Source organism: Diadema antillarum, unplaced genomic scaffold (assembly GCF_040938485.1).
Source record: "Diadema antillarum isolate AM-2024a unplaced genomic scaffold, OU_Dant_1.0 seq00001416_RagTag, whole genome shotgun sequence".
NCBI classification, from domain to species: Eukaryota; Metazoa; Echinodermata; class Echinoidea; order Diadematoida; family Diadematidae; genus Diadema; species Diadema antillarum.
In genome coordinates, this window is record NW_027272168.1 from 33,192 (window position 1) to 287,500 (window position 254,309).

General features: G+C 37.3%; 3 protein-coding genes and 1 pseudogene across 6 annotated transcripts; 2 read left to right on the forward strand and 2 right to left on the reverse strand.

Moving 5' to 3' along the window:
* Positions 1 to 17,731: 17,731 nt before the first annotated feature.
* Positions 17,732 to 60,839, reverse strand: LOC139709223 (uncharacterized; annotated as a pseudogene).
* Positions 60,840 to 77,596: 16,757 nt separating this feature from the next.
* On the forward strand, positions 77,597 to 78,941 carry LOC139709224 (heparan sulfate glucosamine 3-O-sulfotransferase 6-like). Its single transcript, XM_071621178.1, has 2 exons — positions 77,597 to 78,189; positions 78,608 to 78,941. Exons 1-2 carry the CDS (start codon positions 77,597 to 77,599, stop codon positions 78,939 to 78,941), a joined length of 927 nt encoding a protein of 308 aa, XP_071477279.1.
* Positions 78,942 to 85,798: 6,857 nt separating this feature from the next.
* On the forward strand, positions 85,799 to 102,556 carry LOC139709220 (mitochondrial carnitine/acylcarnitine carrier protein-like). The gene is made up of 9 exons (XM_071621173.1): positions 85,799 to 86,033; positions 89,984 to 90,073; positions 90,629 to 90,759; positions 92,615 to 92,705; positions 93,912 to 94,035; positions 95,625 to 95,697; positions 97,436 to 97,545; positions 99,345 to 99,469; positions 100,545 to 102,556. Exons 1-9 carry the CDS (start codon positions 85,938 to 85,940, stop codon positions 100,599 to 100,601), a joined length of 897 nt encoding a protein of 298 aa, XP_071477274.1. The 5' UTR covers positions 85,799 to 85,937; the 3' UTR covers positions 100,602 to 102,556.
* A 9,434-nt stretch (positions 102,557 to 111,990) lies between these two features.
* Positions 111,991 to 243,298, reverse strand: LOC139709221 (voltage-dependent calcium channel subunit alpha-2/delta-1-like). Of its 4 annotated transcripts, XM_071621174.1 has the most exons (42): positions 242,904 to 243,298; positions 241,320 to 241,401; positions 235,881 to 235,991; positions 223,688 to 223,747; positions 222,590 to 222,719; positions 221,074 to 221,205; positions 202,010 to 202,073; positions 200,540 to 200,590; positions 199,459 to 199,558; positions 198,280 to 198,348; positions 196,884 to 196,976; positions 195,199 to 195,336; positions 193,775 to 193,856; positions 192,503 to 192,552; positions 184,570 to 184,653; positions 183,873 to 183,929; positions 182,011 to 182,040; positions 176,999 to 177,073; positions 174,834 to 174,863; positions 167,903 to 167,977; positions 162,558 to 162,581; positions 151,624 to 151,695; positions 150,400 to 150,471; positions 149,265 to 149,326; positions 148,007 to 148,074; positions 146,351 to 146,411; positions 145,085 to 145,218; positions 143,892 to 143,985; positions 142,230 to 142,292; positions 141,154 to 141,272; positions 140,481 to 140,567; positions 139,654 to 139,715; positions 125,854 to 125,895; positions 125,233 to 125,304; positions 124,283 to 124,353; positions 123,329 to 123,407; positions 122,062 to 122,114; positions 121,131 to 121,189; positions 120,467 to 120,587; positions 119,117 to 119,234; positions 117,399 to 117,482; positions 111,991 to 116,993 (listed from the first exon to the last, which is right to left on the reverse strand). In XM_071621174.1, exons 1-42 carry the CDS (start codon positions 243,017 to 243,019, stop codon positions 116,877 to 116,879), a joined length of 3,363 nt encoding a protein of 1,120 aa, XP_071477275.1. In that variant the 5' UTR covers positions 243,020 to 243,298; the 3' UTR covers positions 111,991 to 116,876. The 4 variants fall into 4 exon arrangements, with proteins under 4 accessions (XP_071477275.1, XP_071477277.1, XP_071477276.1 ...); XM_071621176.1 differs by lacking the exon at positions 174,834 to 174,863; XM_071621175.1 differs by lacking the exon at positions 162,558 to 162,581.
* Positions 243,299 to 254,309: the final 11,011 nt, after the last annotated feature.

Here is a 254,309-nt window from a genome sequence, read left to right on the forward strand (position 1 = left end):
GAGGCGATTATATATTTTACAGAAGTTGATAGAAGAGCAAGGAGATCAATTCCTTCAAGAATATGAAAAAGTCAAAGGTGATTAGCATGAGGCGCATTTGAATCACATTACACATGGTATTATAGTGAGGTCTAGAGCAAATTGGGTTGAATATGGAAAGAAAAATGATAGTTATTTTCTCAATCTGGAAAAGGTGAATAAGATTTATAAATGTATTAATGTGTTGAAGAAAGGAGAAGACTTTTTGGATGATAGTGATGCTATTAGTAAATATTTTACATATTATTATTCTGAGTTGTATAAGAAGCCCGAAAAGAACATTTTCACAGACTGCTCGTGTTTAAAGTCTGATGATAGTCCATCACTATCATCAGCAGAACGCGATAAATGTGATGCATATTTGACTTTGAGAGAATTCACGGCGGCTCTGAAAAAGATGGCTAAAAAATAAATCCCCCGGAAATGATAGTTTGACGGTAGAATTTTATATCAAATTTTGGGATAAACTTGGTGCTTTTTTCGTAGGAATTATGAATTACAGTTTTATGTCTGGTAAATTATGTTCGTCGCAACGACAAGGAGTGATAACGTTGATAGCTAAGAAAGGGAAAGATAAATTATCTATTGAGAATTACCGTCCGATTACTTTATTAAACGTTGAATGCAAGATCTATGTTCGAAAGTGTTAGCGATGAGGTTAAAGAAGGTTTTACCTAATATTATTCATTCGGACCAAGTAGCCTTCATCAAAGATAGATATATAGGTGAAGTGGTTCGCACCGTTTCAGAGACACTTTTTGATTCTAGATTGAAAAATATTTGTGGTTTCATTGTTAGCCTTGATTTCAAAAAAGCTTGTCATTCCCCCAATCATCAATATTTATTTGAAGTGTTGAAATTTTTAAATTTGGAGAACAATTTTGTAGATTCGTGCATGTGTTTGATAATGATATAGAAAGTTGCGTTTTGAATAATAATAGGTCATTTGGGTATTTTAGGATTGGGAGGGGTGTCCGCCAAGGCGATCCTTTGTCACCTTATATGTTCATTTTAGCCATAGAGCACTCCATATTAGATCTAGTCCAGAAATTATGGGAATAAAGTTAAGTGTACAGGATGATATCACAGTTTTTTCAACAAATGATCAATGTTTTCCTAATCTTGCAAAGATTTTAGATGATTTTGCTATCTGTTCGTCTTTATCAATTAATTATGATAAGACAAAAGTGATGCGAATTGGTCCATCTGCGTTTACTACTGCACCTAAGACGGACGTGCAACAATCTAGGAATGTAGAATTTAGGAATAGATATTTCGTACTCTTTTCATGACCGGAAGGCACAATAATTATAAATAATTTTGATGAATATTGAATCTCAACTGTATAGGTGGATATATAGAGATTTATCCCTTTACAGGAAAATTCAGATTGTTAAGACTTATGCTTTATCTCAGTTGCTATATATCGCAAGTATAGTTTCAGTGCCAGATTCTTTTATACATCACGTGAATTTATTTGGAGAGGCCCAGATAGAATAAGGCTCGATGTTTTAGTAAAAGATTATGAGGAGGGAGGTTTGAAAATGTGCTGTTTAAAGTCAATGATGCAAGCTCAAAAAATAAAAGGGGTGCAGAGGTTACTATAGTATTTGGGTCATGTTCAAAAAAGTGGAAATCCATTTGTTTAAAATTGTTAGCATCTGTAGGAGGAAAAATTTTGTTCTTCTACAACTTTGATGTTTTAAAGTTAAAGATTAATGTTTCACGATGGTTTCTAGAGGTATTAGAAACGTGGTCCATTCTTCAGAACAGAGAATTAAGCATACCCAATAAAACAATCTGGAATAATAAATACATTTTGTTTCATGGGAAGTCTATGTTTAACACACATATAGTAGAGAAAGGTTTTTTGAAGGTAACTGATATGTTAGATGGATACGGCCGACCTCTGCGTTGGAAGGATTGTAAGGGTAAATGTTTGCAGTTTACTCAGTATTTCACTCTTCTTGATTGCTTCAAGAAGATGCCAAGTGAATGGAAGCTTTTTTTTTTTCTTCGTCAAGATTATCACCCCTTTATCAAACCGCTGAATATTTTTCCTTCAATTTGGATTAAGGGTAGATGGTTGGATTACATAGCGTAACAACAAAGCATTTATATAATATATATCTGCATTTGAATAACCCTGGAAAATCTAGTGTTTTTGATCGTTTTAATGTTATGTATGACATTGGATTTAAAGATGTTCAATCCTTTTTCAAATTACCTGCTAGTTTGACAATTGATACAAAATTAAGAATAACGCAATATAAGATACTGAATAATTTGATCTCCGTTAATTCGTGGCTTGTTCGAATAGGGAGAAAAGATGACTCAAGATGTTCCTTCTGTAAAAGGGAACCGGAGACAATAGAACATTTGTTTATTGATTGCCGGAAGGTGTCTGTATTCTGGGAATCACTGTTTAAAGAGGAAAAAAAAAGAAAATTGATTCCTTGCAATTGTTTTCATGTCAAAAGGTGTTATGGTGTTATACAGCCGAGGAACGATTTTGTTTTTTCGTACAATTTCACATTAATAATAGGTAAACAATTTATTTTAAGCTGTAAGTATCAAAGTTTATGTCCCCAAAGGCAACATTTTGTGCCATATGTAAAAAGAGGTAGTTTGATTTTAGAAGAAATAGCTAAAAGCAAAAATAAATTTGATTTGCATGGGGCAAAATGGAGAAAAATAGAACAAATTATATCTTTATGGAAAGTCAAATGCCCTTCCCTTTTTTTTCCTTTCCCTTGCTCAGATGGTCCTTTCCTTCTCACCGCGGTTTATACTCCTTTTTCTAATTCCCTCCCCCCCCCCTCTCTCTCTCTCTCTCACTTGTCATGGCGTTCACTGCAGCTTATGTTTATGAAACAATTGTTCTGTTCTGCATTATCATCCCGAAGATTGTAGCGTCGAATACCATCGCCCAGGCCGCCGGGAGAAGGGACAGGAGACTTGCCATCTTCAGCCCAGGGCTGGGAGTATATGTTATTGTAGAGAGGAAGTTTACGGAGAGTGCATAAATGAGCTAGGTGAATGTTATGTAGTACCTTTGTTTTGGTTTTTCTTGTTGTTTTTTTGTTGTTGCTGAAGATTGTAGTGTGTGTTCTTGCACCTTTGGTTTGTTTTGTCTTGTCCTTGGTAATATTTAGTGTTTCCATTGAAGGCTATTTTTTTTCTTTTCCCTCATTTTCTGTGTATACGATTCTAGAGTTATTGGTGTTAACATGTGTTACAGAGTATAGTCCAAAAAAAAAAAAAGGATCAGACGCCTGGTAATATTACTATCATTGATTGAATGCTATCATATGTTTGTTTTGTGATGTCAAAATGTATATGTCATATGATTTATGACAAAGCACAATGTTTTTTGATCTGATCAATAAAATACAGAAAAAAAAGTTTTGAAAATTAAAAAAGAACAAAGTTTGCAGTATATCTTCAAATCTTCAAAAATCTTCAAAATGCACAATTTTAACAATATTGCATAGTGGGCAAGATAGTGACTACCTGTGCATGTGCGTACTCCTTTCTTTTGTAACTTCAGTAATGAATTCATCTTTGAAGAATTACAGTTGCCCCAAATTGGAATACAATCTTAGTAGGTAAAATATTGTACCCCAAAAGAATTGTACAAAATAAGAAGAGTAGATAAAAAGTAAATAATATTGAAGTTTATATAAATGCCTATACTCTTTGAAACTGTATTATCTACATATTCTTCATGTATATTCTACTCTGAATTCTCATCAATATACATACCCACATAATAAACACTATCAGATTTACATATACTGTGCGAATCAATAATAGAAGTACAATATTTTCTGATATAATCATTCACTTCATCTGATCTATTATATCAAGGAACATATCTATATGTTTTATCAAATATAGTAATCTGTTTATTTACCTTAAAACATGTTATTAATTTATTCAGTTCACTTTCTAAATTTTCTTGTAAACTAGAGTGTCTATAGTGACTAGGTAAAAATAATAGTGTTGCATCATCCGCATAAAGTGTAAATTCCAAATTTTGAGCAGATCTAGATAAATTGTTAATATACAACAAGAACCCAAAGGGATCCCAAAATTGAGTCTGGCCTCATCCTTGTCTCCAATCAATTTTGAGACGTAAAATCGTTTTGCCGTTCTAATCATGGATGTAAATTTTCTTTTTCATACAATCCCAATGAAGATTAGATCAAGACTTTTTGATTTGCTTTTTCATTCTGGTCTCTTTGTCGAATCTTACTTATTACATCATTATTCATGCATGGTGTCTTCTTCTGTCGGACAGGCTTTTCCGAACTGGAGCATGATTACTGAGAATAAAAATGAATTTAGAGACACAAAGTTCATATGTTTTTTTTTTCTTTACTACATCTCTTTCCCCAAGCACGTCACTCCAAGACACCTTATATGCTGTAAGTCTCCAATGAATTCATCTTCACGTAACTTCATACAACTTCGGCTGACAACTACCTGGCGGTGGTTTGGTATTACCCTATAAACGTAGTTATGACCATACTAAAAGTGATCGCTCAATCTCAGGGCTAATTACATCGCTAAGTGATAATTACTCATAGTTTTTTAGGAAAACAGAAAACCAATTAGAGTAATCCTTATAAGCAACTCAACAAATTGTTTGGCTCATACTGTTCCGCTAATACGAAATGCATTGTTCACATATTTATAATAATGATGTGTCATTGTATGAGCATCATTATTTCATAATCATCATGAAAAATTGCATCAAACAAAAACATCTAGTCAAAACAAATAAACTGGGAATCGAGAATTTAATGTGGAGTGGAAGTGAAAAGAAAAAGTAAATTTGTGGCAAAAAGACGGCAGACGGATTAGGGAATGACTCTTCAAGTTCCTCCTTAATCCTATACCAGTAATTGTGGATTGTGTACACCAAGGGTCTTCTCACCTCTCATCGTACTTTCGCAGCTCGCGCAACTTTTGTGCAGGCTTGGCGTTATCGTACACCAGAGAGGTAAATTCAGATCTCCTTGATTATCCCGCATCTTATATCTTGCCGGCGTATTGATACAGAGGCGGGTATCCCCCTATTCCGGCACGTCTGGGGAAACTTGAACTTTGGCCGATGTCAATAGCCCTTCTCACGTAGCCGCCAGGTGCTCAAGTGTTTTCGGTTCTTTATAAACTGCCAAACCCTGTAAATAAATGTATACATGGTTATTTTTCTGACATTGCGAGTTCTTTTTCCATTTTTCTTTTACTTTGGGTTTAGCAGTTTGGTCACTGTAGGCTATATACGCAACATGTGGTATTTTCCAATTTTCCAACACTGTATATGATACGTACCTGTACATATCTGTCCATCATAGTACGGTTCCTTCTACAAGCACTTTTCAGAACGATTTAATAATCGAAATCGATTCATTCGGACTCGGCAGCCTATTGCAAAGGCTGCTCGCAATGATTTGTGGACTAGCAAGCAGCGAGCGGTGGACTCGCACACAACGATTTACTGTGCACGTCCACAAATCATTGCGAGTTGCCTTTGCAAAAGGCTAGCACTTCGACAGATAGCGCTAATGGGGCTCACACGGGTAAATAATTCCCCATAGAGACGTGTGTTAAAATTCAAGATTCCAAAAATTCTGTAAAATATCTGGGAGAAATGAGGTGTTTTATCTTCACTAACCTGGATAAGTGAGCTATACCCTGTCATCCATCAAATTTACAAGGCATGTTCTTCTGCTTAAACTCTGTCCAAGGGTCCGCAAAGCCAGACTACGAATTCCTTTCATTAAAAAAAACCCCCACATATTTCCTGTACATGCACCCATAATATTATAGTCCCTTCAAATTCCTTGAGAAAAGCTTTCATCTTTAAACCAAAATGTAGTTTGTATAGGAATTCACACTCAATATCTGCAGATATTCAGTTTTATGCCAAACCGCATTATTGATTTTTTATTATTTTTTTTCGTCATTTATTTTGGTATCTTTGATACGAATTTATGAAGGGGTCTGGGACATTCCATTTACAGGTGTGAGACCTAACAATGGGCTCTACGCTTAACAAGCTCGCTTTCTTTAGCCTTATACATAGATTCAAACCTACAAAGATAGACCGCCATGTTTTATATGTTGACATTAATTCACTGTGCATCCAAGCCGGATATTATGATTCACTTCATTTCATTATATTTGATGTACATTCCTTCATTGAGAAATATGAAAATGAATTGAATTGAATTGAATTGAATAAACAGCGAGAATTTGTAAGAGTTTGACAGGGGCACAATTTTGCGCAATGTCAATAAAAATCCGCATTTGGTCTGTATTTCTTTCTTTCTTCTTCTTCTTTTTTTAACTTAAAAAAAAAAGCAGTTGGAGACGTATATAAGACGTAGAATGGGATTAACACCCATTGTCTTATTTCTATATGATTACACGAGAATGAAAAAACAATTTGACAATATGATATAATGTCAAAAGTAAAAACAAAAACAAAACGAAAACAACATAACACACACAAAAATAAACCCCCAAAACAAATGAACATGATAATTAAAGAAAATAGATAATTTCATCCAAAGAGGACTTTCTGTCTTGTGAAAAATGTAGCCACTTTCAAGATAACACACAGCATACAGTATCATCACGGTCACTTTGACTCCGAGCAAAATCTGACAAATGAAATAGTGGAAGACCTATACTGTTACCAGACTAAAAGTGTCATTTCAGAAGATTTATATAATTTAGCATCTTCTAGTTGTAAAGTGAAAAGATAGTGTCATGTACAGATCTATGGAATTCATTGTGATCACTGAGCAGATTAACCAATATCGCGACAACCCAAAACACGAAATAATAATATGGGTGCCGGAGGCTTTATACATACTGCACTTCATCGCCTGTCCAATTTTGCTGTTGTTATTACTATTGTTGTTTGCTTCTCGTTTTCACCTATAATCGAGAGTGCCGAATCGGAATCTGGATGACAAAAATCTTGCATTCTTGAGATTTCTGAGATATTCAACATGAACTTCAAAATGACCGCCAAAATCCGAAATCCCTAAAGATTTTCTTTTAAGTAGTGAAAATTTGAAGAAAAAAAAACAAGGGTTGATCTCTGACTTATTTTGCGGGTGATAAATCCGAATCTGAATGGTGCTATGTTCGTTTCCTTCAGGGTTTTGAGATCATTTAGATGTCCGCCAAGAATTAAATTTCCCATATATTTCTTTAATGGTTAAAAATTGAAACGATGTTAAAGTTTTATTCGAAGGAACTGAATCCGAGTCCGGATGAGGCAAATCTTTCCTTGAGGATTTTGAGATATCTAAAATGGCTGTAAATAATTGGTAAATGACTTGGAAATAAGTCGATGGCTTACCTTGTTTCGAGGGAGCTAAATATGGACGTAGTTGATGCAAGTCTTGCGTCCATGAGGGTTTTCATATAATTATATTCAAGATGGTCATCAAAATGGCAATCAAAAAAAAAATTAATTTCGTAACACTCAAAAATGCAAGATCATCATTGCTTTGCTATTGCAACATAACACCGTTTTGATTATAATTTTTTCTATTTTCTTTATGTTTTATGTGAAGGTAAAATGAGGTCATGTGAGGTCGTGATATATTCCCTTATCTAATCACATCAATTCTCATGATGTTGTTTCAATTGGATGTTACGTATTTATATTATTTTGAAACTGTAAAATTGCGTAACTTTCTTATATAATGGGTCAATTTTGATGAAACCTTACATATCCAGTTTCCTTTTTAGCTGCATGTATCTACATACGCCAACTTGAACATGGTGCTGTATTACACTAAAAACAAAACTGCAGTGTTTTCATAGGTTTGGTTGTTGTTTTGGGTTTGTTTGTTAGTTTACTTGTTTGTTTTTTTTTTTTGAAGAGGACAAGCCTATATCATATACTGCATGAAGCTATCTATACAGCACCTGCACTATTTAAAGACTCTTGTACCCATTCTTGAAATAATCATATACTTTTCTTATTTGATATATACACGTTTATGCCATTACTTGGTGTAATTCTTGAAATGTTTGTTGTAATTCTTAAAATGCAAGAAAATAAGTTATTGAAATAGATGTCGTCTCTGACGACTGCTTTCCAATCTTCACTGCAAACGATAATTTGTTTGGTATTATGAAGCGGTTTCAGTGCAATCAACTGTAGATAGAATTAATTATATTTAATTTCAAAAGAAAAAAGGAATGTGCAATTAACAAATGACATAAAAATATATGGAAAGTCCATATCTCAGTGACGATCAATTCAGTAGGTGGCAATATGGATTGCGTGAATATATATCGAAAATCGATGGAGAAAATTTGCGCAGTTTTTGCTGTTTTAAATCGTTTGAAGTTGGGATTACCACTCTTAGTTGTCTTACTTTCCCTTTATAATGCTTTTATTTTACCTTGTTATATTTGTTATTTAACGATCGAAAACGCTCAAGTTGCATACATTTCAAATAACTTTTTAAATACAACGTTTTTGCACCAATGAACTTTCCTTTTACATCATGAATCACGTTACTTCCATAGGCCTACATAATTATGCATAATACACGGAGCTCAAATGTAATTCATCAATGGGAATTTCTAGTACGAGATCACAGAAACCCTTTGTCATACAGGTCCATCTCTTTGGAATGCAATAAACCCGGATGATTTCAATTAAGCCTTTGTATATGTCTATGTCTAGGGTTTTTAAAATAATATTTTGTGTATTTTCTCAAGTAAAAACTTGAAACTTGATCTGCAATTAATCTCTGTAAAATAATTTGTTTTTGTTAATTCAACTTCTAAATAACCTGTATACACGTGCTTACAGGACTTACTGACTTTTTACACGCACACAACTCTCCAATTTATTGCGTATTTCCTGTTGTTGTCATCTGTAACAATTTGTGCTTGCAATTTTTTATTTTTATTTTTTATTTTTGTCAGCATGTTTTATCATGTATCACTAATAGGTTTTATGAGGTCTAGGCAACTACCCCTGGCCAATTACCCCAGACCCTGCCTTTTAGGATTTGAAATGGAAGTAAACAAATTGTATTTAATTTCTGGATCATGGAAGAACAATGTTCTTGCACAATAAATTGATGCAGATCGGTGCGGTGATATGCAATGATTGTTTATAACTACCACACGCCACATGTAAAGAGTACAAATTGGGAGGGAACTATGCACTCAAGAAGCAATTGAAAATGATTATGACTGAAAAAAAAAAAATGTCGGACGGTTTATAGGCCCGGTGGGGAGGCACCAACATCCCTTCCAGTTACCACATACACACTATCGTCAGCGACATACGTATATGTCAAGCCCGATTAGGGCCCTTTAGACACGCGAACTGCTCTTCTGAGCGTTTATAGAGTTACCTCTCTTTCCATTGGAAAATCGGGTAATCTAGTGTGGCTCGCTTTCCTGAGAGGAAGTGGCCGAATGTTGCACTCAATGAGTGCGGTGCAAGTGACTGCTTAGGTGCCATTCGGCTAACGATTTGCATAAGATGGTTACTAGCATGGTAGCGATGTCCCCGGGTAAGGAGCCTACACCAGATCCCTCCACGAACCGTCGACAATCAATACGCTCTTTCGCAAGAATTTATGACATTGGTGCAGACAGGATTTTAATGTCGTGGTTAGTTTTTGATGGTCGATGAGAAGCGAAATTCACACAATAATGCGAAAAAAGTAGAATTCACGAGTAAATTGCCCCATGTAAGCTTGACAGTATATGCTTATTTGGATATGCATGCTTGTGGGAATAAAATTTGCGTTATTTTGTGTGTTCACAGGAGGTAAACGAAGTCGCAATTATATTCATATTTTATTCATATATTATTCACAACTAGAAAGTATAGGTAACTAATGTTCAGCAGACGCAAACGGTTACGTACAAAGACACGTTACTGGCCTACAGAGGGCGTCTACTAATTTCTAACTCGCTTTCATGACATGCATGAATTCATACAGTTGTGAACCATGGTAAGAGGAATGGAAATACGCACAGAAATAGGCGTTTGTTCGTGTGTTTGCCTATCTGTCACAAATGGTTTTTTTTTTAATAGAAAAGAAATAATCTTCTGGAATGTTTCGAACGAGGGAAGGACAAAGCAATTGTAAATTTTATTGTCGACCTAGACATGGAGCTATATTGTAGGTCCATGATACGGATCATCGCCTGGATCCAAAAATGTTGGTGAAAAAATGCACTGTGAATATTCAATGGAAGAGTTGATATACTTGAGTATGCAGTTCCACGAACAATATCAGTATTCGTGGATTAAAAAAACAAACAAACAAGGGACAATATCATGAAAGAGTGCAATAAGTAATCCGAATACCACCAATGTTCTGTAGGCAATGCAGCTGCAATGATCCAGAATGGTTAATTCATGGAGGTCCGTGAAAGATTCGCTATTGAAGATGCGCAGTCTGAATCGAGCTTTCATAGTATAGGTCAGAGGTGTTCAAGAGCTTCAAATTTCCAAAATTTTTGTTTGTTTTTTTTTCCCATTTCATTATTTTTCCTGTTGATTTTACATATTTTTTTGTTGAAAAAATTCATCCTAAACTGAAATATCATTTTCCCTTTGTTCTTCTCTCGCATTAGGTCTGCTGCGCCATATGACCTTTGAGGGCGAAAGTCAAACCAAATTTTGAAAGTATTCATAACTTAAATGCATACAGAAAGACACACACACTCAGTCACACACAGTTAACAATTCATAGTGCAGTCTTAACACTTCCCTTTTTCTAGATGAAGCATTGTTTTTGTAATCTTTTGTTAAAACCAAGATCATCGTTGAGTATTTATGTGGCAATTAACGTAGCGGGAGTCCTTGAGAAAAAAAGTAAAATACATTTAAACCATCACTTGTCATAACATGGACCGAAGCATACACAAAGTACTCCAAATTGAAATAACAAAAACATTACATATCAGCTGACAAAAACAAATATATATCTAAATTTGTTGACACACTTATTTACATTTTCATCATAAGTGCACTTATAGAATGAGAGAAAGAAAGGCAAATGAAGAAAGACTTGTATATAATTCTAGTGAGTTATATTGAAATACACTGATTGATAGACTTTCCATGAAAAACAGTGAGTAATGAAAAAGAAATATTTTAATGATGGTATTTCAAAGTTTCTTAATTTGTTATGCGAAACTCTGATCTACACAAATTTCTGGATTTCGCGATCTAATGATTAGTTGTAGTAGTTTCTATCATTGCTTGGTTGAATAACCATTGATTAGTTACTTTTCTTTTATATGAACTGAGTAATCTTTACTTCTTTACCTTATAATTATGTTTAAACTATTCAAGTTCATGAACTGTTTTTTTTTTACATAATTGTAGTAATGTTTTGTAATGTGTCACTGTTTTTACATCTTTTGTGATTATCATGGAAAAGTAAATCTAACCAAATCAAATAGAGAGTGAACCAAATAAACTAAGAATCGAGAATGTAATGTGGAGTGGAGAGGAAACTGGATTTGTGAGAAAAAAAGACGGCCGACGGATTAAGACATGACTTGTCAAGTGTCGAATCAATCACATGCCGGTGTGCTGGATCGATGGTAAACATGGGGTTTGTGACAGCTGTATCACCCCTAAATGTAATATCAACGCTAAATTTAATATCGACCCTAAATGTAATACACCTTAACCCTAAATGTAATAACAACCCTAAATGTAATACATTTTAACGCTAAATGTAATAATTGAGTCAACCCGAAATGTAGTACATTTTAACCCTAAATGTAATAACCGGAGACAACCCTAAATGTAATACGTGTCAACCCTAAATGTAATAACAACCCTAAATGTAATACATGTCAACCCTAAATGTAATATCGACCCTAAATGTAACACTTTTTAACCCTAAATGTGATATCGACCCTAAATGTAATACATCTTAACCCTAAATGTAATATCAACCCTAAATGTAATAACAACCCTAAATGTCATACATTTCAACCCTATATGTAATATCGACCCTAAATGTAATACATCTTAACGCTAAATGTAAAAACAACTCTAAATGTAATACATTTTAACGTTAAATGTGATAACAATCCTAGATGTCATTCATGTCAACCCTATTAAATGTAATACATTTTAATGCTTAATGTAATTACGACCCTAAATTTAATACACCTCATTATAGAGAGTGTAAACAATGCAGACTATCGGGCAAAAGGTCAGGGGGTAGGGGATATGACGAAACTTTGTATAGCAGTCAAGAGCGACAATAATTGCTTAGATTTGTTTTTGTTATTTACCTAGGTAAAAATCACACAGTCTTATTATTCCTTTGTTTGCTGCAAAGTTAATTACGTCCATGTGACATAGTCTTTAAATCTATTACCGTTTTCATACAATCACACAAATATTTTGTATTCCAATGTTCATTCAGTGTTCATGATTGTTTTCAGTTTTGTTGAAAAAAAAAGTGGGCTAAAATTCTTTGCAAGGAAATTCTGAATATGAATGATATTGCAAAAAAAAACCCCACATACGCCTACTGATGAAACGAGAATAAGAGAATTAGAAGTTAGAAAGATTTAGAAAGATTTCGCAAAATTTTTATAAATCCTCATTATCTATATAGTGTTTCAATGACGAATATCTGTCACACATTGACATGGCAGCAAATCACTGTCCGAAATATTAGCCTCATGACATTGTTCACTACTTCTGGCAATCACTACAACTTAGTGACACAAAACTAGGGCAATTTGTCGTGGAGAGGGTACACAAAATATTTTTTGTTTGTTTTTTTCTTGCAATATTATTCTTGACTCGATTATTACATTTAGCGTTAGAATGTATTACATTTAGGGTTGTTATTACATTTAGGGTTAAGGTGTGGTACATTTAAGGTCGATATTACATTTAGCGTTGATATTACATTCAGGGGTGATACAACAGCTCTCCACATATTTCTTACCCTTTGGTGGAGGGGATCTACATCTTCCTGCCACGCCCTGCCTTTCGCGTCTTGCCGGTGTGTTGGCAGAGAGACAGGGTTTTCCACTACAATCGCACGTTGGGATAACATCTGAACATTGGCCGTGATCATACGTGTCTTTTGCCACAGCCACCATTTTTGGTTAATTTCAGTACCTTATAAACTGCCAAACCCTGTAAAGTAATGTATACATGGTTAGTTTTTACAAATATACATGTTTTTTCATTCCATTTTTTTGTATTTTTGGTCGATAGAATACAGTTACATCAATTTATACACAACATGTGAAATTTCCTATATTTCGGCAATGTATGTGATACTCAGCAACTGTGATCCATCAAAAGTGCAGTTCTTTCTACGATTTGTTTGTTTGTTTGTTTGTTTTTTGAATGATTTTACCATCAAAATCGATTCATTCGGATTACATGACAGGGTCCAACGAGATTAGATTCAGTTTCTTTTCTTTTCTTTCTTCGGAAATGTATTGTGAAAATAAACAGCGAGATTTTGTAAGAGTTTTGCCCATGTCAGTGAAAATTCATATTAGGTCTTTAGAGGTAAACGAAGTTGCACTTATATTCATGTAAGATCGATCATTGAATTTAGAACTATAAAGAACTTTCATAAATCCTCTTAGAGAATTCAACACAAAACACCCATAAAAATAATGTGTCTATCTCGTAAAGGTGAGAACAATTGCCCTTCTCTTTGGTGTTCATCAAAATTGATATATAAATGAGTAAACATTGTTTATTTGAAGTGTTTTAAGTTCTTTTTTTTTAAGAGACGTATTTGAACACAGACGAAACAACGTAATAAATACAAATGGAATCTGCAGGGAAAAGGACGATCGAGGATTTTCACGATTCCAATTTCATGCAATTTATTGTTTTTTGGCATTTTTTGCTTTTTTCTTTTTGCAGTTTTTTTTTTTGTATTTTCCTGATTTTGAAAATTCTTCTTCTTCGCAAGCTTGTTGTCATGTTGTTGTTTTTGGTGATTTTTGCCTTTTTATTTTTTTTTCGGAGTCGTGTCCTCCTGATCGCCGAGACATGCTATTAAACCGGTGTTTATAATGCACACGTAAATATAAAAAATTGAACACATGGTTAGTTTTCTAACACGAATATCTCGATCACAATTCTTTGATATTCACTCTGATTTCAGACAAGGACATTGACCCCACCCCCTTTCCACAGGTAAGAAAAAAGAAATAAAAAGACCCTGGCAAATATCATGGTTGTAAGAGCTATATTCCTTGAAAGTTTACAATTTCTCAAATATAAGTATCTCCTTTTACACACTATTGTGAGATCGTCAGCAGCTTCCTGTTCTGTTTCGGAAACTCGCGTCAGAATAGCTGAGTCACACTCGTTGTTTTTCCTCTTTTCTTTTTAATTTCACTCCAGTGAACGCAACATGTCACGCAACTGTTGTCTCCATGATACACAGTACCTTTCGGCAGTCAGTCAAAATATTTATTGGATCCGACAAGTTTTACATTTTGGTATTGTTTTATCAAATCATCAGCAATAGCTTAAGGGTAGATCATGGTATAGTTTTTTAAGAGCTAGCTGATAGCTGGTTGTGATTGTCACAGAGCTAAGGGGAGTTATGAATTTGTTAACATTGCCTATAATTCCACTCCGTTTTGCTTTGAGTGACTAGTATTTAAATCCATTTAAGAATGAACTATTTTGGATGTAAAATTTAAATGAATAAAATAAATGTTTTAAATCTAAGATGTAATTCAGTATTCAAATTGAATTTGGTGAGGAGCGTGGAGTAACTAAAAAGACGACTATAGGAAGAAGTGCATTCTTTAACAATAAAACTACAGAAGTTTTGTTTGTGTGATTGATAATATATTACTGCATCTCTGGAAGTTAATGTTTTATATTGGAATGACACTTTGCTTTTATAACACACACACACGCACACACACACACACACACACACACACACTCTCTCTCTCTCTCTCTCCCTCTCTCTCTCTCTCTCATTCTGTCTTTGTACAATATGCAGGGCTCGACAATATACCCGTGACCCAGTGGCCCTGGGGTTGTAGACCGGGGGCCCAGAAGATTTATTCAGTTGAAAAAGGTAACACGGTTTGATGGTCTCATCATGTTAGGAGGTGGCCACGAGTCAATAAAATGAATTGCTGGAAAGTCACATTACATCCTGTACCGTAAGCCTATAGGGGCCACAAAAAGGGGCCCCGAAAAATGCATTTATCTTGGGCTCCCAAGTTTCCAGACAGATTATCTTGAGGTGGTCCATGAGAAATTGGATTGGTATGTTTCCTTTTATTTTAGGGCCAATGCATTTCTTTGTCGGACAAGTAATTCTTTTTCTTCAAATTCAAAGATTTAGCGTCTATACTTACAACTAATTATGCCTGATTGGCAAGACTATTTTATAACTCTATTTTTTTTTCTCGGAATTTAACCCTGTCTGTGCCAGGGACTTTGGACTGTGTGTACAACGCTATGGGGTCTTCAGTACCAATGATCACTGAAAGCACACAAGGGCCCGAATTCTCAAAGGTGGAATAACTTTGTTACACGGCTTATTCCGCCGATTTATTACGCCTTTTATGCAAATCAGGCCCTCGTGACGTAAAATGACGCGATTTATTCCCCGGAATCTATTCTCAAAGGTGGAATAACTTATTCCCCGGAATAACTATTCCGCGGTATAGTTATTCCAGCTTTGAGAATTCGGGCCAAGGGGTTAAAGATTTAAAGACACAACCTAATCTCAAGAGAGAAGAGAAATCATATTTTCAAAGACAGCATCTCATGATACTTTTATTTGGTAGATTTCAGTGTTCTTACAAAAATTCACAAAACATATTTCACACAGATTTACAAAGTTTATAAAAGTGAGAAGACTAAGATATTAAAGGGATGATATAGTTTTGATTGAGATGTATGGGGCTTTAGGTTTCGACTTCTTTGTTTGTGAGATAACAAGAAACCTCTTATGAATGAAAGAGCGTTCAATCTAGGAGGAATTCAAAGTTTATTTGATGAAGATTGGTTTTAAATGGCTGAGATGTCCAAAGCAAAACAATCCTAATAAAACGTTAAGCCCACCTTTCCTTATGATCACTTTGATCAAAATCGATTTTTTTTTTCATCAAATAAACATGGAATTCCTCTTAAAATTGTATGCTCTGCAATATTTTACAGGTGGTTTTGTAATTATCTTGCAAAAAAAAGTCAAAATCTAAGTCTCCATTTCTATATACCAAAACTATACCATCCCTTTAACTTTTTGAGTGTTCAAGGTAGAAAACTCATCGTCACCACAGTATATTACAGTACACGTATCTTCGACTAAAACACCAATATGAAATTTTGTTCTTCCAGCGCAAATTGACGTTGCTGAATGCATTTGACATTCACACATAGTATGACGATTGACGGTAGTGGCATTCCATTATAAAGATGGACAAGTTAATCATGAGTATAGGAAATTAGTGATTAATGAGCACTGGAGAGTCACACGCTTTCATCTACGAGTCTACTAGATATTTAGCAGAGACGGCTAGTAGAGCACATTTTTTTTTCTACCGTCAATGCCTGTTTTCTCCGGGATTTTTTTTTCACAATTTCCATTCTCTCCCAAATATATTCTTCTCCTTACATGCATTTCCCCCCTTTTTTTTTAGAAAATAGAAAATCAGTTACTTCCGACACCCAAAAGGCCGTACGTTGCCTATAGCAAAAATTTATGCCTGCAATCTGGGTTCCAAGTATTGGAATACATCGAATTTGTTTATATGGATGACACTGGTTTTATACCTCAGCGACAAGAAATAACTTGAGTGTGTATGAATAATTTTGTTATTCTTGCCATCCGAAAGTGTTGACGAATACAGGCAATTATTGTAAAGCTTTGAGGCCTTCATGCATTATGGTCTTGTTTCAGCTGGAGAACTCAGTAATCTTCCTTAAAGCAGACAAAAAAAAAAAAGGAATAACACAACAACGCGTTAACTCAATAGGTAATCTCAAATACCATATAAGCTCTCTTAACATGTGAGCAGTCTCGTGATCAACTTTTCGGATGTAAATGAAAAGAGTTAAAGCAGAAAGAAGCGACGACAGCCATCCACTAAACTATAATCACTCAAGCTCGTAAGACACTATCTCCAAGTGCCATTTCACACCACGTTCAGGATAGTGCAAAGTCACCCATATTCTTTACATGAAATCAATAATATTGATTATATGATAATAGCCCAGCGCTGATTACACTTGCTGAATTATTGACCAAAAAACTTTGTGTACAGACCTTTTCTAATTTACCACAGCAGCGTGTGTATAGCTGCGCACTATTCGGTGAAGATATTATGTGAAACTTAAACATTTTGTGACTAACTTATTCTTGTCCGATTTCAGAAGGATTCGGATTGCTGACGTGCACAATATCAAGTTTTTTGTGTACCTGGTTTTTTATTTAATTTTTTTTCGCTGCAAGTAGCTATTACATCATATTGTCACAAGTCCATCAGGCAAAAAATAAATAAATGCATGAATGAATGCTTGAATAAGTAAATAAATAACAATTAAGTTAAACAAATAAATACATAATTACATAAATAAATAAATAAATAAATAAATAAACAAATAAAAATGTCAGTGGCAAAATGACGGTGGTATCTATCTGAATCGACTGGCTCTGTCCCGAGCCTTGCTTTCTTCAAGCGTGCCCTTTAGAGTCTCCTCCTTGTAGATGTCCCATTTGAGCTTGACCTCTAACCCCGCCTGCAGCTCATCTTCCGGGGGATACCGCTGATACTATCGATACAAAAGAAAATAAGGGTAATAGTTTAATCAATATATCTTCAAAGAAAATAATGTATCACATGCTTAAAGGGACATGAGACCCAAATATTGTGTGAATTGAGTGAATGCAGAAATATTAGTTGAACACATCAGTGATGTTTAAAGAATATTAGACAATCCGTTCCCAACATATTTTAGAAGTAGTGGGCCGACATTGCTGGATAATAAGACATTTGTGATGTCACGGTAGGACAACGATGAGGAGTATATAGAAAGAGCATTCAACATCATTTTTCTAGGATAATGAAAACAGCACTATTTGGATCACCTCTTTCAGGAGACAGCGGGAATAATGAATTATAATAATATGTAATAACAATCTATAATTGGGTGATGGTTATTTTCATAAAGTATGCTGAATATTTGACTTTGTTTTGTTTTGGTTTTTTTTTTTGGTTTGTTTGTTTGTTTTTAGGAAGGGGAGGAGGACTGGGAATAAGAGGGGGTATTTGAGATCTGTCATAACCGCCTACAAAAGCGATTATGTTTGTCCAGATGTTTCTACGTATAAATGGCGTTATGTTATTTCATCATCATTTACAAAGTAGCTCATTCAGTCAGGCTTTGGTTACCTCTGTTCGTAATTTACTGATCATCCGCATGGTGGCGTGCTCCATGTACAGTTTCTTGGAGAGGAGGATACATTCGGCTCCATTGCTGATGACTGCGAAGCTTGGTTGGGAATCATACGCCATGTCAGCCAGGCCCTACAAAATAAAAAAGAAAAAAATAAATGAATTAAAAATAAAATGAAATAAAAACATTTCTGTTAATGGGTGTCATATAATATCATAAGCTATTGATATAATTCATGTACAGAAGCATATCTTCAATTTTTGCTTTTATTTTCAAGAAATAATCAAGGCATTCAAATTCAAATTTCAAATTCAAAATTTTCTACGAATTTGATGTACAAACGGATCATTTTAGGCCTACTTCTTTTCGAGACCTTTCCCTTTACATTTTTTCCCTTTTTTTTTAAAACAATCATGGCAATAAAATACGTTCCGGTTGGGTTTTGAAGTCCCAGAAACCTGAAACTTCTCTTGCAGTTAAGACTTCTCAAAAGACGATTCAACCTTTTTAACGGTATGTTATCGCGCAGGTATACTTAACATAGAACGCAGCCCAGCCATTCGCCCATCAGAATATTACATTCAATTTGTCATTTCGCAATCAACCATAATATCTTCCCAGTGCAAACCGGAACCCGTATACTTACAAACACACTTCCTTTGGTAAGAGTCTGAACCCGTACCCAAATTGGCTCTGTGTTCCCATCCACCTGTGAGAGAGAGAGGAGAGAGGTTTGCAAGTACAGTTGTTTACAGATCAAGGTGTAACATAGTAGTATTCACTCATGAACTCATTATCAAGTATATGCTTTCTGATCCAAGTTCAAATTGTAGGTAACTAATGGAGTAAAATCCCCCCCCCCAAAAAAAAAAACGGACAGCGAAATGATTATTCAGTATACATAAGGATGTTTCTCTTTTATGTCACCCCCCACCCCCAAAAAAGATCATACAGTTACGCAGTCAATCAAACAAACACACAAACATATAAACAAACAATACAAATGAAAACACAAATTCATAGAAATAAACACATTTTCCAGGAGAAAAAAAATAAATGACAAAAGTTATGAAATTGTGAAATTTCGCTAATTGTCCCAATTTTCAACAGTTAAGCAAGTAAGTCGTCACCTTACAACTTGCCAGAAAGTTTGTTGCCCACATAATCGTCAAATTTCTATTTTCATTTTTCTTTAAACGCAATTAAGCTTCAGTCTCAAATTCTGATTTTATATGGCTGTTTATGATTTTGAACTTCATCATGGAATGTCATTGTATTTCACACTTTTATAACAGAAATATTGAATTTCGGCATTTTCTGTTGTACGTGGCCAATGGAATAATGTGAGGAAGTTATATCATCCGCTCATTCATTTACATATTCATATGAACTGTTCAAAAAACTCTTTTGAAGAAAATAGTAAAACTTCACAATTTTTTAATTCACATAATTTTTATCAGATTGAAATTTCACCGTTGCGCTTACAAGATTTCTCCTTTTTTTTTCAAACTATTCTCAACTCGTCTGGAATGATACGGTGGTGTACACAACAAGCTTATTTCAAGATTCCCTTTAAAGCCACAACATTATCATTGGTGGTGAACTTTAAGCATTGGCTTGGCAAATTGCCAGTCTAGCAGGATGATGGAAATGTAACGTGTGATGTGGCTGTGTTAGTAATGCAACAGACATGGAGAAAAAAAAAACACGATCACAACAATCTTGATTATGACTGTCAGCCAACACTGGCAAAGCGCAAGCAAGCTTGTGCTTACAAAAGACAGGGAAATCGATCACACAAGCGATAGTTATAGTTGTTCACAGATCACTTTTGTACTAAAACCTTTGTTTTCATCATAATCTAAATCAATTTGCATTTATGAATGAACAAACCAAACGAATACTCATACATTAAGATCAGACAAACAAACAGACAGTCATATACTTAACACACACACGCATATTAACCCTATACCCCCTCATGGACACAAGCGCGTTTGAACTGTGACACGACATTTGCTCCTGCGACAATAAGTTGCTCCGGTCTTATTTTCTCAAAAGACTTGTCGGGTTGGTGTTAGGGTTGGATGGGGCTTTTAGGTTTAATTTGATGTGAGGATTAAGATTAGGGTTATGTTTGTGGGCAGAATTTATGTTTGGCTTAGCGTGCAGATATTTCATGGGAGCAATTGTTGCTGGAGCAAATGTCATGGAACCCGTTTGAACACACTTTGGTCACATCTTACTTCAATGCCTTCGAAGTCGGATCCGCCGATGTCGTCTAACAGGGTTTTCTTCTTGCCATACATCGATTTCTGCTTCTCAGCTTTTTGCTGCACATTGTGCAGGAAGAGAATGTCGGCTGGGGAAAAAAAAAACCACGAATAATGGCAGTGACTTATTTTTAGTTGCTGTGACAAAAGTCACGTGTTCATCCTGTCAAACAGGAAGAGCATGTTTTAGTGAGGTGAAAGGTCGGGCAAGCTCAGAATAATTTCCACAGTTAACCCAGTCTGAATGTTATTGTTCGTGTAAGTTATTGAACACGGAGGCCATGCGACAGCGTTGAAATAGCCTTCTCTTATGACTGATGTATCTTTCATATAGATCTCTGCTTTAGATATCATTGCATAAAAAATATGTGTGTATGTATGTATGTATGCATATATATATATATATATATATATATATACATATATACGTGGATTACCATTCATGATTCTGTATAATGAATGAAGGAATGAACTTCCCGAACTATTTAATGATAATACAGGACTGATCATGAAAATTGTGTAGATGCATTCAGTGTACTCGTCGACAAAAAAAAAAAAAAAAATCATAATAATGTCTGTTGACAGAACTTAATATTATATGCTAGGATGATAATAACTCTGATTATGATTATATGATTGAAGTAATTTAGATTGACAGTACTTCTCACTTTTCATACCAAGAATTCAGGGTTCTGGCTGTATTACAAAAAAAAAAAGGATTTCTATACATATCAAATATTGATTATGTGGTATTGACTAAATATGTAATCACTATTTTTGGTTTGGCTTTACGGTGTTAAATATTCTGATATTTCATACGGTTTGATATGTAAATATGTGACTGTTTGGTATTCAGGGGGAAACCACAAAATAGATTCGGTAATGTTAGTTATCAAGTCAAATCATATCTATTACGATTTCGGTTGATCTTCAAATAACGTCATATCACACATGTAGGCTAATATATTTCTTTTTAGAATGCGAGGTAAATATTACATACAAATTTATGTAAATCTAAATACGTGTTTATGTGGTAACATTATCTTGACATTTTTCAATTTCAATTTCAATTCATTTTCATATTTTTCAATGAACGATTCATCACATGTAACAATAGTAAAATGATACATGATATTCAGCCACGATGTAAAATAGAATGTTGCATACTTATAAAACATGGTGGTTAATTCATGAAAGTTTAAATCTAAGCGCAATTTACTTTGTTGTGTACACAAAGAAATAAAGGTGAATAAACCTTCCAAAATCAATTCAAACTTTATTTGTAATCTTTTTGCAAAATTTTCACTCGAAAATCTTCCATGTAATATGAAATGAAGTTGAATGAATTCAATTTTACTTTACCGATTGGGTTGACCCCCTTCTTCTACGCCATTCTCAGCCTCTTCGTCAAATACTTCATCTGGGATGCCTTGTGGAGCCTTCGTTCTCTTTCTGGACATATACGCCTGAGGGATAATACATCAACAAGGACTTCTATCAACACCGGATCACTCAACATGTATACCAGGAAGAATGAAATCCCTAAAGTTGTTTAAGATACTAAGTTACTCAATATCTTGTTTGAAATGGTTATGGAGTTGTGACTCCTGAGATATTCAAACCCATTTTACCCTTTTCACGAGAAGGATTAATGCCATGGCGTGATAACATTTTCTTTCTTTCTTCGATGTCTCTCGTTTTCTTAACATTTTTTTTTATTTCCTTTAATATATAGGTCTACCGTTTGTTATTCCACTTGTGATGAGCTATTATAGTTATATTGCATTCTACAGCTTCTTTTTCTTTGCTTTGATATCTTCATACGCCTTTTATTTCTATTCATTTATAATCACTTTTGTTGTAATGTGTGTTCTTTCTTCTTCTTTTTGTTTACCCTTCTTACTCTATCTACACCTATAATGCCGGTCTTCGTAGATGCAATGAGTCAAACTTTTATCACCAATCTTCTGGTATTTGGGCAAAATACTATAAACTTTTATATCCTCTTACTCTTTCTCATCCCTATTTCTAGCTATGCTGTGTAATACTTTGTGAGTTTTTTCCTAATCATGGCTCATTGTTTTTCTACCATAATGATAGATAAGTCAAAGGTGTTCCGTTTACCCTTACATCGGTATCTATCTAAATTATTTCGTCTGACAAGTATATACCGCTTTATGCTTGGTCGGCACATTTTCCGATTCGCTGGCTGGACTTTTTGGAGTCGATATCGAAAGAGCGTCGGTGCCATCCAATTCCCTCATCGCATTCTCGAGCTCATCGTCCGTGTCGATGTCCCGGAGTTCTTCCTCAAAGGAGTCATCCGAAGCATTGTCATCGCCTGGTGAAGGATAGTTGTTTATTTTTGTTTTTTTAGATGTGATAAGTAACTTTTTCATCTTCTTATTGCATATTAACAAGTCATTCACTTATATTGTGTTGATCTAATTTGTAATGTAGACAGATATCTGTCTGTCACTATGATATCGTTCCAAAGAATTCCACAATTGATCATTCCTTTACTATTTCTTCAAAAATAAATTCAGGTTCTCATGTAAGTCACCACGTTTTGAGTTGTCTAATGAAGATAAGCAGTTTCAAAGAAAGAAATAGATCGATTAGAAACAGTGTGCGGACACGTAAAATATGAACATTTTAAAAATCGCGATACAGATTATTTATATGTGCGGGGTGGAGGGGATGGACTTACGTCAACAGGTGATATAGAACTACATGTAAACAAGTTGAGACTTTTTCCTTGTTCGTATTGAAAACAAAGAAATAACACCGCAGGAAAGTTATTTGCTTTCAAAGTCTCCACCAACTTGACACTCCCTCATTCATCGCCGGTTTAATACGTGTTTAACCTTCCGCCTGCTTTGAGTGTCAATTGTCATAGAAAACTCCATAACGTTGTATAAGCCTACACACAGTCCAAAGTCCCTGGCATAGAAAGGGTTAACACATTAAATGAAAGAAAACATTTCAACCAATCAAAAAACAATCTTAGTATTTTAGCATTTTTTTTTAATTAAAAAACTCCATTTCCACATTTTTCTCTCTAATCCACATAATGTGTATGTGTGTGTGCATTTGCGCTTCTATGTATCGTATTCAACTTGCATATGGCATAGCGATAGCATTACTAAAATGACGGTCATGCGATGTTTTCTGTATTGTCCATATTTTCTATCATTATCATCATGATCTTATTTTATCATCCTCGTTGTAAGCATCAAAATGACTTCCGCCAACCTTTCCGATCACGTGACGCGGCCGACCCTTTCTCCATTTCCTTGTCGTTGAGGTCCTTCATGAAATTCTCGAACTCCTCTCGTTTCTTCCTCTGTTCAAAGTTCTCGATCAGCGACCCATCGACGCTCTTCGATATCCGCCGGCTGGACCACGATTTAGCCTGCTTGTGAGCTTTTGGCGCAGTAGGCATTAGTGCAGAGAGAAGATAAGGAGAGATTATAATTTATAATTTATGATTTATAATTTACATAATCTATACTGTGCTAAATTTGTTTGTTCAATTGAATTTGTACTTCATTTATCTATGAAAAAGAAATTCAGAAATAAAATCAGAATCAGACTGTTGGAGTTTACGCTTTATTGTACGTTATGTCATGGTTATTCTTTAGTAATTTGAAAATTGTCCTTGTCAAAGTAAAAGTTTGTTTGGCCTTCTTGCAATGAAAGCTGTCAATTTGAAGCAACAAGTCATTTAAAAACATTCGTGATTGGACTGCAATCTCAGTAAAGTCTTATAGTTGCAATTTCAGCTGGATTTAAAAAAAAAAAAATTCAAATTCCATTCCAATTCATTTCTGCAACTTGTTCTTCCAAGAATACACAAACATCGATTTTGGTTAAATAACATTATATATGAAGATCGAATGTTGAAAACAACATTTTATTAATGATTCAGAAGCAAAGTACAGTAAATTGTTGCATTTCCCCTTTCATGAAATATTATATTTTACAAAAGCTGTCACAATAAACATACGTAATGATGTTTGACGAGATGACAGCCCTTTTAAAGTTTAAAAAAGGTCATTTTAAAGTGGTTTTCTCACGGATTTACTTGCAATATAAGGATTTACTCGCAAAAAGGGGGGGGCGAAGATATTGCTGGCCAACATTTTCATTTATTAAAGTAAATTTCTGTTTTTGGATGTGAAGTGCACGTGATTTGAAAGATTGGACGGTTTTTGGACGGCTTTAAGCTCAATAACTTACTCATGAACGTAACATTGCAAGAAAAGGTATAAAAAAGGATTACAGTTTGTTGGGTTTTTTTTCCGAGTCCCGAGTATATTCGGGCAAGTGTCTATGAGAAATGCGTGTTGTACCAAAAGCAAACCGTCCTCAACGGGTTAAGTAAAGACCACCTACATTCTTCTTGATCCACGTCGCGCTTCTTTGGGCGTGCTCTGCGTAGCAGCTTCATCACCTGACAACTGCCCTGTGGATACAGAAAATGAAGGGTTAAAACCTTTTTAATCGTTCTGTCCTATTTTATAAAGAATCAAGTATAAAACTTAAAAGGAATTAGGCCTACTTTATATATCTATGATGATATGACCAAAAATCGCAGAAATGTTTCTAGTTGTAAATATGTGTCAAAGTTTGTTTGTTTGATTTCCATCTGAGAAGATGGCTGGATAGCCCATATTCAGCTGCAATAGCTGGTCTTCCATGGGGTCCAGTTGAATGTTAGGTATACCATAGGACCACTTCATCGAGTTAAAGACCCTAGTACTCGTTGCGATGAATAAATGAAGCGAGATCTTTTACGTGCATGAGTTGTGACTCTCTCACACACGAGACCACCATTTTATGTCCCATTATATCCGACGGACAGAGTGTTATGCCTCTTAGGCCCTTACTAGATGGGACGGTATGAATACAACATTGCTAAGTGGGACTCGGGAATCGAACCCTGGTCCTTTGGAACGTGAGGTAGACGCGCTACATCGCCCAAAGTTCAAGGAAGTTTCTACTATTTTGTTTGATTCTTTTATTATTCATATTGAAATAAAAAATGAAGAGCTGATCACCAAATGATCACGCCAATTCCAATGCGGCGTGGAGAAAATGTAAATTTGTGCCAAAAGACGACTTACGGAAAGGAACGACTTTCGGGCTCCCGTGTGTGATTCTCTTTGATCACTGCCTTTCTCCTCTAGATGTGGATAGCCCACATCTAGGGTAGAGAGACCAGTACCGGCTAAAACCTAACCGTTGATGTGTAGGCTAGCTTCGCATGCGTCGAAATTCGCCTGTTGACATTAATGGTTAGTATAGCCATGTGTTGCCCGTAGCCAATGTCACTTCCCCTATCCTCGTGGCCGCCGATCTTTTCACTCCTGGAATTCTTTTTGAACTGCCAAACTTTAGTCAAAAATGTGTGCATGTTCAGTTTTCTAACACACGTGCTTTTTTTTTCTTATTATTTCTTATTTTTTTTCTTGTCTCTTAATTCACTCATTTAGAATACAGCTGCGTCATTGTATACGCAACAGGTAAAAGTTGCGATCGTTCATCACTGTGTGTAATACAGTATCTGTTATTGATGCATTCAAGTCACCAATATAATTTTTGTTACGTGATTTAACATAAATATCGATTCAGTCCGATTATACAAGTCCATGCAGTGCGTGTAATCAGACCTCAGCACTCCGGCACGTATACGCTCATGAACCGTTCCCGCGAGAGTTTGGCAGGGCTACATTTTACACACTGTCAATGGAAATTCGTACTTCCTCTTATTTTTTTTTTTTTTTTGAAGGCAAATAGTTTGGGGGAAAATGCATGATGCGATGGCGAAACTAAATGCCCTCCTTCTTATGTCTATTTCTGACATGTGTGTTAGAGAAAAAGATATACAAATGTTCATAGGGATTTAGAGTTGAGAAGCAATGGAAATTGGGCAAAGATATTCTCAGACGTCATACGTTCATAAAACCATAAGGTCGCATGTCGGATGCGAAAACGTTATTTGACTGGCGGATTAACGAAAATCATACTCTTTTGAACTAACAAATACTATTTCAGATCGAGCGTTGGAAATGACGAACTTTCATTTTTGGAGAATAATGATAATCAATTATAATACAGTAAGAAAAGAAAAGTGTTAAAATTGAAGAGGCTGCTGTCTTACAATAAAATCCAAATGAATAACACAATATCACAGTCTAATAATGACCTAGGAAAGTAATTTATTTCATGTCTCCAAAGTATGATTTTTTTTTCAACTGCATCATTTGAAGGGATAGATTGTAATAAAAAAAAATCAATCAAAATTATATTATGTGGGTTGGATTTTCTTCTCTTTTTTTTTGGGGGGGGGGGTGAGAGAGGGGGAGTCATTAAGAATGAAGGATACATTCTCTGCCCTTCCCCTCCTCGACCCCCCCCCCCGCTATCAAAACAACAACAACAATAACAACAACAAACAAACAAAAAGGTTGTTTATTGTGCACCTACACGTTAATTCGTCTTGTATCCCGGTCTCCGGTTCATTAAGTCATATTGTGTCCATTTGCTTCAACCTGTACAATTCTAAATTTGGTCCATCATACGCACATTATAATTCACATCAGCTCACAATTATTTCCATTTTCACTTGTGAACATGGCACAAACTGTATGGATGCACTGAAAGTTTGGAAAATGACTGGTGATGAATAGCACATTGATACAGCTACTGTTGCAAACAAGATGTTTACAAGTAAAGACACCAGTTTTAAGGTAAGTCAATATACAACCTGACAGATACACTCGAAGGTACATGACGTTTAATATGACATGATTAATATAGGGGGAAGAGGAACAAAAAGTATATTGTCAATGTAATTGTAAATCTTCATGGTCTTGGTATAGATTTAAATAACTTCAGCGGGACGAGAACCTACTGAAAAGTTATTATAAGCCTGCATATAATTATGTCTCTCAGGTGCTGGTGAAAATATAGGTTGAGAGAGAAAAACATATTTTTATGTTAGGGGCCTGGCCTATTCTCAATGTTTTTTAGGAAGTTACCCAACTTTGAGCATTATGGATAACAGACAAAATTGATACTTATTTATAATTTTATTTAATTTGATATGTTATGATTTCATTTGATTTGATTTCTGCATTCCTTTTTCACAAAAAAAGAACAGAAAGCCAATTAAACAAAATTATTGTGATATTTGAACAGCGGAAACACACGGAAATAGGTCAATGATTGACTTAAATGTACTCTCTAAAAAAATCGAGTGAAAATATTCACTCCTAAAAGAGTGAATACAAAAAAAAGAGTGAATTTAGAGTGAAATTGGAGTGAATTTTGAGTGAAAATTTTCATTTTCACTCGTTTTAGAGTGACCTCAGGGATCACTCCAAAATCTTCGAGTGATCCCTGAGGTCACTCCAAAATGAGTGAAAATGAACATTTTCACATTTGAGTGAAAATGAATATTTTCACTCAAAATTCACTCCAATTTCACTCTAAATTCACTCTTTTTATATTCACTCTTTTAAGAGTGAATATTTTCACTCGATTTTTTTTTTTAATGATACAAAATACATCATTACGAGCAGGTGGCATTAACGCATTAAAAAAAAATCACGTATAACCTTCTGTTAATGAGACAAATTAGTAATAACAATAGACCTGAAAGCTGGATACATACACCAATGCAGTGAGACATCGACTAATCAATTTCTATACACGAAGACCCCAATTAGAATGGGAACACTTGAGTATACAGACAACTTGAGCACGAACTGTACATGGGAAGCGGACATCCTGGATACAGAACATTTTATCTAAAACCAATGGAAAAGTATATATGTCGTGGTCGAAGTGACAAAAATGGTCATTAGACGAACTCATATAAAGGCATGCTGGTCGGTAAGATTGGCGTTATCATCAAAATGGATAGGAGGGTAAAATGGTGTAAACGAAGTGGTGATACACCAAGCAAAAATTGTTAAGACTTTTTTTGTTTTGTTTTGTTTTTGTTTTGTCTTTTTGCTTGTCACAGCCGATTTTTAGAGGGAAGTGGCAGCGAAAATGTTAAGACCCCCCCCCCTTTTTTTTTGGGGGGGGGGGAGGGGGACTTGACAGCCGATTTTGGGAAGGAAGTGGCAACAAAAAAAGATACTTATTTTTTATTTTCATTATTTTTGGCTTATATATCTATTTCAATTTAAATGTTTTCTATATTTGATTCATTTTCCCTTTTATGTATCTATTTTTTTCTTTTGCTTGTTGGTCGATTTTGGTAGAGAAATGTCTATCCTGAAAACATGGCCCCCTCACTTTGAAAAACGTATCTCCGGCCCTGATACACGAGCTGAGCAGTAGACAAAGAGCAAGAAGACCCTATGGTTAGAAGCATTTCGGTGATTATAATCATGTCTTAATTTGCGTCTGATTGAGCAGCTCCTGGACATACTGCAAAGCATACTCTAACGAGAGAATCGTAAGCAACAGGGAGAAGCTTAAAGAGACACTGGGTTGAGTATTCTGTGAAAATTTTAACAGACTTCGATCGCACGCTTTCTTCTTCGTGATTCTTTCATGTTGAAGGAAACCAAAGTAAAGCCCGAAAATAAATATGAATTGAGTGAAAGCAGCAATATTACTAGAACACATCAGTGAAAGTTTGAGGACGATTGGACAATCGATTCAAAAGGTACGCATTTTTTCAAGTTTCGGTGCCGACGTCGCTGAATATTAAGTTTACCGCCATCGTAACTCTTACTTTGTTTCCTTCGATTCTCAAATGAGTTCATCTCATTTGATTTTCAAGGTACTAGCATTATGCATTAGTGAAGCAATTATTTGATTCCAATTTCTGTACAATTGTTATTTCAAGATGATCGCACTCAAGAAGATATTGAAATGATTTTACTATTACATTAACGGAGATTTCAGCCAGGGACGTATTCTGAAACAAGGTTTTGCAAATATTTTGGAGCTGAAGAATGTACTGCTTTCCATGTATGAAGAAGAATTTTAAACTCTATCCTCTTGGATACTGGTAGCCAGTGAAGATTTTTAAGAACTGGGGTAATGCTACTTATCTTCTGGCAGAACCTCTGCGTTTCACAAATTAATAAATCAATTATTTAGCCTTCATGAACTTCGAATTTTGAATAGTCTGCCATATTTATCAGGTAAAGCCCGTCTTTAGATATCCTAACGAGATATACTATCCACAAATGATACTATTCAAGGCTCACTTCACGAGTGTGTATGTGTGTGTGTGTGTGTGTGTGTGTGTGTGTGTGTGTGTGTGTGTGTGTGTGTGTGTGCTTCTTCTGAACAGTCATACACGAGTCATACTGCCCATGAGTTCGACAATAGGCAAATAAAGCCCATGAGTTCGACACTAGGTAAAAACAGCCACGAGTTCGACAGATGATGTGTCGGTTTCGTGGGCCTTGTTTGCTTTGTAGTGTCAAATTCATGGGCTGTATGACTCGTGGGCGTCGGTCTCGTGACGAGCACCCGCAATCATCCATCGTAATTAGGTCATAATACCATTCTTAATTCGTTTTTATATTGGTTAGCTATACTGTCACATAACAAGTATCAAATAGTATACTCAGTACTTGTTATGTCACTTAATTGTACGTGAATCGCATTAAGATAAATATATGACTGACGTTTTAAAAGACGACCAAGTGTAAAAACCGCTCCATTTTCTTTTTTTTTTTTTGATGTACATGCATATTCAATAACCTTACATTAAAGAAAAGCCCATTGTTACATACATTGATCATCACATGAGTTAATTGAGTATTGTTATTTCTCTATTTATTTATTTTTTTTGTCTTTTCACTTTTTTCCTTTTTTTGTCTTTTCACTTTTGTCCTTTTTTTCCGGAGGGTGATTTCCTGGTCGCCAGTTGATGATGTCTTCGACTGTTTATGTACTGCGCAGAATAAGAAAACATTTCGTAAATGGTTACTCTGTGTCAGCACCTATCAAAATGATGAAACAATGCTGGCATACGTGAAGTTCTTTTGCCAATCAATTACTAGTATGGTTCACAGTCGATAATACGCAAAAATAATGAATCTTCGTCAAGCTCTACCAGGGTAATATGCTGCCTTAATGCGAACTCATATTGGTGAAACATTTCCATGTTCATCGATGGTATGTTTAGTCGTCCATTTTTACGAAATACAAAGGAGAGATAACCTTTTTTACCATAACAAATAACAGCATGAAATTACGATTGACGAGATGTTATGCGCTTGATAGTTGGGAAAGCACTTCGGCTGAAAAGGCTTTGATCCCAAGAAAAGTAGATATCTCAATATCAACACAGATAACTTTTCTTCAGGGCGTAAATTTTGGGAAGATTTCTGGAATGTTGCCGCGAGGGAGACTACAAGGAAGGCTCTGGAGTCGCTTATGGACTTGGCTCATAATCGATTACCAGTTACTGCAGCTGCACAGTTCGAAGTACGAGTAATCAGTTTAAAAATGCAGAGCAAAGGTCGTATTACACTGATATGTTTACACAAATGCACGTCCTGGCCAAATACACACACACACAAGCTAAACAGCATATTCGTAGATACATACAGGGCATACAATACTAGTATTTGCATAATAATGCATAATGCATGAGGCATGAGGCATTGCCAAATCAATTGCCAACGATAGGGCGGGGATTCCCCAATTGTCACATTGGACAATCGAAGGGTTCATGTGTTTTGAGCTTTGCATGAGAGATGGAACAAACGTTTTGTGTCATCTTCGACAAGCTTTCATAAATGTAATTAGCATATTACTGATATTAAGATTTCTATGATGCACAAAAGCATTCCACAGGCGCACTTGTGCATTTGATGATCGGGGCTGTTCATATTGTTGAAATATCTCCATGTTCATCGATGGTATGTGTAATCGTCCATTTTTACGAAATTTAAAGGGAAGATCGTCACGAAATAGTAGCCTTTTTACCATCCCAAACAATAGGATGAAATAACGATCGGCGAGATATTATGGACTTGACAGTTGGGAAAGCACGTTGGCTGGAAAGGCTTTGATCCCAAAAAAGTAGAAATATCAGTATCAACACAGATAACTTTTCTTCAGGGTGTATATTTTGGGAAGATTTCTGGAATGTTTCCGCGAGGAAGACTACAAGGAAGGCTCTGGAGTCGCTTATGGACTTGGCTCGTGATCGATTACAAGTGACTGCAGCTGCACAGTTCATAGCAATCAGTTTGAAAATGCAGAGCAAGGATCGTATTACACTGATATGTTTACACAAATGCATGTCCTGGCCAAACACACACACACAAACTAAACACTATATTCGTAGATACATAGGGTGCATGCTATATTTGCATAATAATGCATAATGCATGAGGCATTCAGCATTGCCAAATCGATTGCCAACAACAGGACGGGGATTCACACTTGCCACATGGACACTCGAAGAATTCATGTGTTTTGAGTTTTGCATGAAAGAAGGTACAAACGTTTTATATCATCTTCAACCAGCTTTCATAAAGGATTAGCATATTACTGAGACTGGGAACATTTCCTGAAAACATACATCACTGATCCATCATGCCATTCAACTCTCTTCTAGCGCATTATTCGAACAATAAGTGTTCTTGACTCGGCTGTTGCTCTAAGTTAATATACAAAAAGTGTTAAAGGTCAATGTGCGGATTGAGTGAATGCAGTAATATTTATTCAGTGAAAAAAACACACACTTCATTGATTTTCTAGGACAATCCGTTCAAAAATTATGAATTTTAAAGCTTCTCTGCTGCCATCGCTGGATGAGAAGACTACAACAGTTTGTGACGTCACTGCAGGACAACAATATAAAGAAAATACAAAGACAATTCCACAACATTTCACTTTTTATGAAAAGTAAACATTTCCTCGACTTGTTACTGACGCATGTTGGGGGTAATACTGTACCCCGTGCTTACTGAAAATTGTAGTCAAGTGCTCTTTCTTTTTGCTGGAAATATGAAGATATATATGAATTCTGTTCTCTTTATATTCTTGTCCCGCAGTGACTAACTGACAAAAGTGTGCACCACATCATTGAATTTCAATTCCAAAACTGCACAAACTCCCTCTTGAGGAAGGACGACCCCCCTCACTTTCCCTCGCTTGCGTCTTCTCCCCCAAATACAGACCATATTCTTGCCCCCTCCCACCCCCCCCCCAAAAAAATAAAAACGGGGAAAAAAAAACTGCATATGGCCAATGTCTATATAAGGTGGCCTTTTCAAGGAATGCGTTCTGCTCACTGATTTTTCGTTTGTAACATTGTCTTTACCTTGAATTTGCCTCATCATTTGTGAATGTGGAGTTGGGAAGCAAAGATCGAAAGAAAAGATGATGCAGTGAAACTTTGCTTTATTTTAAGAGTTTTATATTTTGAAATACATATAAACATATACATACGCACATATATATATATATATATATATATATATATATATATATAAAACGAGGGTAGTTTTCTAGCCACCTTAACGTTTTTTACGAGTATATTGCACACAAAAAAGAACACGTTCCCTTATGATTACTTTGTTTATTATAGCTCTCAGAAATTTGATAAAATTATGACGTACGGGGAATTCCCGTACCAGTTAATCTTTTTTTTTTAATGCGGTGATTTCCAGTATTTATTTATTTATTTATTCATTTTTTTAACGGCGTGAATCGATGACAAGACAGTCGACGGCTTATTCCAGCTTCATGCATACATAAACTATGTTCGCATAAATGATACATAATGCATGAGGCTTTCAGAGTTGCTGGTAAAGGTTTCTAATAATATAGCACGGGAATTCCCACGGGTTATTAGGACAGTCATAGGGCACGTGTGTTCTCAGTTTTGTAAAGCACACACACGTGCAGTATACCCCTACATAAAGCGGTATATCGGCTTGCAATGGGCTGACATTGAAGAATGCTTTATGAACAGTATGTGTGTTTGTATATATGTATGTATGTATGTATGTATGTATATGTCTATATTGAATATGTTCATTATGTAACGTTGACGTTCTATGCCATGTCTGCAGACGTTGTATAATATCCAAGTAAAAGATTATTGTATTTCTTGGATGTAGTTACATACACACGCAGAAGCATGGATGAAATACACTATTCAAAAGAACTCCTCGAATAACCTGCTCTTCATAAACAAGTACAGTTTAAAAAGATGTCATAATATTACGATATCAGACGTGTGTATCATTGATCAATTCCATGGTCACGGTTTAACGCCCGATGATATTGTACTTTTGATGGGTTTGTGAATATTTACTTGCTATGCTACATCCTGATGAATATATTGTATAACAACGAATAATGCAATCAATAATACATTGTATAATCCCCTTGTGTGAAAGAAAAGATCAAATAATTCCGAGACTTCTTTGCATTTTAAGATCAATTACGTCACAAATATTTCACAGTTTAGCGAAAATTCTTCTCGAATTTCTCTCATGATAAATGATGATAGTAATAATGATAATAATAATAATAATAATAATAACGATAATAATCATAATAATAACGATAATAATAATTATTATAATGATAATGATGATGATAATAATAATAGTAATGATAATAATAATGGTGATGATAATAATGATAATAATAATGATATTGATATCAATGATAATAATAGTAATTATAAATATACAGACTATCAGTTAAGTTGAGAAGAGTGAAACCAGGGAAATAAAAAGAGAATGTCCTGTGTTGTGTGTGCCTGCGTGTGTGTTATAAGAAGAGATATCACGCCCGAAAGTACTTCATTGGTATGTAACAAAAAAAAAGGGATGGATAAAGGGAACCTACCGATTTTACGATGATGATCCAATCCGATCGTCTGCTCTCCCTGATGAGAATGTCCCCGCGCCTGGTATCAGGAGGAGGGAAGGGAGGACCGTTACCGTCGCCATGACAACTACCATCAAAGATTGCATCGGTTCCATACATATCATGATTCCAAATTAATATCCCTTCGTTCCCAGAACTGGGAGATAACCATTGTAAACGTTTCCCAACATATTAACCTTTGAAGTTATTGCCACAGTTGTTTTCTCTGGAATAAATTCAGATATAGCACTGCATCCGCAAGACATGATTGTGTAATACCTCAAACGTGACGCCTTTTATCATGATATAATTAAAAAGTACACACAGTGGAATGAGTATAAATGATTAAGTACAAGTATATAAATGAATTCAAATGTATGTATGAGTGGATGCATTATTATTGTGGACAAATTGATGTATTATAACGAGGTCGGAAAGTGCTCATAACATTCGCAATGCCTAGAAAAAGTCGAGGTCAGATCATTTCGTGCAAGTCTTACTTGAAGTAGGAGAAGACGCATTTCTTGGGATGTTCCGCCAGTCTGTGCAGAGGCCAACCATCGAGAAAGCGCAGATTCCTTTAATTGAGAATATTCATATCATATCCTTCATTAATGAAATCCTGTACACTAATTGATCAATTAAACGTCATGAGTGACCAAACATTATAGCACTGCTCTGTTGAAGACAAGAAGACCGTGATGGTACTATACATTCATGGCGAAATGTACCATAATAATATACCATGAATATGACGTCATATTTATGGTTAAGTCAGAGATAGCGTGTGTAAATTGATATTGGTATCCGCCCCTTACTCTCTAAAAAAAAATCGAGTGAAAATATTCACTCTTAGAGGAGTGAATACAAAAAAGAGTGAATTTAGAGTGAAATTGGAGTGAATTTTGGGTGAAAATGTTCATTTTCACTCGTTTTGGAGTGACCTCAGGGATCACTCGAAGATTTTAAGCTCGTGCGAAATCTCGTACCATTGCACTCGTGACCATTTACTATTTGTATACTATTTCACAAGTGGTTTCTTGGTATCTCGCAAAAAGTGATAAGTCCAATCCTCATCTCCACCAATACTATACTAGCCCTTTAAACCACTATTATCACGTCCAGTGCTTTCGAGCAATACACTGCATGAACAAAATACAATGCTAGATGATCTTTTTTTAAGTGAAAACGTCTTGTAATCTTGATTTCAAAGATATAGTTGAGATATAAAACAAATATATCACTAACTATTTTGAGTCTTCGATAAAATTATGGCTCCTTCGGTAACAGATATGGCACTATTTTTTTTTCAGGGCTGCCCCCTTATTGTTATGGCCGTCACCTTAGAATCCATTTTTTCTACTATAGGTTCTCAGTATATGGTATTGTCTATGAATTATACTAGATATCTTACATGAAAATTTGAACAAATTGAATTTCATTTTGTTCTTATTCTTTTTAGAAAAGGTTTGTAAAAAACATGAGAAAGAAGTGCATAGAGAATGAGAGTAATTGTATATGATCTCTCTGTTTTGGTGCTAGGGCTTAGAAAGAATAACATTGCAAACAACATTGTAGAAAATGTGAACGTAGCAACACTTCAGAGTCTCGTACGTGGTTTATTTTGCTAGCCGTTGTTTTTTTCTTTCTAAAAGGCAATTTCTTATGATTGTAAAAAGACACGATTCACAGATGTTAATTAGTGAGGCAGAAAAGTATATTTGGTTCCACACAAAGTGGGCAATACTTCAAGCATGGACCTACAGTACGTCCATGTTTCAAGCAATATCGATCACCCACCTGACAAATGCGTTGTCGTTTTGCTGAGGATTGAGTAGCGTCGACAAACCACCCGCCATGAAAATCCGAGTGTAGTCCTGAAGACGAAGATGGAATACATAACATTCAGATGTGATACGAACGGCAACAGGAGAAGGGCAACAACAACAATAGCAAAAAAAAGAACACAACTTTCATGATTATATAGGGGCCTATAGGACAGAACTATGTGTGTATGTGTGTGTGTGTGTTTGTGCGTGTGTGTGCGTTAAATAGTCTCAAAATTATATAAATAATTTCTTATTTTGTACAGAAAGAACAGCTTCGATTGCGTATTCATAATGGAAATGAAATAAACACCATTGAAAATTATGTATGTTGGTGTGTAAGAGTGAGAGTTTTTCTGTGAGTGTCTGTCTCTTTGTATGTCTGTGCTTGTGTGCGTGTGTGATGTGATAGGTCTGTCCTGTGAGAATAGGAGAAGGTTATTGCGAGAGACAAAATGACCAGACGAACCATTTTACTCGGTTTCCTTGGAGATACTTGATTGATTTTTTTTTTTTTGGGGGGGGGGAGAACGTGCTATATGACAACTATATACAACAAGAGCTTGACGACCAAAATGCCTTTTTATCTGCTACCAAATCACTGAGCTCTGTTGGAGAATAGCAAGCTAAATGGTGATGGTAGTGAATCTTATTTTGTTATCATTATACCCCACTTCCCCATTCATTGATCAATATGATTATCAAGAAATGGACAGAAAATAAGTGAATGAAAATAATGACAGCTAGATCCTTTTCTCACGTTTCCGGTGATGGTAATCATTTCAACTCGTTCTCGTGCGATTACTGTGGCTTGTCGTTTAGCTCGATTCACAAGTCCCAATTCCTGTTTGGCAAAACAAACAAACAAACAAGCAAGACAAATCAATACAAAAATTGGGGAAAAGAATGTGGAGACCAAGAATGAGAACACACAGGGAGAAGGACTAGGGAGGATGAATAAAAAGAACTTGGGAAACGGACATGAAGGACATCGAGCAGGAGATATGGAAAAAGAAAAACGACAATTTTAGTCTTGCACTAATCGTTTATAAATTTTCATACTGGCTTTTTGTTACATTAACCAAGAGGTATCAGATCACATAAGTTGTCCTATATACGTTACATACTTCGCTTACACGAACCTTCAAAAAGCATCAAGTTTCAGTGCACTGCAATCTAATAGTGAGACGATCAGGATACCGTATACAGCTGCTTGTTTTATTGACCAAACAATTTCCTCAAATAAAATGTGGTACCCATGTTCATTGCCATTATAATACAAAGATTGTGAAGAGTAATTCCATTTAGATTTATATGATTTTACTCAAAATTTTCTCTTTCTCCATATGTTCTCTTTGTCCAATTTTTCCATATTGTCTTCTCCATAGCAGGAACATTTCCCCTGCACATTCCTTAATTAATTCAAGGTATCCTTTTCTTAACCTACCCCAAAGGTATCCCCTCTCTTGAGGTAGACCACAGTCCTGTTTTCATGAGTTCCTTCGTCCATGACGCTCACCACCACTGCAAGATGAGAGAAGAAAAAAAAATACACAAACCAGTCGCTATGGTAACGCTTTTGGTTTCCCATCGGATTCAGATATTGTGTCATCGAGTGCCCTTAATGTTTCGTTAGTTTTAAGCATTCGTGTTTCTGAATGAAACGAGTTCAACTCATCAGATTAAAATTATAAATCTTGATATTCCACAAGGTCATTGTGTATTGTATTTTACATAAGTATATATTATGTTGTATCTGTTTGGTTTTATTTGCGTATATTCTACGAACTACGATTTTGCGAGAAGGAAACAGTTAAGTGCTCATGAGAAAGCTACCGCTGATGAGATAAGATAACGTGTTTTTCCTCAAGAGGACATAACCGTTGCTGCCTGTCGTGCAACACGTGGGCCAGCTAAGGCAATGACAAAGTGCGTCAAAATGAGTACTGGGCTTTTCAAAACGTCATGAGTGACCAAACATTATAGCACTGCTCTGTTGAAGACAAGAAGACCGTGATGGTACTATACATTCATGGCGAAATGTACCATAATAATATACCATGAATATGACGTCATATTTATGGTTAAGTCAGAGATAGCGTGTGTAAATTGATATTGGTATCCGCCCCTTACTCTCTAAAAAAAATCGAGTGAAAATATTCACTGGCTCCTCGGAGGCATCTTCATGTCATCATTTCTCTTTGGAGACTCTTAAAATAAGTTTATTTTCAACGCAAGTATGATATTCTGCACTTATTAAGACAAAAGCGCTATTTTGTCGAACGCAATACAGTATTCTAACGCGCTGCCATGGGATGAGGTGTAGGATTATGAATGATCATAGATGTGTCTTGTTATTCATAAAATATGCTAGGATGCGACGATTTGATCGACGTAGGAGAAGTCCTATTTTGGATCCTTAAAGACCATGTACTGTGCCTAACACAGGTTCTTTACACTGTCTGCTACAACTTACTGGCCTTGGTCCACATCCTTTGTAACTTATACGGTTTCAGGCTTACTTGACATACAAACTTCTTGACTGTACCAAAATTTACATTTGTAAGAAAAGGTGCTCTTTCTATTAATAGACATAAAGATGATTGCTTCTTTCGTCTGTTCGCTTGACGGACTTCGTGACCCCGTTTTAATCTTTCAAGGTTTGTTCTCCGCCCGTTGAAGCGCCTTGTGGTGCATGGTAGTAGTAAGAAAACTGCTACAACGACCTAAGTCTCGGGGTCCTCGTAGAAGCCAGACAAATGCACAAATCAAAAGAGTCGTCTCATAGATCCTTTTTAGATGGGTTTTAGAGCCCCAGGTCTTAATAAGTGGTTACAGGATTGGCGATGCAGAGCCAATGCGGTGTCGTAATTGTTAATCTCATCTCCACAAAGTAGCAAAACAAGTATCAAAATCGTGTATGCATGCGTGTCATATTTTACGTCCGCGTTTGTCGCGATGCACGTGTTAAAGTTTCTTATTATGTTTTTATCAGTATGTAATATTGGCCATTACCATAAACCCAAATTAGAACAGCGGATGGTGTTATCCACTCAAAAAAAAAAAAACTATAGAAAGTGAAAACAAAGCCACGTAAAGGCATTGTCAATTCGTGAATGGGAACTTGAAGCAACTTTCAAGCATATGAAACTTTGAAAATAGATCGTTTCCGTGTGGCCAATTTTTCTTCTCCTTTATCATATATCATATTTAAAAGAATCACTCATTAAATACTTCAACCATCATCTTCGTAAAAAAAAAAAATACTGACAACCTAAATATCCTATCTTGGAGGAGGAAAGGGCAACAAACTGAAGTGCAATTATCGTAATATTGATGGCAATTTGATTTTTAACATTATACTGGGAGTACAGTAATGATAAGCAAATCAAGCATGTAAAATATCATTGAAGTGAAAAACCAAGACTGTGCTATATAGTGTGGGTAATTGAGCAGTGATTCATCATATGTCTTCACTGACGCAAAGCAATCGCAGACGTGTATAATCCGTTTTAACTTTCAAATTTTGACGTGGATGAGTCATTTTAGTGGATATAGCCATATAGAAAATGAAGTCATTTCAAATAACTATGTTGTATGGTGTCCATGAGGATCTCCTTCACATGTGTGTGTGTGTGTGTGTGTGTGTATGTGTGTGCGCGCTTTTTTTTTGGGGGGGGGGATTTGGGTAAAGCAAAGAAAAGGCACAAGCAGGAGGGGGCCCTATTGCATAGTGGATAAGACTCTAACCCGACTCTCAATCGGAGGACCCGAATTCGAATCCAGTCCAGTGCTACGTCCTTGGACAAGATGTTTTTAACCCATCCATCTTCCTCTCGAGCCAGGTGTGTAAATGGGTTCCCGGCAACTCTATGATAGGGTTATGAAAACGGAATAGCAGGGCCCTCTGGTAGAGCAGTGACAACAATGAAGAGGCTACGATGGATAAACGAGACCATGAATAATCATTCATAAATTAGAATCATAGGACGACGCACAAGATAGTCATCGGGGCTCTCACCTGACCCAGACAAGATGAAGTAGAAGTTCTCGGCCCAGTGACCCTGGCGTAGAATGATCCGCTGTGCCTGGTAGGACACGTACCAGCCGACCCCGACGATCTCTTGCTGCATGGCCAGTGGGTACTCGCAGAATGTCGGGAAATTGCGCATCGAGATCAAGACCTTGAGGAATGGTTGCAATATAAGTTACAAGTGATGATGCTTTCATCATAGAATTTATCTAAATCACGGTGATAAAGATAATGATGATGATAACATTGAATAAAACATCATAACAGTTAAGCATTCATGGTAACATTTATATTCACATAATCCATATTTACAGTTATATCAATTTACATTCACAATACATTCACATTTACATTTACGTTTAGACGAACATTCGGTCAGCGCCGGCCCATGTCGACTTGGCAACTTTTTGTCTAATTTATTATAGTTTCTTGTTGTACTTACATGGTACTTATCCTTTTCTTTCCTATTCTTTGGATGCGTTGAGAGGATCCGACGAGAATCGGCGGAAATTCCCGACTATCGATGTAAAGAAAAACAACAAGAACATAATTATTATGTGCATCATCATAACGAAATTCAAAAATGTAAAAGGCGGAGACTAACAGGAGTCAGAGGAACAACTGGGTGATACAGTATCCATCAAATTGGAAGAAAACTAGAAATTCATTAATGAAATGTGATACTATAAATAAATGTCTAACTCCATGTTGTGAAATTTGGGGGAATGTCTTATTTCCATAGTGACTTTTTACGTCATTACAAAGATCAGAAGAGGCATCTCATTACATTTTGATTGTGCGTCGTGTAATCTTTTCCTTTATATTTATTTATCATATGAAGTGTTTGTATCTTTCGTTTAACACTGTATTTGAATGATCCATTATTCACAGTATCGATCCATCAAGATCATCCAGCTAGCGAAGTTAATACTTCATGCTTCTGTTGCTGAATGTATACCGTGATTTTCTCATATCAAACTTTAGTTGTCATTTGCTGCAGCAATTTGTTTGTTTGTTTGTTTTGCTTTTGAGTTTGTTTGTTGTTGTTGTTGTTTTCGTCGTTCTTTGTAATGCTGCGCATCTTGAAATCATGGTCATGTAGGACAATGCATATGAATGTTTGGGTATTTGAAGTGATGCAATTTACACATTACATAACTGTCTTGCAAAATCATCATACTTCTTCTTTTTTTTTTTTGGCATTACACTATTTTTGGCACTATTTCTTGTATACATGACGACATGCCAATCTCACCTCCTTATTGGCTCGAAACTTTCTGACGTCAAAAAGGAGTTCCTGCTCGGGTTCGTCGAGTAAGCCATGGATGCCACGGAACGCAGAACTCTCGTTGTTAGCACTGATGGTTGAACAAAAAAGAGAAAAAAATGTATTATCCGTGTGGGCTTTTTAAAACGCTACAAATAATCTTATATCCAATAGAGAAGAAAACGATCGTTCTTTTCGGAGGTCTTTTTATCATTCTTGGGCTCATTATACTTGTAACTGTCACTGAGAAAGGTTGCAAACATTGAAAGTATTGACACGGAATTCAAATATTAATCTTAGACAAGACAATAATTAGTTACTGCAGTGTCATTCGATGAGACTAAACTGAGGGGACAAATTATGCTAGAAAAGGAAAGCAACATGATTTGTCTGATCTGAGGAACATATTATTGTCCTATGCAGATTTAAGTGATTATACAACGAACTCAAATGTATGTGTTGAACGAACCATTATAAACGTGTTTTTGCTTCCTGAGTCTTTGGATGAATACATCATTACAATAAAAAATGTATTTATATTAAACAAGATTTGTAATTGGTCGAATTGGTACCATTATTGATTTTGCTAAAATCGCGAAACTTCATATCATGAAGTTCACGGTCAAGAACCATATGAGAACTTTGCTTCAATCTTGTACAGGCAATCCCCACATCATATTAAAACAATGTTAAATACATTTTCTTTACTAAAATGTTATATGGTACCTGCTCTTTTGAGCACTATTCTAGCCAACATACACTCAAAATGAATAATAAAGAGTCCTCTTGCAAAACTATTTCACATCGGCCTTAGGCTTCGGAAAAAAACACACAAACAAATAAAACAAACAAACAAACAAACATTAAAAAAACAACCCTGTACTTGTTTATGGGCTAAATATGCATATGCCGTGTACACTGTAACTGTTATAATCAAGTACTCTGCATTCAGTATCACTTACCATTATGTAATATTCCTTCTCTGTGCATCTAAGTTGCACACATGAACCACTCTCATATATCATGAACTTACGATAAACCTCTCACGTACCTGAGAAAATGTTGTTGGCAAAGCCGGTAGAAGGAGGTGATCAATTTGCAGTATATTCTGAATTTCCGCAGAAGTTTCTCCTGCAAGTTAAAGAAAAAATACAACACTTATTAAAGAACAAAGAAACAAAGGCTTTCAGCATTGATGTTGACGTACTGCATTGTTAAAGCGATATTATATTGCGTGTTTGTGGGTTAATGTATTTGTGTAGGCCACATTACTCTAATACGGAAAGACGAATGATCATCGCAGCCACTCTGCTCAAATACAGTCTGGTAGATTACCATGTCAGGAGTAGTAAAACCATACTGATAGAACGTTACAATGTAACTCAATACGAATGTGATTCTGAGAATATTACAAATGTTATTGTGAATATCATTTTTTTTTCTTGCACTCGTTATAAGGTACACACAAACATAATCGTTTTGACATCCAAAGCGGGAGACTTCTTGACTTAAATTGATGGAGTGAACAAATATATATATACAGAATTCAAATTTGGCAAATTGTATCATGAGCAGCAAATAATGTGCCTTGTAAGAAATCATTTTGCGTCCAACAACACATATTTGTTCATACTAAATTTCTTGTTTGAGAGAAAAAAAAAATAAGCTCGACAGATTTTCTTTAAAAATTACCCAACTATGATTTTGGAGATGAGTTACTATTTTGACATGCAATAAAGATGTTGATAAATCACATTACAAAAAAGCTACCAATAATTTCGAAAAATGATGAAAAATTCCTAGAACAGAATGGAGTTAAACAGGAGAGGTGAGAGGTGGAGAAGAAGTCAAAGAGATAGTATAGTTTTGGTTGAGACCTAACTTCAGGTTTCTAACAGTTTTGGGTGAGATAATGAGAAACCTCCTATGAAATATGAAAGATCATGTAATTCCAAGAGGCATTCAACGTTTATTTGATGACAATTGCATGGTTTTAAAATGGCTGAGATACCCAAAATAGGGTAATCGTAATAAAAGGTGGGACCCAGCTTATACTACGATCGCTTTATTACCCACGCCGATGAAAATCGGCAGGGGGTTATGTAAAGGGTTCCGTATGTTTGTTTGTTTGTTTGTTTGTTTGTTTGTTTGTTTGTTTTTTTGTTTGTTTGTTTGTTTGTTTGTTTGTTTGTTTGTTTGTATGTTTGTTTGTTTGTTTGTTTGTTTGTTTGTTTGTTTGTGTACAAGATAACAAGAGAACGGGTAAACGGATTTGCACGAAATGTTCAGGGAATGTTTGGATAATGACAGGAAAGAATCGATTAGATTTTGGTGATAATCGGTTGACCCTTGCAAATTCTGTGTGACCTTGAAGTTTTGACCCCATGGTATAGTGACCATTCCGAAAATTTCCCGTTTCTCACTTTGCGATTTTCCGCTACCATACGAACACATAAACTCCCCAACGATCCGACTTCGCTGCTCAAATGTTCGTAAGAATTCCGAAATTTACGTTTAGGCCTATTTGAGGGACTATGTCCTTCTAGATTTATGAAAGTTCGTTCTCCGTCATCACAAACTGGCCCGTATTTTGATGATTTTTCAAATTAACATTGATTGTTTTTTTCGTTGGAGGAGCATTTTGCTCGGTCGCAGTCACACTGCACGATATGCGTGCTCAATGTCAATGCGTGTGCAAGGCCGCTGAAAATGCATCGCGCTCTACACTGTTGGTGCAAAATTGCACCGGGGACGTTGCGGCGCTCGTTGGTGGCCGAATACTGGTGCAGTAGACATTTGCATTCAACCCTTGCATTGAATAATTCCCGTAGACACTAATCATAGGGGTAATTGCCTAGGGGGTACGTAAATTTTGTTTTTCTTTTTTGCTTTTGTGGATACCATCAAAGATCGTACACTCATACGACCTTTGATATTTGATGATTTTTCAAATTAACATTGATTGTTTTTTTCGTTGGAGGAGCATTTTGCTCGGTCGCAGTCACACTGCACGATATGCGTGCTCAATGTCAATGCGTGTGCAAGGCCGCTGAAAATGCATCGCGCTCTACACTGTTGGTGCAAAATTGCACCGGGGACGTTGCGGCGCTCGTTGGTGGCCGAATACTGGTGCAGTAGACATTTGCATTCAACCCTTGCATTGAATAATTCCCGTAGACACTATTTCATAGGGGTAATTGCCTAGGGGGTACGTAAATTTTGTTTTTCTTTTTTGCTTTTGTGGATACCATCAAAGATCGTACACTCATACGACCTTTGATATTTGATGATTGTTCAAATTAACATTAATTGTTTTTTTCGTTGGAGGAGCATTTTGCTCGGTCGCAGTCACACTGCACGATATGCGTGCTCAATGTCAATGCGTGTGCAAGGCCGCTGAAAATGCATCGCGCTCTACACTGTTGGTGCAAAATTGCACCGGGGACGTTGCGGCGCTCGTTGGTGGCCGAATACTGGTGCAGTAGACATTTGCATTCAACCCTTGCATTGAATAATTCCCGTAGACACTAATCATAGGGGTAATTGCCTAGGGGGTACGTAAATTTTGTTTTTCTTTTTTGCTTTTGTGGATACCATCAAAGATCGTACACTCATACGACCTCTGATATCATCACACTCTCGGCTTGCTATAATCAAAATATCCCGCAAGAAAACGGCGTATTTCTCGATTTTTAGCACTTTTTCCGCGACCCGTCGCGTAGACAATACTCTTAAAACTGGACTTAATTCGCGCGCGCTTGGAAAAGTTCCGATTCTGCACTTTTGACGGTGGAATTTGGGATTTTCGATGGATTTTTGGAGGAGACTTAAGGACTTTCCTGTACGTGAATGAGTGTTAATACCGTATGTGTAATGATGTGATTTGCGTGTGATGTGACTGTAGAAGCAAAGATCGTACACTTCAGTGTACGATCTTTGGTAGAACTCACTGGCTGGTGATAAAGCACACTGGCAATTAAGTGGCCGAATTCTGGTAGATGACCGAATGCACATTATGTTTACCCCGACTTTGTACTTAGGCGTGGGTCTGCCGCCTTTGACGGCCCCTCTCTAGTTTTACTTTGTTTTTGGATGTCTCAGCCATTCCAAAACCGATTTTCATCAAATAAACTTCGAACTTATTTCTTCTTCGCAAAGCAAAATCATTTTTGAATACTCATATCATAAAAATGTTGTATCACACAATTATTCAATCTCATTTTGATTATTGTTCTTCTGTATGGGCCAGTGCTAATAAGTCACATCTGAATATACTTTTTATTTTACAGAAAAGAGCTTTGAGAATTATTCTAAATGCTGATATGTTTGCACGAAGTGATGAATTATACAATCAGTCAGGAATTGAACCTCTTCAAAGGAGATGGAAAAAAATGAATCTTATCCTCCTGTTTAAATGTATCCATCATACTGCTCCTGAATACCTTGCCAATCGAATATGCATGCAAACTTCGCAATATTCTCTCCGTAATACTTTATGTAAAATATTTTTGCCAAAACCAAATACAAATTTTAAACGGAACAGTTTTTTATATTCTAGTGCAATATTGTTTAATAGTCTACCGTATGATATTCGTTCGAGTGATACAATCTGTATTTTTAAACGGAATATAAGAAGATATGATATGTTTTGAGGCTGCGTTTTAAATATACATCTTTTTTTTTGTTATTATACATACATTGATTAATATTCATATCACGAATGATTGTTTGCATACTCTGGCAGAAAATTCAATTCATCTAGGCCCATTTTCCATGCTTTTGAAGTGAATAGGAATACTTGTATTTTTTATGTTGAGTATTTTTATTTTTATTCTTGTTTGTTTGTTGTATACAGTTATTTATGTAATTTGTATTTATTGTTTTACCCTGTAAATCATTGTATTTTTATGTGGACCCCTTTGAAAATCAGTCTTGTGCTGAAAGGGCTATCCACCCTGTGAATGGAAATAAATAAATAAAAAAATAATAAACTTGTCTTAGAATGGTGTGCTCTGCACTATTTCATAAGAGGTTTCTTGGTGTCTCGAAAAAAGTTAAAAGCCCAATCCTCGCCTTCACCAATACTATACCATCCCTTTAACAATTCTTGTCATACCTGGTATATTTCGAATTCCATTTTCCTGTTACATTAATTTGTGGTTGCGTTTTTCTTACATCACCGCTTACAAACTCCAGTGTAATGTTTACATGGAGTGATAGCATTTCATTTTAAAGGAATACATGCGTAGGATCGTATGCGTATTCAATAGTTCATGCTGTGAAAAGCAGTCTATGTGGTCGTAAAGCTGCCTAGATGCACTTTCCATTGATGACTTGCATGGTAAGTATGCGATCCATTCATGCCGCAAAGTAGAGTTTTGAAAAAACATTTTAATGGGTTTGGTTCCAGACAATCGAGATTAATTATTTATCTAAGAAGAGTAGATGTCCTGCTACGTGTCATGCCAATGCCAAATGTCTTGAAAATAATGGGGGTTATACTTAATTCCTACTTCTGAACTTTCAGGGATTTACTACTATATTGTAAAAGATTGCAAGATTCGCTATTACCAACGGCTACTCTGCACGTTTAATAAGAGTGATGAATCTACACACAAGAGTAAATGGAAAATGGGTAAGGGGGGGGGGGAGTTAACAGACAAATATGACTAACAAAGTGAAGACTGTCAGTTCCTTCCAGCATGTAAAAAAAAAGAAGACTGCTATTAGAGAATTCTGGTCTGACTAGTGCGAACTGTTTGTCCTCTTCATCGTGGCTGAATGCTAGTAATATTTGACCAGTGCACGGAAATAGACAAAGAGAGGTCCGTTTTATTTGATTTTGTGCTTAAGTTTCCTCACTAGAAAATGGTAGTTCCCTCTTTCTGTCTCCATCCCTTTCAGCTCTCTTTATTGTAATTTGTTCCCCGCATCTCTTTCTGTTATAATTTCTTTTTTTGAGCCTTTTTCTTTTCGACTAGTTCTACTTGTGTTGTCTTTTGTCAGTCTAGATTGGAAAAGAAAAGAAAAATAGCGCTGAATGAGTCTGTTCTGTCTTTCCTGTTCAAAACTATGAATGCTTTACATGCCACACATTTGTTTGTAACGGTTCACTTATCAACATCGTTTCTACTAGTTACTACTGTAGACATTCGTATGTGCAATGTCAGCCGCTTTATCCTAACTTGCATCAGAGGTTACAAACCTCTTTAGCAAAACGCTCAAAATTTCCTCTCAAGGCAGCATTTGTTCATTAACAACCGTACCTTTTGGAACTGCCAACTGACTTCACAACTAGAAATTAAGATATAAACACAAACCTCTGGCATGATGGCTGGAGTACATTCACCTTGAAAGAAAGTTATCTCTTCGTCAGGAATATGTTCACGCCAGTTTACTCAGTTGTATCTTCAGAAACCCTATACGGAGACGTGCACACTATAACAAATCACTGTTTTCAAGTTGAAATTTTGAGCCACATTTTATATGATTTTTTATTACATTATTACTTGTTGATAAATTCCTATAAAGTGGAAGATTAATATCCTTCTCAGCTCTAGTTTTAAGTCCTTATTTTCTCCTCATCCAAGTTGTTTACTCATACCCTTGTGAGCTCATGCATCATGTGCCTCGTGTGCATTGGTATTGACCCTTCAACTCCTCCTCCTTCACCCTTCGCGCCTTTTCTTGTCCTTTCCATACTTTCTTCCTGATATTCCTTCCCCGCTTATCCTTTCCTATATGTGAGAGGTGCCTAGTTTTTGTTTGTTTGTTTGTGTGTGTGGGTGCATTTTGTGTAGTTTTTCTGTCGCTTTTTCCTTCTTTTTTAAGGCAATTTTCTTTAGTTTTCTTATAGTTCGATAATTAGTCAGTGTTAATGAGGTTACTTACATGACAATCTTTTCAACAGTCCCCTCGATTTCCAACAGCTTTATCTCGTTATAGTCATAAAAGTCTCAGCACATAATTTTACTTCCATTTACAATATTTTCCCTGATTATGATGTTGTACTGATGTAAACATGTGAAAATTTCCCTGTTATTTCTTCTTCTTTTTTGGGGGGGGGGGATTAAATTTTAAAAAGTTCTTATAAGGATCACGAGTCAGCGAAACATCTACTTTTCTGACAGTCACTGGGTTCGTTTAACATGTAAGGTACACATTATGAAAAGGAGTGTTCAATTCCGTTTTTCTTTTCATTTCAAACAGAAATCTGAGTAATTTTATAAGTTTAACGAGTAATCTTATCATACGATTGACATCTACATGTAACGAGAAAAAAAAAGAGATGTGATTCTTCATTTAACCTGCTTAAATTTGGTATTTTTACTTCAAGAAATTCGGATTGTTTATTTAAGCTCGAACTATATGCAGGTTTTTGCCTATCATGGTAAATACACACACGCACGCACATACACACACAGACACACGGGAATGTAAAGAGTATTTTAAACCTACCAATCAGCCATTCGATAAGCACTTTGCTGTCTGTAGCAAAACAATGTCTTCATGAAGTTTGAATTTACTCCTGACAATAAGGCCGTAACAAAATCCTTGATATTGACTCATATTAACCCTTTGTTCGATTTGTAGCAATATGATACACAGTCTCCATATAATTATTGAATAATGTAGTTATCCACAAGAGAGTATTTTCAGAGGATTTTACGGGTCATCTTAAAACATAATTTGTTCATACATCCTGATAGATAAGGTAAAAATGGTTCATTATTATTTCGAATACACAAACTTTCACGATTGTGTTCCAAATTTGCAACACTTCTCACCGCATTTTTCTTTCTCAGTTCCTCTCTGCTTGGTTTTTGTAGTTCACCGGATGTTCCTGTTGACAGAAACCCCCCTCGCTTTCCACCCTCACCACGGACGCTCATCCTGCTAAATTCTACATCATCGTCCTCATCGTCGACGTCCGATACGCTTCCTCTTCGACTTCTTCGGGACGATCCAGGGAGCAGGAGGAATCGACCATTGGCTGGTTGAAGTTTCCACTGATTTAAAAAATCGTTGTCTAGTGACGAAGAACGGCGCGATCTCGGACGGCGTCTTCGCGAATCCGGATCCCCCTTCACAACAGTATTGATAAGAAGCTGTGATCGACTGCCTCGACGACTGCCCGTCTCCATCTCATCATCTCCAAATACTTCTTCTATAGATTCCTCGATAATTAGGTCCTGACTTCCAGTCCTTTGTCGTCCTCGGTATCGTGTCTTCGAGATCCCAGGTATTAGAATGCTTCCTCGACGGACGCGACCAGCATGTATATCAGGGTCTTGTTCGTCTTCATCTTCGTCTTCATTATTTTCGATGTTTAGACCAGTTTCTTGAGCATACCGACGACGGCGTCGACTTCGCAATCGTCTGCTTGTTTCACGACTTCCACCTCCTTCTTCCTCGGGGATTTCAGTTCGTATTCGAGGGATGGTGTTATCGCTTTTGCTCCGAGCCCTTTCGTATCCCAGTTGAGTTTTATTTCTCACTTGGTTTGAGAACCTGCGAATAGCATATTTTTCCGTCATCGTAGTCGGTATCACGCCCTCGGTTCTACTAATCTGACCTTCTAGCCAGCCGTCATCATCCGCTTCTTCCTCCGCGATGGCTGGGTATTCCGGTCCCATCGTCGTCTTCTTCTCAAGCATCTCTCGGAGTTCCTGGGTGGAGCGTAGCCTTATTTTCCCCTTGTTGCCACCGATGGTCACCTTGGTGACGACTCCGTTTAATCTTGAGAGAGATCCTTTGACATTTTCATTTTGATTCGTAAGATCATGAGTGTTCTCTTTTCTTATGAGCACTTGTGTATTCTGTCCATCTAACCCTTCTTGGTCTATGGAATCCACATCCTCAACAATCATGGCGGAATTTTCAGTCTCATCTGACGCCATGGTTTGTCTTGAGGAAGAGAACTCCTCGACTGATGGAATGGAGTGGCCGAATAGTGTTTCCTTCCGCACCTGCCCTGTCGTATTCACGTTTCGAGCAACATTCTGAATACGAACATATTGTCACTCCCTCGTAGAAGATAGTTTAAACTTTTTGATGCCTTGACTTTCAAACGTCTGTGATTTGTCGTCGATATGTTTCCATGCATTAGACAAGACAGCGTGAAATCTAAACCACAAAAGAGTCCTCGTCGATTCTGTTCAACAACTGGTCTATTCCAATGTTTTGCTGTTATGTACCACGGATGAAACCAATGATGTGTTGGTCTGTTCATCCATAATAAAACAATCCGCAGAGCTTTCAAACGTATGCAATCAACCAGCGCTTCAATAACTATAGCAGCATTGCGAAACCTTAGTAAAGTTCGTCTTCGATAAAAGATCAGAAAAGGTGGGAGATGTGCGGAAGAGTTCTCACAACTGCGTGTGGTTTAGCTTTTTTGTTTACTTGTGTCCTAACCTTCTTCCATTGATTGTTCGGCTGGTGGTAACAGGTAGCACTCAGGAATAGTAGCCCAAGTTGGGCTGTTTACGTTGGCATGGACAACGGACAGTGATTACCCGTGTACCAAAGGCTCTCGTCGGACTCGATATAGTTTCTCTCAGAACTCCTTGTCAAAGAAGTCCGACCTATTGTATGCATCCTGTTTAGTCCCCCTTCTTTGGCCTCTCTCTCTCCATCCCTCTGATCATGCATCTTCTTTTCTCTCTCTTTGTCCCCCCTCCCCCTCCCTCTCGATCTCTTTGTCAGGTTATCAGTGTCAGATATAAGAAACATGAGGATATACACAACAAACATATAGTAGTATTGCTGTCACCTTCTTTGCCATTATCATCTCTTTCTCTGCACATGTTTTTGATCTTTAAAGAGCCCCTAAATCTTGTTTTGAATTAGCATCGTCTCATATGATATTTATGGTACCAGTGGCGGATCAACTTTATTTTTTCTTAAAACAAAAGAAATTTTAAAAAAATGGAGGGGTGAGTGCGCTTCCTTTAATGTTGTTAAGGCGCCCTCCCCCCTTTTACGGAATTCCTGGATCCGCCCCTGGGTGTCACCCATTCACACATGTGACATCATTCTTCTGAAGGCTTATTGTACACCTCTTGGTTGCACAATTAAGATGGCATGCAATACTGATGGCAAGTTGTGACTGAGTTTGCAAAGCAACATTTATCACGTCTTCATTATTTGTATATTTCGAATATTCAATTCAATTCAAGTCATGCTTTATTTCATTTTTTCGAAAAGAACATAAACATTTCACTTTCTTTGGTAACAGAAAATAAGGTTGCATAGTCAAAACAAAGTAAATTGAGAAAAATATAATAGAGGAACCTTAGGATAAGAAATACGTTATAATGAAAATTGACTGAAGTGATAAAGACGATATAATACGTAAAACATCGAAAATGGAGGGACCCACTAAAAACATGCAAAATTTGGAGATGAAAGGAATAGATAGTAACCCACTTCCCTCTGAAATGAACTTACATACAATTCTCAATCTAAAGGAAATGAAAATTTAAACTACTAAAAGGTATTAACAGGGCTATGTGACTATGGTCATGTTTCACTTTCGAAAAAAAAAAACCAATTCTTTTTATTTTATTATTTTTCTATCTGATGATCATTTCTTCGCCTTAACGGTGCTTGCACAGACGATATTAGTATTCTCTGACCCAATCGAGAAACAAAAGGTTTCTGTTTTCTAAAATTACATTTTATTATTCACAAAGAACACTTACATCATGTACAAAACATGTCGTCAAGGATTGTCTCACATTTTAGACCCTTCTACTTCAACCATCAGATGCCAAACGAAATTGACGAAACTTACTCAGGGTATATGTGACAGTCACAGGATTATTCACCATTACAGGTAAGAATGTTACAGGTGAGAAGTTTGCAAATACAGTTGGCAACTTCAACAAATATATCACACTCAGTTTTCAAAATACTGTTGGTTCATTTCACAGAAAATTTGTAACAAACCACCATTTCCCCAACATGTTTTATCTAACTTTAAATGGAAATGTGGAATCATGCAAAGCTGTACAAATCAAATTTCGGACCCTCATTTACCAATTTACCAGGTCTGGAAAATATTCATGATATATTCAGTACACTATGATAGAAAATAAAAAGTAAAAAACAATTTCCCAGTGTTGGTTGAATTATACGAAAGGTCAATGAAAATCCGGAAGTACGGTTTTTTGCTGTTGTTGAAAAACCAACTGCTACTGTATAATAGTTAACCAACTGAATTTACCAAACATTTCAAGAGTGGACATCTTCACAATAATATATTCCTCGTTCATCACCGGATTCTGAAGTGAAGTTAAGATCTCTCTTCACAGCATTTTGTAATCTATAATTCACATTGCATGAGCGCGAGTGTGACTCATATCTTCGTTATATACTAGTATGGATGATCCTGGGGAGAATTCTGTCTTGACTCTTTACTTGCTAATAGGGTCTCTAATAAGAACAGTCACTTTGTGACGGGCGCATTTTAATGTACGTCCAACAAACTGTCCAACAGATCGCGATAGTTTGAGGACTTTTGCGAGGCATCAATCCCAGCATCAATATGCAATGGAAACAAAGGCGCATGAGATATTTACAAAAACCGGCAACAAAGGCTTCTGGCTCTGTCGCCTTTTGAATGCAACAACTGAGCAACCCACTGCTTGTTTAGCTATTCAAAGGGAAATGGTACCGCCGTCGCTTGATGAGAAGACTACTATAGTTCGTGACGTCACATATGGAAAACAGTAATACAGAAAATGATTAGAAACTCAATATTTTTTCATTTTTATTTTGCACAATGATGGAACCCTAGCTTGAGTCTTTCAGAGAGCAGATCGAGAAAATGTGTACTCTTTACAAAAAAAAAAAAATGTAATTTTATAGAACTTTCTTTATATTTCCTTTATATCGTTTTTCATATGTGACGTCATGAAATATGGAAGTCTTGTCATCCCTGCAGCGAAGGCGGTGCCAAATTTAACAATTCATAACTTTTAAACGGATTGTCCGATTTTCCTCAAACTTTCACTGATGTGTTCTATGATAGTATTGCTGCATTCACTCAGTCCACCTGCTTTTATTTGAGTTTCGTTTCCCTTTTAACAGTTCATTTAACTGACAGGCGAGGGCGCTCTTCATGATTGTGCCTCTCCATTACAGAGGTTTTGCACAGGGGCTGGACCACTAGGGGCTGGACTAGCGCGCTGGTAGCGGCGCGAGTACTGGTACAGGGTATCATTATGAAAATGTTATATTATTTTCCAGGGGCGAACCACGTGAAATCGCAGCATTTGTACCGTCGCGTTTAACATTGAGGAACAAAGCGAGAGATTAACCCGTTAAAGGTCACTTAAGTTAAAGGACAAGAAGGCAAGACTTCAATACAAACCTTTAATTCCACGGTGTTCATCGGATCTTGTATTGTGGAAGGAATAAGACAATTTTGAGTCCAAAACCTTTCATTGCTAATAATCTGCGTATCCGAAATCTTTAAAGATCTCTAAAGCCTGTCTGCTCTCACTGTGGGACTGAACGACTGTTGTGGGTCTTCAAAACTTAGGATGGCTCATAATACAGGAGTAGCTGAAAAGTGAAAGTATGTAGACTTTTCTTTATATTCTCTTTTATTGTTGTCCACACACGATGTCATAAACTGAAGTAGTCCCCCTATTAACAACGCCAAAACTTTAAAAAAAATAATAACTTTTGCATCGATTGTCCGATTTTCTTCAAACTTTCACTGATGCGTTCTACTAATGTTGCTGTTTTCACTCAATCCACACTGCTCCTTGAGTTCTGGTTTCCTTTAAAGTCCATTCAGTCTTGTTCGAATTCGCCTTGCCGAGTTTTTTTTTTTCTCTCTCTCTCTTTATCGGAGGGGTGGGAGCGGGAGGTTGTTGTTGTTCTTGTGTTGTTTTTTATGTTTGTTTATAATGTATACAGAAAGAAGAATGATGCTGTGTTTGTATAATTATGTTTTCTTTCTTTGTGATCTCGTATAATAGGTGTATACAATTTTATGTATATTTAAAATTCATAACGTGCGATTTTGATAGGCACATACTGAAAAAAAACACCGAATATATAATATGTCTGTCAGTTTGTCTGTCTACCTATTGTACTCATATATACTTATGAAAACTGTAAAACCTATAATAGTAAATAAAACAATTAAAGTTGAATATGAATTGAACAGTTCCATGACATAATGCCCCTGCGACAATTGCTTTCATGAAATGTCTGCACGAAAAGCCAAACATAAATTCACCTAACCCTAATCCTCACATCAAATTAATCTAAATCCCAATTGCCATCCTAACCCTAACCCTTAGTCCTTGGAGGAAATAAGACCGGAGCAATTGCCGCAGGAGCAAAATGTCGTGTTACCGAATCGACAAAATGATACGTTACGATGTCATTACTATTTCTTTTTAATGAAGTTTCATGGCACATAACAGTTTTATTGGAACAATATTGATCGAAAACATCTAGATGACGTTATTTCTTTACCTCACTATATATTTCTGCACTAAAGTCTTCGTTCAATAATGGTCATAACAATAATAATGTCAACAATTTAGAAGGCCAACTGCAAAATATTTCTACAAACTTTACAGATAGTACACCATAGCAAAAGAAACAACACATGCATAAATGTTTAAGAAGTAACATAATCTAATCGCCAATCTCTCCAAAAGATGTATTGCAATATCATAACAATGGTGAAATTTAGTGAGTACACTGTATGTTGTTGCTTTTATGGCCATGTAAAATCTAGTTTAAAAAGTTCTAATATATGAATAATTTCTTTCTGCACAGTACTATTTTGTCAAAAAGACAGTCGAGGGAAAGCCCAGGGCTAAGAAAATTTGTTGGTTTGATTGGTTTAGTTTGGTATGTAGGGATAGAGAGAAGCCCTTGGCTCACGGATCACCATCCAGAATATCTTTCGAACATTTATGTATCAAGATTTTGATTCGAGTGTTAAAGCAATGGTTATTTCCCTCCGACAGCTCAGATAACATCGATAACTACCATCAGTTACTGATAATGCTCCTGTGGAAGATCGAACAATCCTTGTCTTTGTAGTCAAAATTATTTTTTTTTTAACCGGATTATTGTGCTGCATTTGTTAATATTGTCATTTCACATTAGTTTTCTTCTGTTTCTTTAGTGTTTACAAAACCTTGACACTGTGGCTATGAATAATGAATATTCAAATTGGCCGCACACAACACACCATGCAGGTCACAGCTGCGTGCGGGGAATCCCCACTGAGCTCTAGGTGCATGACAGTGGGTATTGCGAACTAACGAAAGTTGCCTGCCACTTCCATATTCTGCCATCGATTATAAAAAGGAACCGATCCCCTATTTATTAAGTATTATGAAGCAGGCTTGCAGTGCACAATAAAGACTGTTTGACCAGGGAGGTGTTAAGCAGGGTTCCCACTTTGCCGAGTTACAGTGCCGAGCTTTGGCGAGTTGTGGCGAGTTGCCTCAAATGGGCACCCGTGATAACTCGCGTAAAGCTCTTCATGTATACTAACTCGGGATAACTCGCGACAAGTCGCGTAACTCGTGGTGAATCTGCAAAACTCCCCTCGAACTCGCGAGTGGTTCCAAAATTTGTGAACATGTTTAAAAATTTCGATACCTCGAAGTAACTCGTGCTGAACTTTTTAAAATTCGTAATATACTCGTACTACTCGTAACAAACTCTCAATACTCGGACGAAGCTCGCGATGAACTTTTCGTAAACTCGCCACCTTCAAGTATATACGTGAGTTCTGCTAGAGTTTTCAAGAGTGCGATACGAGCACTACGACCCTACTACCAGTATGTGGAAGGGGGAGTTGCCCTCGAGCTAAGCGCGAGTTTAGATCGAGCTCTGCGACTTACAACGAGTATTGTATTAGCTTATTGAGAGTGCATTGCACTGACCCATTAATATGGAATTATTCACATTTTCCCAGCGTTTTCATGACAAGTGACATTCATTCAACCCTACACGCACGTTCACCTGCACAAATAGGCCATTGCCATTACATTTCTAGAACTACGTAAAGAAAAAAACCGGAGAAGGAAACGGAGATCAATCAAGCGATGGTAGAAGAAGAGGTAGAAGAGCAGGAAGAGACAGTAGAAACAGAAGAGATCATCCGTGATGAGCTATCACAGAGGCAGTTTTATGTTTCCAGGTTAGCGTGCCTGGTCAGTGACGGGGCATTAATCTGCACATTATTTATACTTGAATATGAGACCGTTCTGAAGTAAATAATTTTCACACAACAGTAGATATATAATGTACTCTTAAATGAATCCCACAAGGATTGGAACAATCATCCCTCAGCATTCCCACTGATTCCCACTGATCGGTTACTAGCCATCCCCTTTAAAATTTCAAATTCCAGAAATTTCCATTTCATTACAGACTAAAGGGATTACCCCTGTCACTGGATACATTTTTTCAACCGTCAATGACAGAGCTCACTCTCCACTCCCTGGGGAGCATTCAAGCCAGGCGCTATTCTAAAGGCGCGCACCTGCTGATCAACCGACATAACCATATTCATCCTGTGTGTGGACAATGTTCTTCTTTATGCTGTTGTATAATAGGTGTATTCAAATATAATGTACACAGTAAATTCAATAACTGATTTAACTGTTATCATGTATATGATGGATTTGGCCCATGGTTACTTTTAATTTACAAGTGTGTTCCAAAATGCGATTTTGATAGACGAAAAAAAAAACGCCTGAAAAAATACAAATGTAGAATGTGTTTATCAGTTTGTCTGCCTGTCCATATACTTATGAATAAAAATGAAAACAGTATAACCTAGCAAAATAGAAAATAGAACAATGAAAGCTTGATAAGAATTTAACATTATAATGATACGTTATGATATTGTATAATTCCACATTACTGTTTTCTTGAAACAATATTGCCCATACGCATCTAGATAACGTTATTTCCTTACCATACAACTTTCGTATTTAAGTCTTTGTTCAATAATAGTCAGAAAAATCATAATATAAACAATGTGGAGAACCCAGTACAAAATGTTTCTGAGAACTACAGATAGTAACTCCATTGACAATCAGCAAAAGAAACCAATATATACATATTTTAAAATTAAATTAACTCAATTTTTAATCAATCATATAACATAATAGATTTTCATCTCATTTCATTTCATTCATTCACACTCATACAACTCACAACTCATACAGACAGTGTTGTGTTTATAACATCCGTCCATTACAACGTAAAGTTACACAAAAATCATAAGTTATTAATTCGGTATATACGAATAACATTTACGTAGCACAAAATCAATTGAAATCATTCTCAAGTACATTACATTCATGGCTGATAAATAAAATTGTGTGTGGTGGGAACATACATAGAAGCAGATGTTTGTGGGAGCAGGTTCCCCGAAAGAAAGTCAAACACAGGCTGTTACACTCACATACACACACTTTGCACGCACGCAAGTGCACCTGGACAAGCGTGCGTGCACACACACACACACACACATGTTGTCTCTCAGGGTTCTTGTGCCGTGTTTGCATCAAACTTTATGGCCTTGTAAGATCTAGTTTAAAAGGCAGAAATGTTTTAATAATTCCTTTCTGCACAACATCATTTGGTTTTAAAAAAAAAGAAAAAGACGGTCGAGGGAAAGCCAAGGCCTATGAGTGATTCTTGGTTTGTTTGTTGATTTGGTTAGGGATAGAAAGAACGAGCCCTAGGCTCACGGACCGCCACGAAGCAAACTCCTTCGAACATTTATGTATCAACATTTTGATTCGAGTGTTAAAGCAATGGTTATTTCCCTCAGAAAGCATATCGATAACATCGATAATGATATTCCAATGAAATATCAAACAATCCTTCATACTTTGTCTTTGTATTCAATATCGTACTTTTTAACCGGATTATTGTGCTGCATTTGTTAATATTGTCCTTTCACATTAACTTTCTTTTGTTTCCTTTGTACTTACGAAACCTTGACAATGTGGCTATGAATAATGAATATTCAAATACTTATTGGTCGCACACCCTACAGCAAGTCGCAGCTGCGTGCGGGGAATCCCCACTGAGCTATAGGTGACAGTGGGTATTACCAAGGAGGTTTTATACATGGAGTTCCAACTGGCTGTAATTATTCAAACAGCTGTCAGATTTCTATTGATGTACAAAAGAATTCCACAGGTGCACTTGTGCCTTTGATGATGGATGTTCCAGGCCGCCGTCTTGCTGAGCAATCTGAAGATTCATTTTGAACGTTATCATAATGTTGGCCATATTTTGCTTATTTATTTATTAAATTAAATGAAATGAAATTTCACTTAATAATAAAGCATGTAAAACAATAGTCAATTCCGTTCAGAAATTTGCGCAAAAGTGTAAATCAAAGCTGTATTATGTGAAAATGTTTAAAACTGTAGGTCCCTACCATCCTGGAAAGCTGGTTTTATCACTTTTCGACTTAATTTCCCCAAATGAAACTAACATGTAATAATCTTCAAGTATAATTCTTTATTGATAGATATATCAGATTAGTGCCCGCGTATGCCCAGTCGAGCAATTTTTATCTTCATTTCAGCATTTTTTCCTCAATTTCTGTTCGCGCATCCTCGTGTCTGTACCACCTAGCTTTTATAAGAAGGGATAGCGAAAAATAATTACTATCACAAAGACATATCTTCCTTTGAAAGTGGCTGGTGATTATGCAATGAGACACGAGTCAATTGTCTTCGTATCGGCGGGGCAGATCCTGTTTGGCACATGCTTCAAATATTTTGGAGCGGCGGCTTCGAACATAGATCAAAGGGAATAACTCTGTTGTTACCCCATCTCTTCAACCTCCTTGGTGCGATGTAGTATCTCGAGAACTTGATGATGATCGGTCTTAGATTGTTGTACTCAATGTTCCATGATCTCTCGGTGTTAAACGATGGCTGCGATCGACGTTTGCAGGGTCAAGTTAGTGTGATGCCGAGATGCCGATAAGGAACGTCAGTGATCGGCTGGTCAGTGTTTTTATCCTTGCGCTCAGCGATTCCATGGAAACGAAGACATTTTCGCCAGTAATATTGTTCCTGGTCGTCGCACAAACTCTGCATTTTAAATCAGCTGCCGTGACGTCTGCGTCACAAATTTCTCTCTGTATTTGTGAATATCAAGTTGAATGGCCTCATACACTTACATTTTCTCCTCCTTGACTGCATCAACAATATAGCTTCAACAAGTCGTGAATGGGTCTCTTCGTTAAAGGACAAGTTCACCTTCATAAACATAAGGATTGAGAAAATGCAACAATATTAGTAGAACACATCAGTGAAAGTTTGAGGGAAACTGCACAATCGATGCAAAAGTTATGAATTTTTTAAATTTTTGTGTTGGAACCGCTGGATGAGGAGACTACTACAGCTTGTGAGTCATATGCGTACAACAGTATAAAGAAAATGTAAAAGAAAATTCAACATATTTTCACTTTTTTGGCATAATAAAAGTGCACTTGACTTGCCTCTTTCTAAAGGCAGGGGGAATAATATTACCAATAACATTTGTCGGTAACGAGTCAGGGGAATGTGTACTTTTTTCAAAAGATGGAATTTTGTGAAATTCTCTTTATATTTTCCTTATATTGTTGTACGCATGTGACATCTAAGTTATTCATACACTGCAGTAGTCTTCTCATCCAGCGGGTACTGCACAAAAACTTCAAAAATTCATAACTTTTGAACGGATTGTCTGATTTTCCTCAAACTTTCAATGATGTGTTCTACTAATATTGCTACATTCTCTCAATCCTTATGTTTATGAAGGTGAACTTGTCCTTTAATGGCTTTGTTGACGTGCGTACAAATGTTACTGATCAGGTGGTGGTCGTCTAGGGTGTCATATCGGTTGACTGACGAGCTAGACTTGGAGGTGGTTTGCTGACCGAAACTTGTCGGCCCACTCCGGCCAAGGGCTGTTGATGTTCCCTTCCCTCGGGATCCTTCTTTCTCGAGAACTCTTGGTCCTCAAAACGTTTCTTCGTTGTCGAGCGGGTACTCATCCTGACGGTAGACAGTACCCTTGGTTAATCACTGAACTGTTGTAACTCAAGACTGAGGTCTGCTGCAGCAATGGGCTCCCTCAGAAAGCGTAATTTCAAAGCAACATTTGGAGAGACACTTTGGTAGACGTGTAAAACTGTGTGAAGCGCCCTCACTTGTGTAGTAACTCGTGGGCTGTATAGCTCGTGGGCTGTATATCTCGTGGGCTCTATAACTCGTGGGCTGTATGACTCGTGGGTGTCGACTCTTGACGTGCACCCCAGGCATCTGCCATCTCACCATTATCTCATCTCCCGTATAAGCCAGTTCGTAATTAGCTCATGTGCACGTTGGTACAAATGACCTTTCTATTTTCGTAGTTGGTTAGGCACTTCACTCATATTCCAAGCAACATAATGCGTACCGATAAGTTTGCCTGGCGTAACAATAAACCAGGAATTCGTGTTAAACAAAAAGTGATCATGCATAGCGAGACCAGGTGACCAGAATGGTCCTTCAAACAACCCTGGGGGAAGCATCCATTTCTTTGTTTTGTATTGAATGCATTGAAACATGTTAATATTCGTATTGCCAAATACCAGGTTTGCAGTCAGGTGGATGCAACGGCAAGTATCATGTACAAGAATTGCATGAATAATCATTATATGACACATGCTTATCTCCGTGAATTTAAAAACCATCATGCGTTTTGGTACCAATGACCTTTTACTGCTCATGCGCAAAGTAGAACTACGAACTGGCTTATTGTCTTGCACGCAGATCTTCTTCACACACTGAACGTATTATTCTTAGCTGGTAGCAAAATGAATATGTTTCATAGAACCAAAGACATTAGAACTACAAAATGGGATTGGGTGTTGAATACTAAATCATCGACATAATAAACCGATTACCTGTTTAATAAAACAATAGGAATTGGGGGAACTGTGTAAACCATCTGTCGAGTAGTTATGAGGTGGAAAGGGGGTGATCTATCATGACCACGCAGGGTGGGGGGGGGGCACTCAGGATCCTTTCAAAGGGGATTATTTATCAGCACATACATGTGTTTTTTTTTTTCTGCCTTAAAGTGGCCGCTCATAATGCTTGTTTCTACGCCATGCATGGGATCGTGGTAATGACGTAGAAGGTGTGATAAAGGTACTTTACGGAGGTAGAGGAGAATATACTTATTTTTTCATCAATAACAATATGCAGATGGCGATTGTGTTCCAGTTCGTCAATAGATATGTGAACCGTATGTATTTGTGTATATTTACATACACGTCTGCGTGCGTGTCTGTGTCTGTGTGTTTTCATTGCGTAATATCCTGCCTTTTTCATTATTTTTTTAAAGATTACAACATTATTAACAAAGCAACCGATTCAATATGTAGCGTAAGTCCCCCCCCCCCCCCCCACGGTACCCTCAGCAACGATAACTTTAAAAATAATTAATCCAAACACAATTTCAGGGTATGAAACTATAACTCATTGCCCACATCTTACAGAAAACCCCATTCAATTTGCTTCAGTGGTCAAAGAGAAAAGAGGATTTTTGTAGAGCATGTCAGGAATCCATTCCCTCCATGCAAGTTCTGTCTATTGTGTTTACACATGGAAACTTGGAAGAATCAGACTGATGACATGCTTTACAACGATCCACATTTCTCTGTGACCGCTTAACCAAATTGAATGGGGTTTTCTGCAAAATATAGCTAAGGTGTTATATTCTAAGATCCTGAATTAGCATTTAGACGGTTTAATTGTATTGGGTGTTATCAATGCAAAAATCCGATTGTATTTTTTTTTTTGGAGGCGGGGGGGGGGGGGGGGGACATAATGTATGGCTGACTTTTATCTATCTTGCGGTACAACATAAATTTAGTGTGAAGTCCAAAGGGAAAAGACTGGCTTTACTGCACAGTGGCCAAAGAAAGCGATGCACTCAAAGTAATTGATATGGAAATATCTCGGCCTCACGAGTCTTTTTTCTTTTATCCCAGAATCTTTATTTCTCATTTCATGTAAGTGTATGAAATTTACACAAACACTTTCAATATGTTAAAAGAATAAATAGAACAACTGTGCAAAATATTTTTTTTTCGAAAGTTGATTTACGAATCAATTAAGAGAAAAGTAAGTGAAAATATTCAATAAGTATTTTAAGCATAAGCATAAGAATTGTAAAGATTATCGTCTATAATCAAAACGAACAAATAATTGTAGAATCTGTGTTATCTATAGAAACAAAACGAACCCTTTTCTCCTAAATAATCACGCTAATAGGGAATAATCGTATATTTTATACATCACTTTTGTGAATTGCAATAATCTCGACGTAAGGACTTTGAATTGGGAATGGTCGCAAAGTGCTATAAATCATCATCACAAATTATTGAGCCATAACACCAATATGAAAGTTGTGAGGCGATTCCTTCATTACCTCATATAATTTGGACAGTGATAGCTTTGACCAATATTACTTTTTTTCTGGTTTTGACGAACCTGACTGATGTTACGTTTTGAAAAAAAAAAATAGTATACACAAACTGGTTTCGCGTTAATACTACATGTGAGGAAAACAAAGTGTAATGATAATGATGATCAATAAAAGCTAGTTTTTAGAGCGTATTTCAGATTTCTTTAGAATTTCACATTTCAGAAATTCTAATTTCATTACAAACCAAAGGGATTACCCCTGTCACTGGTTACATTTTTTCCAACAATCAATGACAAAGCTCACTCTCCACTCCCTAGGGGAGCATTCAAGCCAGTCACTATTTTAAAGGCGCGCACCTGCTGATCAACCGACATAACCATTAATAATCATCCTGTGTGTGGATAATGTTTCATTTTTTTGTATTCTTGTATAAAAGGTGTATTCAAATACAATATACACAGATAATTCAAAAACTGATTTGGCTATTATCATGCATATAATGAATTTGGCCCATGGTTATAGTTTATTCAAAAATGTGTTCTAAAATGCGATTTTGATAAACGAAAAAAAAAAACGCCTGAAAAACTACAAACGTAGAATGTGTTTATCAGTTTGTCTGCCTGTCTATATACTTATGAATACAAATGAAAACAGTAAAACCTAGCAAAGTACAAAATACAACAATGAAAGTTTGATAAGAATCAAACATAATGATACGTTACGATATTTTATAGTTCCTTATTGCTGTTTTCTTGAAACAATATTGCCCATACGCATCTAGATAACGTTATTTCCTTACCATACAACTTTCGTATTTAAGTCTTTGTTCAATTATTGTCAGAAAAATAATGATATAAACAATAATTTAGAGAACCCAGTACAAAATGCTTCTAAGAACTATAGATAGTAACTCCAATGAGCATTGACAATTAGCAAAACAAACTAACATGTAACAAGTAATTAATTCAATTGTTTATCATTCATTACATAATAGATTTCATTTCATTGCATTTCATTCTATTTCATTTCATTTATTAAGTTTCCACACAAATCATAGAATTTTGTGTTTATGACATCTTTGCATGACAATGTAAAGTTACACATATAAGTTATGAATTCGGTACTACAGTATATACAAATAGCATTCACGTGGCAAAAAATCAATTGAAATCATTCTAAAGTACATTAAATTCATGGCGGATAAATAAAGTTGGAGTGGTGGGAACTTACATAGAAGCAGATGCTTGTGGGAGTAGGTTCCCCGAAAGAAAAGTCAAACACAGACTGTTACGCTCACACACAAACTGCACGCACGCAAGCGCACCTGGACAAGCGTGCGTGTACAGAAACAGACGCTGTTTGACTCTTAAGGGCTTTTTACACTTGTAGCTTTCTTAACCCCGGACCTTTCTCTGACCAGGACTATCGCTTAGCCCCTAGCCCCACCGTTGGTCCGGGGCTAAGCAAAGTTTTACAAGTGTAAAAAGCCCTTAAGGGTTCTTGTGCCGTGTTTGCATCAAACTTTATGGCCTCGTAATATCTAGGTTAAAAGGCATAAATGTTTGGATAACTCATTTCTGCACAATATCAGTTTGTCAAAAAAGAAAAAGAAATAGAAAAGAGACGGTCGAGGGAAAGCCAAGGGCATGAAAGGTTGGCTTGGCGACGTTTTTGGAGTTTTGGAGGTTTAGGGATAGAGAGGAGCCCATGGCTCACGGACCGCGACTGAAAGTTAGCCTTTGAAACTTTATCAAATATGATTTCGACTCGAATGTTAAAGCAATGGTTATTTCCGTCACAAAGCAACTCGATAACATCGATAACTATAATGTTCCAATGAGAGATCAAACAAACCTTTATACTTTGTCTTTGTATTCTTTATCATATTTTATTTCAATTGGATTATTGTGCTACATTCGTCGAATGTCGATATCATTATTTTACTTTAACTTTCTTTGTTGGTGTTTATGGAACATTGGCAATGTGGCTATGAATAATGAATATTCAAATTGGCCGCACATCCCGCAGCAAGTCACAGCTGCATGCGGGGAATCCCCACTGAGCTCTTGGTGACAGTGGGTACTATAATATCGTATTGCGAGCTAACGAAAGTTGTCTGCAACTTCCATGTTCTTCCATCGATTATAAAAAGAAACAAATTCCCTTTACTAAGTATTAGGAAGCAGGCTTGCGGTTCACAATAAAGACTGTTTGACTAGGGAGGCATTACAGAAGGCGAGACAACTGCTCCCCTTTGAAGTCACGTTCGTCACCGCCGAGAAGTTGTGCGTTCAACAACAAGTGTTAACCATGTGATTAGACAAAAGAGGGTGTCAATAATCGGGACTAAAGCGAAAGACCTCCCCCTATACTGCAGTTCGCTGACTTCGCTCTCCTTCAATGTGATGGCAACAATGAATTCTGTGCCTTGAATTGGAGCAGCGAAGCAACATGCAGTGTCAAACTGACAATTCTAACAGCAAATAAATAAATAAATAAATAAAATCACGCTTCAGCTGAGTACTTCATTTGAAAGATCAAAATATCGCAGATTAAAGGGGAAATCCAGTCCAAATATAAGTTAGTCTGATTTTGAAAAAAATCTTACCACTTCAATTGCAAAAATTTGACTAAATCGAATGAAAAAGAAGAACGTTATGATATTTTGAAGTTTTGCTAATTTCTGCAAAACAGTTCTTGTACAGTGGATATGAATATGTAAATGAATGAGCTAACCATGTTATATCTCACAAATTTTTTCACCCGATTTCGATCAAAATTTTACCGTTGAACATTTACTCTTTATCAGACTAACTTATATTTGGACTGGTTTCTCCCTTTAAGATAGAGTAGTAATATATTGTATATATATATATATATATATATATATATATATATATATATATATATTGGTCTGTAATTATTCAAACCATTTTTACATTGTTTACCTTTATGAATAGAAAAGATTGTAGCGGTTTTAAAATCAACTGGTATTGTTGCCAGACGATAAGACATAAGACAGACAATGGTTCATAAAATGCGGTCAGCTGCTAATTTCAGTAGTCTTGGATGCATACCTAGAATCGCTGTAGACTTACTGAAATCCATATTTTCAATTCTCTTTTAACGTTATATTCAGATCTATTTCAGAAGATTTTAAAAATGTATGCGTTACATCATCAGTATATTTCAAACGAGGGGCCATATCAAAGTATTGATAATATCTACATTATGAAGAGTTTTATTGCAAAATGAGCTAAGCGCCATTTTTAAAGATTTCGAAGTCCATCCTCAGATAGAGAAAAACAAAACCTCTCCAGTAATGCCTTACTTTTAACATAACAAGGAATATTTTAGAAGCTATGATTATGATTTTTTCGTATTTTTTAGCAGCTTTAATAAAAAAAATGTCAATTTAACAAGAATGGAGTTAGCTAGGTTTGCGATGAAGCTCCTCATGATACTTCATTGAATATTTAATTGAAGGTATCTGCCAAATCTTTTTCACTTTTCAAAGACTCACCATTGATAAGATTACTAAACTGGTTTCTTATAGTGTTGTTTGGCGATAATTGCTTTAACAATTTCCAATTTTTCTTCATATCAATAATTATTTTTGGAATACATCGAAGACGCTATTATAATGTCTTTTCTTCAATATTTTATTCAAAGTATAAGCTTGATAATGCTTGAATAAATCCCAGTGTCTATTTCTCTCAGAATCATCAAATTCATTACACTGAATGGATTTCCGCTTGGCAATTGAGACTTTTTCACATTCTTTCTTTCTTTCTTTCTTTCTTTCTTTTTTATCCTTTTTTTTCTTTTTTGGTGAAGATCACGTTCCTTTGCCTATTGTAAATATGGATGTGCGATGTGCAGGGTCAAGTGTGATGCCGAGATGCCGATGAGCCAAGTCAATGATCGGCTGGTCTGTGTTTTCATCATTGCGCTCAGGGATTCCATGGAAACGAAAGCATTGTCTCCGGGAGTATTGTTCCTGGTAACCATTTCATAAAAAGTTGATATGAAGGCAACTCTTGCTGGAATGGCAATTATTGTCAAGGTAACGACAAGAATCCAGCTTCCTAATTGGCTGATGCTTTGGGAAATTGCCACTCCAGCAAAAGTTGGTATCCTAACATCGTTTATATAATGGGGCCCTGGTCGTCGCACAAACTCAAGGGTTTCACTCAGGTGCTTTGACATTTCCTGTTTCTTAGAGCTTTACAGATAGTAAAACAAATGAGCATCGAAAATTAGCAAAAGAAGCCAACATGTTAATGTTTTAAAAGTGAATCAATTAAATTGTTCATCAAATCACATAAAAGATGAATTGTAATATCATAACAATGGTGAAATTTAGTTGAGTATGTTGTCGTTCGTCTCTCTGGGATCTTGTGCCATGTTTGCACCAGACCATTAGAGCCTTGTAAGATCTGGATTAAAAACACCAATATCTGAAGAATTCCTTTTTGCACAATATTATTTTTCAAAAAAAAAAGAAAAAAAAAGGAGAAGACGGTCGAAGGACAGCAAAGGGCCGGTAACAGTTGATTTTTTTGTGTGTGTGGTTTTTTTTTTTGCGAGTTTCTAAATTCGTGAGTTGCGTAGGGACAGAAATATGCCCCATGGCTTACAAACCGTTAACAAACAGTTATCTCGAACGTTATATATACCATGATTACGAAGTGAATGTTTAGGCAATGGTTATTTCCTTTACTAACATGACAAAGCACATCTGATAATATCAGTGAATATGATGTTCTTAATGACGGATCGAACAAGCCTTCATACTTTGTCATTGTATTCTTTATCACATTTTTAACCGAGTTATTGTGTCGTATTTTACTATTATTACACATTAAGTGTCTCTGTTGATACTCACGAAATATTGACAATGTGGATATGAATAATGAATATTCCCATTGGCCGCACACACAGAGCGAGTTGCAGCTGCGCGCGGAAAATCCTCACTGGTGACAGTGGGTATAATGTATTACGCATTAACGCAAGTTGTCCGCCACTTCCATAATTATTCTGTCATCGATTTTAAAAAGGAACCGATTCTCTAGACGGTGTACTAAATACTAGTATTAGGAAGAAGGCTTGCAGTACATAATAAAGACTGTTTGACTGCACGATGGCCGTAGAACATGATGCACTTAAATTTGACGTGAAGATATCACGGCCTGCTATCTTCCACTATTCCCTCCCCCACCCCCCCCCCATTCCCTCTAGTCCTCTTGACATCTGCACAATCATGTGTTTAAAGGACAAGTTCACCTTTATAGACATGTGGCAGCAATATTGGTAGAATGCATTAGTAAGAGTTTGAGGAAAATCGGACAATCCGTTTAAAAATTATGAATTTTGAACTTTATGTCTAGTCTCTGCTGGATGAGAAGACTACTACAGCTCGTGATGTCACATGTGTACAACGATATAAAGCCCCCGTTCCACTATCACGATTTGGACCCCGATCTGTCCCGATCTAGCAGATCGGGAGAGAGCGGCAAAAGCGTACGGGGATCGGAAGCATCGTAGCAGCAGCGTGTGGAGGTCGGGGTTGGAGCGGGCAGTTTTTCAGATCGGGAAGAAATTTTGAACCGGTTCAAAATTTCTTCCCGATCTCCCCGATCAAAATTGACATATTTTTAATCGTACGGCAAGCGAGGAGAGCGTAGTGACAGAGTAAACGCAGCGGGGAGAGCGTAATGACGGCGTAAACGCAGCGGGATGAGCGTAACAAGGTCTTTCTGAGCGTAGTAACATCGGCACAAGAACGGGAAGTAATTTTAGCTGTAATTTTCGAAGAAGAAGAAGAGATGAAGAAAAAGAAGAGAAGAAAGCAGCGAAGCAGCTACCCAAAAGGCGAAGAAAGAGAGACTGCACATGATGCTGAAAGAGGAGGAAGAGGACATAACAGAATTTTGAAGAATATGAAATCATCTACAACTGGAGGAAGACGGACTATAAAAGCAAGGACATCAAGAAAAATCCTTTGAAAAATCAGCACGTCTTTGTTTATACAATGCATTGCTGCAAAAGAACCGTGAGTTGAGGAGGCTCTTCAAGTTCAAGTTCAAGTTGATTTATTTCACTTCCAACAAACAAATAATAAAAAATACAAAGAAACGCTCATATACACAGACGTCATGAAATCAGTACTACAATGCGATGAACAGAATAACGTTGTAAAAGAGATGCAGGCAAATTATCAACAGAGATACAAATAACAGTTACGTCACTGTGGTAAATGCATACAAAATATTGCTGGAAATGGAGGGGACTGCTAAATAGCAGAGCTTGTAGTATTAGAATGCAGTCCCCTCATAGAGAAAAATATATAATTGCAAAAAACAACAACAACAAATTTCCCTAAGCGGTAGCAAAAAAAAAAAAAGACAGACAGAGTAATACACACATACATGCACACATACGGACGCACATTAACAAACACATGGCGGCTCTCTTGTAAGGAAAAAATTGATGAGAGGATAGAAAGATATAGTAGTGAAGAAGGTAGTAAGTCCGAGGTGGACAAGGGGGGGGGGGGGAGGAGGGGAGAGGAGAGGGAAATGGTGGGTCATAACCAGGGCACTGGAGGCACAGAAGCACGGGCTCGCTGATGAAGAAAGAGTAGTGAGAATAACGAAGCAACAACAACTTTGAAAATCAAAAGTAAAAAAAGAAGAATGAATCTTCGAGGTCCACAGTATATTTCTTCGGTTCTGCATGCTAATAAGTTGACTGACTGCTGACCCACAGTCGAATCGGGGTACATCGGGGCACATCGGGCACTTTTCAGCTCTCTGAACGGGGGTAACAGCGTGATAAGATCGTATAGATCGTTCAGAGCGTAGATACAGCGTGCATTGATCGGATAACATCGGCAACATCGCACTAACAGCGTAGCTACATCGTTCTAAAGCGTACCGGCAGCGGCAGAGATCGCAATGTCTAATTCCCGATCATCGTAGTAAGAGCGTAGCAAGCACTTGGTAGTCGTAACTGCAGCGTACTTAGAGCGTTCTAACATCGTACTGTGTCCAGATCGGCTCAGGTTTTACCCGATCCTTCCCGACCTGAGAAAATTGTCAAATCGTAGCGAGAACGGCATAGTGGAACGGGGGCTAACAGAAAGTATAAGGAAAATTCAAGGTTTTTCACTTTTCTCGTGTAAGAAAAGAACACTTGACTTCCCTCTTTCCGGAGGCAAGAGGAAATAATATTACCCTTAACATATCTCATTGACGAGTCGAGGAAATGTGCACTTTAAAGTAAAATTTTGTGAAATTCTCTTTATATTTTCCTTATATCGATGTACGCATGTGACATCATACACTCTAGTAGTCTTCTCATCCAGTAGTGACTGTGCAGATACTTTAAAAATTCATAACTTTTGAACGAATTGTCCGATTTTCCCCAAACTTTCACTTATGTCTTCTACAAAATATTGCTGCATTCATTCAATTCACATGTATATGAAGGTGGACTTGTCCTTTAATGTGGCGATGGAGTGGCGGGTTCACAGATCTCGATCTCGTCCTTTCTTCTCTGCTGCTGCTGCTCCTCCTACGCCTCCTCCTAGCTCCTTTCTGCTCGTTCTCTGCTGTGCTGCATAGGCTTAATGTTATTCTGTTCTTGCTCTTTTTATATTTCATTTAGGGTATTTTTTTTTTTTGGGGGGGGGGGGTGAAAACCTGTTTGTCTTGTATATATTGTCACTTGTCACCGCATTTTTTTTTACACGACTTTGTACACACTGCCCATGCCGTAATATGATTTCAAATGATTAGACGGTGCATATATGTAGATTAATTTTGCATACTATGTTATTGGTATATTGTTGTTGCTGTTTTTTCGAGTGATCTACGTTTTGCAAGCTCCGCTCCTCAGTAGATCATTTTCCATCACTTTATTCATTCTTTATTATTATTGCAAAGACTTTGTGTGCATTACTTTCCCGCTGTCCGTACCCGCGTACATACATTTTGTAATGTATTTCATGACTTGTACCTTTTTGTTTTTCAAAATACTTAGCAATATAATTTTAGTTAAGAATGTATACTATGTATCATCGTGATTATGTATTACATTGTGTTTGATGGGAATTTTACTTTTTACTAATTTTTCAGTGTCTTTCTCGTGGGCAGTATAATTTGTTGGCATATTCTATAAATGTCGAGCTCCTGGGCCTTGTTCACTTACTGTCTAGCTCGTGGGCTGTGTGACTCGTGAGCTGTGTGACTAGTGGGCTGTATGACCCGTTGGATGTATGACTCGTGAGTTGTATGACTCGTGGGCTGTACTACTCGTGAGTTGTATGACTCGTGGGTGTCAAGCTCATGACGTACACCCCAGGTATCTTCACACACTGAACTTCTTTCTAAACTTGTGCAAAAAGAGGGGATGAATTGTTATATTTTACTGAACCGATGACATCAGAATGACAATATTCTGGACATGATGATTTTTTAATTGGGAAGTAGATGCCAAGTACTTAATCACGGATATGGAACAATTAGCTTTTTAACATGTCAATTGGAAAAAGAGGAATCATTGCTTTTGTCGAGCAGTTTACGTTATGAAGGTGGTAAGGGGCTGATATATCATAACCATGCAAGGGAGCAGCAAGGATCATTACAAAGGTGATTGTGAGTACACGCATCTATATTTGTGTGTGAGTGTGTGTGTGTGTGTGTGTGTTTGCCTTTGAGTGACATCTTGTAATGATTGTTCTACTTCATGCACGCCGATAGATCCTAATGATTGTGTACCTAGAAAAAAAGCATAAAGGCGCCATACGGAGGTAGAATACGTATGTTTTCATCAATAACTAAACAGATTACTGTTGGATTCCAATTCGTCAGTAAATAATGTTATGTGCATCGTATGCTTTCGTGCTTACTTGTGTACATCATGTATGCTCGTGTTTGTGAGCATGTTTACATTGCGTATTATCCTGCCATCTTATTTTTTTTTAAAAGTAGAACGCAGTACTTGGCCACTAAATGGGGTTTATAATTACGATCCTTATTTCAATTTTGGTTTAATGAACCTTGTTTCACATCTGACGTGATGCCATTAGGCCTACTTCATAACCTTAGCTTAGCACTAAGGTCATAGTTGAATTGTAATAATGTAACAAAGAAGACTCGAAGTGGATGTTGCGGCTGGTCAATACAGAGCTTATTCCATCATGTTGTATAATCAGTGTGTTGTGACCTTATAACGACAAAAACACTATGTTTGAATTTCTTTCCGTAAAATTATGTCAAAACAATATCACAAGTAAACTTAACACTTTAATCAAAAGACGGTCGAGGAAGGCTAAGGGCTTGAAGGGTTTGCTGATTTGACATTTCTGTATAGGGATAGCGAGAAAGCCCTTAGCTCACGGACCGCCAAGGAGCAGAACATACTCATGTATTCATATATCATGATGATACCAAAAATATTGAGGGAGTGGTTATTTCCGTCATAATACGTGTCGACAGTATTGGTCATAATGGTGCTTTGAGTGAATGATTGAATAAGGCCTGAAGTTTTGCCCTATATTTTTTGTTAATATTTTTTTCAATTTTTTTGTAATACATTTGATAATCTACTTTACATATGCTTATTTTTGCACGTGTTCGAGAAAATCGAAAAGATGCTATGAATATTCCAAATAGTCACACACGCACAACGAGCCGCAGCTGCGCGGGGAATCCCACCAAGGAGGTGGGAAGAAACCCCCTCCCTGACTCCACTAAGAAGCTTTCACAAGGACGACGCGGCCGGTAGTTGAGAGTGTCGTGTGCAAAATTTGCTTCTGCGCATGCTCAAATCCGAAAAACTGCTCGTCGTGGGGGAAACAAGAACGGTTCTCGGCCAAAATAGCGTCCGATCCCGATGTTGGGCACGACCGATCGAGCTGCCTTCCTGCAGCCAGCCAATCGGCGATCTTGTCTTGTCGCGACTGCTGCGAAACTGCATAATTATAGAAAATAGGGAACGGGAGTCTGAGTGCGGGGACCGTCACAAGCCTCCGCGTCCTCTCGCTCTTCCTGTCGTGTAGTGAAAGCTCCGGGTCCTTGATGACGAAAATTTTCCTCCACTTCCAATGTTCTGCCATCGACTATCACAAATGCACGAGGAAGACATACTGGCTTCCCTGCATATTTGCCGAAGAAACCAATGCAATCAAACTGAATGATGTGGAGATATCGCGGCCTCACGAGTCTTTTTTTCCAGTAATTTTTATTTCTAATTCCATATGGCATAATTATATATGAAATCTACACAAGATGTAAAGGTATTATTTGTCAAAAGTTGATTTGAAAATCAATAGTGCGCTATATAGATTATCGTTAATTAGTACTGACGTATAATCATACATACATACCCACATGTCCCCTGTACATACCCCTTTTAATCCTACCCATTCCCACAGGCGTCTGTTATCACTCCAATACTTTGTCTTCCCTTTGTTTCCATTCCTTCATCGTTTCATCTTCCATTGTCTTTCACACTGATATTCACCAACCTATAATTGACTTCTGAGTATAATAAGATACCAAAAGAGCGTGTGAAATAAATAATATTTTACGTCATCTATGACCTCAGAATTACAATGATCTCGACACAGTGAATTAAGGATGGGTGCAAAGTGCTAATTCCGCAGCACAAACTTGTGGGCTATATAGCAAACCACTATAAAAAATGCGAGGCGATGCCATATGTTTTTTTCTTTTCATCTAATTTCATCTAATTTCAATAGGGATATCTATTACCGATATCAACAGGGATATCTATTACCGATGTTACTTACAATCTCACTTTTTTTTTAATGACAAATGACTATTTAATTTGTCTGATTTTTTTTTCTTGTTTGAATAGATATAAGAACATTAACTGGTTTAACGTTTTATACTTTAACAGAAGTAAGTTAGCATCGCCGCGATCAGTGATAAAGTTTTTGTTAATTAGATTTTGTGAAGAAAAAGCATAATGATAAAAATGGTAATCGATAATAGGTAGTTTTTATAAAGCGCATTTCAGACTTGTTAAGAATGTCAATGCGCTATTACAGACTTTTATTATACCCCGTCACTGGATACATTTCTAAACAGTGTTCATTCTCCATTCCCTGAGGAGTGTTTTCAGCCAGTCGTCGGTTTACAGGCGCGCACATCAACAGAGTGACAGACACAGCCATTCTCATCCTAATACCGGGTAGATTCTCCTTGGTGGAGAGCAGCAAGGTGGACAAAGTGCCTTGCTGAAGGGCTAACTTGTCGGACTTCGTTGGGCTCGAACCCACGAACCCATACCACGCTATAGTGTCATCCAGGGACGAACGCTCTTATCCACTCGGTCACGATATCTCTGCAATCGCCTTGAAACAGGTAGATTGTCAAGTGAAAGGGAAAAAAAAGACAGACACTCAAAAAGGGAAACAAAACGGAGACCGGTACAAACATAAGACTTTGGTTCATGATTGGTTAGTGGGAAAATGAGAAAAATGAATATATACATTTATAAATAAAGAAAAAAAGACAGAAATAAAGAAAGAAGAAAGAAAGAAAGAAAGATAGAAAAAAGAAAGACACAAGGAAAGACAGAAAGAAAGAAAGAAAGAAGAAAGAAAGAAAGAAAGAAAGAAAGAAAGAAAGAAAGAAAAAGCTCTTCAGCTCTCGACAGTAGGACCTCCTGGGCTTCGAATATAATACACAAATTTGACAGTGGTATCTTGCTTATCTGTTGATAAATTGATATACCTATATACCTATATACCTGCATACAGTGCGTGACATTCAGGGTTAAGACTTTAAATCGTCTATTGATTACTGTTGATACTTCAGCAGTTTGTTCAAATCAAGAAAGCAAGAACACACACACACAAGCACAGACATACACACACACGCGCACACACACGCACACACACACACACACCTGGCCACACCAAACAAAGGTCAATTGAACATTTTGGGTACATAATGTTTTCTCCAACGAAACTCATTTGACTGCATACATGCATCGACGCCGGTATTTTTTTCTGGCAAATCTGGGATCGAAAGCTCGGGGCCCCTTTTTGACAAAATCATTTAATCGGGTACAGCTTGAAGAATGAAGTCTGTATTACTGTTAACGTTTGAGTAACGCTGCAAAGGGGTCGAAGAAGTAAGCACCTTGACGCTAAGAGGATCAGGCCACCAGCAGCCACCCGATGAAATTACGACGCTGCAGCAGGTACGAATTACACTTCTCTGTATATCTATACAAGTGAACTCTGATAGATTAAAGCACCCGAGACAGCGCAGCCCTATTGATTCCAGAAGAATATGCGTACCCAAGTTTGCATTCAACAGCAGGCTCTCAGAGGTAAGAAGAATCAAGAGAATGAATCGATGCTTTCCGTATACATGTAATACGCTCTTCAACTTTTGACTACTTTTTTTAGGAGATAAGAGACGTATTCCATCTCTCTATTAAGAATGAGACGATAACATCAATATCCAATTCGCTAACAACTTCGTGACTGTTACTTGTGCAATATTTTGTATCTCGCTGCGCACACAGCAGCTTGGATATGTGGATTTCACCCCTGTCCCCTCTGTTCATTTAGGTAGCTCCTTCTTTGTCGATTGAATTTGTTTCTCCCTTATATTCCTTTTTGTCGTCTTCTTCAGCTAAATAATAGTGAAAAAGATATTTGAATTTCAAGTTGTTTATATGACTTGTGTGTATTTGTTATATTCCTTCAATTGAAGATAAAGGAAATCATGAAACACAATATCACCAAGAAGCCGTTTTCCAATCAGTCAAGCAAACTGCTTTATCGATAACGATTTCTTCTTCACCTCTTGAGATGCAATAGAATTTCTGTTCGTATACTCTAGTATACGCACGTAATCATATCTATAGGTCTTTTATCTTCTATCAATTACATATCTTTTATTCAAGCTAAGAAATAAAGAAATAAAACAAAACAGATATTACTTCTAAGTAGAGACTGAAAGTAATCTTCTGAACTAAACAGCTACTGCAGAATATTTTTAAGAATGTTTCGGTTCTCACCTAATGTTGGATTGTAAATTGGCAAGGATTATCATGTCATTGTTGTCAACAAATTTGCATAACGAACACGGCGTAAAACTGTGAAGCTTAAAACAAGCACTTTGTACATAATCATTTTGTCGATGATGAGTTTAGGGTTAAAGATAATAAACTAGACAAGAAAGTTGTGTACTTTTTTTGTAATGGTTTGTCCCTCCCCCTTTTTTGAGTAATCACATGTATGATATGTATGTTGATTTATATTTACCAATCCAACTGACAGAGTTGTAATATATATATATAAATGTATATATATATATATATATATACATACACACACACTTGTATATATATATATATATATATATATATATATATATATATATACCTTTTTTGTGGCTCGTCCCTTTTTGAAAAAAAAAATATATATATCATGGGATAAAATTATTGTCTAGGACTATGTTATGGATTACGTTATACCCCAACTGTAACTGTCAGAGTTGTAAAAATTGAAATGAACATAAGATGAAATACTAAATAGTTATATTTTCAACACTTTGACAGCTTGATGTCCATTGCAATTATATAGATTGCCGGTGCATAATCCAAGCTTAGCTATTGAAAAAGACACATCGTATAGGGCTCTTAATACCGAGCGCTTGCTGAGCACATGCATTTGCACCAGCACTCATCGCATTCACCCCACCTTCTTGTATCTATAAAATCCAATATTATTTTACATGTTATAATCGCAATGCAACGTCAGAATAGCCGACAACCTGACTCTTTATTTGCTGTGTACACACGTAGTATTCGCTTAGTACATTGTATTTCCTTTTTTCAGACTGCCGTATATTCAAGCTTTTCGCTTATTCTAACGGCAGCCTCCTGCATTCTTATCCCACAATATTTCGATCATAATGCAGTCAGATCACTGTTTGTTCCTTTATCCTGAATAACTCCAATTCTAAATAATTATTAGGTACATATTTTGAATGTACTGGTATTACATCTTATTGTTTAAAAAAAAATAATAACTCTATTTTATTTATAACAATTATGTTCAATGCAGTCAATTGTGAATAAATCAATAACTTGAATCGAAAACAACAACAACAATAACTCGATTTTTTTCACTCCTTTCGTTTTTACTGAGTGTTCTCTTCTTATTTTTTGTTTCTTCAGAAAAAAAAAAAGCGTTTTGTGCATGCTCCCTCTATCGATGCAGCAGTGACATTAGGAGCTAGCCGCTACTCGCAACATTGAGGCCACTGAAGACGAGAAAAGATGTATCAGGTGGTAAAATTGGGGAAGAATCAACGCGTGGTGCTCCTCTTGATCTTGGGGCTCACGCTGCTCTGTGGAGTGATCCTCTTCACCAACAACACGATCCCCTTGATGTCTTGGTCGGCCTCAAGTGAACAGGTAGTGTCCAAAGTGTTCTCCTCAGATCAAAAGAACCCCGCCGTCGTCGACGCGATCGACAAGGGATGCTACCTGCAGACGGCCGACATGATTCAGCATCAACATTCGCCCCAGCTTCAGGCTGAACGGGACTGTCGGCAGAGGCTCCCGTCAGTCTTGATCGCAGGGGGCGCACTTTGCGGCACGGCGACCATGAAACGCGTTCTTTCTTTCCACCCAGACATCGTCGTTCGGGAAGACAGTGATCCTGTGTTGCTCAAAGTGAATAGCGAGGAGGACAAGAAAGAGTATCGAATGATGATGCCGTATTCGCTGCCACACCAAATGACTATCGATACCTCACAAGAGTACATCTATGGCACTAACTTTCGCTCTATTCTACAGAAGAACTTACCTGAGAATGATACTAAAGTGATCGTTCTCATCAGGGACCCTGTAGCCAGAGCTATGACCGAGTATTTGGTGCTATCATCAAATTTTGCTGAAGCATACTACAATGAAGGAGTGATCATAACGGTCAATCAGTCACATTATTTTCGTCAAGCTGATAAAACCGTCCTGAGACATATGTTCTACGAAGGCAGAAAAAAAACGAAGCTTACCAGAACAAGCCATGCCTGTCGATCACAAGCAAAGAAAGCCCAGGGCGAAGTCGGAGGCGAAAAGACGCAAAAAACATCGCAGAAGAAAACGGCGTGCTGATAATCAACACCCAGACACTGACGAACTTTGGAAGTTACAACAAGATCTTAAAGATTCATTTCAAGAAACTGTTTGCGATGAGCAGGGAAACATCAACCCTACACAATTTTTGATTGAACGAAGTAAGTACGGAGCAAAGCTTAAACGTATCGCTTTTCTTCGTTTTCATAGTTTTCGCCTCCTCGTTTTAGACGCAGAGGCATTCGCCAGGAACCCGGCTGAAACCATGACATTAGTAGAATTGTTTCTCGGCCTGAAGCCCTTCTTTCATCGCAGTTTCTTTGATTTCGATCTTTCCAGCGGCAAACTGTGTTTCAACACAGCCGAAGTCCGGTCCTGTGGAGAGCCCATTTTCTTAAACCGCTCGATGCCGACCGTCCCGGAACAACTCGTCACGGATCTTAGAGAGTTCTTCGTACCCTGGATGAAGATGCAGCACAATGTCGCAAACGCGTACTTCGAACACCGTGGAGAGCACCCGACAGTATTGACTCCATTTAGATAGGATTAAAACCAGCCTTACTTCACCTCACATATGGAAGTGTTCCATACTGAGGCTATGAATAGAGAACCTATATCAAAATGACGTCACGGTACGTAGATAAGAAAGAGTGCCCTCCAATAGAAGCTGAGGACAGCCATTGTGTTTCTATCGCACTTGAGATTTGAGATCGTCTGTAATGTTTACTTTGTCGATAAGCAATTTCCATTATCAAGATTTGTGATTTCTATATGGGAGGTTTTTGCCTTGTCATCATTAAATTTTGTGATTTCTATATGGAAGGCTTTTAATTTGTGTGTGTGTGTGTGTATGTGTGTTATGCAGAATTTAATGTTGTTTCTCTTATATAAAACATGGTATGATTTGAAAAAAAAAAAACCAAACCCAAAATATTTTACTGTATGTTGGAATAATGATTTAGCAGCACAAGAAAGAAGAATACACCTTTTTTTTGTTGTTCATATCAATTTCATTGTCAACATGGACCTGATATTGAATGAAACTCAAATAAAGAATATTATAAAACAAAAAAGTGTGTGTGTGTGTGTGTGTGTGTGTGTGTGTGTCGTTGGTAGTACGAACAGGTCAAACAGAGCGAAGATTGCATCTTTTTGTAGCATTCCAGCAAGTCTGTAATTAAGAAGAACAAGCATACTGTCAAGTGTCGCCAGATTGCTTGAAAAGCAAAACGTAATGGATTGGAATCGGCATATAATCATGCCCGTGTGCTTGACATTGGCGTAAATCCGGGGTTGGGGTTGGGATGCATCCCCCCCCCCCCCCCCCCCCGAAATGGAGGGGAGGGCGATTGGCGTTTTGTAGGTCTTCTTGTAGGCAGACATCAATATCTTTTAATGACTGATAAGTTGCCAAAATGTCTTAAAGGTATGATGAAACAGGAAGAGACGATTCAGCTTTATATCAAATTCAGCTCATTTACCCCCCCCCATTTCATTTCATCAATTATCACCATTATATAATAGAACAGTGTCCGAGTATACCTATACTTAATGATACTGTACAGTATTCTCTCGAATTACAGGTATAACTGCTAAAATTTTGACAATTATGTAGGCCCTGTTTAATGCTAATAGTAGTGTTACAATCTCATCTCAGAATATGATGGTTCTGTTGAGATCTCGGCTAGCCGACTTTAGCTGCACACCAGACAGCAGTCTGGAACCGGGGTTAGCATTAGTGCGGGAGGTGGGGAGGGGGAGGGGCCATTCTATCTTCTATTGACAACAATTCAACGCGAAACAATCAGTTTCGTATCGTGCTCATGGAACTGTCATAGACGAGTCTGCACAAAATAACGGATGTCAGTGTGGCAGCATTTACACTGCTACAATACACATGTTATATGCATTTATACGATATTGACAAAAGTAAGATTCTCATTTCATATGATCCTATATCGACATTATATGTAACGGACATGCGACAGCCGACAGGGCACTCTGGGGTATCGTCTGCTGTTCCTCAATGTTTCAAACAATAGGTTGGGAATGCATTACGTAATATTTTACTACAACTGAGAATCGTGTACAGACGCGGTGTGCCTCCACCACCCTGGTGTAACAATAGATTGCATGCATCGCCGTGTGTTCAGTATGTGCACTCGTGTGGCCCTGTGCTATTTCGCCAACTACTTGTATTAAAGTATTTTAATAGCGTATAATACTAGGATTATTCGTCAGTGCCTTAACCTGGAACACGGAGTATATCGCCTGACCGGGGTTTGCTTGCCGTCCAAGTTGTCCAGGTCACTGGAGTGACAAGAAGAAATAACATTGTCATCGATGTCAACCAGGTGAGGTCAAACCTACATGTAAATCACTACGGATAGCCACGGCAATGATTAATCATAATCATCTGGATATACGTATTGCAATGTCCTTGCATGAAACATTAGTTTTATGTTGCAACCCTCGAGTAGCAGAAATTAGCGTCGAAACTTAAGTTAATCATAAATAGTAGCTAAGAAATAGGAATGGTGGTAGTGGCAATGTAGTAATTGTGGTATAGTAAAGTAGAAGTAGTAGTCCTGTAGTATACAGCGGCAGTATCCGTAGTTGTATAAGTATAGTAGTAGTAGCAAGGAGGTACTATAGGCGCCTAGTACCTCCTTGGTAGTAGTAGTAGTATAGTAGTAGTAGTAGTAGTAGTAGTAGTAGTAGTAGTAGTATAGTAGTAGGAGTAGTAGTAGTATTAGTAGTAGTATTAGTAGTGGTCACGTAGTAGTAGTAGTAGTAGTAGTAGTAGTAGTAGTAGTAGTAGTAGTAGTAGTAGTATAGGAGTAGTAGAGTAGTAGTATTAGTAGTGGTCACGTAGTAGTAGTATAGTAGTAGTAGTAGTAGTAGTATAGTAGTAGTAGTAGTAGTAGTACAGTACAGTAGTAGTAGTAGTAAAAGCATATACCGGTTTTATAGTAATCATACACCAGGATAGGATGATAGTATATAGTGTACAAATATAGTACGGAAGGCCGATGTATACAAACAACCATATAATAATGACAGCATACAGGATTTTCTTTCGGGGCGGGGAACGGATGGGGGAGCATGAATGATAATGTTCAACAGGCGGGGGATCGAGGGACGTATATCACCCCCCCCCCCCCCCCCTCCCGCAAGGGAAAACTTTTGCGTTTCGACAATCGGGAGGGGGGGGTTCAATTAATGAATCATTTGTCATTATATATATATCATATTATGTATATATATATATATATATATAATATATAAGTATATATATATATATATATATATGGGTTTGATTAAGATCTTTTGTCACACCATGGGCACTCATGAAGAGTGTGACCTTGCCTTTCAGTATTTGAGAGCTATGCTCCGTTTTTAAGATCTTCAAGATCTAGGATTTATTTTTTTTTACGGCGTTCTTCTTCTACTGATTCGTTAACTATATATATATATATATATATATATATATATATATATATATATATTGTATATATATTTTTTTTTTCCCGACAAACTGCTAGCTACTGAAATCCTTGCATCTAATTAGCTGAGCGTAAATATACATGTTATACAAAATATCGGACAAAAACGCTTCAAGAAATGCCCCAGTCAGATGCACCCTTTGGGTAGAATAATTTTCAATAAAAAAAATATATAAAAAAGTCGTTGTATGTGCCACCGTGTCCGTCTTCACTCTGTACGAATAATGGCGGTGGACGAGGGGAGTATGGGACGCTATCCCCCTCTCCAGAAAAGGAGCTTTTGCATTTTTGTAGAATTGAAATTCAACTATCATGATGAAAACTTTTGGTGGAATATTTAGAAAGTTTTGATAAAAAGAAATAATTATTTATGTGGTATTTGTCATATCTTGTTCGGCCTGTTGATCACGATATCTCCTTAAAGAGGATATCAATCACAAAAGTTCACATAATGTGACACTATAAAATCAGCAGAAACCATCGAAACATTAATTTAAAAAGCTTCTGAAGTCATATATGTTCGCATCTTGTTTTGGTTAAATATTCATTGAATTGCATACCGGGTATATATATTTCTATCTCTTCTTTGTTCTTTAACCTTCTTGATAATCATTATGTACAACTATACAATGTATGTTATTCTCTTATTATTATGTCCATCTGCGCCTCAGAATAGGCCGCTCACTAGATCGATGGCGCATTACAAATGCTGTATCTATTATTACTGATATAGGCTGATACTGGTTGTCTAAGTATAAGTTAAATGTATACATCATGTACGTACCAGGGTGTATTGCCTATATGTTTATTTTATTTACATTGCGCCATTGATTTAGAAAGGTGTTTCTGTCCTATCTACATCCAAAGGCAATGATACCGGAACAGGTTTTTGTCGGTAACGTCAGTAACCCTATAACTGAACTCAAAATAGTGCAGAAATTATAGGCCGCAAAGCCTTTGCGAGGTTGCTGAACGCTGTCTGCTATCCTCATATATCAAGCTTCCCGTTTTACTTATTGCAAGGGCGCTAAGTTCAAGTTAACAATAATCTATATTAAAAAAGACAAATCAAAAGACGTAAGTCAAACAACCACGTTTCCAGTATGTGCACATGGGTTAGATGTTTAAAATCGATAAAAGAGAAAGCTATCAGAATGTGAAGAGTTTCATATCCGCGTGTGATCGCGTTTTTAATGACTCGCGAATTAGTTGAACCAATTACATCGTTATCTCACACTATTCGAAATAGTGCACGTGGTAGTGCAACAAAATTTCAAGTAATTCCGTTAAGGAAAGACTAACTATCTACAAAATCTTTATAAATATTTATTCTGCAGTAATCCAATGATTATTCTGAGTGAAAAGATTCGATCGTTCTTGTTGGAATTTATCTTAAACAGGAAATGCAGAGTTCTTGATTTTGTAGAAGAGCTAGCGTGAAACTTGTGAGGGAATGGCGATAACACCTCATCTGAACTGCCTAAAATGATTGTGACTAATTAAATGATATTGTTTTATGAAATATATTGCGATGAGTCGAGATTCAAAAGCTTTCTCCTTCAACAAAATGATTGAAGCTATATGTAACTCATAATCTGTTTCACTGTTTACGAGATTATTATGATAGGCCCACAACGTGTTGACATCATGGTTGACGTCCTTGCCCAGCAGCGAATGATAACGTCGCCAGTAACACGATGATTTTGAAGAATGCCTGTATATAAACGCACTTGATTATTTTTCTCTTCCGCTTTCAAATGCATTTTCATATTTCGTATTACATTGGCATTATGTTGCAATTGTATTTGAAAGAATTTTGCGATAATGGAAATTAGATTATATTTCCATATTCAATCGAATTGTATCCCCCTTTTTTCAGATCGTTCCTGACCAGACTCTCTTTTTCACTGAGAAATTTCCGGAGTAAACGTGACTGCTAAATGAAAAACAAAACAAACAAACTTTAACCAATTAAAGGGGTAAAATGACAGTAAAGGGAAGTGCCGCGGCTACCTTCTTGTCTGGAGGCCTGGGAGGAGTAGCGGCAGTCGTCGTGGGGCATCCAGTTGATACAATTAAGGTGGGTACAGCAAAGGAAAACAACCACCAAATTTTAAGAATGAATTGATTTCTTGGATAAACGATCAATAGCAAATACCTGATTAATTTGAATAATGAACGAAAAATCTTTGCATCGTCTCGAAAACTTCACAAACTAAACACCTCGCCAACAAGATTCGATAAATGATTACGTTTCGGTTCTGATTAATAGATGTCAGTTTAAGATATACATCTGTAGCCCTACTCGGCCTAGGTCAGTCATGATGTTGTCTAGTTTACATCTCTATATCAAATCCTGAGTGGCGGTAGTCATGTACACTAATATGGTGTGTGATACATTCTACTTACTATAGTTCTGTTCCTCTACATGCAAACCAATAATAATCATTTTGTGACGCAAGAGGGCATACTTTAGCATTGTTTTGAGAACACAGAGCATGCAAACGCAAATAGACACATTGTTTATTTTGGCCGAAGATAGATGCATACGACTCTTTTAGAATAAGTCAGTGTTAATTGTGAACAAACGAATCAGGAGTGTAATTTGCTCCCAGTACTCCTGAACTGAAAGTCAGACAAGCCTCGGGCAAGATTTTAAATCGTCGGGAACTATACATACAGTAATGTATTTAATTTGAATACTTCATAGTACAGATGTATTAGGCGTATATTATAAGATGATAACGATCTTTATGAATGTAAGAAAAAAAAATGTCCATTGTTTTGTTATATACCCCTTCTGTTGTCCTCGTCCAAGTTACAAGTTGAACACATTCGGATTTAGTCGGAAGTTGAAGCTGTTTATCTGTGTGTTTGTGCTTTGTTCATTCAGTAATACTGGAGAAGATTGTATAGGCCTACAATACAAGAAACATATCGCCAAGAGGCCAATATAACAGTGAATTGTTTGATAACGGTACCCTACGCCTGTATACCAATAGATACGATAAGGCCTAATATAGGCTCTATGTATAGTTCATTTGTAATTACATCTATTGTAAATTACATTTCTTGTGAATGTAGGTGTCCTACTCGGGTTTATATTTTGATGCAAAAATTGTTAATTTTGTGGTAATGATATCATTTGTACAAGTAGAGAATAAAACAAACTGAAACTGTATAAAAAATGTTTGTTTTTTTTAATTGGCGATGAAGGCATTGGGCATGTTCTAGGGGCATTCCTTCAATTCCTTACTTGTGTTAATATCATAATTCTGGTACCATTATATTGTTTGTACATGGAAGAATCGAATCTGAAATGACAGCAAAGGCCCGGATTTACGAGGCCTGTTTCGTTTGTTTCGGGTTGTTGTTTGTTTGTTTGTTTTGTTTTTACTTATTTCTCTCGTGATCGGCGTAGCTTTCTTGGTAGAATAGCCTTAGCATGAAACCCATTTTCTTAGGGCCTATTTTCACAGCAGTGTCCCACTTAAAGGATTAAATCTATAAACGGGTATAATCAGTAGGCCAACGGTAACCAAGCTCTTTTGCTAACTTTACAGGTACCATCAACAGTATATTCATCATCATCGTTCTATTTCGGAAGTTGTTATCTCTCTACTGCTACTTTAGTACTGGGTCCACTCTTTAGTGGGATCGATCTACCCCGCGATGATAATCGATGCACAAAGGGGTTTGGGCGAATGAAAACCATGGCCCCTTGGAATCCTAGCTGTCGTTGTAATATACTCATACTGTAGTAACTATAACGTGTACGTGTGTGCACATGTAGTACGTAATCCGCCAGTGTGTACAGTACAGTGTGTGCGTTTCGAACGTATTTTTGTATTGTCATTCTTTGACAGTCGCACTATCGGTCGCAGTAGAACGAAGGCACATCATTTCGATTTTACTGGTATCTACCGTTGTCCTAGAAGCTCACCAACTAGTAGGAGTATCGTAAGGTTCACACCTATTAAAGCATCACTGGAGATAAGGAGAAGCAGAATTTATTGCTCACTACAAAGTGCATCATGTCGTCAGATACGAATCCCGTGAAAAATTTCCTAGCAGGAGGCTTCGGAGGTGTGTGTCTCGTTGCGGCTGGGCACCCGCTGGATACGATCAAGGTGACCTACAAAAGCCGGGTAGATTCTACCCATAGCCATTCATACAATGTACATTGTAGTATTGTACGTAACGTTAACGTCGGGGCGGGGGATCTTGATTTTACAATTATGTGAAGAATGCTTGTTTCTGATGTATATTTCTGACAAAAAAAAAGTACATGGAAGCGAACTGGTACGTTGACAATGCTTCTCCGTTATATTCTTTCTTTAGCTTTCCCATTTCGTAAATTGGTGTAGGTCTAGACCTCGACCTCATGAGACTGAATTTTTAGTGCAAGCTAGCCCTTGCTTGCGTTGACCGATAAGTAGACTAGATTTATGTCTAATTCTGCGAAAAACTTCTCATTTATAATAATGACATTTGCTGGGTCAGTTAAGCGAAAAACTGACCCAGCAAATGTCATTATTATAAATGAGAAGTTTTTTCGCGGAATTAGACATACTTGTCGGTCAAACCCTTGCGCGGCCCCTGCAAGCTGCGTGTTTTGTGTGAACGTGTGTTGTTGTGCAGTGTGAGTCGAGTCTGCTCCAGGCCTCCCGGTCCCTGGCCTGGCTGACTAGCTACTAAACTGTAGTTAGAGAGAGTAGACTACTGCAATGAATATAGTTGCACCGCATATAAAAAAGCCACTGCATCAACCAGGGAGGTAAAGGGCTCACACCCATAAATATTTCCCCATATGGATGTGTGTTAAAAATCAAATTTCAAAAAATTCTGTAAAACAGCTGGGAGAAATGAGGTGTTTCAGCTTCACTAACCTGGATAAGTTAGATATACCCTTTCCTCCATCAAATTCTCAGGGTGGATAATTCAGTTCAAATTCTGTCCAGGGGTCCGCAAAGCCAGACTACGAGTTCTTGTCACTCAGAAAATCACCTATTTTCCGTACACGTACCCAATGAAATATAGTCCCCTCAAATTCCACCAGAAAAGCTTTCATCTTCCAACCAAAATGCAATTTGTAGAGGAATTCATACTCAATATCTACAGCTATTCAGTTTTTTGCCAAACTACATCATTGATTTTTAATCAATTTTTTTCTTCATTTATTTTGGTATCTTTGGTACGAATTTGTGAAGGGGCCTGGGGCATTCCCTTGTATTTACGGGTGTGAGCCCTATAGTGGAGGTCATATTTCTCATTTGACTTTTAAACATCATAAATGTGTTTTTGATGAGATTTGCACCTACATCATATGGGAAATTACACATTCAAGGGTCATAAAGCTTTTCAAAGGGACATTTTTGAAACTCATGCCCTTTGAGGTTTTAAAAAAAAATACAAATGTAGTGTGGATCAGTTCTTCATAAGATGAATACCTAGGGGCAGGCAGTAATCTTTGATTATGGGGGTGTCATCATCACATTATTGCCTACAAAATACTTGAAAAGACTCTGTTTTGTCAAACAGACTAACTTTATGAAGTTTGACCTGTTTCAGTGGTAGCCAAACAAAGAAATACATTAAAATAACACAGTCATTCAAAGTTGTGTGATACTGATGCCTGCTATGTACAAAGATCTATCTATACCACAACAACATAATAAGAAAACAAATTGTAGCCAAACAGAGTTGGGGGGGGGGGGGTAGAGGAGAGAGGAGGGGGGGGTAGGAAGGGGAAGGGGGGAGGGAGGAAGAGATCTGACACAATAGATCAACATAAACCAGCAGAGTTTGTATGGGATGAATACTTCCCATAGACTTGTGTGCATTGCATGCATCCTCTATAGGGCTCACACCCATAAATATTTCCCCATAGGGATGTGTGTTAAAAATCAAATTTCAAAAAATTCTGTAAAACAGCTGGGAGAAATGAGGTGTTTCAGCTTCACTAACCTGGATAAGTTAGATATACCCTTTCATCCATCAAATTCTCAGGGTGGATAATTCAGTTCAAATTCTGTCCAGGGGTCCGCAAAGCCAGACTACGAGTTCTGACTTAGCACTCAAAAAATCACCCATTTTCCGTACACGTACCCAATGAAATATAGTCCCCTCAAATTCCACCAGAAAAGCTTTCATCTTCCAACCAAAATGCAATTTGTAGAGGAATTCATACTCAATATCTACAGCTATTCAGTTTTTTGCCAAACTACATCATTGATTTTTAATTAATTTTTTTCTTCATTTATTTTGGTATCTTTGGTACGAATTTGTGAAGGGGCCTGGGGCATTCCCTTGTATTTACGGGTGTGAGCCCTATAGTGGAGGTCATATTTCTCATTTGACTTTTAAACATCATAAATGTGTTTTTGATGAGATTTGCACCTACATCATATGGGAAATTACACATTCAAGGGTCATAAAGCTTTTCAAAGGGACATTTTTGAAACTCATGCCCTTTGAGGTTTTTAAAAAAAATACAAATGTAGTGTGGATCAGTTCTTCATAAGATGAATACCTAGGGGCAGGCAGTAATCTTTGATTATGGAGGTGTCATCATCACATTATTGCCTACAAAATACTTGAAAAGACTCTGTTTTGTCAAACAGACTAACTTTATGAAGTTTGACCTGTTTCAGTGGTAGCCAAACAAAGAAATACATTAAAATAACACAGTCATTCAAAGTTGTGTGATACTGATGCCTGCTATGTACAAAGATCTATCTATACCACAACAACATAATAAGAAAACAAATTGTAGCCAAACAGAGTTGGGGGGGGGGGGGGTAGAGGAGAGAGGAGGGGGGAGGTAGGAAGGGGAAGGGGGGAGGGAGGAAGAGATCTGACACAATAGATCAACATAAACCAGCAGAGTTTGTATGGGATGAATACTTCCCTAGACTTGTGTGCATTGCATGCATCCTCTATAGGGCTCACACCCATAAATATTTCCCCATAGGGATGTGTGTTAAAAATCAAATTTCAAAAAATTCTGTAAAACAGCTGGGAGAAATGAGGTGTTTCAGCTTCACTAACCTGGATAAGTTAGATATACCCTTTCCTCCATCAAATTCTCAGGGTGGATAATTCAGTTCAAATTCTGTCCAGGGGTCCGCAAAGCCAGACTACGAGTTCTTAGCACTCAAAAAATCACCCATTTTCCGTACACGTACCCAATGAAATATAGTCCCCTCAAATTCCACCAGAAAAGCTTTCATCTTCCAACCAAAATGCAATTTGTAGAGGAATTCATACTCAATATCTACAGCTATTCAGTTTTTTGCCAAACTACATCATTGATTTTTAATCAATTTTTTTCTTCATTTATTTTGGTATCTTTGGTACGAATTTGTGAAGGGGCCTGGGGCATTCCCTTGTATTTACGGGTGTGAGCTCTAAAAGTGTCTGCCACATCACATCCCTGCGTCGTCCGCGTCAACTGTACCTGACGGAATGCGGGTAGTGTGTATGACATGTTTATGCATGCAGTTTGATCTAACAGTTATTACTTAAACTTAAAGGGATGATGTGATATACAGGTACATGTAACTAGACTCCAGTTATATTGGTTGACGGGAGGATTCAGCTTTTAACTTTTTGCGAGATGTTCTTAGAAAACCAAGTTTTGTACTTAACGTTAGTTGTGTTGTACTTGTAGAAACCACTATCTGTATGAAATGGTAAAGAGTGTAAGTGTAAAAGGAATTCAAGTTTTATTTCATGAAGATTGGTTTTAATATGGCTGAGATATCCAAAATGCAAAAAAAGAGAGAAAAAACAAAGTAAAACAAAGTGATAAAAAAAGTGGGTCCCACCTTTTATTAGGATTGTTTTGTTTTGGATATCAGCCTTTTCAAATAAACCAATTTTCATCAAATTATTTTTGAATTTCTCTCAGAAGTATGCTCTTCCATATTTCATAAAAGGTTTCTCATCTAAAAAAAACCAAATCATCATATGTAGACTAGGGATGCACAAGCGAGGTTAGTTTTACCTATTTGGGTCAAAAGTTTTATGAAGTGGATTCATTACTGTCTGTTAATAAGGATATTACTCTTCATTGCAGGTGCGACTTCAAACACAACCTACAGGCCCTGGAGTAAATCCATTATACAAAGGAACATTTGATTGTGCAGCTAAGATAGTCAGAAATGAGGTATGTGCAAATACATGTAGCATGTTTGTTTACTATTTAACTGGTCAGTAACAAACAGAAATTGTGGTGCTCACACACATGAATGCACACACTTCAGAAAAGAGGGTATTTCAGCAATGAAACTTTGGCATAAAATGCATAAAATATACAGTGCATCATATGAACGTATGCCTATTCAGATCACCTGAAATTTGAAGATTCTTGAATACATGTAAACCAAGATGTCAGATTTATCAAAGGGTACACAGGACACTCGTGAGTTTCTAAAAGATTTGTAGGTACTTTAAAAAAAAAATCTTAAACTGTTGCCTCTGAGCTGAGCTGTTCATATACAATGTATTTCCTCTTAATCTTGATTAATACGTTGTGTTGTCAATGGATTGAAGAATAAGAAAGATAAGCTAAAATTTGTAACCTCAAAGAGTTAATGAACAGATGAATACATGAAGGGCAACTGCAGTACCCACTTTCTGTTGGTTGATTAGACAAAGACATGATATTGTTCGATATGTTTGTTTAGTTGTTTTCCTTCTGTTTGGTTTCCTACCACACCAGGGCTTCAGAGGTCTATATAAAGGCATGCTGGCACCCATCCTTGGTGTCACACCCATGTATGCTGTCTGCTTCCTGGGATATAGTGTCGGCAAAAGCCTGCAGACGCCCAGGCTACCTAATGGAGAGTTTGCGTAAGTGGGCACTTCCCTCTTTCCCCTTGCTAGGTACATTGTATGTATGTATACAGTTGAACCTCTCGTATCCGGACAAGTCGGGACCGGGGCTCATCCGGATAAGGGATTTGGCCGGATACGGGAGACTCGATGCTTTATACATGTACATATACATACACATTTACTAATGTAGCCCATTGTAGTACCACATGTAATAATATGTATACTGCAACCTTTTCATTGTTACATTTGGGGATGTTTGGGGATGTTAAAATGTCTGAAGGTAAGCAGTTTGGAAGGAAATTTGATGTAATGTATGTTAATCATGTTGGAAGTACAGTTGAACCTCTCTTATCCGGCCTCCCTTTATCCGGATCTCTCTATTATACGGACGCAGTCTCGCCATGATTTTTTTTTAAATAATTACGGGAGGAAAGGGGGATTCCCAACTCCTTGAGAACTCCTACACAAACACACATGAATTACATATTACTTCCAACATAATTAACATACATTACATCAAATTTCCTTCCAAATTCTTGCAAACATGAACCTCTATTTTGGGGTCTGTTACTGAGTGTAACAATGAAAAGGTTGCAGTATACACATTACTACGTTGTACATGTGGTACTACAATGGGCTACATCAGTACATGTGTATGTATATATACATGTATAAGGCATTGAGTCTCCCGTATCCGGCCAAATCCCTTATCCGGATGAGCCCCGGTCCCGACTTGTCCGGATACGAGAGGTTCAACTGTAATATGAAATTCATGTGTGTTTGTGTAGGAGTTCAAGTTCTCAAGGAGTTGGGAATCCCCCTTTCCTCCCGTAATTATTTTTTAAAAAATCACGGCGAGATTGCGTCCGTATAATAGAGAGATCCGGATAAAGGGAGGCCGGATAAGAGAGGTTCAACTGTATGTACGCCTTTCCTCGGTGACTAATGAATTCATACTTATGGCGCCAGTCCTACCTCATTGTTCAGGATGTGCACACTTTAATCCTGTACGTCCTTTGGTGAATGTTGCTGCAGAACTTATCATCAGCTGAGATCAACTTATCAAATAATCAACTCTGAATTTGAACTGTACCTCTTGGAGAAAATTATGATGGAGCTGGTTAAATTTGTGAAATCTGCACAAGATCATTATATGAGAAATTTACAAAAATGTGCCATTCTATTTAAAGAAACAGGAACTCTTCTCTCCAACCATGTTTTTGCCAATGTAGGAACCAGTTCCTTATTTAGTACTTAAGAGGCTTGTCAAAAGTCTGCAACTAAACCAACAATCTTAAATGAACAACAAACGATTCAAATTAAACATTTTTTTTTTTTTTTTGCCATACCCAATTACATACTATCAATGAATAGTAAGATTTGTAATAGGTGCAACACTAAACCACCAAATTGTGTCATTAGGAGATTTTGTGGGTTAAGGAGGAGATCATGTTTTACCCTGTCACCTATTGTTATGTGAAAGCAAACCCACAGTACCAACAGCTTTCAAAGCTGACATACAGTCCACCAGCACAAATACTGTATGTATTATTTAAACCTTATTTATCAAGTTTCACCATGAAGACTTGATTTTGCTCTGTGTGGCAGTGATCCACCACAATTACGGTATTTCCCTCATAAGAATTCAAATGTGAAGATTCGTGGAAAGGATATTGCAATGTTGCCATATTGCATTTTGATATGAGAGAAGTTGCTTGTGTCATGTGACTGACAGTGGCAGTTTCCGATAGGAAAGTGGCATAAAGGATGTATTGAACATTGTCATGCTCACTCATCTGTGACATGAAGTGATTGTAATATTTAGCATTTTTATACTGGATACTTGTACCTCCTGATTTGGTTTCTGCAGGCCAGATCAGCTGTTCATGGCAGGCATGCTGTCTGGTGTGTTCACCACTGCCATAATGGCTCCAGGAGAGCGCATCAAGTGCTTATTACAGGTACAATTACGTCTCTTTGCTTCCAACGTCAATTTCCTCTTTTCCATCCTGACCACATGTGCATGTTACGTGGCGTGTAGATGCACTCACTTAAGTATGGGCAAATCTTCTTGTATCAAAGGTCACATATTTAGGGTGATAATTGTAGTCATAGTAAAAGGTCCTTCGACTTCAGATAAAGAGTTCTCTAGACACATCCAAAAGTTGTATTCACCTGTGACAGTTTCGACGACAGGCTTTCATCTTTCTCAAATGATAGCTAATTGGCAACTGCTGATTTGCGCCAATCGGCAGTCACTCAGGTGTGACATCCGAATGATAGCGCCATCGTAAATGTCAGACTGTTGGTATCTCCCCCCCCCCCCCCAATCCAGGGCTGCCAACTCTCATTCATTGAGAGTGAGACTCACTCATTTTGATCCTTTCTCACTCTAAAACTTTATTTCATTTGCATGCATTTCTATTGATCTCACTCATTTTGGCTCCTAAATTACAGCATTGGCCTATGGGAGTCTCACTCTCAACTAGTTTCCAATGTTGGCAGCCCTGCCAATCCCGGTTCATTATGGGGGGGGGGGGGGGGTGGCATACCAACTGTCTGATATTTCTTGCTACCCATTCTTTAATACACTTTATATCCTGCAGTTCATTCTTTTGCCTTTTTTTTTCTGTATGTTTATGTTTTGTTTGCTTGTGTGTTTTTTTTTTTAACCAATCATACCTCCCAGGAAACTTCGAGACTTGGCAACTTTTAGGACTTTATCAAATAATCTTCCACTTTCATCACTTCTGGTACTCACGGGCAACACAAAACTACTTTATGAGTGGGTTTTTGCAGTAAATAAAATACTGATGGTTGTAGTACGTCTTTCACCATTTTCTTTTCTTTTACACACCAGCTATGTGGCATCTATGATCAGTCACATTCAGTGGTCTTTAACGTTGCTTTAATAAAGAACTGAGCAGTGCTCAGAAAATGTTCATCGGGTGAACAAGGCTTATGATATGTCATCACATGCTATAAGGCTTGCTCCCCTAATGGTTGAAACTGTTCCTATGAGACCTACCTGCAAAACTGAAATGAAATAGACATAAAGCAAAAAACAAACAAAGGTTGTCACAGATTCCTAGAGATCACGAAACTACCATGATGGAATGGTGCGAGTAGATGACAGTAGATTGTGTTGTTGCTTCTTTGGGCTACAGATCCAGGCAGCGTCCTCTGCTGAGGCCAGGTACGCAGGTCCCCTGGACTGTGCCAAGCAGATTTACAGGGAGTCTGGTCTTTTCCGGGGACTTTACAAGGGCACCATGGCTACACTGCTCAGAGGTACGTTTCACTCTCTCGACATGAATTCAATCCTAATACATTCCTTTCAAGAAACATCTATGATGTATTGGTCCTCTCTGTCTCTATCTCTCTTTTTCATCCTTGCTGTTTTGCTTTTTCTGTCTGTTTTGCATTACCGTTGTCATTATTGCTTCCTATGCTATTCTGCCTCTTGATTACTTTGTATTACGATGTAAAAATATCTTAAAGGGATGGTATAGTTCTGGTTGAGATGAGGGTTCAGGTTTGAACTTTTTGTGAGATGATTTGAAACAATTCATATGAAATATTAAAGAGCATATGATTCTAAATGCGATTCAAATCTTATTTGATGAAATTTCGTTTTGAAATGGCTGAGACATCCAAAAACAAAGTAAAACAAAGTTGTCCTAATAAAAGGTGAGACCCACCTTTTATTAGGACCACTTAGTTTTTAGATATCTTGTCCAATTCAAAACCAATTTTCATCAAATTAACTTTGAATTGCTTTTAGAATCTTATGCTCTTTGATATTGCATGAGTGGCTTGTAGAATCATTTCATGAGTGGTTTCCAATTATCTCACAAAAAGTTAAAACTCAAATCCCCGTCGCAACCATGCAAAACATTACCATCCCTTTAACCCTGATGCTTGAATCATGTTTCAACCCTGAATGTGCCCCATTTATGTTTACTCATCTCGGCTTCCAGAGTGCTATGTTCATGTATACATCAGGACACGGTAGGCTCAACATTAATGTTTCTGTGCAATTGACAGACAGCCACTGTCTCTGCCTGTTTATCCTTCGCAAATAGTGAAGCAGGCACCACTGGTTCCATTGTTTACATAAGATGTAATCCCACAGTCTGGCATTCTTATTTGAGTGTGTGTTTAATGTTCATATTTTGCTGGATTGAACTGCTGAAAACACAATAGACACATGTAAGTGAGAAGCATTTTAAAAATGAGATTATGCTGTCTGTATCATAATCCTAATATGAATCTGATAGTCGTATCTCAATTGCTTTTACTACTTCAGTTTTTAGTATTGTCATCATGATGATGTATTAGCATGCTGTCCGAAATGTTCATGAATTAAATCACCAGAGTGCCAGACAGGTATCCAGTCCATAGAAGAGTTCTATGGCACTTTTGCACTATTTGAGTTGATGTGGCCAAATTCAAAGTTGACTTTGTAGGAAGCAAAATATCAAAATTGAAAAAGTATTGTCACATAATTTTGACATTATACAATGTACAACATTTCACATAAAATTCCCCTTGAGAATGGTATTGCATTAATGTAAATGTAAGATTTGCTGGTAAAATTATGCAGGCCCACCCACCTTCTCCAACCTTGGAACTATAATGACACAATTAAGCATGTTAGATCCAGCCACTCCCAGATTTTCACTGATTTGACACATTCAACATTCATGATTTTCTACAGCAGTTTTTTTTTTTTTAACACAATACCAGAAACTCTGAAAACTTGTTGTCGAATCACATATACGTAGCTCATATCTTCAAACTACAAACATTGCAAAACAATATCTGTATATGTGTAAAAATGACCTAATTTTTGTATTTCTGTCCACCATCACTCATAGATGTTCCAGCCTCAGGTACATACTTCATGACATATGAGCTGCTCAAGAAGGCACTGACACCGGAGGGCAAGTCGTAAGTTGCAAAATTTCAAGGTGCCCATGACTAGGGGAAAGTGTTGTGCGCTTCCAAATGCCAGTTTTAGAAATTTGCACCATGTAATTAGATAAACAGGCAATCTACCTTTACACATGGCATACCAAGTTGTAATTTCTCATAGAGCAATGAAGTTTGTTGCAGAAGATTGTGATCAGCTATGACGTGCTGCATTACAAGTGTAATTATTCAAATTTTGATTATTCCCCCCCCCCCCCCTCCCCGGACCTTACAGTGTAACAAAGTGTTCAGTTCACTTGTTTCTATCTAATTGTGACAGTGCACCTCAAAACGAACATAAAGTCGCACACACTGATTTTGCGTGAGGACTGAAAATAAGTGAAATGGGTCAACCTAGCCGATCTTGACTTTTTCATATTTTCTGAAAGAGCGGGTCTTCTTTTACATTATGCTAAAATTTGGTATCATCAAACGGGCAGGAAAGTGTGTTTTTTTTAGCAGTTTATCTCGAACATTTTTGGTAGAATACTGTGATCAGGTGTGTCTTTAGAATCCCTTTTTCCTTTCTGAAAAACCTTGTCCACACTCTTCAATTTCAACTCTAATAACTTTTGAAGGGATAAAGCTACTGCTTTGAAAGTTGGCATTAAGTATGGACAGAATGAGTTAATGAGGCATGCTTAATTTCAGTTTAATCTGATAATCCCTTCATTATTGTTACTCTGGTGGTTTACTTCCTATTTTTTGTCCCATTCATCGCACAGCCAGCACGGTTTGGTAAAGATTAAGCGCTTGAATAGACACTGTACTTCAGAGCCTCTTTTCTCAGTTCACACTTTTCCTGAGTTTGTGCTTTCTTTCCGATATTTAGATAGGTTAGGAGAGGCCATTTGATTTGAGTTATACATCATTTTAAAGCTTAAAGTCTGCTCTTTTAGAATATGGTCTTAACTTTAAATTCATGTCTGGCGACTTTTTGTTTGTTTTGAGGTGCAGAGTCACAATTAATTTCAGTGCCGTACTGAAATTAATATGATCGAAACTACTGCATGGAATCCAGTGTTAAAGCAAGCTTTCCTATTTTGGAACAACTCTTGTTGCGGAACTACGCACAAAATTTGAATATGTTTATAGTAAACTGCTCTTGTACACTGCTCAAAAGAAAAAAAAAGAAAGAAAAGAAAAGGCACTTGTGGGCTATGGTTAATACCCTGTACACCATTAATTTTGCAAATTGGCACTTGTATGACAATTGTTTGTTTTGATGACAGTGGAGAAATTAAGAAATATGTATTATTCCTTTTTAAAGAGAAAAGTTTGAGATTTTTCACCTTGGAGATTACATTGTATGTGCCTTGCTTTTCTATCACGGGAGATAATGTTTTTCTTCGCTGGGGTGATAAGTCCTTGTATCTGCAATTTTGGTGAAAATGACTTTTTTTGACTAATGGTCAGATAATCAGTTAAGTGATGTCCTGTCCAAATCCTAGATGTCTTACCCCCAAAATGAAGCCACCACAGCATGTCAAAGGAATGTCTATCCCATTGGATACAGTGCTTTGGCTGCCATGTTTTTTTGCTCTCCTGAACATTTGACATTTTGTAGATATGAGGTCTTGTCGCCCCAGCGACATTTTATGAGTTGTCAAGTTTGAGAAAAAACAACAACAAAACATCTAAATATTGAAAGGGCGTTTCACTGTAGATGTTATCATGAACGGATGAATTTAAGAGCTCTGTTTCATTCCCCAACCAGGCCCAATGATCTGAGTGTGCTGAGTGTGCTGTTTGCTGGTGGTATGGCTGGCGTTTTCAACTGGTCTGTGGCCATCGCTCCAGACACGCTGAAGTCAAGACTACAGACAGGTATTCAAACCTTCAATGCAGTATTTACTAGAATACATAATTCTTCAACAATTTCCTAGAATGCACTTACCAAGAACTTTTAGCTTCACTTACAAAGTGTGTGTCAGTATGTGTATTCCTGAAAACCTTTATAGGGAAAGAAAAGTTATTCTTTGATGTCGCCACACTAGTAATCCACAGTGAGCCATGCACATACATGTATAATATCTGTAATCAGATATGACTTGCTGCCAGTCTATGAAATCGAAATTGGCCTAGCACACTCTAGTGTGTCATAAAAAGGTGTGCTTTGATCAATCATTCTTTGAATGAGAAGTTCATTATTTTAGTCATATAAGCCAAGCTTTTCCTAGTACTTACAGTATTCATCGCATAATCGGGACAGGTTGGGAGTAGCAAACACGGCCCCTTTAAGCGAGGTGCCCGATTTCGCGATGAGTACTCACCACACACTAACGGCATACGACATGTACATGTAGTGCACACACACACACACACACACACACACACACATGCATACTGACGTACTGTACGTGTACATGAATACACAACACGCTACCCCTCGGCGCGACCCTCCAGCTCTCCCTGCATTCTCGCAATGATGTCGAGTAATCGCAACCGGGTTCGATTCTTCTGTCAAACACGCGTGTACACGTAATCAATGTCAGCTCATAGTCTAGATTCATAAAACGTTACGTATTCGCACATACATTGAACCCTTCTCATCTTTCACGCTCTCCCTCCCACTCTCTCCCCCATTTCACTGAATACGTAACTGTTCATAGCCCTCATTTCAATCACGTAACTTTTGCCCAGTCACAACTGAGGAAGATTGTGACGTACGTACACACAGATCACAGTGTACAGCTGTATTGAAAGTTGAAACCAAAGACAGTAGATAACAAGATACGAAGGCGCGCGATAACAATGGACTTTGCCCTCAGAGTGTATGACTGAGATTAAACAACGCACACAGCCTGGGCTGTATGAGCGAGGCATGTTTTTTATTGGATGTGAGTCGAGTAGGAATTGCAAGCGAGCACATGGCTTTGCTTATGTAGGGGAGAAGAATGTTCGCGAAGGCATGTGCTTTGCAATGGCATGGATACTTATACACGGCGCTTTCGTGGCTATGCATGTATATGTACTGGATAGACGGAGGTCAAAACACACCAATCCGAAGCTTGCTTTGTAAGTTTGTTGTAAACGACAACTGATACGGAATCTTTGAAATATTGTTGTGGTATTTTGGTAGATTTTTTGTGTAAAATATTAACAAAATCAAAGATCGCGTGAAGAAAAATTGTCCCGTTTATCAGAGGTCCCCGCCCGATTATCCAGTGAAAATAACGTGCGTTGGAAATGTTTCTGGGAAGCGTATATCATTTAAGCGAGGATCCCGATTATCAGATGCCCGATTATGCGATGAATACTGTACCTACTTCCTTCATTTTACAGTAAAAGTTGGCCAGCTCTTGTCAACTTTGTTCAAGCATTACCTCTGACATATTTGAGCATAATAAGAGAAGTGGACGTGTAGCCTGAATAAATTACAGTTTAATATGTATGCAAACCAACTTGGACTACTCTGTCGAGGTAAGTGATATCCAGGGCAGAGTTTCACAAAACTTGTCAGTCACTTGTCAGCTACTGAAATCCTTGCATCTGATTGTCTGAGAGCAAATTTGTCAGTGAAAAATCACTGACACCACACTTTATGAAATGCCCCCCCCCCCCCCCATGAATATGTTGATATAATAACCTCAAATTACTCCTTGCCATGTCAAAACTCTTTATAGCTCCTGAGGGCACCTATCCAAAAGGCATTAGGAGCGTCTTTGCAGAGTTAATGAAGAAGGAAGGTCCCCAGGCCCTCTTCAAGGGCCTAGCTCCCGTCATGATCAGAGCATTCCCAGCAAATGCAGTGAGTATAGACACACACATACATATTCCACTTACATGGTAGCTCAGAGAGCACCATGTGTGTTCAGCTAGACAGATAATTGTTATTTAAAAGAATAAAACAATTTATCATTATAAGTTGTGTAAGTTTAGTGAATAATATTTTAATCTTATCGTTTGTTTTGATGCTTAATCTATATATGTGTATATTTATATGAACATTGGTAGATTATTAGATAGATGACAAAAAGATTGGTAGGTATACAAGTGTAAATAGATCTAAGAATGAATAGATATATAAAATGACAGAAATTCCAGAAGCTTTCCTACATAGCAAATATTGTCTCCAAGAGGCAAGAAGACTATAAAGTACTCACACTGTGGCAAACTAGTAGTCCTACATGGTAGCGTTAACCCATGCTGTAGAGAACTGCCCAGTAACTGAAATCAAGCCTGTGCCAGTCGTATTGATACGAGAAATGCTAACGAAACTGTACCTTCAAGAAACTGCATTTTACAGTGCTTGAATAGTGAAAAAGAAAGTGTAGTTCTGGGTTCCGTTTCATGAAGTCATCACATAAAAGTCTTTACATAAATCTCAGAATAGCTACAGCCACTCATTATGTAGTGCTATGAGAATTTCAAATCCATTTCATGAAGTCTCTCATAAGTGTGTCTTGTGAGTGACGAATGACTTTCATGAAACGGACCCCTGCTCTGATGAGATCGCTAGGAAAAGCCAACAGTCACATGTGAAATATCATGTCCAGGTCATATCAACCAGGGAACATCAAGCAGAAAACCTTCGATGTCACTTTTTCACTCTCTTTTATTTTCCTTCTTGCTCCTTTCGTTTATTTCTGTATCTATCAGGTATTATAATAAATGTGATATAAATTCTTGTCAGTGATATGGTGGTAGAAGTGACCCAGAGGTCATTTGATAAAGTTTCTTTACTGTTGTCTTTACTACATGTTTGGTTTCAAGTTGACAACACTCATACATTAACAAATATAGAGTCAGTGAAAAGAACTTACGACTACTGGGTATGTATCTAATCTCTCCATTTTCTAATTTTCTCATTACCTGCACTACAGGCGTGCTTCTGCGGATTCGAACTTGCCATGAAATTCCTCACGTGGGTAGGGATGTAGTACACAGATGCTTTTGGACAGAACCACACTGTCAAGGGCTAGAAGGATTTAACACGAGGTGAATGATAATCGTATGGATGGCCTGTGTATACAGTGAGAAGAAATGTGCAGTATTTTCAGATTTTTCTCAGTGTCGTTCTGTACCTCAACTCCCTCAAAAACGTATGTCATCATCAAAATACCAAGGAATTCCTTATTTCTGCTGTGCATTTGTAAACCAAAATTCAAATAATATGTGAGAGGTTCTGCAACGAGAGCTGATGTGGGGTATGTGACTTTCAAAAGAAGGGAGTGAGATATATTAGCTTAGATTGCTGATCACAGCCGACTGCAAAGGGTGAACTGAAATGCCATTTGTACACGAGTACACATTATTCAAGTATGTAAGTACCATTTCAAATGCTTCCACCAGCCCAGCAGGTGGATAGTGATGGTACAATTTGCTGTACGTAGTCACAAGGATAATGACAGTTGTGAAATCAAACTGTGCTTCTAACCAATGAAAGTTGTCTCTTTTTTATTTAATGCGAGGTTGCTCCCTGTGAGGTAGCTACAATTTTCCTGACAAGCTTCTGGTTTCTTTTCTAGCAGTACATCTGTAAAGACGTATAGTTACCTGGTCTGTGATTCATGACGTGGATCAGCTTTTTGTAGAAAGAAAAATTTTATGAGACATTCCATTCTTGGCAGGTTATAACAGGAAATCGTCGCTGGGGTGACAAGACCTTGTATCTGCAATTTTGGTGAAAATGACTTTTTTGGATTAATGGTCAAATAATGGGTTAAGTGATGTCCTGTCCAAATCCCAACTGTCTTACTCCAAAAATGAAGCCACCACAGCATGTCAAAGGAAAGGCTATCCCATTCGCCACAGTGCTTTGGCCGCCATGTTTTTTGGCTCTCCTGAACATTTGACATTTTGTAGATACGAGGTCCTGTCGCCCCAGCGACGTAATACTAATGCAAGGCTTGACATAAACTTTATTCTCTGATGGCCCATTTGGGCCACTAAAATCTTTGAATCTGAAATTTTGGTGGCCCTAAAAAAGAAATGGAGTAGCTGAAATAAAATGAAATATAAATATTCATTTTGAATTTGAGCTGCCTGATCGGGCCACCAAAAGGCAACCTTTTTAGAATTTTGGTGGCCAAAATGTAACCTTTTGGGAATTTTGGTGGCCCAATATCAATTTTTAGTGGCCCTGGGCCACTGGTAATGGTGAGCCCTGACTAATGTCACTCCTAATAACAAGACAAAACTGATGCTGTATTCATTCTACACTTTTAAACATAAGTATGAAAAATTTGGTTGCAAATACTTGTATCTCAGCCAGCAGGAAGAGAGAGGGGAAAAAAAATCAGTCAAAACATTACATTGGCACCTCAAAAGATATTGCATGTTTGTCTGCTTTTTTCAGATTCGGGAAGAAAAATATGATTTAAAATCATACTAACAGATTTGTCAAGGTGTATGACATTGGTAGGTATGCACGTAGGACAAGGGGCGGTGATGATTCATTTGCTTTATATCCAAAATAAGTAACACATCAGCATAAATCCACAAAGAGTGTTTGCACTGGTAACAAGTTATCACTTCACCATTTAGAAACTTACTCTTTGAGACATAGGTTGCGTTCGAGCACTCAAAAGCGAACCAAAGTGAAAGGATCCTATGCGTACCATACTATACCATGCCAGATTTGGATCGTTTGAGAGCTCTGTGGTGAAAGTGTACCTCATGAGTTATTTTTAGAGGGGGTCACATGTTTTGTAGCAACAGGGCAATGCACTTGGTGTTCTTACACTAACAGGTGTCCCAAACGAAGAGAATCAACTCTTTGCATTATGACGTATGTGTGTGAAACATGCATTCTTCTCATGCCAACTTCTGGCATTGTTATGGTACGCTTTGGAGCACATTGGAAAGTGGTCCACGTTTGGCTCAGTATAGTACAGTACGGTACACTTTTTAAGGAGCATTCCTGTGCTCCATGTGATCCTCTTGGCACTAGTATGGTACGGTACTGTACACTTTAAAAGGAGAGCGCTTGAATGCACCCTTACATGGAACAAAGTAGCCTTGTAGTGTCTTGGTTTCTCTGTACCATGTGGTTTTTATTCTGTTATGTGTACTACGCATTGTAGAGTGGTCTCCAGAGAACTGGATATCAGTTATTGAACACAGTACTCCTGCTCTGTAAAACTGGTGGGATCAGTAAAGATGTTTCAGAAATTTTCACTTCTTACTATGATAATCGGGTTCTATGGTGAATGACATCAAATCTTCTCTTGCAGACTCAATATAATGAAGCGGATAGGGCTGTATTGTATGTAGACAGCCTATACTGTGTACACCATATTTTAGCGAGTCTAATTTTTTGCGAGTCAGGACTTCCCATCAATTTTGCGAGTGTTGAAATTCGTAATTGTGGAGTATGATATTAAAATGTAGAAAACGTATGCGTGCACTTCACATTTTAGTCAGGAGCAGAGTTAATATTTTTGCATATTTTGAAATTCACGAATACCACCCGACTCGAGAAATTCATTGTAACAAAAATCTTGTAAAATATTTGGCGTATACAGTATATGATATTTGAAGATGCTCCCTGGTACATGTGATATACACGTAAGGAAAGCCACCTTGGAGCATGGAGGTTCCATAAGTTAAACAGACTTGACTTTGACCCTGTCAGGGCAAATTGAGTTTCATAGATGTAACACACATGTGCAGATCCTAGCCAGAGTATGCCTGGGACAAATTCTAAATGTTACAAACACTGTGGCACACTATTTGCCATGACAATGGGGCTTCCAAAAGCATAAGACGAGTCACTCCTTATGCAGTAGTAGCGTCAGCAAAATCGTAAATATGTGCATAGACTTATTATTCGTAAATGAATGCGGGATGTGTGCATAGCTCGTGTCAAGCAGGCTTTTTATGTGAAGCAGTCAGTCATGTGGAATGTCATAATTGCTGCACCAAACACATACGAAGAACATTGGTGCCATATCATTTTATCTACCCTGCATTCAGGATGTAGAATAAAAATCATGGCTTAACCATGTGTCAAGTTTGAAAGACTTGAGCTTTATGGTCCATCATGGTGAGGGCATCATAGGATGTTGTGTCAAAATGGAGAGGTGAGAAAATTGCAGTAGAACGTGATCATCAAAACCTCTGAAATAGTGACAAAACTATGAGTGACAACTTTATAACATACACATTTTCTTCCTCTCATGGAAAATGGTTTGCCAGCGTGGTGATATGTATTCACAGATAAGTTGTACCGGCACTTCTAAATTGACTTCTTCAATTGACATCTATATACAATGTCAATATTCCTGCCATTGCAATTGAACATCATTGTACATACAGCCCAGTTAGTTCAACAACTTATGAAATTGAGCCAACTCAATGCAGTGTCTTTAATGACACCACGCCCAGATACAGTGGAACCTCACTTTAACAAGGTAAGAAATAGCAAGATAACCGATGTACTGTAGCAAGGTACAAATCGGAGATCATATAACTATTATATTCTTTTGTTTTTATCCCTGATATGACAAGATATTCAAGCAGCTTGTTATAAGGAGGTTTTACAGCATTTTTGTCTCAAGAGATTTCAAACATAGAATGAACAACAAAAGTGATTTTTGCATGGATCAGGGATTTGACAAATAAATGCTGCTGGTCTTAAAATACAATAGGTTTGTGCACCTGATGGTTTTGGGTGAAACAGTTTCAGGGGTTTGAGCAGTAGCCATTGGAAGCAACTAAAACAAAAAAGATGAGGATTCGGAATGGATAACCATCAGTTGTACAAATTTTAATTCATTCTGATCACTGAACAGTCTGTGTGTAGTATTTTGATGACTGAAATATTTTTTGATACTGATGCAGTATAGCCATGTTGAGCATCAGTGTACGACAGTGTTCAATGCTAAAAGCAAATGTACATGTGTGTGGCAGCATTCATGAAGCCCAGACAAGGTAGAATCCTCTGCAGTGTCTACACACCAAATACCACACAGCACTTACCTCACTTTTATGCCTCGTTTAACCCCAAGTCCAATCCATTATGGCGAACTCCACATGCATAGATGCACGATGTATTCACGTCTGTATTGTCAATGTCTCATCTCTTTGATTACTGTAACAGCTGTCATTTTCGTGTGAGTTTGATTTTCGTGAATTTCATGAAGGCAGCGAATTTAACGATTTGCAAAAATGCCACTGCCTGGTTTTAATCGCGTAAAGTGGTGAAGTGAACAGACAGGCATTAGTGCACTTATGATAGCCTCGGTGTCAAACCATGAAAACAACATGTCAGAAAAATGTCTGTGATCTGTATGTGAAAATAACAGCTTTTACAGTGCTCTTTCAGTCATTGTTTGTGTGTGTTCTTTTTAATTCCTGACCAGAGAAAGTTACTTGCAAGTTCAGATCTCTGTAAATAGAAATGTTCCAAGAATGATCAATTGAGGTATATTATATTCTGTGATGTGCATAAATACATATTATAGTGTTTCATACGGAATGTTTACACTTTTGTAATATGTATAGCTTGTCTTGTGGAGAGATCTATACTTCTCCTGGTCAGTGCAGCATTGATCTTGGGGAATACATTGAATGATGACCATTCAAATGAAATAAAAAAAAATAATTCATCAATATCAACAGAGTGACCATTGAGTTTTTTAGTTGTTTTTGTTTTGTTTCACTATCACCTTCTTACCCCCTCATCATTTTTTCCCCTGTAGCATTCTGAATCAGAATAGCAAACATCATGTATAAGCACAACAGTTCTCATTTTTTACCTTTCTTAAATCCTTAAATCCTGACATGCCTTTGATGTCCACTTTTGTGTTGATAACGTTTTTTTGTCCCCGCCGAACGAGTTCGAGCAGGGGACTATGAAACGGGCTCCGTACGTGTGTGTGTCCGTGTGTCCGTCCGTCCGTCTGTGTGTGCGTCCGTCCGTGTGTGGTCAAAATGTTCAATTTGCTACTTCTCTGTCATTTATGAGCCAATTTTGATTCTGTTTGCTTTATATGATAGCACTACATGGGAGCTTTGAAACTTCTACACAGAATTTCAGTTGTGACCTTTGACCTTGACCTTTGACCTATATTGTACATTTTGCTTCAAAATGCTACTCCGCCATTTCTAACCCGATTTTGATTCCGTTTGCTTTATGTGATGGCACTAGGTGAGGGCTTCAAAGCTTCTACAGAGAATTTTGACCTTTGACTTCTTTGACCTTTGACCTTGATTTTTGACCTATATTGTACATTTTGCTACAAAATGCTACTCCTTCGCCATTTCTAACCCGATTTCGATTCTGTTTGCTTTAAGTGATGGCACTAGGTGAGGGCTTCAAAACTTCTACGGAGAATTTTGACCTTTGACTTCTTTGACCTTTGACCTTGATTTTCGACCTATATTGTACATTTTGCTACAAAATGCTACTTCCGGCGGGGACATATATTACGCACCGCGTAATTTCTACTTTTCCTTGTTTTAAGAAGGATTCAACGTTTATTTGATGAAAATTGGTTTTTAAATGGCTGAGATGTCCAAAAAAGTGATAATAATAAAAGGCGACAGGCCACGCCTTTTATTAGGATTCTATTGTTTCACCTTGTTCTTGGATATCTCGGCCATTTCAAAACCGATTTTCATCAAATAAACTTTTGATACCCCTTAGAATTGCATGCCCTTTGACATCTCATAGAGTGGTTTCTGAATATCTTGCAAAACGTTAAAAGCTAAATCCTTACCTCGACCAGAACTGTACACACCCTTTAAAGGGACTGTACAGTACTGGTCGAGGTAGGGATTCATGTTTTGAATATTCCTAAGTGAGATAATGAAAAGCCTCTTATGAAATATGAAAGAGCATGTAATTTTAAGAAGGATTCAATGTTTATTTGATGAAAATTGGTTTTCAAATGGCTGAGATATCAAAAAAAAGTGCGAATAATAAAAGGCGACATGCCACAACTTTATCAGGATCTCTTTGTTTCACTTTGTTTTTGGATATCTCAGCCATTTCAAAACCAATTTTCATCAAATAAACTTTTGATACCCCTTAGAACTGCATGCTCTTTGACATCTCATAGAGTGGTTTCTGAATATCTCGCAAAACGTTAAAAGCTAAATCTTCACCTCGACTAGAACTGTACACACCCTTTAAACTGATAGTCATAGCAATTTACCATCATTTGGCTGTATCACTCAGATAGATATGGCCTGTGAATACCTCAAACATCCCTCATTAACCTACAAGGTGTAAATGATTGTCACTACATGTATTACTCAACTAGATAATTTCTCCCTCCTGAATGCTTGGTAGCCGGTGTCATTTTCTTTGTTTACAAATGCATATCAGTGTGAAACTCTTGAACTGCTGATAATCAAAGTGATGAAAACATGACGAGAGGTAATAAACTCTCCCTTAATTTTATTGTGCTGTGTTTGCAAGAAAAATGTATTGAGCAGGGGTATCGTGTGAGAATACTGGCCATAAAAAGTCTGAAATAACAAACTGATTTTAAAAAAAGTCTGAAAAGTGGGTTTGTGGCAGAGTGAAAAAATGTCTGAATTCAGATTAAACTCTGAATTCTTGCATCCCTGACTGAGGGAGAAATTATACTGCATGACTTTTATGAAAATGCAGTATAATTCATAGTATGTCGTGATCTGTTTTGATAACCAAGCACAGAAATGTACGTGTACTGTACCACGCAGTTATGCCATATATAAACACTTTGTATCCATTGACACAGGAGAGGGTAAATGTGCAAACTGGTAGTGAATTATTACTTTCTGATATATTTTCATACTTATATGCAAATAGGAGATACAAAGTAAATCATTACTCTTCGACACATTTTCATACATATATGCACATTTTATTGCAAAAAGAATCGTTAGACACAAGAACTGAACCTGACCAAGATATATACTCCAATGGAACATAAAAACATACACTGTAAGTTATACATTTGTACACACCCTTCAATATATAAATGTACGTATACAAGCAAGACATATAACATAATCCCTATTTGTTTGATATGATAAATAATTTGAATGAGCATTTATGATAAAATGTACTGGTACTGGAAAAGGTATATAAATGCACATTGCACAATTCTGTGATACATGATCTCATTGCGAAATAACAATAGAAAGCAGAGCATATTCGCGGAATCCAGAATTTATTTATTCATTCATTTTTTATACAATGAAAGTACTGGCATCAGCTTCAACCGGTTCCTCTCCTTGATGAGCTATGTGACACTTGACTGGTATCTAGGTTGTTTGCACCACACAATTCCCCATGGCCTAATGATTGAACACATTGCAGTCTGGGGAGGGACTAGATCCCAGAACCCCACTCAAATAAGGCATGAATAGAGCACTCCAGGGCACCGTTTCATGAAAGTTGTCTGTCCTGACAAGTTGTCAGTCTCTGACAATCACAATAGTAAAAGTCAGTGACCAGAGCTTGAATATCAGCCAATCAAAACCAAGGATTTTACTGAAATTGTCAGAGACTGACAACTTTCATGAAATGGTGCCCATGACTACTCCTGAAGTCCTCTTAATTTTTTATGAACAGACAGCAGGCCCCTGGCCCCTCTTAGGGCTAGGTTAAGGAGCCCTCCTGAAGCGCTCTGAATTGTAAAAATGGTCACCAACGTTTAGAGCGCTCCGAAGTGGTACAATATGCGGCGCATAGAGATTAATTACTGTATACGTCATATATTTAGTGAGTCTAATTGTTCGGGAATAAGGACTTCGCAACAATATCACGAGTGGTTAAATTTGTGATTGTCGAGCGCTGCAGGAGTACTCCCGTTCCCAACTTTGTGCGTAAATGAGGTATTCCTTCAGCAATATGTCCTGCCACTTTGTATGGTATGATGTTAGTCATAGGCACACATCCCTGAGGATAGTTTTGACTCAAGTCTGATGTGAACACTATACCCACACAGAAACAGCCCACAACCTTTACCTGAAATTTACAACTGCATTTCAAAAGCTGAGAACCAGAAAGAGGTAAGTCAGTGCATGCACTTAACGAAAGTGCGCGGAGTTGTAAACATTCTGCTTCTCAACCGATGATGTACAGACATGCCACAAATCTAACAATGACTTCTGTGGCTCTTCTGCTGTCTCCAATGCAATAAAGCACTGCTTTGTCTAGATGGTAACATTCACTGCTGCATCTTCGATATAGACAAAGCACAGCTAACACTCATCATAAAAAGATCCAAAAAGTCAAGCATTACTACAATTTGCATTCCTTTATATCTCAAAGAGCACTCCTTGGGCATATTTACAAAGAGATTGGCATCATGCAACAATTAAGCATACATTACAATGTAGTTGCTGTTAAATGCCATAGTCACAACTTCCCTTGATTCAGAACTGACTGGCTGCCATTTTATAGCTGTTGCTAATATTGCAGGGCTGCCAACTCTCACGCATTGAGTGTGAGACCTATCACGCAATTTGGTCCTTTCTCACTCTAAAACTTTATTTCATTTGCATGCGTTTCTATTGATCTCACTCATTTTAACTCCTAAATTATAGCATTGGCCTATGGGAGTCTCACTCTCAACTAGTTTCCAGTGTTGGCAGCCCTGATATTGTAACTGCTGTAATTGTTGTGGTAAGTCACAATAATTGAAAGCTTCATTATGAATCAGGCTCCTGATTTCTATCCAGAATTGTAACTGACAGTACTGGAATTTAGAGGAGCATGTACAGCGTATATTACAACAAGTTTTGCACAGATATACAAATGTAGGTACACTGTGCATTGGAGTTGTTAGATAATATGAGTTTCAAAATGTAATTTGATGATAGATAGCAGTAGAGTTGCATTTGAGCTAAAATTGAGGAACTGGGGAACCTTCCTATATCAAGTACTAAAAACCATGGCAATTACCTTGTTCTATATGACTTCTCATTCTATCAGGGTACAAAAAGAAATAAAAATATAAAGAGTAGGGGCCTGCCAAATCGCCTTGTTATAGGAGGGTTATGTTCTATGCAACCTCTGTATAACAAGGTTCCACTGTATTTACATTTCTCTATGGAAAAAAAAATCGCTGAAAGGTTGTTTCTACGTAACTTCTTCACGGCAGTATACTTTTTTTGTTTTGTTTTGGGTTTTTTGTGGTCATTTTAGGCAATGCATTTACTATGACTTTCATTATCATATGATGAGTTGTAGCATTACATGGGATACTCCATTTATGGTATTGTCCTTCCACTGTTTAATGCCCACAGCTTGACAATCAAGAGAGGGCAAGTATGAGTGCTTCAGCCTACAGAAAGAAATCTTATCTCGGGCACATTTATTAATCAGTTCTTTCCCTCAAATTCTATGTAACATACGCGTCCCTACTCTAGCATACATGATAAATACCTTCACATATAACCGAACAACTGTGAGTCAAAAAAAAAAAATTCACAAGAAACAGAAGCTACTTATTATTGTACTACGGAGCATCACTGATTGATGATGGAGCTGCAATTAAGTCACCCAACCAGATTGTGCTGCCAGTTCCCAAGACCTAAATTGTCAGCACAAATTCAATGACGAATTCTATCAACTCTCTGGAATATATTCTACTGCATTCATTACAATTGGGTAGTGATGTAGGCAATTAGATGAAACGGTTATACAGAAACTTACTGACGTTCAAATAATGGTACTCCACCACAGATATCAGTATTATCAATAGCTTACAAACTTTGTATATATGGAAAAAAAATCCTATCTATGATTGATCTTGAGTAACTAGAGTTGATACAAAATTGTATATTTAAATCAGGATTTAATAGGATAATATGTGACTGCCTGTAAATATCACTGTCTCTATGCAGAGCCAGCATAAGACCAAAACTATTCTAGCCGTCGACTAGTTGTTGACAAGCTCTCAGGAAAAGTGCTGTTCATCGAAAAAGGCTGACACAGCGTACGGTAAACTCATCAGAGACCAGAAATCCAGTATTCATTATAATTCATCTTTATCACATGTTTAACAAATTCACACCCCAATTAGTGCCCCACAACAGGAACTTGTCTTCAATTAATCAATCCGTCAAGTCCACTGGTGTCAAATAAATGTGATCATTCGTCAATCATGACATCACACACAGACTCATGGTTTCCATGGCAACGAACGAGGGAACCAACACACTACTTGAATGCCTTTCTTCTTCAAATTTACCTCAAGTTCTGAACAGACATCTGTCGGTGGAATAGAAAGATTTGTTCAGAATGAAATGCTGATCAGTGGGACAACTGACTGAATGAGAAGAGCTGCGTTCTTGATGAATACCCTACCCTATACAGCATCTGGCCCATTCCTCGTCCAGAACGCCTCCCCTTATAACATTAATTTGGCCATTATCACACATGTCAATAGCAGCAAGTAAAGTACGATACAGTGAATAGAATCTGCATCCCTCGTTCCATAAAATGATATGTAAATTGCTGCTGCTGCTGCAGATGAAACCAATGAGTTAAAATCATGGCACACTCCAAGCACTACAGACCATGACTGCAAGTAGGGCAAGCAGCTCAAATTGAGCAGAGGCTTGAGTGTTTGTAGGCTGGCCATGATTCTGATATTGCGTGGGATGGAGAATTCCATGCCGAGTTTTGTACCGGGGAAGGCAAATGACAGCCGTAACTATGTGTCGACAGCAACACTGCAGACATGACAACCCGCATCAACAAAAGAGTGCCATATTTCCACATGCAATGATTACCAAGTGTCCTCACCTAGTTTACATGCAAATGAACAATAATCCATCTCACACATTTATAAACATAAAAAAACAGTTAATGATATACTGTTAAAGTGGACATATTTTCACGATCAGCCGAGTAAAAAGAATTTTGCGTGTTTTCAATTCAGCGGAATCGAGACATTACATAGTGGTACATATAATTAACAAGCAAAAACATTCACATGCTTTTATTTTCACACTAATTTCTGGTTGCGCAAAAAATGCACAAAAATGTCCACACCATGAAAACGTCCACTTTTACAGTACATACAATACTGCCGTATTTACAAAATGAACCAGCAACAATAAGTTCTATGTACAAGAAGGCAACCAAGTGTCCATTGCAAATATTGTAGACATCAAATGAATCCTACTCTCTCTCAACAAAAAAACAAAAAACCCACCTATGACCCAAATTCCCTCGTATATTATTTCAATATATATCATATTTACATAATGCAAGGGAAGCATGGTATAGTCAAAATGCGTTGAATGGTTGTACAAGTTAATATTGACAATAAAAGTCTTCCTCAGTGCTAGGAGATAAAATGAAGGGGGGGTGGGGGTGAAGGATCTCAATCTACACCAGGGAACTATCAAAGTTCAAAATCAGAGTCTGGTTGCAGGTGAATTGTGCACATAAATACGCAATCAATCTAAAGTAGTATTAGTCCATCTTCACCTCAATGCAAAGTCTTGGTTATCATATGATTCTAATTTCATGAATCCTATCATAGACTACACATCTGTATTATTTTTATGATGAAAGAATGTCGAAGATCTGATATAGGTTTACCTTGAATGTTTATCCTAAGAGTACTCCTTTAAGCTAATGTGATCAAAATTCTGTCCAAGATCCCCCACTTCTACTCATCAGGGTGACACTACACCTCTAGCCCCCCTGAGCTGCCAGGAACACTCATTCAATTTTGATATCAGAATCATATTTTCTCAAAGCTGTGTGTCAAGAGGTCCCATCAGCAAACACAGCTGAATAGTTTGAAACCAGGTAACAGATGAACAAGTGCGTATGAGTTGGAAGGCAACACCTACAACAAGCCGACTCTACACAAGGCAAGTACTGCTTATTATTTCACCCATTATTTTGTTTATCAACAAATGTATGACATTTTCACTAGTAATATGACACTACTGTTTTTGATACACTTATTTCAAAGACTGAAGTCAAAATTACTGGACAAAAAATACATATATATTACACCATGTACCTGCTTGCCTTTTACTAAAGAGAAAAAAAAAATGATAATCAAAGGGAGGTTTTCTGGCTTTAGGTCAGTGACCTTCCTAGTGCATTTTATGAGAATACACAGATGGCTTTACAGAATAATATGTTAGCATGAACACTTCATTTGTCCATTTGCACTATTCATGCAAGTACTTTAAATGAATTATGTTTCCATTTGCAATTCTTCCATCTACTGAAAAGTAGGGCAAAAGTATCTCTGCCCTGTTTTTATATGAACATCACTCTTTACATTTCATATTTACATTTATAAAATGATCTGCTGTAGAAACACATGTAGATATTGCACTTATATGTTGAGGAACATATTGTATAATATGCAGGTACTTAATAAAGATGTAATAGGAAAGATTTCATTCCCTTTTAGATGAGCAAAAGTACAACCTCTAAGACTATTTACATCATAAATTAACAACTAAATGCCAATGCAATATGTTTAGCATATCATAACCTGCCATCTATTGATGAATGTACTTCTTGAAATTGTTGCTGATACTAACAAAAACTCCCTGCAATGTTTGAATAATACAGTCAGCTTTTACTCTTGTAAGCATAAATATATAACCACAGATATGACATGCAACATATAATCAGTACTATAACAATGTGCTTACCAATTAAAAAAAAGTGAGATCATTATTGTCATTTTCACAGGATGTCTGTCTAGCAAACATGCCTGACCTGAAAATACACTCAACAACGAAGCAGTTCTCATATCTGCACCTGAAATCAATCAATAGGCATCAGCAATTAATATTTTAGTTTGTTGACTGAAATTATACTGTAATTCTTTGCCATGATATTTGTGCCATGATTTATCAAACAGCATGAAAAGAAAATCATGTTCAATGCTATCACAATAAAAGTCTTTGCCAAAGGCTTACAAGAAGACAATCATGTCTAAAGTTTCAGTATGAATATAATAATATACTGAGTTTCGAGGAATAAGACTTCTTGTTGCATTGTGTGATAGTTTTTTTTTTCTTTCATACTACTGCCAAGAAAATGAATCAACTGCATGTAAAATGTGATACAATCATAAAGCAGAAAATGCTTTGGAATATCGTCAGCTGATAAAGGGGGCTAGAGCAAAAGGCAGTATGAATGGAATGACACGAATTAGATGATTTGCCATGATTCTCTTGATGAAGAACATGTCCTGTTTACCATGGCAGTTTCTAATTCTTTGAATGCATTCTCAAGACAAACATGTCCATCCTTAAACTGCAAAGTGCACATTACTTTTTCTCCTTCTATTTTTGTTGCTTTTGAATAACTTTAGGCGATTACTAAATCAAGGTCAAACTCATGAGCAGCTGTATAACATTTCCAAGATATATTGTGCATGTGGTTTTTATGGAAAAACACAAAAACAAACAAAAAGGTGCTACTCTTCCAAGAAATCAAGGTGAGCATTCCTGGATTTGACAAGGAATGGTCTCAGCATTCCGGGAGTGTGTTGCTGGTATAGATACCATGGTGATGATTAATTTGGAATAAATACGGATAAGAGTACACCTTCCTCTTAATAATATAAGTCATCTATAGTGGGTTATAATACTCTACCAATCTTGCATATCTTAAAAGTGACAAGTTATTTCAGAAGCCCAAAGTAGCTTCAAATCTCTTCAATGTTCAGAATATGATATGTCGATAAAATACAAGTGAATACATGAGAATAATACACGAACAAAGTATATCCCAATATCTATCAACATCAACGGCAATGTCGCTTTTTTCATACAAACGAGAAAAATAAGCATACAGCTCGGTAACTTGTATTTGTCAGCATACATAGATATCATATCACAGTTCATTTATAATTTCATAAACATCCCAGTAGTGTACGCATCCAGAATCTATATTAATCATATGTGCATTCTGGATCATTTACCATGTGCTGTAATCCAACAAAAGATTTTCAGCAATCTCCGTGGACAAGACTACAGTACAAATTCTAGCATATTGCTTCCAATTCAAGACACTGCTGACATGAAGGGAAAAAAAAAAGCCAAAATTCAGGTGATAATTTATAAAGCCATTTCAGCATTGGCTCTGTGTTACAATAATTACTTCTCTCAAGAATATGATATGAAATTGAGCAGCAACACTTTTTTTCTTTCAATTCTTCTATAAAAACTGCCTTTCTCCTACGCTTTTGTGTGAGTGTGTTAGCATACCAGAATTGGGAGTTTCTTGCAACAGAGCAGTACCTTGAAATGTGTACAGCAAGATTCACATACAGTATATCAGATCTTGTGAGAAAGTTTTATCTACATTCTGCACATTTTCAAAATCTTTCGACATCTTGTAGTCCAAATTATATCACATATAAGTTATATTTCTAGTGGTGATTACATGATGGAAATGCCAAGAATAATCAAATAAAAACACAAACACACAAACATAAAACACAAACCTAATAATCCATCACCATTTTGTTTAAATGAGCAAACTTTATCAGCAATTGTGTGTCTAAATATCATTTAACAGCAATGATCAAAGCTTATCTTTTGCAATATACCACGCACCACTTTTCTGGACTTTGAAGTTTCGTACACTGATGCTGGCGAATGATACATGTACATGACAGCAACAGTAATATGTGCAAACGTAAACCCATTATAATGGTATGCAAAGGAAAACCTGAAGATACGTAATGAATGATAAAGAATCTGAATGCTTTTACTGTGTGTGGACAAGGTACCCGTGCAGTAACTGTACTTCAAACACTGAGACTACATACAATTGAAACATCCTTTCTCAACATAAGTCACTGTAGAGATATGAACATATTGATATGGCAATGATCTTTCAGCATTATATTACAGAGTCACTACTGTATGGTTGTACCAGGGGCTGAAAGTACTGTTATATTTCTGTCCAATCTGCTGAAATTCCAAACTCTGGGTAGAAAGATATTACAGATATACAAGCCATGATGCATCCAGTGTTTACTGCTGCCTGAGAAAGCAAATTATGGAATGTCTATAAAGTTGCCCCCTTAAACCCAGGTGGGTGACATGCCAACTTCTGTCCAATTTTTTTTTTCTCTCTCTCTCTGCACTGCTCACTAGTGGAGGACACAAGCTTAATGGAGGTATTGAAAAGTTTGGATAGAATTCAAAATCTATCAATCTGAAAGAAAACTTTCAAGATCTTCATTGCACACCACCTGATTTTGGCATCACTGTCTGGTCTAAGAAAGACTCTTCCTCTCTTACCAAAGTTCCATTGTTGTTTTCCTTTATCGAGCATGATAAAAGATCACAGAATTTTTTTTTTTAATGGAAATTTGACAGTGGTGTGCCAGCAATTACACGAGGGAATGATTATGTACAATATGACATGGAGAAGATAAAGATGGGAATGATAATAAAGGGATGTTTTTCTGATATTCTTACAGATGCTCTCCCACTTGGACGAGTAGTCTAAAGTTCATTACTGCATATTAGTACCCTGGTCACTGGAATCATAATAATGATTAGCTTGTAGTTTTACACTACGAGACGCCTCTACATGACACCTAATCTTTTAAGATTTGACTCTCAGGTAAGAGTTCCACTTGATGATTAAACCACAAGAGCGGAAGAAATACATACATGTAGTGTTAGCCCTAAACCCAATAATGTGCGACAATACAGTAGTGTACAACACGCAATGCAGGCTGATTTGGAAACTACAGTGTAATATACGAACAGTTCAGTAAAGGGGAAATAGGGTTCACAGAGAGGTCATGCTAACTTTTGAGTTCATTGATTACTGTGTCCACACAACAAAAAAACTATGAGTGGGGACCCCTTGCGGCTCATCAATGGAGCGTAAACCCTAAAATGTCTAAAATGAAAAATTGGCGCCTGTCCAAGTTGCGTTCCTGAAGAAATTACAGTAAAGGAATATAAAAAAACAACAACAACAACCCAAGCAAACGAGCAGTGTGGCACAACCATTTACATGATTGGGATTTAGATGTTTGTGGAACCCTGCATTAGAAGCACAGAAAATTACAGATCTTGTATTTGTGGTTTGCTTATGATAAAGGCAATTTCAACTTGCCAATGATGAACAGACTTTATAGGACACAAATCATACATCCCACACAAACTTCAAAATGAGAAGACTGACAAAGAATAGGGAATTCGGATTTTGCACTTGAATATAGTCCCATAGTCATATGCATCCTGATTCATCACGATGATGACATCGTCGAAGCCCAAGCTATAACCACGGAGCAGATGTACAGGTTGAGCAGTAACCATGGTGATGACGAGGCTGTTGGAATACCATGGCAGATGGTGTCATTCTCCTGGGGTGAGAAAAACCAAAGAGGACAAGGATATCTTTAATATGAATGAAAGAAGCCATGACATACACCATGTTACACACAATCAATGTGCATGCTATACACAAGTGAAATGTAAATTAGCATGCATGGATACATGGCAGTCACCATGTTTTTGTTTTTGCTTTATAATAGTGATCATCTACAATTGTAGGTGACCATCATCCTAACTTTTTAATTGCAGCAATCATCCACTCTATTACATTGTAGCCTATTTACTTATCATGTCGTCATCATCATCTTTATTCACATTCATCTTTATCATCCACTGTCTATCAACGCTACCATTATAATCATTTCAATACCAATCATGATTATGATCAACCATTCTTGTCATTGTAACAGGCAGAGTAAAGGCAATGAACTCACCTCACTGCTGTAATTGTAGCAGTTTTCACTGGGCCGCCTCCTGTAGCGTGGCTCCCGGACCAGCACGCAGGGATCAGGAGCTTCATGTGAACACCACAAATTGTCAAGGATATTTTGGCAGACTACACATGTGACCTGAAAGCTGTTTAAAATAAATTGCCTCAATTAAAAAATTAGATGAAAGAGGACCTTTTTGTTCTGAAGTGGAATTCGGATTTTGCTTTTTACTGGGAATAAACCATGAGCATGATAAAACAGTTTTTACTCGCTAGGAGGTGGAAACTCTTTGATAAATGACCTGGGGTGGTACACTGAAAATCTTCCTAAGTTTTTCCCAAAGTTTTTGATAAGTCAGAAAGTTAGGAAGTGCCAAGGACGGACAGAATTGGTATTCTGAAATTTCTTCCTAGGAACTTCTTAATGCAAATTAAGTCATCCTTATCCCTGCCCACTGTTCTTTCTTAAGCCAATATGAAATGTTGTATCATAAGGAACCAATCAATAACAATAGTATATTATTATGATGTAGGGTAAATAAGTGTTGTGCATGCTCACATCCTTGTCCTCGGCACGTTCCATTTTTCATGCCCATTTCGCACATATGAAGTACACATTGCGTGCAGTGAATGACAAGCGCCTATCACAATGTTTTGCAGCTGGCTATATCTCAGCAATGTAATTAGGGCAGGGGTGGGGCTTTCCAAATAATTTTGCTCCTAAAATTCTTTCCTAAGTGCATTCTAGAATACCAACTTCTTCCTACACTACAAGTCAGAAAGTAACATATCTTCCTAGAATTCATGCTCATTTGTATATTTTCCTAAGTTTTTTCCTAAGAAAGTTTAGGAAAAAAGTTAGGAAGAAACTTAGGAAGAAACTTGGGAAGATTTTCAGAATACCACTTAGGAAAAAATCCTGACTTGGGAAGAAAAATCTTTCAAGGAAGAATTTCAGAATACCATCCCTGATCTTGACCCCAAGTCCTTGAGAGGAGGGGAGGGAATTCCCCCACCAGAGAATGGGCACACAAGTGGAGTGTCTGGTGGTAAAATATAAAGTCTTTGGGAGGATGTGACAAAATGTATAATTCATGCTTCAAAACATGAACAAGACTTTCACACAACAGGGAGTCTATTTTGTGCCTATATACTGGGGGCCAGCAGGTCAAAGTTCAACGGAACATTTTCAGGTCATCATAACTAGAAGAGCATACATGTATGTGTTAAAAACATGCATCAAAAAAATGTCCAAGAGTTGTAATTCATTTCTTATGAAAAGTACACATTCCTTCTAGTTTGATACTGACAAATATGTAATGGGTAATATTATTCTCCCATGTTTTCTGAAACGTTAGTCAAGTGTCTTTTCATTTTGCTCGAAATATGAAAATATATTGAATTCTCTTTATATTTTCATTACATTTCATTGTCCATATGAAACATCACAAAACACTGTTAGTCTTTTTATCCAGCAATGGCAGCACCAGGGAGGTGGCCCCCTCCCTGGCGGCACCAAAAACTCGTATCTAATGCATAGTCTCCAATTTTCCTAAAACTAATCTGATACTCTTGCTGCATTCGTTAAATCCACAAATATATATTCATATATTTTCCTTTAGGTGCCCAAACTTCCACAAATTAAATGCCGGAGTTCATTCATATAAGTCCAAGCGTTTTTGTTTCTTCCCTTTGGAAAGTCATCTCTCCAGAAGAAAGGATATCATCCGAGGGTTCCTGTGGCTTCTGGACCACCGGCTCGTTGGGGCAGCCATCGCACTGGGCATCTGTGACAAGCATGAGGAGGTTGGTCCCTTTGATCTCACTGGTTACCCAGCTCCTGTGAGGACCAAGGTTAAAGCAAATAATCACAGTAGATGCATATTATTTACCTCCCGCCGACATTTTCAGGCTTGCCGCTTGTCTCGTTAGTTCTCTCATTCTTGTTTTCTCTATCTCTGCTACTTGATGGCTCTCTCTCTCCCTGTCTCTCTGTGTACAATGTATATGTGACCATGCATCACAAAACCAACAAAAAGTCGCCCAACGTGGATTTTTCGTTAAAAACAGATACTGAAAGAGCAGACTTTAGGCCTTGAAATGATGTATGAGTCAATCTAAATGGACTCTCCTAACCTATCTAAACATTGGAGAGAAAGCATACACTCTGGAAAAGTGTGTGCTGAGAAAAACAGGCTCTGAAGTAAAGGGTCTAATTCAAGCACTTCATCTTACCAAGCCATGCTCTCTGCAATTACGGAATGTATATAATTTTATAACAACAATAAAGGGATGATTAGATTAAGCTCAAATTGGTTATGCTCTATTAATACATTCTATCCATGACTAATAAAAACTTTCAAAGCAGTAGCAGCATCCATTGAAAGAGAAGAGTCTGAAAAGGGTCTTTCAGAAATTGAAATGTTACTCTAAGACCTTATCACCTTATCACACTATTCTACAAAAAGGTGTTCTAGAAAAATCACTAAAAACACAATTTCCCATTCATTTTTTACTATCCAAAACTTTGGAATAACACAGAAGAAGAATTACTCTTTTAGAAAACATGGAAAACTCAAGATTGACTAGATTGACCTTTTCACCTATTTTGAGTCCTCACACAAAATCAGTGCATGCGACTTTTTGGAGGTTTCGTGATGCATGGTCACATACATGTACATACACATATACATTCACAGTAAATACTTATCTGTGTGATAAATGTCCCTTGTAAAATCCATCAATCCCCATCCTACCCCTGTTTGTCAATCTAGCTAGCTACCTATCTACCGAACTATTCATCCATCTACTCAATCACCTCCCCATCTTTCTGCCAATCTATCTACCTATCTACCTGTCCGATAGTCCACCAAACTTTGTATACATTCATTTCTCTCTCTATCAATATTTCTTTTGATTGATTTATCTGTCTAATTCAATCTTCTAATGTACATGTCCTTCTACAAACTGATTAATCTATTATCAATCTTATATATCCACCTGCATACAGACATATATTGTATCTGTTCTGTATGACCACCACACCCACAGTATTCATACATTCACTCTTACCTGGTGCAGTTGTAACACTCCTTCTTCCCCTCTGCGCTCATGTTTGGTCCAAAGTGGAAATTCTTGATGATCTTGATGCAGCTGACATTGCCAGTTTGCTCTATCGTCTCCGCGTACGAACCTGAATATGATGCACATAGAGCATTGATTATTAGTATACAAACAATGCAAAGGTGAGAGTGCATTGGTGCAGATGCAGTGCACTCGAGGGTATTTACAACGGTGAAACATGCATGAAGCAAAGCCCACTGCATGTTGCATGCATTCATCGCATTCTTGATCAGCCTTGCTATACTTCTTTGTTTGTTGAGTTTACCATCTTCTTCAGGATTAATTCTGGATACATCTTAAACCAGTCAGTTTTCTGGGCTCTGCTGCATAAACAGAATATCAAACATAAGTCAGGCATCAGCAAATCCGAATTGAGTATTCAAAGACACATTTGATTTCCTGACTTAAGTTTGATCTCAGTTTTAATGCAACAAGGTCCTGGTGGGATGTCAACTACAAAAAATACTGTAAAAAAGAGAGATTCCTTGGTATGTATTCAAAAGGTAGGATTAAGCTTTAAAAGGGACAACACAAACACACACACAAAATGGAATACAGTAGACACACATTCAATATTGGCGAAGACGAAGAAAAGGGTGTATTGTGAACTTACTTGGCAGATCTGACCATCCAAACAGCATGAAATCTGCAATGGTGTGATAGACAAAGTGCCTGTGGGCAACAAAAGGATGCATATTTTAAAAGATATGTCCATGTGGAAAAGAAATCATGTACACTGTAAACAGTCAAAAGCATGTTACTAATATAAAAAAAAGTAAAATAAAGCCACATGATAAAAGTAATGGGAGAATATGGAGTGATTACATCCTTGATAGACATGGAGTAATCACAGAGTATACCATTATCATGCTAGCAAATTGGATTTGTTCACCTGCTTAAAATCAATATATGCTCCATCATTCAACAAAACTGGAAGCTACACTCACAAAACAATTGAACTCACAAAATTGTAGAAACACGAAATGGAAAAGTGGGGCTTGGGTATTTCTAATGGTTGCAGATTCTATCTCGGGTTGAATTGTCAAGTTGAGTTGACAATCCAATATTTTTGTCACAAGAGATTACAAGAGAAAACTAATGACCACATGATGTCTCTGCCTAAATGCACATGAAAATGATAATAGATATACATATTGTAAATGAAGAATTAGAACATTTTGAGGGCAAAGAAGAGGAGAACAAGTATCTTAAAAAAAGGGAGATGAAAAAAAAATGAGAGGAAGAAGGTATAGAAGAAGAGAATGAAGAAAAAAAAATACATTAGAAATTCATTGTCGTTCTAGTATAACTATTGACCATACACAGTTTGTTTGTTTTTTTATTGTTTAGGGCTCTTTTTATAATCAATCATGGGAAGAGACAAACTGGAATGTCTACAAAGCTGCCACTCTGGAGTGCTATGGTGATTAAAAAAAAACAAAAACAACAACAACAGCAACAACAACAACAACAACAACAACAACAACAACAACAACAACAACAACAACAACAACAACAACAACTGACTCTTGTCATTTTCCTACCACAAAGCATTGGCTGCCCAGAAGTTAAAGTTGATGACATCTGTGAGTGTTGGCTGTAGAGTGAAGGGAAAGATGAACAAATATAATATGACTGCAAAACTGGCCAGTTAAAGGTCCTATTTACCTTTGGGAGTGTGATTTAAAAATGTTCAAGATATTACGCATTTGATGCATATGTGTTGGTCAGTTGTATCACAAAACATCCTACCATATACAAATTTCATAATAAAGCCTAAAATACAAGGAGATATCACTGTTTTTCTCAAGAAACCATGACTGTAGATGGTTTGGTCTGGAAGCATGTTTATTATTATGATAACTATTGTTCACATTTTGTATATTTAACAATACTAAACATTGATTATATACTGGTTAACATTTTTACATTGGTTGTTTCTATCCCTAACTCATATTTTAGAACTATTTTGAAGCACTAATGCTGGGTTTGTTTCATCTGCAAATGGGAAATTATGCCTTTAAAAAAATCTTGAAACAAACTTAAGATTTCTTGGAGACACTTCTCTTCAACTTAATTTTTTTTCTTCATTTCATTTCATCATACTTCCATGTTTTGATAAGCATCCTCAAATCGGATACATATTACCCATGATTCAATATAGTGAGGAAAATACCAAATGTAATAATTTTCACAACTTTAGCTGAATTAAGAGCTGTACAGAGTAGCAAAATGTGCTTGATAATCTTGCAGAGCATCTGAGAAAAAGTGAAAGTATAAACAGCAGAATCCACTTTAAGTACATTTGTATTTGACAAATAATGTCAACGACTAATATTTTATGTGATTTTTAACTGACACCTATCATGTCTCATTAATGACTTGATTTTCCACAAGATCATCTGTTTTGCACATAATTGGATGTCTATTTCAACTAGGAAACACACACATTTTACATAAAGACTCATCAGTAATTAAGTTCATATCATAAATATATGGTCTTGCTTTGAGAAGATTTGACAGGAAAAGGGTGTTGACATATGGCTAGAAATACACAGGCACCTTCTAAAGCTTGTCAGGACATGATAGAACACAGAAAACACATGACTAGTGTGTGTCTATATTTACATTTGCAGGTGTGGTGAAGGTCATAAAAGAGAATGTGAAAGGGAGGCACACACATACAAGTATGTATTCATATATATTGCTCTGTGTATTTTGTAGTATGTGAGCAGTAATGTGGCGGTGTACATATCTCTCTTCATGCGTGTGTGAGAGAGAGTAGTAAAGTAAAATGAGAATTTATCTTACCACAAACCAGGACCTCACACCAGCACTGTCTGAGGATGCAACCCTGGGGCAGGCAGCCTGATAGTCAACTGTGGAATTCCTGAGTAAAACAATAACAAACAAACAAAAACAAAGTAGAACATGTACTATATTCCATAACTTTTTGATAACTGATGCAGATTTCTGTAATATTCATATCATCGCTGGGGCGAGAAGGCCTCGTATCTACAAAATGTCAAATGTTCAGGAGAGCCAAAAAACATGGCGGCCAAAGCGCTATATCAAACGGGAGAGCCTTTCCCTTGACATGCCATGGTGGCTTCATTATTGGGGTAAGACAGTTAGGATTTGGACATGACATCACTTATTAAACCGATTATTTGACCATAAGTCCAAGAAAGTAATTTTCACCAAAATTTGAGATACAAGGACTTTTCACCCCAGCAACGACATGGTATTCACACATTTGTCCAATGAAACATAGATCGTTTATTTAGTCAGTTGACTAATTGGTCAGTTGACTAAGAAGTCACTTAGTCTGTCTGACATTCTCAATGTATCTATTGATCTATCTAGTCATTCAACCATTTATTCACATACCCATGGTCACTTCTTCATTCTCTTACCAACTATTTCTGTAATGATCTTATTTCATAACTTATTCAATCATCTTTAAACAGTATACAGGTACTGTGTAATATATAACTTGTTTTTGTAGCAAAATGAAATACTGGTACAGAATATTCAAGCAGCAAAAAATTGTGTTTTTCAGCATTGAAACTTTTCAATGCATTCTAAACTCATCTCAGTATGATCACAAAACACTGTCTGTCTCAGGTTTTATGAGCTAATAAAACATGGACTAAAATGGCATCCAAAATCTGTGTCAGTCAAAATTGTCAGTATGATTGGTCATCTGAGAATCTATGATGCATCACTGCAACAAAGAGGCCAGATGTCAAAAGTTAGACTCACAGAAGATACACTCCATCATCCAGCAGTAATCCCATGATTTCTCCATCCAACTCGCCCAAGAAACGACCCACCTGTGTGTGAGTAAAAGATGACATGCTCATGAAGGGGAAATACTGTATACGCCATATATTTACTGAGTCTAAATTTTTCGCGAATTGGGACCTCCCAACATTTTCGTGCCTGTGGAGTACCAGTATTGAACTGAGAAATGTATGCACATAGTTACGTCACAGTCATGTCGGATGAGAGCCGTTATTTTTGCATGTTTTTAAATTCGCGAATAGCACCCAACTCGCGAAATTCGCGAAAATAAAAACCTCGCGAAATATTTGGGGTATTCAGTGTACTGACTGAGACAAATGAAAGAAATGACTATCAACTCTATGTGTGCCATGTTCATATGCCAAACTCAGTCAACAGCATGTCATGTTTGCATATATTTTAGCTCAAATGAACAAACCCGCCCAAACCGATCGATAAATTGCCACATGTCACAGTTCAATGAAAGCATGACTCGTGATTTCACCCCTGTCATTATGTAGCTTGCATTATGAGGTGATTGAATATCAAGCAGCATTGCTTATTGGATTTGCGAGTAAATCCTAAGTTTCTGACACTGTTTTGTGTACAAAAGTCGATTCCTGGACAATACAACGACGTACTGGCCATTTGAAAGAAAAATAATCATAGCCTTGTCATTAGATATGAGTCAAATCAAAGCTTGGCATTTTCTCTACATCTTTGTTCATTACTTACACGTGTATCCACCGTAACAAAAATCTATAGATTCTAGAAAGTTACATAGATTTTAAAATCAGAATGTTTTCCCAAAACGTGCCTACATTACCGTCTCAGAATAATGACAGGTCAAAAAGGCACCATTTTTTTATCTGGCAAACAACAAAACTGGAGGGGGTGTGTGTGGGGTGGAACAGGAATGTGAAACTCACGCTTGCTTGGAGGTCAGCCTGATTTGAAGCGATAACGAAGCCACCATCATCCAGAATATAGCAATTCAGGTCCTGGAAAGAATGGACAAGTATTTCAACAGCTCGTTTCATTTTACGCATTGTATAAAGCAGATCAAACAATCAAATTATATTTCACCATCAAAGCTTTTGTATCATTGCACCTAAAAAATGTAGGATTATGAGTCTCATTTCGTAAGAGGCCAGATCTCTGGCATATTAAACCTAACGAAAGCCTGAACCTCCCAACACTCATGTCTGGCAACGTAATGACATGCAGCATTGCTTGTCTAGGAAAGAAGCAAGCCATATGCATGTCTGCCTTGTCATTGGGTTCTGCCGCATCTGTTCCCCATATAAAACATGACTAATTAAGGTCATGTGTGAGAGAGACACAAATCAAACAGGTATTTAAAGTTATTGGTTTCCCCTCCTCCTTGTGAATAGCAAGATGCATACAAAGCAGTAGTCTGTCAAACATCAATTTTCTCAATGTGGACCCAATATAAGAATAAGAAGAATTGAAGCACTTGCTATAAATGCAACTTGCAAGGGTGTCAGAAACATAGACTGTACCAATTACTTAAAATTATAGTCACTTACCACGTCTGCACATGAGAAGTTCAGCATCCTGTTATTAAAGCCCTGTTTATTAAAACAAATACATAATTAAATAACAATGTCTTCACTGATATGAATATCAGAATTTTACAAGTGTCAGAGGACAGAATTTTGTGATGAGAAAGTGTATTATATTGCACAGGTTTGGTGTGCCTGTAGGGTTTAAGACAGAGTGCCACACAGGGAAACAAACACTCTGTAGTTTTTGGAGAGATATAAGAACTGGCCAGTGGCAGCATACAGTTGCCATGGGACTGCCATCCCATGCTACTAATTCCCCAGCTAGTTTCACTTTACCACTTTGGGGCATGTGTACTTGCACATGTTACAAAATATAGTTCTGTTTGTTGATTAATGTTGAGGGTTAGATATGCTATGGGAGAGAAAAGAATGAGCATGTGCTTTGTAAATTATAGTTAAAGTTATTCAGAATATGAAAATAATAACCAGGAATATGATTTTTACGGGAAGGAGGAGTGATATTTTGGTGAGTGATCAGTCACAGAAAGTGTTGAGCCAAACAGTTCCGGTGGTCTGGGGCATTGCACCTTGCTCTGCAGAGAAGGGGAGAGGCAATCACAGGTCACGTGGAGGAAATCTGCTGTAAGTAGGCTTGTATTTCGTTTTTTGAATGATATTTTTGTTGGGTACATGATTTATATATGCATTATGCTTACTGTGTGTGAAGTTTAAAAGTAATGTGAATGCATATTACGGCTTTATAGAGTAGATGAAATGTTGAGGTGAACGGAGTCATTGTCCTCTTAGCCATTGACCCTGTGTGTTAGCTGCATGCAGAGTATGGTTGGGTGTCCATAATACCGGACACCTAACGTTTTTCTATCAACAGAAACGTGAAAAATCTCACAATTGGCCTGAAATTTTACTCACGTGTGGAAAAAATACTCCGGATTCACAAGCGCGCACTGAAAATGCGATCTGAGGTACGCGCTCTTAGATGGCGGCTTCGAACGCGTGGGGTGTCATTTTTTCCGCACTCAGTTGTCCTGCTCATTTCCACCGACCACCTTGAGAATACGTATAAAGGGCACTTAAATGCGTTTTTTCGACAGGCCGCTGTTTTTTTCTAGCCGTCATTTTTTTCCCCAATAATATTTGAATATATTTTGAATCCTTCGATATTACTTTTGAAGGACCGTTTGATGAATTTGAATTGATTTTCATAAGGAAACTTTTCATCGTAATTGAAATAAATTAGATGAGTCGGTTTGTTTTTTCACATTCATTTCTCGTTTCTGCATCAACTCGTACGGTCGTAGCGGGCGACAAAATGTTTATGTCATGTGTATGTGTAACGTGTGTGCTCGATCGTACAAGCGGCGGTGACAATTTTGCGGTCAAAATCGTCAAATTTATTACGGAAGGATACTCTACATCTAACAACGAGTCAGCAAAGGTAGGCCTAGTTATAATATATGTAACGTTAGTTACACGATAAACCTTATTCGATTTTGCTAAATTTCGGTAATTTAGAGGGAATACTTAGTTGTTTTCGCCACATTTTACTCGGTAGCGTAGCCAAGTGAATAATCGAACACCGTTGCGCGTAGTCCCATGCGTACATTTTCTTTCTGTACGCGCAATGCCATTATAATGCGCGGCCGGTCGTTATGGACCCGGTCGGTAGGTTGGACACCTACCATACACACACTTTGCATAGAGTAGTGGGAGTGAAGTCGCGTGATTTACACCATGCGATGGAGTTTGTAAAGTGGGAGAATATTGGTTTGCATGAATGGAAGTTGTAGTAATCATTATTATTGGCTCATTTAAATGTCATGTTCATATGATTAGAGTATGTATGGTACATCAGACTTTCACGAATGTGAGCAAGTTAGCTAGAGCACATGTAGGTGCCAGACAACACGTGAGGTTGGCATGAATGCACATCCTTCAGAAGTTATCGTGCGGATGGAAAACATTTGACTTAGGGGGCGCTCTCATGTAAACAATGAATTAAAGATGGCCGCGCCCATGGTATCGGTATGTGTATGAAACTGCCCACCTGTTGAGGCACTATCCAGTTGGGAGCATACTTGCTTATTTGCCATTTAATCCTAGAACCATGTTGTATGAGATGACATACAGCGGTGTGAATGCTATGGTTTGAAAATCACCATGATAAGGACCATTCGTGTGTGTATGTTTCTTTTACTTAGGATAACTTCCGCTGTGTATCAGCAGTGAGGAGACAGCTTATCGCACGAGGCTGATAGCTGTTGTGACCTGTTCAGAAGACAAGTGACGTTTGACTTTGGGTATAAATATGTTTCAATTTCCTTACACATTTATGCAAGTTCATGGAGTGGAACATGTTGTCCATTATTACAATTTGTTGTTGACTATGCAAGTTGCATTTAAGCTTACTAGTCAGTAATAATGTGGGTTCCGGTATATTGAAACCAAGTGTAGGTTTTATTGAGAGAATGAGGTGACTCTATAATGATTTGATAACGGTTAACATCTGTAGGAGGAGAATAAGTTTGTTTTATGTTTTCATACACAAATTATTAGTATGACATAATGCTAGTATGTGATGTGTAACTTGGCAGACTAGAAGTTTTGGTATGGATTATGCTAAACAAGGCTACAAGTGGCGTCACGGACAGGATTTTTGACGTGGAGCAGTGATAGAAACCCCATCGTCGTAGCGGAGGACGAGACCTCAGCCTGATTGGATCCAGGTGTCACGTGCATGACTGACGGCGAGACAGCATCAAGTCTGATGGGTGAGACATTCGACTGATCAGGGTGAGGACGTGATCATCGAACACCAGACAGAGCTAGGCTGGTTGGCAGTGCTAATGGAATGCTGACTACGTGGCATCGTAGACTGTCACCGTGAGACGTTCGACTGATCAGGGCGAGGACGTGATCATCGAACACCAGACAGACCTAGGCTGGTTGGCGGTGCTGATGGAGTGCTGACTGCGTGGCATCGTAGATTGTCACCGTGAGACGTTGACTGATCAGGGCGAGGACGTGATCATCGAACACCAGACAGAGCTAGGCTGGTTGGCGGTGCTGATGGAGTGCTGACTGCGTGGCATCGTAGACTGTCACCGTGAGACGTTGACTGATCAGGGCGAGGACGTGATTATCGAACACCAGACAGAGCTAGGCTGGTTGGTGGTGCGGATTGAATGCTGACTGCATGGCATCATAGACAGAGACTGATCAGAACTGGATGTGGTTCAACCGAGTAGACATCCAAGCTGGATGTCAGAGTGGTTTAGAGTTACTTACGTAGTTAAGTAATTGTCAGTAATTGTGTACTGAGATTTTATGGTGTTTGTATTTGTTTTCTTTCCAACTGTGAGCCTTTTGTTACAGCAATGGCAGAATCCGTAACTCAGATGATTGCAGCGCTCACCGATGCGTTACAGGGATTGAATGTGCAACGCGCTCCACCCCCAGTGAAGATCAGCAAGTTTCGAGGCCCTTCACGAGGAGAGTTATCACTCCAAGAGTGGCTGGATGAGTTTTCTAGTTATGCTAGACACTATAATCTTACAGGAGAAGCCAAGGCCCAAGCGCTGTTGGATAATTTAGCTGGAGTGGCTAAAGAAGAGGTCTTGTGCAGGAGTGATGATGTGCGGAAAGACAGCGACAAAATAATTGACGTCTTAAAGTCTCTCTTCGCGCCGGTTGAGTCTGTCCCTTCTCTCAGCCAAACTTTTCACAACCGAGATCAGCTGGAAGGTGAAACACTCGCTGACTACAGCCGTGTGCTTATGCGGATGTACGACCGGATGGTGAAGGCGGCACCAGCAGAGGATGACCGGAAAGCATTGGAACGCTTGAAAGATGGTTCACTAAAAGAGAGGTTCGTCAGAGGAGCGAAAGAAAAGTGGGTCCAGCGTGAACTCAGAAGGATTGAGATGGCTGCGAAAGAGAAGACATTTCTTGAAATGCGTGAAGAGGTGCTGAGCTTCTTTCGGGATCAGGAGCCAGTGAGGAAGCCCCGAGTTAATGAGATTTTCACGGAGCGAGTGGATATTAGTCCCACCACACAACACCATGGAAAAAGTGGATCCGACTTGCAGGGCGAGCTGTCCGAGCTGAAGAAGGATGTGGCTCAACTTGCAAAAAGTGTGCAAGCACTCGTGCAAGCACAGACCAATCCTCCCAGAGTGCAGCCCAAGAGAGGGAGAGACAAGTTGAAATGTTATAACTGTTTGCAGAAAGGCCACACAAAGCAGGAATGTACGAAGGATATTGTGTGTTTCAACTGTATGAAGGAGGGGCATGCAAGTAAGGACTGCCCAACGAAGAAGCAGGAAGCAAGCTCCGCGCCAGAAGCATCTACCAGTGCACCTGAAACACCAGTGCACCCAGGAGCTAACCGAGGGAGTGTAGTGGCTGGTGAAACTTCATTTCAACCTGATTTGGTGGATCGATTAGTTGCCAGAAGCCCATGCTGTATGATAGCAATTGGAGGTGTGCAAGTGGGATGTGTCGTCGATACAGGTGCCGAGGCATCCATTATTCCTGCTTCGCTCTATCATGAGGAGTTGAAGAGTAAGCTCGGAGAGCTGCAGGATACGGCAGGGCTCTTTTTGAATGTCGTAGGAGTCGGAGGTATCGAGATACCAGTCCAGGGATACGTGGAGGTACCTGTGGAGATCAAAGGACGAGAGCTAACTGGAAGCTTTCTGGTAGTTGCAGACCAGGCGTGTGCAGTGAAGCATACCAAGTACCCAATCCTGCTGGGCTGCAACATCCTGAGACACATCACCGACCCATCCATCTTCGGTGAGATGAAGACGGCAGTTGGTGGTCCTGTAAGAGAGGCAAAGGGTCCTGACGTTCATGTGAGCTCCATTAAGATTCATCCGGTGAGTGATGAAGTTCTTCCTCCCTTCACAGTAAGGCGCGTTATCTGCAACTGGAGTGCAGAGGATCGGAGCATGCTTCCAAGTGATGTTGTGGTGCATCCTACATCAAGTATGGTCAAAGCAGAGGTGAAAGCTTATGAGGGACTACATCGCCTAGAGTCTGGCTCCCCTCTTGATGTACTGCTGGCGAATGAAACTGGTGAAGAAGTTCAGCTCACGCGAAACACTACAGTAGCTGAGGCATCAGTAGGAACGATGAAGCCAGAAGTCGTGCTAGGAGTGCAAGACGAAAAAATTGTGGTGTCACTTTGCGAAGTGGTGCAGGAGGATGCCAACTGTGGTGCTGCAAAACGTGAGGATGCTACCAAAATAGCAGTTGAGGTTGCAGAGCTACCCCCAGGCGTGAAGTTAGAAGGGCTGTCAAAGGAGACAGAGGCGAAAGTTGCCAAGCTGCTTGACAAACATGCTGCAGTGTTTTCAGCTGGAACATTTGATCTGGGAGAGTGTAATGTCGTCCCACATGAGATTCAGATGAGGGATGGGCCTGCAATCAGACTCCCATACAGACGCATACCTCCCGCTCTGATGTCTGAAGTCAAGAAGGTGCTCCAAGAGATGCTCGAGCAAGGAATTATTCGTCCATCCAAGAGTCCCTATGCAAGTCCTGTTGTACTCGTTAAGAAGAAAGATGGGTCAGTTAGACTGTGCATAGATTACAGGAAAGTCAATGAGCGTACAGTGAAAGATTCGTTTCCCTTGCCCCGTATTGAGGAGACTTTGGAGGCACTGAGAGAGGCGAGATACTTCTCAACAATGGATCTTGCGCACGGATATTTTCAGGTGGTGATGGACCCAGCATCCGTGGATAAGACGGCGTTTCGAGTTCCCTGGGGGCTATACGAGTTCACTCGTATGCCACAAGGACTGACAAACAGTCCCAGCACATTTCAGCGGACGATGGAATATATCCTGGGTGATTTGAATTTGAGTCAGCTCATTCTGTACTTGGATGACATTCTTGTATTTTCCCCCACGGTTGAGGAGCATATTCAGAGGTTGGATGTAGTCTTATCTAGGCTGGCGGCAAATGGACTGAAAGTGAAGGGGAAGAAATGTCAATTCTTCCGTCAACAAGTGGAGTACTTGGGACATGTGGTTTCCAGTAACGGAGTACAAGTGGACCCTGGGAAAGTAGAAAAGGTCAAGACCTGGCCACGACCACAGAATGGGAGAGAAGTCAGCTCGTTCCTCGGATTGGCTTCATACTATCGGCGCTTTATTCGAGGTTTCTCACAGATCGCTGGTCCCTTGCATCAAGTTGCCCTGAAGGGGAAAGGAAACAAAGCAGCATTTCATTGGGGCAAGGAACAAGAGGATGCTTTTGTTGAGTTGAAGTCATTGCTGACCGAGTCACCCGTACTGGCCTATCCCAAGTTTGACCAGGACTTTGTACTTGAAGTGGACGCTTCCATGCGAGGGTTAGGAGCCTGTCTGCTTCAGAGGGGGGATGATGGACAACTTCACCCTATAGCTTACGCTAGCAGATGTCTTCGTGGCTCAGAGAAGAACTACACTGACATAAGCAGCTTCAAGATTGAGCTGTTAGCCCTGAAATGGGCTGTAACGGAGAAGTTTGGACCGTATCTCATGGGTGCCCATTGTGAAGTCCTGACAGATAACAACCCCTTAGCTCATTTATCCACAGCCAAGTTGGGAGCTACAGAGCTCAGGTGGGCTGCTCAGCTAGCACCTTTTGACATTGACATTAAGTACAGGACAGGCAAGAGTAACAGGTGCGCTGATGCCCTCAGCAGGCGACCAGATGACATGACAAGCGAAATGGTAGCTACGATGGTGGATGAGGCAACCAGCTCCTCAGCACTACCCAGAGATGAGTTGCAGTCGCAGTGCCCGACGGCCGTGCAAGTATGTCGAGGGGAGATAGATGATCAGCCAAGATTAGGTGTACTGCCTTCATACAATCATGACCAGCTGGCAGCGATGCAAAAGGATGATGAGGCGCTCGGAGTAGTGTGGCGGTTGTGGGAGAGAAAGTGGAGGCCAGGAGAGGAGTTGGATATTCAGGAGAGCCAACAGAGTCAGGGATGGCTGAGGGAGTGGGCCAACTACAAGGAGTACAGAGGTGTACTATACAGGGAAGTAAATGACCCCATTTCTGGACCCATTCAGCAGCTACTCATTCCAGAAGCACTACGAGAGACTATGCTGGAAATGACACACGATAAATGGGGCCATCAAGGGGTTGACCGCACCCTCCGTTTGCTGAGAGAGAGATGCTACTGGCCTGGCATAAGTCAGTACACTAGGGAGTACATCAGGAGATGTTTCAGATGTGTTTCATCCAAGACTCCTACACCTACAGTGCGACCTCCTCTACGTCACCTGCTAGCTTTCCGCCCTCAAGAGATACTGGCCATAGATTTTTTGAAGTTAGATCGAGGGAAAGGAGGGTTCGAAGATGTGCTTGTGTTCACAGATGTATTCAGTAAATATGCGCAAGCTGTGCCATGTCGTGATCAGTCAGCTTTGACGGTGGCCAAGGTGTTGAGGGACCAGTGGATCGCACATTATGGGGTACCAGCCAGGATTCACTCCGATCAGGGCAGGTCATTTGAGGGTGACGTCATTAGAGAACTGTGCAAGCTCTATGGAATCGCAAAGTCCCACACTACAGCTTATCATCCGGCTGGAAATGGCCAGTGTGAGAGATTGAACAAGACTTTGTGTGCACTGATCAGGTCGCTAGATCCCAAAGAACGCAGGAAATGGCCCGAACTTATGCAGCACATACTCTTCGTGTACAATTCAACACCACACAAGGTGACTAGAGAGACGCCATATTTCCTGATGTTTGGCAGGAAGCCATCGCTGCCTATCGATCACATGTTGAATTGCGCGATGAGTAACTGGAATGAGGATCACGTTGCGACGCAAGAAAAGCTCATACAGAAAGCTCACCGCATTGTGTCAGATCGACTCAGAGAGGCATCTGAGAAGGAAGAAAGAAGGCACAACCAACATACTTCTGCTGCTCCATTGGAGGTTGGAGATCGAGTGCTCAGAAAGAGAAATGCTTTCACTGGGAGGCACAAGTTACAAGACAAGTTCTTTGAAATGTCTCATGTAGTCGTTGATAAGAATGAGGAGAATGACGTGTACAAAGTACGGCCCGCCATGGGAGGAGAAGCTAAGTGGGTTAATCGTCGACAACTTGTGCAGGATCCCCGTGCAGAAGAGAACCCATTGTGTAATGTGTTACCAGAAGCCTTGCCGAGTAACGATAGTGCAAATGGAAATGGCGAGGAGCACGGCCATGACAATCATCGCAGCATTCACGAGCACAATGACTCCAGTGACACTGAAGATGACTGCAGTGAGGATGACGATGATCATTGGAATTTGGAATGGAGATACAATGGTCTGCCTGATAATGAAGAACCGTCGGGAATGGTTGAAGAGAGGCCGGTACCAAGACGATCAAGTAGATCGACGAAGGGAGTGCACCATAACCCAGAGCATTGGCCGAGGTCATCGATCAGTAGGCCGTCTCACTGAGTATTGAAGCTTGTTCCATGTAACAAGCGGGGAAGAAATACTTGTAGCAAACCCTGAGAAGTAAGTGTATTTTGCACTTCAAATGGTAAAAGTGATAAATTTCAGGGAGGAATATGTTCTGTTGCTTCCATGTCGTGAAGTGGGATGCACTTCCCTCATTTTGTACATAGAGTCAGGATACATGGTATCAGTGGAGTTGATAGTGATTTATCTCCGAGGTATGAGTTTTAGGAGTTGAGATACATCATCTCATTTTCAGCTCATTCTCAGGTCATATAGACGATGAATGGTTCATTGTTATGTTTGCATGAAGTATTTGTACGTTTGTGCATCATATAGGACTTAGAACCCTTTTTACATACATGTGGTTGTATGCAAATTGTCCTAGATTGAATGTATACAGGATAAGGTATACATGAGGCCTTTTTTTATACCAGTAGTGGTGTACTGATTATCACAGGTTGAATGTGTACAGGTTGTATACATGAAGATTTGAAGTGCTTCACATTGTGTATCTTAATTCAAGGTATATAATTACCACATGCATAGATGTCGATACACTGATATCTATGTGGTTTGATAGTTTGGATATAAGGAGCAGATAGATGTACCATGATAGGCTTGTTTGTGGTTGCAGGTCTCAATAATCTGACTTTTGGATTATAAATGCACACAGGATTTGCATGTGTACAGTTTGTTTATTTTGTACATTGGTGTACTTTTATAAGCTGTGCACTGTCATGGAGGTGGTTTTGTGTAGGCAGTGGTGGAATTTCATTTGGATTCCAAAGGTGCCGTTCCAATGTTGGTATGGATAATTCAGTGATTTACCAGTATATGGGAGAATAGTTTAAAGGTGTTTGTATGCTTTCTATTCTTACCAGAATGCATGTTATGGAACAATCGAGACGAATGTTCCCCAAGCGGGGAAGATGTCAGAGGACAGAATTTTGTGATGAGAAAGTGTATTATATTGCACAGGTTTGGTGTGCCTGTAGGGTTTAAGACAGAGTGCCACACAGGGAAACAAACACTCTGTAGTTTTTGGAGAGATATAAGAACTGGCCAGTGGCAGCATACAGTTGCCATGGGACTGCCATCCCATGCTACTAATTCCCCAGCTAGTTTCACTTTACCACTTTGGGGCATGTGTACTTGCACATGTTACAAAATATAGTTCTGTTTGTTGATTAATGTTGAGGGTTAGATATGCTATGGGAGAGAAAAGAATGAGCATGTGCTTTGTAAATTATAGTTAAAGTTATTCAGAATATGAAAATAATAACCAGGAATATGATTTTTACGGGAAGGGGGAGTGATATTTTGGTGAGTGATCAGTCACAGAAAGTGTTGAGCCAAACAGTTCCGGTGGTCTGGGGCATTGCACCTTGCTCTGCAGAGAAGGGGAGAGGCAATCACAGGTCACGTGGAGGAAATCTGCTGTAAGTAGGCTTGTATTTCGTTTTTTGAATGATATTTTTGTTGGGTACATGATTTATATATGCATTATGCTTACTGTGTGTGAAGTTTAAAAGTAATGTGAATGCATATTACGGCTTTATAGAGTAGATGAAATGTTGAGGTGAATGGAGTCATTGTCCTCTTAGCCATTGACCCTGTGTGTTAGCTGCATGCAGAGTACACAGCAGTGCACTCAGCCACACACTTTGCATAGAGTAGTGGGAGTGAAGTTGCGTGATTTACACCATGCGATGGAGTTTGTAAAGTGGGAGAATATTGGTTTGCATGAATGGAAGTTGTAGTAATCATTATTATTGGCTCATTTAAATGTCATGTTCATATGATTAGAGTATGTATGGTACATCAGACTTTCACGAATGTGAGCAAGTTAGCTAGAGCACATGTAGGTGCCAGACAACACGTGAGGTTGGCATGAATGCACATCCTTCAGAAGTTATCGTGCGGATGGAAAACATTTGACTTAGGGGGCGCTCTCATGTAAACAATGAATTAAAGATGGCCGCGCCCATGGTATCGGTATGTGTATGAAACTGCCCACCTGTTGAGGCACTATCCAGTTGGGAGCATACTTGCTTATTTGCCATTTAATCCTAGAACCATGTTGTATGAGATGACATACAGCGGTGTGAATGCTATGGTTTGAAAATCACCATGATAAGGACCATTCGTGTGTGTATGTTTCTTTTACTTAGGATAACTTCCGCTGTGTATCAGCAGTGAGGAGACAGCTTATCGCACGAGGCTGATAGCTGTTGTGACCTGTTCAGAAGACAAGTGACGTTTGACTTTGGGTATAAATATGTTTCAATTTCCTTACACATTTATGCAAGTTCATGGAGTGGAACATGTTGTCCATTATTACAATTTGTTGTTGACTATGCAAGTTGCATTTAAGCTTACTAGTCAGTAATAATGTGGGTTCCGGTATATTGAAACCAAGTGTAGGTTTTATTGAGAGAATGAGGTGACTCTATAATGATTTGATAACGGTTAACATCTGTAGGAGGAGAATAAGTTTGTTTTATGTTTTCATACACAAATTATTAGTATGACATAATGCTAGTATGTGATGTGTAACTTGGCAGACTAGAAGTTTTGGTATGGATTATGCTAAACAAGGCTACTGAAGAAATGAAAGCAGTTGATAATGTTTTGGAAGTGATACAGCTGTAGTTCAACTTTTCATTTCATTTGAAGGAGTTGATATGCATTTGACACTGATGATGCAACATAAAGCAGTTATGGTGTACGATTCAGTGGTATTGTAAACCATGATGGGAATTATTATAGATCACTGATAGTGAGGAAGAGCTATGCATATTGAGTTACAGTTTTAATTACAGTCTTACAGTAACTCTCGTGGACTGAGATAAACAACTGAGAGTTTTTGTGATTGTGTTAGAACCAAGTGTAACAAGCTAACGCATTGCTGATGTTATCATGGCATATACGAAGTGTGTCATGATGTTGGTTTTTTCTCTGCTTGTTCTTTGCAGGGTTTCTTGTTTGTTTTATTACTTCGGTAATAAACGTGCATATTACTGCAGGTCAACTGGTACGCTCATTTATTTGAGTACTCTCGGGTATCTAAACCAACCCACCCCCCTAGGGCACATAACAGCCCCCACCCCCCGACACAAGTAAGCACAAATCAGACCCTACTGGACTTGATTCATTGAGTTCTTCACTTTAAACAAAGTAGTTTCAGTTCAACATGATCATATGGAGAATATGCAGATTTAAACAAAAAACTAAAAAATCGCCCAAAATTAAAGTAGTACACATTATACAGTGTACATACTAAACAGTGAAAAATCCTTTACCAAAATCAGAGTGCTACACTCACTGTAGCCATAGTTACGATATAGGAAGGATTTCAAATTTAATATGAATTTAGTATTAATAGATCAGTGCTTCTCAACTAGTGGGCTGTGATGTATTCCACAAATGAAAATAAAAAAGAGTTTGGATTCCATCCCCACATTATGTAACTGGGCCTCAAAAAACTAATTATGTAAGGAGCCAAAGTGAGCCTCTGGTTAGAAAAAGGTTGAGAAGCTCAGGTACAGAGAACCAAGTGTGATGTCATAGACATTCATCACCATAGAAACTGGTTCTACACAACCTCACCTGGCCTGAATATTAGTGAACACAATTGTTGCTGACTATATGTGACCCGCTACGACAAAAGGATCCTAAAGTCGCTGGCGGGTAAGCCGAGAAAATCGAGTTTGAAGTCAGATCATCAAAATCTGTCAAAACGTACATATTTCTGTTTTTGACATGATTTTGTAGTTGAATGTATCTTCTATCATCTGCTAAAATTTCGAAACTAAATGATCGACGGAAAGGCAAGAAAATAGCGTTTTTCTGGGCCATGACTTTCCGACTTTCACCGGAAAAGAAACGTGTCCGAAGATTTGGATTTAGCGCCGCCCCTAGCAATGAGGGAGTGATCTCATTGGTCAGTGCGTGGCATCCTGTTCACTGATTGGTCGTGCGTAGACCGCTGGCGCTAAGCTTGAATAAACATCGTGGAGGTTGCTAGGAGCGTACCTTCTACTGTCAAACAGTGAAAACTGTCTTGCTTCCCCTTGATTATGATAGCGTCGGAAGGAAAACTTTGAAGGCGGATTTCTTGAAACGCTGATTTCCTAAACCACTCAACATGTGCTAATAAAATCATCGATATCTCCGCAACCGATTACTTTAACGAGTCATGTTTTATATGACATTAGAGTGGAAGAGTAAGGGAATAATGTCATGTCATTTTCAGAAAATTGTCCTCCCCCGACTTTTGGATCCTTTTGTTACAGCGGGTCACATATTCTAATACCTGGATCCTACCAAAGCTGTATCAAAAGACTGTGACATCATCAGTTTGGTATTGTATTGGATGGGGCTTTTTCATTAAACTCTGTGACTCATTGCTACACTTTGCACACAAAGTCCACACATACATCGGCATTCAAGTTCAATTGCTCCCAACTGGACAGTGTGCCATTGCGCAGATTTGCTTCATCCTTTGTAATTCATTGTCTTTCTTCCAGCATTAATAATAATAATAATAATAATAATAATAATAATAATAATAGTGGCTACTTGCATAGCGCACAGGTCCACTTTTCAGTGCTCATGGCGCTTCAAAAATGAAAAGATATCAAATATTTACATGCATATACATATTCAAACATTTCAACAAATAAGAAAATGGTAAACAAAAACAAATATATACCAAATAAAGAATACAACATATACCAATTAAAAATACAATATTGATCCAATATTAATAACATACAGCAATTACAGTCCTCAGTATGAAAGGAACAGATAAGTTTTAAGTTTGGATTTGAATGACTCTGTATTAACAAAATAAATTAAAGTTAAAAGAGACCTCTGGATGATTTTCAGACATTTACATATGAACAACTATAAATTGGTTATACTGGGTACAGAGTTTCAGAATTTATAGTGATTGGGATGAGGACAAAAAATGTTTTCAAAATTTATAACAAATCACAATGAACAAGGATGATGACATGGCAGCCTCACTATGAGAATGCATGAGTAGAGGCTTAAGAAAGCAGAACAAAAGAAGAAAGCATGCATAAATTCTACACAGGTGAACTTGTTAAGCACATGGTATTACATTGCTACATTTCTGAAATATGTGAGGCTCCTATGTCATCACCGCTCAGTGTAATTTGTTTTTGTTTTTTTCAGAGTATTGATTTCACTGCTCAAGGACCACAATAAATTCCACAAATCTATACATGGAGCTGTTCACATCTATACTGCAACATGCCAAAAAGTCTTTGAAATTCTAAACTTTTTTTTTGTTTTTTTGCTACTTGATGATACTTACCAGCGAGGTAACATCAGTCCAGGAATCGTTGAAGAAAGCTGGGTCCATTAACACTCCAACAACTGATACAAAGTGAAACAAACACAAGAGAAGAAATTGATGAGTAGTCACACGGTGAATGCAGTTGTCTTGCCACCTCTCTACATACAAAAATATTCTATACAACACTTTCCTATCTGCCTCACAATCCACATTGCATTTTATATATTTCATTTCAATATATTTTCATATTTCTCAGGGAAAAAATACACCAGATACAAACACATACAGTAGAATGATGCATGCTCTCAAGCTTTGATGCAGAATAAAATATAATATCTGTGTCATATCTATAATAATTTGAATCTAAGTAAAAATGCTAGAAAAATATGATGGAAATTTAAAACTAAAGGCAAGTTTGTTAAGCCTGGGTCCCACTAGAAACCAAGTGCAAAGGACTAGGTTAAGAGAATGGATACAAGTTAGGACCAAACTAAAAAAGAAAAAAAAAAAGAAAAGGCAATGACACTTGGGGATATAGCAAATTCTTCTCTAATAAAAATATATGAGAACAAATAAACAACATGCTACAGACAAATAGATGGTTGTTAATATACAAATATGTTTGTCTCTACCAGACAGCTGGAATTCCACTAATGAACCTAAAATTCATTCACTTGGACTATAATTCACCACTGATCATGATACAGACCTACAGACAGACACACAGAGACTCTGACACAAAAACGAGAGATGAGATTTGATAACAAAATTATAATTTTCCAATCGATTTACCGGTAGCAAAGGATTAGCTGACGGAGTGTGAGTCAAATCACCCATTTTCTTACCTGCTGGAACCACATCACCAACGAAGACAGCCTTGCTGATTGTGATGTTGGCAATGTACTCAGATGCATAATCATAGAAGCCTTCACCTATAGAAACACAACAGAAATATAGACAGAAAGAATTACTTTCTCACATACAACCAAAACGTACATTATGAATACCTAAACCTTAGTTGGCATACATCTGAGACTTTTACAAAAATGTTGAATGACCATTTGAATCTTACTGCAGCCTCTCCTGTTGGAACCCTGATTTTGTGATTGGTCGATCAAGTCCACAATAACATTACCCTCATATATGATGTCAGCAACAAGTCGATGAAATGTACATACTTTTCACGAAATATGAGATTTTGTGGAATCCTCCATATAATCCCTTTATAGTGTTGTCCAAAATAACATCATGAAGTGTAACCATAGTATTCTCCCTATCCAATGAATTCATAATTTTTTGATTGATTGCCCAATTTTCCTAAAATTGTCACTGATGTGTTCTACTAATATTTGTACTTTACTCAATCCACACTGACATTTGGGCTTTGGTTTCTATTGCAAAAAAAAAGTATCATCCCCTGTACAACCATTGCACAAGAAGACGAATACCACTGCCATTCAAGCACACATTTCATGCAACATCTCTACCGCACTTCCCTCTTCTTGTGGGATTACTCACCACTGTTGTACGGAACGGAGAAGACGTATTTGTCTGTGTAGAGGCTGCGCTGGTAGTAATCCTGTTCCCAAGGATCTTGTATGTTCTTCTTCTCCTCCTCCGTCCATTGCATCGGGATGCTGGTTGGTCACGAGACGCAGACAAAAACACTCTCAAAATACATTTGAAAGTTACCCTCTCAATAGTAATTTCCATATTGAACTAGAAAAGCAATCATAGAGCGCAGACCTCTGCCAAGCAGCTCATTTCCACCCATAATGCACGCTGTTTCAATATTTCCCAATATAGAAGCCTTTTGTCTACGTCAATAGCGAACGTTTCGAAAAATGTCACAAGTTTCAATGATATATTTCTCTTTATGTGTAATGCTATATCCATATATATATATATATATATATATATATATATATATATACATATATATATATATATATATATATTTCTTTTTTTCAGGGGAGGGGGTGGGGAGATTAAAATAGGGTAAATTAACAGAAACAGAATGGGAAAGTACTACTTTCAGAATCAAATAATGGTATTAGCCACAACCATATTGTACAAAGCAGATGAGATGATGACACCATCTCACAACCTTCCCACTGGCAAATTAAATGTTTTGTCAATTATTTAACAACTTCATCCCTCCAAAAGTCCATCCTAGAAGAATCATTGCTGATATGATGCAACATGATGGTGGGAAAGCTATATTGTCCTTTTAGTGGTTGGTTGTTGTTGTTGGGTTTTTTTTTTATTTGGAAAATGGGAAGATACGTCAAGTCTTGTGAGCTGGTCAGTGGAAAGCTTGTGATCCAATGAGGTTATGATGACCAAATTTAACTTGCATATGTGGTAGCAACTATATTGTGAAGCTGTGAAATTCCTTAACTGTCTACTATCATGTTTGATTTTGACTACATATTAAATCATTTTATCAAGTTGATCTTAGTCTATGTATTATTGTCAACTGTGTGCATCTTCTCCATTAAAGGAAACTATGACTCCTGGGATCAAGCGGGGTGAGGGGATCTTGAAACTGAGTTGGGGTGCGGGATGGAAGAGAAAGAGAACTACTGACTCACGTTTTGGGGAAGAATCTGGTCAGGCCTCCCTGGGTGGCAGCCAGCACATAGAGAAAGCCATTGCTGGAAAGATATCACAAATCATCATAAACATCATCCACTTCAGCTAATATCATATCAGAACAGGGCCAGTATGTGCTGAATTGAGCACTTATTCAGTGTCCTACATCACAGTAAATTTTGGATAAGCTCTAGTTTGGTTTAGTTTGGTTTGAACTGCATTCTAACAAACACAAAATCAAACTCAAATTAAAAAAAAAATGCAAACAATAACGAATGCAATGGTTACATTTTAACAAAAATATTACGCAAGTAGAAACACATAGGCAAAAGTAAAATTAGATAAGCATATAAACAAAACATATAAATACAGTAATAAGTATATAGTTCACTTGTCAGGATGACCCCTTCATAGCTGTCACTTTAAAAATTGCAGCAATAACACCTCCACCAAGAACACCAGCAATAACACCACCAACATGAATTTCCAGCGAGTTAGTCTGTGTAACGTGTGCAAAGTACTGGAACATTCAACGATATATCTACACATACGAATTAATGCACATATTCATGTGGCCATATCTCATACAATGATTTCCATTAATATTCTTCATTATTGAAATCCTCTTCAGTGACTGGCCTACATAGTCATGTGGTGGCCATACATAACATTGCTATAATGTGACAATATAATGCCAATGAAGAAAAATGTAATATAACATAACATTCATGGTATAGTGCACGATACCATATAATTGCGCCACAGATACATGATCGATCATTGTTTTCTCTTCTTTTTTTTTCTGACAGCATGCGTACGAAATTGCTAGAGACATCGGCCTCACAGACTGCTTTGTAATTCATGCCCATCTCAGCAGACTTTTTGTCTGTCCTGCAATAGATTTTATGAACATTTTTTATTCTAGCAAGCTTACTGCTGTAAAAGTGGATATTTTCACGCGCTTAATTTTTCACGCTTGGCCGTGTAAGAAGACTTTCACATGTTTTTAATTCCGTGGAATCATTTAAGACATCAAGTACTGGAACATATGGCGCGCAAAAATATTCACGTGCTTTTATTTTCCTGCTAGCTCCTGGTTGTGCAAAATGCATGAAAATTTCAACACCGCAAAAATTTCCACTTTTACAGTATCTGTTTTCTATTGAGATTTGTTGAAAGGATGTAGTAAAAACAAATATATCAAGCACTATTTTGAGCCACTAAGTGAAATTATAGATCCCTTGATGACAAAACTGCACTCTTTTCTTCAGGGTTGCTATTACTGTCACCTAGGAATCAATAAATTAACAACTACAGCCTCTCAGTGCATGGTATATGCTGTATACACCATTTAATTTTTTTTGCGAATTGGGACTTCACGACAATTTCACAAGTGGTTAAATCTGTGATTGTGGAGTCCAGTACTGAATGGAGAAGTCTGCATTCATCACATTTATGTCGGGATCAGAGTTGATATTTTCACATGCTTTTAAATTTGCGACTAGCACCTGACAAGCAAAATTTGCGAAAATAAGAACCTCGCAAAATATTCGGTGTATACAGTATTTGTTTGCTATCCCTTCCCATCCCATCCAGCAAAGAAAACAGAGTAGCCTCTGTATGAGTAGATGCACGCAGAACAAGGAAAAAAAAAGACTCACTCCACCATGGTAGATTCTTGCTTCGCCCACTCATCAGCCAAGTTGGACGTGATCTTTCCGTCTATAAGCAGTTTGTTCACCATGTCATCATCACCTATGAAAAGGAAATATCAAAGCAGCGAGCACAGCATGCACAAAATGGTCAACATATCTGCTCAGCCGAGAGGATGGATTACTCGATGAAATGAATTTTATCACGAACGGACAGGTTCCAATACTGACCCTTTCATACCATAGATGGTTGAAACATGAATAACCCTCAACCCTTGAAGTGCATGTACAGTATATCCCCATAGCTGGGCAATTACCCCCAGAGGGCAATTACTCTCCAGCTAAATACTGGTTAGTGGTAAGGTTAGAGTAAAGAATAGGGTAAGGGTTAGGTTTAGGGGTTAGGAGTTTAGGTTAGGGTTAGGACTAGGTTCAGGATTAGGATTAGGATTAGGGCCAGGGGAAGGGTCCGGTGTAATTGCCGAGGGGGTAACTGCCCTAGACCCCATATCCCACATACAGGCCTCTCCCATTATAACCAAGTCCTAGGGACTGGCAGCTTTCTTTCATTATATAAAAATGTCATAACAGCCGAACGAATGAAGTAAGTAAAGACTTTATATAGATTACAATTATGGGACCAGGGCCCCGTTGCAAGAAAGTTGCAATCAATTGCAAATAATTGCTAATTTTGAAACAACCATTCTGATTTGCTCAGGGTCTGCCCTATTAAGAAGACATGCATGCAACAATGATTTTGATTGGCCAGTGACAAACAGTTGCAAGTTGCGTTTAAACGCAGAGTTTCTAGCAACGGGGCCCAGAACTTCCATTTCAATGCAAATTACAAAATTGTGTTATAACATACAAATCAAACATTAAAAAAAAGGAAGAAGAATCACTGCTTGGTATAACATGCACAAAAGTATGCCAGTTCTGGAACTCTGAATGATTACTTGAACTATGAACCCACCCACTCCCCCCCCCCCCCCCCCCCCACCCCAAGGCTTGCAAGATTCCAAGTATTTACAACTACGTCAAAACTCTCAGATAATTTGATGTAAAGCGTGTACTTTCTTCTTCTCAAGTTTATACCTGTCATGACAGGAAAAAATAGTGAGGATATGTGTACACCACAAGATGGGCAAGCAAGGGAACTTGGCACAGAGAGAAAATCAGGTAAGAAATCATGAGCAACTCACAATTTGGCAGTTGTATCTTATCAGTACTGGGTACAGATGAGCCTGCTGCTTGTCCAATATTAATCCGGATTACATTGGAAATATTTTCAGTCGGTATGTCACCTTCTCCATCCTGCAACTCCTCACAGAATACCCTGAAATGATGACAAGTATTTTCTTCACTTAAACTCCGAATTCATGCACACGATTACTTATCAAAACTGGCTATATTAATCAACTAGAGACCAAGGGGTCTTGCGTTCACCCGAGTATCCCACGTTCATCTTCCACGCATTCTATAAGACTACTACCAGAGAACATAGCAAACTTGGGGGCAGCTTTGAGGGCTTCTGTAGGGGCATGGTGTCCATATGCATATTCAATCACATTGGTAAAATGCCTGCCAAGCACACTGTTTTTAGACATTCAACTATGCAATTAAAAAAAAAAAAAAAAAAAAAAAAAAAAAAAAAAAAAAAAAAAAACCTGAAAGTAAAAAATTGCCCCCTCCCACCTGGATCCCTGCCCAACCCCTGGATCTACTGAATAACCTTGAAAGTGCATTCATTAATATATTTACTCAAGAGTATTTCCAGTTTTAAACAATTTCTTTTTTGAAATAAGGGGTTCTGTCATCCTTGTATTAAGTACACAAAAATATTGTGTTGTTGGGTCCAGAAAAACTGCTAATATCTCAATTTTGGTACAGAAAAGACTACTCAAGCTCCCAGGTAAAACCCAAACATGGAAAATTTGAGTCAGTCAACCAAAATGACAGAATTATCATGGTCCATTACAAAGGGGGCGCTGTGGCATAGTGGATAAGACTCCCGACTCCTAATCGGAGGACAGAAGTTTGAATCTCGCCCAGTGCTTACGTCCTTGGACAAGATATGTTTTTACCCACCATGTCCCTCTCGACCTAGGTGTGTAAATGGGTACCTGGCAACACTAGGGTAATAACGATGTCAGTGCCCTCTGGTAGAGCAGTGGCAATACTGAAGTGGCTACCCTGGGTAAATAAGACCTTATTATCATTATTTCTTATTATAAAAAATCCTAATCTGTGACTTTTTGCAGGTTTTTGAGCTGGGTAATCACTTTGGGTCAATCAAATGTGACCTCATTGTGACAACCTAAAAAATTCACAACATAACATTGATTTTCTGATTTGTGAAACACATGCATACACTCAAAAACATGGTCCTGCATGCATGTAGTACTTCACAGACACAAACACTGCCATACACACACATGAATCAAAAGTTGCCATTAGCAAAGACTCACCAAGGTGCAATCAGGAAAAATGTTTCACTGTTTTCCTGGATGTATTGTAAGTCTTGTGTGGCTTTAGGGGGAAACAAAACAAAGTTTTGGAACAATAACTGTGACAGCACTGATAACACAGAAGATAAGAATAGGATTAAGTACAATTATCATCATCACCATCTTCGTTTTCATCATCATTATCATCAATATTACTATTATCATGAGAAAAAAAAAAATACATGTTATGCTGCCATCATTGACCAATCTCTCACAAGGTCAGGAGTCACCCTGACTACATTTTGCAAAAATGCTGCTAAATGCAATAATTTGGTGGATACTCCATCACTTCTGGCTACAAAATAAAACAAAATACAAAAATGATGAGACAATTATCGACTTTACAAAACCATACTTGATATCTTAAAATTTTTTTAACAGCACATGCACTAAAACCCTAACTTTTGACACTCCAGCTCTCCCCCCCCCCCCCCCCAACACAGACACACCAGACACCTGCCACTGCCCCAGGACCAAACCAGGAGTAAGATGTGGCATGTCTTTATCAGCCCGAAGTTCAAACTAGTGGGATATTTTGCGGTCTTGGAAAATAGCCCAATACTGCGAATGTGCGTCTTCATCAGCTCGAACAGCTCGCTTGGGGAAATTAGCCCGAAATTTGACACATGCGTACTTTGCATCATTACTCTGCTTAGCTTGCGGTTCAAAAGTGGATTTCCCCGTGCAAAATCTCCTATATCACTGTATGTACGATACTACAACCAGGGAGGTGAGCAGTACAGCATACTCTCTCTACGGGGATAATGCTACTCTTTCTTCTCTCCAGTGAGACATCTAATGAAATTAACGATTTGCAGAGTTTAAACGCGTCATAAATACACACAATCTGCAAGAATCTTCAGCTCAGGTAGAGTGGACCAGAAGATGAAGTACAAACAAGGATGAAACAGCCAGCATGCACGGTACGGAGTTTTAAGAAGATGTCAACAACAGTAGGCCTAGTACTCACGTGCGATCATTGAATACACCTTGCGTGTCTGTACACAGTCACTAGCTTGTTTATGCGCTTTCCAATAATTCCCCACAGTCAGTTGGCTAACCGGAAGCGTGGAGGGATCAAAAAAATTTTGGGCTGATGGAGACACACCCAAAATAGCGCGCTAGTTCACGAATTAGCACGCTAATTCACAAACTAGCCCAAGATTTCTTGGGATATTTTCCCGACCAAATAGCACGCTATTTGCGTCTTTACCGCACAAATAGCGGGCTAATTTGACTTCGGGATATTTTCCCAACCGCAAAATAGCGTGCTATTTTGAAAACTCTGGCTGATGAAGACACACCTATGGTGGGCCTGGACTTGTTTGGGTCTGTCATCTGCTCCCATCCCCATCCCCTCCCCCCCCCCCCCCCCCATTCAACATGTTGTGGCCTGTGAATATCATTTTATCTCCTGGCAATAAAACTGAATATATATGTCTTTTAACATGTTTGAACCTGCTTTAATGAATGATAACTGATATCAAACTTGAATAAACAATGATGGCCTGACATTTGACATCACTGCAAGTGTGCTCATTTTGCTTGCTTGTTTTTTTTTTCTTCCAGTGTTCATTCACCTCCCTTTAATACAAATTGTATGATCAGCAGACTTACCATCAGACTTGGTCAGTGACTTCACTCTGTATTGCTTGAGATCAAAGCTTGGCTGAGCAATGGCAACACTACGGAAAGAACAGAGTCAATCAGGTTCATTATCACAGTGAAATGCCACTTCCCTTTATAAAGGGATGGTACCTTATGTCCCCCCCCCCCAAAAAAAAAAAAAAAAAAATACAATGAAACCCTCCGCAATGATAACTTTAAACATAGTGAATCAATCCAAATACAATTTCAGGGTACGAAACTATAACTTATTACTGACATCTTACAGAAAACCCCATCCAATTTGCTTCAGTGGTCAAAGAGATGAGGAGTTTTGTAGAGCATGTCAGGAATGTCCATTGTGTTAACACATTATTCAGCTCCGAGAGCATCCATGTGCTAAACTTGGAAGAATCAGACCCATAATATAACTTACAACGATCCACATTTCTCTGTGACCACTGAACCAAATTGAATGGGGTTTTCTGCAAAATATAGCTAACGATGTTATAGTTTATGACCTTGAAGTAGCATTCAGACAGTTTAATCATATTGGTAGTCATCAGTGCAAAAATCTGATTGTATTTTTTTTTTTGGGGGGGGGGGACAAACTGTATAGTTTTGGTTGAGATGGGGCTTCAGGTTTCCCACATTTTTGAGAGATAATGAGAAAGTTCTTATAAAATATGAAAGAGCACAAAATTCTAGAAGGAATTCAAAGTTTATTTGATGAAAATTGTTTTTTCAAATGCCTGAGATATCCAAAAACAAAGAGGTCCTAATAAAAGGGGGAACCTGCCTTTTACAAGGACCACTTCAGTTTTACTTTGTTTGTTGTGTTATGTTTCATAACATCCACAGTCAAGAAAGGAAAATTAGTGCCTGAGAGTCAGTAAGCTATTCAGTATGAAAATGTCCCGCAAAATTAGATTCAAGTATGAAATGTACATGAGATAACACTCTCAGCTGAGTTGAAGCATAATTCCCCCCCCCCCTTCCGTGGAAAATGAAATGTCCCGTATATATAGAAAATTAATAACGTACGCATAATCGTTATACACAGCACAGTACAGGAGGCCCTATGCACAGAGACTGTGCAATCGCTACACAGCTTTATAGCTTTTCATCCTTATTCAGTGGAACTACGCATACAGCTGTACATTGTTTGTATGTGTAAAAGTACAATCACTAGTTCATTTTTTCATTTCTCTCAGGTTCCTAAAGCTGCTGCCTGAAAATTAATATAAACAAAAAATGGAAATCAGCTTACCTGAATGTGGTGTTATCAATAAACGTGTAGGAGTAGGTCATGTTTACATACTGCATGTAGCGCTGTTAAAAAAAAAAAAGTAAGAGGAAAGCTCATAAGAAATAGTCAAGAATATGAGTCAATCTGAGTACAGAATAGGGTTTTCACAGCTTTACAGATGACTTAAAACATATTTCAGTCAACATAAAACATCACAAACTTTCCAATATCTTCATTCTAATGTTGATGTTACATCCCAGTGTTATCAATTCAGTGATACTTATAGCAGTGGTCAACACCAACTTTTTTCTCTCGTGGTCTGATCCGGCCACTTAAGATTTTCTAATCTGAAATCTTGGGGGCCAAAAAAAAAAAAATATGTGGTAGCCCAAAGCAAAAGAAAATGTAACAATCTATTTTGAATCCTAGTTGTCCCATCGGGCCAGCAAAAAGTAACCTTTTTAAAAATTTGGTGGCCCAACATCAAATTTTAGTGGCCTGGGCCACCATCAGACCACTGCTATTATCAAGCCCTGCTCATAGACAGTGTGTTGTCTTCTTTTGTATTATCATCATAGCACATTTACTCTGATTTGTGGCCTTGCATTAAAAACTATAACAACTAGTCACAGGATGATATCATTACGGAGTGATCAAGCATTGGCAGAGGTGACTTTCAGTTTTACATGATGAATATCTTCACGGTGTCTTTACAAACTGATCAATATAATTCCCAACTCATCACTAGTTTTACTATGACTTATGCACTGGGTGACACTTTGCTTGGATTAAAGAAAAAAATGAGGACACGGAGAAAAACAAATACCGCTATATCAATATCATTATACATATATACTGTATACGCTGTTATTTTTGTGTATAGATATTTTCACGAGGTCACAGACATTTTCGAGAGATGTTGTTTTCACGAACTGACAAAAAGGCCTTCATAACCTTACCATTACCTTTATAGTGCATGGTGACATTTTCACATGTTGTTAAATTTGCAGTCCAACTGTGATTTGCGAAATTGGTGAAAATTATGGCAAACCCTCACAAAAAATAACAGCTTATACAGTGAGTATGTGCACCAACGAATTTCAGATGTAACTTCCTTCGTCATTACCAAAGGGAATATCTCATCTTTCTTTCTCACCTCATCTCTGGACATAAGGGGAGTCTCAAAGGTGACAGTGCCGTTCTGCCTGTCAATCATGCTCCTCCTCAGCTGCAAAGATACAAGAGACAACGATGACACCGGTATCAGTGAGCATCATCTCGACAGCATCAGATTTAAAACTACTTGCACCAGATTCAAAACTACCTGCACTGCAAACTTCGCATTCATCCGAGGCATAGTTAGTTTCACTTTGACCTTAGACCATTCCAAAACAGAAGTCATGGGATCCCAAATATCTCTGCAGATTTAACTTCATAAGGGTACTATTGTTTGCCGTGAAAGCTGGAAGCCAATCTATGTTATCTTCTGGAGTGGCATATTCTTACAGAGCCTTGAGCATCGACACATCTAGAGCTGCTTATGATGGAAAATTGATAGGGTATTAATTGACAAGTCGTTATTTCAGCAGTAACATATATATACTTTTTCTCCTTACTTATTTCGAAAATCTAAATCGGGAAATATGACTATGAAAGCAGTGCTTTATCACTGATATCTGGACTCAAGAGTAAATGTTAAATTCTTTCTAACAAACACACACTACCAGTAATTTGGGTGAATTCTTATACCGGAATATAGCTTTTCTCTTTCCTTAACTTTTATCTAAAGGAAAATGCTCCTACAGTGTAGCAAATTTGAACATGAATGCTTAATCTTGACATCAATGTACTGAAATATATTCTCTGAAAGATATCACCGATAGATTAACACACTTTAGCTCACGCAAAGAATGCAGAAAATGGCAACTTCCTATAATGCACTATTTAGATCTATCAAATATAACAGTAGAATATCAAACTTAACTACAAAACTTTAATTGAAGAGTAGAAAAGAATTATAACATTCCTTCATCTCACAGCAAAAATTATATGTTCTGGTTCATTTCAAACTTAGATCTTGGTCAACTACTAGATATGCCATATATTTTGTGAGTACAATATTTGGCAAATTTGGACTTTTGCAAGACAATGACGATTTTGTAAGTGGTTGAATTCCGGATCAAGAATTGCGATGATATAATGAGAAATATCTATTATCCTTTACTTGGGAATAGTAATTGATTTCCCATCCTAAAGATGATATCTGTGCTACGGAAGGCAATATTTTCACAAAATATCAATTATGTGGCTAGAAAACACCACAAAATATAATATACACAATATGTTTACAGTAGTTTACATCTTTTTCAAATGTACTCACTTCTAACTTCTCATCCGTTGTGAATTCCACCTCTAAGAAGTCAACGTTGGGGGGATCAGACAGATAGTTCAGCTGGAGCGAGGTTGAAAACAAATAAGGCCAACAAAACCTTAAGAATCCTGACAATACCACATCCACGACTTTACAGTTCTAACAAGATGAGAGTCACTTTGCAGGTCTCTGTTTTCATACCCACTACCTACCCAATCCCTTAGAATGTTTGTATTACCATGTCTACAAAACTTATCTGAGTTGAATATCTGGTTGTCCGAAATGTGACTTTTATCATTGGTATTGCAGATATCATAGAATCACTACTTCATCAAGTTCAATTTCATGGATCTGGATATCTTTGAAGAAATTTTGGCAAATTTCATTTTTCCCATTAAGCAACCACATATCCAAAAAAAAAAAAATGTTTCCCTCCCCCATTCTTGCATTGCTAAATACAGTAACTCATAATAAATATATCAATTCAAATGTAATTCAAGTGCCAGATTACATGGGCCACTCTTTCATGTTGAAACAAGGAATTATTGCGGAACCCTTAAACATATCTTTTCTTGATTGTGTAAACTAATGCAATATTTGTCAAGGACAGCCTTAAACAAGTGTACTGTATGTGACAAATATTGCATGATTAAGTAAAAAAAAAAAAGTTTCAAGGTATTTGGCTAATGTCTTTTTATTATTTTTTACTAAAACAAAAGGTTTCATAGAAATTCGCAATTCCTACCAAAAGCCAGTATGAAACAATATAAACCCTAAAATTAATTTCTCTCTTTGTGAATTGCAACATTCATAAAGTCAATTAGAACATGTTTGTTTTTTATGAGATACAAACATTTCTTCATATTAAGAAATCATTCCTAAATTGTTCTAATAGATCTGCAAATCTAACTTAGTACAGGATGTATGTAAATCAACTTTATTGTACTTTCCTAACCTTAAATTCAAAATCATTCTTTACATTTTGTAACAGATCTGCAAATATTGCCTATAATATGAATTAAAATCAACTTTACTGTTTGTTCCTACAATGTAACCTTAAAACCAATGATTCATTTAGTAGTCATTAAATGTCTAGTTACAGAAACATATTTAATCAAAAAAAGCAAAATGTAACTGTTTATGTACAAATATTCAAATTTACCCAGTACGATTTCACAAACCAGGACAAATCTTGTTGAAGCACAGATAAACTATTGAATCATTGCCAGTTATTTGAACCACACACCAATTTCCAAGCACATAGAACTACGCTGATTTTGGCCAGTGAGGCAATTTCAGGGGTTATCACAGACTTCAACGAGAAACTTGATAAAAAATAAATAAATAAATAAATCATTTTGATATGTTGTAATAACAGATAACCTGTTGGAGACAAGTTACAAGTTCACTTGGGCCACTGTCTATGGAAATTGCACGTTGTAGCAAAATCAGCCCATCCTCAATGGGTTAAGGTTATTCTTTATGTCTGCATCATGCGACCATAGTTTTAAGCAATGGCATTTACAAATTGATTATGCACTTTACACAATCATGCCAACAGTCTTAGTTGAGGTGCACTGTATATTTATGTACCAGAATGATTTTGATTCTCTGGGGCTTGCTAGTAAAGGATTGTCCACAAGTGAATTACACGTATAAAGTGCTTTCAAATTGGTGCGATAAAGTAATCAATCGGTAACAAATTATCAAGTGGTATCACATGACTACATCTTCCTTACAAGAAGGAAAAAAAACTTGTTGGTAATATCACACACAAATAAAAAAAAAACATGCTTGGAATGAATGCAAAGGAAATATAATGTATATGATATACTTCATACAAGGGGCAAACTTATGACAATTTCACATAATTATATGTGACCGTGCACCTCAAAACGAACATAAAGTCGCATGCACCGATTTTGCGTGAGGACTGAAAATAAGTGAAATGGGTAAACCTAGCCGAACTTGACTTTTTCATATTTTCTGAAAGAGCGGGTCTTCTTTTACATTATGCTAAAATTTGGTATCATAAAACGGGCAGGAAAGTGTGTTTTTTTAGCTGTTTATCTCGACCATTTTTGGTAGAATAGTGTGATTAGGTGTGTCTTTAGAATCCCTTTTTCATTTCTGAAAAACCTTGTCCACACTCTTCACTTTCAACTCTAATAGGTTTTGACAGGATAGTGCTACTGCTTTGAAAGTTGGCATTAATTATGGACAGAATGTGTTAATGAGGCATGCTCAATTTCAGTTTAATCTGATAATCCCTTCATTGTTGTTACTCTGGTGGTTTACTTCCTGTTTTTTGTCCCATTCATCGCACAGCCAGCACGGTTTGGTAAAGATTAAGCGCTTGAATAGACACTGTACTTCAGAGCCTCTTTTCTCAGTTCGTACTTTCCCTGAGTTTGTGCTTTCTTTCCGATATTTAGATAGGTTAGGAGAGTCCATTTGATTTGAGTTATACATCATTTTAAAGCTTGAAGTATGCTCTTTCAGAATATGGTCTTAACTAAAAATTCATGTCTGGCGACTTTTTGTTTGTTTTGAGGTGCAGGGTCACATATTAAAGACAGCACTCATACTTCCATCTACGTCATGCATTTTGCCATGCACATTCATACATTCAAAAATGTAATGATGAAAAGCCATTGCAGTTACATCAGAATATAAAGTGCTATAATTATGATGCTGTTCCAACACTTATGCATGCTGATAAACTTGATAATCTGAGAAATTCATATTGAGCTTCAGTAAGTAGATAATTTTTTTCACACACACATTAATCTTACCTTGAACATAATTCCATACTACATAATAATTGTAATATCCTATTGATAAATACATGCTACAAGCTGTATGGATCTTACATAAATATGCAAAACTCATCAGCATACATTTGTAAATACAATAAGATTAGACCCTAAATAAAAAATAATAAAAGAGGGTAGTATGTACGTGTCACTTGGTCCAGTATCGCTGGATTAGTCCTATTTACTATAAAATTAAGTATTTTGAAGAGTTTTGTACAAAAACGTATGTGAAGCTGCACAATCTGTCTCAAAAACTCACACATCAACTCGCAGCAGAAATTGTATTTGTGTATCACTATCACCCCATTAGAAATGTTCCTCCTCCTCCTCCTCCCCCCCCCCCCCCCCCCCCCCACCCATCTTAATTATATACAGCTTTATTCAAAAATATGTTCATGGATCATGTGAACAAACATTAATAGCCAACCTAACATGCTACCCCAAGTTTAAGTTGCCTTCAATGATTGGAGGAGTAGGTAGCCACATTAAAACAAGATGATAGAAGTTGCATGAAAATAGGTCCTGGAATGTTGGAAGTTTAGAGACAGTGATATCTGTGCCAGTCACATAATTTATGCAAATTAGATGAGGTACATTTTGTAATGTCATCACCTTACAAAGTCTCTCACTGTCACACAAATAAATTTACACACAATTTCTTCTTTTTCTGCGGAGGGCGAGGTAAGAGGTAGAAATCGATATGCATCCTTTAATCCAAATTATTGTAAAGTTCTAAATGACTTGGCAGCATAGATGACTTTGAAAGTGAATGTATTTACAATTGCTCTAAATCAAAAAGTAAAGATATGATTTTCACAAAATATTTAAATAACCAATGGTTGAACTGTCAGGCAATGTAAATGATTCAACTTTTCAAGCATATTTACATGTGTGATTGCTGCCAATATTACTGTCTTATAAAAACACATGGAAGTTTGACATTCCATGATTCTGCTTTTATGTTTGATTTTATCAAAACTTCTACACCTTTCATATGTTTTATTTTTTCAATATTTATTAAGGTCAAATGCAAAATGGAATGCATTTAAGTTCAGAACAAGGGAACATGTAGTCCAGTAGAATGTTGATGCAGTTTCCTTTTTATACAATGTATTAAAAATAGAAATGATAGTATTTTGTAAATTCTATGTGTTATACCATTCTAATGGCATTGGTAGAAAATTTACATACCAATACCAATTTTGGTGAACGTTGAATACCATGCAGTGGGTATACACACATAAGTGCTGGTTGACTTTTTTATGTATGGGCCATTTGCATGCTGGAGTAACATTCCATACATTCATCACAACTGACTGGTATATAAAATATAATGTAACTCTCTGTAAGCTTGGAATATATTGAAGTAAAAGTGCAGAGCTAAAAAGTGCTGAACATATTTCATGCTGTTAGTATTTACTAGAGACGCACATCCATTTGATACACCATACAAGACTGGTGTACATAATAGAGCAGAAACACTCAATATAGCCAAGGGTAGCAACATGTGTAATGTGACCCAGCACCATGATACTCTGATAAATTTGCAGACACTGGAGCTGAAAAAAGTTACAAAATTGGGGTGATTTGGCTGAAGAAAAATAACTTTTATTTATCTTTAAAAACTGCAATGAACATTTCAGAATTACTTCTCGTCACTGCTGATAGGAAATTCAAGTTCAAAGAACATTTTGAAATTAAAACCTTTGCATTTTTAGCAAGCATGGTATAGGAACGTTTTGAGCTGACCTGTTCAGTTTAATTGCCTATAACGTTGAATGCTTACATACTTGACAGTATCTTAAACTTAATTTCCATTCTAACCATAAATTCAAGAATTTTGGAGTTGATTTTCCCTCAACCCAGGTTGTCTGGTTGCCAAACTTCCCAACTTTTCTATGGTGGGTTGACATAGATATAAACTATGGGACAAATTATGTTAATTATTGGAAAGCACAGACCCTGAAGAATTTGGAATTAAAAATCAAAATATCATTCGGCAAACTTAGTAAAGCTTCCATGGTGTTGAGGGTCACATATTAAGTAATGGAAGAGTCATGCAACAGATACATGAGTTTGTAGTAGATGTTCACAACATGAAAGTAACATCATGCTACATTTGGACAGTAACAATCACAGACCTAACTGTCATATACCCTGCAACAATGAGCACACCCACACACACAAACACACATACACATGCAAATACAAACACCCACGCTCACACACACACACACACACACACACACACACACAGACGCTTATTGTAAATGATCCACCCTGATTGTGCTCAACCTCAACCTCACAGGACACATACATGTCATCAAGGTATTCAATATCTTATATCTCTGTAACGATTAAGTACAAATACAATACCAGTACTGTACTTGTTGACCATTAACACACACTATATTGAAACGGATGTCTCTAAAAGCTCGGTATGATGTAACATGAGATTATACGAATGGTGTTGCGTCAGCTCTGAAAGACATGAATTAATGACCGAACACTAGATTCCACGAAAAGGGAAGGATAGATTTTGGGCTGCTTCTACTGGTAGGTTAGGATGCTACCTTTTAATCAAGAGGTTTTAAACAGGGAAGAAGGGGGGGGGGGGACACTATTATAGGGGGGCAAGGGGACGGAAGGAGTACAGCAGTGGACAGCAACATGACAAGTTATTGTTAGGATCACAAACTTGTTCATGACCAGTCATAGATATATGCTTAGGCTGATGGTTCTGGGAGAATTCTATAGTCTTGATAGTTATCTCATCTTCCAAGTGGTGAGATCACAGAAATACCACACATTTTACTTTGCAACATTCACGCATAATACCAAATCAAATTTTCTCTAGCAGATGATGCCTCTTCTCTTTCAGTGATGGAAATTAAAAGCAATGGCACATTACATTCACCACCAAAAACATCGCTTCAACTATGACTCTCAAAACATAAAATGTCTGGACACAAAAGCTTTCATACACAGAAATCCCCCTCCCCCCCCCCCCCCTCCTCATACCAGCTCATATCTTTCCATAATATAGGTCTAATTTGCATCCCAAGCACCTTGTGCTGGTATTAAAGTTTGGTACAGCTAAAAGCATGTATTCAAATTTATCTCGCTCATAAAGTAAACAACTGTTGATACAATGAGACCACTCAAACTGCAGTTTCCACACTCAATTCACGTTGGCTTTCAAAATGAAATACAATGATAGAAGTTTCATTAAAAACACACCTTAGATTTTAAAACAGAAATTGTTGAATTTAAGTTTTCACTGCAATATAGATGGATACCATACTATGCAAATAAAACAAGGTGAGGATGTTGTTATTAGCAGTAAAGAATTTCCTCCTAACCTACAACTACATTCTCATTACATTATCCATCACATTACATTTCTGTTGTGTTGCAATGCCCTTAACATAACATAACATGACATATAGTGATAGACTATAAAATATGACTGAATACACAATTGCACAGCCACTTGGATTTGTGCCACCATAAAACTACTTTCCATATCTGAATTAGTTTAAATATCAGTGAGTTGTGGGTAGGTCACATTTTGCAGCCCAGGTCAACTATGGTGTTGCAAATAAATATCATAAAAAACTCCCCCTCCAAAGTTAGAGGGGTATAAACGAGTTTGTTGTAATAGAATACAGAACTCAGAAAGGATAATCTCTTACTGTCCCTCAGAACATGATTACAATTACAACCTTCCCCCGAGTATTTTGATAGGTCCTCAAAATTACTTGTTAGTGTTTTTTGTCAATTTTCTTTGCAAGTGTGGGTCTACATTTATGAAGCATATTTTCATGTGTTTGAAAGCTCAAAGTTCACTACAATTTGAACCATTTGATCTGCCTGCATATGACACATTACTCCATAAATGTAAATGTATGGCGGTATAGCTCCCATATATTCACTCTGTGAAAGACCTGAATTCACTTTACAAAGAGTTAAACTCACAGAGAAAATTTAATTTGACAGAGCTAAAATCACACAGTTATTTTACTCCAAAATGAGCAGCACTTAATCACACTCCAAAACAGGCAAGACTTCAGCTCCTTTACATTTAAAGTGGAGGCGACGGAAGAATGTCTGTATTTCAAAGATGTAGAATGACGCAAGCATGTATGCTCTAACTTGTGATGTATGTGCCGAGAGTGGAGTGAAGTTTACTAAATTGTTCAAATTTTATGCATACTTTATGATAGATAACAAAGCTTGTTGATAACAACCACAATGTATGCCCCCTAACTTGCATGGCTTAGCAACAACTAATTTCATGCAAACTGGATTCAAAGTATTGAAATGCATAGAATATGTACAGATGAATGGAAAAGATCATTACTCAGTCCCCAGAAGGAAAAATTAATATATATATCTTTTTAATTCAAATGGTAGCATTATAATGGTCTACAGGGTAATGGTCAATGGGAATTTTATAATCTACCAGTATTCAGATTTCATGCATAACCTGAACTATTCTCTTCTTCTTTTTTGAGATACAGAACAGATGCAGAAATTTCATAGACAGTTGAATCACCTAAAACAAGCATTCATAGATTTGATTACAGCCCAAAACACCCTGATAAGAGTCTTTGCTGTGTGAAATACCAACACTTTAATACGTTATTCTCCTGCAGTAAAGTCACTTCGGTTATAAGCACAAATCACAACTGGATAATTCTTGGTGTTAATTAGGGAAATTTACAGACAATGTCGAGCACTGAATACAGGCAAATAATTGAGAGTTGCAGTCAAATGGCGTGAAACATAGAACAGATGGATGATAAAACGAGTGGGCACTGGCAAAAAGATGTGGTTGGAAATTATCAAAGTAAAAAAAAAAAAAAAAATGTGCACTCCCATGCTAAACCGGAGGCAATCTCATCAAGTCACAAACTATTAAACAAGATACTAAAAACATGGAAAATGAAACTAAAACATTGACAAATCAAAATGATGAATCAAATGGCTTGGTGACAATCAACAAGCAAATGAAACAGGCTTGCATGGACTGGAGTTTCATAATGGCATTCTCAAATTAATGCATGATTGTGGCCATGTTTAGTGAGATGAGTTCGACAGATTAATGTTAAATGTTACGGCAACGGGGGTGAAATGCATCGATAGAACAATAAAGACAGGTCTTTGACGGGGGGGCGCATGGTATGGGGTGAAGTCTTGAAAAGTGTCAGTGATGGTGAGAAATTAGAGGGGGATATCAAATACAGTTCGACCTCCATTATACGGAAATCTCTATTATCCGGACGCGTTCACGCAGTGAAGGACTTTTTTTTTTCATCCAAAAATTGAGAAAAAACAGTGACTTTGAACTCAATTGAAATTTCTACGAAACTCACAAGATTTACCTACAATATTCCCGACAGAACTAACATAAATTCACACCACATTATCATCGTAAAAGTAAGCAGTCAGCACCACCATTGCGGGGTACGCTACCTGCCTAGCTGCCAGTGCACTGGGACGGCAGCTTGGACGGCAGCTATATACATTAACATTGTGTCTCCCATATCCGGCCAATTCGCTTATCCGGATGAGCGCCGGTCCCGACATGGCCGGATAATCGAGGTCGAACTGTATACTGAATTGGAACAGATGAGAAAGTTTTTCTAATTCTTCACTCCTTTTCACACCTACTGTAAAAGTGGATATTTTCGTGGGAGTAATTTTTCGTGTTCATCCGGGTGAGATAAGTTTCGCATGTTTTTAATTCCATGGAATCAACACATCAACTACTTGAATACAATATGGCAAGCAAAAATATTCGCGTGCTTTCATTTTCGCGCTAGTTTCTGGTTGTGCGAAAATTTCAACATCACGAAAATTTCTACTTTTACAGTATTTCTCTTGATCTATCTGTGAGAGACAAGTTGACACATGTGCACTTTGTGGTTGTCTCTGAAACAAGTTTTGAACCTCATCTTTTTCTCTCTCTTTCTATCTCTTCTTTTGTCTCTTTATCTTTCTACATCACTCTGTTTTTCTGTCTATTCTCATGGTCAGGCATTCGTCACTTCCGGTATAGCTGGAATGAAAACAAACAGCTCACTTGTACAGTACATGTATGGAGCTGGAGTGTGAATCGGTGTGAATGTTGTGCATGCACAAGCATACAGTGTACGAATATATGTGGTAATGGTGATACAGGCAACACGGCATTGGCGTTCAAAATCCTCAATTGACCATTCTTTTACTTATTATTTATCAATGATATTTCTTGTGGCTATCAGAAATGTTAAGGTGGACCATATTTGACAGTTTCATGGAACTTAAAAGCCAATTATGGAAGAAAAGTAGATAATTTCACCTCAAAAATACATCATGTTTTCACTGCAGCCACTGCTAAATACCTGGATGTCCGACCATGAGAATTTCTCTCCCCTTTTCTTGTTGGCATACCTTATGGATACACTCTCAAAACACATACAACAGACCACACAGTCTCATCTGAACAAGCTGTATATTGACGAAATGGGAAAGTTGGCACAAGGTGTATACAGTAGTCTGTGTGGATCGAAATGATGTTTGAGACGTATTTCAATAGAATATAGGTAATATTACACTTCATTAATTTTGTAGAATTCCAGCATTGAGCTGTTTGTACTTCAGTGGCTATAAACTAGCTCTGTTGTTGTTCTGTTCTCATGCACATTTGTTTTGTTCCACTCTTTTTTTCTTTTCTTTTTTTTGCCTTAAACATACATTTCATTGTGATTGTGTCTTGAGAAATTCTAGCTTTCCATGTGGCTCTTTAAACACTGCTCAACTACATACTATCAACAGAAGCAATAACTGTTGAGTGTTTAATATATTTGGGGCACCTAACTGATTTTATTACTGCACTGGAGATAACTGAAAATTAATAAATCCATCATTTGATTTTTTGGCTTTATGTGATTTGAATTATGGCTGTAGCAGAAAGAGGACTACCTCTTGACATTTTGGAAATAATATGTCTAATCCTCCATCTTCTTATCTCTTTTTTTAAACAATTCTTTCCCTCGCTCAATCTTTTTATTTAAAATAATGTCACTGTCATGATACCCTTGGTTTGATTTCTTTTGAAAGTTTGCATTGTTACATTTGCAAAGAACCATCATGATAGCATTTCTGGACTAGGTGAAGATAAAAAACGTATCATAAAAAAAAAGATGCAAAATAATGTGAACCTTGGATCACTTTCTATTTGCACTTTAAGATTGAAAAGTGTGACATATCAGTCAAGATTTCAATACTGTGCTGATTTAACTCAAAAGTAGATCTTTTTTATCACTACAATTGAAAAAAAAAAATCAACAATGAAATGAAGCAGGCAGACACTGAATTTAATATGCAAGCATGGTGCCATACAACATTCCACAGGCAAGAGCCAGATGGTGGACATTTGGTTGAATCAAGACACGACAAGCCTACAAATAAATAATAATGAAAATGCAGACTCAATCTCAATACCCAGAGTGCATAAGAACAGCATGCAGCAGTCAGTAACAATTATCATCTTTCCCCCCTCTTTTAATTTTTGGGGTGGGGGTCATCTTTTTCAATCTCTTTCAAAAAATTTTTCAGAGAGACTTTTTTGTTTTTGTTTTTGTTTTTCGGGGGGGGGGGGGGGGGGGGGGGGGGGGGGGCAAATTTTGTTTGTTGGTAAAGCCAGAAAATGGTACCAGCATATCAGATATCAGTGCAGAGGAGCATTAACAGCGTAAAATCAAGAATTTGGCAAAATGTGCACATTTGATTTTCCTCTCAATGATCTTCCATGACAAACTCAAACAAAAACCAAACATTCCGTAGTCTAACAAACCTTGGACAAACTGCTACAGAATACAAAAGTAGGATGCAAAGAGAAGACACATAATATAGTACAGGAAAGAGAGAAGTAGAGGAAATATATATATATATGTGTGAGAGCAAATATGAATATAAATATATATATGTTTAAACAGATGTTGCAAACAAGAATGAAAATGGACCAAGATGCACTTCTCTTTGAGGTTACTCTTGACCATTATATTTTCTCGTTACCACGCAGGCAAATGAAAACGGGAGGCAAGGGTTTTCAAAAAAAAATGAAAGTGAGAGGAATACCTCCAGGATGGATTTGATATGTTCCTGTTTGTTATCACCAACATAATGAGGAGAAATTTGAAATGGAAAGAAAGGGAAAGGACGAAAGAGAGCATCACATGGCGAATGGTTGAGGTGTAAAAAAAAGTCATTAACAAAATAAATGAGTGAGACTAAAAAACCAAGTAAGAAACTTGAACCATTGACATACTCGGCAGCCAAACTTTCAGATGCATCTCCAAAGCTTCATTCCACCAATAAGACGGCATCTGTGATTTCTGAATCTACTTGAACAATACTTCAATGGCATGGAGAAAATACTGACTACTGTAAGATATATAGAAGGAATGGCAAAAAATAACTCAAGACATGCTAAACCCAAACAAAAATTTGAATTCCTCGTACATCTTGATTTCAGCGGGATGTGGGCAATGAGATATTCTAATTAAGAATATTCTGTATGTACTTTCATATTTCCATGGTGTCCACAGCTTAAACGTAGACAGGTATGCCCACGCACTTGTTCTGCTTGACTTACCACGTTCAACTCACCACCAGCAGAACCAACATAAACAGCCATGGATGACAACATTCTAGAATATCTAACCAAAGCGAAGTCATTTACTTCATTCACTCTGGTACTTGGCCAAGTGCTAGTTTCAGCTTTCCAGATTTTTTTTTTTTTTTAATGAAAGGGAAGCACTTTAATTGCAATACAAAAAGGAAGGAATGAGAACAATTGTGAGCTATTGATCATGATGCTTCGACTTCAAAAAATGTTAAATATGAATAAATGACGATTGTATGGATAAAGTGAATATGTGCCTGGCTTTGAATACCAAAATGAATTTCAAGGAAACCCATGAAAATGATGATTATGAAATGTTATGACAAATCAATACAATCAACACCGTGGCACTTCACCAGACTACCATAATGAATGACACCCATTAAGATTTGATACTGAACTGTTTACGTGTATACCAACAATATACCATTTATGAACTAGATATATCGCTACGGCTACTGATATGCCTCCGCCATAATGCATGGTTCTCCTAATAGGTCTATAGTACAATGTCTTGACAATGTGTGATGACAGTTTCACACAATTGGCAAAATATTAAAATGACAGGTTTGACACAAATGTGCTGAATGTTCACTTTCCTAGAACTACTAGGTTCAATTGGATGAATGATTAAAATGTAAGAGTGCAGGTATTTGGGGAATTGATGATTTTTACTTGACTTTTGACCCTTTTATAAGTTTATGCATTGAGTAATTTTCAAGGTATTGAGAAAAAGTATAATTTCAGTAAAATCCACACAAAGTATTATCCCCCAAGGATATACCCTCATACCAAGTTTGATGTAAAACCACCACACGGTTCTTGAGATATCGACAAAAACAAAACGGGACGGACGGACGGACGGACGGACGGACGGACGGACGGACGGACGACCCGAAAACATAATGCCTCCGGCCACTTCGTTGCGGAGGCATAAAAATGTGATGTAAAAATGCATCTGTGATTTTACACACAATAACACATATGAAGTAAGTTGCTGCAATGACAGCTTTGTTTACATTATAGGGTCCCTATAAAAGAACTTGCTTTTCCTGGGGTAAACTGTTAAGGCTACAGTGTAAGTCTTTGCAAATGTTTGCATTCAATCTTATGGTACAATCACACAACAGTGTATGCTCAACATGACCACTATATGCTAGGATGTGTAAATATTGTACACAAACATCAAATGTTAGATATTCAACAAGCCACTACATTATGTGCAATTCTATTAGTACGATTTTTGTGAACTTTGATTTGACATGGAAAGTGACAATATACAAGCTCCAGAGTATCGTTCAGATGTAATATATTACTATTATAATTCATAATTATATACTGTCTGATTTCTCCAGAGGCAAAGAAAAAAAAAGGAGGGTTTTATTAGCAAGAATTGACACCACTGTAAAGTTAATATGGAGTCTACTGATAAATCAGACTTGGACGGACATGATAATAGCATATTCACATTATAGGTAAGACACCCTTTATCTGAAGTGCAGAAGTATGATCATACAGAGAGTTAATATAGCTGTAAAATAATATAATTCATAATATACTACATGATTTCTCCAGAGGCAAAGAAAAAGAGAGGGCTTTTTAATAGCATGAATGGAAACCACTTTCACTTTAAAAGGGAGTCTCCTGACTTTTATCTAATCCATGGTGATAAAGTTTAGAAATATGATAATAAAGAGAGTAGGTCACACACAGCAGAGTATGGAAGGTCATGTCCAAAGCTGCTGGCATTCTCATTGCAGTTAAGCAGGCCACAGAAGGGATAAAAGAAATCAAAAGACTTTATTTTACAAGTTGTTCTCTCTTCAACCGGTCAAAGGTCATGTAAATGGCCCGACATCCAGGAATCAAATACAGAAGACACTATTAACACTGGTCAGTTTAGTGGTTAAATTTGACTACATATCTCTTTCCTCCATGAAGAGCTGTCCCAATTTTTAAGGGCACAGAATGGGGGAAAATTTCAGAAAAAAAAAAATCCTCACTGCTACATCTTTCAACACTGTGCATGTAAAATTTGTCAAATATCTCATTTACCTGTTATTCAAAGCCTTCTTCAGAAAGATATTAATTACTTTTTGAAAGGTTTGATTAGAAAATATATAATTTCAATGGAAAAATTCATTCCAGAGTCAAAACAAATCATAACAATGAAAGCATCATTATGATATCAGACTTAAAATAAACTGCATTTTAAGGTCAGAAACTTTCCTATCACTATGTGGGAGTGTAACTGGGACTCAGATTGGGTGATGTTCATCATGGCCCGACAAGTTCCCTACATGCTCAGCACTCATAAATCTTCACTCAACTTCCTCTTGTGATGTAAATTCAAGGAGAATATATCCTTCTATCAAACTGATCCCTCAAGTTGTGACAACTTGGCAAATTATGACTCTGTGAAAGTGTGGGGAGTGAAGTTGCAGAATTAATAACTAAATAAGTGTATTTTATGTTTATATGATTGTGTTGAAAAACAACAAAAACACTATAATGATAATAACTCACAGTTGTTGCTGTTGTTGTTGTTGTTGTTGATGTTGTTGTGGTTCTTATTCTTATTCTGAATGAAGTAAATTCCAACAAAGAGTGGAATTTGCCTTCATGGAGTCTGGTAAATATAGAATTTTGAATTACAAAGAATCACAAAAGAGTCTGTTCTAATTGTGGGATATAATTGCGTTCACTGTTGGCAGTCAAACTTCATTAATTCCATTACCAGAAGCCTTGATTCCTTGTGTGATTACAATTTGCAGCATTTCTGGACAATAATATGTTCTTCACAAAATTGATCAGTTTGTCAAAATGATCAAAAGGAATTAGTGTTTTCAGTTTATATAATGCCACAAGGGTGTGGGGCCAACTTGTCACATGTTATCCAGTGTACAAAAGTTTTGTGTTAGTTCACAGATTTTGCTTACAATTAACAGGTATCACTCACTGTAGCAACTTGTACACAGAAAAAAAAAAAATAAAAGCATCCAGTGGCACGTCTCACATTATCAACATAGAGTTTTAATCCATTGAAGACTAGTCCCCAGTATACTTGGGCGGGTGTCTATGGGAAATGTGTGTTATAGCAAAATCATCCCGTCCTTGATGGGTTAATCAAAACCTCTTTTTGTGTGCTCTCTTTGAAAGTGACAAAAATTACTGGATGCCTTTGGGTACAAAGTCACATTTGTGGACACTTTTGACTAGATAAACCTTTCTTAAAACTGCAATGATATTTGTTTGAAGATTTGATTGTTTTGACTGTAACAACTAGATGCATGATCAGTTTCTCTTAGCTGACATGTAATTGCATGACAGCAATGCTGTGGTGTCACAATTTGAGGTATGAAGTGTAATCCATAGTTCCATGATGAGCGCGATCATGCAATCACCGGTGCCTATAACTAGAACCCTACAGATGGATGCTTCTGCACCCTATAGTTTGAATAGGATATACAATTGTAAAAATTGCTCAGAATGATGATGTTTAACATGTAACCTCTCATGCTTTTCATCTCAATGTTTCATTCAAGTTGGTAATGAACAGGTACATTTGTAATCCCTTTGATTTGAATTCTACCCCTGGCTACAAACGCATCATGGTCTGTCTTCATATGGTCATGCCATGCGCACACTCAAGAGTTACCTAAAGTGATATTTTTACTTGTACAGTACTTCAAATCATTCATCACATGCTTACAGTGAGTTCAAACAACGCTCTCTGTTGCAGAATGGCTTCGTCATGACAGTTTTGCCATTTGCCACTAGCATGTACACCTCAATCTTCTTTTTGCAGTCTCACGAGCGACAGAATGAGAATGAATAGATGGCTTAATCTCTTTGAGATTAAGGAGGAAAAGAAGTGAATATTAGGTCCATGCACACACACACACACTTAAAAACAGAAAAAGACACACACACGCACACACACACACACACATACAAACTATTCAAAGAAGAATCCACAAGTGAGAATGCACACGTCTTCGAATACTGTTTTCAGGACAATATTGTGTTACCAGTTAGCGACAAGTGTTAGTAGATAGAGCGAGTTGGAGCTAGCTAAGTTGCCTCAGTCTTGCTGTGGCTCTCTACGTCTAGCCACTCTCTGTCAATGACAACATCTCATCACATAGGTTAGCATTGAGAAAAAAAAAACAATCACAGCATGCTGTTAGAAAAGTCACAATCATTTACAATTGTTAGTCCAGCATGATATGATACACTATATTCAGACAAAATTACAGCTGCAAATAACTCCAGCATTTAACAGAGCAATGACAATTAAATCTGTTACAATTCTAATATAGGGCCCTATCTACCTCAAGGTATCTAATTTAATTCATTCACAGAACTGAGAATATGCACAGCCAGTCATGTTTCAAATCCCTCATCTTCCATGGACAAAACACTAAAGTCTAATTCTGAAATATTTTTACAAAGTGCCAGTTCATATTAGCCGACTCGTGCCCTGTGTTGAACAATGACATTTCACAATTTCCGGATATTTGACTGTCAGAAGAAAATGAAAACATGTCATTGACAAAAATACTTCCCTAATCTCTTGCATTTTCCTCCCAAATATCCCAATGGTTGTTTGATTTTAAGCCTTTCCAAAAATCTGGAGCAAATTACCTCATCTTGCCTTCTCTCAGGATTTTGCCTCGAGCCAGCGACCTGCCTATCTTGGCAAATTTTAATACCATCTGTTTGTGGGTATGTTAAGCGTGCGACTATCCACATCTAGAGCAACAAGAAAAAATATATCACTGGTTCATGTACATACCTCTGCCTTGAGTCTTGGATGGAGCAGAATATACCCGTTGCTGTTGATACCAAACACGTAGGCCTGGGGCCCAATCTACACACCACGTCCAGAAACACAAGAATTAGAATGATAGTTGAAGTCTTTTATCACAGAAAAATATGCGTTCTGTTGTCAAAGGTGATTAAATTATTCAAATCAGACTACTTAATTGTCAGAGCGAAATGTTGTGGATTAATGTAGAACAAAGAGAAATTATATCTGTTTTTAGCTACTACACAGTATATATCACATGTAGATTCAAGGTGACCATTAAAAAGAATGTTCCTGCCTTATCTTGATATATATATATATATATTTTTTTTTTTTTTTTGGGGGGGGGGTCCATTTATGATCAGGACTGTCTGGAGTAGATGTAAAACAGGGCATTAGGCAGGGCTGATAAACAGATAATAATTCAATGGTATCTGGTGGAAAAAAGAGTATCCATTGACCACTCTGTGATTATCACATGGAATTCACAAGCATGTCTCAAATGTGAAAACATTAAAGGACAAGTTCACCTTCATAAACATAAGGATTGAGAGAATGAAGCTATATTAGTAGAATGCATCAGTGAAAGTTTGAGGAAAATTGGACAATCAATGCAAAAGTTATGAATTTTTAGAATTTTTGTGTTGGAATCGCTGGAGGAGGAGACTACTACAGCTTGTGAGTAATTATGCGTACAACAGTATAAAGAAAATGTAAAGAAAATTCAACATATTTTCACTTTTTTCGCATAATAAAAGGGCACTTGACTTGTCTCTTTCTAAAGGCAGGGGGAATAATATTACCCATAACATATGTCGGTAACGAGTCAAGGGAATGTGTACTTTTTTCAAAAGATGAAATTTTGTGAAATTCTCTTTATATTTTCCTTATATTGTTGTACGCATGTGACATCTAAGTTATTCATACACTGCAGTAGTCTTCTCATCCAGCGGTTACTGCACAAAAACTTCAAAAATTCATAACTTTTGAACGGATTGTCCGATTTTCCTCAAACTTTCAATGATGTGTTATACTAATATTTCTCTCAATCCTTATGTTTATGAAGGTGAACTTGTCCTTTAAGAACACAAAAACATCCTTACTCATTTCAATCCACTTGACATTTGCAACAAATCACAGTGAATGGCAATTGAACAAACAAACATGTAGATACCACTGGGTATTAAATAAACAGGCTTAAATAGGGTTGTCTTTAGGTTGTGGTTCTTGTCTCTGTGTATTTTGACGGATAAATGATCCCTAATATCATCTCATTTCATTATTTTTGCTGCAAAGATTATGAAGACAAAACAAGATGTGTCAGTTCCAAATTTGCCACCCTAATTTCACAGTACTTGTATCATTGTAACATTGCCAGTATTGTGTGGTGGTCTGTCTGTGAACACTGTGTGGTTGTCTGTCTATGAACATTGTGTGGTTATGTGTTTAAGAACATTGTGTGTCAATGTGTAAGTATGTGAACATCATGTGTGCGTGTGCGTGTGTGTGCCTGTGTGCCTGTGTGAAAATCATACAATTATGTGACGGTATTTTGCGTAACTGAGCCCGTCCATGGTTGTGTTACTGCAGTAAACATGACATACTGATAAGACAAAGGGGGTACACACACCATTTCAAAGAGCAGCAATGCAAAAACAGTAAATAAGTTCAGATGCAATATTATGTAAACAACATATTTCATAACTTGCACATACAATGTGATGTAAATGCTACAATCCTGAGTGTATAAAGTCATATGTTTGAGAACCAAAAAAGTATTAACACCTGTAACTCCATACCTTTCAATGTCCTCCTATACCTTTCAATATTTCATTACTGTTCAACACAAATACACACCAAAAGTTTAAATATATGAAGAGATTCCAACCTGTGTACAATGTTTGTATATCACGTATAACTGGATCTTATTAAATACATAATATACATGTTAGTTGCAGTCAGAGGAAAACCAAGAGGATTTTATGCTGCTATATATAGTAGAAAACCAGGCATAAGAATAACCTTGAGGTGTGAGTCAAGAAAACACTTTCAATTATTGTAAATAGCAGAGAAGTTTTTTTTCTAAAAGAAATCAAGATAGAAATACACAATGTCTAGAAAACAAATTGTAGACAAGAATCTATCAACTTTTTTCACAGCAATTTTAGTGTTAGTATTGAGTTGCTATTGAACCAGTTTCCCTAAATTAGCATTTCCAACACCCTAAGATACAATGTATTCCTGACCAGAAGCAAAAGAAATGCACACACACACACACACACACACACACACACACACACACACATACGTACACACATTTACATAATAAAGGTTTGAGCTTTAATCAATAGAATATTTGACTAAAAAAATAATAATAATAATTTCAATTTGCAAGATGTTAACATAAGGACAACATAAATTCCATGATGTCAATCAAATTAATATCTTCAATGTAAAAAGTGATCTTCCATCAAAATACCTATGAGGAATTGCCAGGCAAGATTTTTTTTTCTTTACTTCATGTCAAAGACTGAAAGATGCTCTGTGTGTATATCTTCCCCAAATAGGAAGCTTTTATTCTACTGAAATCATAGACAGAAATATCTAAATGCTATAGGAGAGTTGCTACTGTAAAAAGAAATGGCTTTGAAGCTTAAGGGTCTATTGAAGTCTATACTCCATCACGTCTTATAATGAGTGGGACCAAACAGGTCTCCGAACTGTTGTATATACGATAGGAGAGGACAGCCTATCACTGTTTTTAATTTCACATTATGTACAATGGAATATCCACTATCAAAATGACTCAAAATCTCAAAATCGACAATTTGACCGAAAATCGGGTTATACGACGGTTCGGATGACTGCCGACAATATGATGAGCATTCACTTTATGGTGAATTTCAAAGTATCAAATTCAATGCAGTTACTGACTGGTTTTATAAGTTTTTGTACAGTTTTCATAAACACATCATATGCCTCATGCACAGAAAATGGAAATAAATATAGTTTATAAAAATAAGCATATTTATTCAACCTTACAAACTTTAATTCACAGTCAAAGCAGAGAAGCATGACTTTAAAGTTTTAATGAATTTCCTTTACAAAAAGTGCACTAAAACGTACTGTTAAGTGCAATTTGAAACTTCTTTATAACAGAGCCAGAGACCATCGGTAGACAGAGGGTATAGAGTATGGTGAAGATGTAATGCATTTTTCTGTTGTCCTCTAAATTTCATGCATGTATTTGGACAAGTGAAATACGGTGTTTAACTGTTTCAAGCATGATCAGATCAACTAACTGATAACATTTTGTAGATGTAGATTGTATATTAGGTCTAAATAGTATTGCTGGAACTTCTTTGGTCACACTTTAAGTTTATGTACCTTGGGGATATGACAATGCTGTCTTACGATAATTAGTTTGTCACCCACACAACAAACTAATGAAAGTTGCACTGAAAGATGGAAGGTTGAAGTTACAAAATAGATGCAAGTGCATGGCTGCTAGTATTCCCTCATTAGTTGAGGGATGCTCCCAAGGGCAGTAAAGGGAGTTAATTGTGTGTTACATGCTTCTCAATTGGCAAAAATGATTGAAATTTCCAAATCAGGGAGACTTTTGCAATGTTTTTTCAGTACATGATGAAATATTTAGGCTTTTAGGGAGACTGGGAATCTCAGGGCCCTGCTGCATAAATGTTAATACCAGATCAAACATAAATCAGTGAATCAAGCATAAGTCTTTGAGTACTCAACTCTAATTGGCTGATACCTGACTTGTGCTTGATTTCCTAGCTGACTTATGTCTGATTGCATCTTTTTATGCTACAGGGCCCTGATATTGCCAATATGGTATTGCAAGCATGAGAATAACATACTCCTTGGCCAGATTACTACAAAAGGCATTTTTTGAACAGTTTCCACTGTTCTCATGCACCAATGAAATGCACACCCTCAAGCAAACACACATTAGATGATACTAGTGATACTGTATGGAAAAAATGTAAGTAACACTAAAGTCCTGAATATGTGCCAACCAATTAGAATATAGTGCTCAAGATATCTTGGTCTGAGTTAGACATAAGAGCAGAAAGATAGAGTTTAGAGAAGAAAATCCATTCCAAAATTTTATCAATTTCAGAAGAAAGAAAGAAAAATCCCTGCAGAACAGTGCAAAAATGATCAAACTCGGATAAGAAATGGGAAGTAATGACACTCTGAAATTTCAAAATTTTTCGCAAAATACTTTTTGACTGTCGTTATGATTATTCAAATCAGCAAGTTGACGCTGTCATGCTCTTACTTTCTCAGTCATTTCATAAACAGATACAACAACAAAAATCTTATATTTCAGCTGTATGAACATAAAACTTGCCTTAAAACCACTCAAAATAAAAAAGAACACAAAAATAATATCTTGACATATTTTGGTATGGGAATATGATTTACCTGTATTAGCTAAAAAATAACAATTTTTCTGAATTTCATATACAGCATAGTAAATTACATGAAAAATTGTGAGGGCATGACATCATCATCTCACCTATTTGAATATTCATAAGAACTGGTGTAGAGATGTTTTCCGAAAAAAAAAGTGAAATTCAAAAATGTCATATGTTCCTTATTTCTTATCCGATTTTTGTCATTTTTTGGAATGTTCTTTAGAGATTTTTCTTTCTCTCTCTCTCTCTTTCTTTTGGAGTTTATTTATTTTGGGGGTGGATTTCCTCTTTAACATGAAAAACAGGCAATTCCTATTTCCCATAAAACTCTAGAGAGGACATGAAATAACTTCGTTTAAAAAAAAACCCGACAGGTTTGTATTAAAAGACAGGGTCACTCTGGGCATTCTGTTGAATTAAATCAATGTCATCTGGCAATAAATGGTGAGAATATGTGAATTTTGGCATACAAAAATAAGAGGCATTTGTGATATAGCTAACTGCACATAATATCTATCTAGCCATTACCTCAGTATTTCTAATTCCATCATTAAAATTTCATCATCCTCTTGTCTGCATTCATCAGATGAAGAAGTACTAAGATTGTAAAAAAAATCTGTGGGTCTGCACTGCTTGCACTCAAGTACTCTTTTATTTGATGCATTCCATTCCAAAATATACAAAAAATACATCCAGTTAATGCAATGAAAACAACTCTAATATTTGTATCGGCAAACAATATCAAATATCTAAGCAAGTCATTATGAATGGCTAAAAAATGTGCCAGATACTGCAATTTCATGTCTGCATGTCTTCCTAGTGCTAAGGATCAAATAGTTTCGACTCATGCTTTTTCAGAGTGTAAAATTCATGTACCTGCAGTTGAAAATATCATAGAATATCAGAATCATATCAATACAGACTTGGTGATTTCATGCAACATAATGTGTGGAATTTTAGTGTACAAATAAAAATTGCATCATTGCAGTTGGTGCTTTTGCTGCATAAGAATAAAGGCCCCGTCACACTACAGCGAATGCCCAACGAATGCCAAGCGAATGCCCAACGAATTCGAAAATGTGAAGACAGTTTGCATCCGTTGCTAATACTAAATTACTTCGTAAAATGTTTGACGTTCTTTGTATTCATTAGCTATTCATAGGGATTTGCAGAGATACGCTGGAGATTTTGGACATTCATTAGCTATTCATAGGGATTTGCAGAGATACGCCGGAGATTTTGGACATGTTTAAAAAAAAAAATCGGCTCCAGCGTATCTCTGCGAATCCCCACGAATAGCTAATGATTACAAAGAACGCCAAGCATGTTACAAACTATTCTAGTATTACCAACGAATGTGAACATATCTTCAAATTTTCAAATTTGTTGGACATTCGTTGGGCATTCATTGGGCATTTGCTGTTGTGTGACGGGGCCTTTAAAAGCATGTACGATGGAAATGGGACTGTTTTTTTCCACTTCCATAACTGATATAATAATGCATGACAAAAATTAGGGGAACAATTAACCAAGAAGCATACTTCTCACTTTCATTACAATCGGTACAATGATGGGATAAAAAAGAACAAAAAACTCACAAAAACAAAAACAAAAAAATATAAAAATGTGCTAGAGTTGAAAAAAAAAATTATCCCGTAATGATCAACACAGGGAAGAACATCAAATTAAAGTCCCTGATGTATCACAATGCTGTTTCAATACTCAAAATGTAGGGAAAAGAAGTGATAATCGTGTTTCCAAATAATAGCATGAAATAATTCGAACAAAAACACATCATTTCAGCCATTTCAAAATGCCTAACCTGATTATCTATCACAGGAATAGGCCTAGCTGAAGATTCACTCTGTGACACAATAACTCAGATGTATTAAGAGTTTGCTCAATACGCATGTCGAAAAGATCCTGTCAAATCAATATATTGTGGTAGATATAAATGAATAAAGTGAAATATGCATGTGCACATCCTGACAGAAAAAAATAGGAAGATAATCACAGTTGTAAGAAAGTCAATTTGCTTGACTTTTTCTTTCTGCATGTGCTTTACACATGCATTACAATTAATGCAGAGGAGGGATTTTAGTAGTATAAGATCATGATTGTTCAGCCATGCAAACATGTTAACTGTCTAGAAAAGATATTCAGGGGTTAGTGAAGCCATGCACAATTGTTTCGATTAATAATTTACTTTTAGCGGCAATTTAGGGGAAGACAGATATTAATCAAATCAGTGACTTTACAGCTATATACAGTACAGATTCACACTGCAAATTATATACTGCAGAAAAGTATCCGTAGGGAGATATATGCTATGTGTATACATGTCAAGGCAGAGGGGAAAAAACAGAAACACACAATTAGAGAGTTGTGATAACAAACAGCAAATAAATTGTCATGCTCGTTAGTGGGTGCCAAAGAAACCGCTGGAAGCATAAGGCTAGGTACAAAACACTTACAGCTTGACTGAATGTAGAGTTAAACGCAGGCTGGAAAAAAAAAGATAGAACCATTCGAGGAATAAACAAGATAAACAAAGAAGGTAATTTCTACTTCCTGTTTCTCGCAAAGCATCTTGAGATGGAAAAGTAAGAAGACTTTAGCTAGCTCTTATTCCTTACAAGCTGTTCCCCTCCGCCCCCCCCCCCCCCCAAAAAAAAAAAAAATCATCATCATCATCATCAGTAAGTACTGACACTAATTACTCCATTTCATAGAACAGGATGATAAAGATGCATGAAGCTGGTATATCTTATTCTGTCATATTTACAATGTCATACTTACAAAAAAAATCCACCATTCCCAACTTTACACAAATAAACTTATCTTCTCTTGTGGCTATGAAAAAAAGATATCCAATATGCTTCCCACAAAATTCCATCCCGTTTACTTGCTTGGGTGATACAGCATTAGGAAAATGTGATTGTAATTTTCCATTAATTACAAGAAAAAAGCATGAAGCTTGTGTAGTGTAAAGACATTCCAAATGAAAGCCATTCGATTTTTTTCATCCCCCCCCCCCCTACTTCTGGTATAACTCCAAATCCGCACTACTTTCTACATCAAACTTTATACGAAACGGACACTTTCATTCTTAAAGCATTCTGTCATGATTCTCAGGCCTCACCTACATTACAGCATTATATTTATGATAGAACAAAAGGTACTGAAGTCTTTCTTTCTTAGACCTATTACCAAACTACATATCACTTACAATAGCTGTGAATTTGTGTGAAGCATAAACAGTTCACACGCCACATCCATAACACTGAGCACATTTCTCAAACTATAATATAAAGTGTGATTCCATGCTGTTAGTTAAAAAAAAAAGGAGAAAAAAAGCAGTAACATGCAAGCCACTCCACTGTGTTCAGTTGCGTTGTCAGCATCCGCTATACACAAGGAATTCTTTCCACTCTGTGCTTTCTACAACACTCTTCTGAACAACAAACAGAAGGAAGATCAAGTTCAAACATCAAAAGTTTCAGAGCTGTTGCCAGGAGAGAAAACTTACAGGGAAGATAATTGCACAGCTTACTATCATACATACAGTACTTCATATAAACAAATCTAACAATATCTATTTCTTAGCTTACAGACAACGCATAAATCTTCCACCTTATAATTTTATTGTTGTTCTTTAAATTCCATACGTCTGTGAATGAGAACCTGAAATAATCTTTCTGGGCAATCTACCAAGCATCATACATGTAAACTTGAGAGGTCTGAGTACAATAGCAATTAATCAGCTCAAGACAGATCAAATTATATCCTTGCCCCCCAAATAATTTTCATGCAGGTATGTTTCAAATGTTTAGAGTGGTCTTTACCATGGTACCCCCACCAACATGACGGCGAGTCCTCTTTTATTATGGGGTCCAGTGATTTTGTTAACTGATAATTGTCACTTTGGGGGATCTAGCTTCTCTACAAAGGGGAAGGATTGGTCTTCTGGTTCCTTAATAGTTTTCTTTTGCTTTGTTCTCTTTTCTTGGGAGGGGGTTATTCATGTACAGCTTGACACCACATTTGACCATCTAGCAGGTACCGTAGAGAAATTATAAATTAATATACAATCAAGGCATGGAATTTCTTTGAAACTACAAAAACATGACATAGTGCACCGGTATGTAAGAATGGGAATAATTTCTTCTGATAAATGACAGTTTGATTTCTAATATGGTGATCTTGATTAAAATATAACAGGCTTTTTTTTTACTAGACTAACATCATGACTAGCATACAACATGAACAGCAGAAAGAGTTATTTCACAGTCAGTCACTGGGCAAATACTTCAGGTTGTGCAGGATGTGGACTGTCTTCTACCATCTTACTTCAAATACAATTGTTTAAATATTACACAAAAGGTAAAATAGAGTAGGCCTATAATTCAATACAGACAAGAAAGAGTGCAAAACCATATTATTGTATTCATTCACATTCTATCTTCATTTTGGATCTTTTTGTTATTGTCTATTCTCCAAATCATTCTCTCCCTCTCTTTCTTTTTTTTTTAATACATTAATAACTACCACATGCATGCACACTCCCACACGCACGCGCATGCATGTACAATCTGAAATGCTATGCTTTGGACCGATGTGGCGCAATCATTGTACATACCTTATTCTTGGGCACTGTGTCAGCCATGTTCTTAGTTGTGATATCCGTGCCGACCACTCCAAGCAACTGCTGACTCTGGAAACGAATGATGTAGATGAATACAGATTATACAAACCACACTGCAACATTGTAATAATGCTGACATACAGTCCTGGCGCCAGTGACAAAATGGCAGCAGAGATGAGTTTGGTGGCAGGAGGTACGCATCAGGTGAATATCAACTTAGAGGAAACCAAAGCCCAATTAAGATACATTTCAACTGAGTGAATGCAAAAATATTAGTGGAACACATCAGTAAAAGTTTTGAGAAAATTGGGTAATCAATTCAAAAGTTATGTCTGAATTTTTAAAAGTTTGGTGCTGGTATTGCTGGATAACACGAAGAGACTATTACACTTCATGATGTCATTATGGACAACAATTTAAAAGAAAACATAAAGAAATACAATATATTTTCACTTTTCGACTGGCATAATGAAAGATCACACTTACATGTACTTTAAGAAAGCAGGAGGAATAGTATCGTCCTTAACAAATGTCAGTAACAAGTTGATAGATTCTGTACTTTTCATGAAAAATGAAATTTTGTGAAATTCTTCTTTTCCAATTTACTTTACACTGTTGTCCAAAATGATGTCATGAAGTGAAGTAATATGTAGTCTCCTTATCCAGTGATGACAGCACTGAAACTTTAAAAATTCATAACTTTGAATCAATCGTCCAATTTTCCTCAAACATTCTTTGATGTGTTTGACTAATATTGCTGCTTTCACTCAATCCACATTGATATTTGGGCTTTGGTTTCCTTTAATCAAAATTGGATGCCCCAAGTCGTTGAATGGAAGTTCTTCTTTCCAGCTGGGGATGATAACAAGCTTTTAAAGTTGGAGAGTAAATGCACATGTGTTTTAACTCACAATAAAACCAACTTGTTTTTGCATTTCCTTCAATGGCATTTAGCAGTCTAGAAGGGGAAAAATGAGAATATATCACCTGTTGTATTCACAAGGGTAATATTCTCTGGTGAACCTCAATGCTGATGAAATCCAGTCGATATTTCATTTTTCAATATTGGGTTCACAGGATACAAAGAAAAGAAAGGAGTGACATTATGAATTGAAATGGAGGAATTCTTATGAATACGGTGGAAAGCCTCAGATAGGCACTGCTTATAGATGACATGAGAGACAATAAGGTTAGTCACATATCAAATACCATGGGTTATTTGTTTTATAAATATGGAATGGATGATGGTGGGTGGTGTAAGAGAAGGAGAAGTCAAAATCAAATGTGCAACCTGCCATGGATTATTTTTTTATTTGCAAAATGGAATGCTAATTAGTAAAACTGACAAAAACAACATGCAAATGAGAGGGGTTGAAAGGAGGAGAGAATCTAAAGGGATGGTATAGTTTTGGTTGAGACCTGGCTTTAGGTTTCTAACCTTTTTGGTGAGATAATGAGAAACCTCTCATGAAATATGAAAGAGCGTGTAATTCCAAAACAAATTCAATGTTTGTTTCATGAAAATTGGTTTTGAAAATGGCTGAGATATCCAAAACCATGTGATACTAATAAAAGGTGGGACCAAACTTTTATAAGGATTGCTTTGTTTTACTTCGTTTTTGGATATCTCTGCCATTTCAAAACCGATATTCATCAAATAAACTTTGAAGTCCTCTTAGAATGGTATGCTCTGTAACATGTCATAAGTGGTTTCTTAGTATCTCGCAAGAAGTTAAAAGCTCAATCTTCATTTTCACCAATACTATACCATCCCTTTATGAGAGAGAAAAAAGAAATAGAGAGAGTGAAAAAAGAGAGAAAGAGAGTTGGTGGCATGATATAAATGGTTGCCATCAATATAATGAAAAGTCAATGATTGCGTAAATAAAATACAGTATGAAAAGGAGGGACCGGTGGTCTAATATGTAAAACAGACAATTCTACCAGGAGAATTTGTAGATTGCAAAAGTTAAAGGACTTATGCTATGCAAAAACATGTCGACTTATGTTGATTCTTGATACTCTCCACATCACTAATGAGGCAAAATGAATATCTAAATAAGTGCCATGTGTTTTTGTTTTGTTTTGTTTTTTCCTTCCATTTTTTCTTCAGTGTTGGATACACCCCAACACACACACACACACAAAAAAAAAAAAAACTTCCACATCCAGATTCTGTCAGTGACATCATCTGTCAATCACTGCTTAAGTACTAATCTATGATTAGCAAAATATATTGGAATGCACTCATTCCCCTATACTGAGCATGATTTGTATTTTTTTTTAAGTATACACATAACAGCTTGCTATTAAAAAAAAAAAATGAACATGCCGCCTTCGGAACTTGGATGGAGGTACATGATCGACTCACACCTTACAGTTAAGTGTGATGACAATTGACCATAGACTGGTTTTGCTGAATGACTACAGCAATGAATATATGCTGCATGAAATTCATGCACCTACACAGGACCCATACTTCATATACATATTCATGTAGAATAAAAGGGAGTCATGAAAGAAGTCAATGAACAAAAAAAAATTAAAATTAAAAGTATGTAAAACACTCTTGGGACTTCAATACTTTACATATCCACTGCATGTAAAAATCAATGGATGATATCAAACGAACACAAACAAATTTCTGATGGGGTTCCAAAGATGAAGGTTCTTACATAGGGGTTCTGAATGGGGTAGGGCATATCAACTACAGATAAGGAACTATAAGGTGGGTGGAAGGAAATAAATGTAATGATATGCAGCATATTAACCAAAAACGACCCAAGAAAGTTTGCCATTGGGTCACTTCATCATTTCCAAGGACCACAAGCACTGGATGAACATGCTAGCAGTAGAGGGGAAGGGAATCGAATGCAGCAACAAAACACTTGAATAAGCCAGTTCACAATTTGCTCATCTGCACTTTGTTAAAAATTACCTCTATTTTTTTTCTCAGCTGGTTAAGCACTTCACTCATTTTAGAAGTGGCATACTGCATACACATAATGTAAGCTTGTCCAATGTAACAAATTATGGAACTCATTTTTAAACAGAGAATGAACTTAAGTATAGACCAGCTAGGTGACCCAAAATGGTCTGTCAATCGAGACTTCAACAGGCATCTATTTCATCGTTTTGTATTAAATGGATTTGCAATCTTTTCTACCAATACTGCCAAATTCCAGGCTTGCTGTCAGATGGATGTGCAAGCAAGCACCATTTATAAGGATTACGCAAATACATGACTTTATTACAATTTATGCTGATCTCGGTGATTTTATCACAATTTATGCTGATCTCGGTGATTTTAAAAAACCAACATGCCTAATTGCATAAATGACCTTTTTCTGCTCATGCACAAAGTGGAACTGTGAACTGGCCTATCCAAGAACTGCATTCCTTGTTGCCTAGGCGATGGGATATTATGGCAGCCATGGGAGGGAAGCATGCTTCCTCTATTGATAGCATCCCAAATAATGTTGAATGGAGGAGGGGGTGGGAAGAGACATCAGCAGTCATGGCACTCCAATCCTGTAGCTTTACTCAAACTCCAATGTACTCTTGTCCTGCTGATCTGGATGGCAGCAGCCCAGCTGTTAAAACTCTCTATTAAAACCTCAGTCTTTAAAGTTCCCGAATCTTGGATCACTGGTATGTGTGCGCACGAAAGAAGAAAGAGTGTGCCACCTGTCAGCTAGTAATTGTGACATAACAGTTCACACCTTTACATCATAATGACTGTGTCTTTGCAGGCACCAACCGCAAACAGGGGCTGGACTTGTCATGTGACAAACTTTGTTAAGTTTCAGTTGCTAGCATTCACAATACCCATAGATCGAGAAGATTGGCTGGGGTCTGGGAAATATCCCTAGTATGAGTGGTACGTTTTGCGAGAAGTTTTGCAAGAAGTTTGTGGTCATACTGGCATAATCTCGAGATCTTTAAGATCTCGATCTTTAATTTCACAATCTTTTGCCAGTGTGAATGTGGCTATTATGTGTCCAATGACATTTATTTGCCTCCATCTTATCATAAAGAGGAGACAAGGTATAACTTCTTCTCTTTCAAATACTTCACTAGTTACTTTATTTCAGGCCATGACACATGTAGTATCTTTCTCAGGAACCACAAGTTGAAAGTCTCCGAATCTTATCTACATATCCTTGGGGATCATCCAAACACCAAAAATCTTGCAGAAGCACTAATCACAAGCACACAACACCTTTGTGATGTATACCTTTGGTATGCTATGCATATGTTCCAGGACCTACAAATGTGTATTTCTCACATGAATGTCATCAATCTTCTCAAAGAAGGGCTTTCTCCATTGCTATCCTCTTATCTATATCTAAATACTTACATTTATATCATCTGATTTTGTCTAAAATATGCCAGATAATTCAAATTCTGAACCTGATCCCCTTTAACATGATACATTGCTTAGGGGTATACCTGTTGTCTTTTGAGGTCATTGTCTTCTTCCTGTCTTTTTTTTTGAGAGTGTGTTTATATCGACTCCCATACTTCATTTTCCTGTAGTATAGCATACAGAATCACTTTTAGGTACAAGCAGACTATTGAAGATCACTCTTACATCTCTGAAACTAGAATAGTATCATCTGTATAGGATTGAGTATCCATCCATACATTTAGTCATACAACTTCCAATCTACAAAAATTGTGAACGACTCTCAGACATGTTTCACTGAAGATGTTCAAACAATTAGGTGGGACAGGAGCGCCATGACTGTTGATGCCTCTGACTGGAGTGGCACCAAATGATGATGATGATGATGACGATGATGACGATGATGATGATGCTGCTGATGATGATGATGATGATTATGATGGGGGTGGTGGCGGTGGTGGCGGCGATGATGATAAGGCACAGAAGGGGAGGAATGATTTTGGGGATGGGGGGGGAACTTTAGGGATGGGGGAAGATTTTGGGGATGGGGAGGTACGGGGTCCATACAGGTTACATAATTTTGGTTTAATTATACTACCTTTGCAGTAATGTTATCTGAATCTGGCACCTTTGGATCAAAAAAATTGAAAACAAATGAGACGTAATGAGATACAAAGAGCAGAGAACTTTTCAAATACAAAGCTATTCCAAAAGACACACACACACAAACACACATACAAGAAAAAAAACAAAAAACAAAAGGAGAGACTTATGCCACATTGATGGGTGTGGTGCACGTGAGCAGTGCAGTGCTACAGATTGCAAGATACTGTCCCACTACTTATTAAGTGCACGTGCTTTGAAAAATTATTGACCTTATAATGAAGACAATTGCCGAGGGGGGGGGGGTGGGACAGAAACAAAGTCTGATGCCTCATCTGCAGCTACAGGTAAATGGCTCAAACGTCCAATAGTTGAATCTGCAGTCTCTTGCTGCCTGGATTATCTCACTCGTATCATATGTTCAGGTCAATCCTTGAGCATTTGATTCTGATTCTGATTTATTGAAATGACTCTGAGAAGCTGATGTGGGAAACACCATCAAATATGACCTGGCACAGCAAAAACATCATATAAGTCCATGAATTGAATATCAATTATCTTATAATTCACTGGTCTGAACGTCAATTCTAATATTCAATAGGATAAACCACTTGTAGTATGGATAGATTTGACCCTCAATTTAACCTATAGCTGCCTGGCTCCAACCAAACCCTTATTATAAACACAGGTGGCATATATTTGAATAAGTATGTACTGATTCCAAATAATCATCACACCAAACATTTACCTACTGTCACACAAGTTATGTCTACAGATTATTTATCTGACCATAAACATTGCAACATTTGGTCATTTGGTAGGGTCAGAATCATACATATATCATCAGAATTCACTTCAATTGAATGCTGTCATAACCAGCGTCCATCGATGTAGGCATAATGTGAGACATTGCCAAGTACAGACAGAGAGAAGAGCTCAAACAACTGAGCACTTTATTTGAGTTCAATGTGAGGGATAAACATTGAGAGATATGGTGTTCAATTTGTATAATGTTTGGGCAGGAAACATTTTGTGTGGCAAAGAGAATGGTGCATTCAAATGAAGAAAAGTGCCTCCTAGGGGTAGGCACCACATTTTACAGAATATCATCTCATACCATCGGTAGATACAATACATCTACATTTTAAAAACCATTTTATACCAAAAAAAGAGAGAACTTTTTAAAAAAAGGATTCTTTGCTGTAAACTGCAAAAATAATGACAAAAATGATAATAACAACAACAATAATAATAATAATAATAATAAAATAAAAAAAAAAATGATCATGAGAGGGTGGAATATTTGCTATGTTTCCTTGTGGGCAGAACATTTTTGGAAAGTTCTCACATATGCTGGGCACAAAATTCTGTGTTAACAATTGGCAAATAATACCAAACGGTAAAGCACCGGTATCTTCAACAGTACATTTGACAAAATAAATTGACATGTTCAAGAACAATGCCTTAAACTAAGCAATTGATAATCTGTGATGCATTCAGAAAGAATGATCAACAAAATCATTCAAAAAGTACAAATACGGCTATCATTCCATGGCTTTATCAGTGTTGTGACCTTTTTATTACAAAGTGCTTTTGTTAAAAAGTTTCCAAGTAAATTCTTATTTATATAACTTATGAAGACTTTTCTGGCAGGGTGGTGGACAAGAAATAAACTCACACATTTCTTTTTCTTTAAAGAATTCTCTTCCCTACTCCAAACTTAAAAAAAGAAAAGAAAAGAAAATCTCCAGAGACTGGTATAATAGACTAACAATTTGTTAGCTCCTTCGTTTTCACAACATAGAGTGGTACCAGCATATCTGTAAGGGTCTTGGAATATAAGGTGATTTCACTCACAATGAAGGTGCTGGTGTTGTACACTGGCAATGTTAACGTCGTCATCATTCCAAGGCCCTGAAATAAAGAGAGAGTACCAATGACATGAGCAGCCTGCATTAACTGGATGTACATAAACCAGAAAAAAAAAACACACCTCTTTTAAGGGAAAAGACAAATTAGTTACAACTATTTGGACACACATAGGCTACAGTTTGTAACCAAACAAACAAGTATGAAAAGTAAAATTAGTATGCATCCACGCTGCCTTTTAGAAATAAAGTAATGTTTTCAACTCATTCCAAAACATTAAAGTCAGTTTTAACCTTTGGTTTTGTCTATATTCCATAGCAATTGCTATAAAAATCAAACAATTTCAAAGTATTACAGACTATGAGGATTGCATAGAGAAGCATCAAGATTCAAATAATTTTCATGTAGAGAGAAATGTTTATTGATTCTAATGAAAGTAGCTATGCATACAGAGCATAATAATGGGAAAGGGAGAAATTTTACAATTTTTTTTTTTTAATTTTTTCAATTCAGATCTTCAGCACACTGCTAATCACAACGAACAGACAAGGTTTATGGAGTGGTGTGTGATATCTGTCTGAAATTCCTTTTCACTGTAAAATTCCTATTGATTTTGGCCCGTTCCTAACTAGCAAATCATCAATGAAACCATCACAAGATAGGCCATGAGTAAAAAGTTGGTTACCAATGCATCCAGGTAGATATCTGACCACTGGAAGTTCTTGTGACCGCTGAGAACCATGGGCCTGCTGACAACTGGTACGTAGTCCTGTCACGGAAAGCAACAGAGGAAATTTGGGGGAGGACGAAATAGCAAAACCTCCACAATGGATTCATTGGTCCCTCAAACACGTATACCACTTCATTTTTTGCAAACACATATGTGTGGCGCTCCGACAAAATGAGTCATAAGTCGCACGGGGAGTTTTCCCGTAATGAGCCGAAAATGAAGGGGAAGCACTGCTCGGGTCGAATTTTTTTTATGACGGATTTTTATTCCTTGAGGTTTTATCTGTTTGTACAGAAAATTTCAGCGTGTAAAAATGAGTACAAGTGTCCCAAATCACAGTTTTTCTGAGACAATTTTTTTCGGTTACATTTTTTTTCGAACGCTCGTCTTTGCGTTGCGTTTCGCACCTATTGTTCTTGCACGATCGAGACTCCGCCTCCGTTGCCAGGGTGTATGCTAATGAGGCATTGCTCTTGACCCCATTAAAGACAAAACAAAGCATGGTGCGCGCGGCGGCGTCGGCGGCCAAGCGGCGAGGGCTTTAGAATTACGCAATAATAGTGAGCTGACCAAGGCTATCGATTGCATGACCAGCGAGTTTCGTTTGATACATGCACTCCATTTCATGAAGTGGTGATTGATGTGACGCACAAATCGCGCTGAAAACTTCATTTCAACGAACGATCTCGCAAAATTTATGATACTTTATCTATGAGCTAATACAATTATCACATATCGAACTTGAAACCTCTTTATGCGTGTGTGTACTCTTTCAACGGTTATTAATTGGCCTCATTAGTAAATTCATTCAAATAATCATAACTTTCGTTCCCTGGTATGTGACTTGCTGTTTTAAGTTCATCTCTGGAGATATAGTAAGGCCTAAGTTGTCAATTATTCTCGTTTTTATAAAGTCGACAATGCGTGTGATAATTCGCCAAATGTATGTAATGCGTACTATTATTTCCCTGGTTAATAAAACTTATTGCCCTATTTCTTATAATGGTTTGGGCCGTGACGGCATGGAGAGAAATCGGAAGACAAACATTATTAATGCCCAAATAGCTCGTGTTCCCTTTGGAGGATATTCTCACCCTTGTCATCTGTGTATTTATTAGAAGTAGGACCTATTTGAGAAAGGGACAGAAAGCTGTGTCGCTACTCAAAAGTGTGCTTCTTCATTTTGTTTTGTTTTTTAATCAGAATGTTTGTAATGATAGCTGTTTGTCGTGTATTGCGTGTAGCTGACATGTGAGAGGTCAAGTCTGCAAAGGATTTGGCTAACAGCTTTGCGAAGTAGCAGCGCTAATTGCCCATTGAATTTCGTATTCTGAGGAATTTCAAATGAAAGAACTCGGACGACACTGTTCACGCTTTGTATCCGAGTAAGCCCCGCATCAACGAAGCCTTAAACAATGAAAGTAAACTTCCTGCTATCAAGGCGTGGATAATCACGCAACCAGTATTCTTTCTTCGCCATTGATAGCAGAATCAGTGACGGAATGGAGCAACAGTGTTGGAGGATCGGCATTATGTCTGCTAATTTGTAAAAGAATTTTTCAGTCCCCTTTTGTGTTCAGAACCACAGTCAGGGACGCTAACTTCCCTATCTCCTACAAGCTATCGTTACTATCTTAAAACGTGAATTTTATGAAAGGTTAAAAGTAATCGCGGAATCAGTTCTTCTGCGTGACACATGCAGGCTTTTATAATAGGATACCAAGCTTACCTGTATAGAAAGGGCGGGGATACACACTTATCGCAATCATCCGGATTTGAGAGTGATACACTCTACTACTTTTCTTCATCTTTCCCCCGACAAAGACCATGGTAGTTCAAAACAAACAAACAAACAAACAAACAAACAAGCAGTTGCATTATTATATCAGAACGTACAGAATTTTTGTTTCATGTATGTATAGGTCATCTCTTGATGTATAGTAGGCATTTGTTGTCGTTTTTACAGCGTTTCCTAATAAATGCCTATAGCGAAAACCCAACACAACTTTTATCAAGGAGGGAATTTAAATTTAAATATAACATAGTTTACAGAAATCAGACATGTAAATAAGGCAATCATATACATCCGCACTCTCTTACTTTGATTATCAAACATGACTGCCTGCATTTACGTGCTTTTTCTATTTTCTTGAACTTTGCCTCATTTTCTCTTTTTTTTTTAAACAATTGCTCGAAACATTTAAAAATCGTAACACAGTCTGCTGTCCCACAACATAACATTCCATTTGATTTGCCACTTATTGTTGGTCGGGTGACGCCAAATGGTGGAATCTCGAGCGATGATACACGGCATTTTGTTTGTTGGTTTTCGTCTCATCGCTCAAAAGAATTTTGACTACGATTACAGAGGTATCATCTACAAGACATAACTGATGGTTTACAGAAGAGATCATCAATTCAGTAAAAATTAGTCAAGTCATGAATTTACTTTGCCCATCATGTCTAATCGACCTACGACATTGTTTGGGTAACCGCGCCTTTTTATTCTCATAGTTCAAACTAATTCTTGACGTAATCAAAACAAATAATTCCTCTAAGAATACTCTAAGATGGCCTATTAAAGTCAAAACTTTCTACAAAGATTGCATACGGCAATCTTTACTAGCCTAAACAAGTTTTCTAGAGCTATCAGTTCCCCCTATGACGATGACTTCGAGTGCGTTTTGAACTTGTATCGAACTACTTTCAGAACAGCTGTTACCTTTATAGTTCGATTAATAAACCAGTCTTTTGAATTCATAACCAACATTCGTAATCGTAACCATACAGTAACATAATACTGCATGTCAATAAAAGTTGAAAATGTAAATGCTATAATAGTAGCGCAAAATAAATGAGTAACGATTATCTTCATACATTCTAATTCCTAAGTGATGTTGCTACGAAAATGACACATGGTTTGACGACTGCTTCAAGCAAATTAAAAAAAAAAAAAGGGAATGGGATATACTTCTAATGATAGTACCATGCCGTACAATGCATTTCACTGTATTTGGTAACGTCTGGTTACGTTTCTGTGCGCTTTACGTACGGGAAATAAAAGGCAGATTGATGCTATTAACATGCTAACACACAACGCATTCAAAATGTTTTTATTGAAATACACCGTGTACTAATGTTTTAGTATACGGTTTGAAACTTTTAATTTGCGAGTCCTTTATAAAGTTATTGCAGGGTTATTACATTATCAAGCAAAAATTAAAGTATTTAGGGATTCGGATTAGCGTAGAAGACTAACAGTGCTATATATGGCGATCGTTCGCAACAGAGACAATCCTCTTCAATAGATATACAATGTAATTCTGTTTTCATGAATTGAAAGAGAAACGAAAAGAAGTCAACTTTTTAACTTCATTTAGCTTTCTTACCAATTGAACTTGATTTGATCCGCCACGCAGGATCGCTGTGTGTTCTATTAATTCTATTAAAATATTATTTAATCGGCGTGCTTGTTTTTTATGCAGAATGTCACAGGTAAATTTAATTCATTGAAGTTCATAATGTTTGTACATATGGCGTATTCGTTGTTTTGTATTTTTATTTTCATAATATATCATGTGTCCATTATCTGATTCTGACCACGAAAATATGGCGACTGTTTAAATGCGGAGCATGTACTGGAAAACTGTAATGTCTCCTGCCAGTATAGACAAACTAATTTCTAGTCTATCTCCGCTTGAAATGGAAATGAAATTTTAAAAAAAAACACGAAGTTCGACTTTCAGTAGATTTCAACCGTTTTGTATAGTGCCTGATTCATGTAATGAACACAATTCTTTAGCACATAAGCAATCACACAACTTTCGGGAATAGATGTGTGTCTTAATGATTGTATCTCATGGAAGAAAACTCGTCATCTTGCCTGACTTTTAGCTTTTTCCTGTTCAAGCTTGCGTGAAAGAAATAGGTGAACATCAATCGCAATCATTGAGAGAGGCACACCCTTAAAAGTAAGCACAGGAGTACTGAGACACACTACGAAATAAAAACGGGCCTTTTATCACTATTGACAACGCATGACATTGAACTGTTTTTTTTTCCTTGGGGGGGGGGGTAATACAATTGATTATTCTGAAGGTTCGTTAATCACACAATGAAATATGGTTCACTATTAGCTTAGGTTCGTTAACAAGAAAATTAAATGCGGTTCCTTTCCGGTCATTGCCGGTGGTTCCTTTACCCGAAGTAATCAAGCAATCATTTTTTCTAATAAGGTTTGTGAATACAAAACGAAATGAAGAAGGCCTAAGTATTAATTCCGAATATTTGTCAGTATTATTATCTATACTCCACTTCTCAAATGCAGAAAGATTGCAACTGCAAATGTGATGTTAAAAAAACATTCAGCTTAAGCTACAAGTTAATGGTTTTTTATATGCTATGGTATTACAAAAGTGACCGAGAATAAGAAGTATATTTATGATACAATCATTGTAAACCCAACGTGAAGCTGTCAAGCCTACATCAACCTTTGCTTCTGATACGTATAATATGTGCAGCATTGGCAAGCGTGATAAGCGATAATTACTGTGCACGCAACGCCTATAAAGGAAATGTGCCTAATATGGCGGGAATTCAGAATGTTACGGCTGTATACAGCTGCGGCAGAACAGACGCGAAAGCAGTCTTTGATGCTCTGCAACATTACGACCATGTGCGTAATTTGAGGGTTTTTAGTACACGCAAAGAACACGATCTCAAAAGACAACTATCGTTAATTAACTTCATTGACTTTTTCTACCGATGCTGTCTTTTGAGCCCCCGCCTAAAATAGGTTCTCAGGTTCTATTTAGGTATTGGTACTTGCATACTAAACGCATCCTCTTTAGTTTCCATTGACAACAACATCGGAGGAGAATGGAAGCGATGAACGCCCTCGCTACAAGACGCTCTCATAAGACGCATTGCGTGCCCGCCTACAATAGGTTCTCAGGTTTAGGTATTGGTACTTGCTAAACGCATCCTCTTTAGTTTCCATTGACAACAACATGGGAGGAGAATGGAAGCGATCAACGCCCTCGCTAAAAGACGCTTCTCGTAAGACGCGTTGCGTGCCTTTTTTTCTTTTTACTGTTTCCTATTGTTTGTGAGTTAAAAACTTGCGGCAAACCACAACGCAGCCGACACACAACGTGTACCGACTCATTCATGCGGCGGCAGCGGCACAGACACAAACGCGCCGAAGTTTACATTCGAGCTGCCGTATTGGTCAGAATCGTTATTGACAGACCTGTCCTGCGATTGGTTAATTATCTTACATACCCAAGCTATCGCCTTATACGGTAGTGCGTGCGATGGAGCGTAAACGCCGTCGCTAAGCAGGACTGCTGTATTGTTTCGTCCCGTGAAAGAAACAGGTTGTGAGCTTGAACGTAGCCTGAACTTTGAGAGCGATTTTCTCCGTTATTTAGAAAATGGACTGACATCATAAATGTAGTTTATATTCGTTTTTATGATCTATAGGGATATCGAAATGTGTTGTATTACATATCAGTGTAAAGCTTAGAGTCTGTAGAATTCACATATAGGCATAACTACGATTTCATTTTTTGCGACTTTTGACTCATTCCGACGGAGCGCATCACATATATCCGAAAAATTACACGCATAAAATGAGTGGCTGGCATCAGGCCTTTAGTGTTTTGACACTGTAAAGCAAGATATTATCACCGCATGAAATTTTTGCAAAGTGAGGCTGGTGGCCTTTTTCGCAGCATGACACTATTGCAAATTGCTACTGGCATTTAATGCATATAGTGTAGACAAGAACTGGTCTTTCTGTATATTTTAATTTTGCAAATCTTGCCTCACACAAAATTATAATGCACGGAAACATTTCTGGTTTTACAGTAGTCTGAAGCATGAAAGCTTGGGTAAAATGAAGGCCATTTTACACTGGGACTTCAAAGAAGAAAATGCTTTAACTTCCCTTCATAAACAAAGTTTTGAGATTTTAGATAAGAAAGTTTCAGAGAAAAGTCTGTGGTCAGAATTCCTAAGTGTACAATATATATAATTGGTTACAGGCAGTGCAGGTAAGGCAGATAAAACAATACATGTATCATGTTAACTCCCTATTACACTGAATCGGCAGAAATTAGCAAAATTCCTGCAAACATTATTTTCTCAGTTGAGATGAACAAAATTAAAGGCATCAAGTAAATATGTTTTATCTCTGTGGTGTCAACAACTGTTCATTTCTCAACTTCTCCTATTGCTCTGGCAACTGCTTTTTGTCATGACGACAAGTCCTATCACACCAACAGATATCTCTTTTTATATCTCTGAACAATCTATGGAGAACAAAACAAAAGCAAAAATCAAGAAAACAGACACTAGCAACAAATATGAACTAGAAATGTCGCTAAGGCGACTGCTATGCCTCCGCCATAATGCATGATTCTCCTAATAGGTCTATAGTACATGGGGACAATGCATAATTACATTTTCACAATATTGGCAAAATATTGAAATTACATGTTTGTCACAAATGTGTTGAATGTTCACCTTCCTTTACCTAGGTTTAATTAGATGAATAGGAGAGCATGTATTTGGGGATTCAAGGACTTTAACTTGACTTTGACCCATTCATAAGTGTATGAATACTGTAATTTTCAAGGTATGGAGAAAAAGTGTAATTTCTGTATTGAAAAGTACACTGTTACCATTTTCTTTTGGCCTTTGACCCTAAAATTCATAGGATAATCACTGTCAGGCAGAACATGCACAAATATGTAGTAAGTTTCAAGATAACTTGAGCCACTTCTGAGATATGGAGGAAAAAGTTAGTTCAGCACTTTCCCTTGATCTTTGACCTTTTAACCTTTGAGGCAAACCCCGCCCCCCCCCCCAAAAAAAAAAGAGAAAAAGAAACTTTCCAGATAATCTAGGTTATACATGCATACACCAAGTGTGGAAAAAAAAATTGCTGGCATTACATAAATATGAGGGAAATAGTAACAATTTGAAGTGTTGCACTTGACCTTTGACCCCTGACCTTTGACCCTATGAACCCTAGATTCTCTAGATAATAACTGCCAGTCAGTACATGTTTATATACTATGTTCCATGAAGATCCCTTGAACAATTTCAAAGGTACGGAGAAAAAAAGCGAAGTTTTAATATTTTACTTGACCTTTTGACCTTTGACCTTTGACCTCATGACCCAAAACTTTCACCAGAGAATCTTAATTGGGTAATACATGTATACACTAAGTTTCAAGAAAATATCTTCAGGCATTGCATAGATATGGAGGAAATAGTGAAATTTTACGTATTTGACCTTGACCTTTTGACCTTTGACCTTGACCATGTGCACCCAAAAGTTGATAGGCACAACTTCACCCCCTAACACACATACATGCCAAGTTTCATTAGGATACCTTAAAAGGTTTTGATAGTTACCCTGTCCACAAAATTTATTACGGACGGACGGAAGGACGGACGGACGGACGGACGGACGGACGGAAGGACGGACGGACGGACGGACGGACAACCCGAAAACATAATGCCTCCGGCACCACTTCGTGGCGGAGGCATAAAAATACTGTAATGTTGGCACTATATTCTTAAGGTGTATCTGTCAGATTGCTTTGCTCTTTGTACTCCAAGCTTATACTGTATATGCCATATATTTCGCGAGTCTAAATTTTCGCGATTCGGGAATTCCCGATGAAGTGCGCGAGTGTTTAAATTTGCGATCGTGGAGTAATGCACTGAACGGAAAAATTAATGTACACGCGTATGTCACATCCACATCTGGATCAGTCAATATTTTTGCGTGTTTTTAATTTCGCGAATAGCACCCGACTCGCGAAATTCGCGAAAATAAAAACCTTGCGAAATATTCGGCGTATACAGTACTCACCAGTGTTGTGAGACGGACTGCACCAAAGGACTGGATTGTACTGAAGTATCCTGAATTGAAGGAGAGCAAGGATGGAATATATATACAGTATGAAGTCTGAAACTATTTCAAAAGTATTGACATGCAGGAAAGAGTCAATACCCTTCACAGTTCCTCCCCATGAATCTCCCACCACTTCAATATACGACCTACTACTATACAGGGGGTGTGGAAACTGGTGGTGGGGGGGGGGGGGGAGGGCTGGGCTTGGCTGGGCTGAGGGGTGGGGGAGGGTCATAGTCACATGTAAGAGTAATGTCTTCAATGTTGATTGAACAAGTGACTTTCTTCCCTTCTAGAACAAGAAAGGGTAAGAAATCACAGTGAATTTTCTAGAGGTAGGATTTTAAATTGACAGATTAATATTACCATGCTCATCTGTCCTCTTAACGTTCCAAACATAACCGCATTAAACAACCCAAAATTACGAACATACTCGCTGTCTTACATGGAACCTAAAGAATATCACACAGTACCAGAACTTTATAACAGCATAGGTTGCCTATTAATAATGTACAACTACCTTTAAAGTGAAAAAACAAAACAAAGCAAAACAAAGTGAAGAAAACAAAAGCTCAGGCACAGGCAAATTTAATTGTCCATGACAATTCCAATAAAAGGCTGGGTTAACTCTTTGTGTGTAATGGTGTAAGCTCTCCTGTGTGTTACATTTTTGTGAGACCGCAATGCATGAGCACTTTTGGAAAACATTCTGTTTTTCATAGCCATGAAGCATTTATGCTAGAATTGCTGTAGAGCAGAGCGGAAGAGAAAATCGGACGCACTGTTGTAATGTAAACTTTTTTGACAACGCTATGGCTATGATAATTTCAATGTGGGGTTGCTTATATTGCAGTATATCGATCGGTCTGTGCGCAGTTGTGCATTTGAGCAAAATATGCAAATTCAGCACACTGTCAACTGAGTTGGGTGTGCTAACATGGCACACATAGAGTTCATAGTGAGTGAGTATATCTGTGGGGTATTCAGAAAGCAGCAAACAGCACAGAGTCTATATCTGTGACACACATGCTAAGCCTCATCCCCCCCCCCCACCTCACACAAACGAGACTACACTGAAAAATGATCCCTTCGCAAAACAGTATCGAGTGCTCTCACACCCCTTACACCCGGTGAGGACAAGCTGATTTTGCTATAACACACATTTCCCATAGATGCCTGCCCGAGTATACTCATGTCTTACAGTCTTCAGTAGGTTAATTGCAAATTTACCTCTGTTGGTGCATGCCATGTGCTTGATTCCATCCGAGGACACCATTGAGTCGGCACCAACCTTGTACACAAAGACCCGGGCCTGTACCACGTAGAAAGGAAATGGGTAGCCATATCAGCTCTGAGAGAAGGCCATTTTATACAGTAAAACTTTTATTTTTGCACACACATATTCTAGCGAATGAGGTCACAGACATTTTTGCAAGATATATTTCGCCATTTGACACAGAGACTATCATAAGTGCACAAAGATACTGCAGTACACGCCCTAGCAAGTGACGATATTTTTGTGTGTTGTTAGGTTTTGCAGCCTTACAGTGATTTGCAAATTTGTGAAAATTAAACCCTCCCAAAAATAACAGCTTTTACAGTAAATCCCTACCCATTCTGTCAAGCATCAGGTTATCAGTGTCAGCAGGCTAATTATTAATGGTGCCTAGAGAAAGTTTTACAGATAGATTATGGGCCACTATTAACAGAAGGTGCCTTGGATGTATCGTTATGACAATGGAATTAACAAAATGGTTCATCGGAAAAAAAAAAGCATTCATGTATTGACAAAGTTACAGTGGATAAAGGAGAAAAAAATGGGAACACAAAACAAAATGCAATAAAAATCAATTGATCATTAGGAATTTGCACAACTCTATACACATTCAATTCAAACATTGGCAGAATCTTTATAGGATTTCTGAATGTTTTAAATTATTTGGAAGCTATTTACAAAGAAATTATTTTGCAAAGATACCAGAAATATTCTGTAAATCATTGACATTATCCTTTGCCTTATAAAGCTCCATTTGCAGATAACTCTTCAAATACATGACTCTTTCAATAAAAAAAACAACAACTAGGTTTTACAGTGACTGTCTTGATGCATACAACAGTACCTGAATGAATCGTTTCCATGTTAATGATGTTTCAGTTTGTACTAGCTAATTCATGAAAAAAAATGCAATATCAATGCAGAGACTCCAACTCTCCCGTTTTCAACGGGAGATCTCCCGCCAAAAACCCATTTTTGCAAAATCTCCCGTCCTCCCGTATGAGATTTAATTTCTCCCACCCTGGCCCTGTGTCTCCCGTTGGAAAGGATTTCTTACTTTATTGCTATCGTATGTTGAAAAAATAAGCCTTAGATAGCACCAGAGAGCATCTAGAACCCTAGGAACTTCGCGCTTCGCACACATCAACTTGGAGTCTCCCGTTTGCTAGGGGTTTCAGGCGGGAGCATCTCCAGATCAGAAGGTGCTTGGGGTTGGAGTCTCTGTCAATGTCAGAAGTTTATGAAAAGAATGTGTGTATATGTTTGTATGTTTGTTGTTGTTGTTATTGTTTTGGTTTTTTGGCATTTGTTGTTTTTATTGCTGGTTCTGTTTGTATGTGGCATGATCTATCTGGCAAAAAATATTTTTCAAGCTCACCACAAACGGATTAGAATTGTACTTCTTGAAGATGGCTTCCTCTTTCGAAGTCCCTCCGTCAGTAAAGATCATGATGATCCGGATGCAGTCTGCTCCTTGGTTGTTTGCCTCGGCACCCTGTCTTTCTATTGCGCTGAACTGAAATTGAGATGTGGTTGAGATGACAGTCCCGAGTCAAAATGTTTCTGTCTTTCTAATCAGAAAGGCCTGGGCATAAATGTCCACCATCACAACTTCTGGTGGGATTATTGTGCCATGCATTTGCATGACAACATGGAATCTTGGTAGGAAGACGATTAAAAGTGTGGCTGAAAATGACTGATGGACCAAGATTAAACATAATATATTTTTTTCTTTTCTGACAACAATTTGTATGAAATTGTGTAGTTATGGTTAAATGCCTGGGGCAGAAGTAGAAACAATGGGACAGTTTGCACTTTACAGTTCTTGTCTCAATGTTCAACCAATTCAAATGAGATATGACAAATTGGCAAAACACTGGATTCTGCAGACAAAGTTATGAGGTAGTATGATTTAAATGCCATGCAAATCACATTCCCAAAATGTCATTTGCAAGTAGGCCTGATAACGCATATTTGGGATAAAAAGGCTGATTTGGGGCTTTTTTGTATTTTCAGGCACAATAAATCTTTGCCTATCTAAACCTGTTGTTTGGGAGCAAAACATATTATCAAAGTAATAGAAGCATCTTTAACAGTTTGAAAGACTTATTTCTCTTTTTCTTTTTTTTTTCTTTTTTTGCATCAGAGGTTTATAGTTTTCTCCATTTTTCATCAAATGAAACTATGTATCTTGTTGAAAATCTCTAGAACCTTTAAAATCAGTCAGCAGGAGAATTAGACAAAAATGATAATAACTGAAATGATCCACGTCAGAAACTAAAGTTTTAAACTCTCTTTTTGTTAATGATACAGTAAAGAGTGCATCAGTGTACTTCAACAGACATTTAGTTCTGTGAGCTGAAATTTTCTATGACATTTCTTTTTTGTACCAGTACATTGTATTAACATTAAATGTTAATTACAAGTATCATTTAGAAATAGTCATTTTCTCTTTTTGACTTATAACTTAATAGACCCTAAAATCTTACCCAGCAATATTCCTGGCAAAGTTTTGTGATGTAAGGCGACATGCATGATTAAACTTGCTTCACTGACAGAGAAAGACATAGCCATATAACCAGTCACAATACATGAAAATACTTTTCAAGTGCATGCAAGAAGTGTCAATGGAAGTTTAGCTGGTAACTTCTTGAGAAGACTGCGGTCACACTGCCAAAACCACACAGCAAAATACTCAGTACTCTATAAGCTACGCATATAGATATTTTCGCAAATGAGGAGGTCGGATATTTTTAATAGCGAGATGTCGTTTTCACAGTTTTTACACCGAAGTTGTCATAGTGCATTACTGCCTATCAATTCAAGATATTTTTGCATGTTGTTAAATTTGTGGTCCAACAGTGATTCACAAAATTCATGACCATTAAACCTTTGCAAAAATAACAGATTTTACAGAAGTAGATTCCCATAGTGTGACTGCAGTTTGAGAGAAAGAAATAGATTAGAAATAGTGATATGCATGTACAGGATCTGTAGAATTGTCAAAATAAGTACTGTAGCCTGCTGCATATCACATACTTGGAACAGTATTTGCAAACTCACGTTGCTGAATGCTGTAAAGGCATATTCCAGGGATTTCCCAAAATCAGCAATTCCCTTTGCTACCAGCTCCGTCTGTACTGCATCCTTCAACACCTATAGTAGCAAACATATACACAGTGTTAGCAAGTTTACATGTACAATAAATTGATGGCCACATTTGTAAGTACTGATCGAAAGAAATAAATTCATATCCAAAGTGTAAAAACACAACAAAAACTAATCATATTTAACAGGAGACAGCTTAGAACAATTTTTTTTTCAGTGTTTGCACCTTAAGTTTATACCACAAGCTACTTATCAGAACACTAGGTTGATCAGTTGGGCTTTGCCTTTTTTTTTCTTTGTCTTGTTTTGTTTTGGCTGTTTTACCCTTCCCAATAATGGTTCCTCACCCCATTCTTCTTTTGGCGGCCAATTCAGGTCACTATGGCATGCTCTCCAGAAAAAGATGGGTTTTTAAAAAAATCTTTTTAGGTATTTTCGTTAAACACAGCTTGGCAGCACCACTCCTGATGCTGGGGAAGACGTTTGAAATACTACGTACATTCCTTTGGCTCATTAAATTGGGGGTCATGCCCCCCTGTGCCCCCCCATCCGGGGGTCATCTGCAGCACTATGATTGATTCTTCATCAAATTTGATTACAATGCATTATCTGAACACCTGTTCTGAAGGACCAAGATGAAAACACAAATTGAAAATCATTGATCCCAACAGTTGGCCTACTCAAAGGCAGAGCATCACAACAACAAAAAAATGGGTTTGAGGTGGTTTATAATGTTCTGTTTCTGACACATGTTCAAGTCATCCTTTTTTATTTCTAAGATATGCCTTTTTACAGGTTGTACCTTCTTTGTAACTAATTTTGTTTCTCTTTCTCACTCTCCCTTCGTCCTCTCCATTTTATCCTCTCTCTCTCTCTTTGTTTTTCCTCTCTCTCTCTCTCTTAGTTTATATTTTTATTCCTTTTATTGTTTGCTAATATGTACTATATATTTCTCAACATTTTTGCTTTTTTCTTTTCTTCTGTATTTCACTCATGTTTGTTTCATTATGGTTATTTTGTACATTTTGTATAACAATTCATAACTTCATATGTATAATTGAATTGCTAAATGTGAAATATGCCTCTATGTAATGATATAGGACTCTGATACCCTGAATGGGGTTGTTGAGTATAATAAACTTTCAAACTTTCAATTTGACAGACAGACAAGAACAGGCTCCAATAATTCATAAAAAGTTGATATGGTAGCAACTCCTGCTGGAATGGCAATTGTCATGGTAACCACAAGAATATCCAGCTTCCTGATTGGCTGTTGCTATGGTAGGTTGCCATTCCAGCAAGAGTTGCTATCCTAACATTATTTCTGAAATGGGGCTCGGATCTTTCTCACCTCCTTGTTTCTCAGGTTGGCCTGGACAAACGTGTCAAAGCAGCTGACATCTTGTACAGAGTCGTTGAACTGGCAACAAAAGAGGATGTGATAAAGTGGCAATGAGCACATCAAGACACTTTGATACATGTAATACTATGTAAAACTCCTAGACTATTGCCTAATACTAAATACACTGCACATGTACCCTACTAGGCTCATTTTTTCCTGATCCATAACTTCCCTACATTTTGAAGCAATCAGCGGCAGAGACCAATACTTCTACACACCATGTACTTATATGACTATGAATCAGTTAAATTGATATCATGAATCAGTTACACATGAACTCGCCTCTATCTTTCACCTCCTGCAAAATCTTGTACCATTGCACTTGTGATCACTCACTATTTTGTATTCTCTTCAATTCCTTTCATCATGAAGTTGTTAGGATTTAGTCAGTTTGATTTGTCCCTTCCAAATGGGAATGCTACAAATCATGATGTCACAGGTTAATAGTAAAATGACATTTAAGAAAAATTAATACATATGGAATTTCACAAAAATTCATTTTCATGTGACATAGAGAGAGCATTTGTCCTATCGTAGCTCCATCAGGAGGGATGGTACAGTATTGGTGGAGATGAGAATTGGGCTTTTAACTTTTTGCGTGATACCAAGAAAACACTTATGAAATAGTACAAAGCATACCATTTTAAGAGGAATTCAAAGTTTATTTGATGAAAATCGGGTTTGGAATGACTGAAACATCCAAAAAACAAAGTAAAACAAAGCGATTGTAATAAAGTGTGGGTCCCACACTTATTAGAATTGCTCTGTCTTGGATATCTCAGCCATTTCAAAACCAATTTTCATCAAATAAACGTTAAATTCCTCATGGAATTACATGCTCTTTCATATTTCATAACAGGTTTCTCATTTTCTCACCAAAAAATTTGTTAGAAACCTGAAATTAGGTCTCAACCAAAACTATACGACCCCTTTAATCTACATGTATCACAACAACATGTAAGGGGAATATTTACTTTCATGTATTAACTGAATGTTTTTGATGAATATAGAGTAGAATTTGTGTCATTTTCTTTCATGTATTAAATGAAAATAGAGAACAATTGGTTTCAGTGCACAATGGTTCGCCTGCATGAAAGACTACAACCTGGAAGTGTTATTTGTACTTACAGCTGCAACCCGAACAAAGTCATCATTGCCAAGAGTGTCGAGGGCCTTGGACACAGAGACCTTCATGATGGCAAGGGTCATACCAAAAGTGCTGCCACTCCTATTGCAAAACAAGACAGTAGATAGAAATGTTCTATTGTGATAGCTGTGCATGGTGAGATGCTATGACTCAATTGGTTTGCACTGCACCAAGTAGATTCTTTCTTGGAGGAGTATGGTCCTGAAAAAACAGAACTCGCAGATGAGATGTCTCAAACTGGCCCAACATTTCCAATACTCCAAGCATCCAAAAGAGAATGTAGATGGTGCATCGCAAACTAACAGAGCTAACGCCTGTAGCAATGAGGTTCTCTGGCAGTGCCGTTTATTGGGCATTACCATTCTTGCTTGCAAGAAAATTACCAAAACATATCTCATCTATACATAGAGGTGACAATATTTACAATGTACAACGCCAGATCAGCACAAAAAATAAGAAAAGAAAAAGAAGGAGTTGCAGTCAAACAGCAGACTTTTGCCCACAGAAAAATGCTACAGAAATCCTATGGATCATGATAAATCTAAGCACCTACATTTACAACAGTCTTCAATACAAGGCACAGGAGCAAAAGCTGCTGACTCTCCATACACATTTTTGTCCAATTAATGATCCACATCTTTTGACACAGTGGTGCTTAATCACCTGCCAATTCATCCTACGCTATGGAATACTACAAACACTGAAAGAGTATTAATAAAAAAGTTTGCCTTCTATTCTTCTCAAGATTTTTTTTTAATTCCTTCCTCTTTATATCTCTATTCCTTGTTTTCATCCTGTTTTTCTTTCTTCTTTCTTCCTCCCTTACATACCTTTTCTTCTTTGTAACATTTTGCAAACTTCCCTTCCATTCCTGATCAATTACGAAAGAGCAATATTTGAAGATGGATCTTGAAGATAACCATGATATTGCAACGAAGAGCAGCTACGAGACAAAATCAAGCATATTTGCATGATGTATTTGAACAAGTAATTACAGATGGAAGTATAAAACACGACATCTCATACATCACGAACAATTTCTGGAGGGTGTCCTCTACTTACGTGTCAACGAGGATCATTACATCTTTAGGAGAACTTGTTGCTTGAATGTACCTTTTTGTAACACAGAAACATAATGATATAATTAAGGCTTTTAGACATATGCATTAAATGCTTTAGTTGTGTGTGCTATCATTAATTTCTGCCTCTAATGATATAGCCTTTCTACAGGAAACTTGCCACACTTCCCCAAAATCCCATCCACATTCATCCGAGGGTATCAGTTTTGAGTCAGCACATCGCACAATGATTAGCTGTTGATTTCCTACTGTCTACTAAAGCTTAGCAAGAATTAACTTCATGCAGATGTTTTATTTGGGAAAAGGTATGTATATATCCCTGAGACATAAATTGCAGTATAAAATGTTATGAAAACTTGTGACAAGTACACATGTAAAAATGTGCAAGAAATTTGCATCTTCAATCAGGGTTTTGTTTTGGGTGGGTTTTTTTTTTACTTAGACATCCCTCTATCAAAGGATAGTGGCTTTTTATGGAGCATTTAGTTCTCATTTTCTAAGCCTCGTCAAAACATTGATTCAGCTAATTCATCTACACCTGGTTTTATTCTGAGACATACGGCGAAGAAGATTGTAGCTGTGACCCATCCTATTTTCAAACTTTTATGTGACCTCATTTGGAAATATGAAGATGTTCCTTCCTTGAAAACAGGGAATGGAAATCATATTGCCTAAAACTAAGTTTAAAAATAAGTTAAAAAGTTAAAAAGTTACAAGTTACTACAGCTACAATGTACTAAATATACACCATGTTCATGAGAGAAGATAATGACACCAAGCATATGAATATCAAGACTTATGCTTTATAAGTGCATGGAGAGAGTCTAATCATGTGTAAATGATTTGTATACACAATTATACATGGAAAAATTAGTTGACACAGCTATTCAGGTATACATGTACAACAATGATATACAGTGTGGGAAACATAGCACTCACATGAGTTAGTAAAAAGATATGACTGCTGTTAGGTACCATATTATCATTGTACTGGCTAATAGTTTGGTTTCTTTCATATTCTACCATCTGTTACTACTAGCTGTTAATACACCTCCAGACATAGAAACATAAAGCCAAAGAAAGTACCACACTCACTGGCTGTTTGATTCTACCTTCTGAGAAACAAAGCTTCAAAATAATAGACGTTTCCATTTCAGAGTGTTTGTTTTTTCAATATTTACAGGAAACATAATCACTCTTTGCAATCATACCAATTGCAAATTTGCAATGTATTATGAATTGATCAAACAGGTTGCAAATTGACAACATACACTTATTTTCAGGGTTATTATAAAACTCTGGTTTCTCTTCAAAAACAATTTATTTGATACAATTCTTCCGATATCATTTTTTCCTCCTTATATATTTTGTTTGTTTTTGTTTTCCTCTTCCGCCAGAGAAGAAAGCAGGGACTAGATATTTGCTGCGCTTAAGAGTTAGTAGCCTCACTTACCAGCCCCTACGCCGCACATCATACTGGTCTTTGTCTTGGTCACCAGCAGATACCCACTCCTTCGCTGAAAGAGGGAATGGGGGAAGGAGTCTAACCATGTTAGTTAAGGGACAGAGGAACCAGTGCATGATAATGTAATGATCTGGTAGAGGGGTTAGTAATGACTTGCAGGATTATGTCATGGATCATATCACCTGGGATCTGTTGCTTAACTCTTGTCATTTTCCCCGATGGCAACCTACTTCCATACAAAGCTAATGACATACTTTGGAAATGCAGGAAAGGGAACAGGCTAGAGAAATAGAAATGAAGGAAAGAGAAAGGGCTAGAGAAAAAGAAAGAGCAAAGAGTTAGAGAAATGGAAACGAAGGAAAGAGAGATGGAAATGCAGAGACTTGAAATGGAGCACCAAGTGAAATTGCATGAGATGGAATTGGCTCATGCACAGATTGTTGGAAATCGTGAAAGGGCTCCCCCTGAATTTGATTTGGCCAAGAACATTCAATTGGTGCCAAAGTTTGAAGAAAATAGAGTTGATGCATATTTTGTGTCATTTGAGAAGGTGGCTGACAGTTTGAAATGGCCACAGGAATTTTGGCCCTCGCTCCTTCAAAGTATGTTTGTTGGCAAAACAGCTGATGTGTATTCATCTCTTTCCAAAGAGCAATCACGTGACTATGCTACAGTCAAGACAGCAGTGTTGAATGCCTATGAGTTGGTGCCAGAGGCATACAGGCGCAAGTTCAGAAATTCGTACCACAAACCAGGCCAGACATGTGTTAAGTTTCCTCGTGAAAAAGAAGTGATGTTTGATATATGTACAGATCCCTGAAAGTGGATCAGGATTTTGATAACCTACGTGAGGTTGTTCTCTTGGAAGAATTCAAAAAGAGTGTTGCTTTCAGTGTGAGGTTGCATCTGGAAGATCACAAAGCGACAAGTTAGCACGAAGCAGCCTTTATGGCTGATGATTATGAGCTCATCCATAGAAATGAGAACAAACCACCTTTCAGGAATTTCTCTGGAAACAAGAGAGACAAAAATCAGTCGAGCAATCCAAAGAATGCTGGTTCTGAAAATAAAGGCACAAATTCAACTTCATTGGCACCAAAGCCTCACTCTGACGAAGGGTCCAGTACAAGTACAAATGTCATCAAATGCTTTCATTGTAACAAGACAGGGCACATAAAGTCGCAATGTTGGAAGTTGCAAAACTATGCAACAAAGGAGGTGGAATCTGTTACCTCAAAAAGTGTCCTACCCAAAAATAGTGTCCCGTTCAGTGAAACACATGCCATTGAAAGTCAATCTCCCAAATTCAAAGATAGGACTAAGCAAGTGGATGAGAGCTATCGTAGCTTTCTGTTTGATGGTGAGGTGACCCCATGTACTTCTGTTGAGGCAGGTAAGCCAGTGGTCATCCTGCGGGATACGAGGGCCTCTCAGTCTTTGATGGTGGATGGCGGTATGACTTTTCCACCAGATAGTGCAGTGAATGCAAAAGTCTTGATTCAGACTGTCGATGGCAGTTATATGTCAGTTCTACTGTATAGAGTGGATTTGAAGTGTGACCTAGTTTCTGGTCCTGTTACTGTTGGAGCTGTTCCTGAGTTGCCTATGGCAGGGATTGATTTCCTGTTTTGGAATGATTTGGCTGGGGACAAGGTGGTTGTGTCTCCAGTTGCTTTGAATAAACCAGTGGTGGTTGCTGAAACTGAACAGTTGCAGGAGGAGTTTCCTGGGATTTTCCCAGATTGTGTTGTGACTAGGCCTCAGGCTCATAGAGCTGTTCAAGATGATGCGGATTCTGTTGATGTGGAGGAGAATTCCGGTGTTTGGTTGGCAGAAATCTTTTTCAAGGATTTGAATGATGGGGTTGCTGTATTAGGCTCCAAGGCTAACAGTGATGGGCTGTTTAGCAAGTCTTCCTTGGCTGAAGCACAGCAGGCAGACTCTGAGTTGAAAGGCTTGTCTCAGACAGCGTGTTCTGAGGCTGAGGCTGAAAGGGTCCCTGAGTGCTATTATGTCAAAGATGGCATTTTGATGAGGAAGTGGAGACCTCCCCATAGGCCAGCTGATGAGGATTGGACGGTGGTCTGTCAAGTTGTTGTCCCTCCCAGTTACCGTGGTGAGATCTTGAGGATTGCTCACAATTAAGTTACCTGTTGGCAGCGATTTAGGGGAGACATTTTGCCTGCAGAGAATTGATTCGCCTATATTGGTGACAGACTCCATTCTCATGTCAGTGGACATCGCTACGTCAAAGCTGTGACGGGCTGGATTCCTAGCTGGATATCATTTGCTGGATTATCACTCACCCGTCGACTGGACGCGGTTGTCATAATGTCTGGATTCTACACATGTCACTGTGGATTGATACCTTGGATTTTACCTTGGATCACCATAACCTCAAGGATCATTCATCTGTGCATCGAACATCATCTTAGGACATTTCAAGGGGATTGCAGGGACCTTGTGATTTCAGATTTGACTGTAAGCATGTACATGATTCCATTTCTGATTTATAATTGTTTCTATTGATCACTGTCTGTACCCAAAATATCACTGTTAATAAACCGCCTGAACATTAATTGATTGGTTCTTTTATGCTATCATTCTCAGTGTGATTTTGGTCGTAACAGGAACGTACATAGGCCTCAATGGGTGAAGTATCTGCAAGTGACTGCAGTCCACAAAATCAAGCACAAATCTCTGAATGCATCATTCTATTTGGCTGTTATACATAGGCCAAATTGCATTAGATTCACTGAACTAGAGTCATTTGCAACAGGACCCCAATAGTGATTTGACATATACATGTAGGCAAGATAAAGGAAAGCATTTTAAGATGAGCGTGAGGTATTAATATGGAATAGCATTGATATAACATTGGTGAAACATATATACTTCAATAGAGATGGTTGTCTCCTCCTGCAAGCTATAATGTTTTATATTTTTGTGTCTTCAAAAAAACTTATTTTCCTCCAGATTGCACTTTATCAAGGAGGAATTCAATGTCTTTTTCATTAAAATTTGTCATTATTAAGACCCTCATGGCAGCCCCACTGTCTCTCCAAACCATACATTTTTACAAAGCATCAACTGGGGAGCGAGGAGTTAATCTGACAAAAACTTGAATGAGCATAAATACAATCACAAACAACTGCAAGAATATCCATTAATCTTCATCAGTATATCTTGTGTTACATCACATATATATACAATACATGTGACCATAAATGGGGCATGTGCATATTTCTTCAAATGAAAGGCATGTACTCAGAAGAAAAAAAAAGTAACTGTCTATCGGTCCCTATGGTTTGAAAAGGTATTGTCGAATCTCCAAAATTGCATTCAACATGCATTGAAAGTTGTCATACTTCTCTGTCATGCATACCAGAAATGGTCATTTACATTGTATCATGTCTTGCAGTTTAAAGAAAACCCAGTATCAAAAACATGATGCAAACAGATGCCAAATGAATCAACATTCAAGTGTAAAGTGGAAATAAAAAACATATCATATCCACTGAAAAAGTAGAGAGGTAAATGTTGGATGTTTGTTGCTGTTTGTTGTTTTTTTATAATCAATGAATGTTACGCACATGCATTAGTGGGGGAATAAATACAATGTCAAAGTATTAGTTTCACATCTAAGCCTGATGAAATATTTAGAGCTGTCCTCTGCACACACTTGATTATATGAAGGAAGAGTGAAGAGCAAAGTAGCTGGTATTAGCTTAATAAAGTTATTTCTAAACACCACAAACAACAGATTAGATAAGAAGGGTGATGAGATCAACCACTTATCCTGATTAAAACAAAAAACCGGATGTGGTTATTTTGTTGTAGTCAGCATCAACAATCACAGCAAACCCAAACAGGTGGTCAGTTTTAATACCAAATGCTTGGTGAATACAATCCCTGCATAATATATGTTCACAACTACACATCAAACATGTGTATCTACAGAATGTGACCGCTGATACTATTGCAGCAAAATGTCTATGTGAGCATGGTATATTAAAGCTGATATATTATACATATTATGCAAAATAATGCCACGCCTAAGTGGCGCAAGTGTCGTAATACTTAAAAGCACTGCCCCACCATCATTAGCACACAAATATCAGATTTAACCTTGGCGCTCTTGATGGGCAAACCGATGCTTCTCTGAATGACACGTGGGACTCAGTGTACTAAATTTGCCTCGTATGATCCACACACAATGTGATGCCTTACTCGCATCAGAGAACACAAAGCTAGAGGGGTGGTACACATTCATTAATTGGGTATATTGCACGCTATCAGGAGAAGAGATGTTAAGGGATCTGGTACCACAACGCAGCAAGAAATCAGGCAAAAAAAAAAGACTCTGCGTACTTTACTTCACCTCTTATGATGCACACACAAAGCGATCACCTTATTCACGTCAGAATATGCAAAGCTAGAGAGGAGGTACGCGTTTATTATTGGGGTATATTGCATGTTATCAGGAGAAGAAATGTTAAGGGGTCCTGGTACCATAATGCGGCAAGAAATCAAGGGGGGGGGGGTTTGTACCAGTTTGTAGAGATGACCTTTACTGCTACAAACTATAAACTCCCTCAGCTTGATTAATGAAGTTAATCACTCCCCACATCCAGGAACTAACAAGCAGATCATCTTCATTTCATGATCAAGACTCCGCTGTCTCAATTTGTCTCCAGGACCTCTAGAAGGACAAGAGACCACCACATTAGTATCCTGAAAAAAAAACTGAATGTATTTCAGCCTCTGGGCTGCTATTTTCAGTCAATAAATCACATCAACTCAATTCAAGTCAATCCTTATGGAAAGAAATGTCGGGGGAGGGGGAATAGGGGTGTATAAACAAAATGTCAGCAGAAGGCAGTATTGGAAAGGAGGGTTAAATGATTTCTACAGTATGCCTCTGTATCAAATCTGTCACAACCCTGAGCAAACCTGATATGTGTATATTATGCAATACAAATAGTGCTCTGTAAGATGCCAGACCACAGAGGTTAGCATGCACTATATAGCTGAGCGTGTTTCCAGATTGGCCAAAAAAAAAAAAAAAAAAAAGCTCATTGTCATCAGTACCACCAGAGGCTCTGTTATTGTGTATAGGATTGCATAATCATGTATTTAAAAGCTACAAATTTACTGTGATTAAGTAAGAATGCTACAATGTACCTGTTTTGAAAACATGAATGTGGCGACTAGACATATCATACAATTCAACTGTACGAGCTGAAATTTTTGCGTACAGATATTTTCGCGAATTGCTACTTGGCGGACATTTTCGCGTGTTGTTAATTTCGCGAATGCGAGGGTCTAACTGAACTTAGTTATCCATGCGTTGTTATTTTCGCATGTTGTTATTTTCGCGGTTCAAAGGCGATTCGCGAAATTCGCGAAAATAAAACCACCGTGAAAATTTCAGCTCGTACAGAATATTAAACCATGTAGTGTCAGAATATGTTCATTTGGCCAGTTGTTCAGTGGCATGATTTTGGTCATAGGCATACATACATGTATGTATAAAAAACTTCAGCATTTATAGTCCAGTCAATCTAGCGATTTTTAGGGGGTAACCCACCACTAATTGCAACAGTAGGAATTTTACTGCAGAGCAAGTCGTTGAGGCCTCCTGAACACCATACTAAAAGTCCCAAAAAATCCAGCGGGGCAATTTAGTAAAATTTGCATAATATGCAAATTAGCACCTGAAATGAGAGGAAATTGACAGATCTCAGCTTCCCGTTATCCAATTTTAAAGATTTAAATGTATAAACTTATATTTTGTAGGTCAATGAACACGATAGATGCCTTTTCGAATTGGTCGTACAAAAATAATTTACATAAAATGCAAATTAGCGGTAACTGTAAGAGTACATTCATAACAACAGTACTCACGTTGGCACAATGCACGTTTTGCATATGGGGACGCGGGGTTGAGGGGGTAACTTTGGGCGCCTCCCAAGGGGCCGCTTTAAATGTGCATCACTTTTAACTATGTAAGTATTGTAAAGCAATGTCTCCTGTATTGATTACATTGCATTTCTTGAAAACAAAAATACCCTTGCTGTAAGGCACGATCGAATTTTGACAGTATGTACTTTTGGAACATATATATTCGCGTTATATGATATTATATGTTTTCTATATTGCCAAGAGGATAAAGGGCATTTCGGGGGCACACGCCACAGGGTCGCCCTTCAATAAGCACCCTTTTTATTGTGTAGATCTTGTAAAGCAAATCTTCTTCTATCATATTCATGACTTTTCATTGATATAAGAGTGTATTTGCTGTATTGCTGGACCTACATTTAAAACCATTCACACTAGAACAACTGCATTTGCGTTGCTAATATCCGTATCTTGTCATAAAGGGCGTGAGCGTAGGTGTAAATTCAGACACCTCCCCAGGGATTACCTTTGGATGTCCACCTTTTTGACAATGTAGTTATTGTAGAGCAATGTTTCCTCTACTAATTAGTTGCATTTTTTGGGGAAACAAAAGTGCCTTTGCTATACGGCACGATGGAATTTCGAAAACATGTACGTTTGGAACATATATATATTCGCGTTATATGATATTATATGTTTTCTATTATTGCCGTGAGGGTGGAGTATTTTTGGCACATCCCACAGGGTTGCCGTTTGATGCGCACCCTCTTAAGTGTATAGATCTTGTAAAGTTAAGTTTCTTCTATCATTTTCATAACTTGTCATCGATGAAAATTGTATTTGATGTATTGCCGGAACTACTTTTACAACCATTCATGCTAGAACAACGGTATTTGCGTTGCTAATATCTGTGTTTTGTAATAAGGGGGCGTGAGCGTAGATGTGAATTTGGACACTTCCCAAGGGATTACTTTTGAATGTTCACCCTTTTGACAATATAGTTATTGTAGAGCAATGTCTCCTCTATTAATTAGTTGCATTTCTTGGAAACAAAGGTGCCTTTGCTATTCAGCACGATGGAATTTTGAAAACATGTACGTTTGGAACATATACATATTCGCGTTGTATGATATTATATGTTTTCTAAGTTGCCGTGAGGGTTGAATATTTTTGGCACATCCCACAGGGTTACCATTTAATGTGCATCCTCTTCACTGTATAGATCTGGTAAGGTTAAGCCTCTTCTATCATTTCCATAACTTTTCATTGATAAATAGTGTATTCGCTGTATTGCCGGGACTACTTTTAAAACCATCCACGCTAGAACAACGGTGTTTGCGTTGCTAATATCTGTGTTTTGTCTTAAGGGTGCGTGAGCGTAGGTGTAATTTTGGACCATTCCCAAGGGATTGTCCTTTAATGTTCACCCTTTAGAGAATATGGATATCGTTAAGGGATGTCTCCTCTATTAACTACAATGTATTTTTGAAAACAAAAGTGCCCATGCTGCATGGCATGATCGAAGTTTGAAACATGTACGTTTGGAACATATAGTATATTCGCGTTAATGATATTCAATGTTTTCTATATTGCCGTGAGGGTGGGGTACTTTGGGGCACATCCCACAGGATTGGAATTTAATGTGCATCCTCTCACTGAATAGATATTGTGAAGCAATGCTTCTTCTATCATTTCCACGACATTCATCGATATAAAAGTGTGTAGCTGTATTGCCGGAACTACTTCTAAAACCATGTACCAAAGAACGTCAGTATTTGCGTTCATAGTATCCGTGTGTTGTAATTACGGGGCTTGAGAGGAGGTGTAATTTTGGACACTTCCCAAGGGATTGCTTTGAAATGTTCACCCTTTTGACAATAAGGTTAAGGTAGAGCAATTTTTTCTTCTTTTAATTATATTGCATTTCTTGAAAACAATAGGTTACTTGCTGTACAACCGTTGGAAAATTGGAACATATTCGTGCTAAATGATAGTGCATGTTTCCTATATTGCCCTGGGGGTTGGATGATTTGAACACATCCCACTCGGTGGCCTTTGAGTGTGCACCCCTTTGACTATATGAATATTGTAAAGCAGTGTCTCTACCATTTAAAAATCATGAAAAGTAAAGTGTTTTAATTTACAACCCGGCAAAACGACTTTCTACGTGCATGTACAACTGAATTTGCTTTGGCATATAATGCATGTTTTGTTAACCTGTTTTGGGACCACGAAGGTCAAGGTATGGGTGATTTGGGCACTTCCCAAGGGCTTGCGTTTGAATGTCCAACTTTTTGACAATATAGATATTGTAAAGCAACGTCTCCTGTATTACCTGAATTGCATTTTACGAAAATAAAAGAGTATGTGCTAGACAGGCGGAAGAACTTTTCAGAGGCATGTACCCATGGAACATTTTTTTCGCTGTTGTATATACTGCATGTTTTTCATTGCCTTTAGGATTTCACCTTTTCATCTTATAGATATTGTAGAACAATAATTCTTCTATAACTTCCACTGAAATTTAATGGAAATGAAACGAAAAGGACGTTATAGAGGGTTATAGAGGGTGTATTCACGTGTATATACTGTGTTTTGTACCGGGCTGTGAGGGTATAGGGATAAATTCGGGTACCTCCCTCCGAGTCGCTTTGACTCATGTGCACCACTTTTTAAAGATATACTTTCATAGAAATAGTCTTTGCTAGACGGCCAAACGACTTAAAAAAAAAAAATCTTGTACGCTTAGAACAACGGAAATCGCGTTGGTTGATGCATGTTTTGCAAATGGCCGTGGGGATATGATCGATAGGGGTAACTTTGGTCACTACCCACAGAGTTTCCTTTGACTGTGCTATCTTCAATATCTCAAAACCCTCAAGGGTGCAAGAGCTGAATCATCCAGATTCGAATAAGTACCTCTCCAAATAGAGTTCATTAATTACAAAATTGGACAAGTTATAGATGTTGACAGTTGTTTATATTATTTGATTCTACGTAATTAATGGATAAGCTATCATTATCTTTCTGATAACAAACTATTATTCGCTTAAAATTATTCATGCTAGGTTTCTAATGCTGAAAAGTTTGTTTTGGTGAAGAGAAACTGAAATGTCACATTTGAACACTCTTGATATGCTCATATCGGGCACTTTGGTGCATTTGAATATTCCGTTGGCTCGGTACCCTTTGCATATTATGCAAATGAGGCCCAGACTATGTACATGGAATTGTTTGCATCGCACTAAGTGACATTGCAAACATATGTTTCAACACTTTCGGTGTTCCAATCTGAAACCTAGAGGCATAGTTTTCATGGAAACACTGTATTTTAATCATTATTGGAGCTAATTTGCATATTATGCAAATAAGGCCCAGAATATGTACATGGAAATGTTTGCATCGCACTAACTTACATTGCAAACATATGTTTCAACACTTTGGGTGTTCCAATCTGAAACCTAGAAGCATAGTTTTCATGGAAACACTGTATTTTTATCATTATTGGAGCTAATTTGCATATTATGCAAATGAGGCCCAGAATATGTACATAGACATGTTTGCATCGCACTAACTGACATTGAAAACATAAGTTTCAACACTTTCGGTGTTTCAATCTGAAACCTAGAAGCATAGTTTTCATGGAAACACTGTATTTTTATCATTATGGGAGCTAATTTGCATATTATGCAAATGAGGCCCAGATCATGTCCATGGAAATGTTTGCATCGCACTAGCTGACATTGTAAACATATGTTAAAATACTTTCGGTTTTCCAATCTGAAACCTAGAAGCATAGTTTTCATGGAAACACTGTATTTTTATCATTATGGAGCTAATTTGCATATTATGCAAATTTAGCCACTTTACCCCATTGGATTTCTTGGGACTTTTAGTATGGTGTTTAGGAGCCCATAACAAGTTGCACTGCAGTGGAATTCATACTGTTGCAATTAGTGGTGGGTGAAACCCTATTTTGACTGGACTATTAACTATCATAACTTTTGTGTGCTTGTGTATTCAGTTTATGTTTGTCCATTCATTGAAAATCACTAAGCAGGTCAGTGAGCACAGTTTTACCATAATTCTTTTTCAAAAACCTAACAGAAATCAAAACTATACTTTATACTTGAACCAAAATAGATATTTTCATACAAGTGGCTTGATCAATTGTGTCAACTCTATGTCGAGTGGTTTTTCTGTTGGTCAGTCGAATCTCCCCCTTTCGTTATTGGTTCTCTTTTTCTCTAGTAGGTGTTGCAACGTGACCTAGCAGACAGGGGTTTTTGGAAAGTTATGTTTAATACAGAATTCTCATACGGCACTTGTTTTAAGCCTTCTGTAAAAGTGGATATTTTCGCGTGAGTAATTTTTCTCACTCAGCCGGGTAAGATGAGTTTCGCGGGTTTTTAATTCCGCGGAATCAAGACATGAACTACTGAAACGTATAGTGAGCAAAAATATTTATTTTTGCACTGGTTTCCTATTGCGCGAAATGCGAAAAAATTTCAACACCGCGAAAATTTCCCCTTTTACAGTATAATCTTCTTCTAAGTTTTTGATTAAAAAAAAAATCTACAATACAAATTTCCTTGCAATCAATGGCACATTTTCAGCTGATTAATCTCTGTATTGTAGTGTCTGTGCCATGATATTGATATCTTATTTCAAGTTTTCACTTCCTATGTAGCTTACATCAAGTACTATCAATTTACAAAATGCTTTTATATTACCTGCATCATATATTTCAGTTATCAAATGTTCTAACTGTACATATATAAATACATTTTGGATGTTACTGGCAGATTGTTTTTGGAGTGATCTATTCCTTCCAATCTCTACTTTTCAGTACATCACTCTTTTCCATCACTGCATTTACTTTTTGTTACCACTGCAACGTATGCACTGTTTCTCTCATTATACATTCATTTGTATAATATTGACTTGTGTTTCTTACAAAATGTTAAACAATATAATCTGGCAAAAGAAATAAGAGTTTGCCTGATGTATCATATTTTCTTGGATGGAAATAAAGTATAATCAAACTGAATTGACATAATTAGTATGAATTCTACTAGTCAATAGACCCTTGTCTGATCAAAATTTTATGGCAAATTATATATACATTTGTTTGTCATTTCTGTACATTTCATTATCTTCCATCAAAAAAATTTTGCTCTGAAAAGGTTTGCTTTGTCAGAAAAATAGAAATTCCTCTCATTTAAATGCATTCATGTTAAGTCTGCACATTCAGCAAGAGCCCCCACAACCTTCAAACAGATACAATAACTACATCAATCTTTAAGGTTTTAGTGCACCACATGGGTGGCCCAGGAGGAAACAGAGAGAAACACACACCCACACACACCGAGCTGTATGTATCAATTTATGCTTTTCTAGAGAGAGAGAGGTCTGAATTAAAAATGGAAGATGGAGGGGGGGGGGGAGGGATGGATTTTAAGTAGCTGGTGAAACTTGAACCACCCATCAATATACAAACATACTTATGTTTGTTTTTTATTATTTTTATTATTATTATCATTATTTTTTACCATGGCCTTGTTCTGGCATCATAGGTAAAAGAAACATCATCACCATCGGACTGACGAGCTACAATGAGAGGGAGCATATTTAGGAGGAAGAAACGAAGTAATAGCACATGATACATGAACATGATGCAGAGCCCTGACACATGATATCTCTCACACATATATACAAACATACATAATAGACAATACACGTAATGTGTGTAATTGGATGGAAAGCTATGAATAGCAGGTGAACTGCCATGGCCAATGTCTCTTGAAGAAATTTACTCAGACCACCATGAACATTCGAATACCATCACTTCAAACAGCATCCAAAGGCTGAGATTTGCAATTTCTGTGAACTTTGAATAATACATGTACCAGCTGATATTTCGTCCCGAGATACAAATGCATGTGAAATCTCCTGCTGATGTTTGCTAAGGATTACATATGAAACACTATCAGCACTTGGTAACAGATCAACAAGGTGCTCTTTGGTGCTCTATACTTATTGGAGCACAAGATGAGTACTGTATACAACATACATATTTAGCAAGTCTGAAGTTGAAAATTTGTGATTGTGGAATACAGTATTAAACAGAGAAGTATATGCATGCATGCTACCAAACATTCATGTTGGGATCACACTATTTTCGCATGTTTTTGAATTCATCAATAGCACTCTCTCATGAAATTTGCAAAAGTAAACATCTCTCAAAATATTTGGCATATAAATTATGCCATTTGATTTAATAGATGAATCTGAAATTTGACCAAAAATTAGGGCCACTGACCATAGCATAAAGGCTCTCCAAGTTTTGTGATTAAAGATGCAGAGACCATCAGTAACATACATTTATACCAGCAGAAAGACAGTAATTCACCAGAGGCCTGCTATGGGGAAATTTCTTTCAAAAAATGAAATAGTTTCAATGATGACCATGAGGTGTGACATATTTGAGTGGGATTCAAAACACCTGAAAAAAAAATAAATAAAAACTTGACACAAGATGCCTTGAAGAATACCCAAGGCTTATGCATTTACCAAACAGTGAGAAAGATACATACTGAAGGATACACGACAATATAACCCAAGGATTTATTTGACAGGAGGCAGTGCAAAGAAGACATTACAGGCAACTGGCGGATTTCTTTGACTGATATTCAAAACAACTCACGGTTGACAAGGCAAGAAAGTGAGAGAAAGATAGAAAGATATATATATACTAGATAGAGAGAGAGAGAGAGAGAGAGAGAGAGAGAGAAAGGTTATCAAACATTTGTGCCAGTCTGTAAGTCTACAAACACACCGTGGTCTACAATATATGAAAATTACAAAAAAAATCCAAAAAAGTTCTTCCCCCCATCCTCATTAAGCAGGAGCACAGTTGTCACATTTTCTTTCAGAGGTAAACTCTGTCACCAAGCCTAATGTACAGCCGTCAATATCCACCCTATCCCAGTCCCCCTTAATCTGTTGACGATGATTCCAGAGTATACTTGGGCAATGTCTACAGGAAATGCATGTTGCAGCAAAATCAGCCCATCCTCAACAGGTTAAAACTATTAATTGATCCACTATGCAATCAAGTCCATTGCAATAAATCGAACAAACGAAACACAATAATATACTGTTAGACAGAACATGACACAAGAAGCGTCATCGGGATCACTGATGTCATACATGAAGTATGAAACTTAAGGTAAAAAAAAAAAAATCTGAAAGGTTATTTATGTTTTTGCACGACAGTTATAATGTGGTCATGTCATCACGTAACAAGTTTCCTGTAAGCCAGTGCAAAAGTCTTTCCTATAGAATTTCTAATATTTCAAATCGAATAAAGAAGAATTCACTACTGATCACTTCCTTCTAATAATTGTAGAATTGCAATACCAAAACAAAAACACATTTTTAGGGGGAATAGGGTTGCTGCTGATTAGCAATTCATCCAAAGGCATGTCTTATGGTATCTTTTTATAGAGTAAAAATCTACTGGAGAATTTTCATTTGTTTGTGCTACAGACATCACTGTGTTAAAATGTAATACTCTGTAACATTTCTACTGCATGTATGATTTCAATGGAACTGTTGCTTTGGTTTTTGTTTTTTTAGTGTATTGATGACAGTCATCTTGCATGAATACATGAAGTATGAGGTGCAGCTCCACTGTGAGGATATAACGTCAGCGCTGGATTGCGGTGGAATATCATTCTAATGTGTTATGTAAGTGTAGTGTTTTGTTTGTGGTTTTGTTGTTGTTGCTACTGTTATTGTTTCTGTTCCTGTATTCCTTTAGCCAAAACAAAAAATGTATTGTGCATTATGTAATTATTGAATCATAATTTCTTCAGCAGGTTTGTATGGTTTTGTCACTTGAACCAAAAACCAGTGAAACTGCCTCAGTATACTTTCTCTTCTTTACTGCTGTTGCTGCTGTTATAAATATTTTCATAACCTTCTTCTAACATTAAAAAAAACCCTCACTTCTACACTGATAACGGTGGCAATTGCATTCGATAGTTGGAGAAAAATAGTGTATACGCCGAATATTTCGCGAGGTTTTTATTCTGACAAATTTTGCGAGTTAGGTGCTATTTAGATGTAAATCATCCAAGTTTGCTGAAACAGAATACGTTTGTACACACGGTTATGAAGCATTTTCTGCAGCATGTGTATGAGACATACCTGCTAGGTACGTTCACATTAGCATCGTGTTCTTTACTTTAAATATAGAGGACACATGCATATAATAAACTTGTAAATGAATGTGTGCATGGGTGCATGGGTGCGTGTTTGGGCAATAAAAGCGTTGTGAAGCTCTTCATTACTGCAATATTCAGATACAAAAAAAAAAATGATTTCCTGCTGTAATATCATCAATCCACCACGAGGTTTGCCAGGAAAAAAGATTGGGGTCAGCATGTTGGAATAATTGAACACCTTGGAATAATGAATGCATATAGATATTCTTCACATGTTCCATGAAGGAGGTATGTCCCAGATGATGAATGTAATTTTCGAATAAATGTGCCGTAATGTACCAATAGGCCATACATTTCATGAATATGATAATAATATAGTGGAGTCTTAAAGAAGTTCTTATTCTACAAAAGACAAAGAAGATATTTTGCAAATTAGGACATGTCAGACAATCTCGGGAGTGTTTGAATTCATGATTGAGTGACAGAATAAGGAATACAGTTGTACATTGGATGAATCATCTCTCTTCAAGATGCAAACTTAGCATTTTACATTCTCGGAGATAACACAAATTACATTTGTGCTAGCAGCAACAACACTTTGTTGCTTTTGTGCAATGTATTTTGCAAACACTTCGCTGACTAGCAAAATTTCTGAAAATACAACCACCATGCAAATTATGGCACATACAGCATCTGAAAACCCATGCCCAGTCCTGTGTTCAACTGTGAGAATATATAAGATAGCATATCACATCATGACAAGCTGGTCTGGATGAACGCAATGTACAGTATACCTACATCAGTATCAGAATGAATAGCTGATATACCATGTATAAATTTGTGAACGACACATATTTTCCACTTATACTTTAGAGATAACTGTTGACTTGCAAAATTCATGACAATTACGGTGTATATATAATACGCGTCTATAAACCAGCCTGGGCCTGATAATGGAGAGCTGATGAAACCACAATGTTGACTTTGGATGATAAATGCAATGTACACTGAAATCAGCATTGTGATGAATGGATGCAGAAAGAATGGTCACCATAAGTCTGGAAAATGTCAAAAAGACATTCAAATTCACACACACACGCACAACACAGCAATCATTACTATAATTAGGTATACAATGCTCAGACAGGACTGCCAGATTTTACTTTCTGTCTTTGCATCAGATTGGTCTCACGCATGTGACCCAACAGGTGGGGAAAACAAAATGGCTGAATTCATGCCGGGATTAGTTCCTGAATATTTAGTTTCATACTCTTTTATTGCTTTAAAACCAAGCCAATATGCATAGCAGGTGAGTATAAAGTTTTCATGCTGCACTGAGGACTAGGTTCAATTTTTGATTTGCAGCCAGTCTCTCTTGTTATAGCAGCTGGAATTTTGAAGATGACATTGAAAAAAGCCACATGCTTGCTTTTAACTTCTTTGTGTGTTTCTAAACTTTGCTGCATTGTTGCTTTATGGAAAACTTCTGGGATAATTAATAACACAAATTCAGCTTATTCAACATCATCAGAACTAATGCATATCCCTCTTGGTTGAAAAAAAAACACCTTTTTTGGGGGGAGGGGAGCAAGGAAGGGGGAATGGAAGGGGGCAAGTCTTCCATTACTTCTGCCAGAAGTTGCTGTATATTAGCGAAGCTTTATTCTGTATTGCAGGTTCACATTTTAACCCCTTGCAACAAAGTTAACAACAATAATAGACTTTGATTCCCCCTCAAAAAAAAATGAATCCAATAAAGTGTTTTGATGAAAATGATATCAACTAACTGTGCTCTCAAGTTTCTCATATTAATTAAACATGAGACATGAGAAGAGGAAAAAAAAATAAAGACCACTGACAAACACCACTTGATATATGTCAATCACTTCCTGATTTGACCATACACAAAACTGTTTCTCTTTGTATAAATGGTTATGGTGATGTTAGTACAAAGAAAGGTAAAAGATTGACAAGTGCAAACAACAACGTCTGGGCAACAAACGATAAATCATGACTATCATCTAGCTGTCTCTTGTGAACAACCAGATGATCGGGCTCATTCAAAACCAAATCAAATTTACCATTTCCGCAAACGGGCGTCATATAAGCCATCTATGTATGGCCCAGCTGAAAGAGATAGAGTGTGGCAGATGTAAAAAGTGAGTAACTGGATAAAGACCTGTTCATATTAAACTGTAAGCACTCTCCTGTTCTTGGGGCAGTTCAAGTGTGTTTACTTTGAGTGTCCTCTTTGAAAATGTCAAAACTAAAGAACCAAGAGTTAGACCTTTGTCCAATCTGTGGAACAATCCTTACAACTGATTCTCACAAATTACAGTTTCACCCACATAACTATTCTTATCAATGAGACAGCAATATCAATTGGTATTTGATAACAGCGTTCATTACCCACAATACGTTCTAATCCATTGCCTATCCTCTAAACCCTCTTTCTCACAAATCCTAAAATCTTTTTCAGCACAAACACACACACACACACACACAAGCAGAGGCGTGATCCATCAACAAAAATCGTCTGTGCATAGCATGACACTCTGTAAGCTATTTTGTATTCCCTTCTTTTTTAATTGTTCAGTGAGGTAGAGAAGCTGGCTCTTTAGAAGTCAGATTCAGTGGGTCCAAACGGGTCTTGTGCTCTCACAATGCAATGCAATCAGCTCATGATAAGCAAAGAAAGCTACATTTTACCATCTCTGTATGCAAAATACTTTACTGTACTTAATGTAATCTTGCACACTGTATCTCCCTCTTTCTCAAAAAAAAAGAAAAAAAAGAAAAAAGAGAGAAGATACAATTATGTACAATTCCTTCATTCAATAACAATCACTTCAATAGATTCAGGAAGATTTAATGCATGTGTCTAATGGAAATGCTGTGACATTATTCATATTTACATTCATGTCACAGTGTCAAATTAGTATGAAGATTGGCTATGGTAAACTACCATTAATTTCCTCACAAAAAAAAAGAAAGAAAAGAGGAAGAAGAAGAAATGAATAAAACTCTACAAATAGCCTGCCTCTGAGCAAAATGTCTGTAGGACATTTTAGGTGGCCAGATAGGACATTTAATATGGTCACTGTCACACAGGCTTGCAATGCAGGGCACATGGCTTTGCTGCAGATACCCTTTCATTTACACAATGCCTCGCAGACAGTCACTCATACAGCATACAGTGAATATTCCACTGTGATATGTGATACTACAATATCATTACTAGGTAGTGTCAGACATACACAGACACACACACACACACTCTCCCTCTCTCTCCCCTCTCTCACCCTTTCTCTCTCCCTCAGAAGTCCAGTCAGATGTAACTGGGAAGGACAAATTCCCACATGATGATCGCTTATTACTGGGAGCTGTCTCTTTCCAAGAAACGGCATAATGGCACTTTACAAAATTACATGCTGCTTTCTCTCCAATCATTCCCAAGAGTCACATATTTCCCCTTAAAATGGCCTCTTTCCAAGACTCCAAGTAGAGGCTTTTGGAAGGGAAAATGATCATTTACATGTTTGTACTCTTTGTGCCCTTCCTGTGCAGACCATGTCATAATGAGGTCTTTGAAAGATGAGTAAAAAATAGACACATTTTCAGGTTAAATTCCATTATAATTGCTATTTTAAATATTAAATTCCTGCATGATATATTGGAGCAATCTCAGACAAAATGAAGGTTTAGACATATATGAATGCATGAACAACATTATTATTGTTGTTGTTGTTCTTGTTATTATTATTATTACTATTATTATTATTATTATTATTATTATTATTATCATCATTATCATTATTGTTATTATTATCATTACTGTTATCATTATCATTTTACATACACTCACAGTGTATACCTTAGAACTTCAATAAGATCCCAGGCAGGATTTGGCCAATTTTCTTTCTTTCTTTCTTTAATTCTTTCTTTGCAATGTTATAGTTTGCTTTCGTGCTGAAATGAACATCTAGAGGAAAACACTGTTATCCTAATATATTTGTTCATTCACCACTAATCACATTTGATTTGATAGACTTGTCTTCTGTAACAATAATTCAGCTAGTATCTACAGTGTCAATTCTCTTCGATGACATATTGCATTTACAGCTTTTATAACTTATCTGCAGCCCTATAGACACTTTATTATCAGAATAAAGCTTACCATACCAACAGTTTTATCACATAGAGCTTCTAGTGAGCAGCCACACTTTAATCACCGTGACATCTGTGTTTTACAGCTATGATGTCTACATTGCCTTCGTTTTATAGTATATAGCTCTTAACTGGATACTTTAATGAATGCTATTGGTAATTATAGTCATTATGTGTCTTAATGATACAATTTGCTGATGTGTAGTTATGGCCAGTGGCCATTATTGTCTATACCACTCAATATCAATCAAATCCTGCCACACTTGGTTCTGTTGGGAGAATATGACATCCTAAGCATTGGGCATTGAAAATTAAAAGCAAGATGGGATAGCAACAATAAGACTGATTCACTTTCATAACAAAATGTCAACATGTCAACGTGACAACATTTGAAGGCCATTCCAGTCATAGCCTTTTCCTGTGTCAGAAATACCACAGAGGGTATTGGCTCCATCATGACTCCAGTGTAACTTTTGCAGTTTAAAACTGCACATCACTGAAACATGAAACATCACTAACTGCATTCATGCAGCTCATTCACCTAGCAGTGACTCAAATGTTCACAGAAAAGGTCAAATTAAAGCATTACAGTAAGAAGCACAAGACATAACAAGAGTAAAGTAGTACACAAGACTTTACAAGAGTTAAGTGTTTGATGTATACTTGAATGCCTCGTCTTCACATTTCTTTAATATCATGCTTTAAATACACTGACTCACATGAATAAAGTGGTGGGAGGGAAGGAGGCCTTACCTGGGTAGGAGCGGTAAAAGCCATCAGCACTGCCAAAGTATTGCCACAGCAGCTGGGGATCCTCCTCAAAGTTTTCGAGGAAGACGCTGTCAACATCTTCAGTTGCCTGGATACCATTCAGGATCACTTTGTCTGCGTGAACAAGGGATGAAAGGAGACCAAAATAACAAGATTTGGCAATGTAATCTTAACCCGTTGAAGACATGTCCTGCATGAATATACTCGGGCAGGTGTCTATAGGAAATGCGCATTGTAGCAAAATCAGCCCGTCCTCAATGGGTTAAAATCCTCACTTCTACTATGAGTGAATAAATGCATCATGAGTCAAATCAGACTCAAAAATATCTCTGGGTCCACATACGCCTTATTTTACGGCTTCCATTTCGTGAATTTTTGTGGTTGACATTCTACTTTTCATTAATAACAGCATTCTGACATAAAAGGCTGAAATTCATCAGTGTTCTGCCAAAGGAAGACATGGGTCCACAATAAAAGGCACTGGACTCTGTATGACATTGTTGTATCTTTTGTGTTGCATCCCTCTGCTGTTGCCACATCGTATAATTATGAAAATTGCATTCTTGTTCTGGATAATGACTTCTGCAAAGGTAGTCATGAAGAAGGTTTTCACACTTACAAAGGACTTCATGTCTGTATTATACCATGCTTCAGGAATGTATTTCTTATGCCATATTTACACCATTTTCCCTGCTGTCACAGCAGTCCCATTTGCCTGAAACGTAGTGCACCACGGTTTGGTGGAATACTCTCCCTTTTTTCCCCCTCTGTATATTCTAGTCTTGTTCATTCCAGTATTCGCTCCAGTGAACAACAAGCTATCAGGCACCATTATATGGTGTCTGGACAGGCTAGACTACACATACATGTAATTCTCGTCGCATCCCATTACGTACCGCCTCCAAGTTTTGCTATGGGCTATTACATGCTGCATAACTGCATAAGACATCATACAACTACTGCATCAAAAGCGCCATGGCCTATCAATGAACGTTCCCAACAGTTCTCAGTATGCTTGCATACGGGAGTACACACATGTATCATGTGAACACAAAGTCAAGCTAAGTTTTGCCTCTTCACGATAGATTAGAAGTCAAACCATTTGCATTGTAAATGCACACCAGAAATGGAGCAAAACTTGATTGAAAAGCATATCTACAATGTAGACCACATCTGGCCAAACAAATGTGATTCAAGTTAATTCTACACTCAGACTTGGGAAAACATTTCCATAATTAGCATGAAAGCATGTAATGAAACAAGTTTGGAATCACATCTCTTTTTTTTTCTCTCTCTCTTTTTTTTTTTTTTTTTTTTTTTTGGTGGGTGTGTTTGTAAGCACCTGAAGATTGAATAAGAGTTCACTGGTCTAATAGGCACATGATGGAAATAGGTTGAATACATTTAGAAATTTCATCATATTTTATTCTATTTAAAACTTTGGAGTGTGATGAAGTTTTCATGCACAGGTCAGCAGAGGTAAAAAGATCGTACTTACCTCCTTTGTAGATGTCTGTGGGAATCTGCACTGAGCTCTGGTTTAGGTTGACATCTGACTTGAAACGGTCATCATAATTCAGCTCCACACCAGTCAAGTTCTTAGAGTTTGGGTAACTCACATCTTCTTGCTAAACGGATATTTATTACAAAAATTGAACAGAAAATGATACAATTCATAGAATTGTGATGGTAAGAAAGGCACGTGTAGTTGAAATACTAAAGGGATATGAATTACAAACATTGAACAGGAAAATGAAACAATTTATAGAATTATGACGGTAAAGAGGTATAGGCATAGAAAAAGTTGACTACATTTTCTCTGCATGTGCTACAGCAAACCAGTGTCTTTATTGATAAGCTACAATGTACTATAATTACTAGCTTTATTTCAAATATATCACTTCTATTATTTTCATAATAATGATAATATAATGATAATGATGATAATAATGATGGTGATAATAATGATGATGATGATGATAATAATAATAATAATAATAATAATTATTATTATTATTATTATTATTATTATTATTATTATTATTATTATTGTAATTATAATATTAATCACCATCATCATAATCATAATTATAATAATAATAACAACAACAATAAGAAGAAGAAGAAGGAGAAGAAGAAAAAGTAGTGTGATAAAAGAGGTCATATTTACTCAGGGTAGCCTCACCAATGATTACAGTGAAGATTCATATTCCAACCTTTTCATACAATTTACTGTTGTGAGTGTACTGTATACCAAGTTAGTTACACTGTGCACAGACTGGCAGAATTTGCTTTGAAATCAGACATGAGATTAGATAGGTCAGGAATTTCAAATTTCTGCACATTTTCATTTCAATTTGATTTTCATCAAATAAACTTTAAATTATCCTTAGAATTGTATGCTCTTTAACCAAATGACGACAAGTCCCAAGTATACTTGGGCAAGTGTCTATGAGAAATGCAAGTTGTAGCAAAATCAGTCCGTCCTCAATGGGTTAAAAAATTCATAGGGTGGTTTCTAAATATCTTGCAAAACATAAAAAGCTGAATCCTCATCACAACCAAAGCTATACCATCCCCCTGAAGCACAACTCACCGTGATGTCAGGATCATTTTCATATGCTGCAAAGCTCCTTTCTAGCTTGTCAACAATTTTCTGTATAAAAAAGAAAAAACAGAACCAAGATCAATATGTATTCAATCTCATCAAACTCCGGTATGTCTCTGTTTATTCATGCAGTAATTAAAGAACGAGACGATCACAGTAAAATTTAAAGAATAATAGTGCAAGTTCGTAATACCCCTTCTCTTAAATACACTTTATGAAATAGTTCATGACCACTACAAATTGTAATTCATGTAGATGTCATCAATTAAAACATATGTAAGTACATGTAACTACGTTCTTACAACTTCCTCAAATATTATCAGAATGACTGGCATATAGGCCTATACATACAATGTAAAGTGCATGATATGTGATATGTTTTCAGTTATTAGACATAATAATCATGTTTGTACAGTTTTGTAATACAGCTACAGCCTGCATACAACTGTAATCACCTCTCCTCAAGGTGCATATTGTGTCCATTATAGCAAAACTTTCAGGAACTAACTTTATTTCTGTTTTTTAATGAGAAAAGCCAATACCCAAAATAGCAACTGGGGAATAATTACTTTAGAAATGCATAAAAGCTGTGACATTGCTAAACTTATTGCTGCCAATCATACATTCTAACACAAAAATAAAAATATATAATCCATGTAGCGACTTTCTAAAAATGTCTATATTCATAATTTGTTCTATATTACTCCCGATCCACATTTCAAGTGGATAAAATTGATAAACAAACATTTATACTTTGTAAATGGCCAGAGTTGTCAACACTAATAAAAAATAAAAAAATAAAAAATAAAACATACTGGCAGTATACTTGCGTTATATTGTAAAATAAGTTCAGTAATAACTCTGATAGAGGTTATCTTTGGTGTCTATGCGAACATATCACATCTAATGGGGAACCTCTAATTAACACTGTGTGTATACAAAGAGTATGAGAAGCTCATGTTTAATTCATATAATTCTAGGCAGATCCACAAAGCTTGTCACCCAGCAGTGAGAGTGAGGCGTCTGTTGGATAGCACACATACACTGTAGGTTTGCATGAACACACACACACACACACACACACACACACACACACATATAGTGCACACACTGCCTCACTGCACTGACAGCATACAGTATCATCACTGTGTATGGGTATATGTTGTACATCTCTCCCTCTCTCTCTCTCTCTCTCTCTGGTACACACAAGCACCAGCCTTGATGGCTCACGGAGGCTAGACAATTGCCATCGCAGAAATTGCATGTCAGTGCTGCATTTGGAGGTTCTACATTGTACAACCCCTCCCCAACACATCACAAATAATGATGACACACAGGACATAGCATTAACACTGCAGAATAAAGTGAGGAGTGTGTACTACAGTCCAGCTGAAGCACTGCATCTTTCCTACCAAACTTGAAATATGACAGCAGTCTGCAGAGCAACCCTTTTAGACAGATCTCGATGTGACATTCAGAGGAAGATCAGGTTTCATGAATGAATGAGCAATACAGATCTGAGCATCGATGCAGACACACATCAAACACATAGAAATTTAAGATCCATGTTACATTTAAGCGGACTGACAATCTTCCTACATATTTTAGTGCGACTGACAATCATAGTGTATTTGATAGATTAATTAAGTATTGGCATGCGTCTACCACTTACATTAATTAATGCCATGATAACATCTGAGATCCTGGGGGTGTTATCAATTCATGCTTGGATTGAAATTGATCCTCCCTCCTGCCTGTTTATATCAAGTGACATTGCCATAATTCTTCTTGTCTCTACTTTAATCCATTTGATCGGTCATAGCTTTGAGGTATCCTCGCATTTTATACTGTATAGATTTACAACTTGTGCATTTACACTCAGAATTGTTACACATCACACAAATTCATGCATACTACATGTAATTCTTACTTACTACACTGGTCATATATGTATATTGTATCCGGTATATAAACTTGGGTGGACTACTGCTCTGTCACATTCATGTACAATTAATGTACAGCATACGTTTTAACTCCAGATGTACCGGGTATACAATTTTTCACAGAATATCATGTCATGTAAAGTAGATAATATTGGTTAAATACTGAGATATATTAATGACAGAGACATCATACTGTGTATGACCAAAAATATTTTAGAATAATGTTCATTCATCGCACCTGTTGTGTCATGGCATATTCTGAACACAACAAATACACTGTATCATATTGCACATGTTCACTATTTGTCCAACATGTAATTTATTTCCATTTGTGCGCATGTAAATATACTTTAAAATTATAGTGTGTTTTTTGTTTTCCTTGCACCTTTCATCAAAAAGGGAACGCAAACCCAAACAGCAATGTAGATTGAGTAAAAGCATTAACATTAATAGAACACATCAGTGAAAGTTAGAGGAAAATCGGACAATCAATGCAAAAGTTACAATGAATTTTTAAAGTTTTGGTGTTGGAACCGCTGGATGAGGAGACTACTAGAGGTTATGATGTATGAGTGGACAACAATTTAAAGAAAATATAAAAGGAATTCCACAAAAAAAAAATCACTTTTATAGCAAAATGAAAGAGTACCTTTGACTAACCGCTTTCAGAAAGCAGGGGGAATAATTGCTACCCTTAACATACGTCAGTATCAAGTTGATGGAATGTGTAATTTTCATGAAAAATAAATTTCTATTGAATTCCCTTTTTATTATCTTCATGTTGTAGTCCTCTCATACGTCATAACCTTTAGTAGTCTCCTTACCCAGCAGTTCCAACACCAAAACTTTAAAAATTCACAACTTTTGCAGCAATTGCCCGATTTTCCTCAAACTTTCACTGATGTGTTCTACTAATGTTACTGCTTTCACTCAATCCACATTGCTCTTTGGGTATACATTCCCTTTAAAAAGTTGTATTTACAGCCAATGCAACTCTCTCAGCAATGAAATAACATGTACACTATGTGTTTGTGTATCCTGTGCACATAGTGTACAGCACACATGCACATGTGATCAAGGAGGTATTGCACTAGGCGAGCTTGAGCACACATAATGTTTTCATGCAGCTGGTCTCCATGACTTCAAAATGGCAGTTTCAATATATGAATTTACCAGTAAAGCATCAAAACTGCAGCTCAGACAACGCTACCTTTATATACACACATGTACCTACACATTAGCATGACCTTTAGCATTCTAACAAGGACTGTGCTATTTTGATATTTGTATAGTATCGTGGTGCAAAAGTAGTTCCTCTTGACTTACAAGCCTCTGCTCAGAAGTTTGGTATGACAATGCTGGCTTATACTGTATGCGACATCAGTATACATTCATTGCATAGCTTTCAGCACAAAAGTGGCTGGTACCAGTTAATGTTGCCAGTCTTTATTGTGTACTATTAAGGCGTTGCATCAAAATTATGACCAGCAGGATCCCTGTCATATTGATGCAGTACGCCTATAAGTATCCTACATGTACAATGTAACTGTAAACACAAAAAATTTTGTGGTACAGTCTGTACATTAATTTTCGCGTATGATCACGCTACTTCAGGCTAGCGCCCATCTTCACAATTTTCTCTGCACATTGTGAATGGGTTGACAATTGTGAAGCACGAATTCGACAACCCGCAAATATGTTTTTTAGCCGATCAGTGCGAAAAATTAATCACATGAAAAATACTGACGTTTACACAACGCTGCACACTGGCAATGGTCCAACAGTCCCTGACCAGTAAAAATCACTGGCAGACTGTCTTGGCATTTATATGCCTTTAATTGGGAAGGAGGATTCTTAGTAATGAGGAGACATTGTAGAGTTGATGTGAACTGTGTGAGTGCCTTTATTCAACTGCTTCTTCCAGTGTGTCCTTTGCACATGGGGCATATCATGTTACATCCAGCTTCAGCTGGCAGGTTAGTCTTTGCTCAAGACTTATCATCGCAAAGACTTCTCAAACATATATGTATATCAACACATCTCCCTTTCTTTAAAAGGAGATAACATTGTTATCGACTATTTACATACACATGACAACCTCTCAGAGTTTACTTTAACTCTTTTGACTTTCATGCATGTGCGTTTCAAACATCCAAAATCTTTGCTGTAGTTTCAAAACTGAGTTCTTTGAGTTCAATGTTTAGAGTTCATATGCGACAACCGGGTTTCACTGCTTCTTAGTGCGCGTATTTAATCTTTCGCGTATTTTAACTAAATCCTGTCTTTACATTATCATTAGAGTCCATCATGTTTCAACTATTAACTCTAACAAATTCGCGAAAAGTTCTTCCTCTCCAGTTTCACTATTTACAAATCTAAGCGGATGGGAGGCTTCACGATGCGTCCACTTCGGGTAGATTTCACAGACGTCGCATTTCGTGTAGTCTCGTCTACCATCGGGGCGTTGACGTTGTCGTCGTCGTCGTCATCGTACCTCTGCGCTGGTTGTCGCTCGTCTTGGCCTCGTCTAGGATCAGGTCGAAGATGACGCCTATTTCTGCGACGAATCTCGCCAGTCTCTGTCTGGACCAGGTACGACCGATGTGGTAGTGTTTTCTTGATGACACCACCTTGTGACCATCTGCCGGTATTCATGTCTTGGAGTTTGACATGATCTCCTACTTTCAGGTGGGGTAGGTCACGAGCATGTTTGTCGAAATGCTCCTTTTGCTTCTGTTTCTGCCCTTCTTTCCTTTCCTTCACCGAGCGAGCATTGATGTGCTGGGGGTCAAGTAGTTTGTCGGCCATAGGCAGATTTGTTCTGATTCGCCTGTTGAAGAGCAGTTCTGCTGGCGATTTTCCACATTCTAGTGGAGAGCTCCTGTAGACCTGTAGAGCTCGAAGGACTTCTTGTCCGCTGTGCTTGGACTTCCGCATCAGGTTTTTGACAATCTTGACGGCATTCTCTGCTTGTCCGTTCGACTGCGGGTGATATGGACTTGTGGTCGTATGGCGAAAGTCCCATTCTGCTGTGAATTGTTGGAACTCACGACTTGAGAACTGTGGTCCATTGTCTGTGATGAGTTCACACGGAGTTCCGTGGCGGGCGAATACAGCTTTCATACTGTTGATCACTGCTCTACTTGTTGTGGTCGACAGTGAACACAGTTCTATGTACTGTGAAAAATAATCCACAATCACCAGGTACTCCTTGTTGTCCAGCGTAAGCAGATCTGCGGCCACCTTTTGCCATGGTCTATCGGGTACCATGTGAGGTTGAAGGCTCTCTTTCTGCTGTTTTGGCTGGTACGTGAGGCAGGCATTGCAGTTTTGCACCATTTCTGCTACATCGTGGTTGATCCGGGGCCAGTACAGGACATCTCTTGCACGTCTCTTGCACTTTTCAATTCCCAAATGCCCTTCATGGATCTTTTGCAGCATCTCACGTCTCATTGTAGCTGGTACAACAATCTTACTTCCTTTGAAGATGATGCCTTGTGCCTCTGACAGTTCACTTCTGATGTTCCAGTATTCTCTGACTGAGACTGGACACTGTTGTTTTCTCTCTGGCCATCCATCTCTGATGACAGCTAAGAGTTCTTGTAGTGCTGTGTCTTTCTTTGTCTCATCTACAAACTGGCTTCGTTTGTTTGACGTGACTGGCATGTTCATCACGACAGCATCTACATAGACTTTGATGTCTTCCTCTCTCATGACATCTGGTTTTGACTCTGGGTCGACTGCTCTGGAGAGGGTATCCGCTGTGTACATGTACTTCCCTGGTGTGTATGACACTTTCAAGTCATACCTTTGAACTCTGATTAGGAGTCGCTGGATGCGCAGGGGACAGTCACACAGGGGCTTGACGAACAGGGGTATTAGCGGCTTGTGATCCGTCTCTACCTCAACCTGTCGTCCATATATGTACTGGTGAAATCTTTCACATGAGTACGTGATAGCCAGCAGTTCTTTCTCGATCTGCGCGTATCTTGTCTCTGCATCAGTCATGGCTCTAGATGCATACGCTATGGGGACCCAATCTTGGTCATGCTTCTGAAGCAACACTGCTCCGAGCCCATTCTTTGATGCATCAGCTGACAGCTTGGTTGGTTTTGCACAGTCGTAGAAATGCAGCACTGGCTCTGTTGACAAGGCTTTTTTCAGCTCTTGCCATGCATGTTCCTGTGCATCGGTCCACACCCACTCATTCCTTTTCTCTAAAAGGCTCCTGAGGGGCTCTGATTTGGTTGACAAGTCAGCGATGAACTTTCCTTGGTAGTTGATCATGCCGAGGAATCTCTGGACATCCTGCTTGCACTGTGGTCTTTCCATGTTCTGTATGGCTGCCACTTTCTTGGGGTCAGGCTGAACTCCTTGATCACTGATGACATCTCCGATGAATGTCAGCTTGTTGACACGGAACTCACATTTTTCTCGGTTAAGTTTCAAGTTGTTCTTTCTCGCTGTCTCTAGAACTTCTTTCAGCCTGAGGTCATGCTCTTCCTGTGTAGCTCCCCATACAATGATATCATCCATCATTGTGTTCACTCCTGGAATATGCGCAAAGAGCTGGTGCACTATCTTGTGATACACCTCTGGAGCACTGCATATTCCGAACGGAAGTCTCAGGAATCGGTACCTTCCGAAAGGTGTGATGAAGGTACACAACCTTGAGCTTTCATCATCCAGCTGAATCTGCCAGAATCCACTGGATGCATCTAGTTTACTGAAGTACTTCGCTCCGGCAAACTGCGCGGTTATTTCAGCTCTCGACGGTAGCTGAAAATGCTCTCGCTTTACAGCGCGGTTTAGATCTCGCGGATCTAAGCAAACTCGGAGTTGACCGGTCTTTTTCTGTACGATCACGAGAGACGACACCCAGTCAGTGGGCGTATCTACGGGCTCAATGACGTTCATGCGTTCCATTTTGTCTAACTCTTCTTTGAGTTTTTCTCTCATCGGAAACGGTACTTTTCGGCATGCGTGTTGGACAGGTCTCGCATTTTCTGTCACTGTGATGTGGTGCTTACCGGGCACACATCCTAGACCTTCAAACACGTCTTCATAGTCTTCGACCGACATTTTTTCATCATGTGTGTTTTTTGCGACATTCAACACACGTTTCACCAGTTTCAACTTGTCACACGCTTGCAAACCTAGTAATGGTTGACGATTTCCGGGAGTCACTAGAAACGACATATTCTCCGTCAAATTCTTGTGCTTCACCTGTACAAAGCAACGACCTTTCACTGGAATTTCAACTCCACTGTACCCTGTCAACTTGACATTCGCCGATGACAACTTTGGTTTTGGTTTCAACGTCTGATACACACTCTCTGGTAGTAGATTTGTTTGCGCGCCTGTATCTAATTTGAACAGCACTTGACGTTCATTCACAATGAGATTCACTTTCCATTCGTCACATGACTCCTGTGACTCAACGACATCAACAAGAAAACTCTCATCCTTGGAATTACTCTGTAGTTCATTTACCTGAACACGACTTTTGCAACACTTCGCGAAGTGATTCATTTTTCCACATTTTTTGCACACCTTTCCTTGTGCAGGGCATGAATACATGGCATGTCGATTGCCACACCTGCCACAAGCCTGGGAATTCTGACCTTGACTTTGACTTTGACTTTTTTGCTTCCACCTTGGAGGTCCTGATCTTTTACCGGGATTGACTGCCTTTTTCTTTTTGTTCAAAGCATCAACAGGGACTGACACATCTGCCTTTGAACCAAGCTCTTGTGCCTGAGCTCTGGTAATTTCAGCAGCACGACAAATTTGCAATGCCTTTTGAAGTGTCAAATCATCCTCTCTGAGCAAACGCTCACGCAAGCCACCATCAGTGATTCCACAAATTACCTGATCTCTGATCAGACCATCAGTCAACTCTCCGAATTCACACGATTGTGCACGATTTCTCAATTCTGTGACATACTGATCAATGTTCTCACTCACACCCTGAGATCTGGTAAAGAATTTATGCCTCTCATACGTGACATTCTTCTTGGGAGTGCAATATTTCTCAAACTGTTCAAGCACTTTCTCCAACTTCATCTCATCACCCTCAGCAAATGTGAATGTGTTGTATATATCAAGGGCAGCATCACCTATCACATGCAACAACATTGATGTTTGTGCTTTATCATCTTTCCTTGACATTCCAGAAGCAACATTATACAGAGTGAATCTTTGCTTGAATCTCTTCCAATTCTCAGACAAATTACCCCTCAAATCTAGTGGTGCTGGTTGGGTTAAGTTTGCCATGTTCACTCTCTGAGCATTCACTCACATGAACAGTGTAACAATTAGCAGAAAACTGTATCTTTTCAACAAGTAAACTTATGCTCAATCATTCGACACTTTCACGAGGTGAGTATGTTGCATCATATACATGTGGCTAATCTAGGCCTAATCCTTATCGCTCTGTTCACCGGCAGTTTAAGGCACTAGCCCATGGGCTTGACCAGCTGGCACATAACTCACAAGAAGCTCTAACATTAACTCATATAAGGCCAAGCCAAGTCTACACTTTATCACGGCCACGTCACTGGCTGTAGCCTAGTGTTCCCAATACCTCATGCACTGTGCAGTCTGGTCAGTTGGCCTCTAGAACTTTCTGTTCCTAGCTGCCACAGTGCTGATGCAGGTCATTGGACACACAATACAGTCATGCACATTCAGGTACTAGTATGTCATACACACACACACACACACGCTGGGTTAATACATCTCAACACACTGCTGCTTGGCTACTGTACAGCATGCTAATGTACACATAGCTCCATGCATCCTCCACTCTTTCAAATGAAACGGTCTAGCCTGTTTCTTGCGTGGATTATTCCTTGTCCTAGTCCCTTCTGTACTTCAGAATGATGTAGACAGTTGACTGACACCATGACTTGGACAGTTGAACCACTCTGACACCATGTCTTGGCATTTATATGCCTTTAATTGGGAAGGAGGATTCTTAGTAATGAGGAGACATTGTAGAGTTGATGTGAACTGTGTGAGTGCCTTTATTCAACTGCTTCTTCCAGTGTGTCCTTTGCACATGGGGCATATCATGTTACATCCAGCTTCAGCTGGCAGGTTAGTCTTTGCTCAAGACTTATCATCGCAAAGACTTCTCAAACATATATGTATATCAACACACAGACCAGTTACTTTTTAAGAATTGACCAGTCAAAAGTTGAAAAACTGGGTACCTACTAGTCCTACATGTACCTGTCAGTCAGACCAGTAGAAAAAATGGTTTAGTGTGCTGCCCTGGTTTACAGTATGCAGGGGATGTATTTATTTTTAGTGTTTAAAGGACAAGTTCACCTTCATAAACATAACGATTGAGAGAATGTAGCAATATTAGTAGAACACATCATTGAAAGTTTGAGGAAAATCAGACAATCCGTTCAAAAGTTATGAATTTTTGAAGTTTTTGTGCAGTACCCGCTGGATGAGAAGACTACTGCAGTGTATGAATAACTTAGATGTCACATGCGTACAACAATATAAGGAAAATATAAAGAGAATTTCACAAAATTCCATCTTTTGAAAAAAGTACACATTCCCCTGACTCGTTACCGACAAATGTTATGGGTAATATTATTCCCCCTGCCTTTAGAAAGAGGCAAGTCAAGTGCTCTTTTATTATGCGAAAAAAGTGAAAATATGTTGAATTTTCTTTTACATTTTCTTTATATTGTTGTACGCATATGACTCACAAGCTGTAGTAGTCTCCTCATCCAGTGTTTCCAACACAAAAATTAAAAAAATTCATAACTTTTGCATCGATTGTCCAATTTTCCTCAAACTTTCACTGATGTGTTCTACTAATATTGTTGCATTTTCTCAACCCTTATGTTTATGAAGGTGAACTTGTCCTTTAATTTAAATGCAATTTTTTGTGCATGTACATGTACAACAATACCACTGTGTACAATTTGTAGGTCTCTCACAAATCACTGCAACAAGCAATGAAAGGTTTTGTGTTCCTATGGATCAGTTTCATAAACAATGGCATTTGCAACAGATGAACAAAGAAAGGGCAGAACTTCAATTTCATAATCTTCAACATCTGTAAATTACATATGCAAGACCACTTTTTTCCCGACTGGTGTACAGACAAGACAAATGGAATGCTCCAGATTTCTTCATTTAATGTCACACATTGACATGATAACCAAGCATTGCAATACAATCTCTTGTTGTGAAATGCCAGGTTTATTCATAATAGGTATGTTCATCCATCCATATCACAAGCAGCTTTTGCCTTTAGTCTTGCAGCTAGAACAGTGCACAAACTAAATACTTACAAGTACTTTGTGTTATAGTACAAGAGCTTACAATCTGTGAAGTTAACACTGTGTATTCAATGGCAACTGACAATGAATTCAGTCCATGATTGTCTGTCACATCCTAGTGCTCTAAGTATTATATCCAACATTTTTTTTTCAACTCCTTTGTGAGTGTGTGTGTGTGTGTGTTTGAAAAGCACTACAGTACCAGGCAGTATGCCTTGTTCAGAGTAAACTATATGAGTACCAAACCCTGCTCAACACTTTGTGTGCTTGAGTGCCAATTGGCAGAGTATATAATTCTTTTTTTTTCCTACAATAGTATGCACCATACACAATGTCCAAAATGCCTGGCTTGACTATAATAAAAAATATATACTTAGCAATAATGTAAAGCTCTCAGTAGATTAAGTGTTCACATCTACACCTTGTAGAAATTGATACTGATGAGCATCACAGAGAACTACTTGGCATAAAATGCTTTAAATACTGCAAATATCTGAAATCTACACTGCAGATCTCGCTATATAATAAAACACCTTATTCCAATAATGATCATATGTATGTACTTAAAACCTTGCTCTCTGTCATCCTTCTGAATATAATGCAGTTGTGTTAAACCAAAAGCATTCCTTCATACAAACAAATTACTTCTGAACTTTGCATTTTTTCCCTATTTTTGTGAGTGACACTTACAAACCTGTATACTACTTCAAAAGAACTAAGCAATTAAGTCAGAAGTGCAAGACTCATTAACCAGCAGTTCAGCATGGAATTTATTTCTTCTCATTAATATAACAGCTGGAAACAAAGCAAAATATACCTGTGGTATTTAAATAAAAAGGTACTTATTGCAGTGTAGACACAAATTATGCACTCACAAAACCCTGGTTGTACAACAGTGTATGCAAATTTGCACCATGTATAAATGCCAAAACCAAATCTTCTGACAAATGTCAACTAGCTTGTACACCTGTATAGAATATGAGTCAACAAAATGCATTGTAGCAACTGAACAAACAAGAAAAATGTCACTGAGTTTGCCCTTTTCCACTATGCAAATAAATTGTGATATTGCTGGTATACATCAGTGAACAATTCATCAAACTAATGACAAGGCTGAATTGATAGGAAAATAACATCAAAGGGCCTTTGTCACATTAAATCTGTACTAAGCACGACACATTTTCTATTCCTTGCTTGCATATCTGGAGGATTTTATAATTCCAGCTGAAAATACAGTGATGTCCTCTGGTGCAACTTGTACCTTGTTGGGCCAGGCCTCATGTAATCAAATTTGCTATTCAACACAAGGAGCAAATTACTACTGTACTGGCAGGGCAACCCTGATCAGATCACAATTCATCTGGACAGGCTACTGTGCTACATTTTTCTTGGTTCAAAATTCTTTTCTGTTTTTTTCAAACTACAATACACATTCTATCACCAATATGAACCTTCACCGGTGGTAGAGCAGGTGAGGCCAAGAGAAGTACTCCTAAAAGAGTAGGTAATATAACCAGAAATATTTGCTGCTCGTAGTATGAAATTTTTGTGAATTGTCACTGGCATTCAATGCAGACAAGTGAAGAGAGGAACTTAAATGCATGCATTTCACTTCACAAATCTTGGCTCCTTGCAAAATTGACAAAAAAAAAATTCATGCACTCAAATATTTCTGGCTATTCAGTACACTCTCCAAAGGGAGTGTAAAAAAACTATTGTGACATCATCAAATTTTTATATTCAAAAAGATCTTCAATGGGAGATTAACATTTCCATTGTGTTTTTGGACACCTGTTGTATTTGTGTGTGTGTGTGTGTGTGTGTGTCTGTCTGTCTGTCTGTCTGTCTGTCTGTCTAAACATACTCAATGTTACATGATGTATCTTACTGTACACCTCATGGCTTAAAATAAACATTACTTTTACATACCCTGACAGCTGTCATCTTCTTCTGAAGTATGGCCTGCCACTTATCAGCCACATCGTTGATTAGAGCTACCCCATCAATCGTCACTGTCGTCAAGTTTTCTTGTCTGTATAACTGCAAGGAAAAGTTAAACGAAGAAATTAATTGTCGCAACCTGAGAATGCTACTGCATGCTTACTCTCTTTTCATACAAGTGTTGGACAATGCATACAATATGATTCAATTTGTAGTAGCCATGCACTGCATACATCTCTAGCCATCTAATCAAAGAATTGGCTATTTCAGCCACAACTTGATTACAGAATTCCACCTCAACTATGATTTACACATATCAAGACCATGACAGTGGTGTCCTAACTCTATAACAAATATCATAGTGTAAAACCAGAAATATTTGTAGCATGAAATTTTCATGACTTGGAGCCAATGGCTTTTATTGCGAAATGAAATATCTGCCAACTGCTACTGTCATTCCAAGGAGGTTCGAGAAATGGAGTCACAACAGTCTTATTCGCTTTGATCCCATGCTCGAAGCCGCCACTCAAAGATATTTGAAGTATGTGTCAAATTGGATCTGCCGCTCAGATGCGAAGACAATTGACTCGTGTCTCATTGCATTTATAATCACCAGCCACTTTTCAAGGAAGATATGTCTCTGCGATGGTACTTGATTTTCACTATCCCTACTTACAAACGATGGGCGGTAGACAATGGTAAAGGCACGGGGTTGTGCGAATAGAAATTGCTCAAATATTGCTGAAATAGATATCAAAATTACTTGAATGTACGTGATTGTACTCTAATCTGACATATTAATTTATAAAGAACTATACTTGAAGATGATATCATATAGTTTCACTTTGCGGAAATAAGGAGAAAAGTGATAAAACTGGCTTTCCATGACGGTAAAATTTCAAACACTTTCACAAAATACAGCTTAGATTTACACTTTTGCACATGTATATTTTCGAACAGAATTGACTTTTGTTTTATATGCTTTATCATTAGGTGAAATTTCAATGCATTTGATATATAAACGAGCAGCATATACCGGATATTATGCTAGCATTAAAAACGAATCTTCAGATTGCTCAGAAAGATGGCAGCTTCAAGCATCGAACATCAAAGGTACAAATGCACCTGTGGAATTCTTTTGTCCATCCATAGAAAACTGACAGCTGATTGAATAATTATAGTCAGTTGTAACTCCATCTCTCGAACCTCCTTGGTCATTCAATGCATCTACATTGTAAGTGTAAGGACAAGCACTTTTGCATTAGAATGCATTTTGGTGCCCTTCACGAAATTTGTGATAATTTAATGAACATTAACATTTCTAGTTTTACAGTGCTTTGTTTCTACTGCAGTGTAATTCTTCACTGCACAGGGTTTTGGCAATGTCATGGTTCCAGAAGCAAACTGGGATGCACACACACAATGGGCAGGGCGGAGTCAGCTCAGTTCAATCGGAGATGGGTGCATTAAGCCTCATAGTAAAATCGAGTCAGGAGTTACAAGTTGAATGAAATATGTGTATTATCAACTACAAGTCAATTGCACAGACCAAGGGTACTATTTACAGTGATGCAACCTTTTAAACAACAATTAAATGTTGCAGTGTACAATGTATACGTGCGATGATTTATTCATTTTGCTTGACTACGTATAGAATACCTGTTAAAATACTCAGCACTGGCCAAAAAGTCAAACTAAGAAGAACAGGTACCGGTAGTATGTCTCTGCCCTATCACATTATGCTTCAATAGGTCTCTCAGTACATACATGATAAATGCAAGTTATGTGAGATGACAATTTCATATCATCAGCAACATATGATTCATTATTCAGTATCATATTAAACAATGCAACTTTGCAAATCAGACTGGAGAATGCAGCAAAAACAGGTCTATTTTTGATAAATTTAAAATTGCACATACTCCTCTATCAACATTTGTGTACAATTGTAAGAAGGTGGGATACTGGTATAATGCTTCGTACTTCTGGTCACATACATGTATCTATACCAAATCATTTACAAATGTATGATCAGTTAACTATGGTGTAAAATGTATCCTGCACTTAGAGCTCTGTGTTTTTTGACATGCCCATGCAACCTGAAATCACAAAGCTCCCATGTTCTGTACAGTGCAATCACATTCTAACTCACATGTATTTTCACTCTTGTGCTTGGTTTATGCATGGAATAAGCCCAAACCTTGTATAAATTGTACCTCCAGCAAGGGAGCTTTTTATACACACTGGAGTACCCTGTATCTGCAGATGTAGCCAGTTCTATGAGTACATGCGCAGAATACACATGGGACACACTGATATTGGTGCGTGTGAGGGTGTGTGTGTGTGTACAGTATGTTTGTGTGTTGCCTCTCAGGGCACAGCACTCTGCGCTGCTGCTGCATGCATACATCCCTCAGCAGGACACAAATGTGTACAGCATGATATGCCCAGAACGACACTGCCCACTGGTGTGATAGTGTACATTAGATTAGTTACATGTACGGTAGATATTGTGAGGTTTCATCTTTGGAAGATATCAATGTACCTACTTGTATCAATTCACATGTACCTTCGAAGCCATCAGAAAATCAATGTCTAGATGTAGGTATATATACAAATGTATTGATGTAGTCCATTTCAGGTGGACTGCCCTATCGTACTAGTATAGTATCTCTGAGTTATATTTGCTTGAAGAATGATTACACTAATAAATCAAATGAATATCAAGAAATGTGCCTACAGGCTTTTAATGTAAAATTGCCATCTCTAAATGGCACAGAAATCAGACAGATTTTCAATACAGTAGGCCTAGTGTTCATTCATTATTGCTGAATGGCTGAGGTAGAGAAAAATACAAATGCACGGTGCATTCTTTAAACACATAGTATTGTACTAATGTCAATGTATGAGCTAGCAAATCAAAGTTAATGAATATCAATTCTACCTGTTGAAATCTATAACATCAATACAGGCAATACATTACTTCCAATCAGGTAATGCCACAACATGTGAATACTACATTAACATTGACATGCACACACATAAATGTAGATTCACAGAGGAAGAGTTTTTCAAATAGGGCTTAATACAACTAAATATGTAATTGTACAGTGCATTTGTAACAACTTCTTACATTGTAGCTTAAAGGGATAGTACAGTTTAGGTTGAGACCTAATTTCAGGTTTCTAACATTTTTTTGTGAGATAATGAGAAACCTCTTGTGAAATATGAAATGTTTATTTAATGAAAATGGCTTTGAAATGGCTGAAATATCCAAAACAGAGCAATTCAAATAAAGTGTGGGACCCACCTTTTATTATGATTGCTTTGTTTTACTTTTTTTAAGGATGTTTCAGTCATTCCAAACATGATTTCCATCAAATAAACTTTTAATTCCTCTTAAAATGGTATGATCTGTACTACTGTATACGGCGAATATTTCGCAAGATTTTATTTTCGCAAATTTTACAAGTCAGGTGCTCTTCGTGAAATTAAAGACACGCAAAAATATTGACTCTGATCCCGATGTGAATGTAACGTGTGCGTGTATTCTTCTCCGTTCAGTACAGGACTCCACGATCCAAAATTTAACCACTGGCGAAATTGTCAGGAATTCCCAATACACGAAAATTTAGACTAGCAAAATATATGGTGTATACAGTATTTCATTTAAGTGTTTTTTTTTTTGGTATCCTCGCAACACGTTAAATAAAGCCCAGTTCTCATCTCCACCAATACTGTACCAACCCTTTAAATAGTGTACACTATTTTCATTATTATGAACTTCATTTTTCTTAATTTCCATTACCAAACAAAAGGAGTGAGCACAAAGCTAGAATTTAATAAAAAAAAACAAACTATACACATGCTGTTTCATTTTCGCGAATTTCGCGAATCGCCTTTGAAGCGCGAAAATAACAACATGCGAAAATAATAGCGCATGAATAACTAAGTTCAGTTAGACCATGGTTAGACCCTCGCAACCGCGAAATTAACAACACGCGAAAATGTCCTCCAAGTAGCTATTGGCGAAAATATCTGTACACAAAAATTTCAGCTCGCACAGCATTAAGCTACACACTGTGAAATCAGAGTTTGAGACTACAATTGTATGATGAAAATTTAATGAAGTATCGGTACACGGATTCAGCTTTACATTTAATAACCCTTTTTAATAGTCACTTTATTAAATTCACATTTAGTCTGTGACAAGTGAAAAGGGAGCAAATATGGCTGTGGGGTACATCATCCATCAATCATCATCAATATTCCTTCCCACACACACACACTAGCCAATGTAAGAGAACACACATGCACAAATGGTGTACGTATTATGGACAGTGCCCTTTGAAACAAGCATTCTAAGGTAATTTGAGCAAAAGTTTAATCCCCTGTTTAAATGAGTAATACTACTTGGTATGTCAAGAGCCACCCTTATAACCCACTGATGAGTCCCCGAGTATACTCGGGAAGGTGTCTATATGGGAAATGCATGTTGTAGCAAAATCAGTCCATCCTCAACTGGTTCAAACACAGCTTTTTACAGCCTGAATCTTATTATTAGTCTGTGCAACTGTACACGGGCAACAAACCTTTTGTCAATGATTTCTCATGCATGAGATCACAAAGGCTAGAAATGTGTCTACAATAACTGCAAGCTTGAATAAAATACTGCACAGAGCTTTGACTACAAGTACTTCTACACTAACAAAGCCTATATCACACCTACATGGGGATAAGATCAACAACAACTGTACATGTACAAATGTACACTACATCCGCATAGTGTACGATGTATGGTATAGCACATTACCTGTCACAGCCTCACTGTCAGCTATCTAAACAAGGATTGTAACATTAAACAATCAATGGCATTAAAACTTTAAGTATTTGGAGTGTGCCAACACTGGTTTTAATGGTTTTTGATGCCATAGCATGTGGTAATGATACAGAGATGAGATATGGTTAATTCTGTTCATGAAGACATTATGAGTGCTGGGCCCTGTTGCATGAAAAGGTTCAACCAAAGATAAGTCAGAAAATCAAACATTATTATAAGTCAGGTAGTAACCAATCAGAATTGAGCATTCATAGACTTTACCGTGTTTGATTTTCTGACTTATTGATTTCAACTATCATGCTAGTGGGTCCTGGGAACTTACAGGGTAGCCGCAACTTGGGGCCGTTGTTTTGTTGTTGTTGTTGTTGCTGTTGCTGTTTTGCTTTTTTGTTTTGTTTTTGTTTTTTGCTTGTCAGCTGATAATACCTAGAAGTGGCACAAGAAATATAAACTGGGCCCTCCCCCCACTTCCAAAAATGTGGCGCCAGTTGTGCATATAGTAACTACAATGTAGACCCAACAAAGTCGGCTTTCCTAATACTAAGACAGAAATAGGGAAGATTTTGGCAAATGGATAGAATACTCACCTCTTTAAGTGCATTGATTTGAGTAACATTGTCAAGGGCAGATGTAAGCTGTCTACTCAAAGCTTCTGTCCATAGTTCAACACTGTCATGTAATGAGTAAACAAAAGTTGCATTGAAACTACAATGTATGAACATTGAACTTGTGATGTCCACATTATTGAGCAGCCCTAAGAATGCCCAGACGATTTACAATTTGCTTTTTTTTTCATTAACTCACATCTGATACATTGTACACAAATCCCAGCACCTTATCAAAGCTATATAGTTATCATTTGTCAATCATTCACATTGAAATTAAAAGACAATTCTTCATATTTTTACACATCTAACCAATACCAAACATTGTAATGCTAAAGTTAGGAAATACTAAGGACACTATCTTATTAATGTTAAATTATGCACACTATGAAGTAAATATTTTGTAATTCTGTCAATAGTTAAATATTTCACACAATTCACTCATACAATTTTGGTCTTGTATATAGATTAACCATAAAAATCCATATGTAGATGCTGAATTAAAAAAAAAATGAAAATACAAATTATTTTCAATAGCAGGAACTTCATATGTTGAAAATAAGAGTATGACAAGATAGAAAAAATTGAAAATGGAGAGAGTGCACATATGTTGTTTGAAAAAAAAAGAATAATTCAAACGGAAAATGGAAATTTACATGACTTATTTTCTAAATCCATTTCCCATCTTAGTGGCTGCATGCATACCGGTACATACATGTGTATCTATATGCTTACCGACTTAAGTATGACATACAAATTGCATGCCCTCTTTTTCATAATTAATAATTTTTAAATAGAATAAAAAAGACATTGTTTTATTACAATTTGTGTATCATTTACAAACCACATTTACACAGGTACAACGTGAATATGAAGTTAACAAAAGACACACACACACCCAAAAAAAATTATATTCGAGAGCTGGAGCAAATTTCTTTTAGGCTTGCTATTTACAGTACACATCCAAAGGACATTTACCCACTTGACCAAGAGTCAGCTTTTGAAAGTACAGCCTGTAACATTTTTAATATTGTTCTTGGTCATACAGTATAATATTGTGATGATAACAGTTTGCTACCATAAATTGAACTCTACATCAATTTTCTATGACAACAAGAATTGCAATATATGGTATATTGGACATGAAGTATTGACCATTTCTCTTTATTTTTGTATTAGTCTATGTCTTTATTCATTTTATGATTCAAACAAATAATAATAAAGTTCTATCTTAGATTACAATATAAAAAATGCACTTTATGAATAAAAAAGTAGTAAAAAATATAATAAATAAAAAATAGAAATAAATGTATGGGGATAGACAGTACATTGCATACAGCAGCAAAAACTCAACATATGAGATCTGACCATCTCAGACAGTACTACACTATTCTGAGTGAGCAATAAGTAAATCTATGGAGAAAATATTCTCATAGATGTAACATTACTGACTGAGTTAACAGTGTATATAGGATTCACGCAGCAGCAAAGGAAAAATCCCTATGTTAAATAGGTCTAGCCAGTGTTATGCCCGGCTGACCCCGGAGAGACGAACGGAATACTCACCTGGCCAGTGGTGGAACCTTTTCGTCGTCGGGATCCTGTCCGTTTGCGATGTCACAGGCAAAGCCCGACAGCACGACTGCCAAAACAAACGTCCGATACTCGACAGCGGGCCTCATGTTCAGTTTGGCACCATGCACAACGAACGATTATATTCGGGATTTCAACTATAAATCACGTATGACGGGGGTGGAAAACGGCAGTCGTTGAAAAACAATGAAAGTGACCGAAGGATGGGGATATGTACTAGCTAGCGCAGTTTATTGCCATAGAAAACCTACAGACCGGGCGGAGGGGGCAGGCACGACGGTCCGATAATACATGTACTGACTGAGTATGCAGACACTCGGCCAAAAGGTGTATGGTGTTGCCGACGATGGAGATGACATGTGTGTGTATGCGAGTTTACGATGTGTGTGTATAGTGTACTAGGGTATGTCGGTTGCCTGTACTGTATTATGCGTGCTGCGATGGAGGCACTTTCTACCTGCTACTGTGCATTTTGCTGCACCTGTCCACCGAAACGATCGGGTTAGTGGATCCAGCTGGCGCATATCTCCTTTGCATTTACCGGTAGTAGGCCTTATGCTGTGGACAGCCTACATGCTCCACCTGAAAAGAGGCGCCAACAAGACGGCGCCATTCGTTCGCTTTGCTGGTGGTAGCTCTTCGGTTTTCAGGAAAGCTGCTGGTAACCATTACTGGAGTGTAAATTTGTACACGAATTGGATGTAGTCATGGATGTAATAAAGATATCAGAGAAAACTTAGCCCTTTATCGTAACTTTGAAGTGCCGCGCTTACATTTGTCTATGAATTGATAATATGTCTAGGTGTCCATAACTTTAGTGCACTAGAAATTACTTTGAATGGTGTAACAATACCTATGGTTGAGTACACCAAGTCATTGTGGAGTAGTGTAGACTCAAAGTTGAGTTAAAAGTATGATATCTCATGATTAAGAGAAGTTTAACGAAATTAAAGGTATCAAAAGGCATAGGAATTATTTGTAGACTCTGGAACATAATGTTCAAAATGCATTGCGAATGTTGTATTGTACACTCATCCTCCCCTACCTCCTTGGTACTAGTATATATCTCTTACTGCAATTGGTATGGGCAAATATATATGCCAGTCGCACCAAAAAACAAACAAACAAACAAACAACTAAAAACAAACAATTTATCTTCAAAATAAATTACAAAAAGTAATGTTCTATTCATAGTTGGTGCATCCCCCATACCCCATGCTGAACAATACTACTGTATCATAACATGAGGCTGATAATAGATATCAGTTTATGACATACTTTTTTTTTTCAACAAGTTGTTTTTGTGTACGAAAGTATGAATAAAATCATACCATCTTGCTTTAAAGCTAGTTCCCCCCCCCAAAAAAAAAAAAAATGATGTTTCCAAGATTGCGGCACACTTGTCTGTACATCTTGCAAATCATAGAACAATGCCATACCAATTTGTTTTACTGGACCTAAACTGTAGAACTCACTACCCCCACACATGTTTAAGTCTTTTCTAAAGTACATTTTAGAAATACCTGTTCAAATGCACTGTAAAATGTAAGATTTGCCAGATTATTGTTGATCCAGGGTAGGAAAAAAAATACATGTATACAATATTTTTTCAACGATTTTAGGGGAAGTCTGTGAACATGTACTTTAATTGCATATTTTTTTCTTCGTTTCAATTCTTCTTTTTGTGCATGTATGTATTATATAGGCCTAGCTATGTTATTAACACTGACAAATGACTGATAATTATATTGGGGCATCCCAACACAATTTACATGTTTGTGTAATTTCTCGGGATATGTCATTATCAGATCACTGATCATGTAAATGTATCCCTGTATTTGTGATTGATCTGACAGGAAGTAATTTAGCTGAAACACTCATACCGAATGAATATCAGACATGGAACACGTGCAGATTAACATGAGACATTAGGATGGGAATGTACTTCGTAATTCAATGCAACATTATTGTAGGGATGTGTTTGGCACAATAGGACCTATTGTTTTTATGAATCATGGGTTATGAAATAATACTAATACCAATGTACGTGTACCTCTATACTGATCAGAGTTGTATCCCCGAGCCTGATTCTGTTGCGGAATTAGCTGAACACACGAGCAAATGTTTTCTCTATCCGAACCTGCATTTCATTCAGAAGGCTTGAACTTGGACCAAAACTCGTGACGGTTTGGTATTTTTTTAGTTTGTGTGTGCTCATATTTCTTTCATGTAGTCATACATCAACTCGTTCTGTATAGGGACTTCAGCTACTTCGTAAATCGCTTTGAGAATATAAACACACATTACGCACACATTACCTTTATGCACACACAAACTCATTAATCCCAAGGTCTTGTCAGGGGGTTTTAGTGTTTCTCTTATTGGGTGTGTGTGCGGGGGGGGGGGGGGGATGCGAGCATACTGCTCTTAGTTAATTTGATCTATGAGGGCCAATACTCTCCTACACATTTTTGTTCTTTTTCTTTCGATATCATTCGTGAATATGTTCTGATATATTCAAGAAACTTATTTATACACAATTTTCTACACATTTTCGTGCCATATCGATTTCTTTTCGTTGCTATACCTTCAACTTGAATGTTTTGATATATAGAAAATGAATGTACAAATACATGTAATGATATCTCATGTCAAGGTACACACTGAATCATTTTACAATCATTCTACTTAAATCTTCAAGTACTTAGTAAACAAATATACCAAATTTAAAACTTACAAAGCATGATATCTCCAGTCAAAGAGTACTTAAGATACATGTTCATGAAATCTTTCTCATAAAAATCCCCAATTTTCCATCCCTCACTACAAAAGCAAAAGTCTTTCTTTCATTTGAGTAATCATTAATTGATCAATCAACCTCCCCTTTTATGTTAGCCCCACCCTAACCTAACATTCCAAGTTTTAGTCCCCTTAACCTGTCCATTTCCCTATAATCCTACCCTTTATTCCGTTATAGACCTGTTCTTGGAACTGACATTTACTTTGTTCTGCAGTTGCAGTTTCTGATACGTATACCTTGTCAGGTTTATTCCCTATATTCTTTTGTGACCAATCGGTGGCGTTGATCACACTTAGTGACATTTCTGACTTGTCTTATACTTATATCATTTGTTTGCTACAGGCAAGATTGTTGCATACCATATATTTTATTTTTCGCGCCTATTTTGTCCAATTGCAAGGATTTCTCTTTCTCTCTCTCCCTCTCTCTCTCTCTCCTTTTGTCTTGATACCATGCAGGCTGTACAATTAGTATATCCACTGTAATATGGCAATTATTATTACTATTGTCTGTATAGTTCAAAATTAATACCCTTATGTATAGTAAGTCACTAAATTGAGTGAAGCATGCAAGGGATTTGTCTTCTTCTTTTCTTTTCTTATATTCATAGGCTTATTTTTCACACGCATGCTCACCTGTCTCTACATACTGCAGAGTCAGAGTCACAAGACAATTATTCTGTCATTATTCTATAATCATGTTGACTCTTCCTGTGTTACCGTATAAGTGTATAAAAAAATGTATGTATATATGATATATATACATGTATATGTATATATATATATATATATATATTATATTATATTTCTTCCTTCTTCGTGGAGCCAATACGTGAATTCTCAACATGTTTGGATATATATATATATATATATATATGTGTGTGTGTGTGTGTGTGCGTGCGTATGTGTGTATTTGTGTGTGTACATAAAAGTGTGATGTGGGCTTTCTTTCTCTGTTCTCTCATCTCTCTTCCTTTCAGAGTCTGCGCCTTCTTAGTCGTTGTCTAAGCACTGTCCACTCCTCAGGCCATTTCATGCGTATGATTAGTTTTTGATAAATAATGTCCAATTTAATTGATTTTCTATGTTTTCAATTAAATATAATGATTATGTATATACATATATATATATATATATATATACATTACAAGACACTGTGTCTTTTCTAGAAACTCAGAAAAAAGATTGCACTTTGTTTGAAGATGTTGCGGTAAATAAATAATTAGCAATCATCTACTCAACGTAATTAAAACTTTGATTATAATGATCCAGTTCAAAGTTCGACTTACAATCACAAAATATTAGACAAAGTTAAGCCCAGTTAAACAGACAGCGAAGCGAATTGTATCATTTCTTTCATGTTCATATATGAATAATAGATTTATGATTTAAAATGACCATATGTAAATATTATAATGATATAAGTAGGGGCCTATTATGTGACAATTACAGTCCTTAAGTCGGACTCACTGAAACTTTGTCGTCTGTTAATGATTTTCGCTTATTTGATCTCTCTATTTGATCTCTCTGGTTATAATTTTTGAGCTTTCGTATGGTTTCGTCATTACTACATTGTGTCCTATTTCCCATTGCAAAACAAATTCACTTTTTTTTCCCCCTGGAACCCGTGTTTACAAGCTTTGCTTTTGCGGTTCCTTCATATTTCACATGTTATAGGGAATTGTCTTTTATGTACATAATATGATTATGCTGACACACTTTCCAGTCATGACCCACTTTGTATCATAATTGTATCTTGGTTGTTTGTATTTTTATTTATTTATTTATTTATTTTTGCTTGGATATATGTATAGATCTCAAGTGAAATATGGAAACAAACGTGCTGGAACTGTTTACTGTGTCTCGAGTATAACACCAGTACAGTTTCAGTAATTCAATTCAATTCAATTCAATTTGAGGTAAAGAATTAATAAGCAAGATAAACTAGGCCGAGGAATCAGAGTGTAGCATGATTATGTAATTCATGATCAATTGTGTCGTACGGATAACACCGCTGAATCACTTTTTATTGAACTGGTGATTCCAAATAATAGAAATATTGTGATTGGCATTTGTGTTAGACGCCCCAAAAGTCAAATATTCATGACGTTTTACTTTATGCGAATAACTTGGTACTATCATTATTTTATACTAATGATTAAAGACAATTTTGATTATATTTCGTATGTTTGTTTGTTGTTTTATATACATCTGCTTTTTTTCCCCTTTCATTTCTAATCCCACTCGTGTTATAGTAAAAAAATTTGTCACCCTCTCTAAAATAGTATATTTTCCAGTAATTTCCTCCCCCTTCCCGAATCTGGCATTATACTTTTTGACATATAAATTGAACATTATCTTATATTCACATTTACGCCATGTACTGAAACTCAGGTTTAAAAAAAAAAAGAGTTTGTGTCATTTGATAAGACGTAAAATTACATCAGAAGATTTGCAGTGTTTAAACATTGCTTGCACAAAACGAACGGGTCCATTACAATGAGGCTTCAAATGTTCCAATGTTCAAATGAGGCTTCATTTGAAATTTATTGGCACGTGGAATCAAAGTTGCATACTCATCTTCCCATGCGAAACAGGAAAAAACAATTGCCAAAGAAATCTTTCCTGCCCCAGTATCTATCGCCTGCTCAAATGCCAAATTCTTGCCCATGATGGCAACCCGAAGCACAAAAGCACTTGTGAAAGACAATGAAATTCTTTCCGTGATAAAGGCGGCTGTAATGGAGGCGGTGGAAGTAAAGCTGAATGAGGTGTTCACTCGCCTGGAACAGCAGGAGGGTAAAGTGCTGGACCTGGAACACAAGATAGACAGGTGTGAAAAGGTAATTGAGGATCTGAAAAAAGAAAATGAATCGCACAGACAAGAGTCAGCTTCTCTCAAAAGGAAACTGTATGAACAAGAACAATACTCCAGACGTAACTGTGTGAGATTTTTCGGCATTCCAGAAGCAGAGGGTAAACCCGAAGATACCGACGAGACCATCATGCGCGTTGCTCGGGAGACAATGGGTGTTGACCTTCCCCCATCTGCCATAGACAGAAGTCACCGTATCCGGCGGATGAATCCCCCTCCTGAAGGTGCTGCCAAGAAAGCAAGACCGATCATTGTCAAACTTACGTCATACAAGTACCGCCAACTTCTGTTCAGCAACAAAAGAAAGCTCAAGGAAGCCAGAGGGAAAAACAAGGGCATTAGCCTGAATAAGGATCTCACCGATGCAAGGAGGGCTCTTCTCTGGGAAGCATTTCACCACATGAAGACGCCGAACAGCAAGATACAGCACGCGTGGGCCATGGATGGGCGGGTGTATGTTGCGTTGAACTCTCCAGGAGGTCATTCCACAAAGAAAGTGATCCATTCCAGAAGAGACCTAGATATGTTGTAAAACCGGAAAAACAACTACGTTAATCTTGCATTCTCAAAATTATCCTATTTACAACTTTTGATGAAAAACAGCGAAATCTCCAGGTGCAACAGATTGTCTTTTTTCATTCTCTCTAAAGTATTTTCATATGTTTTGAATAATTGTGCTTAATCAGTTATCTTTAGGTGTGTATGTGCGTGTGTGGGTGTGTTGAACGTAATTTTAAGCGTGTATTGTGTATTGTGGTTATAATGGTGCCTGACAAGAAATCACTCTTACAATCTCTGAAACAATATGATATGAAAGCAGTATCTCCTCCAGATGACAGCAATGATGAAGACTTTGAACCCTCGCATGCCTTTTATACTCCTGATGAATTTAACAAAAATAGAATTATGTCTGAAAAATCATTTTCTTGCCTGCATGTGAATTGTAGAAGCATGAATAAAAATTTTAATAATATGGTGTCATTACTTAATGTTCTTGATATACAATTTTCAATCATAGGTATTTCTGAAACGTGGTTAAGATCTAAAGATTCATATTTTGATATAAATGGTTATAATTTTGAGTGTAATGCCATAGAGAAAATAGGAGGGGTGGAGGAGTTGCATTATATGTAATCAACAAATTAGATTTTAAGTGTAGATATGATTTTAAATGTGAATGTTCCATGTTTTGAGTCTATATTTATCGAGATAAAAATTTTTAATAAGAATTATCGTTGTTGGTGCTGCATATCGCCCCACCAGATCTAATGTGTGAAATCTTTTACTGAAATTTTGAATGAAATTTTGATGACTGTAAATAAAGAAAATAAGTTAATTTATTTATTAGGAGATTTTAACATTAACTTATTGAGTATTTCTGTTTGCCAAAAAGCAGATGATTTTTTAGATGTTTGTATGGTAAATTGCACATACCCACTTATTCATAGCCCAACTCGCATGGCAAATAGTACAGCCTCTTTACTGAACAACATACTTACTAATGACTTAGAGGATATGTTTACTGGTATATTATTGGCAGATATAAGTGATCATTTTCCAATATTTTCCTTTTCTCATCTAGAGTTAGATTTTCCTAATTCCAATATATAAGCATGTAATAAATGATGATAATGTTTGTCAATTTGTGAAAGAGGTAAATGTTGCAAATTGGAATGTAAATGTTAGTGATGTGATGTTAATGTAGCCTATGATGAATTTTTGAAGAAATTTCAGTACATTTATAATTTGTGTTTTCCTTTGAAAAAGATTGGTGAGAAAAAGTTCAGAAACAAGCCATGGTTTGATCAGGATTTAAGAAAGTTATGTCATAAAAAGTATATTATGTATAAACGATATTTGAGAAAACGTACTCAAGAGAGATATAACAAATATAAAATATTACGAAATTATGTGACTCAAGAAATTAAAAATGCAAGAAGATTTTATTTTAAAAAGAAATTTGAAAAGGCCTCTGGCAATATCAGAAGCACATGGAAGATAATAAATGGCATTATTGGTTCTGGAGTTAAGAAGAATGTGCTACCCGCGACTGTCCATTGGAATGATAAAGATGTTACTGGGAAATGTGCAATAAGTAATGCATATAATAAATATTTTATCAATATTGGAGAAAAGTGTGGCAGGGCAACGTGATGATATAGAATACGACAAATGTAGGCAATATGTTCATAAAAACCCATCAAGTGCCCTTTTCTTGCCATGCTCTCCAAAAGAGATCATTGAGATTGTGTGTAAATTAAAAGATAAGAGTCCTGGTTTTGATAATATTGATGTAGCTATTGTAAAGAAAGTTATTCATATTTTGTGTATCCCAATATGTGCAATAATGAACTTATCATTTACTGCAGGTACTGTACCTGATCAAATGAAAATTGCGAAAGTTATCCCTATTTTTAAAGGCGGAGATAAAGAACAGATATCGAATTACCGTCCCGTCTCTATTTTACCGTTGTTTTCAAAAATTTTAGAAAAGTGTGTATACACACGCATCGTAAAATTTCTGGATAAGTGCAATATCATAACAAATAGTCAGTATTGTTTTAGGTCAGGTCACTCAAAATCCTCTGCCATTATTGAATTTGTTCATAGAGTTGTAAATGTTTTTGATAATAGAGATGTAATGATAGGGTTATTTTTAGATTTAAGTAAGGCATTTGATACTCTGAATCATGATATTTTGTTGCATAAGCTTTATTTGTATGGAATTCGTGGAGTAGTATTTAAATGATTTGTAAGTTATTTAAGTAATCGTAAGCAGTTTGTGATTTCTGAAGCTGTAGAATCAAAGATGATGTCAGTAAGATGTGGCGTGCCCCAGGGATCCATTTTGGGCCCACTCCTTTTTTTTTTTTTTTTTGCTTTACATTAATGACATAGTCAATGTTTCTAATAAATTACAAATGATATTATTTGCGGATGACACGAGTGTGTTTATGTCCGACAATGATCCCCATGTACTTCAAAGTAATTTCAATAAGGAATTTAGTAAACTTGTTGATTGGTTTGATTATAATAGGCTAATGATTAATGTTAATAAAACAAATTATATAATGTTTACCAATAAAAAGATTAATGTATGTGATATACATATTAAACTTAAAGAAGTTATAATAAAACAAGTTAATTCTATTAAATTTCTTGATGTCATACTTGACAATAAGTTGAACTAGAATGAGCACACTCGAGTCATCTGCAACAAATTAGCCAAAAATGTTGGAGTATTTACCAGATTGAAATTCTTACCTAAAAATATTTTGATTATTCTGTATAATACCTTAATTCTCCCGCATTTGAATTATTGTTCGGTAATATGGGCCAATTCCAGTATGTCAAATGTAAATAGAATATCATTGCTTCAATAGAAACTTATTCGTTTGATAAATCACAGTGATTATTATGCCCATACTACTCCAATATTTTACCAACTGAAACTTTTGAGGTTTCAAGATATTTACATTTATCAGTGTGCAATATTTATGTATTCATGTTTTAACAATATGATTCCTAAAAGTTTATTAGATTATTTTAAGTTATATATCAACATGAGAAATGTTAACGTATATACTGTTCCTTTTGCCAGAACCTTGCCGTCTCAAAAATCGATATTTGTCAATGGACCTAAGATATGGAACGGAATTCCTCCTGATATTCGAGGCAGCACATCATTACGATAATTCCAAAGGAGATACAAATTATACCTTCTAAGTCAATACACTGAATTTTCTGATTGTTAGGCCATTTGTGTGTAGGTGTGCGTATGTGTGTGTGTGTGTGTGTGTGTTTCTGATAGATGTGTACAATCATATTTTAATTTGCTGAAATTGAGACGTTTTATATTTATCAAAGATATTTTCCATGACATGATTTATTATAATATATGTGTATATCTTTTTTCTGGAGACGGGCTTAAATATAAGCCTGTGCCTTTATGCTTGTCTCCAAACACTATCCAATCATTTTGTTTTGTTATACTTCTTATGAATGTTGTTGTAATGATAATGCTTTTGTGTAGTCTAATTGATTGTAATGCTGTATGTTTCTGTTATATGTTGATTTTTTTATGGAAGTGTTGAATAAACCTGAAACCTGAAACCTGAAACCTGAAACCTGAAATCTAAAAATCACCATGGATTTCAAATTCTCTTTTACGATCAATCAACAGGAAAATGTGTGTTTTACAATATATATATATATATATATATATATATATATATATATATATACCCTAGTGAAAAAATAATGTAGTAAGTCCAACTATACTTTTTATAAGTACACGCTTACAAATATTTTGAAAATGAATGAGAGAAATTATTTCACTAATCTAATAAGCTTATAAAAACAATGATTAAAACAAACACCGAATATTTCTACAAACAAACAAATTGTAATATTCAAAAAAAATTGATGGAGTAATATTGAGGGTGAACACCCTTCTCGAATACCACAGATTTTTTAATGATTCTCTTTTTTAGGCATCAATCTTGCTCAGAATTTACTACCCTCTAATAAGCAATTTCATGAATTTCTATAACAGACCTGCACCAAACCCGAACACCTTATATTTTAGTCTTACGTATAAGAAAGAGATTGTAGATATTGTTTCAAGTTTATCAGATAAAGAGAGACCTGGTTCTGATGGTGTTGGAAATTAATTATTTGTTTAAAATATGCTTGCTTGTACTTTAGGCCCTTTTGCATTCATAATCGATATGTCATGAATGTTTGATGTGGTGCCCACTATCATGAAGATTGTGAAAGTTGTCCCAATTTACAAAGAAAAGGAGATCTGTACGTTGTTATAGACCCCAATTTCAGTGTTAAGTGGTTTTTCCAAAACTTTAGAAAAAGTAACATATTTCCAAACAGTATAATTTTGTCTTTTAAATCGTTGTGGTTCTCTGTATATTTTCAGTTTGGATTTCGACGAAACTTTAATACTCATGTTTTATATTAATTGAATCACAGAAAAGTTAACCTGCCACCTTATTAGAAAATTGTTCGCATACCATTGGTATATTCCTGTACCTATCCAAGGCCTTTGACAGAATCAACCGTGAAATATTACTCTATAACATACACCATTACGGCTTCCGCGAAAAGGCCTTCGAGTGTTTCAGTATAATTATAGTTACATAACAGTCAACAGTTTGCTTCTATTACACTAATGTATCTACGATGCGTGACATTGGTTGTGATGTTCTCCAAAGTAGTTTGTTAGGCCCCCTTTTATTCATTATTCATATATTAACGATTTTATAGATCTTGTGATACACTCTCTTTCATTATAATTATTTGCCAATGACTCTTATCTGTTTTATTCTCATAGAGCTACTGAAATTCTTTTACAATTGATCAATGAAGAGATTAAATATGTTACCCAATGAATAAGAACATGAACAAATTCTCCCTTAATCTGCCAATCTTACGCCCTTTAACAGCAATTCACTTGAAACGCTGCTAGGCAGTATTGTGCCTGATAACACTCTGTTTAAAATGGTCTCATAGACAGTAAAATGTCATGGATATTTCACGTGGTATATATTATCGATAAATTCCAATATTTCCCCCATTCATACTTTACTTTTACTTTATATTACAGTCTTATGTTTCCATATCTGAACTAGATATAGGGCCCAGTCGCTTGGGGAAATAACCTTTAATATTCGATTGACAAATTGTCTTTA

Bases quoted from the DNA above. Each gene is read 5' to 3' on its own strand.
- LOC139709220 (XM_071621173.1), top strand. From the start codon at position 85,938: ATGTCGTCAGATACGAATCCCGTGAAAAATTTCCTAGCAGGAGGCTTC. The intron at 92,706-93,911 runs GTACAATTACGT...TTTGGGCTACAG, and splicing joins GCATCAAGTGCTTATTACAG to ATCCAGGCAGCGTCCTCTGC. The intron at 94,036-95,624 runs GTACGTTTCACT...CATCACTCATAG, and splicing joins CATGGCTACACTGCTCAGAG to ATGTTCCAGCCTCAGGTACA.
- LOC139709221 (XM_071621174.1), bottom strand. From the start codon at position 243,019: ATGAGGCCCGCTGTCGAGTATCGGACGTTTGTTTTGGCAGTCGTGCTG. The intron at 199,559-200,539 runs GTAAGTAGAGGA...GTTTTGCAATAG, and splicing joins GTAATGATCCTCGTTGACAC to GAGTGGCAGCACTTTTGGTA. The intron at 184,654-192,502 runs GTGAGTACTGTA...TTTCCGTGACAG, and splicing joins CAGTCCGTCTCACAACACTG to GACTACGTACCAGTTGTCAG.
- LOC139709224 (XM_071621178.1), top strand. From the start codon at position 77,597: ATGTATCAGGTGGTAAAATTGGGGAAGAATCAACGCGTGGTGCTCCTC. The intron at 78,190-78,607 runs GTATTTGGTGCT...TCGTTTTCATAG, and splicing joins GTAGCCAGAGCTATGACCGA to TTTTCGCCTCCTCGTTTTAG.